Raw genomic sequence first — 288358 nt, 5'->3', positions numbered from 1 at the left:
CAATACCGGATAGAAGTGTTTTGGACGAAATCCTGAAGGAAACACCAGTTTTGGCACTTTTTGTAAGTTAGGGTTCGTTAGGGTTAGCCCTACCAGCACGATTGCATGTGTTTCGGGGGGTTCTATTGCAACGCAGTTCTGGTGTTGTAGAGCACTGTTGGAGCGATGCTGGCTATGGATACTTTTGCTTGCTTGCAAGTGGTTGGAATACAATCCACGGTCTGTATTTGGGCCTACTGTTACTTTCAAAGTACGTTTTGTAACCATTTTTCTGCTAGGCATCGTTTTTGAAGATCTGATTGGGGTTCTTCTACATTTTTGCGACTGGCTTTAGTAAGGGTCTTGGTGGGAGCATTGCTGGGAAGGTCAAATTTTGTTCTAAAACACAGTTTATAGTACACCTTAATTGAGGGGAAAGATCCGCTATAATATTTTGGCCATACTTATTTATCTTTAAAAAGGTGAGTCCGACAGAGCACTCAATTTCAAAAATATTGTACTGTCTATTAGGGAAATCAAAGTGTCACATTTTGAACCACACAGCGTACATACCTTTTATTTATTTATCAGTGGTATTGTAATAGCACTTCCTGTTTTCCGTTCAATAATTACAGGCCGGGTTTCAGTCAACATCCGCCAGGCAGGCAGTGGACAGGGTGTCTTCTGTCAGTGGTCACCAACATTGATGGACGAAGCGTCAGCTGGAATGGAGGAGTGCCGCCAATAAGAGGAATTGTTTGCTGCATGCAACTTACTTACCAAATTCAAGGACAACACCAAAAACATACGCAATACAGATACAGTATCCATTGTATTATTCTATGAGTGTGACTGCATGTGCTTAGCTTTAGTTTGTAACCAAAGATTGTCTTTATCTTCAATTATTGTTTGTCCATGCTCTGCTTTTTTTTTCTTCTCTCAACAAAACCTACCCAAAAAGAAACCCCCATTCCCATCCATTTTCCAAACCCTAACCCTCTTCCCCCGGGCTGTGTTGTTTTGCTTGATGTCTGACTAAAATGACATCAATAATTCCACACACTTGCTGGGGAGGATAAGGTCATAGCAACAGGCTGGTGAAGGAATACGAGGATATCTTCTAGACTTACTCAGCTTCAGTACTATATCTTCTAGTAGTAGTAGCCAATGTCAAATAAATTCAACGCAAGTACTAGTTATACTTGCAAGCAAATACTTTACCATTTGTTAGGCTACATTATGGCACTGTTCTGTCTGTCACCTGCTATATTCTCGATCGTACCGTAACCGTTGTAATGCTACAGTAAGGACAAACAAGGTTTCGTTTTCTTTTTTTCCATAGGCATGCAACTGCCACTGTGTCACACCACTAGTACCACCGCAATGAGGAAATGTCACCCGCCCAGGATTGACAACGTTAATCCCCATTTCACGTGGAGCCAGCCCTGGGCCTAGCCCTAATTTCTAACACAAATTACAGGTAAGATAAGCGTTTGGTGGGAGGTAGTATAATGGAGTATTATTTCGGAGTAGACAAGAGATTGACGGTTGTACTACTAAAGTCCTACGACTGTTCAGGAAAACAAAGTTACTGTTACACCCCCGCCCCCACCCACCAGACTGAAAAGCAGTAAAAAACAGGTATGGTCAGATAAAGTTTAAAAATATATTTATGTAGCCCTAACAAAATAATCTCCCTCACCCACCCTAACCCCAACGATTGTCTTTGAAACGTCCCAAAACGATCCCAACTCCCAAATCCCACCCCCCAAAAGTCTACTGGTGCTGGTGCTGGTGCATTTTGCGGCATGGGCATCATACTCCTTGCGGAGGGTGGCAAGCTCGGAGCGGAGGCCCTTAACCAAGTTCTTATACTTCAGGACCTCCTGCTCCAGGTTGGACATTCGGAGTCGTAGGCGGCGTTGGCGTTCCTTGCAGCTCCTGTGGGGGGCAGCTGGTATTTCTGTTGCTTGGCGGTGGCGGTTGTCTTTGTTAGCCCGGCTCGGTCCCGCTGGCTTAGTCACGGAGGAGGATGCAGTGGTCACAGTCGAGGATGTTGTTGTTGCCCCGCTCGACTGCATGTCCTCCTCCTCCTCCAGGGCCACCAGCCGCCGATATTCGGCGACAGTGGCCTCCAGCCTCCGTTGCCGGGCCAGTCTAGCCTGCTCCCTCCGTGTTGTTATTTGGAAGGAGCAACTATATGAAGAAAGAAAGACATAGTCTGTAACCAATGCTCCTTAGCATTAATAACACAAAGTGATTGAGCCGAAAGTTGGGTCACAGTACAAGTAGCAAATTGAAAGCACAGTACATAACTATTGAGGACAGTATCTATGTAACCTCCCACTTCTGCATCCTTGCTCTAACATTAGTGGTAGTTTAATGAACAAATTCTACGACCACTATGGACTTCCATTACAGTCGACTATGACAGTACACCAGTCTTATTCTTCTTCTTCTCTCTTGTTTAGGGAAATTGGTACGTTATCTTATGCAAGCCGGCAGAATGACATGGACAGCACAGTGAACTTGCACCCGAGAAAAAAAGTTGCACACCATGATGAGTGAGACAGACTTGCGTTACTGTACCGGTCCAGTACATGCAGGTGGTGAAGCTATTACTTTTCTATTACGGGTGGCACTGAGAATACTCTGTTACAAGGGCTACTGCTTAATTAATTTACCTTTCACCCTACAGTGCAAATGAGTACTAGAAAAGGAAAATGAAGAAGCTAACTAATTTGATTATCTATCACTTCACATGGGACGTATTTGATGACATATGGGATGACTTTAGGTGCTTTGCTTAATATAGAGTGAACAGTGATACACGCACCCACACATGAATGACGTACTACAAGTAAACTAAAGTTATTAAGAGAGGTACGGAGTGTCCACCGTAATAACCAGATATATGCTGTGATTGCAGACGCAATACAAAGTACTGCTACTATTCATGGTAGTATTGGACACATTTACAATTTCTTTTCCTTGCCTTCCCTGCACTGGAACGGACGTGCGGGTGCGGTGGTACATGCTCTTCAAGGTAACACTTACTTCATCTGGCGACCATCTACTCTCTCTAGATACACATGTGCTATCTAAGAGTCAGAGAATACCATGCTCCAGGCATCCATTCAGTCAAAGTATACGCACACATACAGTTTCTGTTTCACCCACCCAGGCTGCTTTCCTTCCACCCATCCTTGCTTCATCATTGACCCAGCCATGCACCATACCATATTCTTTCCTTCCCAGCCACCTCGGGGGCCAAGCAAACACATATCGTTCTTCTTTGCCAGCCATCATACAAGTTCGCGTCCCACTTACTTACACCCTTCTTTCGCTTTTCGTTCATCCCATCCATCACGTTCGTCTAAGAACTTATTGGGATTCTTCTCACCAAAAACTTCATAGCTAAGTCGAAGTACATTTCGAGGAGGCTACTACCTGGTTGATTTGTAATTGTAATACACCCGTGCAGAAAGCACACTATGCAGTCTTCAATCTCAATAAGTAAGGAATATATAGCTTACCTGTTTCCGCCACCACCGTTTGAACCCCCACAGGACCGTCCGCCGGCTCTTGCACCGCCTCCTCCCCAGAGTCCTCGCCCAACACAGCCACCTCCGCGCTGGCCCCGTCACCAGATGTTACACCTACAAAGTACATTTAAGAATGTTAGAATACACCACTCACTACTATATAATATTTGGTCTAGGAGAAATGTTAAAAAAACTGAATACAATGTAATAATTTGTGACTGTCTACTCCATAGTAAAAATGTCCCATTTTCCAGGGAAGGCTGTTGTCTTGCTGCACTTTTATGCACAACTGATGAATGCTTGCTTTTGATTTTTAACACGCACCACTTTTTCTCCTAACAGACAGAAGCTTGACTCCTAAGAACACGACCAGGATCAAGTTCAAACCAGGTGAGAGCTCGGCTCGACCACAAGAAATGTGTCCAATTAATCGTCAGCACTAACCACTTTTCCGTTTTCAGTTAAATAGTTTTATGACAAAGTAGATTTTAATAAATGTGTTTACTTTTAATAAAGCTTTTAAACTTAAATAGACTCTGTGGTTTTTGTTCCTCCAGACTAGAGTGGATGAGCTAAAGGTTTTGGAATTTTTGCAAGCATGAGTGCCTCTGACACTTCTTGACTGTGCTGTGACTCCGTACTCTCTTGTCCTGCGTACGATAATCTAGAGATCATTGGGGATCAATAATCGGTGACTTCGGGAGCTGAATGACTCTGCCACACTATCTAGTCAGTAAGGAGACAGTGCATAGAGCTATTGCTGAATAGAATGGGAGTCCAATGGAATTGCCAAATGTCCAATCTTAGTTAGCTACACAGACAGACTAATAAGAATAGTCTAGTAATACCACAGGGAGTCATATTCGAGGCAGGATAAGAATTTATATCCAGTCTACAAGAAGATCAAAGACGATTTAGAAAAAATCGAATGAGGAACGCTAGGAAAAAATAGGTACTGTTTATTAAAATGTAAACTTACTGGGGCCAGCAAAGGAGCCCTCGCCTGCCCGATCCTGGCCTGCATCCTCAGCACCCTCCTCCTGTGTCCTCTTGCCCTTGGGGGGAGCTGATATACAACATGAAAGAAAGAAAAACCAGAAAACATGGATGAGATTTTTCAACCAAATCAAACATTTCAAAAGAACAATAACAAAATATTTAGGAGAAATAGCAAATAGATAGACAACTATTCCACGGGATCTATCTCATGTGGTATACTACGTTATTCGTATTGCCTGATTTGCGGAACGTTGACTTAGAAAGTTCCTATGTAACTCAATAAACAGACTACTAAAGAGGTTTGCCTAGGCCTGGCACTGCAGGCAGCAGTCCGCAGCACGCGAAGTGACAGACAAAGTCCATCCTGCTTGCAGATCAGTGAATACTCAAACTATCAATCCACCCACCACCGCCACTATTTCTTCTTATAGCCATGTGTCTAAAGGAAGGACTGGACTTCAGTCTGTTGGGGCTGATTTAGAAGTCCCTTGCGGCTCATTTTCCTCCATTGTTGCGTGCCTTTTGTGACGCAGCGGCAGAACAAAAGACTCGCCATGGTGTTGGTGCGGCGTATATATTAAAAAAAAACACATATGGGCATATGGGCGATGCATCACGTTGTAAAGCCCTGCGCCATCAGGGGGCGTTCCGGTGCAAGGGAGGGCGTACCTGCGCAGGAACGAATCCTAAAAGTGGCTGAGGGAAATCTACAAGATGTCAATCAGTCACTTTTAGGACAATGATGCATGACTCAAACCCTGCGCGCTTGAAGCCGACGTACGGCTTGATGCAGCATTGGGGAGATAGGGTACCCCAGAGCATTGCTGGAGCTGCGCCATCGTTGGCACGCAACTCCAGCAATGCGCTGCCTTTACGGCACAGATGCGTAAGGCTTCTGTGACGTTTTGGGCCAATGGGTGGTGGTGGCATGGCACACAATTACTGCCGCATCCCTGCTACTTTGCAGGGATGCGCCGGTAATTGAAAATATGACCCTTACTGTCTAGCATTACGCAGTTCTTATCTTTACACTACACTCATACATAATTTCTCAGGCCAATGAAATGCTTCTGAACACAACATACAAAACAAAGAAGCATAGTAGCAAGCAAGGCTACTGAGAAGGAGAGCAGTGCACCTGAAATGCATAGAAGATTTTGAAATATAATTTACCTCAATGTAATCGGCAGCATTATTGCTCTTGGTAAAGAACAAAGATTTGCAAATAACAGAGCCGGATAAAACAGAGTAGTAAATGAATAGCTACTACTACTCACCAAGCCCGGGGACCTCTACGCCGAGCGCGTCCAGCAAGTCCCGCTCCCGGTCCATGACATCGGTCCAGCGGTGGGTGGCCTGGTTATATGTGCGCCGGACCCCAGAGATCTTATACATGGCCCGGCACACCTTCTCCCACCGCTTGCGGCGCTCCCGGATGCCATAGCCAGTCGCGATCTTGCCGCCTCCCAGGATCGTCTTGGGGAGGCGGCGCTGGACGTGGAAGATCAGTGCCGCCACTTCCTCCGCGCTGAAGATCTCCCGCGGGACCACTTGCTCCCCCCTCAAACGCCCGCACGGGAGCCGGGCACGGTGTGCGGGACCCTTCCCCTTCTCAGGGTGCTTCCCGGCTCCCTTTACCATGGTCTGGGCAGAAATACAGTTAAATGATAAACAAGAAATAGAATAGTGAAGAAGAAAAGAAAAGAGTTTAAAAAAGTAGTTTAAAAGTAACTAAAAGCAGCAGAAAACACAAAAATATAGAGCTAGAAAAATAGAGGGATAGATAATAAGTAAAATTAGATCAAATAAACTTCAAACAAGCAAAGGATGGCAGAGATTGAGAGAGGATAGAGAAAGCATGCCCAGAACCATAGCAATGAATGAGAAACAAGATGGCCGCGCCCGTTCACGACCGCGTGGGTAAGTTCGCGCGAGATTTTCCTTGCGAGCACGCGCGAAATTGTACTAGCGAGCAGCACACTTTGCGAGATTACACATAGCGGCCGGAAACGGAATTACGTCACGCAAACAAGATGGCCGCGCCCGTGTACGACCGATAGGGTAACTTGGCAAACGTATAGCTAGAAGCGCCTCGCGAACACGCGCAAGATCACGCGAACATACACGTCGCACAAAAAACAATTTTGTATTCGCACGTATTCGCGGCTTCCGAAATCGATCTCGCACGGATTCGAGCCCCAAAAAACGCGCGAAATTGCAGAAAAAACGATTTTAGCTAAACTGAAAGCAATGAGCAGGTGCAAAAGTTCAAACTTAACATTAGTAACATTCAAGGTAGTGCTTCCTGAGGGGCCCCTCCAGAGTTTGCAACTATTCTATGACCCTGCTATGACCCAAACAGCAGGCTCATAGAATAGCTACAAGTAGACCATAAAGGTCCTGTGAAAAAAAATTTCACTGCAACAAAAAGCAAATTACAGATAAGGAAGGAAGCAGGTGCCAGCCAGACTGGAAGTTTCAAAATTACTGACACATTAATGACCCACAAATTAATTGATGGCAGTTGAAGAAGGGCAGGTGTGCTTGCTTTTTTCAACCACCATAATCTACAGTGATAAATAAACCTAATGGGTGGCAGTGAGGATGTACCAGAGGGTGGCATGGGTGTCCCAGAGGGTGGCAGTGGTGAAACAGAGGGTGCTGTGAACCTGTGATGATAAACCAGACGTAGAAACAACATAGTCGTGGCCGTTGCGAGCCGAAAAGTAAGTTCGCAATTGCGAACTTGTCCCAAAATCGGCGCGAACGCGCGCCAACACAAAAAACGGGAAAATCCGCAAATCCGCTAGAGTTCGCGTATCTTCGCGGATTGCGAATCTGTAAATCCGCAATTTCGCGTACGCGAGATCCGCTAGATCCGCCCATGCTTAATACTGAGCCAGGCGGCGGACGGTAGGAGTTTTGAAATATTTTGGAAAAAAAAATGTATTTTATTAAAAGTTCCTTTACTATTACTCCTGTGCCCACTCCCCATTTTTCCTCTCTCCCCCAGTGTTTGCTCCCCCACCCTTTCATCCGTAGCTTCCTTCTTCTTTCCTCCATTTTCGTTTTTTCTTTTACATTTATTACTGAAAAGGGGGTTGTTTTACAATTTATTAGGTGTAACTGGTGGCTGCCTTTTACTGCCAGACCGCTCTGTAGCGCTCAGATACCTTCGGGTCGAGTTTGCGCTATATACTTTTTAATTTACTTAAAATGTCTTTCTCCTCTGTTACTCCTGTGTCCTCTCAGCAATAGGTCTCACATTACTTAATGTCTGCACTATTGGCGTTGCATTATTTGTAGCAATGCCAATAGCTCAATCTTTTACAAATGCGAGACCTATTGCATTGCAAATGCTTGTTATTAATGGGGACCGGTTTTTGCAGCGCTGCTGCTATTTCAGCCCCCAATAACAAAAGCAGCAGGGAGCTGGTCGGTCAAATTTGCCAGGGCTGTTCTGGGTTCCCAGTCTGGCCCTGCACTGGTGACACCAGGGTCTTGTAAATAAGCTCCTCAGTTTGCAGTAGGTGGGTCCTTGTTTCTGTGCAATCTGACATGCTCTCTCTGACATGCTCAGTCAATCAACAGTTCTAACATATTGGGAATGCAAAAGGCTGTAAACAACTTAAACACTAACATAATGTTTTCATGTTTTAAGTCTATGTTATTTTCTAGATACTGCCATCCATTTGAACAACAAAAGCAAAGGTAACACAAACATAAGTAACAGGAACACAAAGACCTAATTAAGGCCTGTTTTCCCTTGCATGGATGTTGAGCGCATTCCCTTAGTTCTCTAGTGCATCATCTGGCTCCCTCCCGCTGATGGATTCGAGTATCCTTGCTATCATAACTTTATCCCACAATACTTTTGAAGGGCTTTTAGGAGAGAGGCTGTGTATATATGCAGCATTTGACTAATAGAAGGCTCAGCACCATGTACACATTTCGGGGCATATTTACTTGGAAATGTTGTACACGGAGCTGCAACAAATCTGGCAGCACCGGGCTCCTACATTTTCAAAACGCAGGATTGCGCCATATTTACTACAATACAGGGCACCTCTGTGTTTTCCCTAGTGCTGGCGCTAACATTAGCAGCCTAGCACCAACGCATAGTGCACGGTTGCCTGCTTTGCAGGGAATAATTGTTTAAGTTCAGGAAGGTGTCCTTTCCTGCACATAAACAATCAATAATGGCGATTTGTTACTTCTATGTGTGCTGCATTCTGTAGCACATATGGAAATAGCAAATCTTCATTATTTAATGACTGTTTATATGCAGGAGGGGACATATTCCTGCACATAAGAAATCATTAATGTCGTTTTGCTCTTTCTGTATGTGCTGCAGAATGCAACACATATAGAACAAGCACTCACCTGAAGACGACTTCTTCCGGTGGCGGTCGGGCTGAAATTACTTCGGCAAAGCGCCGACATTTTCCGATTCGGGGGCATGGCTTTCGTTCTCTCCTCTTCCCATTGGCTGGAAAGTAAAATTCCAGCCAATGGGAAGAGGAGAGAACGAAAACAAGAAAGAAGAGAAAAAACACGCCTCCGAATCTGGAAAAGACGGGGCTTGAACCGAGTGACGCCCCTCTCCTCCAATGGCTGGCCTCCATTTAGGAAGCCAGCCAATGGAGAAGAGGGGCAGGTTCAAGAAACATTAAATCTTCGGACCGAACTGTGCAAGCGCAGCCTACGGTCCTCGACCTAAAAAGCAGAAATGAACAGAAATAAAAGTGTTTCTCCTCGTTCGCCATTCTAACATCTGCTCTTGCATGTTGTTAGTTTTTGGTGCTGCCACAGATTTACACCTCCTTGTAAAACTGGGGCAGTGTCAAAAAGCAATGGGTTTTGCGGTGGAACACCCACAGCAACACTCATTGCACGCCCCTTTGTCGCAGAGGAAAGCGTCGGAAAAATGCATATTTGTAAGGTGGTGTTAAGGCACGATAAGTGGCTTAGAGCCTCCTTGTAAAGCCACCTTGTAAATATTGAAAATAGCACTACCCAACCGAGCGCCAAAAAAACTGAAGCTCCGGCGGTGAAAGGGGCTTGTACATATGCCCCGTTGTATCTTCACTTTTTTGGGGTTGGGTATGATGCCTAACAGACAATGCCTATGTTGGGATGGAAAAATACCTTGAATAGTACCTGACATGCACCCCTAGCCTAAGTGACCCAGATGCATGAATATCCGGATCCCTGGTACTGATTTCTGGTTATGGACGAACACACATCATGCAAATAAATGCAGCATTGCCTAGGCCTGTCTCAAGGTAATGCAGTCTGATTAGACCAAGAGGGGCGCTACAAGTGGTATCCTTGTGAAAGTAGAGGGATACTACCCTTAACAGGGGTTAAGTGACTCGAGCTGGTGGTGGCAGCATTTCCATTTTGTGCTTAGTAGAATCAGTAATGTGAACAGGCCTTATTACCTGTGTGACTGGACTGGGGCCTACTTGCCCCATGTAAATTTCCATGGCCGAGTACTTAACTCATCTTTGGCCTGCATGGATGTGTGCAGTCCTGGGCAGCACATGCTGCTTGCATGTGAAGTCTAGGTGGCATAGGTCTGCCTGTGAATGATATACAACATGGTGGCCTGAGAATTCTATTTTGGAAGCACAGGGCCTGTAGAGGCTGGAGGGGTGAAGGCTGCAAACCCCAGGCAGGAGGTGTGTATTGTTGACATTACTGGGGGCTGGGGAGAGTCACATGCAGTAAATGGAGAGCGGTAGAGCATCCTCTGTGCACATCAAAGGTTTCCTTGATTCCAGGAATAGTTACTGATCATTGGGTTCTAGACTCATCGTCATTGAGATAGTAGGACTGATAAGGATGGCAATACCAGGGAATCTGATAGAGAAGAAGGCTTTGTTCTTTGAACATTTATGGGGCATATTTAAATGGAGGCTGACAGCCAAGTGTGAACCCCGGTTACTCTTTTGGCCTGTGTTGTGGATCACTCGGAATTGCAGCCACTCTTGCTGTGGCAGACTGTCCCTTTAACAAAGGGCAGTCCAGAGAAGAGAGCACTTCAAAGGAGCTGATACCCGAACACGAATTCCAAAGACCGGACACTAAATCATATGTGCATCTGGATGAGAACTATACGGGTGGGAGCATAGGCCCATCCTTTGTTCAACAGCACTGTTTCATCAGGCCAGGGAAGATCGCTGAGACTTCTTGCTTCTGGAACCCAGACTGAGGGCCAAGTTCTGCTAGTCTGCAAGTTGTGTGAGGGAACTTCACCCAGGTAGTCAAGACCACTTACCCTGAGCCTGGAGTACCTGTCTTCTGCCACCATACTAAAACCAGAGCCTCCTGTGAGGAGGAGAGCCTAGAGTCTGCCTACCTGCCAAGATCAGAGTACAGGAGCGGCCCGTGCAGGTAAGAGCAGTGTGGTGGGGTGGGGGGATTCGACAGATAGCTAGAAGGGGAAATTATTTAAATAATTAATTTCCCCTCTTCGCCGTCTGTTGAATCCCCCCAACCCCGACCCACCACTCTTCCCTGCACAGGCTTCTCCTGCCAGAGTAAACTGTGAGAAGGAAGGATTCTAGAGCCTGTTTGCCAACCAAGACCAGAGAGCCCTTTGAAGAGGAATTGACTGCCTAGAGGGGTATGAGGCCCAGCAAGGATACTGGTGGGAAAAGTATGATATGCCTGGTCCTATGGGGACAGTTGTAGGAATGCGAGCTGTTTTCCTAACACTGCAGAACCTAGGGACCTCACCCTATTGTGCGAGCTCTGTAGTCGTTGACCCCGTGTGCCTGGAGGGGGCCACTGTGAAGTGTGGGCTGCCATCCGTGGCAGCACTGTGGTCTGTGACCCTATGTACCAGGAGGGGTCCACTGTGAAGTGGGGGCTGTCACCAGTGAGAGAGCTCGAGTCGGTGGCCTGTGTGACCAGATAGGGCAAGTATGGAGACAGGGCAGTTGCCCTAGTTCACAGTGCCAAGGATGCTGTAGAGAACACTTACAGCTTGCTGTGGGATCTGTAAGAGGACATCTCACAAAAACATGGGTTGTCAAGGAACTGGGAGGCCTGCCGTGATGATGAGGAAAGACCGCAAGAGGTTATGGATCCTCGGAGAGGAGACCGGAGGCCCCATTGGGATGGATAACACTGTTTCAGGCCATTGAAGACCCTGAGGACTACACAAAGGTGCTTGTGAACTCCTAATTCAAAGCATAGACATTGGGGTACGTGGGACTGGAGTGAGCCACATCTTGGAGTCTCCTCCATTATCTTAATGGGAAATAACCGTCCCTGTGAGAAAGGATAGAGGTATTCAGGGATCCTGCAAAAAAAATGCTAGCACGCTGACCTTAAGAGGGCTGTGTGGATTATTTAGTGTGTTATAAATGCTTTGTGTGTGTGTACATTGAATACTCCAGGCCTCATTTACGAGGCTCCTGCGCCACCAGAACATCATTTTTTTATGCTCCGGTGGCACAGTGTGCTGGCCCATATCTACAAGGCCATGCAAAGCCACTCTGTGTGGTTTTTCATGGCTTTGTAAATATGGTCCCTTTTCACTCAACATTCTGATTGAAAGGAGTTTTCCATGGTGTAGGAAAGTAGGATCTGCTTCTTATGGTTACACCCACTTTTTTTGCTGCTATATCAGTTTTTGACTAGTTGGACTGGGATCCTGCTAATCAGGACCCCAGTGTATCTGCTTTCTCCCTTAACCCCTTCGATGCTGATGATGGAGCGGTTCCGTCATCAGCATCGGTTGGGCTGTGCTGATGACGGAACCCCTGGGGATCGATTATGTTCGTTTGAGCAGGGATGGCAGCGAAAGAGTTTCCGCTGCCACCCCCGGCCCCCCCCCACACTTCCTGATGATGTCAGCGTGCACAGGGGGCCAATAAATTTACGGCAGATCGGGGATTTTTTTCCGATTCTGGACCCGGGGGGGGGGGGGTAGAAAAGCCCACTGGACACCAGGGATTGCTTTTTTTATTTTTTTATTTATTTTTTATTATTAAGTAATGAAACAAACACGGTCAGTAAGTTACATTGATCTTGAGTCTGTTACAGCACCAGTAATACATTGCAATTTGTACCTTTCTCACATTTATAGTCACAGGGAAAGCAAGTCTTCCGAGCCGGTCTGTGGGGCATGGGGAGGTTCGCATATATTTCCCCTAAAGTCATTCCAGCTTGACCATACTTCTCCCCATTTGCGGGGGCACCCTCTTGCTATATATACAGTCTTTTCTTGCAGCATGCACCAATCCATGTCGTTTTGCCAGTCCCTCAGTTTAGGTGGATTGTGGGCGCCCCACAATCTAGCAATGTTCCTCTTTGCCACCATCTGCCCAAGTGTCACCCAGATTTACCCCTTCGGAGACAGATCCGTGGGCTCCCAAATGTTCAGGAGACATCTCTTAGCCTCAGGGCGGATCTCTACTTCCCACACCTCCCGCATACATTGCACCACCCATCTCCAGTATCTTTGCACCTTTGGACAGTCCCACAGTATATGAAAGAAGGTGCCCGTCCCACCACATCCCCTCCTGCATAGCCCCTCTCCTCCCCACCCCATAACTTGTAGCCTAGTACATGAAATGTATACTCTGTGCAAAATTTTCAGTTAGATTAAGCGCAGTCGGGCCGAGATCGCCACCTCCCTAGGGGAGGCAAGAGCATATATCCATTCTTCCTCATCTATCTCTAGCCCGTCAGCGACCCATTTCTCTTTTAGGGGGAGGAGCGTGTCGGGGGAATTGTTGATTAACTTTTTGTACGTGAGGGAAATGGCGTGTTCCGTCATGTGTCCGTCCAATAATCTGTCTTCGAGTGGGGAGGTCTGAGGCAGTGTCGTCTCTGGTGGAATGTTAGCCTGCAGGGAATGTCGCACTTGCATGTATCTGAAGTGTTCGGTTTGAGCCAGTTCGTACGTTTGTTGCAAGTGGGCAAAACGTGTGGATTTCCTTAGGGCCCCAGATGTCTTTGATTTGTGAAATTCCCAGTTACGGAACTCCTTGGTGTGCCTCAAGTTGCCAAGTTTTTCGGAGGCCCAGAGCGGAGTTGACATGGTAAGGACATCTGACCACCCCAGTTTCCGCTGAGCAATGTGCCATATCTGTACTGAGTGTCGAGTTGGTCCCGTGAGTTGGTGTGTACCCGGTTTGGAGAAGAGTGCTATCTCATAATTCCCCCCAGGAAGTAACCATCTGTCCATCCCGTACCCGGGGTCGTCACCGTCACTGAATGTCCCTTGGTTAATCGCTGAGAACTGGGTGGCCCAGTAATATTTGCGGATGTCGGGGAGGGCGATTCCACCGTCGTCCCATCCCAATGTGAGTTTGCGCAATGCGATTCTAGGAGCCACGGCCCACAGGAGGTCACGCTGCGATGTTTCAACTGCTGCAAAATAAGAGTTGGGTACTAGGTCTGGGTAGTTCTGTAAAGCATGAAGAAATCTTGGCAGTGCCATCATTTTAAAAAGGTCCGCTCGGCCCAACAATGACAATGGAATTTGCTGCCAGGATTTAACGTCGCGTTGGAGCCGTCGTAGAGGTGGCAGTAGGTTCCTGTTGCACAGCAGAGTCTTGTCTGTGGTGACAAAGACTCCTAGGTATGTGAAGCCGTCCTCCGCCACTGTGATGGGACATGTGGCAGGGAGCCTCGGGGGGTCCCCATGGAGTACGTAAAGGTGGGATTTGTTGGGTCCTAGGGCTTTGCCCGGCCGGAGGTCGGCTATGGCACGTTGAAGCTCAGTGACATCGAGGGGGTTCTCAAGGGCCGCTCGGTCCTCATCCGATAGGCAAGGCATTCGGATATCTGTCAGGAGGGCTACTGAGTCCTCCTCCGGGCGATCTGACTCCCGACTGTAAACCTGTTTATAATGTCGTGCAAATTCAGCCACTATCTCCCGGGGTTCAGTCACAACATTCCCTGAGGCCGTTTGTATTTCCGGCACCACTCTACTGGCCTGTTGTTTTTTATCGAGCCATGCTATAAGTTTCCCGGCCTTGTCGCCCTGGTCATATAGCCTTCCCATCTTGTGTCTGGCAACTGTCCGAGCTTCCTGCGTAATTAGTTCCCTATATTCTGTTGTTTTGAGCTGCAATCTATGTTGTACGTCTGTGGCCCCATTTTCACGCGCTTCCCTCTCTAGCACCGCCAGATCTGCTTCCACTAAGGCTACTTGCTTTTCTTTGTCTTTCCGCTTACCAGCGATGGCCGACAACGCCTCCCCCCTGATCACGGATTTAAAGGCCTCCCACAGGGTGACTGGGGAGTCCACCGACCCTACATTATTGTCAAAGTATTGGGTAATGGACTTAGCTAGCTTCCTCCTAGTCTCCTCATTCTTTAAATGCCAGGCGCTTATTGGTGTGACGCAGCCCTCACGTCGAGTCCCGAACGTTATATGTGTAAAAACCGGCGAGTGGTCAGATATGCCACGGGTTAGGTGTGATGCTTCTTGTATTGTTATGTCGTGTTGTAGTAGAGTGAGGATGTAATCCAGGTGGGAGAATGAGCGATGTGGCCCGGAAAAGAAGGTGAAGTGACTATCGGCTGGGTGTAGTAGCTGCCAGACGTCTGTGAGCCCAAAGGCGTCCAAGAAGTCCACCAGCCATTTCTGTCCTTGTGGTATGTCTCTGGGGGGATGTCTGTCCAGGGTCCCTGACACTACGGCGATATAATCTCCTCCCATCACCAGTTGACCGTCGGGGAGGGAGAGTAGCAGTTTGCCCAGATCTGTGTATGCTTGAGTTTGGAGGCCAGGTGGGATGTATACAGAGAGCAGGTTCAGGTGGTACCCTTCCCATCTTCCGGACACTACTGCAAAGCGGCCCTGAGGGTCTGACTCAGTGTGGTCTATGTGGAGGGGCAGTGAGCGGCGCAACAGGATCCCTACCCCCCTGGAGCCTGAGGTGAAGCCGGAGTGAGTTGCAAGGGTGTACCCCCATCTGTTGAGGGCCTGACAGGCGTTCCCCATCAGATGTGTTTCCTGCAGCAGGACTGCGTCCGGCTGGTGCCTTTTAATGAATTGCAGGACTATGGTGCGTTTGAGACAATCCCCTAGCCCATTGACATTCCAGCTAAGAACCTTGAGGCTCTTCTCCCATCTCCTAGCCATAACTGTTGCTGTGTGACATGACTTGTACCTGCATTCTGGTGCCCGGGTCGACTCTGACACTGCGAGTTACAAATGACCGTAAAACCGTCCCAACTCCCCTACCCTCCCAGCTACCCTCCCAACATTCATGTTTAATACACACATTAGTCATTTCAGCAGTTGTAGAACCTCCCTTCCCCCCCCAACTCTGTGTACTTTACCCTCCCTCCCCTGTGGAACAGACCCCCCCACCCTGCTCCCTGCTCTGTGGGTTCTCAAACTACCCACCACCCCAATTAGCAGAGCGCCTGTCGCCCAACCCCACCCCCGGAGAGAGGAAGGCCCCCTCCGAGGAAACTTTGTGGGAAAACGTTGGCCGGCCCCCTCCTAGGCCGCAATTCCCGTGCTGCCCCAGTACGTTAATTCCTCAGGTCTGAACCACAGTTAAATACTGGTAGGAAGTCTCAGAGTCCCAGGTCAGACAGGTATGCTACCCAGCTTCATCAGCCCCAACATCCCAAAGACTACATTATACGTTACTGTTCGAAGAGTCATGGCGCCAATGTCTGTGTCTTCATCTCGCTGTATTGTCCCTGGTCGAGTCCCAGCGGGGCCTGTTTGACCTGGAACGCCAGGATCGCTGGCTATGTTCATCTCCTTCCTTTCTCCCAATCGCTGAACCAGGGGAGGAAGCCCCGGTCTCCCTCCAGTTGTCGACGTCTCGCCCTTCCTGTGCCACCGGTGCCGCGGCGTCCAACCACTCCTGGATTGCTGCTGGCGACGTGAAGAAGAGGGATTTGCCTCCTGAAATTATTTTCAGCTTAGCTGGGAAGAACATCATGTATTTGAATCCCCGTTCACGAAGCTGCGCCTTGACCCCCTGGAAGGAGCGTCGTTCCTGCTGGACTTGCAGTGTGAAGTCAGGGAAGAATCGGACTGTAGCCCCTTCGTATTGCAAGTCTCCCTGTTGTCTGGCGACCTAGAGGATCGCATCGCGGTCCCTATAGTTGAGCACTTTGGCGATGATTGTTCTCGGTGGGAGTCCTAGTTTGGGTTTAGGGATAGGGGCTCGGTAGGCCCGTTCGATGGTGAAGATCTTCGATAGTCTCTTGGGCTTTAGGTGGCGGAGGATCAAGTCTTCCAGAAACAGCTCCATGCTGTCCCCCTCCAGTCCTTCCGGTACACCCACCACGCGGGTGTTGCTCCTTCGGGCCCTCCCTTCCTGGTCCTCGAGCTTCAAGGCCATTTGTCGGTGTTGGTGAACGAGCTTGTTTACCCTGTCCTCCAGCCGTTTTCCGGAGGCCTGTAGCGTCTTGATGTCTCCTTCGTTGGTCTTGGACCGCTCAGTGGATTTTCCCAGGTCTTCGCGTAACAAATTTACCTCGATGGAAATCTTGTCCATTTTTGTCTCGAGGTTGGTGCCCAGGGTCTGGATTGCGGTCATGATGGAAGTCAGGGAGGGTTCTGTCTGATCCTTACTGTCCTTCGCCGCCCCACCGGATTGCTGCTGCGTTCTTGCCACTGCATATTGGTCCAGCTTGTTACTTTGGGTCACCGTTCCCCCTTTGGGCCGCATGGCGGAGCAGGGCGTTCTGGCGTCGGGCGTTCGCGCCTCCCGCTGGGGACAATGGCCGTCTGTGGGCCCGTGCCGGCTCAGGATCCGATTTGAGGGGTGGCCAGCGACCGCTGTCGCCACGCGTCTCTCTCAGGGTATAGGTCCGGGCCTAGGTCCACCCACTGACGTCCCGCAGTGCCCTGGTTTGTATTCCACGCAGGTAGGCCACCCAATGGTCGAGAAGCCCGAGCCTCAGGTGTCCAGTAGTGCCCACTAGTGTTTCGGGCCCTTGTCCTCCACTGAGTATGGCCGCTCCCGCCCCGCGCCACCAGCAGACCCTCCGGGGTTCTATATGCCACTCCAGTTATTTGCTTTGTACCCATCAGGACTCCTCGCCGTTGCGTTGCAGTGCGTATGGGGACCAAACAACCCAGGGGCGAATTAACGCGCAGCCTGTCCGTACCTCATGTGGCCATCTCCTGGGGACCGCGCCGGGTCTCGGCCCTTCACCCGGACCAGCAGGCTCCTCCACAGCTGTATGTGCCCGTTCTGAGCACGTCGACTATTCCGGCCGAGGCCGCGATTGCAGCGCGGCACTTCCGTCGCAGCCGCCACATGTGCTGACGCCGCGTCACACCGGCCTCGCTCGCGATACAGGCCGCAGACCTGGGCCTCGATTTTGGCGGCCGGCGGCGCTCGGGTTCCGAACCTCCACTACAGGCAGGCCGCAGAAGTTCCGGTCGCAGCGTTTCGCCCCCGGAGGGTCCCGGGGTTCCGCCCCAAGAGCGACTTTGTAGGGTCTTGCCCGAGGAAGCTGGGGCGTCGATGGCAGTGCACTCCAGCGAGGATAGAGGGGTCGGATTTTATGGGACAGCGACGGTCCCGGCGGAGCTCGGAGTTAGGCGGCCATTTCAGACGGCGCCTGGCCACGCCCCCCAGGGATTGCTTTTTGACTGTGAAGGAAGCGACCCCTTGGGCAAGGGTCGCTTCCAGGGGGCAAATCATTGTTTTAGACTTTTCTGCCCCCCCCGGGGGCAGATTGGCCGTTTTTGTGGCCGAATCTGGACCCAGGGGGGGGGGGGGGGGGTAGAAAAGCCCACTAGACACCAGGGATTGTTTATTGTGTGTAAAGGAAGCGACCCCTTGGGCAAGGGTGGCTTCCAGGGGGCAAAAAATTATTTTAGACTTTTCTGCTCCCCCTGGGGTCAGATCGGTCGCTTCCTTGGGCCCATTTTTGTTTTAAAATATATTCTGCCCCCTCTCGGTTTCGTTACTGGTGGTTCTGCTGTTTGTGTAGTTGCATGTGTTTGGTAAGAGACCTTTTTTGTACTATTTCAATGTAAATGTGTTTTTTGCAAAGTGTGTAATAATACCAGTATGTTTGGTTTCTGTTTTTTGTGATTGTAAAACATGTTTTGCATTCTTGCTTGATGTGTATTTTGTTTTCTGTAGATTTATGTTTTTTTTTCTTCTTTCTAGTGGGATATCGTTGACTATTTGCTGTGTCTTTGCAGAGTAGGTTCTGGTGAGTGTAGCTGTCTCTTGTAAGTGAATTGTATAGTTTTTCAGTATATAGATCTTTGTGATAAAGGCTTAAATTTTTTACCTCCTTTGCACAGTGTTAGTTGTTGAGTTGTTTGTGCAGTCTCCTTTCTTAGTACGGATAATGGCTAGCCGCCAGATTACTGCTCAGCAAGTTGTTGGAATGCTTTTTGATTCTTCCTCTGATCATGGTGCAGAGACTGACTCTGATTCTGAGGCAGAGGTGGGAGGTGAAGATTCTGGTAGTGAGTTTTCTCTCCACATGGCATCGTCTGATGATGAAGATACTCTGAGTGCTGATGAAGCTACTTTTGGTGTGGATGAAGTGCCTGTGTTAGAGGAGGACATTGCTGTGCCGATAGTGCGGCAAGAGGCATCTGGGGTGCAGCCTGGGGCTGCTAGACTTCCCGTTGGTGTAGTGAGACAAGAGGCAGCTGGGTGGCAGCCTGGGGCTGCAAGACTTCCTGTTGGTATAGTGAGGCAAGAGGCAGCTGGGCGGCAGCAGGGGGCTGCAAGTCTTCCCGTTGAAAGTTCTGACCTCTGGGTTGCCTCAGGCATGGTGCAGCCGGCATTGCCAGACTTTACTGGTGTTCCAGGGTGTAGTGTGAACACTGAAAACTTTTTGCCGATTTATTTTTTTCAGTTGTTTATGGATGATGTGCTTTTGGATGAGAATGTTGAGCAGACTAATTTGTATGCAGAACAGTTTTTGAGGGAGAACAGTGCCAGCCTTAAGCCCCACGCTAGAGCTACCCGGTGGACTCACACAAATTTGGAAGAGATGAAAACGTTTTTGGGTTTAACTTTTTTGATGGGCTTGTTTAGGAAACCATCAATGGCTTCATTTTGGTCTACTAGTCCCTTGATGGCAACTGCTATATTTCCGGCAGTCATGAGTCGTGATAGGTATTTGCTTCTGCTTCGGATGATGCATTTTGTCGATAATGGTTTAGCTTTGCCACAAGATCACCCTGATTGTGACCGTCTTTTCAAGATTCGGCCTGTCATTGATCACTTTGTTGATCGATATCCTGAGATCTTTGCTCCTGGGAAATAAATTGCAGTGGATGAGTCATTGGTGTTGTTCAAGGGCCGCTTGGTTTTTAGGCAATACATTCCTAGTAAGAGGGCACGCTATGGAATTAAGCTGTATATGCTGTGTGACAGTCGGACTGGATATGTCTCTAATTTCAGGGTGTACACCGGTAAGGAATCCAGGATTAACCCCCCTAGTTGTCCATCCACTTTTGGAGTGACTGAGAAAATTGTGTGGTAACTTTGTAGAGGATTTTTTAACAAAGGCCATCATTTATATGTAGACTAGAAAAAATGGTTAGGGGTTCTGCCCACCTCACCCTCCCGTACCTGAGCAGGAGACATCCAAGGATGAAAAAGTAGAGAGAAATGGTACTGAAGGGATCAATCCACTTTTAATTCTCAAACATGAAACAATTCATTATCTTGTGATTAACGAATTAAATCAAGGATGAATATATATTAGTTCATATACACATATATGAGCGGACAGCCAGAGAGGCACAACAAATAACAGTTTATATACAGCACATCACATGTACATTATATACAAATATACTCAACATATACAATATCAAAAATACTTCTATGTACCCACAAGACAAAAAATATATATACAACTATATATATATACACACCAATTTACATATGTATCTCCTCTTGAAGTAGAGTGGAGTATACAACAAAAAAGTAGTCCCAAACAAAAAGCCCCAGGGGGTTAACACATCTACCCAGCCTACATTTGTGTTGGTGCATCTATGAGAAAATCAAATCTTTCTTGAATTAAACTAGGGTACTCCGTTCAAAGCAAAAGGTGTCGACGCAGTCGCGGTCGCGTTTCAGCCAGATGATATAGGCTTCATCAGGACATGGGTACTCTAGTCTTCAAGGCCCTGGCCCACTCTAGGGTAAGTCTTATTGGCCACCCCACACTACCACCCAGGAGGGTGGGGTAGGTGCCACCGTCTCGGCTCAAATCTCGAGAAAGCTTAATATCTTCACTGTGTCCGCCCAGAAAGATGTATAGAATGAATAGAGTATATTTCTCGGAAGTGGCTCAAGTCACACGATCTTCCTTAAATATCCAGCGGCATCAGCAACGCGAAGAACCGACGTTTGCTGCAGCGTCTCTCTAAGTGAAAAAAAAAAAAATGGAGATAACTTCTACACTGGTGTGCGGTTGATCAGGGAATTGGCCAAAGTGGACACTGTTGCTTGTGAAACAATCCGCTCTAACCGTAAAGGTTTCCCAAAAGAACTTGTTTGTCAAAAGCTTGCTCGGGGACAGTGCAGTGCATTGCGTTGCGAGGAGCTTCTAGCTGTGAAGTTTTCAGACAGGAGAGATGTCTACATGTTGACTACCATACATGATGAAAGCACTGAACCGGTGACTGTTTGGGGTCAGGTTGCAGAAGCGCGCAAACCTGTGTGCATTTTAGACTATAATAGGCACATGGGTGGTGTTGACAGAGTAGATCAGAGGTTGGAACCGTATGCTGCTCTTCATTAAGCTTAAATTTGGTACAAGAAGTTGGCTATCCATCTTTTCCACTTGGCAACCTTTAATGTTTTTGTTGTGTTCCAGCAATCTTGTCCTCAGTCAAAGATGACTTTTGTAAAGTTGCAGGAGTCTGTAATTGGCAGCCTTGTTTTAGTGGAACAGGCAAGTGTTCCTAGAGTTGGAGTGGTGGAGGATGTTGCCAGATTGAAAGATCGCCACTTTCCTTATCAAATTCCTCCTACATCCTCAAAAGACTTTCCCAGTCGGAGATGTAGAGTCTGTTGGCAAAGAGGTTTGCGGAAGGAGGTTTGTATGTACTGCCCCGACTGTCCTTCTAACCCTGGGCTGTGCGTACCTGCTTGTTTTAGAGGCTCTTCTGTCCGTGCCGAGGGGCCAAAGTGCTGTCCCTTACCTGCTGCCTCGCACACCCCCAATCCTGCGCCCCACTGTCCCCGCCATCGCCGCTGCTGCCAGGACATCGCAGCGCGGCCGCCGGGACAAGGGACTACATCCCCCAAGATCCTCAGCGGCTGGACGCCGCCTCCAGCAATCAGGGAGCGCCCGGAGGCGCTTAATGTGAAGGACTGCCCTCGGGGGAGCGGGAGGCTCTTCTGTCCGTGCCGAGGGGCCAAAGTGCTGTCCATTACCTGCTGCCTCGCACCCCCCCAATCCTGCGCCCCTCTGTCCCCGCCATCGCCGCTGCTGCCAGGACACCGCAGCGCTGCCCCCGGGACAAGAGACTACATCCCCCAAGATCCTCAGCGGCTGGACGCCGCCTCCAGCAATCAGGGAGCGCCCGGAGGCGCCTAAAGCGAAGGACTGCCCTCGGGGGAGTGGGAGGCTCTTCTGTCCGTGCCGAGGGGCCAAAGTGCTGTCCCTTACCTGCTGCCTCGCACACCCCCAATCCTGCGCCCCTCTGTCCCCGCCATCGCCGCTGCTGCCAAGACACCGCAGCGCGGCCGCCGGGACAAGGGACTACATCCCCCAAGATCCTCAGCGGCTGGACGCCGCCTCCAGCAATCAGGGAGCGCCCGGAGGCACTTAAAGCGAAGGACTGCCCTCGGGGGAGCGGGAGGCTCTTCTGTCCGTGCCGAGGGGCCAAAGTGCTGTCCCTTACCTGCTGCCTTGCACACCCCCAATCCTGCGCCCCTCTGTCCCCGCCATCGCCGCTGCTGCCAGGACACCGCAGCGCGGCCGCCAGGGCAAGGGACTACATCCCCCAAGATCCTCAGCGGCTGGACGCCGCCTCCAGCAATCAGGGAGCGCCCGGAGGCGCTTAAAGCGAAGGACTGCCCTCGGGGGAGCGGGAGGCTCTTCTGTCCGTGCCGAGGGGCCAAAGTGCTGTCCCTTACCTGCTGCCTCGCACACCCCCAATCCTGCGCCCCTCTGTCCCCGCCATCGCCGCTGCTGCCAGGACACCGCAGCGCGGCCGCCGGGACAAGGGACTACATCCCCCAAGATCCTCAGCGGCTGGACGCCGCCTCCAGCAATCAGGGAGTGCCCGGAGGCGCTTAAAGCGAAGGACTGCCCTCCGCGTCGTGGGATCGCGCGCGGGTCCGCGCCGGGCTAAGCCCGGGCAAAGGGCGGGCCCTCTACGGCCCTCAGAAGGCCGGATAAGGATGGGACGGGCCACCCCCATTTTCTCCCACACTGAAGGTCTACTATCAGGAAGGTAAAGACCCCCTTTAACCGATTTGTCGCCATATCTGTGGACTTGCTCATATATCGCCGTTCTATATTCCTTCATCATCATGACCTCCAAGGGGGACCATTCAACTAGCGTAGCAGGCACTGGTCAAATGTTCTCCCTGTTAGACGAGTTAAACGTCCTATGTAAAACCAACTATGTTACATTGGAAACTCCCCCTCCGCCCAAAAGTGTTGGTACACTACCTAACAAGGCTACACTCCTAGATCCCCCCACATCATTGAACAAACCCTGTAGCCTGAACACTCAATGTATCGAACCCCCTCAGGTCCCATCTGTGAAAAGGAAATATAACGGTGTCAATCAAGGTGGAAATGACCCCAAAATCCAAAAATTGTGCCTAAACTCATCCACTGCTAATTCCTTAATGACCCCAGCGATTGTTGAGCACCCAGATGCCATAACACCTCCTCCCCATTTGCACATACTACCCCTTATTGAACAATTGGTCAGCTCCTTGATAGCTCTGTTGTTAGAAAAAATAAACTTGTTAGGGGATAGGCTCTCTGGATTAGAGAAAGCCATCAAGTCAAACCTGCTGGCTGACAAATGGAGTGACACATCCAATTGCCCTAAGTCACCTCCTACTCACCTAGGCTCTAAACCATTTGTGCAGGATAAAAGGCGTCAAATACAACCAAATGGCCCTAGTGCATCAGGGGAAAAAATAGCTAAATACCCCGCTAAAGTTTCCCTTCCCCAGTTGACCGCACCTAGAGTAGTTTACAACAAAGCTAATTCTATTCATTTACCACCGGAAGCGGCCCCATACGTGTGCATCCTTGCGGGTGTACCTGCTCTTCCACTTGGAAAAACTGAGAGACAATATGACTTAGTTAATAAAACCAAATTCTGGCTGTCAAAAAATAGGCCACTGCCTCGTAATTTATACGGAGCAATAAGGAGTGTCAGAAGGGTGGGCTGGTTGGGCTCCCTTCCTAAAGATGTTCCTGGGGACTTGGTACTTGTGAGATTTAGAGACAGAAATATTGTCCCTTACTTGAAAACTTGGCCGCCTCAAGAAAGAGACGGCCCAATATCCATATGGGACTTACATGACTTCTATCCCAAAATTCCGTGTTTTCCTCCTCTTCCGAAATCATACCCCATGTGGCATCATGCATCATGAATTTTTGGGAAACATCTGGACATGTAACAACGACTAAACACTAACTCCAAAGACTAACCACGAACTCCTCTGATACTTGGAGTGGGAAAGAATTTTTATGACTGGGACCCTGCCTTACTGTATCTTGGTCTCTTAAAGTGTTTTTACTATAATCTGGATTGTAATTTGTATGTATTGTGAACTTTTATGGTTTTGTATCACAAAAACCGAATAAAGTATATTTGATTTGATTTAGAATGTACCACACGCAAAAGAATTTTTGGGAGCATCCATGCGTGGTAAAGTGAACTGCCTGGCCTCTATTCTTTAATACTTTCAAAGGCCAATAAAAAAAACAGTTCTGAAAACTAGACACCTGGGGGAGTCCAGCGAGGTATGGCATGCGTGGGTCCCCCAACGTATTCCTACCCAGAATTCCCTGCAAACCTTAAAATTAGGTAAAAAAACACTTTTCCATACATTTTTGAGTGGGATCTCCGTGACGGCACAAATGTCCTACCACGCAGCGTTCCCCTTGTTCTCCCGAGTAAAATGATACCTGAATTGTGTGGGTGTCCAAAGCAGAACTGGCTAAAAATTTATTTTAAAAAAATTGTAGCGTTTAGAATTCTCTGTGCTTTCTTGTAAATACCACTGTATTGGGGTCATACTAGTCACAGGACTTTGGCCCACCCACACATGTGAGGTACCATTTTACTCGGGAGAACAAGGAGAACACTGGGTGGTAGGACATTTGTGCCGGCACGGAGATCCCACTCAAAAATTTATGGAAAAGTGTTTTTTTTACCTAATTTTAAGGTTTGCAGGGAATTCTGGGTAGGAAAACCTTGGGGGACCCATGCATGCCATACCTCGCTGGACTCCCCCAGGTGTCTAGTTTTCAGAACTGTTTGGGTTTGGTAGTTTCCCAAGATGGCCGCCGAGCCCGGAGCAAAAAACTCAGGTGCCCCCCCCAAAAATAAGGTAGTTTTGCTATAGGTAATTTTTAAGTCTCCACCATACGATTTGGGCCTTTTCCAGTTGCAGCCACTATGCATGCCCACGCATGTGAGGTACCATTTTTATCGGGAGACCTGGGGGAACACTGGGTGGGAGGATATTTGAGGATCCACACAGATTCCACAACTTTACCACACAGAAATGTGAGAAAAAAGCGAATATTTTTGCAAAATTTGAGGTTTGCAGTGGATTCTGAGTAGGAGGATGATGAGGGACCCACGCAAGCCATACCTCGCTGGACTCCCTCAGGTGTCTAGTTTCCAGAAATGTGTGGGTTAGGTAGGTTTCCCTAGATGGCCGCCGAGCCACGGCCCAAAAACTCATGGGAACCCCTTGCAAAACCAGGTTGGTTTGTGATAGGTAATTTTGATGTCACCTCATTAGGTTTTGGGCCCTTGCCTGTTGCGGGTCCTTGAGGCACCCACACAAGTGAGGTACCATTTTTATTGGGAGACCTGGGGGAACGCTGGGTGGGAGGAAATTTGAGGATCCACGCAGATTCCACAACTTTACACACAGAAATGTGAGAAGAAAGCGATTTGTTTTGCGAAATTTGAGGTATGCAGTGAATTCTGGGTAGAAGAATGATGAGGGACCCACGCAAGACATACCTCCCTGGACTCCCCTGGGTCTCTAGTTTCTAAAAATGTATGGGTTAGGTAGGTTTCCCTACATGGCCCCCAAATCCCGGGCCAAAAACTCATGGGAACCCCCTTGCAAAACAAGGTTGGTTTATGATAGGTAATTTTGATGTCGCCTCATTAGGTTTTGGGGCCTTGCCTGTTGCGGGTCCTTGAGCCACCCACGCAAGTGAGGTACCATTTTTATCGGGAGACCAGGGGGAATGCAGGGTGGGTGGAAATTTGTTGATCCACGCAGATTCCAGAACTTTCCACCACAGAAATGTGAGGAAAATGTGTTTTTTTGTAAATGTTTTAGCTTTACAAGGGATTCTGGGTAACAGAACCTGGTGGGAGGCAGTCGAGTCACCCCATCCTGAATTCCCCTGGGTGTCTAGTTTTCAAAAATGTATAGGTTTTCTAGGTTTCCTTAGGTGCCGGCAGAGCTAGGGTTAAAAAACAACAGGTAGGCACTTTGCCAAAAAAGGCCAATTTTTCACTGCAAAATTGAGGTGCGACCACGTTGCGTTTTGTGCCGTTTCCTGATGCAGGTACCTGGCAGACCCATGCAAGTGAGGTACCATTTTTCTCAGAAGACTTTGGGAAACGCGGGGTGGGTGGAAATTTGTCAATCCATGCAGATTCCAGAACTTTCCACCACAGAAATGTGAGGAAAATGCGTTTTATTTGTAAATTTTTTAGATTTGCAAGGGATTCTGGGTAACATAACCTGGTGGGAGGCAGTCAAGTCACCCCATTCTAAATTCTCCTGGGTGTCTAGTTATCAAAAATGTATAGGTTTGCTAGGTTTCCCTAGGTGCCAGCAGAGCTAGGGTTCAAAAACGACAGGTGGGCACTTTGCCAAAAAAGGCCCATTTTTCACTGCGAAATTGAAGTGCGACCACGTTGTGTTTTGCGCCGTTTCCTGATGCAGGCACTAGGCAGACCAACGCAAGTGAGGTACCATTTTTCTCAGAAGACTTTGGGTAACGCGGGGTGGGTGGAAATTTGTTGATCCGCGCAGATTCCAGAACTTTCCACCACAGAAATGTGCGGAAAATGCATTTTGTTTGTCAATTGTTTAGCTTTGCAAGGGATTCTGGGTAACAGAACCTGATGGGAGGCAGTCGAGTCACCCCATCCTGAATTACCCTGGGTGTCTACATTTCAAAAATGTATAGGTTTGCTAGGTTTCCCTAGGTGCCGGCAGAGCTAGGGTTCAAAAACGACAGGTAGGGACTTTGCCAAAAAAGGCCCATTTTTCACTGCGAAATTGAGGTGCGACCACGTTGCGTTTTGCGCCGTTTCCTGATGCAGGCACTAGGCAGACCCATGCAAGTGAGGTACCATTTTTCTCAGAAGACTTTGGGAAACGCGGTGTGGGTGGAAAGTTGTTGATCCACGCAGATTCCAGAACTTTCCACCACAGAAATGTGGAGAAAATTTGTTTTTTTTGTCAATTTTTTAGGTTTGCAAGGGATTCTGGGTAACAGAGTCACCCCATCCTGAATTCCCCTGGTAGTATACTTTTTAGAAATGTATAGGTTTGCTAAGTTTCCCTAGGTGCCGGCAGAGCTAGGGTTAAAAACCTACAGCTAGTCACTTTGCCAAAACATGGTCATTTTTCCTTGCGAAATTGAGGTGTGACCACGTTGAGTTTTGCGCCGTTTCCTGTCGCAGGCACTAGACCGACCCACAGAAGTGGGGTACCATTTTTTTCGGAAGACTTTGGGAAACGCAGGATGGAAGGAAATTTGTGGATCCACGCATATTCCAGAACTTTCCACCACAGAAATGTGGGGAAAATGTGTTTTTTTGTACACTTTTTTTAGGTTTGCAAGGAATTCTGGGTAACAGAACCTGGTGGGAGGCAGTCATGTCACCCCATCATGGATTCCCCAGGGTGTCTACGTTTCAAAAATGTGTAGGTTTGCTAGGTTTCCCTAGGTGCCGGCAGAGCTAGGGTGCAAAAACTACAGCTAGGCACTTTGCCAAAAAAGGGTCAATTTTTAACTGCGAAATTGAGGTATGACCCCGTTGCATTTTGCCCCGTTTCCTGTCACAGGCACTAGGCCGACCCACACAAGTGAGGTACCGTTTTTATCGGGGGACTTAGTGTAATTCAGATGTGTAAATCAACTGTTATTACCTATTGAGTTGTCACGCATTTCTCCCTTCAAAATGAAAAACATTGTGTAAAACAAAAAATCATTTTGAAAAATGACCAATAATTCTCATGCTAGTATGAGTATTCACAATTTTGAAAATGTGGAAATATTTACTGTTTCTAAACTCTATAATTCTTACCCAATTCAGAAATACATAGGTGTCTTTCATACCGATTTTTCCATTTATACATTTTCCCAGAATAATTGCTCTATACCCAGTACATAATAAAATACCATTGCAAGTTGCTGCTCAGTTTTTGGCTCTGGGTTCGTCGGATTCTCGGCGAAACTACAAGTCCTGTATATCTCCACAACCAGGAAGGTCTAAAAGATGTAACAGTATATTGATTTCAAAGAGCTGTCAAAATTACAAGAAGTTGCAGGTGAAAACGTTGAGACAAAAGGCTGTTTCTTTCAACTAATTTTCAATTTTTCCAATATTTAACTGTTAGTTTCTATAAAGAAACCTTCATGGATTTAGACAAATGACCCCTTTCTGATTTCAGAATTGTGTCTACTTTTCAAGAATGTATAGCTTTCCAGGATCCATTATTGCTTTCAAACTCATTTCTGCCATTAACTGGAAGGAGGTTGAAAGCACAAAAAAAAGCAAAAATAGGCTATGTCCCAGAAAAATGCCAGAAATGTGTGAAAAATGTTGGTTCTCTGACAAAAGACTGTCATTCCCTAAAATCTGAGCAAATTCTGACTTCAGCCCCAGAAACCCTTTTTTGATAACATTTGCAGGGAAAAACCCAGAGGCTTTCATTTGCAACCCGCTTTTCCCATTTTTCTGAAAAAAACAAAACATTTACTGTATTTTGCTTAATTTCTGGGACACCTCCAAGGGAATCCACAAACCCTGGGCACCTTTAGAATCCACATGATGTTGGGAGAAAAGGACGAAAATTTGGCATGGATACCTTATGTGGTCAAAAAGTTACAGGGGCCTAAGCGCGCACTACCCCAAATCGCCAAAAAAAGGCTTAGCACAGGAAGGGAAAAGGCCTAGCAGTGAAGGGGTTAAATTGTTATATGTGTACTTTAGGTACACTACACCTTCTCACACATGGGTGTTGTTGTTGGTGTTCCCTGCAACACCCATGGAGTCTGACACATTCCCAGATTTACAAGTTTTCGTAAACCTGGGACTGCATCAGATTCCTACGAATCCCCAGGGGAGGCATAAGGGAGGTGCAACGGGCAGAAATACCTTTATTTCTCCTTGTTTTTCCTTAGAAAGAGGAAAATACCCCTTCTTGTGATTGTTTTTGATCGTTTTTGTGCAGGAAGGAGTCCTTCCTGTACAAAAACAATCATCTCTGCAATGCAGGCACCCTTGCACCCTGACTCAAGGCTGTCTGTATTGGCGCATGCCAGCCCATTGTGAGCCAGCGCAGGAGAAAAGGATAGGAATATGTTGTATCTCATAGATACAGTGCATATCTGCCCTTTTCTTTCGACGCAGGGCAGCGAAGGAAGATTCCTTGGGACGCTGCCCAGCACCAAAATCTCATACATTTGGCCCTCCTTTTTTACATTTTGCTTGCACAGTGCTTGCACTGTTTTTGTGAAATCTCTTCAAACAAAAACAAAATCTTAAAAGTGACTTTGAGCCCGCCCATTACTTACCTTTACATACCATTGGTTGACTTCCACATTATTCTTGTTTCCTTTCTTCCTGATTGTCAGTGCCTTCTTCTGCTTCCAACATCCTGCTCGGCTTCACATCTTCGTCATTGCTGTGGAGCTTGAACGAAGTACTGATTCCAGTGGCCAGTGTCCTTCCACTGGCCACTCACTTGTACAAGTACTTTATTTTTTTACAGTCCAGGGTAGCACTCCATAAGAGTTCATCATTTTGCGGGTCATCTCTAGCCAGGGCCGGCTTTAGGGCAGTGCAACCGGTGCAGCCGCACTGGGAGCTGACCTGGAGGAGGGGCACTGATCTCGGGGGGAGGGTGATGTGTTTAGCAATAAGGTTCGATTTAAAAGCACCTGTTGCAGAGTTTCTTGTGCATCCAGCTTTCACGCAGCAATACAAATGTCAACATATCTCATGTGATTAATGTTCCTGCTTGAGAGAGAGATCGGAGGTTTGTCTAGTGGTATTTTTCAACATAAAGTAACACAAGGGTTTGCCTGCTGCAAAAAACAGATCTGTATTTTATGTGGATCACTAAGTGGATTAGTAAAGCCAGCCTTCACTAGCTCTTTAAAACAAATGAAATGTAATTGAGAGAGGGGCTATAGAGAGATGAGGTGCCTTTTCCTGGGTGGTAGTGAGGGAATCAGAGGAGGAGGTCATATGGGGGTTGCCAAAAATGATTGTGGCACTTGGCGCCACCAGTGCTAATGCCAGCCCTGTCTTTAGCATCTGTATTCAGTTTGTTGTATGCCCATCCCTCCCACCACCACACTCCAGTTGCTTCACGCCCATTCCTCGTTCGTTGCTTGCCCGTCCCTCCCACCACCTCACTTCCGTCACAGCATGCCCCTTCCCAACCCCGTCGCTAGTTGCCTCCCTCCTACCTCCAACATAGCTTGTTTTATATAGCTAAACTTGACCAGAAGGACGTGGAGCGCTTTATGTGAGCACCAGTTATATTACACAAGGACACATTCATTTTTGGTAGGTATGGGGAGATTAAGTGATTTGCTCATTTTTGGTAGGTATGGGGAGATTAAGTGATTTGCCCAGAATCTCAGGATGCTGAGCCAACGCCAAGACTGGAACCTGGTCCCTCAGCTCCAAAGTTGGCAGTTGTGGCCATTACACCACATCCACTCTTTGTTTACATGTTTGCAGGAGGGTGGCCTCCAGGTGCAGTCAGTAAGGAACTGCATGTTCTTGAGTTTAGAAGTAAGACATAAAATCATTGCCAAGGCCAATAGGTTTCGCCTAGGCAAAATCGATCAGCTTTGTCAACGTCTTTTCAAGGTGCATAACAGTTGAGCTGCTGTGTAACATAACTTAGACTAAAAAAAGCACTATGATGTGGTAAATACTGGCCATGTCATAGTGCTTTTTCCCCTTTAAGCCATGTTGCACAGCTGCTCAACTGCTGTGCAACATGTAAAAACACTGGCAAAGCCAAGATTCCTCCTAGAAGAAACCTATTGGCTTTGCCAATCCTTGTTTTACAAAAGCAAGAATTTGCATGGACAATAGTCTTATTGCTGATACTGTGCATGTGTTGAGTTAGGATCCTGTGTATGCCTAGCAACTAACTCCCCCTGAAGATACTGTGACTGCTCGTCCCTCGCTACCACTGAGAGTCAAGTGCCGTATGGGGTAGTACTTGGCCCATTTACTCAGGCACCATAGTAGGTCGGACCCCAGGACATCAGGAGTATATTGCCTCAAGCTACATGGTTAAGTCCGATGGTTCCTGCCTGCCCGGTGGCCCCCTGGAAGAGGTTCTGAGAAGCTAATTTTTGTTTCCATATTGATACTTGTCTTTGATCACAGTTGTGACAACACCTTCCTCCAAATTTTAGACACAGCACTGCTAGTCAAGGTCAAGTGAGTAAATGTGGTTTCCCATCCCCCCATTTCAAGCAGGCTGAGGATTAGCCAGGATATATCCATTGTTGATCTAGAGCACAGTTCTTCAAACTGTGGGGCGCGCCCCCCTGGGGGGGCGTGGATGGGTTCCCAGGGGGGCGCAAAGGCCTCTGCAAGTACATGTAAATGAAGACGCCTGGAAGTGCAGCAATGTTTATTTGCTGTATTTCCAGGCTGGCTTCATTTACTCCAAAGCCCTCAGAGTTGCCGTGGGGCCAGAGGTCAGTGGGGGCTCGGCGGGCAGTGTCTGAAGTCTTATTAAGACTCCAGCACAACCGAATATTTCACAGGTCTTTAAAGACCATTTAAATACCTTCAGGAACTGGTTACCGAAGCTTAGACTCTGCCTATTCCTTACAATTGTATTATACATTTACTGCTGTAGTAAGAAAATGCATTCCATGAAAAGGAGTACAAAAAAGGGTTGCCAACAGAAAAAATGCCAGCCTTGTATGTTTAAAGAGCCTGTAAAGATCCTGCTTTCACACTAAATATGGCCTTAAATAAAAAAAGTATGTATTCATTTGTAAAGTGACTTTCTGTCTGTTCCTTTTATTTTCAGTCATGAATCATTCAGGCAGCCCTAGAACACATTTAAAAGTGCTTTATATTTGCTTTTAAAAGTACGGCTTTAGGTTTCAGGCAGCCCTAGAACACATTTAAAGGTGCTTTATATTTGCTTTTAAAAGTACGCACAGATAAGTGCTGAAAATAAGGCTTTAGGTGAATGTTTATTTTTGTAATGTCTGCAACATCAAAATAATGAGCTGGCAACCCTAATCAGAAGACTGGAAGTTTGTTGTGGGATCAGCACATTATTTATTTCACCCTTGATTCCCTGATTAATTCCATAATAGCAATAGTTTAACTTATATCTGAAACCCTACACCACATCAATAACATGCTGATTAACTTCAAGTGTCTGGGAATTCACCTTGCATTCAGACAGCTCACTGCTCATTCTCACCCTTAACTATCACACTCACCCTGCACTCTCAGCACATAGTTAGGGTTTTCCCTCATTGCCACATAATCCATCTTCTGCAGCATAATTTGCAGATTTAAAAATGCAGCAACACCTGTTACCTCGCAGTGGAAGGCCCTTTTTAAAGGTAGACTGGTCACCTTTCTGTTGCTTATTGCTATATGTGGATGTTAATGTGGTACTTATGAGGGGCAATAAAGGCCAGGACAATGTTAACAAAAATAAAAATAGCAAAATAGTGCAGTAATGCTGTCACAAAATATGCATCATAATTCGCCTTTCCTTGCTGCAGAATTGTCAACCATTCTGCATAATTTGGCCTTCTCCTGCCGCATAATTCCAATGGCCCTGTTTATAGTGCTATGAGGTCCTAGACTGTAGCAGAAAGCACTGTGAATATGTAAGTCATTATTTTAAAACAGTATTTACCTACTCTAAGCTAGGCTGCTGCAAAATGATGCAGTGATTGAGATAAAACAAGTTCTTACTAAATATACTTTTTAGTAATAAGTAATCAAACTGTTTCTAATGCAGACATTTTTGTAAGTGTCTCCCAGCTGATAACTCCTTTACATTACATCTTAAAAAGAATAGATATTTGCCACCATAAAGCTTTAAGCAGATCCACTGGAATTATTCAGCAGTAGAGGACAACATTATGTGGCAGGTTTGACTAAATTATGCGGCAAGAAAAGGTAAATTATGTAGCACAATGCGCCACATTGTGTGGTTGTTTAAAGGAAAACAATATCCCAAAAGGTATGAATAAACAGACAATTTATATTGAATGCACAAGGCATTACAACAGTCAGGGAAAGGAGAAGCTTATACACAAGGATTCAAATTACAAAAATGATCTTTAGTCTCTTAATATTCAATTCATATCAAGATAATTTCATGCCACAGAGAATATGTACAGCACATAAATGGACAATTCAAATGACAACTGATAAAACTTGGTGCTCAATATATACAAGTGATAAGTGGCGATGCAAGTGAAGTAGGGGAACAGCGATGAACGGCGCAAAGTGAGCAAAGTGAAATATATACACAGTGATTAGCTCAACAAGTGACCAACAGTCAATAACTTTATGTAATATAATTCACAATTTTTTGTTAAAGTCATAGTAGGATGCGCCTATAAATTGCGCTGTGGAGTCGACGACGTTTCGGTCCATATCAAATGCAGACCATCATCAGGACTGGGTTGTCTCGTTTGGAGTGCTGTCAGGGAAAGCAGGACACAGGGTAAGGGTACTTGGACAGACTGGGATGGAAACAATTAGGTGAGGGACGTAAAGTACGTCGTGACAGGGGGAATAAACCAATGAGGGACCGGCGTATTGAAAGACCCAGGTGATGCTAAACAGAAGGGAAGGTGAATGGAAAGGGGTAGTTAGACGGGAGCATGTGAACTATATCGATGAACCATGATGGTGAACCAGAAGATGGTAAATAATGCAGTGCTTTGGGTAAAACACTAACCCAATTAGGAAAAGGGAAAAAAAAGGAACCGGGTGTAGGATCGGGGGGAGGGAAAGGGGGGGGGGGAAGACGGCAGGCGACGGGGGGGGGAAAGAAGGAGGGAACAATGTAAAGGTGTAAATGCGTGCACCTGTATAATCAAAGCATGGGCGGTGATCCAGAGAGGTGATCCCGTGTATTAAGGTATTCACCCGCCCCGAGAGTAATAAATACATGCAAGACCGGTTCCGGTCTTACCTGTGGGCTGAAAGTGCTGGAGTCCTCCTCCGAGGAGCTGACACGGCAAGGGGTACACCTATGGGTACTGTAAGGCGGAGTGCAACATTCAATTATATGGTCCCATTATAAATTCGGACAGTACTGTGGATGCTAAACAAGGTTTACCTTAATCTTCTAAGGCGGTCTCAAACAATTTGGTGGGCCGAGAAGTCCAAGGGACCAGGGGACCTGAAACCGAAAACAGCGGTCAGGGTCCGAAATGTAGGTACATAAGCCGAATGTGAGCGGGGCGGAGGGAAATTTCGCTTACCTGAGTAAATGCAGGCGCCTGTTAAATGTTAAATGTTGTATACTGTAAAGCGCACAGCTGCCCCAGCAAAGGGGCGTCCCGGCGCTGTATACCGCTGGGGAACCCATCCTGGCTTTCCCTGTGAGATGGTCCCTACTGGGCATCTCCAAGGTGAAGACAAGCATCCCCGGCGCTGATGGGGCCGTAAGTAGAGATTAAGCAAGCTATTGCCCAGAGTTGCTGAGTGGAACCCATGGTTGGAGTAGGCACAGAGGCGAGAATTATCGAGTCCGCTGACGATGGCCCAAGACCCTGCCGCGTCGGGAATCGAACCCTGGTCCCGGGCTGATCTCTGCTTCCGGGTCTGCCGCCTCTAACCAGTGAGCCACACCACTCCACTCCACTGTCACGTAATAAATACGTGTGTTCAATCAGCCGGGAGCCAAGGAACCAGAGAGTAGCGTCCGAGTCGTGGCTAGGGGCAAGCGGTGACCGCGGATGGAAATAAACGCCACGTCACTGAGGGGGCGGGAGCGGCAAGGTGAGGGCGGAAGGGAGGGGAAGGGAGAGAAGTGAGGGCGGAAGTGGACGTGCGTGGAGCGCTGATGCTCGGGAGGGCAGAGGTGCATTAGGGAAACTGAAGCTTAGGGTCCATAGACATTGAAAAGGCCACAATGAAAAAACAATGAAAAATAAGGGAAACAATTATTACAAACAATTAGCCATAATGGCTAAACAGAGAGACATGGAAAGAATGAAATCCAATGTTAATAACGTATCAGGACATATCAAACCGTAGTTACCTGCTATACATGTGTATGTAAACAGACATACCCCAATAGAATCAAAAATGAGATATATACCCAACTAATCAGAGTGTATCAGCGCTATACAGTTGGAGAATATTATCAAAGACAGGAATATCATGAATAATACACGCTGGGCGACATAGCTAATAAACAGGCAAGAAGAGTACTACATACTAGGGCTATTAAATAGTCACAGTATTGTTCCACTCATCAAGGCTATTGAGGCCGGATGACACAGTCACAGATGGTCATCCACTTACATTCAGCCTTATTCAGCAACATTTTAATGTCTCCTCCCCGAACAGGGAGGGACGGATTGTCAATCACTTGCCAACCAATGTCTGTATCCACATGACCTGAATCGATAAAGTGTGGTACTAGGGGGGCAGTCATAACTTTACAGTTAATCCTGCTCTTATGTTGAATGATCCTTTGTTTAATCATTTGGGTTGTCTGACCTATATAAATCAGTCCACAGGGACATGTAATGGCATAAACCACATTTTGTGTGCGGCAGTTAGTGTGAGTCTTCAATTTATATGTACGTTCTTTGTAAGTAAAGACCTTGGTGTTTTTGGTCAATTCGCAGACACTACAATTTTGGCATTTAAAATGTCCGACCACTGGGCCCAGTCCCCATACCGCCGTGATGGTGTGTTTTTCTTTTATAGACTGTGGCCATGTGATAGCATGTACCAAGTGGCTAGCGATGTTTCGGCCACGTTGGTAGGAAAACAATGGTAGATCAATGAAGGATTCATGACTTCTAAGTATTGGCCAGTTCTTCTTAATAATTTTGCTGACTTCATTGCTATGCGGACTAAAGGTGGACACAAAAGGGATTCGATTCAAGGTCTTCTTTGGTTGTTGTGAAAGGAGCGTATCCCTGGGGCAATACCATGCCCTCTTTCTGGCTTGAGAGACCAGACGTCGTGGGTAGCCTCTATGGATTCGTTTTTTTGCTAGGGCCTCCGCTTCCCTGAAATAATCCTTCCGCCACTTGCAATTACGTCGAATGCGTAAAAACTGTCCGTATGGCAACCCATCTCGTAGGGCTCTGGGGTGATAGCTTGAGTATTCCAACAAGGTGTTTTTCTCCGTGGGCTTACGGAACAGAGTAGTCCCCAATCTGCCGTCTTCTTCATGAATTATCACGTCCAGAAATGGAAGATCATTGGTTTTTTGTTCGTTGGTGAATTTCAAATGTTCCTGTGCATGGTTAAGCCATTGATTAAACGAGTTCAGGGACAAAGTATTTCCATTCCAAATCATAATGATATCGTCTATGTATCGACGCCATAAACAAATTTGTGAAAAAAATGGATTTGCGGGGGTAAGAATCAAAGATTTCTCCAAATTATGTACAAATAAAATAGAAAAATTTGGGGCAAAACAAGCGCCCATAGCGACTCCCTTCACTTGTAGATAGAGGATGTTGTTATACAGGAAATAGTTATTCTGAAGGGCAATGCGTAGTAGTGACATGATGAATTCCGTAGGTATCTTAGTTGGCTGTGGTCTCGATTGAAGAAGTACCCGTATCACATGGAGACCCTCATCATGTGGAATGTTTGTATAGAGGGATTCAATATCCATGCTTACAAGTACTTGAGAAGTAGTACCATAGGGTAAATCTTCTATAGTATTTATGAGCTCAGTAGTATCACGAATAAAAGTGTCAGTACAGGGAACGAACTCTTTGATAACTGCATCAATATATTTGCCCAGCGGTTCCAAAATAGATCCACAGCCGGATATTATCGGTCTTCCTGGTGGATTAAGTTGATCCTTATGTATCTTTGGCCAGATATACATCACAGGAGTTCTGGGGCTGGGGTTGTTAAAAAATTCAAACTCTTTTTTTGTAATGATGTTAAGATCCTTCGCTTCCTCTGTAACTCTCTATTTTTAGTCGGATGTCCTCCAATGGATCTTTTGACAGTGGTTTTAGTGATTGCAATTGGAGAGTTGTCTCAATATTTCCTGATCATATTTACTATGGCTGGTAACTACAATCCCCCCACCCTTGTCTGCTGGTTTAATAACAAGTTCTGCATTGTTTTTCAAGGACAGAAGGGCTTGTTTCTCGGCCATTGGTAGATTGTAGGGTATGAAATGCGGTTTAGATTTCAAGTTCATTACATCCCTCATCACTAAACGTTCAAATGCGAGGATCTCCGGAGGCATTAGATGGGTCGGGGGATTGAAGGTGGAAGGAGGTCGGAAGGGAGAGAGAGTGGTCAGTGGGGAGTCTTCTTTATCTACAAAAAATTGCTTCAGCCTAATTCTTCTAAAGAATTTAAGGAGATTAGTTTGTAATTCCAGGAAATCTGTACGTTCAGTAGGTACAAATGTTAAACCTCTGGAGAGCAAGGATGTTTCTTCTTGGTTGAGGCAATGCTCTGATAAATTAAAGATAGGTATGGAGAGGTCGCCAGGAACTTGTGAATCAATGCTATTTACTGTGGGGGGCCCACATTGGTAATAGCGATTGCGAGTTTGTCGATCCCCTGCAAATGTTGGTTGATACTGTCGATTTCTTGTGGCGCGGTTTTGAGGTGGAGGTTGGCCACGTCCCCGGCCTCTGGCTAAAAAAACAGTTGGTAGTAGTGGTTGGGGTCTGGTGTTGCTTCCAGATGTACTAGGGCCCTGGCATAAGTCAGTTTCTTCTCCTGAGGTATTGGAGGAGTCAGAAAAGGTGATTCTTTGATTGTTCCTAAATCGTCCCCAGTTACGTGTTCTAGCGGGGGTGAAGGGAGTGTTGTAATACTCGTCTTTTAGGTAAGGATATGTTTGTTCCACCTTGTAAAATTTAATATCCTTTTCAATTGTATTCACCTTTTTGTTATATTCAAATGTATTGAATGTGGCAATAGTAGAAGCAATCTTCTCAAGTAAGGTTTTAGCATCTGTTAGTGAAGAATCAGCTAAGATTAGTTTGTCTAAATCTGCTATTTCCTCAAGCTCAAGACGACTATGTGCGATTGCCGTATCTATGCCAAGGACCATCCAATGCCTAGAGCAGGTGGTCGCTAGATGACTGAATTTGGTGCGGAACAAGGGATCAGTGGTGAAAATGGCCGGGGTGTTACGAATTTGTAAGCCCAATGGGATCGACAAACTCGCAATCGCTATTACCAATGGGGGCCCCCACAGTAAATAGCATTGATTCACAAGCTCCTGGCGACCTCTCCATACCTATCTTTAATTTATCAGAGCATTGCCTCAACCAAGAAGAAACATCCTTGCTCTCCAGAGGTTTAACATTTGTACCTACTGAACATACAGATTTCCTGGAATTACAAACTAATCTCCTTAAATTCTTTAGAAGAATTAGGCTGAAGCAATTTTTTGTAGATAAAGAAGACTCCCCACTGACCACTCTCTTTCCCTTCCGACCTCCCTCCACCTTCAATCCCCCGACCCATCTAATGCCTCCGGAAATCCTCGCATTTGAACGTTTAGTGATGAGGGATGTAATGAACTTGAAATCTAAACCGCATTTCATACCCTACAATCTACCAACGGCCGAGAAACAAGCCCTTCTGTCCTTCAAAAACAATGCAGAACTTGTTATTAAACCAGCAGACAAGGGTGGGGGGATTGTAGTTACCAGCCATAGTAAATATGATCAGGAAATATTGAGACAACTCTCCAATCGCAATCACTACAAACCACTGTCAAAAGATCCATTGGAGGACATCCAAATAAATATATTGACAGTTACAGAGGAAGCGAAGGATCTTAACATCATTACAAAAAAAGAGTTTGAATTTTTTAACAACCGCAGCCCCAGAACTCCTGTGATGTATATCTTGCCCAAGATACATAAGGATCAACTTAATCCACCAGGAAGACCGATAATATCCGGCTGTGGATCTATTTTCGAACCGCTGGGCAAATATATTGATGCAGTTATCAAAGAGTTTGTTCCCTGTACTGACACTTTTATTCGTGATACTACTGATCTCATAAATACTATAGAAGATTTACCCTATGATACTACTTCTCAACTACTTGTAAGCATGGATATTGAATCCCTCTATACAAACATTCCACATGATGAGGGTCTCCATGTGATACGGGTACTTCTTCAATCGAGACCACAGCCAACTAAGAACCTACGGAATTCATCATGTCACTACTACGCATTGCCCTTCAGAATAACTATTTCCTGTATAACAACATCTTCTATCTACAAGTGAAGGGAGTCGCCATGGGCGCTTGTTTTGCCCCAAATTTTTCTATTTTATTTGTACATAATTTGGAGAAATCTTTGATTCTTACCCCCGCAAATCCATTTTTTTCACAAATTTGTTTATGGAGTCGATACATAGACGATATCATTATGATTTGGAATGGAGATACTTTGTCCCTGAACTCGTTTAATCAATGGCTTAACCATGCACAGGAACATTTGAAATTCACCAACGAACAAAAAACCAATGATCTTCCATTTCTGGACGTGATAATTCATGAAGAAGACGGCAGATTGGGGACTACTCTGTTCCGTAAGCCCACGGAGAAAAACACCTTGTTGGAATACTCAAGCTATCACCCCAGAGCCCTACGAGATGGGTTGCCATATGGACAGTTTTTACGCATTTGACGTAATTGCAAGTGGCGGAAGGAATATTTCAGGGAAGCGGAGGCCCTAGCAAAAAAACTAATCCCTAGAGGCTACCCACGACGTCTGGTCTCTCAAGCCAGAAAGAGGGCATGGTATTGCCCCAGGGATACGCTCCTTTCACAACAACCAAAGAAGACCTTGAATCGAATCCCTTTTGTGTCCACCTTTAGTCCGCATAGCAATGAAGTCAGCAAAATTATTAAGAAGAACTGGCCAATACTTAGAAGTCATGAATCCTTCATTGATCTACCATTATTTTCCTACCAACGTGGCCGAAACATCGCTAGCCACTTGGTACATGCTATCACATGGCCACAGTCTATAAAAGAAAAACACACCATCACGGCGGCATGGGGACTGGACCCAGTGGTCGGACATTTTAAATGCCAAAATTGTAGTGTCTGCGAATTGACCAAAAACACCAAGGTCTTTACTTACAAAGAACGTACATATAAATTGAAGACTCACACTAACTGCCGCACACAAAATGTGGTTTATGCCATTACATGTCCCTGTGGACTGATTTATATAGGTCAGACAACCCAAATGATTAAACAAAGGATCATTCAACATAAGAGCAGGATTAACTGTAAAGTTATGACTGCCCCCCTAGTACCACACTTTATCGATTCAGGTCATGTGGATACAGACATTGGTTGGCAAGTGATTGACAATCCGTCCCTCCCTGTTCGGGGAGGAGACATTAAAATGTTGCTGAATAAGGCTGAATGTAAGTGGATGACCATCTGTGACTCTGTGTCATCCGGCCTCAATAGCCTTGATGAGTGGAACAATACTGTGACTATTTAATAGCCCTAGTATGTAGTACTCTTCTTGCCTGTTTATTAGCTATGTCGCCCAGCGTGTATTATTCATGATATTCCTGTCTTTGATAATATTCTCCAACTGTATAGCGCTGATACACTCTGATTAGTTGGGTATATATCTCATTTTTGATTCTATTGGGGTATGTCTGTTTACATACACATGTATAGCAGGTAACAACGGTTTGATATGTCCTGATATGTTATTAACATTGGATTTCATTCTTTCCATGTCTCTCTGTTTAGCCATTATGGCTAATTGTTTGTAATAATTGTTGCCCTTATTTTTCATTGTTTTTTTCATTGTTGCCTTTTCAATGTCTATGGACCCTAAGCTTCAGTTTCCCTAATGCACCTCTGCCCTCCCGAGCATCAGCGCTCCACGCACGTCCACTTCCGCCCTCACTTCTCTCCCTTCCCCTCCCTTCCGCCCTCACCTTGCCGCTCCCGCCCCCTCAGTGACGCGGCGTTTATTTCCATCCGCGGTCACCGCTTGCCCCTAGCCACGACTCGGACGCTACTTGCTGGTTCCTTGGCTCCCGGCTGATTGAACACACGTATTTATTACGTGACAGGCGCCTGCATTTACTCAGGTAAGCGAAATTTCCCTCCGCCCCGCTCGCATTCGGCTTATGTACCTACATTTCGGACCCTGACCGCTGTTTTCGGTTTCAGGTCCCCTGGTCCCTTGGACTTCTCGGCCCACCAAATTGTTTGAGACCGCCTTAGAAGATTAAGGTAAACCTTGTTTAGCATCCACAGTACTGTCCGAATTTATAATGGGACCATATAATTGAATGTTGCGCTCCGCCTTACAGTACCCATAGGTGTACCCCTTGCCGTGTCAGCTCCTCGGAGGAGGACTCCAGCACTTTCAGCCCACAGGTAAGACCGGAACCGGTCTTGCATGTATTTATTACTCTCGGGGCGGGTGAATACCTTAATACACGGGATCACCTCTCTGGATCACCGCCCATGCTTTGATTATACAGGTGCACGCATTTACACCTTTACATTGTTCCCTCCTTCTTTCCCCCACCCGTCGCCTGCCGTCTTTCCCTCCCCCCCCCCTTTCCCTCCCCCCGATCCTACACCCGGTTCCTTTTTTTTCCCTTTTCCTAATTGGGTTAGTGTTTTACCCAAAGCACTGCAATATTTACCATCTTCTGGTTCACCATCATGGTTCATCGATATAGTTCACATGCTCCCGTCTAACTACCCCTTTCCATTCACCTTCCCTTCTGTTTAGCATCACCTGGGTCTTTCAATACGCCGGTCCCTCATTGGTTTATTCCCCCTGTCACGACGTACTTTACGTCCCTCACCTAATTGTTTCCATCCCAGTCTGTCCAAGTACCCTTACCCTGTGTCCTGCTTTCCCTGACAGCACTGCAAACGAGACAACCCAGTCCTGATGATGGTCTACATTTGATATGGACCGAAACGTCGTCGACTCCACAGCGCAATTTATAGGCGCATCCTACTATGACTTTAACAAAAAATTGTGAATTATATTACATAAAGTTATTGACTGTTGGTCACTTGTTGAGCTAATCACTGTGTATATATTTCACTTTGCTCACTTTGCGCCGTTCATCGCTGTTCACCTACTTCACTTGCGTCGTCACTTATCACTTGTATATATTGAGCACCAAGTTTTATCGGTTGTCATTTGAATTGTCCATTCATGTGCTGTACATATTCTCTGTGGCATGAAATTATCTTGATATGAATTGAATATTAAGAGGCTAAAGATCATTTTTGTAATTTGAATCCTTGTGTATAAGCGTCTCCTTTCCCTGACTGTTGTAATGCCTTGTGCATGCAATATAAATTGTCTGTTTATTCATACCTTTTGGGATATTGTTTTCCTTTAAACTTCTGAACCCCAATCCCGATTGGTTTATGGGTCACACTCCTGTTTCTTTTTACAAGATTGTGAGCAGCTGCCGAGCTGCGAGAGTCCATACCCTTGTGGTATAGATCCTTTGATCCAAGTAACTGGATTTACTCTGTGTGTGACATTTGTAGCACACATACGATGTCTAAGGAGACCCTTACATACTCTGAAGAATATATCCAATCATTGATGGTTGGTCCTTCACTTATTTCTGCCACCTCTAACCTCCCTGCTACCACCCCCACTTCCAATACCTCAAGGGCAAACTTAGAGAAACTTGAACAACTTAAGAAAAAACAAATCCGAACAGATCTACATGCCCGCATGTTGACAGACTACCTTAGATCAGGAGTGATTCCATTGGGCTTACAAATTCGTAACACCCCGGCCATTTTCACCACTGATCCCTTATTCCGGACCAAATTCAGTCATCTAGCGACCACCTGCTCTAGGCATTGGATGGTCCTTGGCATATATACGGCAATCGCACATAGTCGTCTTGAGCTTGAGGAAATAGCAGATTTAGAAAAACTAATCTTAGCTGATTCTTCACTAACAGATGCTAAAACTTTACTTGAGAAGATTGCTTCTACTATTGCCACATTCAATACATTTGAATATAACAAAAAGGTGAATAAAATTGAAAAGGATATTAAATTTTACAAGGTGGAACAAACATATCCTTACCTAAAAGACGAGTATTACAACACTCCCAATCAAAGAATCACCTTTTCTGACTCCTCCAATACCTCAGGAGAAGAAACTGACTTATGCCAGGGCCCTAGTACATCTGGAAGCAACACCAGACCCCTACCACTACTACCAACTGTTTTTTTAGCCAGAGGCCGGGGACGTGGCCAACCTCCACCTCAAAACCGCGCCACAAGAAATCGACAGTATCAACCAACATTTGCAGGGGATCGACAAACTCGCAATCGCTATTACCAATGGGGGCCCCCACAGTAAATAGCATTGATTCACAAGTTCCTAGCGACCTCTCCATACCTATCTTTAATTTATCAGAGCATTGCCTCAACCAAGAAGAAACATCCTTGCTCTCCAGAGGTTTAACATTTGTACCTACTGAACGTACAGATTTCCTGGAATTACAAACTAATCTCCTTAAATTCTTTAGAAGAATTAGGCTGAAGCAATTTTTTGTAGATAAAGAAGACTCCCCACTGACCACTCTCCCTCCCTTCCGACCTCCCTCCACCTTCAATCCCCCGACCCATCTAATGCCTCCGGAAATCCTCGCATTTGAACGTTTAGTGATGAGGGATGTAATGAACTTGAAATCTAAACCGCATTTCATACCCTACAATCTACCAACGGCCGAGAAACAAGCCCTTCTGTCCTTGAAAAACAATGCAGAACTTGTTATTAAACCAGCAGACAAGGGTGGGGGGATTGTAGTTACCAGCCATAGTAAATATGATCAGGAAATATTGAGACAACTCTCCAATCGCAATCACTACAAACCACTGTCAAAAGATCCATTGGAGGACATCCAACTAAATATATTGACAGTTACAGAGGAAGCGAAGGATCTTAACATCATTACAAAAAAACAGTTTGAATTTTTTAACAACCCCAGCCCCAGAACTCCTGTGATGTATATCTTGCCCAAGATACATAAGGATCAACTTAATCCACCAGGAAGACCGATAATATCCGGCTGTGGATCTATTTTCGAACCGCTGGGCAAATATATTGATGCAGTTATCAAAGAGTTCGTTCCCTGTACTGACACTTTTATTCGTGATACTACTGATCTTATAAATACTATAGAAGATTTACCCTATGATACTACTTCTCAACTACTTGTAAGCATGGATATTGAATCCCTCTATACAAACATTCCACATGATGAGGGTCTCCATGTGATACGGGTACTTCTTCAATCGAGACCACAGCCAACTAAGAACCTACGGAATTCATCATGTCACTACTACGCATTGCCCTTCAGAATAACTATTTCCTGTATAACAACATCTTCTATCTACAAGTGAAGGGAGTCGCCATGGGCGCTTGTTTTGCCCCAAATTTTTCTATTTTATTTGTACATAATTTGGAGAAATCTTTGATTCTTACCCCCGCAAATCCATTTTTTTCACAAATTTGTTTATGGCGTCGATACATAGACGATATCATTATGATTTGGAATGGAGATACTTTGTCCCTGAACTTGTTTAATCAATGGCTTAACCATGCACAGGCACATTTGAAATTCACCAACGAACAAAAAACCAATGATCTTCCATTTCTGGACGTGATAATTCATGAAGAAGACGGCAGATTGGGGACTACTCTGTTCCGTAAGCCCACGGAGAAAAACACCTTGTTGGAATACTCAAGCTATCACCCCAGAGCCCTACGAGATGGGTTGCCATACGGACAGTTTTTACGCATTCGACGTAATTGCAAGTGGCGGAAGGATTATTTCAGGGAAGCGGAGGCCCTAGCAAAAAAACTAATCCATAGAGGCTACCCACGACGTCTGGTCTCTCAAGCCAGAAAGAGGGCATGGTATTGCCCCAGGGATACACTCCTTTCACAACAACCAAAGAAGACCTTGAATCGAATCCTTTTTGTGTCCACCTTTAGTCCGCATAGCAATGAAGTCAGCAAAATTATTAAGAAGAACTGGCCAATACTTAGAAGTCATGAATCCTTCATTGATCTACCATTGTTTTCCTACCAACGTGGCCGAAACATCGCTAGCCACTTGGTACATGCTATCACATGGCCACAGTCTATAAAAGAAAAACACACCATCACGGCGGCATGGGGACTGGACCCAGTGGTCGGACATTTTAAATGCCAAAATTGTAGTGTCTGTGAATTGACCACAAACACCAAGGTCTTTACTTACAAAGAACGTACATATAAATTGAAGACTCACAATAACTGCCGCACACAAAATGTGGTTTATGCCATTACATGTCCCTGTGGACTGATTTATATAGGTCAGACAACCCAATTGATTAAACAAAGGATCATTCAACATAAGAGCAGGATTAACTGTAAAGTTATGACTGCCCCCCTAGTACCACACTTTATCGATTCAGGTCATGTGGATACAGACATTGGTTGGCAAGTGATTGACAATCCGTCCCTCCTTGTTCGGGGAGGAGACATTAAAATGTTGCTGATTAAGGCTGAATGTAAGTGGATGACCATCTGTGACTCTGTGTCATCCGGCCTCAATAGCCTTGATGAGTGGAACAATACTGTGACTATTTAATAGCCCTAGTATGTAGTACTCTTCTTGCCTGTTTATTAGCTATGCCGCCCAGCGTGTATTATTCATGATATTCCTGTCTTTGATAATATTCTCCAACTGTATAGCGCTGATACACTCTGATTAGTTGGGTATATATCTCATTTTTGATTCTATTGGGGTATGTCTGTTTACATACACATGTATAGCAGGTAACAACGGTTTGATATGTCCTGATACGTTATTAACATTGGATTTCATTCTTTCCATGTCTCTCTGTTTAGCCATTATGGCTAATTGTTTGTAATAATTGTTGCCCTTATTTTTCATTGTTTTTTCATTGTTGCCTTTTCAATGTCTATGGACCCTAAGCTTCAGTTTCCCTAATGCACCTCTGCCCTCCCGAGCATCAGCGCTCCACGCACGTCCACTTCCGCCCTCACTTCTCTCCCTTCCCCTCCCTTCCGCCCTCACCTTGCCGCTCCCGCCCCCTCAGTGACGCGGCGTTTATTTCCATCCGCGGTCACCGCTTGCCCCTAGCCACGACTCGGACGCTACTTGCTGGTTCCTTGGCTCCCGGCTGATTGAACACACGTATTTATTACGTGACAGGCGCCTGCATTTACTCAGGTAAGCGAAATTTCCCTCCGCCCCGCTCACATTCGGCTTATGTACCTACATTTCGGACCCTGACCGCTGTTTTCGGTTTCAGGTCCCCTGGTCCCTTGGACTTCTCGGCCCACCAAATTGTTTGAGACCGCCTTAGAAGATTAAGGTAAACCTTGTTTAGCATCCACAGTACTGTCCGAATTTATAATGGGACCATATAATTGAATGTTGCGCTCCGCCTTACAGTACCCATAGGTGTACCCCTTGCCGTTGCAAAAAAAGGGGGGTTAACCCATTGACGTCACTGGGACCTGGGTAATACTGATACTAAGGAAGAGGGGCCCCAGTAAGTATAAACTGATAAACCAAAACTGGTGATAAAAAACTGTAAACAGACAAGTTAATCTGCTAACATTGTTTTATTACAATGAAGCTAAATATATCAATAATACTGTCTCATACAAAATTTATTCAAAGTTGCCGTGCCCTGGGGAAAGGGGAGAGGGATGTGCAGTGGATGGAGTGGATCAAGGGAAGGGTAAGTGACATATACACACAGGCCAGAAAGGCCACACACAAATTATATAAATTAGAAATAAATGTCCATAGGTTTCAATAATAACCTGGATAGCAACCAACTTAATGGATATAATGAATAACACAGTATAGAATATAAACAAAGAAAAAATGGTCGACGTTTCGACCCCTTTACAAGCGCAGGCTTAAATGATTCCCTTGCAGTGGGGTCTTCATCAGGACAAAAAACACAGGGACACAGACAATGCGTCAAAAGGGGAAAAACACTCACACGGAGTGTATGCGTTTACTTCCTCCTAAGGTCGCAAATGATGTAAAAACAACCGCCTGGTTGTGGTGGAATCAGTGCACCATTCTGTGGACGTTCCAAATCACTGTCACAGAGTCTCAGTGAATGACCAATTCAGAATTACTATAGAAGCCAAGGTGTCTGAACACTGTTCTGCACGCTAGTCAGGCCGGCATCCAATGCGGGATTACTGACGGAAAAATCAATACATTCTATACTGTGTTATTCATTATATCCATTAAGTTGGTTGCTATCCAGGTTATTATTGAAACCTATGGACATTTATTTCTAATTTATATAATTTGTGTGTGGCCTTTCTGGCCTGTGTGTATATGTCACTTACCCTTCCCTTGATCCACTCCATCCACTGCACATCCCTCTCCCCTTTCCCCAGGGCACGGCAACTTTGAATAAATTTTGTATGAGACAGTATTATTGATATATTTAGCTTCATTGTAATAAAACAATGTTAGCAGATTAACTTGTCTGTTTACAGTTTTTTATCACCAGTTTTGGTTTATCAGTTTATACTTACTGGTACCCCTTGCCGTGTCAGCTCCTCGGAGGAGGACTCCAGCACTTTCAGCCCACAGGTAAGACCAGAACCGGTCTTGCATGTATTTATTACTCTCGGGGCGGGTGAATACCTTAATACACGGGATCACCTCTCTGGATCACCGCCCATGCTTTGATTATACAGGTGCACGCATTTACACCTTTACATTGTTCCCTCCTTCTTCCCCCCCCCCCGTCGCCTGCCGTCTTTCCCTCCCCCCCCTTTCCCTCCCCCGATCCTACACCCGGTTCCTTTTTTTCCCTTTTCCTAATTGGGTTAGTGTTTTACCCAAAGCACTGCATTATTTACCATCTTCTGGTTCACCATCATGGTTCATCGATATAGTTCACATGCTCCAGTCTAACTACCCCTTTCCATTCACCTTCCCTTCTGTTTAGCGTCACCTGGGTCTTTCAATACGCCGGTCCCTCATTGGTTTATTCCCCCTGTCTCGACGTACTTTATGTCCCTCACCTAATTGTTTCCATCCCAGTCTGTCCAAGTACCCTTACCCTGTGTCCTGCTTTCCCTGACAGCACTCCAAACGAGACAACCCAGTCCTGATGATGGTCTACATTTGATATGGACCGAAACGTCGTCGACTCCACAGCGCAATTTATAGGCGCATTGGTTTATTCTGTCAAGCTATCCACGTCGTCCCTTACCTTGCTTGAACAGATGCCCTCTAGGATGACGCAGATGATTCCGCAGAGACGCAAGGGACCAACTTCCCTGATTACTAACTAACACTTACTGATTCTAATATTACAGCAAGAAATTAACTAGGAATTAGGGAGGAGGGCCGGTACTGGACGTTGCAGTGAAGACTCTTGATTCTTGCTGTCGACCTGCGAGGCAACAAGCACAGAAGACTTTACTATTCAGGTCCTATAGGTTCCTCCTATTCTACTCTAAATCTTTTAACTAATCTAGTTTAAGGCACTTAAGACTCTAACTGGATGTCTAGACGTTCCCCTACCTGCGATCAGTAAGGAGTGGGCCTTCGTCCAGTATTTCTTTATGGTGGTGAAGACGATGTCGTCAAGTGTCCTCTGGGATAAGTGGTCAGCTTGTAGGCTTGTATGCTCTAGTTGAATTAGGCTGGAAATGAAAGAGAAGGATTACTTAACATTCTTTAAAAGGCTTTCGCAAATCCTTCCTAACAATTCTACCACTTACTTGCAATAAACGTCTTGCTTCCTAGACTTGGGGTTCTTAATAATCTTCCTCTAATTTCGGAAAGATAAGCAAAATACACAATATCCTATACCTTAACAACTACAAGCGATGACTGTATTCGCAATCAAAATATGGCTCTAAATAACACTCATGAAAACCTAAACAAAGTTCTTCTTTAGAAAACTGAGGTACAAGAACAGAATAGTCCAAAGTCTTTTCCTTGCGTTTTCTTCTGTGAAGCAAAGTTCCAAAAATTGTTATTGACCTTTCTTGCGAAGGGCGCCTTTAACCAAAAAAATGAAAGTACTTAGCTTTCTGACTCTTTGTCTTCTAGGGTCATCACCGCTGTTGCAGAGAACGATTCGCCATTATGAAGAGCCATGAAGATGTCCTGCCGGTATGGAGAATCCTTCCAGGTAAGTCCCAAGTCCATACGCGACCTTCTTCAAAGGAAGTCTGAAGGCAAAGCGCCTTCCAGAAGGCTGGGTGCGGTTTAAATACTGGGCCGCACCCAGCTCCACCCGGTTACGCACACAGAAAGTGCGCGAGATAGAAGCTTCCTGAATCCCCTTAGAAGCGCACCAAAAAGGCGCGTGCGAGGGATGCGAGGAGAACGCTCTCAGAGCGAAGGTCTGGCTTCCGTCAGCGCTCAAAGCGAAGGCCTGGTCTTCTGACAGCGCTGGCTCCTAATCCTGAAATAAAACGCATGAGAACACAGAAACCTGCACCAAACAGGGGAAATAACCACAATAGTTCACAAGGCATGAAATTCTGTACCACCAAACACACTGATCTTGAAGCGTGCGGGCGCACGGGACAGGGGTGGGTTTCAAAATGGGAAATACTACAGAAGCCTAAAGGGGATATGTAGGTCGTAAGGAAGGGCAGGTGTGGAATCATGACAGTACTCCCTCCTCAAGATCCCCCCAAGAACGGTGGAAATGGGTCTAGGTTTATCTGGGAATCTTAAATGAAAGTTCCGAATCAATCTGGGAGCATTTTTAAGATGTTCTAGAGGCTCCCAAGATCTTTCCTCAGGACCATAACCCTTCCAGTCGATGAGGTAAAATAACCTTCCTCTAACTCTCTTGGAATCCAAGATTGCTCTTACTTCGAATTCTGAGTTGCCTTCAACAATGATAGGAGGTGGGGACTTGGGAATACGAGTTTGAGGATGAAAAGGCTTGATTAGAGAGACATGGAAGACTGGATGTATCAAGTACTTACTAGGGAGGGTCAATCTAACACAAACTGGATTTAGTATTTTCTCAATGGGAAAGGGGCCAATAAATTTTGGATTGAATTTTCTGTTCCCTCTTAATTTCAAATTTTTTGTACTCAACCATACTTTATCACCTATTTCATAAAGAGGTTGTTCGGATCGATGTTTATCCTTGGCTTCTTTTTGAGATTCTTTCGCTTTGGCCAAGTTGAATTTAGCATCCTCCTGAATGGTGAATATCTGGGACACATAGTCATAAACTGTGGGTACGGAATCATTGATGTTATTGTTGGAGTTTTCAGGAATGCTTTTTGGATGAAAACCAAAATTACAAAAGAATGGGGACATTTTAATGGAAGAATGCTCAGAGTTGTTGTAGGCGAACTCCAAAGGACTTAACAGATCGGACCATTCTTCGGAAACATTAGGTAACATACAACGAAGATATTGTTCAATAGTCTGGTTAGTTCTTTCAGTTAAACCATCGGTTTGAGGATGGTAACTAGAGGATAAACGAACCTCCATATGTAACAAAGAACTCAGTTTCTGCCAAACCTTAGAAACAAACTGTGATCCCCTGTCCGAAATGACAACCGAAGGAATTCCGTGTAATCTTATCACATGGATCATGAGCAAATGAGCAAGCTCCAATGCAGTGGGAAGCTTTTTTAAAGGAACAAAATGGGCCATACGGGTAAACTGGTCTACAACAGTCAAAATTGTATTGAATCCCTTCTTGGTTTCAGGTAGTTCAACAATGAAGTCTAATGATATAGTATGCCATGGTTGAGGAGGAATAGGTAATGGCATCAACAAACCACTAGGAGCCTGATGAGAGGACTTGTGCTGGATACAGATGCTACAAGTTTCCACAAATTGTCTAATGTCTTTGGACATAGAAGGCCACCAAAACTTCCTCTTGATGAGTTCCATAGTTTTTAGAAAGCTTGGGTGGGCTGACAGAACCGTATCATGATGAAGGTGAATAATGGATCTTTGAATTTTCTCATTTGGAACAAAGATCAAGTCGTGGACCATCAGCAAACCGTCCTTCTCAAAAAGAAAAGGATGATCTTTTCTCCAAAGCTCCAATGCCTTTTCTTTCAGAGCTTCTTTAATGTCGTTAACGATGTCACAAACAGTTAAGCTTCCCTGAAAACAAGAAGTTGGGATTACAGGGTGAACGACTACCGGTTGATCCGACGTCATTTCTCCTAGTCTGGATAAAGCATCTGCTTTTAAATTTTCCTTTCCTGGGCGATATGTGATTACAAAATTGTAGTCATTAAAAAACATGGACCAACGCAGTTGTCTAGCAGATAAAGCCTTTACAGATCTTAGAGCTTGGAGATTCCTGTGATCAGTATAAATCGTTACAGGATGACGAGCTCCTAATAGGTAATGACGCCATTCTTCAAACACTGCTTTGATTGCCAACAACTCCTTGTCGGCAATTGCATAATTTTGTTCGGCTTCTGATAATTTTCTTGAGAAATAGGCTATAGGGTGCATTTGGCCAGTATCTGAATCTCGTTGTGAAAGAATGCCACCCAATGCAAATTGAGAGGCGTCTGCTTCCACAATAAAAGGTAGATTGGGGTCTGGATGACTTAAAATTGGAGCCATGGTAAATAACTTTTTTAGGTTTTGAAAAGCTTCATCAGCGGCTGGGGACCATAAAAACTTGGCTCCTTTTCTCAACAGTTTGGTAATAGGTGTTATAACCTGAGAAAAGTTCTGAATGAATCTGCGGTAAAAATTTGCAAACCCTAAAAAACTTTGGATTTGTTTCACAGAAGTGGGACTAGGCCAGGTTGTTACAGCTTCTACCTTTTTAGGGTCCATTTCTATTCCCTCTGGGCTGATAATATAGCCCAGAAAATCCACCTTGGAAACGTGAAATAGACTTTTTTCCAACTTTACGAAGAGTGAGTTTGAAAGTAGTCTTTGAAGAATGGCGCGAACCTGTCTTACATGTTCTTCCTCAGAATCAGAATATATAAGGATATCATCAATGTAGACTACGCAGCAGATGTCAATGAACTCATGTAGAACCTCATTTATAAAAAACTGGAAGGCGGCAGGAGCGTTACATAAACCAAATGGCATGACTTGGTATTCAAAGAGACCGAATTTAGTACGGAATGCTGTCTTCCATTCGTCTCCTTTTCTTACTCTAACCAAATGGTACGCTCCGCGTAAGTCCAATTTTGTATAAATTTTAGCCTTCTTTATTTGGTCTAATAGTGTAGGGATCAAAGGCAAGGGGTACCTGTTCTTAATGGTTACGTTGTTCAAGGCTCTATAGTCTATACACGTGCGCAGCTCCCCTCCCTTTTTTGGAATGAAAAAAAGAGCTGATGAAACCGGAGACTTGGAGTGTCTTATAAAGCCATTAGCAAGATACTCATCAAGATAATCTCTGAGATGGGCGTTTTCTGCTTCCGTAAGAGCATATATTCGACTGCAGGGTAAGGTAGCTCCAGGCACCAAATCTATTCTACAGTCGAAATCTCTATGTGGTGGTAGGGTGTTGGCCTTTTTTTTGTCAAACACATCAGACAGGTCATTATACACTGATGGCACTCCTTCCAGAATTAGTATATTGGGTGATTCCATTCCAAATTCAAAACCTTGAACCACATCCTTAGATCTCTTAGTAAGGAAACAATGATCTGTGCAAGCAGGAGATTGAAAAGTGATTGTCTTGGTCACCCAATCTATGGACGGGTTATGTTTAACTAACCAAGGGATTCCTAAAATCATCTTGAATTGAGGGGCATCAATGATGTCTAATTGTATTCTTTCCCTATGTATAGGAGAGCAATCCATTTCTAATACCTCAGTCTGTCTATTTACAGGACCCGAAGTCAATTCTTTGCCATCAACAGCTCTAACGATTTCTGGATGGTCCTTTGACAAGGATCTGAAGCCTAACTGAAGGAAGAAATGAGAGTCTATGAAATTACCTGTAGCACCAGAATCTATGATGGCTTCCACCTGTCTGGAGTAAGACTCTGGAAGTAGACCTCGGAGTTCTACAAGAATTGAAAAGTGTCTACAACCAATGGGAGGAATAGTTGAGGCCAAACTAGAGAAAAAACTCGATAAACCGACCTCTCCTTTTACCGAGTTTTCTAGTTTTCCGACTTTTCTTGTGTGACAGCTAAATCGGATGATCTAACTTTAAATTTGTTTGGTCGTGTGGGACATTCCTTCACAAAGTGTCCTGACTTCCCACAATAGAGACATTGATTTAATCGCCGTCTCTTTTCTTTCTCCTCCTTAGTCAAGGGACCTCGGATAGATCCTATCTGCATAGGTTCTGCAGTATCAGTTTTGGAACTAGGTTCTCGGTTAGGTACTGATGTGGATCTTTCCTTAAAGAAAACTAATTTGTGCTCTGACTTCCCTCTTTCTCCCTTTCTTTCGGATATACGATGATTTAATTTCACCACTAGGTCAATGAAGGCACTAATCTCTTCGGGGGGGTCTAAAATCTGGGTGATCATGTCTTTCAATTCGTCCTTCAATCCCCTATAGAAGATCGAGATTCGCTTGTCGTGAGGCCAATCAGCTTCTAAGACCAAACGATTGAAGGTAGATATATAATGTAGCAAATCAGATGAGCCTTGTTTTAAACCTAACAGCTCATTGTCTGCTGACTGAACAAATAGATGTTTAGAAAACATCTTCTTTAAAGCCCTCTCAAAATCCCTGAAGTTATACAAGATCCGATCATCAGCTTCAACTAAAGGGACTGACCAAAGGGCAGCGTCGCCACCCATGTAGGATAACATGAATGCAACTCTGGAAGAATCATCAGGAAAAGCTGTGGTTTTTGCTATAAAGTGTAAATGACATTGTTGTAAAAACACTGAGAACTTATTGCAATCCCCATAAAATCTCTCTGGGGGAGCTAAAGGGGTGGGGACCGGAGTCACAACATGGATTTGTGTTGGAGAACTAGAACTGGAAGAGCCCTGAATAGTGGCAGATTTCTGCTGCACCGAGTCCTGGAGAGAGGATAAATCCCTACGTAAAGCAGCGTTATCCTGCCTAATTGCTTCTAGCACAGCAGCTAAATCCTGCATAGATACCTGATCCATTGCGTCTGGGCGGAATTATCAACGTGGGCTTTGCCTTCTGTCAAGCTATCCATGTCGTCCCTTACCTTGCTTGAACAGATGCCCTCTAGGATGACGCAGATGATTCCGCAGAGACGCAAGGGGCCAACTTCCCTGATTACTAACTAACACTTACTGATTCTAATATTACAGCAAGAAATTAACTAGGAATTAGGGAGGAGGGCCGGTACTGGACGTTGCAGTGAAGACTCTTGATTCTTGCTGTCGACCTGCGAGGCAACAAGCACAGAAGACTTTACTATTCAGGTCCTATAGGTTCCTCCTATTCTACTCTAAATCTTTTAACTAATCTAGTTTAAGGCACTTAAGACTCTAACTGGATGTCTAGACGTTCCCCTACCTGCGATCAGTAAGGAGTGGGCCTTCGTCCAGTATTTCTTTATGGTGGTGAAGACGATGTCGTCAAGTGTCCTCTGGGATAAGTGGTCAGCTTGTAGGCTTGTATGCTCTAGTTGAATTAGGCTGGAAATGAAAGAGAAGGATTACTTAACATTCTTTAAAAGGCTTTCGCAAATCCTTCCTAACAATTCTACCACTTACTTGCAATAAACGTCTTGCTTCCTAGACTTGGGGTTCTTAATAATCTTCCTCTAATTTCGGAAAGATAAGCAAAATACACAATATCCTATACCTTAACAACTACAAGCGATGACTGTATTCGCAATCAAAATATGGCTCTAAATAACACTCATGAAAACCTAAACAAAGTTCTTCTTTAGAAAACTGAGGTACAAGAACAGAATAGTCCAAAGTCTTTTCCTTGCGTTTTCTTCTGTGAAGCAAAGTTCCAAAAATTGTTATTGACCTTTCTTGCGAAGGGCGCCTTTAACCAAAAAAATGAAAGTACTTAGCTTTCTGACTCTTTGTCTTCTAGGGTCATCACCGCTGTTGCAGAGAACGATTCGCCATTATGAAGAGCCATGAAGATGTCCTGCCGGTATGGAGAATCCTTCCAGGTAAGTCCCAAGTCCATACGCGACCTTCTTCAAAGGAAGTCTGAAGGCAAAGCGCCTTCCAGAAGGCTGGGTGCGGTTTAAATACTGGGCCGCACCCAGCTCCACCCGGTTACGCACACAGAAAGTGCGCGAGATAGAAGCTTCCTGAATCCCCTCAGAAGCGCACCAAAAAGGCGCGTGCGAGGGATGCGAGGAGAACGCTCTCAGAGCGAAGGTCTGGCTTCCGTCAGCGCTCAAAGCGAAGGCCTGGTCTTCTGACAGCGCTGGCTCCTAATCCTGAAATAAAACGCATGAGAACACAGAAACCTGCACCAAACAGGGGAAATAACCACAATAGTTCACAAGGCATGAAATACTGTACCACCAAACACACTGATCTTGAAGCGTGCGGGCGCACGGGACAGGGGTGGGTTTCAAAATGGGAAATACTACAGAAGCCTAAAGGGGATGATATGTAGGTCGTAAGGAAGGGCAGGTGTGGAATCATGACATATTCCCCCTGTCACGACGTACTTTACGTCCCTCACCTAATTGTTTCCATCCCAGTCTGTCCAAATACCCTTACCCTGTGTCCTGCTTTCCCTGACAGCACTCCAAACGAGACAACCCAGTCCTGATGATGGTCTACATTTGATATGGACCGAAACGTCGTCGACTCCACAGCGCAATTTATAGGCGCATCCTACTATGACTTTAACAAAAAATTGTGAATTATATTACGTAAAGTTATTGACTGTTGGTCACTTGTTGAGCTAATCACTGTGTATATATTTCACTTTGCTCACTTTGCGCCGTTCATCGCTGTTCACCTACTTCACTTGCGTCGCCACTTATCACTTGTATATATTGAGCACCAAGTTTTATCGGTTGTCATTTGAATTGTCCGTTTATGTGCTGTACATATTCTCTGTGGCATGAAATTATCTTGATATGAATTGAATATTAAGAGACTAAAGATCATTTTTGTAATTTGAATCCTTGTGTATAAGCGTCTCCTTTCCCTGACTGTTGTAATGCCTTGTGCATGCAATATAAATTGTCTGTTTATTCATACCTTTTGGGATATTGTTTTCCTTTAAACTTCTGAACCCCAATCCCGATTGGTTTATGGGTCACACTCCTGTTTCTTTTTACAACATTGTGTGGTTAGCATTACTTCATTATTTTGTCATTTTAACTCACGGTAACGCTGTCACGGGAAATATTTCACCTCATTAGTACCAGTTTAACACCCAAATACAGCAGAAAGCAACTACAAGATTACCAGTCAATCTTTGCAAAGGGCCTTCCACTGCTCCAGAACATGTAGCAAATGCACTAAACTGATAATTATGTGGAAAAAGCTGCTGCTGCAGAAACTCATAATTCCAGTGGCCCTGGCTTTAAGTGACTCAATCAATTAATGGCTGGTAAGAAGGCCGGTTTCTTTTTTAACTTTCTGCACTACTGCCACACACTTCGTTTCAGGCACCGGCATCTCAAAGTCAGTATTAACCATTCAGGGGAAGTTTTTGTGTGAAAGCAGAGTCCATGGGGTGGCAGGTAGAAGGCCAGCAGGGTTACATTCAGATGCAAAGCCCTAATCCTCTCGATCCTTGGGGCCTCACAGAAATGGTCTAGGAAAGGAGCAAGGTTCAAAGATATTGTCAAAGAGAAGGCCCAGAATAAGGAGCACTGTATGCAGACTCATTTTTATGTTTACAAATGGCCAGAGACCGCTTCTTCAGAGAGTTACCCCAAAGAAGGTGACAATATAAGTGTTTTTGTTTTTTTAAAGTGTGATTCATTAGTGAAGCTGGTACTGCTGCCAAGTGTGTAAGTGGCCACTGCTGATTACCATAAAGGAGCAGATGCCGCAAAACTGGGGGCCAGGAATTTGGGGGGCCCACTGCATCACAAGTATGACTGTCTACCTTTAAAAAAAGGGGCATCAGAGCCTATTGTTCTTTAAAGCATTAGGACAGAGGTGATGACCCATCATGTTGGGGACGAGGTAAAAGAGGCAGAGGAGATATCCTGCTACTCAGGACTACAGTTATCATTAGTGCAGCAGGTATTGTTGCATTGGGGTCAAAGAGTATGAGGGGTTCACAACACCCCAATTATGGGGAGTAGTTTGTTTGGGATATCTGTTTTTGTTTGATGCATTATCCGTTTTTTAAGTCTCATATTTGGTGCAGTTCATAAGCTATAGAAAAATAATTACTGAAATCATCTCATAAGCCCCGCTCCCTGCACGCAGCCATGTCCCTCCCGCTCCCCCAATCCTTCCCATAAAGTTTTGGAGGGGGGCCTAACCTCAAAACATTTTGCTTAGGGGGGGCTCAGAGTAAAAAAGTTTGAAGACCTCTGATCTAGAGGATGGTATATGGGTGCAATGTGGAACATGTAGTGTGTGAGTTTAAACCTAGCGTTTCTAGCAAACCTCATGCACTAGGGCATCGTTTTTGTACAATCTGCATCCAGTAGAAGCTCCTATAGATCATCATCCCATATTCATTTTGACTTTAGTAGTAATTGTTTCCTGCTGTTTTGCAGAACTCTGTAAATGTGCAAAATCAGTCTTTGCCCTGTTTCTACCAACAACTTCAGGGTGATGGAGGTCACTGGTGCAATCGAACAGTCTGTGCAAATCTCCTTTGTCATGTTGGTCATTGTGGCATACAAGGGGAATGGTTCAGGTCCAAATGCAAACTAAACGCTATGATAATTAACAAGAACTTGAACACTTTCACAAGGGATGGGAGATACTGCTTAAGTAAAGGCAAACATGCAGACGTACAAACATAAGGACTCTATTCAAGAGGCCTACATACAAACAGTGTTGAAAACAACTGTGGCCAGAGGAAGTGTGAAATGAACAAAACACCAGCTACTACTTATGCAAGTATTGCTGTTCGCCATTTATGACACCTTTAATATGTAAATGTCGGTACATAGTGAGTCCACTGTCCATTAGCATCAAATTGTTTCTATTGGTGGGCCAAAGTACAGCTATTTGTAAGGCAGGGAGGTCACCAAGACGAGTTGCTTTACAAGCTCTCGTTTACATTGTAAAGAATATAGCTCAAAGGTTAATCTGATACTAGTAGCTACTAGATATTACTTTGGAAGAGGCGCTGTGGCAGTTGACTATTCACTTTTTAAAGCAAATTTTGAAATAAACGCAAAAACCTACTGATTAACAACATCCGCTTGAAAACAGAGATGTATACATAGTTACAGCGATGGGCACAAACTTGACTAATATTCTAAAAGGAAAAATTTGCATGCAATATAAAACAAATATTATTGAAACCGAGATGTTTTCCACTATTTAATGAATGTATTAAATAAAACCTTAAACTCGCTTGCGCTATTAACAGTGTGGCAAGGTGGTAATATTGATGGTAGTGTTTTTGTGGAGGGAGAGCAGTCACATCCTAAATCCAGCCCAAGTGATGGCTAACTTGCCACCTCTGAGTAAGCGGACACATTTAGAGTCTACTGGAGATGGATTTATGAGTCAGATGCTGTACTCAGTGACTGGGCCCCATGCAATGGGCGAAGGACCACTGTGGAGCTAGTCTCCCCTGCTTTTGATGGTGCCAAACAGCCTTACGACGCCCCAATTGAAACATTGTCATGGAATGTAGCAGGATAAACCAAGCTATTATTGGAGGATGAGTGGGGTCAATTTATTGAACAGTCACTATGGGGCGAAGTATTCCCTGTTCAGGTGTCCTATGGCAATGGAGATATAGGATCCCTCTCGTACACTAATAATTTTAGAACCATTAGGTGGGACTGGTTGCTGAAAAATCCAGTTTCTGCTCGAATAGCAATACCCAGTTAAAACAGAAAATCCAACCACTTGCACCAAAGTTTATCAGTTAAGTTTAAATGAGTTCCTTGTGAACATTGTTTCTGCTCGAATGGAAAAATCCAGAAGCACTGAAGTGATTAAGGATAGTGCAATTGCGGGCTATGAGTCCTTATCAAAACTCTCTCCCATGTCCAGAATTGAGGAATTTGCTTCCAATCACAACAAACTACTAGCCTATATTAGAGAGGTACTGGGAAAAGAAATGTGCAGGGGGGAAATTGTGCCAAACTCTGATAATTGGTATAATGTGGAATGTAGATCAGCCAAGAGAGAGCTTATTGTGGCAATAAAGTAAAAATCGTAGTTAGATATAAAAAAAAGCAGAACCTGCTATCGGCAGGTGTTTGTTAAAACTAAAAGGGAATGTGAGAGTTCATTATAGACAAGCCTTCATGAAGCACTCTCCAATAAAGATAATAAGTCCTTCTGGAAGACAGTTGTGGTTTGCCTAAATGGTCGCAAACCCACTCTTGACTTCTGTATTCAGCCCTAGGAATGGATGGCACATTTTGGACAGTTTTATTCTACCAAATGTGTCACAGCCAAGGGTGATGTTATGGCTAGGAAAACTAATTCCATCCTATAGGCTAATAATTTGACATTTTCATTAAACAAAACATTAAAATCCATTAATTCTTGTATTTCTGGTTGTGCCACTGGCCCAGATAGACTGCCAAATTACCTGTATTGGTAAAATATAATAATCTGGGGGCCATAAATTAACCTGCTTTCCAGCAGAATCCTAGCTGGTATGGAGATTCCCCTTTCCTGTACATTAGTGGAAATTATTACCATCTACAAGAAGGGGGACCGGGCAAACCCAGCCAATTACAGGCCCATAAGCCTGATTGATTCACTACAAAAAAATGTTTGCAAACAAGTCCTGGCCCATTATACAAGATTGGATATTCAATGAGAGTGTGCTTTCTGATTGGCAGGCAGGTTTTAGGTCAAATGTGAGCACTGTGGATCCGATTTTATCGATTTGCCAGTATTTACTGTCGGGAGGTGATCATTGCCAAGGGTAAACTTTACGCTGCCTTTGTTGACCTTCGCTCAGCATTTGATTTGGTTCCCTGTGCCAAGTAATGGAGGGTTCTTGAGGAGATGGGGCTACCCACTCCCTTGATGGACATCTTAGTGAGCCAAAATGCTGACACAGTTGCTCAGGTGAGATGGGGGAGGATGGAGCCCTGACAGACCCTATCCATTTTGACCGTGGGGTCAAGCAGGGGTGTGTTTTGGCACCCAATCTTTTCACACTATACATAAACGGTGTTATGGCTTCTTGGACAGGGAAGGCTGTGATGCACCTAAGATAGGAGGGTCCCGGAACTCCTTTATGCAGATGATAACTTGTTAATATCTAAGTCCCCGCAGTGTCTGCAGCAGCTCCTGAACTCTTTTAAAATGTTTTGTGTTGAGCAGGGCTTGGAGCTTAATAGCTTCAAGACCAAATGAATAATTTTTACTAGGCAGATGTCGACCCTTTGTAAGAGGAGAATGCTAGTTGGTGACACTCCCTTAGATGTGGTGTCAAGTTTCGAGTATCTGGGTATTAAACTCACAATGGATCTATGTTGGGTGCCACAGGAAGAAAAAGCACATTTGTCCTTGGTTCAACACACTGCATATATAGGGAAAATACATAGAAAAACCTCATCTAGAAAGGTGGCTCCACTACTGGAAATAAGGGGCTGCTTTAGATGATGCAGAATTGTGGGGCTACTCGCATATAGAGAGGCTCTCCATTGTGGAGCAAAGATTGAAAAGAACTTTATTGAAGCTTCCTGTAAGCACACCAATGACTCCATTATATTTAGATTTGATCCAAAAGAAAATTGCCCACAAGATTGAGAGTAGAAAGCTGATCTACTGGTACTAGGTATGAACAACACCCACCCTCGAATCCTGTTGGTAGGGAATCAAAGACCTTTTGGTCTCACAGTGTGCATGGAAAATCCCATGGCTTTGTGTTATTAAGGCCCTACTTCGAAGGCTGAATCTTGATACATATTGGGTTTAGTTGGCAAGGCCACCATTAAAGCAATGTTTTGGGAGAGTGTGGCAATTGACAACGTTAGGCAGAGTAAGGGTTCCCTATCTGTGGCCTTCACTGATCTAAAACTAAGGCCCTTTGTGAAAGTACCATTGACAAAATTGCCCCTTCATTAGCCAGGAAACGGTACCTCCAGTTTAAGTATGGTACTCTACCCGTAAAAGTCTTCACTGGTAGATGGCAACAGGATAGTGGTCCATACAATGATTTGCGTGTAGGCTGTGAAGGGTGTTCCAAAGAGCTTATTCATGTTTTGTTCTTCTGCCCCTTTTATAAAAAAATCCATGCAAAATGGATTGTTCCCTGTGCAAACATTTGGGTAGTAGGGTGTACCAGGAAACATTCAGATTATTGCAGTGTGATACCAGCCGGATCGTGTTTTTTTGCCTGGCCAAGTTTTTAATGGCATTTTGGATAAAGTTAGTGAAAATTGCACAGACAGTTTTTAACCTATGAAATGGATTATCTTATGTCTATGATGTACTGTGGTTGGATGTGCAATTTTGTTGTAGACCCTAATTGTGGCCACTGTCCTTTTCATGCACTTTAGATAGTGGTCCTGTGCTTACCAAACCTGATTTTGCTTTTTTTTAACTAATATTAAGATGTAGCTTTTCATATATCATCATTGTTGTATTTATTGTTATTTATATTTATACTTTTATATATATGTTTGATGTTGGTTGTCTTGTTTGTCTATACTTTTATGATCCATAGTAATCGAAATAAAGTTCTCTGATAATGATGTACACACAGTTCCAGCGATGGACACGAACTTGACTAATATTCTAAAAGTAAAAAATTACATGCAAGATAGAACAAATATAATTGTAACCGAGATGTTTTCCACTATATAAGAAAGATATTAAATAAAACCTTAAACTCTGTTAGACTATCAACAATGTGGCAATGTGGGATTAGCTGCGCACATAGGATATGCAACACCTGTAGGTGTAGCTATGGTGTGCAAACACAGGCATTTTCAAATGATGTTTGCATGTATGAGGGCCAAACCTAGTGGCTTTGCCAATGCTTGTTTTCCCCTACAACCTAATTCAGGCATTATTTTTTCTTTTTGCCAATGTGAACATTGTTGTAAAAAGGCACTAGCAAATCTACTAAGTCTCATTGACAAAGGCAAAAGGTGATACATATCAGTTTTGCTAATACTTTTTCGTTGTGGTTTTTTATTCTTGTACTTCAGCGTTTATCACAGGAAAATCATAACTAAAAGTACCAGAATGCAAAATATAAATTCAGACTTTATAAGCTTCTTGCGTCTGCAGGGAGAATTGAGAGCTCTGCACTTGTATTGACCGTGTTGTGTGTTCATTGCTTAGACATAAAGCGTTCCAAGAACCTTGTTTTTCCTTATTTGTAGTTGTGGGGGGCGGTGGGGGGGACTCTGCTGGATTTCAGATTTTCTGGGAAGTGCTTGTTTTTCTGAAGCAGAGATGTTTGTGTTTGCCTAAGTTAAAAAAAATGGGTGTATGATTGTGAGGATGGTCATATTAGCTCCGTGAGTGTGCAAGGGTTTTTTTTTTTTTATAATGGTACATTGATTTCATACATGGAGTATTTTATGCCTAATGGCAGCAGCATGGATTTTTTGTCTTAATTCTATTTGCAGCCACGGAGGTTTTTGACTATGGTGGGTTATTTGTGAAACAGTGGCCTTCTCTGACTGCCCTAGCTGCTGCATTTTGAGGTTCTGAAGTTTGGGTATACATTTTGCGGTATGTAGAGCATTACTATTTTCCAATTCTTTTGTATCCTATATGAAGTACATTACCACCTTCTATTTTTTGGATCACTTCTAGGGATAGCACACCACAAGTTTGTATTTCTGTGCTAGTTCTCGGTATAGTTGGGTGCGATTTTCTGTTTTGGGGGCTGTGCTAGTCATAGTGTGTTACTACTGTTTTTAGGTCTTGCCGAGAGAGTTTTAGTTTTCTTCAAACCACATTTAATTAGAAAATTCCTAAATGAAAAATTGACATATATATTTGCATGCATAGTAGTCATCTTACTTCATCTATTAGTCAGTGAAGCTGTGATTCGTATTTGATGTCAAGGCATCACAACATAAGGCATAGGGCACTGTGCCAGTCCACCACATAAACTTCTTGAACTGCGAGTGACGCCATGCTGCCTGAACACGTGTCCACATCTGCCTATAGTGCCCATACCATCAGTGCTTACTTCGCCCTGCGCGCATACACTTACATACCAAGGAAACCATGAGACATATTTGTGGGAAAGCAGTGGTGCAGGTTTATTTCGTACAACACAGGTACTGATAGGTGGGTCATCTTACAGGCGATCCAAAGCGGCAGCCTCTCGCTGACCCGCATGCCCAAGGAGCCATCTTGCACGGCGAGTCGATGCTCAGACGGTGCAGTACATTATCACTTTATTTTGTTCGACTCCCGCCCCCCCCTGTCAGGGCGGGAGATGAGGCACACCCCTGGTTGGTTCAGGCCCCCCGACCGCCCGAAGGACTAACGGGGCGCCAACGCTGTTTCATGGAACCCCCTCGGCTCCAGGTTCTTGGCTCGGGCACCCTACTGTGCCAGGCAGAGGTATTTAGACTGTATCCTTCTGCCGCAGAGGTACCCCTACTGTCCATCTGCTTCCAGATCGCCCTGTGACTCCGCCTGCAACATAAAGAAGATCATTAAAATATTCCAAACTGTGCCAACCGCTCTGCAGCTGGGTCAGGGTTCAGGGTGGGTTACAGCGCAGAGCAGCCACGTCGCGGGAGAGAAAGGCCGAGCCTAGCTGCTGGCCAGGTATATACCTTGGGAGCGCCCTCCCCCGTCCACAAGGAGCCCTCCCCATTGGCTGTTGGCCGGGGGGGGCGGCCCCGGGGGACGCGCTGCAGGCTGCGCTCGCCAGATGTATGGGACTAGGGCGCTGTCCCCCCATACTCCCCTTCGTGTCGTGGTGCCAGCGGCATAGTGCCCATACCATCAGTGCTTACTTCGCCCTGCGCGCATACACTTACATACCAAGGAAACCATGAGACATATTTGTGGGAAAGCAGTGGTGCAGGTTTATTTCGTACAACACAGGTACTGATAGGTGGGTCATCTTACAGGCGATCCAAAGCGGCAGCCTCTCGCTGACCCGCATGCCCAAGGAGCCATCTTGCACGGCGAGTCGATGCTCAGACGGTGCAGTACATTATCACTTTATTTTGTTCGACTCCCGCCCCCCCTGTCAGGGCGGGAGATGAGGCACACCCCTGGTCGGTTCAGGCCCCCCGACCGCCCCAAGGACTAACGGGGCGCCAACGCTGTTTCCTGGAACCCCCTCGGCTCCAGGTTCTTGGCTCGGGCACCCTACTGTGCCAGGCAGAGGTATTTAGACTGTATCCTTCTGCCGCAGAGGTACCCCTACTGTCCATCTGCTTCCAGATCGCCCTGTGACTCCGCCTGCAACATAAAGAAGATCATTAAAATATTCCAAACTGTGCCAACCGCTCTGCAGCTGGGTCAGGGTTCAGGGTGGGTTACAGCGCAGAGCAGCCACGTCGCGGGAGAGAAAGGCCGAGCCTAGCTGCTGGCCAGGTATATACCTTGGGAGCGCCCTCCCCCGTCCACAAGGAGCCCTCCCCATTGGCTGTTGGCCGGGGGGGGCGGCCCCGGGGGACGCGCTGCAGGCTGCGCTCGCCAGATGTATGGGACTAGGGCGCTGTCCCCCCATACTCCCCTTCGTGTCGTGGTGCCAGCGGCATAGTGCCCATACCATCAGTGCTTACTTCGCCCTGCGCGCATACACTTACATACCAAGGAAACCATGAGACATATTTGTGGGAAAGCAGTGGTGCAGGTTTATTTCGTACAACACAGGTACTGATAGGTGGGTCATCTTACAGGCGATCCAAAGCGGCAGCCTCTCGCTGACCCGCATGCCCAAGGAGCCATCTTGCACGGCGAGTCGATGCTCAGACGGTGCAGTACATTATCACTTTATTTTGTTCGACTCCCGCCCCCCCTGTCAGGGCGGGAGATGAGGCACACCCCTGGTCGGTTCAGGCCCCCCGACCGCCCCAAGGACTAACGGGGCGCCAACGCTGTTTCCTGGAACCCCCTCGGCTCCAGGTTCTTGGCTCGGGCACCCTACTGTGCCAGGCAGAGGTATTTAGACTGTATCCTTCTGCCGCAGAGGTACCCCTACTGTCCATCTGCTTTCAGATCGCCCTGTACTCCGCCACAGATCTGGAGGAGGCTTCCGTCGATGACAGAGCCCCCCACCCACCTATCTACTTTATGCCACTGTTTCGTGCACTTCTATCATAGTCCCCTTTTGTTTCATGCACATCTATCATAGTCCCCTTTGCCACACCACTATGGAGATATCTTTAAACGTTCTTAGGACTCGCCCTTAGTTCCATAAGCCGCACCTCTATTGAGTATTGCGTAGACACGCCCTTAGTCACAGGAGCCGTCCCTGAGATGCGTCGGTACAGGTAGAAAAGACACCTTTGTACACAGGGTGCTGTACTTGTTTGAGCCTCAAAGTGCCTTATTAATCCTGGATACCCAGTTGTCGCATGGTAACGCCCCATCTGAACCTGCACGCACTTAATTATGCTACAAGGGTAGGTCCCTCTCACACAGGACTGGTTACCACAACATAGCTCTCGCCACCTTGGGACCTGAATAACCCATAATCCACGCACTTAATTATGCTGCCAGGGTAGGCCCCACTCACACAGGACTGGTTCCACAACATTGCTCTTGCCACCTTGGGACCTGAATAACCCATAATCCACTGACTCAGGCCCTCTTAATATGTACCTGGCCCAGGGCCCTCCACCTCTTGTGAATCCTGCAGTTTGAATATAAGCTGTTTGGCATTAGCTGTCAATGTCTACAAGAGGGGCCGCACATCCTCGCTTGGTCCCTGCTTCTCTGTTGCATTCTGTATGTTATTTGCAAGTTTTTTGGCTGCTAATGGAAGGCCGGTGATGTATCCACAGATGCTGATTAATAGTATTTGTTATAGCTTCACTTGCAGCTCATAACTAGAATCCTTCTAACGTACCACCGTGGACTATGAAGGATATCGGACTGCTGTACCTTGTGACCCTCGCCGTCATGAACACATGGCTATGTATACGCTGTGATTACCCACTTACGCAATGTATTGTACATGTATAATGTGCATGTTACTAAAAGCGCTCTACCATCCTGTAATGAGAAGTGGTGCTATAAGGAATGAATAGTGCTTCATCAACGTTATTTGGGTAAGTACAAGGACAGCGAGAGACATCCGGCAATCTTACAGTGCCTGTACTTATATGTAGGATGAACAAAGTCAAGGCATGACTAACTTAAGTCACTGCCGTGTGGTTAAACACATTGAATATATGCCTGCAGAATTAAGAAACCTGCAATCACCCTTAATATTATGTTTCCACGTGCCCTACACCATAGCTGTTTGTTGTCTCCAATATCCGTTATGGCTAGGTTCACCCACCAGATCTATTAAGTTTTATTGCTTGTAGTTATATTCGCATAGTTAGACTTTGCAGCAGATATATTCATTGGAAGGGAAATGTAAAAGAAGCTGCGATAGTTTATAGTATATAACGGCGAACGGTAAACTATCGAATAATGTTCTTAAACCTTTTGCCGCTGGCGCTTTATAGCTACCACTATTTCTTAAGTCCGTTCATTGAGCTGTTACGACTACTCCGTGGGCGCATTTTTCAGTTTTGAACCTGTTTGCATGTTTTAGACGCTTGAAAGCCCCCGAGGGCTCTCTCCTCTCCATCACGTAATGTTTGTAACCCGAGTACCATTCAGATATGTAGTACCTATCGCGGAAGCATTTGCATCCCTTTGGGGTTGCTTTATTCTTTAAAGTGCTAAATGTTGTCTTTAACGATTGCAGGGTTGATATCTTGTAGCCCAGACACCTTGGATTCGGGTGTACCTGCTAACCAGATATCAAAGCTAGTTCACACCGCAGCACTGGTCTATCGCTTGGTAAGAGAAAACAATGGCTGCATTGAAAGTAGAATTTAAAGCTATAGTATAAGCTATAGAAACCCGATATGTGTACGATATGGCGACTAGTGTCACTGTGAGAAGTTGGCCTGATGTGCAGTGTTCACTATTCTAGTGATCACTATATATCAGTCCAAACAACCCTTATTGATGATTGGTTGTAAGTCAACCTTATAGACCAGCTATCCTAGTAGCATGGATACGAGCAGTCTAAGGCTAAGACTCTAGAGGGCGTGTTAAGCCAGCTGTTTTACCATCACATTACCCCTTGAACACCCAGTGAAAGGACACCACACAAGTGTTATGAAAATAAACAGTGTATTTATTAGAATCACAACAACCCTGTACTCTTTATGAGGACAGGGTGCTAAGCACACAACAAAACTCTTACGAAAATACTTAAGTTAGCACGGTATACACAAATGCCCGAGGGGCACGAAAAACCATATACTTTAAAAGTGGAATGCGAAATTACTAGCAGGTAAGTACAGTACTAATAGGCTTTGGAATCGCTAGGACTTGACTATGGAATCGTTAGATTACTTCTAGGAGGCCTAGGGGACTCGGGTGCAGAGTGTGCACTCTCACGCGGGATGCGGGACAAAGTCTATGGAAGCTAGTAACGCTAAAGTTAGTGTTCACGGGCGAACCCGACCTGGTAGGGAGAAAACGACAGTGGATCCTGACCCTTGGATAGTGAGGCTATGCTGGGGCACCGAAATGCCGAAGTTACCTAGCCCAGGGGCTGCAGCTGCATAGGTCTCAAAAGACGTCGGGAATCCTCGTTGCCGGACCAGGAGCCTGGAAGAAAAGATGCTGGCAGGCGACCAGTGACGATAGTTCGAGTTGATCCAAGCCTGGATCTGGAAGATGGATGACACCTGAAAGCAGAGGGGACCAAGTTCGTGACTACTAGCCAGTAGTCAGTGGGCACCAGGAGGGCACCGGATGGCAGTCACCTCGACTAGGAGAGTGGGCGACGCTGGCTCTGCAGATCTCACGGACCAGGAGGCGTTGTCGGCGACCAGGATGGAGAGGCAAGCTGTCCCACGATGGATGAAGCTGTCGGCGTCGAAGTTACCCAGGATTGGGCAACAAGCCTTGGCTAATTCAAGCCCACGCGATGGACCCAAAATGGCGTCTGGAGTGGACCAGGAGGGTCCGGGGTGCTCCTCTTCGGGAAGGGAGCAAGGGCCAGTCTGGAGCAACCAGACCAGCAGCAGTGATGTCGTCGGGCGTCGTTCAGAAGGCCACAAGCCAGCGGGCTAGTAGCCAAACAACGCGGTGAGCAGCAAAAAGCAGAAGGGCCCCACGCAGATCGTGGAGATGCTGGGAGGCTGCACTTCGGTGCTGGAGCTGCTCAGGGTCGGGGCTTCTCGGACCCCAAAGCACTCACCAGGAAATTACTCGGCGGGCTTGCTGTGCAGAAGTCGTGCAGTCTTGCAGATGGCCGGTCCCTCGAGGTCTCGTCGCACCCACGGTTCTCAGCTGGGCTGTAGAGGTGGGTAGAGGTCAGAGGTGCCAGGGAAGCCGGTTCTCGTCGAGCTGGGCAGTCGGATTCCGGAGGAAGGACTTGCAGCAGACCGCAGTGTTCTTGCGATGGTGCCTGCGGATGCAGGGTGACTACTCCTTAGCCACAAGGGAGAAATCTTAGGAAGAAGTCTTGAGTTCCTTTCGTAGAAAGTAGTTTCAGGATTCAAAGATGATCTAATTTGGAAGGGGGCCTGCTCCTACCTTTATCTGGGAAAAGGGGGCTGGCACGTGACTAAGTCCTGCCCTAGGGGTGGGACCAGGAGGGGGGTGGTTACACCCACTTCCTTGGCGGGCTTTTCCCCAGCACAGGGTCTGGAGTGTCCCTGGAACTGGTTCAAGCCAGCCTATGCACAGTGAGCACCGGGGTGCCACGTGCAGTCACCTTCCTCTGAAGCCCTGCCTACCTACAATACACAAAATCCTGTCTGGGACGGTGCTGGCACCGCCCCTGGCAGGAAACCCTTTGTCCTTATCTCCTGCTCTGGGAGGACTCCCAGCAGCAGGAGGGCAGACTTGTGTCTCGGTGGCAGCATCCATTTTGTGGATGCTAAGGCTCTGTCTGACTTTAACCGGGGTTAGGGGTTACATACATGTCGTGTCCCTCTAGAAGGGTGGAATGCTAACCCCGTCGCCAGAATTGGCGAGGGGTTAGTATTCCAATTCGTATGACACCTTACTCGACATGTTTTGATAAAGCGATACCAGAGTTGGCATATAACCGCGAGGATTATAATGCACTTAAGAGTATATGGTATGCGATATCATGGAAACGGCTAAGGGATGGATCCCGAAAGCCGCAAACAGGCTCAGCTCATGCCAGAGCACCATCTCACACGATTCCAAGCACTCTGCCTTCAGGATTGTTAAGGCCTGCCATAGGAGTGACTGATAGGAGATCTGTGTGTCCATTTTAGGGTTAGATATAGGTATACTATATCTAAAGCAAAGGGTGAGTACACCACCTTGCCCCAGCTGTCGTGCAGCCAGTTGTGTCAGTTTAGTTAGTCAGCCCAGGGGTGGCATAATACATGCTTCAGCCCCTGGGAGACTTCTGGGTACACCTCAGCCCTGGGTACAGGGACTTGGAGAGGGCCCAGTGCCAATTCAGTACCTGAGTACAATTTGGATAGAGAGAACAGCTAGGCTGTGGGTCTGATTAGCAGGCCCACAGCCAGGGAAAGTCGTAAACCAGTGCAGCAAAAAGCAAAAAATCTGGGTGATCATAGGATTGCAGACCCTACTCTCCTACAGTCACCTACCCACTTAAAGAATTTACAACGTGCAATAAAACCTCTATTCCTAGTATGGAAGTGCAGGTCATACTTGAATCTTATCGGCAACTCATGCTGAATTCCATAATGAAGAAACTTCACGTGAACGCAGTCCTTAGGCATACATGGATCGTATCGTTTACAATAACCATGAACCCATGTGATATTGAAAGGAGGGCTACGACAGAATTCAACCTCTTCAATTAGAGGTGTGTTCTTAAATTACGTTAAAATTCAACCTGGGATGTGTTCTAAAAATTACTACCGAGGTTGCCGGATCCTGTATCAGAATGTTTTATGTAGCACTAGTTTTTTTTGTTTTTTTTTACCTGACCATCTCCCTTGGACTAGTGACGCTAAGAATTTTTTTTTTTTTCAGAAGCACCGACGTTTCAACCCAGAATGACAACACGATGGAGGGGAAAGCCCCAGTCGGGGCCCCCGACTACGAATCCCAGATTGCACCACACGATGGAGGGAGAAACCCGAATCGAAGGGGAAAGCCGGCCGAATATGGGGCCAACCCAGCCCATCGCTAAAACTGCCAAAGATTAGATTGCTATTCGTGGCAGGTTCTTACTAAAGTGCAAGTGACCATTTAACAACTTAAGTGAGACACTCGTACCCGGATCCAAGCACATAGTGAAAAGCTGCCACAGATTCAGTACCCGAGCGTAACCAGACCGAGACGACGATGAGAATACAAATCTAAAACGGCCGTGCAATGGCGGCGCTACCATTAAACTTATAACATCAGGCAGCCATATGCCAACGCCCGAATTTCCGCAAAGTGCCCCGAAGAGGAAAGTGAACATGTCAGCAACATGGTTACTGATCACGTAACCTACCTACCGGATTAGAACACCAATTGGTTGCCTGCCCACTTTCTGCCCTCCAACATGGTACCAATACTTTCGGTCCCCATTCTACCAGGCGCCACAACCGTACCCATCATGAACATCGCATGAGGGGCGGTCAAGATGACGCGGCACCATGCCGCCAGATCAACCCGTGTTCAATTCCCGCAGCCGCTTTGTTTGCTACGCTATGGCCTCTCACCTGTAAATGCACCTCACGTGCAGGGCGGCCATTCTCCCTTGTTTGTCGCCCAACATCATAACAGCGAGCTACGCTTCACTTGGAAGTCTTCCTAACCTTCTCTGCATTCTGCAGTATGTGTTATCAATTTTGGCCAAGATAGCATGCCGTCGCCTTGAATAAACTGCAAACATTCGACCGATGCCAAAAACCATATCAACGCATGCAGCCCGCTCAGACCCGAGAAGACGGAATCCGCCCGCGGCTAGCGCCAAGAAGCATGCCAGCCTGCTCAGGCCACCCACGTCCGCTGCCTAGGGCTCCCCCCCCCCCAACAGCTCCACTCAGACAACAAGAGCAAGGGCTGCCGCTCCCTGTAGCTACGACGGCGAACATTAAATGCAGTTTATTGCACCCACTGGAAAGCAGATACATTAAACCTAACTTCCATATCACCCTACAATATGTATATTTACTACTCCTTAAATAGGGAAATGTTTACAGAACTCCCAAATGTCTATTCATACAATTACTATTGGGAAAGTAGAAACGAAAAGCCGCGTCCCGCGCAGAACTTCAGGATGGCTGAACAATACAATTACCACTGCACTTTCTTTGCATAATATAAGTACTCTTGAGTTCTGTGGAGATTTACGTGTTCTGGTGCAATAAGCACAGTAATTTTAGCGTGTGCATAAGTTTGCAGTAATTGCATGTAATGCCAAATGAAGTAATGTGTCCTTCATGATAGCAGGAGATGTTTGGAGCATAATCTGAATAGACCCTTGAGTCTTTTTAAGGTTAACCAGGGGTTGCTGTAGCTATCCCTATCTGCTAAAGTCAATTTGGCACATTCAGGAGGAGAGGCTGCTACCACCTGCCTGCTCTTTGGTGCCGCCTGCACCGCTCATGATATCCGAGGTCTCAAGGCTCATGAAGTGTGCTAGGACGAGAAAATATAGAGAGCTCATGGGACCCTTTTACTATCTGTCCTGTGTACTCCACACCATTCTGTGGCATTCTGGTGAAAGAATGTCCACTCTCTGGAATGTATATCTTCCTTTCCTATCGAGGATGAGAAACCCGCTGAGCTAACGTTCTTATTTTAAAGGTCTTATGAAGGTTACCCTTGCATTAAATGCTTTCCACATTCTCTGACTATTGTCAAGGAAAAGTTATGCCTCGGCACTGCTAATGGAGATACAAAACGAGACTTTAAGTTTAAAATCATTACTTAGCTAATGAATACCATCCTGCGTCTCAGCACCAAAGGAAGTAAAGGTCATGTGCAGGACACGGCGTGTAGTGTTTACTCTGGCCGAGCAGATATTGTGTCGAGCCTGAGAGCCTTGGCGGTCAGCCCATACGTTTATCTATTTGTTTATATTAACCCTTAATAAACTAGCCTGTACAATCTCATGTCTGTCGTGCAAGAACTCTAGCCCTTTGTGCACTGTGCGGCCGTGCCCCTACCTATTGCACAATTAGAGGAAATTCCTTGTAGGTTTGTGATATCGCATCGGTATCGGTACAACACTGCAAAAGATGGAGGACACTCGAACACAAGAACAAAATGCCACATGGGCAATGGTGGCACTTGTGCAAGCCTGAAAGCAGCAAAAAGTAAGAGGTAGCAAACAGTGTGTTAACGGAGAAAAGTGACGTAGGCAGCTATAAAACAATACCACCGTAACTAGGGCTAAATCGGTGCAATGCAAAACCTTACTTGGGACCAAGCAACTGGCCGCACTCTAACGTCACGACAGGGCACAGCCTGCCATCTCATCCAAGGCCCGCCACTCGGTCGGCTGCTGCTCGGCTGTAGCCGTGCCAGCATGCAGAGAAACCGCGGCACCACGGGGTCCCGCCCCGCTACAGAAGTGCTGGCTTCTGGCACATGACAACGACACCGTTACCGGGGCCCTGCATCCGTACATGGCCTACATGTACGAAAGAAACCACACGATGATTCTTTGGCAGCCCTTAGTGTCCTCCACGCCCCGAGTCCCACTGTTTGTCGCACACAACGCCCACAACTCCCCTAGCACCATGAGGCAGAGAGTGCATGGCTCTCCTCCCAGCACACTGGTGAGAGCGTCCTGGAGCACTCCGCGGGCATAACGATGTCCACCCCACTTAGCCTATTTCCAAACGCACCAAAACACATAGCCTCGAGATGCACAGCGAAGGGACGCGCTTGTCCTACTTCTGAAGTAGGCGGACTGCGAGACTACTTAAACTGGCAATCTATCACCCAAACTGCGGTCCGGGAGAGCTCCTCGGAACTATGTTAGGCTAGGGAAGGCTGGAGTACCCTTGTCCACAATCCGATTATTTATTTATTTATGCAATTTTATATAGCGCGGACTTTACCCGAAGGCGTCAGAGCGCTTCACAATAGGAACAGAGACGATACAAACTGATAACAATACATGAACAACAGATTGCAAAAGCAAACGTTACGTTACATACGGTAAAGTGGTACAGATGGGCCGAGGACCGTGGGAACCGGTGTATTGTTTGCGCCTCCCTGCACATTTATTTAAATGGGCCGTGCCCGAAACGACCTGGAACTACCACTAGCGCCTCAAAGCGTCACAGCTTCGCGGGAAGTGGAAGGCACACATTTCTTTGCGATGGGCCCCTCCCTGTAGTGGACCCAAACACCCCATTGCAACTGGCGACCTTGGCGCCACATCTGGCCACACGATCCCCACGCGGTAAACAAATCGCCTTCTACTATCGCCTCATGGGTCCCCGTACCCAAGTTGCCCACATGTGATGCTTCGCGTGCCCCACCAGCCCCCGGGCCTAGAGATTCCCCACCGGGACCAATAATGACTAATCCAGCCCCCGCGGCCTCCGGGACACATCCGCTCAGCCCCTTCCGTGACTGTGTGCGGGATTGGAATCGCTCACTTCACCGCTGGCCTGACGGTGAGGGAGCAGGACTGCGAGCATTGTGCTCCCCCCAAAACCTGGCTGATTACCCCTGCCCCCCAGCCGCTCTGAGGCGAGTCAGCTGCTGGCTGAACGAGACACCTCAGCCCCCCAAGGGGGGGGGTGGAGAGAAAGTATCGCGTAAGAACACAACCGCCTTCTCTGGCCCCCCGAAACGGCTCAATTCTCAGACTTTACTGTCCGAACCCATTTGAGTTGCCCACACTTCAAGGCGGACCAACGCAACAGCACTAGCCTGGACAAACCGCCCCGAGGGGGTGCCCCGTAACGGGCATTGGTTGTGGCCTAGGAAACTTGCCGCTCGCGGGGACGTTAGTGAACCTCAAAACTGCCATAGGACCGGCCAATGGGTCGTGGGCATAATCTCCTTGTGGATTTAATCTCCCCTGGGATGCCAACTAGCCCGGCCACCACAAACCCCCACACCGAAGCGTCGGAAAGGGTGGGGGCGGTGGTGATCGACGATCAAACTCCGGGCCAGAGCCACTGATAAGCGAGGAGATGCTAACCTCTGACCCCATTGGGGTCTCTCCCAATGCCCCGTATGTGCCGCCGCGGTGACCATTTGCGTGATCATCAGTCAGGGGGGAGGGGATGGGCCTTAGCAAACCCGACCCAATCCTTAAGCCTTATCGATCGCAAGTGTGCGCATCGTGTGCCCTACACATCTGAAATTAAACCTCCCGCTCTTGTTCCCCCTCCCGCGCACGATAACCCGGCACCCGACACGCAACGGACCTCATGCCTCCCCGTGGCCATGGCCGCCACGCCCCGTACAACTTGGGTTTTTGCCCAAGCATGCACCCACAATCATAAGCACTCACCGCACGCCCGTCGAGGCAGATAACGCGACGCAAGACCAGCGAGGCAGGCGCAGGACGGCCACACAAAGGCCGAGACAGTAACAGCGCCTGAACATCAGCGCAGAGCAGCCACGTCGCGGGAGAGAAAGGCCGAGCCTAGCTGCTGGCCAGGTATATACCTTGGGAGCGCCCTCCCCCGTCCACAAGGAGCCCTCCCCATTGGCTGTTGGCCGGGGGGGGGGGCGGCCCCGGGGGACGCGCTGCAGGCTGCGCTCGCCAGATGTATGGGACTAGGGCGCTGTCCCCCAATACTCCCCTTCGTGTCGTGGTGCCAGCGGCAAAGTGACGAGCACTATTTATCCTGGTGTGTTTAAACTATGTTTACAGTCATTAAAAGCCAAGAGTACATTTCCTTTGCACCAATACGAATCAGATGATCCTGTGACATGCTTTAAGCCTGCTAGGAATGACCCACAATGATCTATCAATATTTCACGCGAAGGATAATTGCACTTTTATTTAAAAAAAAAAATGTGAGGAATCATTTGGTCACCATGCTTAAGCGGCAGTATGTTTTCTTTCTTTCATCATTTTATTTTTGTGGCATATGCTTGCAGCAATACATTTAAAAAATAACCATTTTGCACCAGTTTGCAGAGGCCAGATCTGTCGGTTTCGCTAATGCTTGTAGTCCAAGTTACGGATTACATTTTCTCTATTTGAGGCAGTATGTACAAATGGTTGTTACCCCTCCACCCTCACTAAAAAAGGCCTCGCCTCAGAGCTTGCAATGGTGCAGCAAGTTGCATCAGGTGAGGATAATGTACCAAGAAGGATAAACAGCTCGTTGGCCTGTACGCGAAAACCTATTACTCATTTATCCCCGGCAATCCTTGCACTTTAGACTTTAACGTGTAAGGCTGGGAAGCGAAGTGACGTCAGCGCTACGTGTCCAGAGGGCGCGCCCTGCCTCCACATCACCGCGGATTCAAGGGAAACGTACGTTGCGCGTGCTCAGACATGTCTGCCCTGTCTAGCCATTCTCCGCAACCCGGTGGGCGGTTTCATTCACGCTCGTTTTGCTTCCAAAGCCACACACAGCAATGCCCAGGGCCACTGGAATTAGGCGGCAGGAGGGGGACAAAATATGCGGCAGGGTTGAGTAAATTATGGCAAATGAAATATCATAATGCAACATATTTTGTAATACCATTACTTCTTTATTTAATTATTTTTAAACTTGTTAACACTCCCTGGGCATTGGTTGCACCTCATTGGTACCAGTTTAACATCCAAATATAGCAATAAGCAACAGAAAAGGTGTGCAGTCTAGCTTTACAAAGGGCCTTCCACATGTCATTGCATTTTTGTCACTTTTGAACAGTTTGGGCTAGAAGAAAAATGTTGTGTTTGTTAAAATCTGTAGATTATGCAGCAGATGGTGGATGATGTGGACTATGCAGCAAATCTATAATTATGTGAAAATCGCCAAAGCCACACAATCACATAATTCCAGTGGCTCTGTTAATACGCTCCAATCCACAGACCCAAAGAGTGGCGTTGGCTCGCGTAGATTTCATAGGTGCATGGAAAGAGGGTTGCCTGGCCATTTCCTCGTGTTTGGAGAGACAGGCAATAATAGGAGCTGATACCTGAATAATATTTTGTGTAAAATTCTCTCTAACCGTTTTTAAGCATAACAATTCAGGCCCGGTTAGCTTTACTAATTAATTCGAAATAGTCCAGATGGTTCTGGCTCTCTCATAAGCAATTATATTCTCCTGTGTTTTCTGCCTTAAGCTTATATTTTAAAGAGAGAAACAATTTTCTCCCATTTTTTCACTGGCATTGGCATCAAAATATTCGCCTTGTTAGTAAAATATTGATCAGGAGCATCCTTCCTCCATGTAACCGAACTATCACTTTTATGTTTGTTAATCATTCAGCAATCACTGTTTTCATATGTTTAGTCATATTTGTGTAACTAAAGCAAAACAAAACACCAACTCCCAAGATTCACTTATTTGTTAAATGAAACCCCAGGACTGAAAACCTTAAACCCAGTGAAAGGGAGTCATTCAGTATCACTATGGCCCCCATCCCAAATTGGCCAGAATTTGGTGCGTAGAAAACAGGTGGTCGTAATCTCTGATTCTGCACTGTATTGACAAAACATATTTCAACTATTTCAGAAAAAGTTTCTTCAGAATGGGGTATAACTGCTGAAACTCACTGACATTGGTTCCTTTACAAAGGAGTTTGTCCCGATTCCATTGAAAAAACTCAGACATTTTCAGCTTTCATTTGTGCAAGTAGGCTGTACCAGCGGAAGAGTTGGTAGGAGGTGTGCAGGGTATGCTTGTGCCTGTCTAAGGGGAAGCACTGTTGTATCCTCTGTGCTGCTGTAGTGGTCGTGTGTGGCCGGGCTGTGTAGTTAGCCACCCGGCCACTATTGGGCCTCACCCGTGCCCTGGATGTGTTGCATGTCACCCACTGGCTGGGCTTGACCAGAGGATATAAATAAAGGGGCTGAGGACTGCACAGGATCTTCTGCCTGTACCAGTACCAGTGTGTGTCTCCCTTATTTGCAGGTCCCGGCCTTGGCCTAAGCCACTTGGCCATCACTATTGGCTCAATACATTGATGATGAGGACTCACCCACTACTTGAGGCCGCCTTGCTGCTGTGGTGTTAAGGGGTTCTCCAACCATTCAGTGGAGCGGAAAATTAAAAAAACTATTTGACGAGATAGAAAGGGTAAATCAAATTCCACCAAGCTGGCGGGGTTCCATAATCTCACCCATCTTTAAAGGAGGAGACATGACATCCCCAGCAAATTACAGACTGATCGCCCTCCTGGACATGGAGGCGAAGTACTTTGCATCCCTAATCCTGGAAGATCTAACAAACTGGTCTGATGCCACAAAGAGAATACCGCCCAACCAAACAGGCTTCAGGAAAGGGACCGGGACGATGACAAACATCCTGTCTCTCTCAGTGTTAGCCGATAAATACCTACGGAAAAAACTGCCCCTCTACCTATGTTTCATCGACTTAAAGGTGGCCTTCGATAGCGTAGATCGTAACATCTTATGGAGAAAACTGCGCAGTTGGAACATCCCGGATAAAACACTGAGAGGAATCCTACTCCTTTATTCCAACAATTGGATGGAAGTAAAATTGGGGAACGGTACACGGCTCTCAAGACAAATCAATACCAGCAGAGGCCTCAAGCAGGGCTGCGTTCTGGCACCTCATCTTTTTAATCTTTTTATGGCAGACTTAGCCCCAACCCTAAATAAGATCTCATCCCATTCACCCAAGCTAGGCTCCTTATCCTTAACCCATCTATCCTACGCGGATGACGTGGTATTGCTGTGCCTAACGAAGATCGGCCTTCAAAGGTCTCTAGTTGGGATTGCGGAATTCATAACAAATAACAACCTGGAGATAAATACAACAAAAACAAAAACAATGGTCATCACCAGACAACGATCAGTCAACTCACACATTCAACTGGAGGGAACAAAAATAGAGGCCGTGACCAACTATAAATATCTGGGCTTCTATTTTGACAAGCGACATAACCACCAGCAGCAAAAGACGTACATCGCCCAGAGAGCAAACTCACTGTAATTTGCTTTTAGATCCTTAGCCAAAAAGCTTAAGGGGCCATCTTACAAACCCCTATTGGCAACGATAAAAGCAAAGGTGCTTCCCACCCTGTCATACGGCAGCGTGGGATTGCACGGGAAAGACGCGGAATTGCTCAATAAAATGCAGACAGCCATCTTTAAATCCACCTTCCAAATTCAACGGGGAGCTTCACCAGCCCAGACGAGATTGGAATTTGGAATAATAAATGAAATAGTGGGAAGAAAGTACGCAAATATAAAGTACTGGTATAGCGTGAAACAGAACATAGCAACCTCAGATCTGCATCAAACATTGTGGGAAGAGATAAAAAATGATGTTAAATCCCCACACAACCAGTACCTTGAGAAGGCAATAACCGAGACTGGAACAAGAAATCTCTGGGAACTGAATTTGCCTTATCCAGTGTTTAAACAAGCCATAAACAAGTCAACAAAATTCCATTCTCTTCTACTCGACAAAGCCACGTTCAGCACAAGAAAACACGCTTGGATGGTCATATCAAACTATAAAACTCTCACTGCAGCCCCATATCTAACAATTACATTCCCGGCTTGCAAAAAACAAAAGTTAATGGGGCTCCGTCTGGGAAACTTTCCATCAACTATGGACCAACCAACTTGGCTACACGCCGGACCCAAAACCTGTAGACTATGTGGGAGCAGCAAGGAGGACTTTATTCATCTAGTTTGTATCTGCCCGAACTTAGCATAAAGCACGAGCAGTCTTCTTAAAAAGGGCAATGAACGAACGAGGCATAAAAACGTGTAGATCCGCGATTATGTCAACTTTGAATCCAACAGACACTCGTCTGAACTGTTTACTATTAAAGTTCCTCATGGCTCACGCTCAAGCGTTAAAATACAACCAGGCACCCGGCACATATAATGACAACAAAACTGCGGTAGCGCAGTGAGAGGGCTCTTTTGAACTGAACAAATATCAGAACTCTTGGAACTATAAACAACATGGATTGCTTAATTGTTTTTAACAACAAATTTTAGCACTAGACGTAGAATGAACTAATAGAGAATGTATCCATATAAAAGGAATTTTAAATGAGTAGTCGATTTTATAAAATTGTATTGTTATGGTTTTAATTAACTGAAACAATAAAACTTTTCATTTCATTTCATTTCAAATTTCATTTAATTTCATTCAGTGAACTGATAGATCCTGCCATGGCTGCACCCAGGTGGAAGACGTGGATGGGCAAGCTGAAAAATTATTTTATGGCCACTCGTGAAAATGATGGTGCAGTAAAGCGCTTCCTGCTACTCCACTATGTGGAGGAGGAGCTCTGCAAATTGTTTGAACATCTCCCTAACACAAGAGCAGCAGATGACTATGATGTAGTTGTGCAGGTCCTAAACACAAATTTTGACCTAAAGATGAATCACAATTTTCAGTGTTTCAAACTAAGCCAGGCCCGCCAGCCTGAATGAGAGTCTATTGACATTTTCTAGGCCCATCAGTGTGAGCTGGCCAGCATGTGTACAGCAGATGATCAGCCCAAGGAAATCCGGATGCAGATTATCCAAGGGTGTTAAAACACTATAATATAATACTACAACAGCCCAACATCAGTTTAGACGACATTGTCATCATGGCTAGGTAGCATGACTTATCAGCCACAAGGGTCACCACAATGGACATTGCTATGATGCATGCAGCCAGTAAGCCACACAGTGTGAAGGTGAAACATGCAGACTATGTATCCACTAGGATGAAGACTACTCAACCCAGGGCTGCCACATCGGCACAGTTGGGGGCGCAATCTGTGGCCATGAAGAACACCCGCTAGAGAATTGCCCAGCTCAAGGGCGGACATGCTCTACCTGTGGTAAGCAAACCATTTTGCCAAGGTGTGCCAGGGAGGACCAAGGGGCCCATGGCCAACCAACACCGACAAAGGCCATTCATCAGTTCTCGCTAGATGAGCCAGAACTCCAAGGACCTGCCAAGTGCCACATATGGGTAGGCGGCCATCAGGATGAGTCACCCTTCAGACGAAAAGGAAGAAGTCTTCCTCATCTCCTTCACATAGCACCTCAATTGGCACAGGAGGCCGCAACCCACCTGTGTGGCTGACAGATTATCAAGGCTCCCATCGACATGGAAGCCTCTATTAATGTGATGGGTATCCAACAGTATCAACACCTCCGCCTGAGGCTAGTCCTCCCCCTGTCAAACACCAAGATCTACATGTACAGTGGAAAGACACCACTGCTGCTCAAAGGATTCATGACAGTGTGTGTTCGGTCGACAGACCAGGAATGACACAGTGTTCCATTTCACTGGGGTGTCAAATGTTGGAGTATTTGGGCTTAGTATCATTTGCAAGGAATGTACAGGCATTCCAAGTTGATGAACTGTTGAACCAGTACCCTGAACTGTTCAAGGGGTTAGGATGTCTGCAAGCCCCCGCCTATGCACCTACACATAGACAAGCCAGTCAAGTCAGCGGCACTACGTCATTGCCGGATGCCGTTCCATCTTCGGCCGCAGGTGGAACAGGAGCTAGACAAATTGGAGAGTTGGAAGTGATAGAAAATGTGTCTGCTCCAACACCCTTGGTATCACCAATGGTCACTGCTGAAAAGTCAAAACAACTCAACAAGGAACACCTGTGCATTGACATGTGGCTCCCAAACAAGGCCAATACGAGGGAGAGACACATAACTACCACAATGGACAATATCATAGCAGACCTTAATGAGGCAAGGTAGTTCTAAAAACTTAACCTCAATGCTGGATTTCACCAGCTACCATTGAACGAGGGTAGTAGATACAATACAACATTTTCCACGCACCTGGGCCTGGGACGATGCAAGCTTGGGGTATCGTCCGCAGTGGATGTTTTTCAGAACGCAATCAAGGAGGTGCTTTCAGATTTACAATGCATTATGAATGTCAACGATGACATCTCAATATATTCTGCAACAGGCAAGGCACATCATCAGAGCCTGAGAGCCACCCTGAAATGCCTGTGTGATCACAGCATCACACTCAATCAGGAGAAGTGCTCCTCCTTCCAAATGAACATTGAGTTTTTCGGCTACGCTTTCACATTGGATGGGGTGCAAGTTGACCCAAGGTAGTTGGAATCAATCAGACAAGCCCTAGCTCCATTCAATGCCTTGGAGGTGCGAAGTTTTTAGGGAAGGCCACTTACTGTGGTCGGTTTATCCTCAAGCCAGCAATCATTACAGAGCCTGCCAGGGCGCAAACGAAAGCTGACTCTTGCTGGGTGTGGGCCCAAGTGAGGAGGAGGCATTTAAAAAGGTGAAGTTGCCACTTCTCAGTAAAGCAACAATGGCCTATTTTGACCCAAAAGAAAAGAACAGAGCTGATGGTGGACGTGAGCCCTGTGGGTCCCAGGCAGTGTTCACACAAGAAGTCAAGCCTGGAAGGTGGGCACGTCTGGTGTTCACAAGCTGAGCATTATCACCAACAGAAGTGAGGTATTCCCAGATTGAGATAGAGGCCCTTGCCATAAATTGGGCCTATGGACATTTTCACTTACATCTGAGTGGGCGATCATTCCATGTGGTCACATGACGCCAGGAACATTTTGAGAATTTCTTCCAAAGTACATGTATTATACTACTTAAAAAAATCTACCCTTGGAGCAATTGTTTGTACGAAGATAGTTGTACTCAAGGATGTGCCTGAAGTATAGAAATCAAGCTAGATATCACTTGATAGCCTATGAACCATTACGCAGAGCTAAATCGCATTTGGATGACACATGCATGCCAGTATTTATGTTTCGATTGGCATGCAGTGGGTAAATAAAAATCTGCACAAATTTGGCCTTATGCATGCAACGCAATACAGATGAATTTCAGAGAGGTGATTGGTCCAAATAATGGTAAATGTGCTGCTAGACTGTCTTATGCTAACAGCCTATCATGTTGATAAGCACGGCCCTTTACTAATTGGTGTCTAGCTCCTCATTTTCCAGAGATTGATTCCTCTATGTGTCATATTCATTTGAATTAAAGGCCAGGATCTCTTCTTTGAACCACAGAGCTTTATTTGTTTGCTTCCTTAAGGAGGATGAAGGAGAAAACTTGTCTAGGCAACTTTCTATCAAGAATTGGATCTAAGGCTGTGCCTTTGCCACTTCTGTGGCACGCCAAGATACAAGTCACTCCTTTCAGAAGCCAAACTGTTGGTTTATGGGTGTAACTAGAGATTGCCTTGGCAGCAGTGTGGCCATATGCAGCCTGCCAGTACAGGACACTTTGAAGAGCAAATCAGCTCCAGCGTTGTTGGCAGTGCGAGTCCAAAGGCCTCTAAACCAATGGCTAAACAGAACGAGAAGCATCTGGGATACAGGGTCCCCCAGGTCTTATAGCCAGGACTAGAAGTTTACATCAAACACAATCAAAAGGAGAATTGAGCAAGATTTAGGAACAATGAAACCTATATTAGTTTGGGAAATAAATTAGTTTTAATGTGTGGATTCATGAATCATTAGTGTGAGGTCTAATGCCACTAGATCTGATAGCAGTTGCAGACCAAGTGAGGTATATGGGGGTGTTGCCAGTGTGGTGCGTGCAAAGTATGTGTGCACACTGTGCCTAAAGGCTGGAATGTGCGATGCAGGACGTTTCAGGATGAGTGAGAGTTTCACCAGGAGTCAGTCTGAGAGCTCAACTGGAGATGGGCTGACCTAGAGGTAACATCATAGCTCTTGGTAAGGTGTTTGCATAAGGAAATCAATGACGTTTTTAGTTGTACCTCTGTATATTTAGTACAAGTGTTGAAGTATACTTGTCTGTGTGTCTGGATATTGAATTTAAAGTGACAATAGTGATGTTCAAAGATGACCTATGAAAACAAAAAAAGAACAGAACGGAAGGAAAGAAAGAAAGGCACAAGGTAAAAGGAACTCCAAATATAAGAAACACTCCAGAACAGTGTCATTCAGTGGCAGCTAGTGATTTTTGGAAAAGGTGGGGCGTAAAAGTCTCCTTTGAATTTCACAGAGTGAGCAAAGCAAGTTGCACCAATGAACCCAAGGAGGATTCATACTGAAGGTCAATGTCTCCACATCCACATGTGGGGTGATGGTCTTTACAGTACCATAAACACACAACATATCTCTGACATTTTAGAAAGAGCAATATTGAGCAGCTTAAATAGGTAAATGATGGATAACTTTGACACCTTTATCACAATTCACCCAGTTACTACATGTCTAGGGTAGAGTCTTCCACTTGCATATTCATTGCATACCCGTTTCAAGAATAGTGGGAGCAGCTTGTCCATACGCTGGTACTCTAAAAGACGGGGCGCTTATTAAAATAATCTGTGTGTTTTAAATCTTAAACACATAGATTAATGTCAACTACAGTTCGAAAAAGGTGGTGACATGTTTATGATTTAAAATGCACACAGTCTCAGACTTGAAATCTACAAAGGCTGTCCTTACCTCTGAAATGAGCACTTTATGTTGACTCTGCCGCAGAGTTCCACAAGAATCTTGTTTCCTTCAGCAATGTGCACATTATTTTCTGGCCCCTGGCCCTAAATACCGTAGCTAAATAAAGACCTTCTGAGCCTCTGAGCTGAAAACACCTGTTTTTAATGTTGCTCATTTTCATTGCTAATTTTCGATTTATAATATTATTATTATTTGAGGGTTTCTTTCAGCGCTGGCTAGTATGTTCAACATTTATAACATAATTGGTTAAAAAAAATGTGGACAGGTTACAATAAAAGGGATTTCTCAGGGTGCCTGTTTTACATGCAGTTTTTTGGTGATTAGGGTAGTCCGAGTCAGCTATTTGAAATACTCACATTGTGCTTCCTTAGTACTGCAGCTGGAGCCTCCTTGTCTGCAGTGCCACTTTAATGAAGTATTAAACTGAGGCAAGCAGACCAAAGCCTGCACAGGGCTAGGGGACACCCAGAGCTCAGCTGTCTGCACGCCACGGCCCTCCGAAGTAGCTGAAGGAAGAGATCCATGCAGAAAATAAAGACAATGTCTGATGGAAGCCACAGCTATAAATGTGCTCTTCCCACTCTGGTGCTGTCTGCCTCTACATTGCTCGAGCCTGAGGAAGCTGCTTTGCACAATGAGCCAATGCCGACACAGCTCTATGAAGTTTATTTTATGAAGTACCATGAGAGCTCCAAGAGGAGTAAGGAGAGCAGCATTTGCTTCCCCCAAACTCAGCACACAGTGGTTTCGAAATCACAGTCCTGAAGGACACATCAGGCTGGCCGAGTTTAGTGACCAGCCAGTCTGTCTTGCGCACTTTAATTACACAACAGTGCCAACGATCCCTTGGATATCAGGCACACCACCTCCCTCCACAATACCAATACACATAATTGCATCCCAGGTTTAAAGTGGTACAAAGCTTAGCCGAACACGAATTTTATGTATGCACTTGAAATGTAAATACACAATGAAGACTGCTTTATTGTCAAGGTGGGTGGTGGATCAAAGTAGGGAGTCAACCCCACTCTGCCCCTAGGGAGGAACCTTCTCTATTTCAATTACCCCACCATGTGGCCTGGCATCTTTGGTACAAAGGATGAAGTTGATGCAGAGAAGGAGGCAATGACATCAATAATGATAGCTTCCCTAACTTTAAGAGACATGAGTGAGAGCTAAGCTGTTGTAAAAGAGTCTGTGACAGCGTTGGACTGCAGAGATCTTAGAGCTCTAATTATTACTGATATCCACTTACAGTATCTCGGGCATCATATTCCATTGCCGAGATTTGTCCATGTGCCAAGTTTAAGAAACAATCACACGCAAAGCCAATAAGTCTGGGTTTAATGTGCTAGCACATGCAATGTTTGCACAATAGATCCGGACACATAGGAGGGAGCCAGCAAGAGTAGAAGGACGACTATAATTATAAAGTAGTCCCTCATGCACTATAATGCAATCACTTGAGTAGAAGCGGAAGAATACATCCAAAGAGCCAATAGTGTGAGGTGGGAAAACAATACTCCACTGGGCTGAGCCAAGACGTGATTGGTAATGTCTGAGGCCAAAGGCTGAAAGAGTCTGGTCAGAGAAAGCCAGTGGACGTAAGGGGCTGACCTAAAGTTGACTCTGTTTGTATTTTTAGCTAAAGGCCTGTTTGAAAGCTATGCTGTCAAAATCCAGAGCTAGAGCTAGAAAAGCTGCCCTTTTAATACCTGACTGACATTATCTTCATGAAGAGCATCTGGCTTATTCTGCCCTGATGCAGATCATGCAGGCATGGCTGCTGTCTGCTAGCAGTGAAAATTCCAAGCCTCACAACGAAGGAGTTGCTCAGTCAGTGGCCAGCTATTTTTAACAAGTGGAGGATTTTTGTGTTCAGAGATTTCTTGAACCGTGTGTAAAGTACCCAGGCTGTTAGTTCTGTCTCTGGAGTGCAGCTGCCAATGTATGTAGTAGTGGCCCCTAAATAAAAAAGTATTTTCCTGGTAACCGGTAGTAAATCACTATTGTGGTACCTTTGCTCCTCCCCTCCAATAAGGAAATAAAACCTTTCACATTCTCACATTCTAACACTTCAACAGGACCAGTGGACTCTAATTCAACCTTAAAAAGGAAATGTATGAACTATGTACACAGACCTTGGTCTGGACATCTAGCGACAGACACTCTTTCAGTTGAATCTTAGGCTGGAAGGTCCACCGAGAGAAATCCGTGGATTATGTTGTATTCTCTGCTCGTTTTTGCGCAAATTTTGGGCTAGCACAGCCCCTAAGCCAACCTGGCTTGCGTCAACAGTTATGCATGAGGGAAGCTCGGGATCGAAAGGTTTGAGAGCTTCACTGTTGCTGAGACATTCCTTCACACGCTGGAGTGCAGAGACACACTCATCAGACCAAGCAAACTCACAGACCGAATTCCAATAAAAAGAGGAGTACGCCAGGGATGCGTACTGGCTCCTACACTTTTTTCCCTCTTTGTCAATGACATTGCGGCTTACATGGAGAACTGTGATAATGATTCACCTCGACTGGGTGGGGAGCGGGTACCGTCCCTGCTTTTCGCGGATGATACAATTCTTATATCACAAACCCCTCGGGGCCTTCAAATTTTATTAGATAGGTTCCAGCAATATTGCACCCTAAAAGGGTTGGAAATTAACATTAAAAAAACCAAATATATGGCATTAAACCCGCACAAAAGTTTAATTTTTTTTTAATGTTAAATGGTCATAAGCTTGACTATGAACAGAGCTTTACATATTAAGGGGTATTATTAGACTCCTTAATGGGATGGAGACCACAGCTAGAAAAATCAAAAATAGTGTTCAAACAAAACTGTCTTCCAATATTAAAAAGATACGATAAATGTGTGAACAAGGCAGTCCTTGTCGTGCTTTCATCGTACACGGAGAACAACAACTTGCTCCACTATTCCCAGTCGGGCTTCAGGGCAGGTCATTCGACCGAGTCTGCCCTCTTGGGAGTCACGGAGAAGATCAGGGGACTTTTGGACGACGGGCAAACGGTTGCTCTCGTCCTGCTCGATTTGAGCGCGGCCTTCGACACCATCTCGCACAACAGACTGCTTGCCAGGCTGAGTGGGGATGGTGTCGGAGGGACCGCATTGGACTGGATTAGATATTATCTGAGCAACCGGACATTTCAGATCTCGTCCTCACATGCCCAGTCGGATATTTTTCCGTCATCCCATGGCGTGCCCCAGGGCTCAATTTTAAGCCCATTATTTTTCAATCTTTATCTCCGCCCCCTCGCTGATTTAGCAGAGCGGGTAGGTCTTGAACCTATGACCTATGCGGATGACTCACAGATTATTTTTTCCCTCACCAACTCAGAGTCTTCATCCCCTTCAGCCCTGAAACTTGGTCTTCAGGAGGTCTTCAGCTGGATGTCAACAAACCAGCTGAAGCTCAACGGGGAGAAGACGGAGATTCTTCTCCTGGGAAAAAATCGTGATCTGTGGCAGGAGAGGCACTGGCCGCCATCTCTGGGTGCTTTCCCCAGTCCAGCTACCCAGGTTAGAAACTTAGGGGTGTGCATCGATGATTCTTTATCAATGAAACAACAGGCTAATAAAGTGGCTGGCATTTGTTTCACGATTATTAAATGGCTGCGGAAGATTATCTGGATGCTGCCTGTGGATACCCAGAAGACCGTAGTCAATGCGCTAATAACATCTAGACTTGACTACGGTAACATTCTATACCTGGGCTCCAACTTAGCTGTAACCAGGCGGTTACAGCTGGTCCAGAACTCCGCAGCCAGGCTGTTGTGTAAGATTCCTAGGACAGCAAGGATCTCGAGCCACCTTAAAGACCTACACTGGTTGAAAGTTGAGAACCGGGTCCGGTTTAAGGCCTTGACCTACATGTTTAAGATCAGAGCGGGAACCGCACCACGGTATCTGCAGAAATTGGTTAGGCCCCATGTACCTGTACGGAATCTTCGCTCTTTAAATGGAGCAACTTTCACGGTACCCAGATTCAAACTGGCCCGAATGGGAGGTAAATCCTTTTCCCACCTGGGACCAGTTCTTTGGAACTCCCTTCCTTTAGCTCTGCGCAAAGAGGAGAACTTCGCCAGTTTTAAGAAACAAGTTAAAACCTGGCTGTTTAATAAATAACTGTTTAAATAAATAGCGGTCATTGTGTTGCCAGCAGTTGCTTTCTGTGTCTTGTTCTCTTAGCCATGGCGCCGGGAAACCCTTTGTGGGTATCTGTGCGCATTACAAATGTAAAAAATAATAATAATAATAATAATAAGGCAGTTACCCCAGCAATAGAAATTTTCAGATATAAGGTTCAATCAGCTGTTCTGTATGGAGCTGAATTATGGGGTCCAGTATGTAGGAAAACCTTTGAAATACTGGAGAACAAGTTTATTAGGGGATTACTCAAAGTACCCATTAATACCCCATTGGTTCCATTATTTTTAGATTTAAACATTAAGCACACTGACCATCATGCTATGTTGAGACCATTATTATTATGGGTTAGATTATGGACAACCCCTGAACTGTCTGACTACAAAAATGGGTTGAAAGAAGTATTGGACCTAGATAGTGGCAACCAAATTTTTTGGCTCAAACATGTAAGAGTTTGGTTATCCAAACTAGGTCTAACCCACTTCTGGAGTGAGCCAGAGTCCTTAATGATGGCCTCTAAGAAAATTGTTAAATTGTCTTTTTGGTCTTATGTGAGCCATGACTCTGCGTATGTTAGAATGCATGGCCCTTTGACCGAATAATTTTTATTGGTCAAAAACGTGGCTTGTTTTGAATCATTTCTTGATGAGATTCAGCCACCATTGGCCAAAACTTTGTACTTAAAATATAGATACGGAACACTGAGAACTAAGGTAGTAGAGAAAAGCTGGGGAAAGTCAAACAGTGATTCCTGTACTGCATGTTCTAACAATATGAGGGAAGACGTTTTACACATATTGTTTTTTTGTCCGAGCTACGGTAAAGCCAGGAAAAAATGGATAGTGCCCTTATGTCGCATTATTGGCTTTAGTTCCCACAAGGAAGCTGGTAGAATTTTAAAAACGGATACCAGCCAAGTAATTGTGTTTGGAATTAGTAGATTTCTTCTGGCTGTATATTTTATTAGATTGAAGATGTCCCTCCCATTTTAAATGGTATTCATATGTATTGACCAAACCACGGATAAAGTTTTTTTCTTATTTTATGTCAATTTTAAACTACATGCCTCGGCTGTAATAAATTTATTTAATTACTTTTTAACTTTGTAATAATGTTTTTTAAAACTATTTATTAATTCCGTGATAATTCTATTACTGAACCAAAGTGATGACGCGAAGTATTGATTACTGGTTTTGTGTGTAATGTTTTTATGATGTATCATTGTATATCTTTTATGTTGCAACACAACGAAATAAAGATTTTTGAATAGACCAAGCAAACTTAACACCTTTCCTGAGGAGACAGCTAATAGGGCGTACAATGGAAGCATAATTGGAAATGAATTTGTAATAGTATTCCAAAAGACCAAGTAGTGACTTGACTCCAGTCTTGTCAACTGGCGTAAAGGCATGGGTAATGGCATCCAAAAGACCTTTCCTGGATCTAATTTCTTCACCCAAAATGAGATGTCCGAAATACTCAATCTCTTCACTGAGTAATTTGCACTTCTCGGATTTAACCACAATACAATGCTTGTGAAAGATGTCGAGAACCCTGCTCAGTAATGAGTCGTGTGACAAGACATCTTTAGAATGGATCAGAACATCAGCCTGAAACACTAAAACTCCCTCAATGCCACCCAACAGATTTTGCATAACACGCTGGAACACAGAGTCAGCTGAAGCTAACATGAAGGGCATACGTTTGTACTGAAACATACCCAGGGGTGAAACAAAAGCTGGGAGGCTGTGTGAGTCAGGATACGATTCTATCTGATGTTAGGCACTGGTAAGATTTTAACTTAGAGAAGAACTTTGAGCCTCTTACACATGCAAAAAAGTCACAAATCTTAGGTAGCGGGTGAGCGTCGACCCAAATCTCTTTATTTAAGAACCTCAAGTGAACGCAGACGTCTGCTATCCCATATTATTGTCACATGTTCATTGTGATTCCTATGAAGTTATCCTTTTGCAATTTTATTTCACTGTTCTCTTATTCCTTGTTATTCTCTTGCTTTTATTATCACTTCCTTATTTTTAAAAATATTTTATTGAGAAAGGAGGATATGTTGTATTCTCTGCATGTCTCATTAGCTGATGCTGTAGCCCTGTGTTCTACTCCTCGTGTCAAATCTAAAGAGTTTTCCACTGTTGCCTAGTTGCCATGTTGGTTAGTTTGACTTGTTTGAAAAAAGGGCTCGGTAGGCGCTTGGAGTTGGACGGTGAGCTGCTTATGTATCTGTCTGCCGTGTAGCCTTCTACCAATAAACTTGTCAAACCTGACTCTGTTCCTGCCTCATCACTACACAATTTGTTTAACTATCTTTCATTAACTCTTGCAATACATTGTGCTCTGTAAGTAGTTCTTTACATATGATGTTGCGTTCATCAATCTGAAGCAGCTGTATTTTGGAAAAAGTGTATGACGGAGCAGCAGGAAGAAGTTCAATTTTCTACTAAATTGATTTCTGTATATGGGTCATGTCATAAGAAAGTTAAATTGAAGTAAGGTGTGGTGGTAAAGGATATTTGACTAACTTTTCATCTATTTTCTTTCTGTTTCGTTATTTTTTGGGCACACTTTCCCCTATGGTTTCAGGACGTTTTGTCATGGATGGCTGCCACTCAAACATTTCTGGCCAACTGTTAGTGAGGGAAAACATGTGAGCCCATGTCTGGAACAATAAGGAATTACACTCCAGGCACAGTGACAAAGGCAAGCTGTTTCACATGCAGGACGTCAAAATTGAAAAGAGCCAGGGCCGGACTGGCCATTGCGGGCACCGGGCAATCCCCGGTGCGCCACAAGGGTGGGGGCCGGTTTTGGGCCCCTTGGGGCCGTTTTTGTTACAGTGACGTTTATGCAGCATAGCTGCAAAATTGGCCCTGTAACAAAATCGGCCGAACACCGGCCCCGCAAAGAGCTCGGGGGGGCCGGCCAAGCACTTTGCCGGGGCGTGTTTTGATTCCCAGTCCGGCCCTGAAAAGAGCTTGCTATTTCAGCCAGAAATAAATAAGAAAAGCATTTCCTGGTAAGAAGAATGAATCTCCAGAGAGGGATTATATACTGTGAATTATGATTTTACTTTCAGAAATGGGGTTCAGATTCCAAACGCATTGTGGTGTACCATGACGTGTGTCATAAAGGGTGCTCTTTTCTTGGTGTAAGAACCAGTGCAGTACATTACAGAGTGGGTGTTAAAGATGTTTTTAGCTGATTTCCCAACACCACGCGTGCTCTTTCGTTCAGCCTCATTCTGAACCATTCAATGGACAATCTACTAAATCTAGGTAGAAAGAGCTCTCAAATTCAGTTGGAGATTTTGCACCAGTAAAAGACACACAAAAGCAAAAGGACCTCATTAACTTAATAACAAACACCTGCACAGGGCACAAACTGGTCCAAGTGGGCATTGGAATTAATATCATTGGCGGTTAGCACAGGTAATATCAGTAGGGTGGAGTGGGGGGGGCGGTCGACAAATGACGGGATCAGTAAAATTAAATAAAAAAAAAAAAAAAAACACTTAACTTGCACTCGCCGCATCGCCGAACCAGCGATGTGGCGAGCGCAAGGTAAGTGGTTTTATTTTATTTTTTATTTAATTTTACCGATCCTGTCATTTGTCGACTTCCCCCCACCCTATCCCACCACAGCCCCAACTCTCTTACCTGTGCCAGCCGCCACTGATTAATATAATAGCTCTACCCCACCGCTGTGAAAATAATCCCAACTTCTTTAGAGCTACTTTCTGCTTTCCAGAAGCACATTCAGAATTCATACGGTACCTGACCCTCTACGCCCACTCTGCATCTTCACTTCCTCTTTTCCAAAGCCACACTTTTCACTATCAATAAGAAAACTACAATGCTGACGAGTTTTGTGACACAGCTGGTGTGATTGTGCACTGACTGAATCCCCTTTCACAACTAGAACTGCGCTGACAAAGGGAGTGGAGTTTAGCATTTCCTGCCTTCTTCCTCAAGTCTGCCTGGCCCGAGAAAGGCGGGAGGGGTGTTTGACCAATGGTCTCCATTGTACTGCCTCCCTCTGGTCTCAGGAGCACCCATCCCAACCTTTAGGAACATTGAAAAAAGTCAGGTGTGTTGACTTACATATGGGATGTCCAAGGGAAGCGATGGATCAGTGTGTGCCAGATTAACAGGCTTTAGGTCTTGGGATGCTTTATTGATATTCTGTCTGTTGAAAACGTGTTTTTTCACTGCTATGTCATCAGACCAAAGAGGAGGGTTTAGAAATTTGCGTTCATGAAAATGACTTCTTGTGGAAGTGATCCAGAGCAATGTTAAGAGAATTTACAAGAGAAAATCTGGTGACAATCCATTTTATTGATAGAATATATACGGCACAGACTAAAGGGCAGGAGAAAATCGTCTTATTGAAGCGTTGAATAAGGAAAGTGATGTGTACAAAACTAAACCAATACATCTCAAGAGGAATAAAGAGACCAAAGAGTAAGTAAAAGGTAATTCCCAAGAGTTAGATTAAGTGAGAAAGGACAATAAATTATATTATTTACTTAAGAAAAAAAAGCAGAATTGGTGACGCAAACAAGAATCAGCTCAAGAGACTAAGATGTAAAGAGCGGGAATCCATAAAGATTCTCATATATTGATTTGAAGGAAAGTGGAATGAGGGCATGGGGAATTAGGATGAAGTAACAATACATACGAGTAATAGTAATAACTTGAAAGAAAAAACATTGACTGAACAGCAAGTAACAAAGCGCCTCATCCACTGGCTTAATGAAAATAATGGTCAGAAGAAAAGGGGACACATTCAATAAATGCCCGCAGTGAGAACACATACAAAATAAAATGGCAGCAACAAATCCTAATACAACTGGGTTTGGAAACAAATACCAAAGACCTGGGGAAAATACAACTTACTAACACATAAGGACATTTTGATATCTGCAGTATAATGTTAGAGGTGGAATGTTGTATGGGGCTGCCTAGATTCTATTTGTGACACTTGGGGTTAGCTCCCTGTTGGTGAGGTCTTGTTTACTTACCCTCCTTCTAACTTATACTTGATTGTGATGATTTTATTTTACCAATTTTATACTAGCGACGAGTGAGTGCAGGAAAACAACAAGACTTTAACACAATGGGCCTGATTCACAAAGTTACTTATGTGTAGTAAAGTTATGAGTTCAGAGTCTCAGCACTTGTGGTTTAGCCTCTGCACTAAGAACTGCAGTGTGGATATTCTGCCCCGAGTGTGGAGACTCTGTACTTGTAACTTTATTACACATAATATCTTCCGGAATGGGGCCCAGAGCAGGGATGATAAAGTGATTTTTTGAAAAGCGTTGTTTTCTTAGGAAAAGATGATCACAGAGAGGTTCTTGTGGTTGGTGTGATGGAACAATATTGAGCTCGGAAGAAGAATTATAACAGAGATAATGTGTCTGAAAACAAGGATATTGGCAATGCGGGCTCTGGATTCGAGCGTGTCCTTGTGCAACACATAAGACTGCAGAGAAATAGCATGCTGTATCAGCTCTAAAAATAGAGTGAAAAGCTGGCGGCCAATTTGGGAGATTGGGTTGGCTAGAAACATGCACTATCTCCTTTGGATAGTGCATAGGTGGCGTTGCAACCAATTTTTGGAAACAAAAGGAGATCAACTTCCTTTAAAAATAAACATAACATGGTGACCATTTTAGGTGTTTGGGCACATTTGATTCGATTTAAAAGGAAACGAGGTGAACCATTCAAATTTTACGCAGTGGAAAGACATTTTCTCTCGTTGTTTAAGGGTGATAGATACACCTATAAGCTTGTCAGTGTAGATAAACACAGATGAAGGTAAAGGAGAATATAGAAGCGTGCAAAGGTACTACGACCAATTATCGTCACAGGCACACCATAAAGACTACCAGAGGTGTATTTACTTATTTTCAGTGGCTGACAATCTTCATAGAATCTTTGTGAAGGAGTAATTCATTTATTTGTCGGTGACAGCCACCTGACCAGCCTAAAGAGAAAGAAAGAATGCAGTTTTTTCCCTAAGAGAAACAATATATATATATTTTTTTTATGCAGTAAATCTATGAAGTATCTGTTTAGGTGTTGGTCACATTGTGTTGGAAAATGCAGAATGTAACCCTGCCTCAGTTTTTCTTGCAATTTCCAGTTAACGCATTATTTGGGGATAGAATGGTGTGAAGTCTATGAAGAATCACCAGAGTTGGGTGCAGAAGGGGCACAGGGATTGATGCACTGGAAATATATATAAGGAAAGTGGACTTGCATTATCTACTGAGAATAACTACTATTCTAAAAAGGTTTCCTTTTGGAAAATGTGTCCCATGGGAAAATGACAGTGTTGAGGAGTATATAATCAGTCTCTGCAAGCTAGCTGCAACATGTAGATTTGGCCCGCTCTGTGATGAGCAGATACATGACCAATTTCTACTCAACTGTACAGATGAAAAGTTGAGGGAGGAACTTTGGTTAAACGATGAACCTCCTTTGGCTGAAGTTTTGCTTATAGGGAAAACAGTAGACCAAATGTTGGCTTGTGTTCCATAATTGCGAGGTGATACAAATAAAATAAAATACAGCCACAAATTAACAAGGTGAAGAGTAATAAATAGAAGGATAAAGGAGGCAAAGAGGACAAGGGTAACTTTAAAGGTTCATGTTACAGATGTGGTTAATTTGGGCATATGGCCAGTTACAAGGACTGTCCTGCATTAAAAGCTACAAGTAATAAGTGTGGAAAGAAGGGTCATTTTACGAAATGTTGACGATCCAAATGGTAAACTTAAAAAAAAATGAAATATCAGAAGGTTGTGGTGAAATTGTGCTACAGTTAGGTAGCAATGTCCCAATAATGCAAGAGAAATAGTCAGACTGGGTAGAATAGGTGTGAACATGTTCTATGATTTTTGTTCCCATTTGAAAATAATTTCTTGTGAAACCTACCAGCATATCAAAGATGCGTGTAGTAGTCTGGAAGTGATGGATGTAAGACCTAGTGAGTATGGAGGTTTGGAAATTCCTATGCGAGGTTACTTTCAAAGATGTGTGGAGTTTAAAAGTAGAAAAGCTTAAAGAACAATTTAAATTTCAAAAAAAGGTGATAACCTTGGATGGCTCATTCAAAGGGATCTCAACGTATATTTAGATCCTAATACTAACCCACTTGTTCAAATTCCTGAAATATAAACATGCTGCATGGATGCAGTGAAAGTATTTCACGAGGTATGAAAGCTGAAATAGCATGTTTGAAAGGTTATGTGCAGAAAATGAAACTAAAAAAAAACCTTACCATGAGTTTTTATAGTAAGAATGATACCCATAGGGACACACAAACAAATGGTAGTGGAATTGGTCAAGCTGATGGAACAAGGTATAATCACATGTGTAGAAGCTAGTGAATGGTTGTTCCCGCCCCCATAGTCATGGCCATGAAAGCCAATGGGGAGATTCACCTTTGTCCTGATTTGAGAGCTCTATATAGGTAAGTTGTTGTAGGTCATCACCCTATTCCTAACATGTTGAAACTACTTCCAATGGTTGGTGAGTCTAAAATTTATACCACCCTGGATTTGGCCTCTGCGTATCATCAGGTACGGTTACATGAGCAGTCACAGGATCTGACAGCGTTTATCACTTCTTGATGTACATTCAAATTTAAATGCATGTCCTTTGGTCTGCTTTTGGAGTTATTAGTTTTCCAAAATGTGATGGAAGGAATTGCTAGTGTGAGATGTTATCAGGATCATGTTTTGGATTTTGGATGTAAATTTGGGAGGAGCACAACAAAAAAATTAGGGCAGGTTTTGGGGCATTTTCAAGAAAATTGTTTTACTTTGAAGGCTAAAACAGTGCAGATTTGCAATGTAGGAGATTTGTTGTCTAGGACATATATTGTCTGCAAGGGGTGTCATGCCTAAAAGTCAGATGGTGGAATCTACAAGTAAGATCGCTGTGACGGGGAGGCGGGAGCCTCGGATATTGACAAGGAGGTTGCCTCGGACTGGTGGTCCGCTGTACCGTTGACCCCCCTTTCTGTTCCCCTTGCACAGACTGATGGATCGGACCCAGCGGACTGGTTTCCCACGGAAGGAGAAACAGTGTGGTACAGCCCGGAGAAAAAGGAGCAGGGTCCCTTTAACCCTGGAACACAGAGCGTCATGGCCCCGCCCCCTGACATCGATGCGGGACTAAAAGACGGAAGAAACACCGAGACGGCGGACGGCGTTTCCCTGGAGGCGGAAGGAGTGTTGGAGTGGAGACGGAGATCGGACCAGACGAGCGTTGGAGACGAAGAGGAAGGAGACGAGCGGAGCCCAGCTGATAACATCAAGCCAGGAGGCCACCGACTCGGCGACCCGCCCTGCCACGGTCCCACGGGAGGAACGTGGCTGCACAAGGTACGGGGCAAAGTAGCGGGCTGGGTGGGGCGTAGCGGCCAGCCAAACACCCTGTAGCCAGTGTATATATTGTAAAGCCTCTGTGCCCCTTTCCCCTCACGAGCACTGTAGGTCTTGTATATAACTGAGCACTTGGTTTCCCTCACGCCCGGCCCTAAAAAACCCTCCCGTCAAGGGCGCCCCATTGACTTCCTTTTCTTTCTTCTTTTCAACGGACCGGCCGGAGAGCGGAAACAGACCCTGAAGAGCCAAACCTCCCTTTCAAGACCGGTCGGACTGAGCCAGTCTAACGTTGAGACGGCATCAGTCTGGAGTATCCAGCGTTTCCACGAGGAGTCAGGACGGAGCCTAACAAATTTGCCAGATTGAGAGTGACTAGCAAAAGGAGGAAAGCTTACTTAAAAATAAAACCTTCTTTACGAGCACTATTCCCTGACTCTGTCTCGCTTGATACCACTCCCCCTGACCCTGCCCCATTACAATCGCCTCTCCTCAGAGTAAAGAGGAGCTGCCATCATATTAAGGCATGTTAGAATTCTACAGTTGTTTTATTGAATGTCATTCAAGAAAAACCATTGAGATGAGGACATTTTTGAGAAACGGGGTGAGTTTCATCTGGCCGAAAGAATGTGAAATGAAAAAAATACTTTTATGATTACAGGTGCTAGAATGAAGGGTTTGGCAGTTCATTGGTCATTAAAGAAACATAGGAATGTTCTTTGAAGGGATTTGTTTGTTGTGAAGCCTGTTCACAAAACACTCTGTGATATTTTCATGAAGATGGAGTTGGACTCAGTAGCATCTAGGATATGTCGGTGGTTTATTGATCTACAAAAATGTTCATTTACTGTGGAGTATATTCAATGAACATGTAACAGTGCAGCTGACTTTTTATCAATATAGGACAGGTGGAGGGTGATGAAGCAGTGAATACATGGAGTGGAATATATGTTCTATAATGGATGTTGTAATTTGTAATGAAAAGTGGACGAAGGAAGTGAAAGATGAAAGAGAAAGATGATCCTGCCCATGTGAAAATAATTTTGAAATTGACATCTGAGTGGTGCCATTGCAAGAAAGAATGGGAGGAAAGTTCAAGACCTTCATGGATTGCAAAAGATGAACTGAGTAAGAAGGAAGGGTTTTTGTTCACAGATACACATTTGTTTTATTCTTCTTCTTTAAAGGAAAACTTGTTACTCTTGGACATACAGGACAAGATTGTTGGTGGCCTGGGTTGGATATTGTTGTAAGTTCTTCTGTTCTTTCCTCTGTGATTCGTGGTGATGGAGTGTTTGCCGTGGAATTCTCTCTTGAGATTCTACGTGGACACGACATTTAAAGGAGAGGCAGTTATTGCGGACAATAGGCTGGGATCCCCATCCTGACGAAGAGCCGAAAATAAATACATTACTGTACTTACCTATATGCCTCCTCCATAATTTATGTCAACATTTTGGCGATAATTGCCTGCTCCAGCTCTTCGCCAGTGGGGAAGGAATTCAAGCGTATCCTGCATTTCCAGTGCAGATTTTGACGTTTGAGGGCAGCAATGTTCTCTGTTCTCTGATGCACAATCCTTTATGATTCAATGTCTTTATTGACTCTATTTACAAGTGTGTTTTATCACATTCTGAGCTACTCACGCTAAAGTGATGCCATTTTGGATTGGGATTGCATGCTGTTCCTTAATCAGTGTCTACACCAGCGGCCACGTTGTGATTTTAAACGGCACTTTTGACACATCTCTTCTTTTGTTTGACACTCAGCTGGCACGCTTTGAATTGCACACATTGTTCTTCCTTCTGAATACAATATTACACGGTGATCTGCACACCTTCTTGCAGATCACGTTCTGATAGCACTGTTGATTGTTCGTAAGAATCTTCATAATTTTGTTTTCCTACAATTCACATAGGGTGATCTGCACACCTTATTAGCAGATCATATTTCAAGATACTTTATTTTTGAGTTGCATTTCGTTTTACAATATTTTCATGGTGATCTGCACACCTCATTCGCAGATCTAATTCACTAGAATTTTTCAATTCTCGAATTATTTTACATTTGTACAATATTTACACAGTGATTTCTTTTATTTTATTTTGTTTTCTGAACTGTTCACTCACTATGGCTTCCAACCAACCGATTTCTTCCCACCACCGTTTTTATCTGAAGGAGATGCACCTCCCATACAATGAGAAGAATGGATTGGTATTTTTGAAAATTATTTAGAAGCCATTGATGGTTTGAGATTTCAAGCATCCAGAAAGAGAGCTATTTTATTAAATTCCTTAGGAAAAGCTGGTCAACATTCTTTTCAATTTCTTTCTGAGATTATTGGTGTGGATGGTGAGCCTATCGACAATCCTTATGTTGAGGTCAAACAAAGGCTTGCTAAATATTTTGGTAAACAGATTAATATCGTCATGCAATGTCACAAATTTTATACGTTACCTCAAAAAGAAAAAGACATTGTGGATCAAATGGTTACCCGTCTAAGGGAACTTGCTCTGAAATGTGACGTTGGTGCCATGACTGATCAATTAATCAGAGAGCAACTAATTGTGCAGTGTAAAAATTAAAGGATGCAGGAAAAACTATGGGCAGCCAGAAATCATACGTTACTTGAAGCTATTACCATTGCTAAGGTAGTTGAAAAATCTGACAAATGTATGTAAGAAATGCATTCTTTGGAACTAAAGAAAGACGACAATGTAAATGTGGTAATGAAGAAAGATGCTCCTTCGGGCAGTGATAGCAAGAACAAGCAACTCACGAAATTCAAACCAAAAGCACCTACTGACAACAAAAGCAAATTTACAGGTTGCTATAGATGTGGCAGTATGAATCATGCTGCAGACTTTGCTGGTTGCTATGCTAGAGATAAGTCTTGAAGAAAATGCGGTAAGAGAGGTCATTTGAGCACTGTCTGTAAAAATCCTAATAGGAATAGAGTTGCTTTTATAGATGATGAGAGTGTTTCACCTAAAATGTCTCTTTGTATTGAAGATGATCATCCTGGTATTTTACAGAGACCTACATCTATTTTTATCTTGGAGTCACTTTAACTCTTATGGTAGACCCAGGCTCCATGCTTACTATTATTCCGTGTCGCATTTTCAAAGAATGTTGGCCTAATGTTACTTTGACTAACAGTGACATTTCTTCAAAGGGGTACAGTGGCGAAACCATTAATATAAAAGGATTCATGGAAATAAAATTTGAATTTAAGGGTAGAAGTGCCATTGGCAAAGTGTATGTTTCCAGTGATGGCCCTGCTATTCTTGGGTGGTTGCAACAACAGGATCTACATGTCATCATTGATCCTAGTTCTCCAGAACATGTATTAGTAATTGAGGATTATCCTAGTCACAACTCTGTCTTGTCTAAATATGATGATATTTTTTGTCTTAATTTAGGAAAGTTGGTGGGGTACACACATGAAATCAAACTTAAGAAGGATGCCAATCCTGTCAGACATCTTCTAAGGAAAATATTATTTCTGTTCGTAATGAGGTTAAAGAGATAATAAATGATATGCAAAAGCAAGACATAATTGAACAAGTTGAGGTCTAGGAGTGGCTTTCTCCGATAATGGTCACAAAGAAAAAGGATGGCAAACTTTGTTTTTGTGTGGACCTCAGATCACTAAATCAGAACATTGTTGTCGATAGTTTTTCCCTTCTAAATATTTCGGAAATGGTCCTTCTAATGGATAAAGTTACGGTTTTTACTAAGCTCGTCCTAAGATCAGCTTATCATCAGGTTGTCTTGATCCCAACTTTAGGAGTCTAATAGCTTTTGTCACCATGGAGCGGGTGTTTCAGTTTAAAAGGCTTCCCTTCTGCCTTGCTTCAGCCGCCAGTGTTTTCCAATGAATGATGCATCAACTACTCAAAGGTATCACAAATGCTCATTATTTTCAAGATGACATTCTCATCACTGGTAAAAAGGAGGCTGAACACAATGTCACATTAGATAAGGTGTTAGGTTTGTTACAGAATACTGGTCTCACTTTAAGAAAAGATAAGTGTTTATTCCTAATGAAAGAGGAGTATTTAGGGTACACTATTTCTGAAGGGGGTGTACAACCTAAGGAAGATCTGTTAAAAGCTATCAGAGGTGCAGCCACACCGTCTACAAAGGAGCAGCTGAAATCCTTTATGGAACTGATAGAATACTATTCTAACTCTTCTTCTAGTAATTTTGCACATAAGACAGAGGTGTTGCAGCAGTTGTTAAGGAAAGGTGCACCGTTTTCATGGGACACTCCGTAAGCTGTTACTTTTCAGAACATAAAAAAATAAATTATTGGTGCTGGTATTCTCACCCCATTCGAACCTGGAAGGGATACCTTTATCACAGTAGATGCCAGTGTTCATGGTGTTGGGGCTGTTTTGTCGCAAACTAAATATGGTGTAGAAAAACCTGTGACTTTTGCTTCACGTACACTCAGTAGCTCTGAGCGAAATTATGCTGTCATTGAGCATGAGGCTTTAGCTGCAGCATGGGGTGTACACTATTTTCATAAATATGTATGGGGAAATCACTTCACACTTAGGACTGATCACAAACCACTGATTAGAATTCTCAGTCCAGGGGGTGCTAATAAGGGTTCACCTAGTTTGATGAGATTTTCAGCTAAATTACAGGAATTTACGTTAAAACTTCAATATATATCTGGATGGAAAAATGTCCAGGAGGACTGTTTATCGAGACATCCTTTGGTAGTAGAAGAGTATATGGTTTGTGATGAGGAAATAGTTTGCGTTGTAGCTAGTATTGAAGATGCGTGTGTGGACGAGTTTAAATCTATTTCCAAAGATGAGTAGCATCAAGCTGCCATTGATGATTCTGACTACTTGGAATCAGTCAACTCCATTTGGTCAGGTTAGAAGCGTGAGGGGCTTGTTAAGCCTTCCTTGCGTAACTATGTTAAATAGCAAGAGGAACTGAATATTGGTGTTTTGAATGATTTGGTTTTGAGAGGTGAGAGGTTTATTCCTCCTAGGACACTTAGAAAGAAATTGTTCATGTTGGCTCATGAAGGGCATTTAGGTCAGACTATCACTGTGAAATGGCTTAAGAATAATTTTTGGTGGCCAGGTCTTGACGAAGATGTCAGGGTTTGGGTGGAATGTTGTTCTCTTTGCAGAGAGAGTGAGAAGCGATTGAAGGTTGGTTGGCAAAGCATGGGTTCTATTTCCAGTAACAGTGGTGGCACACCTTGGGAAAAAGATGTATCTTGGTGTTATTGGACCTTTGGATTTTATTTCTGGTGATAAACGTTTTGCCATGGTGATAGTGGATGTTTTCTTTAGGTGGCATTTTTACAGAACACTACCACCACTACAGTTATTGAGAGTTTGTGTTCTATTTTTAAGAGAGAAGGTATTCCACACACCTTGGTCACAGACAACGGAACACAATTAACTTCTCATGAGATGCGTAGCTTCCTCATGAATAATGGCATAAGGCATATGTGTACTTCCTTGTACAACCCTCAGGGAAATGGTATGGTCGAACGTATGAATAGGGTTGTTAAGGGTGCTATTCAAATGGCTATACAGGAGGGCAGAATGTTCAAAAGTGTGTACAGGATATGGTGTGGGCTCACAACACTACAGTGCATAGCGCCACCAATGAAATACCATTTACAAGGATGAGAGGAAGGTCACCTAAAACTAAATTGACACCTCATTGGATGCATGAATGTGGTACAAGCACTTCTAAGACAGAAAGATTTGGTAACATTGAGGTTGGCGATTTAATTAAAGTAAAGTGGGGTAGGACAGAGTATGATCCGAACAAGTATTCTGACCCCACAAAGGTGAAAGAAGTTCATAAATGGCATGTCCTCTTAGAGAATGGACAAAAATGGAATTACAGGAGATTAGCTTTGTATAAGAAAATAAATGTTGTCTCTTGTGATAATTTGGATCTAAATCATCTCTCACCATCTGTTGTTAAGGAAAAGGGTGTGGGCGGTGGTCTTTTTCTCCTGTTCTTAGACAACCAAGGTTACGTCATGTGCCAGGAAGATTTAAAGATTTTGTTATGACCTGGAAACTATGCCTTGTATCTTAAGTTTTGTCATGTTCCAGAAAAACCTATAGATTTTGTTATGAATCAGAAGTTATGCCTGGTACTTCATTGATTAATTGATTTTGTTATGCTCTATTTGTTTGTTTGCTTAGCCTGAGGCTTGTTGTTAGTGTTATGTTCTTTTATCATCTTTTCTTTTTCAGCATTGTTGTTATGTACATTATTGGATTGATGATTTCTTTTCTTTTTGTTATAACGAAAGGGGATATGTTGTAAGTTCTTCTGTTCTTTCCTCTGTGTCTCATGGGGATGGAGTGTTTGCCGTGGAATTCTCTCTTGAGATTCTACGGGGACACAACATTCTTGGAGAGGCAGTTGATGTGGACAGCAGGCTGGGATCCCCATCCTGACGAAGAGCCGAAAATAAATACATTATTGGACTTACCTGTGTGCCTCCTCCATATTTACTCAAACAGATATAAAGGTGGGAAGGGTGGTGCTTGACTATACCCCATGTAGCAATAATGACCACATTGTAAAGAGCTAGAGGAGCCCTATGAAAAATAGGCTTTTATCTAAGGCTCCATGGGAAGAAACTCAAACTGGTGTACTTGGTCCATTTCAAGGAGGGCATTTTACTCCACATGTCTTTGCTTTATATGATCTGTTTTATAAATGGCCTGATGTCAAGTTCGTTCAAGATATTAGTTTGAAAGGAATTATCAGAATATTAAAAGATATATTTAAAAGAGTGGGATATCCTAAATCATTGCTATCTGAGAATGGAGTACAATTTGTTCATATGCGGTGGAAGAGTTTCTTAAAATATTTGGTGTTGTGCACAAGAAAGGTGCACTTTATAATACCGGAATGTCTGGGTTGGCTGATTGCTTCAATAAAACATTGAAGGACGGTATACAGATTGCTCGTATAAGTAGCACACCATGCAACGATGAACTTAAAGAGTGTCTGTTTGCATATCGCAAGTGCCCTCATTCAACAATGGGGCAGTCCCCTTTTGAAAAACCTAGCACTTGTTTGACACCTAGCTGGATGACATAGCAAAAGGGTTGTTTAAAACTAGTTGATGATTATATGTGGGTGGATAAATAGAAGTTGTGTCAAGAGAAGAAGAAGCAATATGACAGGGAATTTGCATCTGAACAATTTGAGTTAAATATGGGTGAATGTGTCAAAGTTAACACTCCTGTCGGGCTAGCAACATAATCAAAATATTTTGTGCACAATGGATTGTGAAGAAATTTTAAAATGCTGTTAAAACTGAAGTCAATAAAATTTGGAATGTGAATAGAGTTGCCAAATGTCCTGATAAGGGCAAGCCTCAGGGGAGGTAGAGGAAGGAGATGTACATTATGGTGCTAGTTGTGGATTCCGTTAAGGCATCGTTGTAAACAGAAGTGAAAGTAAAACTGAAACCCAAGTTATTTGAAAAAGTATGTTTAAGAATAACTTGTATGCACTATGTCATGCCTTATGCATAGTTACTACATTTCTACATTTTTATTTCTATGTTTGTTTTTTTGGAATGCTATTTCAAATATCCCGATTTCTTGATATGATATGTAACAAACTTGGAATATTTAAAAAGAAGAAGCGTGATATTTTAGCAGTGCAGTAGAATGTTAGAGATGGAATGTTGTGTGGGGTTCCCAATGATAAGCTTCTATTTGTGACAGTTGGTGTTAGCTCTCTGTGGGCGAAGTCTTTTTTATTAAACCTCCTTCTAACTTACACTTGATTGTGAGTACTTCATTTAACCAATTTTATATAAACAGAACGAGCAATAAAAATCATATCAATGCCAGGAAATGGACACTGAAGATCTGGTAGCAATATAGTTCATTGAGGACTCATAAGAGGAAACAAATTTGTGATGACTTGTAAACACAAACAACTCTTTTTACCCAGAGCAAGAGGAACCAATGACTGAAATGTTCTTATAGATAAATCTTATCCACATCAGAAGGAAGGCCACCTCATCGGTTTTCCGGATTACTCTGAATGAGATGCCCACAATGGTGTGCAATTTACCAGCCTATTGGCAACATTATTGAGAGCACATACCAAAGAATGAAGGACATTTAGATCAAATAGCCAGTCACAAAGAAAATTGCCATAGTTATTCAATCAACTAGGTTGAATTGCAAACAAAAAGATGCACAATGGAGAGTGCAACCCTCATCAAAGAGGTATGGAAAATGTGGAGCACATGCTGCAAGACTGATCTTTATATCATTAGATATTTTCTGAATACTCTTACTATGTAGGTCTGCCAATGCTTATGCAAGAGTTAAGCTCACTTTAACATTATACTTTGTCAATTAAATGTTCTGTTTTAGTAGTTATGGTTTTTATAAGCTAATACAAAAAATACACACAGTGCATAAATATCTTATTAAAAATATAAATAACAGCATCTCTTTATTAACATTTAGCACAGACCCCTTGCATAGCAGGGAAGCATTAAGGGTGGGAATATTCTTTTCAGATCTTTAGACAAGTTAATTTAGACATTGTTAATTTGGAATGGAAATCCTTGCATTCTGTTTTCCCAAACGGACTGAGCAGTTAAACTCATAAAGTAAGAATTCTTATAGCAGCTTTAACATCATCAAAGAAGCTGAGGGAATCCAGTGAATCGTAGGCCCATCCCTAAGTCTGGGTTCAGAACTAGGGGCCCAGAACATACAGAGTAATTATGTACAAATGTGGATACATACAAAACCCCTTTGGTACATAAGGAACTTCAATGTTTTTAAATGTTCACTTGTATTCCCATTTACAGTGTCCATAGTCAGTCTGATCTGCTCAAATACGAGCTCAGTACTCAACACTGATAAAAAAGGACTCCACTGTTTTTCACACGTGACCACAATACGTCTCCTACATTACTTTCTCTTTCCAATGCAGTAGCTTACAAGATGGCTGTGGCGTGGCTCAGTGGACTTCTGGCTTTCAGGATATTTTATTCCAGTTTTCACACTTTCTCCCATACGTTACTTGTGAGAAGAAAGGCAGATCACGTTGATCACAACATGCTTCTTCTTACCACCTTCTTGCCTTGAGATACACCAGGTCATTCCATGACATCTTAAGAGTGCATCTGTGCAAATATGAGAGAGTGATAGGAATATAGTTGCCCAATTATCACCAAAGTCTTCCTTTCTTCCGGGAAGCCCATTTGCATCTCATATAAAAGGAGCCTGATCAACATAGAGCCTTCCTTCCTGTGTGATGGTTCTGAAAAGAGTCAAACCGCTTACTGTAGTGACCCAAAAAATGCATCACCTTGGTTGTACAAAAGAATTCTCAATGGTAAGTTTTGACTTTGTCCACAAGGGTTGCTGATGCCGAGTGAGGAAATGTAAGGGCACAAAGCACCGTCAGCTTCATAATCTAACCTCTCTGTGAATGTCTTCTGAGTTAAAGATGAACCATCTCCTCGCAGGTTAAAGCTTGTTGAGGCTTGCTGCGAGGAAGACAAGGTCATGAGCCATCCTCAACATCGACAGCATGCCGCCTCTGTAACTGCCAGACAGTGCTCTTCTCCTTTTCTATATCTTCTCCATTAAAACCATTCTCCTCTTCATGGTGTTCTTCAAGTCTTTCCCTTTTCTCACCCGCTACCTCTTCTACACGCCTGTAGACAAAGTAAAAGTTGGCCTCTTGGCTCTGCAGTGTGGCCTTAATCTCTTGTGGGTGAACATCATCTGCCAGGCGCTGGTACTGCCCACCCATATAAAGGAAGATGCCATAACCCTCCTTGCTCGCCAACTTAAATTTCTGGGCGCATAGCTGGCAGACTTTCTCTACTGTGTCCGAAGGGTGCACTACCAGCGTCTTGGATGTACAGCCATTGGTCGAGTCCTGGTAGCCAATGCGAAGAAAGTTCTGAAGGAGAAAGAGAGAGATTGAATTGATTAACATCTTTTCCAGCACAATGCAAGAATGATGAGTTGGAGAAGCTACTGAAACATGGAAGTTGGCAGTGAATGATAATCCCCTGGACCTCGAATGATTTACAGACATAGCCTTACTTGATCAGTTCCATCACCCCCATATCTAAGGAATCTCAACTTCAATAAGTGTTTACAAACTGCCCCTACATAATGACATGCCGCTGTTTTGTATTTCGAATGTCTGATTAGAGGCAGGCAAAACATTTATTAACCACACAGGCTTATCAGTAGACTGTTTCCCCTTCCTTTCAGCGATTCACCTGCTTGAAGGATCTTTTCTACTTCTCCCATCGACCAGTGAACAGTCTCCTATTCCCATTTTTCACTTTTTACCTTGATGAAAGTCAGTGGCTGCTCCTTGCCCCCATGCCTCCATCAAACAAAGGATTTGGCATCCTTACCTGGAAGTCATTGAATGACGGAAGGCCAGCCCGACGTCTGTGCCAAAGTGTGAGGGACTTCTTGAACTCCACGGAGAATTCAGTCTTTTCTGGTTTTTGCTCGTGATAGCTGCTCAGCATGGTCAAGCTCGCGTAGAGGCTCGTCAGGTAGTAACCACCTGGAAACAAGAAAGGTAGCCTTCATGGGTGGGTCTGTGGTAAGGCAGGGAAAACAATGCTTTCCAAGCACGATCCCCCAAAGCAGCATTCAGTCAACATATTTCATACAAACTGTATCGCAGACTAATTTGTAGGATTCATTTTCATTTGTACGCAGTATTTGCTGCCAGTGTAATAGTCCATTGAATGAAACTCAGTGAGAGGGTGACGAGTGTTATGTTCCTGGAAGTTTATTCATAAAGGGTTATATGAGTAACTCATGACTTGGATTAAAGTAGAAGGATATATGGTAAAGGTACTTGTGTCTCCAAAACTGGGGAAACCACATTTAGACTGTTCTCGCCCACAATGGTGCAAGAGAAACATGTTCTGCAACTATGCTCAAAGTAAATAAGTGTGAAATCTGTTGGAGCAGGAAGCTGTGTAATCGGCATATGCTTTACGGTGTACAGTCATAATATCGAGTCAATTATTTCGACTGGACAGAATATCGAGTAAAAAATATAGAATGGACATAATATCGACTAGACATAATATAGACAACAAAAATATCGACTAGAGAAAATTAATATCGAATAGAATGGACATAATATCGAATCAAAAATATAGAATGGACATAATATCGACTAGACATAATATAGACAACAAAAATATCGAATTTAAGGTAAGTTAATAATAATTTTTATTTTTTGTGTAATATAAGTCTGTAGCGGGTTGTGGGTTTATAGGGGAATAGGGTGGGAAGTAATTTAATTCTAATTAATTAAATATGTTAATTTATTTATTGATATATATTTAGAATTAATTGATAATTAATTATTAATTGGTAATTAATTAAAATATAATTGGTAAATATTTTAATTTGAGTAATTTATTTTCTGTAGCGGGTTGTGGGTTTATAGGGGAATAGGGTGGGAAGTAATTTAATTATAATTAATTAAATATGTTAATTTATTTATTGATAATAATTTAGAATTAATTGTTAATTAATTATTAATTGGTAATTAATTAAAATATAATTGGTAATTAATTATAATTGATTAATTGATAAATATTTTAATGTTAGTAATTTATTTTCTGTAGCGGGTTGTGGGTTTATAGGGGAATAGGGTGGGAAGTAATTTAATTATAATTAATTAAATATGTTAATTTATTTATTGATATTTTTTTAAAATTAATTGTTAATTAATTATTAATTGGTAATTAATTAAAATATAATTGGTAATTAATTATAATTGATTAATTGATAAATATTTTAATTTTAGGGTTCAGGGTCAGTTTTCAGTTTTTGGGTAAAGGGGTATTTTTAGGGTTCAGGGTCAGTTTTCAGTTTTTGGGTAAAGGGGTATTTTTAGGGTTCAGGGTCAGTTTTCAGTTTTTGGGGTAAAGGGGTATTTTTAGGGTTCAGGGTCAGTTTTCAGTTTGTAGGTAAAGGGGTATTTTTAGGGTTCAGGGTCAGTTTTCAGTTTTTGGGTAAAGGGGTATTTTTAGGGTTCAGGGTCAGTTTTCAGTTTTTGGGTAAAGGGGTATTTTTAGGGTTCAGGGTCAGTTTTCAGTTTTTGGGGTAAAGGGGTATTTTTAGGGTTCAGGGTCAGTTTTCAGTTTGTAGGTAAAGGGGTATTTTTAGGGTTCAGGGTCAGTTTTCAGTTTTTGGGTAAAGGGGTATTTTTAGGGTTCAGGGTCAGTTTTCAGTTTTTGGGGTAAAGGGGTATTTTTAGGGTTCAGGGTCAGTTTTCAGTTTGTAGGTAAAGGGGTATTTTTAGGGTTCAGGGTCAGTTTTGGGTTTTTGGGGTACAGGGGTACTTTGTAAAAATAAAGTAAAATTACATTTAAATTACATTTATTTAATAAAATTAAATTATATTAAATTATATTATAATATTTTTTATTAATTTATATTCAAAAAATTATTATATACTTACCAATACTTATGTTGTAATGGTATGCGTTGTAAAGGTATATGCGTTGTAAAATCTTGCGTTGTAAATGTATGCGTTGTAAAAGTTTTTGCGTTGTAAAAGTTTTGTTGTAATGGTAGGCGTTGTAAAAGTATGCGTTGTAACGTCATACATCCCTGGAGTGGGAATAGTAATTTTAACCTCTACGCTATCCAGCGCTTTCCCTACTGTTGCACCCACTGGAGTGGGAGTAGTAAATTTTACCTCTACGCTATCCAACACTTTTGCTAATGTTGAACTCACTATAGTTGTAACAATAAATTTTAAACATTTTCTAAAATGTTATATATGTTTATTTAATAATATGTTTAAATATATATATATATATATATATATATATATATATATATATATATATATATATATATATATATATATATGTGTGTGTGTGTAATTTTTGGTGATGTAATTTTTTTAATTAGATAAATTATTTATTAAAATTATATTTTTTTAATAATTATTTCTAAGTTTATATTAAATATATTTATTACTATATTAGTTTTAACTTACTTTTAAGACATTTTAAAAAATCGATATTTTGACAGTCTATATTTTTGTAAGTCGATATTTTGGAGTCGATATTTTGGTACTTACCTGTTTGAAGATAGGGAGTCGATATTTTGTCAATCGATATTTTTGACTCGATATTTGTGTATCTCGATATTTGTGTCGTCGATATTATGTCAGTGATCCATGCTTTACTTGTGATGTGTATCCCGTCAATATAGACCGGGCTAACTCCGTCATCTCCCTAAACTGCTTACCATTTTGACGATGCTGGTAACTAGCCACAAGGAGTTCCCCCCAGGTGTTAAGAAGTAAGAGATATTGTGCCTGTGGGAGAATTAAGGCATGTTATGAAGTTGCCTGAATTTTCCAATATGATGCTGTCAAAACGTTGATTGCCTCGGTAAGACCTGGGTGGATTAATACAGTGGACATTTTTTATGAATTGTTGGCATTTTGTAGAGACATCCCTGGTCTCTTGGACACCTTTAGCAGCTGAAGACGGTGCATGCATGTCTTTGATGTTTGGAGAGCATTGCAATGAGTCATACCTTCTCCCATGAGCAGAGCAGGGTCCAGGAGCTCCATCATGTACTCAACTTCCAGCAAGAGCTCTGGCAGGTCACACAGTGACAGGACATAGGACAGCAAAGGCAAGAAGTCATCTGCCCCATATACATTATCTGTGGATAGAGGAACACAGCGACTTTAGGAAGTGTATCTCTAAATCACCACAGCAAAGGTCCTTAGTGCACCAGACAGTCACCAGACAACACTCATAGCAACAAACACTTACTACTATGAGCAACTCTTACTGTTATCATAACATCAAAACAAAACTCAATTTATGCTTTGGTTACATCTGCATCTACCCTATATTGTATGCAGAAAAAGGATAATAACTCAGTTCTTCAAACGTGTGGTACTCTACATAGTCGGGCTTACATTCAAGATGAGCGCTACAAGTAAAAAACTAGGAGAGAAATATTTTATTTCCTACTTTTAGAAGTTGGGTGTAAAACTCTTTTGAATAAATTATCTCTTATTTCTAGCAGAAATATTTGTTTATACATATAAAATTCAAAATGTGTAGGGTCTAAAATCGTGGAATTAATAAAAGCCTAGAATTGAAATTTCTGTAGTCGCACATCCCCAAACTGTACCATATATTCTAGAAACTACTTTTTGCAATAAATCACAGAGTAGCTGGGATAGGAACTAGACCATTTTAATCATCTGGTTCTTCTGTTCTATTTTTGACATTCTTCAAGACAGGGGCTGCAGTCTGAGTGGCATTTTCTAGAGAAATAACTTGGGCCAATCAAAACACTATCTGTTTTGGAGTAGCTAGCTTTGACTGTTGTATCAAAGCCAGTTATCAAGGACTACTTTAGATTTCTAAACTCCACCCATTCCCCAAATCCTTAAAAAACCCTCACCACCCTAAACTCCACCTAATACTGAACCCTAAAAATCTTTACCACCCCTAATCTCGACCCATCACTGGACTGTCAAAACATTTGCCAGCCCTAAACTCTGCCTATTCAAGAACCCTATACATTCCTCAACACCCCTGCCCTCTAGCCATCCTTGAACCCTAAAAACCTCACTACCCCTAAATTCCACTCCTTCATTAACCCTAGGCACCCCCACCATCCCTAAACTCTACCCATTCTTTATACCTAAAACATCCCTTACTGCACCTAAACTCCAGAAATCCCTAAACCCTTAACCCCCCTTTCTATGCCTGAACTCCACCCATTCACAGTTCCTAATAGTCCCTCATCACTCCTAAACATTGCCCATTCATGAACCCAAAAAACCCACACTAATCCTAACCTACACCGAAGTTTAGTGTAATTTTTTTTTCTTAAAATTATCTTTCCTTTCAAATGTTTTCTCTAATTTTCTATTTATTTGAATTTCTTTAAGATTGTTTTTCCTTAAAGTTGGTTTTCCGTGATTTGGTTTCTTCCAATGTGGTTTCTCAATTTTCGTTTTTGCGTTAATTCACATAAATCAATTCCCCACTCCAAAATTTAAAAAGCACCAACCTCCTGAATCTCAAATATCAGAAAAGGTAGACCATTTTGATGTAATCATTCTCTAATCTTTAGTTAAACAGGTTTCCATACCTACACCCCCATCAGCACACCAGGAAATTAATATAGGCAAGATAATTTTTTTTCTTCTCGAAAAAAACTCCTGGCCTTATCTTATCAATGTGTTATTTTCACTTTATCCGAAGAATAGAATACATAGGACTGCCTGTTCCACAGAGGACAAGGTCAACGTTCTACCCATGCCAAGTGAAGCAGTTTTACTGCCAATAAAAAGGATCCAGCACCTTCTGGAAGAAGACAGAAAACTTCCATTTTACTGAAGGAGAAATTAGATATGGCTGGCAACGAACAAATGGTGTCCCTTAGTGTTCTAGCACCACATCCAGGGGCATATTTACAAGGAAATGTTGGAGCACTGGGCTGCGCCAATATGGCAGTGCCGCGCTCCGACATTTCCAAAAGGCAGGAATGCACCACCCCAGTGTTTTCCCTAGCGCTAGCACTAAAATTAGCTGCCTAATGCCAACGCACGCACCGTAGCACCACAGTGCAAGGATGCCTGCATTGCAGGTAATGATTGCTTATGTGCAGGAAGGTTCTTCCTGCACATAAACAATCAATAATGCAGCACATATAGAACTAGCAAATTGTCATTATTTAATGATAGCTTATGTGCATGAAGGGACACTATCCTGCACATAAACAATCATTAATAGCGTTTTCATCTTTCTATGTCTGCTACAGAATGCAGCACACTTAGACAATGCAAAAGCGAGGAGAAATACAAGTATTTTTCAGTGTTCTAACATTCTAACACCTGCTATTGCATAGCGCGAATTATTGGTGCTGCCTCAGATTTACACATCCTTGTAAATCTTGGGCAGCATCAAACAGCAAATAGGGTTGCAGGGGAAGGCCCACAGCAACACCCATTGCACACCCCTTTCACACAAAGTGATGCTTGTAAAGGGGCCATATTTACTAGGCGGCTTTAACCTGTTCGATGAGTCAGACACACCCCGGCCGTCGACGTCACATTGGGCGTGTGTGGAGGACGGCCGGGGGCCGTCCGAACCACGTCCACTCATTATTCCTCCCGCACAGCGGTGGAATTCACGCCACGGTCAACGGGTTAAGCCATAGAAAGTGGCTTGAAAACGTTTTGCAAATATGGAAAATGGCATAGCGCCCCCAAAACGTCCCTAAAAGTGTTGTTCTGGTGGCACTTTCCCCTTGTAAATGTACCCCCTAATGTCATCGGCAAGGTATCAGTTATGTCATATTTGTAGCATAGCTTCTGACATTGGAATATGGGGCGACAGGCTAGAACCCTGGCCTTGGCTCTATCATTCTGTGATTCTAAATAAAACATTTAATGTTTCTGTGCCTTAAAAAAAATAGAAAAACATTTGTAGCATACTCTGGTTCAGTTTCAGAGCGTTCTAAAGCCTTTGGGCTAAGATTGCACTATAAAAAAAACTGCAAAGAAATATGCTCATCTACAATTGTACACCCCCTGGATTTGTACTTCACGAAACATTGATGACAGTTACTTTGTACCACCTCCATCTTTCCACTGCTTGTACAGTTCCAAGATGTCAATTGAATCTGAATAAAACGTAAAAACATAACGACTTGCATTTCCTGAGTTCTGTTTTTGTACTCCAATTTGGTTTATTCGGTTTTTCAACGATCAATTATTTTTCTCCCAAAAATCTAAAATGTTAAAAAGTTTAGAAGGGCAAGGGTTTTCTGTGTAATGGCATTCAGCGAAGGAAGGCTTTGTTTACTTTGAGGGATATTCGTAATGAAGTGGCGGTGAGAGGCGTTAGCCTCCTTGGCTTAACGCCTCTCACCGCCAATTCGTAAACGCGAGGGCGCACCCTTTTCTCAAGAATGTGCTGCAGCCTAGCGTTTCCCCCTGCGATGGCGCTAGGTTTCACGACTTAGCGCCAACGCAGGCACCCTTGCACCAGATTGCAAGGGAGTCTGTGTGCAGGGGGGGTTGTTCATGTACAGGAAGGTGCCCCTTCTTGCACATGAACATTCCTGAAATACCATTTTGCTTTTTCCATGGGTGCTGCACAAGGCAGCACACATGGAAAAACCAAAAATTAGGAGAAATAAAGCATTTCTCCTCGTTTCCCCAACTTAAGACCAGGATATTTCTGGTCTTAAGTTCGGCGCTGCTACCTATTATCGCCGCCCTTGATAATAGGTGGCTGCATAGATCACAATGGGTGTTGTGGTGGAAAGCCCACCGCAACACCCACTGCACGCCCCTTTCACGCTAAATTTAACGTGAAAGAGGCCTTATTCTTAAAGCAGCGTTAAGCCACTAAAGCCACGCTTCAGAATATGCCCCTTAGTGTTTTCAAACCTTTTCTGAACAATGAGTTAGTTAAACTACCACTTCTGACAAAACACACTGGCTTCTTGTCAAAAATTACAACTGCGAGTCCCCATATATCATTTGCAGAAGCAATCAGTATTGAATTAGTATTCTAGTTATACTTCACTCTATTTATTAACTTTCGGTCTAATATATATATATATATATATATATATATATATATATATATATATATATATATATATATATATATATATATATATATATATATATATATATATATATATATATATATATATATATATATATATATATATATATCTACAGAACCTCCTTCACGTGAAAGAAAGCAGAGGCCACTGTAGGGGAAAACCAAGGAGACTTTTTATTCACAAGAAGTGGCAAATGCATTTCGGCAGTTTATAAGCCTTCATCAGTGCCCAAGTTGTCAGGATGCAGTCCTTCGCCTTAATGAACATCCTGCCACTTATTTGAGAATTCAAACAGGCCACGCCCCCAAAGATGTCAGCACACCTGTTGCCGGTCCTCGGGACTCCCGTGGACTGCCAGACCCAGAATGCACAGTGAAGATTTCAGGTAGGTTGTGCAAGGGGGAAATTCTGCCAAGTGGTTGCGCAGAGTGCAGGACACAGCACGAAGGTCCTGCTTTTGTGCTTGTAAATACGGCCTCCTCGGCTCCCCAACTGCTAGATATATATATATATATATATATATATATATATATATATATATATATATATATATATATATATATATATATATATACTTCTTAGTACACCGGCGCCACAGGCCTTATCTCGTTTTCTGTCCCTCTCCCATTCCGTTCACATCATCACTGGACAAATCACTTGAAGCCAGTGGAAATCAATCTCCCAAGGAACAGATCGAATTCGCTGGAGTCATCATTTTCTGTCTGAAACATTTTTTGGAGGCTGAAGCCTGTTTTTTTGTATCTATTCTATTGATGCTCGTTTCACTTTTCAGACAATGGGGCACTGTAAGCAATCGCAACAGTGCATGTGAGAGCAACCAAATGAATTACAAATTTATAAAAACAGCTATTGTTTCTGTGTCTGCTCCCCTTGCCGAAACAGTTCCAATGATTTGATTAAACTTTTCAAGGCTCAAACACACTAGCAACACCCACAGAACCATGATTACATTTTCCAACGGTTTGCTTCCTTCATGGCTAGATTTCAGGCTATTTTACAGTGGATTTGAACTGAAAGATGCGTTTCATGTTTAGTGTGTACTCGCAAGTGAAGTACATCACAATGTGGTATTTGAAAACAATTCTACACAACAGGATCGTGAAAGACTAGAAATAGAGTATAAACTATAAGCCTACGATACAAGGTGGAACCCAGAGCACTAGCTGTGCAAAGTCATTTCTGTATGTCCCCAGGACACAGGAAGGGTGTGATGACCTTTTGTCTAAAAACTGATTCACCATCTGTTATACTTTTCAAATTGCTAAAAACTTTGTAACAAAGATAATTAAGAATTCTTCAGAGTTATTTTGAAGAATGTGACTGTTTCTGAAATGTTTGTTAGATAGTGTAACATCTGAACCAATAATGTAGGAGTAAGAGCCTCACCTGAATGGGCTGCCATGGAGTTGTACATCAGCTTGCAGGCCTGCAGCAGAATGATCACCTTGTCTGTCGGCGAGTAAGCCTTCTGCATCTTAACTAGCTTGTGCCGGATCTTCTCTACTTCCTGGGGTGTTGGCAGGCCTGATCTAACATCAAAGGCCTGTGGCCCCCTCTGCCGAACCAGCGCTAGGTTCTCCCGTAGTTGCTGAAGACAGCCATCTTTAGTGAAGGCCTTTCTGAGACGACAGTCCAGGTATCTCTTCAGGGGCTTTAGGATACAGCGATACATAGCCTTCTCCATGACTCCATCTTAGCAGAAACAGAAGCAAAGAGGGAGGTCAAGAGACCTTAGTGCAGGTAGAGCACAGGCAGCAGCACTGTGTTTCTCTCTCAAACTCACACTCATAAGATGGGTGCGCTCACACACACAGTTAATACTGGGATTTCTTCTCAACCGTAACTCATGTAAGGATTGGTGACTTTCTTATCATCTTCTGCGTCATTTCTCATCCTCAATCAAAAACTACTAAATATTGCCAAGGAGTATTTTTCTGCCATTTTTGACTTTTTCCATCTGAGACACTTTAATGCAAGGTAGTATCATGGTTACTGTAGGCGTTGCCCTTTCTTCAGGCAATCAAGAAGGAAATTAGAAAGGCGGCAACAGCGTCCAGTCCTTGAAAGATTGTGACTCCAGACCCCATAGATCTGCCTTTGCCAGGGATCTTGTTATGACCTGAGTCTATAATTAGAATAGCTTCCACTTGAAAATATAGCTTTAAAACAGATCTTAGCATTAAGGTCTACTGCTATCCAAGGAGCCCTTTCTTGGACCCCTGGTTTCACTTTGATCATTGCTGCGGGACATATCCCAAGCCCCCAAGCACTGATCCGAGTGGTAGAGGAACTGCTGGAAGGTGGACAATATCTAGAAAGAGGACAATGTCCACTTTCCAGCGGTATCTACCTAGTGCATGTCTACTTGAGGATCACTGTAAGACTGCGATCGCCAAATATCAATCCACCCACTAAACACCACGAGGGGGAGGTGGGAGGATGACCCAGGCATGGGATGAGGTCTCATCAATTAAAAAAATTATAGAAACTGTCATTCTGAAACCAAGGAATTACAAATTACAAAGAAGGGCGTTAGGCGGTGAGCCCTAGCATAGGGCCAAGCACCCATCTCACAATGATCCCCCGCAGACTTTATTCTCCCAATGGGGAGAGGGAGGCAGATTGGGAACGTTTATTTACAATTTACCCCACTACGGGGTGGTAGAAAGTCTACTAAATAAAATAGTACATTTGTTTTAACAAAAAAAGAAGGGGTAGGATGGCCGGCTCAGCCATCAGACAGCGCTCCCTTTCAATAATGGCACAAGCAGTCTTTCAGCCCACCCTATCAATTACATTGTGGGAGGTTCCCCGCAATCTGCCCCCCTTGTGGTTGAAGGGGCAGCGAGCCCACTCAACAATAGGGACATTTTATTTAAAAAAAAAGAAGGGGTGGGGGGCCCTAGCCACCCTGCCATGATGTAACCCCATAACAGGACCACAGTCTTACTGTCCCCATGAAAGGCAGATTGGAGGGTTTACTACGTATCTGCCCTTGGAGAGATCAGAAATCCAACTAGGCACCCGACAAAATTATTATAATTTTTTTTAATAAGTGGTGGGAGGCCTGTCCAGACATTGGGCCGTGTCCCACCGCATACTGTCTCTAGCAGGCCTTCTCTCTGCCCCGGGAGGGGAGCGAATTGGAGGGGGTTACTCCTAATCCACCCTCTCATGAGATCCAGAAAGCCCACAATACCTAGCGTTTTTATTTTTTTTAGAAAAGGAAATATGCAGTGGGCATGCCCACCCTGCCAACCTGCCTTACCACCATTGCTAAAGACCAAACATTATTTATGCCACTTCAGGAGGCAGATGGGGGTGTTTACCCCCAATGTGCCCCTCTGGGGAGTGGGGGTAGCAAAAAGCCTACTCACCCACGGATTAAAAATATATATATATATATCCTGCACCGCTAGGAGAAGAATGTATGTATTTACCCCCAGTCTGGATGCTAGCGATATATTTAAAAAAAACTGTTCTAGATGATGTGTTATATTGTTGTTATTCTGAATCATTAAATATCTACAACCAGCTTATTTTCCTTTCACACCATGCAGTTGAAATTGTTCAATCCTTCTGAGAACGAGTCAAAGAGGATCTAGAACTGGATCCAAAGGAGTTAACGGATCTTCACTAAAAACTCCACCTACATAACAAAAGAATTTGTATTTCAGCCACAAGGTATTTTATTCCTACTATAGAACTACATCTTTATTTTATGCATATGTCATGATTCTGTCAATTATGCCAAAGAGGAGTCCTAACTATATAAGTACATCTTCTATGTCCATTTTGGTGGCATACAGTTCATTTTGGTGTTCAAGAATATGTTGTCGCTTGTGCCATCTGTGCTCAAAATAGATCACTACATTCCAAACCTTTTGGCTATTTCTAGCCATTTTGAGTGGCTCATGAACCTTGGTATACAACTTCTAGTAACTTCATTATGAATATTCCGCCTATAGAAGGTTTCCAAGTTATATTGGTTATCATCGATCCTTTTTCAAAGACAGCTCATTTTTCTCCTTTGCATATTTAGGGGCCTATTAAGAAATTACCTGATGCTTTCTGATATACATAATTTTGGACACAGGAACTCAGTGTTTTTCACACTTTTGGATAAGTATTTGTAAGACACAAAAACAAGTTCCTTCCTCTAATTACCACCCTCAGTCCAAGGGGCAAACAGAATGAACCTTTAGTGTCTTGAACAGTTTCTATGAAGTTACGGTAATGCCATCTAAATGACCCGAGTTCTTATTTTCCTATAGCCAAATTGTGTTATAATGCAACTGATAGTGCCACCAAAGTTTCACTATTTTTCTGCATGCACGGTTATCATCCAATAATTTTCTCTTCTTAATAGCACATCAATCCATTTGTTCCATCAATTACTGACTATATAAGCCATTTACAAATAAATACACTAGCCTCTGATTGTCTCTATCATACTAATGTCAGAATGGAAGAATATGCTGAAAAGTCAAGGTCAAGCTCTTCTTCTCTTGCTCCCTGTGTCAAGAGCTCGTTGTGTTCTTATTCTGTTCTTGTTCAAGTGCCAGCTAAAATGTTTTTGTCCACTTACCATCATTCATAAGAATAATCCTGTCACTTTTTTCTAAAGTTTCCTTGTATTTGAGGATTTCATTCTGTTTTCCATCTTCACAAATTAAACCTTATGTTTCTGATTCATATAATCATTTACCTTCAGAATCACCTCCTGTTATGATGCAAGGTCAACCTGAACATGAGGTTCAAGAAATCTGTGACACCCGAATTTTCCAAGGTTGCTTTCAATTCTTGATACTTTGGAAAGATTATTCATCTAGTGAACGCTCTTGGAAAGATACTTCTGTACATGCGTCTTTGCTGAGTCTTTATTTTTTCTAGTGGCACCCAGATAAGACTGACCTTCACAAGGGCGCACACTGTTTCACTTGGGAACAAGACTCCCTCAAGGCAGTGATCAAATGCTCATGGTCAATTAGCTTGTTGTCTACTGCAAAGAAGGCATTACCTCTTTGCATGTGGGAAGCAGATTGCTCCCACTTGTTCCCACAGCCGCTGCAACCCGGATCACTATTTGTGCAGTGTGGAGTACTGAGCTGTAGAATTCAATGGAAGGCATGGGAGTATGGAAGAAAAACGGATGTTAAACATAATTTCCTTCTTCTCGCACCTGCCCTTTCGAGGGAACACTATTCTTCTGAAGAAGTTGGCATGGATAGCCTTAAATTCATCCCTAATCAAGATGGCCACCTATCCAGGGATTGTTGCCAGGATTTCCCAATCCCAGATGGTTCCAACCATTTTTTCCTGTGATGTCATCTTCTGCTTAGACCATATAAATAAGAAGGCACTGGTCAGAAAAAGACCCATTGCAACATTTTCTTCACCTATTTTACATTATATTCATTGACATATATGATGCTTTCTGAAAATGACTTTTTGTCCCCTAGCTGTGCCACAGTATTTCTTATTGGATTCCTCGCTTGAAAGACTTTATGCTAGGCTCCTTCATAACCCTGACTCAGGGTAGTGTAGGAACTTTACAGTGTCCAGTCCATGGCAAGAATATGCATAGGATTCTAATGTAGAGCAGCAGTCCACGCTTTCATTTCAGACTTTACTTGCATAGCAAAGAGAACACAAGATATGCACATGCACACACACACACACCTTAACACCCCCACATACATACACACGCATGCATACACTCTATTCTCTATCTTTACATGTACAGCACAGAGAACAGCAGGGTGAACAGTCTGAACACACAAAGATTCCATTAGATGCGCCACAATCTACTATTTAGTTATGTAGCAGAGTGGGAAATCTCAATTTGCATTCAGTTAGAATCTGTTTAAGCCGACTCTGTAGTGAATGTCCAACTAACATTACATTGCTATGTTTCTACTCACCTTGGTCTTCTTCAGGGAGCATGGTCTGGAGATTCAAATTTAGCTCTGATCCATCTAGAAGGCAGTTCTTCATCTGCGACATAAACTGTCGTACCATCTGAAGTGTTGCCTTGCAGGGCTGTGGCACCTTCTGCCTACTCCTCACCAGTGTCAAGAAATCCTGCACCATATTGCCAAAGGCTGTCCTCCTGTCCTGGGCAAGTTCCTCCACTACACTCAGAACCTTCTTCTCCGGTGGCAAGAATGAGAGGAAGACCTCGCTGACAGCCCGAAAGGGTGTCTTGGTCCGCCGACTCGATGTTATTGTGCTCTTGCGCTGCAGCTGAGGTGAGGAGTGTTTATGGTGCCCATCCATTTCCACCTCATCCAGACTGCTGAGGGAGCTGCTGTCCAGCTCTGTGAGGGACGGGAGCCGCTTGCTATCAAAGTCCAGTGTTTCTATGTCTGAGTTCCTAGAAGGGTTCATGGATTCAGGATCCATAGATTTAACATCATTGCTCACCATGAGTCCTTCAGTGGGGGCTAACTTCTGGACCTGTTCAGTTTGCCCAGACCGGGGCACCTGGTAGTCCTCTTCTTCTTGTGTTGGTGCAAGCATAGATACTCCTTTGAGACCAATATCAAAGCTCCCTTTGCTAAGTTTCTTCCTAAGACGCGAACGTAGTGACATCTTGGGCTGCTTATACTCCTCGTCCACACTGAGCTGCTTTGTGACTAGCACTGTGCCAGGCTTTTGCTTGTGTAGGGCCTCTGCTGGGATTGGGGGTGGAGGGTTGGGAGGAGGTGAGAGTGGGCTAGAATTCTCTGTTGACACACGCACAGTTATACTCTTTTTGAACCGTCCACGCTTGAGGCGGCTCTCAGTCACACCCTCCTCCAGAAAGAGTGGGTTGAAGAAGCGGAGTGCCCCATTTGCTGTCAGGCAGTTAAGCTCCAGGGGGCTACGAGTCTTCAGGATGGAGACAGGATTACTGTCCAGCAACTCTGGGGTGGAGCAGTTGGAGAGGTCAAGGACTGGGACATCTGGTCGTGGAGCCTTTTCTTGATTAGGCTTCAATTCCTGCGTGTTGAGTGATGAGTTCCAGAACTCTAGAATAAGAAACAATATTTAGCTATGTGATAATAATTAGGCAAAATTCTGAAAGCGTTTTTAATAATAAGAAAATAGTGTTTCAGTTAGATGTGTTTAGTTAGCCGAACTATGCCTTAACAAGATTGTGCTGTTTTGTAACATGGCTGAAAGTAAAGAAAATGACACAGTCAAAGCTGGCTGCATCATAGCACTAATATTTTCTTTAGTTTAAGACGTGTTACACAGCAGCCTATGCCACAGTGCAACATATCTAACAAACACATTGACAAAGCCAATAGATCTTGTGGAGGCCAAACTTGTTGGCCTTGCCAATGCTTGTTTTCCCCACTTAATAAGCTGGATGCTCAGAATGTGTATCCATATACCTCTGAATAACCTGTGCTTCCTCGGCAGTCAGAGCGAGACCTACTATAATTAAAAGTGCAACCTTTGCCTATGCTTGTTATTCTAGGACTTTGACCTCTTAAAGAAACGCAAAAGAGGGTGGTAGAAGGAGGCAAGATCAAAAACAGTGACAGAAAAAGTGGGAGGAATGAAAACAAGAACTTGGCAAAGCCAATAGATCTTGCCTATGTGACATTTATTGGCTTTGCTAATGTTTTTAGCTTGTTGCAAATGGCTGAAAGAAATTTTAAAAAGCTGTATGACACAGCCAGCGTTGTCTGCTTCATAGCACTTTTTCTTTATTTTCAGTTATGCTGAACTGAAGCTAGCGCTTCTGTATACAATAGCCAACATTTTTTAAAAAGCCAATAGATCTTGCATAGGCGAGACCTATTGCCTTTGTCAATGTTTGGTATGGCATGCCATATGGTAAGTTATAAGTATTTATTCAGTGTTTCAATGGCTGAAGTGCTAATGTTATAGAATGGAGAATGCCCTTGCCAAGGTGGTAGTGTGTTCAGATTCCGAAACATTTTAGGACCATACAGAAACTGCGAAGTTGTACCATATAAATACGCTTAATGTAACATAGCTTGTAGGTAGACACAAAAGTCCAATAGGTTACCGTTTTTATTACAGTGATGATGTAGGCTCTGTGTTACTTTGGGTACAATGGTTACAAAAAAAACTAAAAAAGACCTCCTGAAGAGGGTGCAGTCATAAATACAGCAACAACGAGAAAACTGTAAAATTGGCTTAAATTTATGCATGTGCGCTGAAGTCCATTGCATGTACATTTCGCCTATATTAAGTTACACTCCTACTTTTCATCTTGCCCTGCCTATAAATGCCTCTTTTAATATTTCTTTAGGTCTGATCCTTTTACTAAGATCTATTGAGGTTAATCATGCCTACGACATTTATTTAGAGTTTATTTGCTTAAGCTGACAGCATTGGCAGTAGCTTTGCATAGATGGGTTCACCATTCAAATTATGACCCTAATGCCCGCAAGGTGACTGCACTTGTGACTGCTTGTGTAGTAATAAAATAGAGCAATAATCGGTGTTCAATGGGTTTCCTAGAGCTTTTGACCCCTGTGCCATTGCACCTGCTGCACCATTCAATTAATGGCACTAGCGCCTGCAAGGTAACTGTACTTGTCAATGCTTGTTTAGTAGTAAAATATAGCAATAATTGGTGTTCAGTGGGTTTGCTAGACCCTTTGACTCCTATGCCACTGCGCCTGCTGCACCATTGAAATAATGACCCTAGTGCCTGCCAGGTAAATGCACTTCACTGCTTGTTTAGTAGTCAAATAGAGCAATACTCGGTGTTCAGTGGGGTTCCTAGAGCTTTTGCTCTGTGCTACTGCAGCTGCTGCACTGTTCAAATCATGACCCTAGTGCCTGCAAGGTAACTGTACTTGTGACTGCTTGTTTAGTAGTAAAATATAGCAATAATCGGCGTTCAGTGGGTTTCTTAGACCTTAAGGCCCCTGTTCCACTGTACCTGCTACACCATTCAAATCATTACCCTAGTGCCTGCAAGGTAATTGCCCTTGTGACTGCTTGTTTAGTAGTAAAATATAGCAATAATCGGTGTTTAGTGGGTTTCCTAGAGCTTTTGGCCTCTGTGCTACTGGACATTCTGCACCATTGAAATCATGACCCTAGTGCCTTCAAGGACAATTGAGAAATCGGTTATTTACAGTAATATATTAGTTGCAAAAAAGGCACAGTTGCAGACGGGATACATAAATATTGTGTAGCTAAACATAAACACAAAAGCTTTCAAAAAAAGTTCCTTTAAACTTATCCAACTCCAAAATGACTTGCCACAGATGTCATAAATGAAGCATATGCTTTACCCAGCAAAGTGAAAACAAGGCATTGTTAAATTGTGTTACAATGTGGCTAGCCCTTCCCTGTGAAAAGATATTATCTTGTGCTGGACAGTGAATGGCCCATATACAGGGTAAATTGCCCAAGATCACCATCTGCTGGGCTGTCACTAAGACTAAAATGCGGTTTTGTACTTTGTTCCTAAAAAGGCAGTTTCACAAATGAAATGGGCTCACCAAAGAGGAGGAATCTTGCAAAAAAGTGCAAATGTTTTGTGCAGCTGAAGAACGAGATACCTTTTTAGATGGCTACATCTAAAATAAAATATTTTTAAAAGAGCACCAGCTGGCTCCATGGGGAAAGTAACATGCATTACGCTTTTCTATAAACGCTTTCACTTTGAAGTCAGCCGAAAGCAAAAGAAACACCAGGCTCCTAGGAAAACGCAGCTTGTCATTTGACCGCGGGCTTTGAATGTTCAGCAAAGTGACAAAATAAGAACAAGATTGAAGGCCTATTTATTACAGAAAATACGTTTGTGGAAGAATACTGTAAATACGGATTTAGCATGGGGAGGTACGAATTCAAGCTGCACAGCCTAAAGCAAATAAAGCCAACAAATGGAAAAGCAGAAAATGTGAGTTACGAACCACAAAGCTAATAGCAAGCAACAGGCAGAATGCATTCCTTTCTGAAAGTCCCAAAGATGTCTTTAACAAAGCCAGACAGCTGTGCTCAGTGTGCTGTCTGATAGGTGGTGACCTCAACACTGCAAGAGTTAAAGAAGACAGGAAATGCAAGGTGAGGGACCAAAACGCCATGGAGTAGAATACAAATATAGACAGCCTGATATTCAGCAGAACCCATAGCAGATTTCTTAAAAAACAACGCCTTTCTCTGCAATTTAAAAAAAAATCAAATTAGGCATTGGACTTTACCCTGTATATATAGAAATACGTGAACAGATTTTATCTAAAGAACTAAACTGTCTAAAAAGGATGTGCATCTGAGAGACAGAACAGATTAAAGTAAGGCCAGAATTAATGGCATTGATATTTTGTGAATAGATTTTGTGAATACACTTCCTTATGTGATTTTAAATGCTAGGTAATTCTATATTTAATGTATAAAAAATATGCAGAACCTACTCTTGTGTATTTATCGTTAGGATTTTAGTTTGCGCAGCAAGAACTAGACAATGAAAAACAAGTGTTTCCATTACTAAGCTGAATGATACTGATTGTAACAACATCAGAAGAATAAAGGTGGAATCACTCCCGCAGAAATAGAAACATGTGAACAGTAGTTTACACATAGATCTTTACAGTTGAAAGATTTTGCATGCATTGTTTCAGTGAAATCTAAAAAGGACAATACCTGACATTAGAAAAAGTGGATATGAAAGTGGATGTAAGGTGTTCCTTTAATGAGCTGCTTTTCTCCCGATGTCATGCCTGTGATCAAGGACATGGTTTGTCTGAAACGCGTAAGGCGGTTTATCGAGGATTCAGTTGGGGACCCTGATGTTTTCTGCAGTACAACAATAAAGGAGGATGCAAGCTCCGTGCGTGTGGCGTCTCTAAGCAGGGGCTTTTTGGTTTGTATATATATATATATATATATATATATATATATATATATATATATATATATATATATATATATATATATGCCACGAACCTCGCACAGCAGTTTCTCCAGAACCACAAAAGACGAGCATAGGCCCAGGTTTGGTGCTATTTAATTTTATTTGGATACACCACCAGCCGCCATCACAACGCGTTTCCCTGCCTTGATCACATGATGATCAAGCTTTGTTTGCGGAGCGAAACGCGTCAGGGAGGGCACTCGTTCTGATACTAACAGAAAATAAAATTCTGCACTGCTGACACTTCATTGGTGTGATGGCGTTTTGATATTTGACTAAATTCATCTGAGAAGAGGAGAGGAGGTCTGCGCCCGTTCATGACCGCAGCGAGAGGCGGTCAGGATTCTTTTGATATATATATATATATATATATATATATATATCCACCAACCACCTTCCCAAGGCAAGGAAAGGAAATAGCCGCACACCACGACAAAGCTTACATTCCTTTATTTCGAAGCAGCCGGCAGTCCTAACATGTTTCGTTCGATTTCCTTGAACTTTATCAAAGGGTTGCGCCGCTGACATCACATTAGGCATGAGAAGGAACTGCATTCACTATTTAATTAATCAGGTGTCCAGTGGGCGTTACACTCCGTCGCTAGGATTTATGGTCCATGCAGTTCCTAATTGTGAGAAGTTGGCCTGATGTGCAGTGCTCACTATTCTAGTGATCACTATATATCAGTCCAAACAACCCTTATTGATGATTGGTTGTAAGTCAACCTTATAGACCAGCTATCCTAGTAGCATGGATACGAGCAGTCTAAGGCTAAGACTCTAGAGGGCGTGTTAAGCCAGCTGTTTTACCATCACATTACCCCTTGAACACCCAGTGAAAGGACACCACACAAGTTGTTATGAAAATAAACAGTGTATTTATTTATAACAAGACTACCCTGGCTCTCTATGAGACAGGGAGCTAAGCACACAACAAAACTCTTACGAAAATACTTTTAAGTTAGCACGTTACACAAATGCCCGAGGGGCACGAAAAACCATATACGCTAAAAGTGGAATGCGAATTACTAGCAGGTAAGTAACAGTTCTAATAGGCTTTGGAATCGCTAGGACTGGACTAGGGAATCGTTAGATTACTACTAGGAGGCCTAGGGGACTCGGGTGCAGAGTGTGCACTCTCACGCGGGATGCGGGACAAAGTCTATGGAAGCTAGAATTCACAAAGTTAGTGTTCACGGGCGAACCCGACCTGGTAGGGAGAAAACGACAGTGGATCCTGACCCTTGGATAGTGAGGCTATGCTGGGACACCGGAGTGCCGAAGTTACCTAGCCCAGGGGCTGCAGCTGCATAGGTCTGAAAAGACGTCGGGGATCTCGTTGCCGGACCAGGAGCCTGGAAGGAAGAAGTTGCTGGCAGGCGACCAGTGAAGGAAAGTTCGATGGATCCAAGCCTGGATCAAGGAAGAAGAAAAACCTGAAAGCAGAGGGGACCAAGTTCTTGAATCACTAGCCAGTGATTAAGTGGGCACCAGGATGGCACCGGGCGAAGTCACCGCAGTCAGGTGAGTGGGCACTGCTGGGCTCTGCAGTCTCTCGGACCAGGAGGCGTTGTCGGCGACCAGGATGGAGGTGCGAGCTGTCCCACGAAGGATGAAGTCGTTGGCGTCGAAGTTACCCAGGATTGGGCAACAAGCCTTGGCTAATTCAAGCCCACGCGGTGGACTCAAAATGGCGTCTTGAGTGGACCAGGAGGGTCCAGGGTGCTCCTCTTCTGGAAGGGAGCAAGGGCCAGTCTGGAGCAACCAGACCAGCAGCAGAAATGTCGTCGGGCGTCGTCAGGAAGGCCACAAGCCAACGGGCTAGTAGCCAAACAACGCGGTGAGCAGCGGAAAGCAGAAGGGCCCCACGCAGATCGTGGAGATGCTGGGGGGCTGCACTTCGGAGCTGGAGCTGCTCAGAGTCGGGGCTTCTCGGACCCCAAAGCACTCACCAGTAGATTACTCGGCGGGCTTGCTGGAAAGAAGTCGTGCAGTCTTGCAGATGGCCGGTCCCTTGAGGTCTCGTCGCACCCACGGTTCTCAGCTGGGCTGTAGAGGTGGGTAGAGGTCAGAGGTGCCAGGGAAGCCGGTTCTCGTCGAGCTGGGCAGTCGGATTCCGGAGGAAGGACTTACAGCAGACCGCAGTGTTCTTGGATGGTGCCTGCGGATGCAGGGTGACTACTCCTTAGTCACAAGGGAGAAATCTTAGGAAGAAGTCTTGAGTTCCTTTCGCAGAAAGTAGTTTCAGGATTCAAAGATGATCTGATTTGGAAGGGGGCCAGTCTCTACCTTTATCCTGTAAAAAGGGGCTGGCACGCGACTAAGTCCTGCCCTATGGGTGGGACTAGGAGGGGGGTGGTTACACCCACTTCCTTGGCGGGCTTTTCCCCAGCACAGGGTCTGGAGTGACCCTGGAACTGGTTCCAGCCAGCCTATGCACAGTGAGCACCGGGGTGCCACGTGCAGTCACCTTCCTCTAAAGCCCTGCCTACCTACAATACACAAAACCCTGTCTGGGACGGTGCTGGCACCGCCCCTGGCAGGAAACCCTTTGTCCTTATCTCCTGCTCTGGGAGGACTCCCAGCAGCAGGAGGGCAGACTTGTGTCTCGGTGGCAGCATCCATTTTGTGGATGCTAAGGCTCTGTCTGACTTTTAACCGGGTTATAGGTTACAGGCATGTCGTGTCCCTCTAGAAGGGTGGAATGCTAACCCCGTCGCCAGAATTGGCGAGGGGTTAGTATTCCAATTCGTATGACACCTTACTCGACATGTTTTGATAAAGCGATACCAGAGTTGGCACATAACCGCGAGGATTATAATGCACTTAAGAGTATATGGTATGCGATATCATGGAAACGGCTAAGGGATGGATCCCGAAAGCCGCAGACAGGCTCAGCTCATGCCAGAGCACCATCTCACACGATTCCAAGCACTCTGCCTTCAGGATTGTTAAGGCCTGCCATAGGAGTGACTGATAGGAGATCTGTGTGTCCATTTTAGGGTTAGATATAGGTATACTATATCTAAAGCAAAGGGTGAGTACACCACCTTGCCCCAGCTGTCGTGCAGCCAGTTGTGTCAGTTTTGGATGGCCAGCCAGGGGTGGCATAATACATGCTGCAGCCCCTGGTAGGCCCTGGGTACACCTATGCCCTGGGTACCTAGGGTACACTGTACAGGGACTGATAAGGTGGCTCAGTATCCAATTTAGATATGTACCTAAGGTACATGGAATCCATTTTACAGAGAGAGCAGTGGGCCTGAGGTCCTGAACAGCAGGGCCTCAGGTCAACTAAGTCAGAAAACCAGCAAAACACCAGGCAAAAAGTTGGGGGCAACCATAGTCAGGGGTCAACCTTCCTACATAACCCCCCCCAAACGAAAGGAGATAAGGCTATCCTTGTCCAGGTAAGCCTATATTGCCTAAGTGGCCATTTAAGGAAGTACCAGCACTGGCATGGTTACCCCCTATGTCATGGTCCACTAAGCAATCCCTCACCCTAAGGGTGTCTGAGGGTCTCCACCATAGGGAATCTCTACCTGTGGTGTGTTTTGTCAAAGAAAAAGGCTGGTGCTGAAATGGAGTACTGAAGTGAGGCTCCACTAATTTTGGGCTCAGCTTCCTCCAATCATTTTCCACCATATAGGCCTTTCTTTCCAAGACTGAGTTGTTTTGGGCTCTCAGGGTCAACCTCTGGCTACCTACAGCTGGAGGGTGGGTCCCTCTGTTTGGCTTACTGGAGGGACAGGTCAGGTCTGGGGCCCTCAGGTCCCAAGTCTGGCTGTGCCCAACAGTGTCCATCTGTGGGAGGTCCCTAACTAATTTTAAGGGGGATCCCTCAGGAGTATGTTTTATTTTCACTTGGCTAGGACTACTAGCTTCAGTGCCCTTAATCTGCTGATTGGGAAATTCTTTTGGACAGGGGGCCCTTTGGGGTCCAACACTGGCCTCCCTGACCTCTACAGCCCTGGGCTGACTGAGGCAGGGTAGAGAGGGGCAGGTTACCTGCTCCAGACTGGGTCCCACCTTGGAAGGGTCCACTGACATCAGGGGTTCTGCCAGGCTAGGCCTGACTACCTCGGTGGCAGTTTCTTCACAAGGGGTCAGATCAGTTCCCTGAGGAGGCTGATCCTTTCCTAAAGTCTGGTGGGAGGGAGATTTCTCTTCCTCCTCAATACTCTCTGTCTGAGTGGAGTGATCCATAGTTTCAGGCTTCACAACACTGTCATCTGTCTGAGTTTGAGCTGTGGCCATCACAACTCTCCCAACCTTTTCAGGAGGGGGCTCAGTTTGGGTGTGGGCTGTTACCATTACAGCCTTGACAACCTGTTCTGGGAAGGAAGTTGTCTGAGATTGGGTTGTGACTGGCACAACCCTCCTGACCTGTTCAGGGAGGATATCTTGGACTGGGGCTGTGGCTACCACTGCCCCACTAACCTTACCATGGATGTTTACCATTCTAGAATGGGTTTCTTGCTCTACTTCAGCCCAGGCTGAGAGCTCTAAATCATTCCCCAGTAGGCAATCTACAGGCAAGTTTGGTGACACTGCCACTCTCTTGTGGCCAGTGACACCTCCCCAGCTGAGATTGACCACTGCCATGGGATGATCTCTCTGTACTCCATCAATATTGGTCACCTGGTATGTGGCACCAGGTAAAAGTTGCCTTGATGGGACTAGACTCTCAGTCACCATAGTGATGCTAGCCCCTGTATCTCTATAGGCCTCAACTTTTATACCATTGATGAGGGGCTCCTGTCTGTACTTGCCCAAAGTGTTGGGACAAGTGGTGAAGTTGGCAAACCCCATGCCAGTCTCACAGACAAGAGTATCTAAGTTTGGGGACCTGGTTAGGCCAGAGTCCCCAGGAACTCCCAAAGTAAATGCACCCAAATTCTTGGGGGCACTCCCACCACCTGGGGGATTACTACTAGTAGTAACAGGAGGTTTGGGAATGTTACTTGGGGGTATGTTTTCCTTATTGTTATTCTTGGGGCAACTGCTGTCAGTTTTTAAATGACCCACCTGTTTACAGGGATAACAATAAGGTTTCTTCTGGTTGTTGGAAGGATTCTGGGACCCACCCCCCTCAGAGGATTTTTGGGGCCCTGATGTGGTTTGATCTGGAGATTTATTCCCACCCTTCTCTTGAGGCTTGGTTGATTCCTTTTTCTGGTCCCCACCTTGGTTCTTGGGCCTAATCCTGGTTCTGACCCACTTGTCTGCCCTCTTACCCAATTCTTGTGGAGAGGTCAGATCAGAGTCTACCAGGTGCTGGTGTAATAACTGGTTCTGACAATTATTTAAGACTTGCTCTCTCATAATAAGATTATATAATCCTGTGAAGTCAGTAACCTTGCTACCCAGTAGCCAGCCTTCCAAAGCCTTAGTGGCACAATCAACAAAGTCAGACCAGTCCTGAGACTGAGTTTTCTGGGTGTCTCTGAACAGCAACCTGTACTGCTCAGTGGTTAAACCAAACCCATCAACCAGTGCATTTTTCAGGACCTGGTAATTGTTAGCATCCTCAACTCTAGTAGTGAGGAGCTTATCTCTACCTTTACCATCAAAGGAGAGCCACAGTATAGCTGCCCACTGACTCTGGGGAATGCCCTGCACAGTGCAGGCCCTCTCCAAAGCAGCCATCCATTTCTGGATGTCATCCCCTTGCTTAAAGGGGGGCACTATTTTTGTCAGGTGTTTAGTATCTAAACCCTTCTCTCTATCTCTTGGGAGATTGCTGCCACCAGTGGGAGCTAGCCCACTCATCTGCTGCTCTCTTGCCAGGGCAAGCTTCTCTTTGGCCAGGGCAATTTCTTCCCTTTCAATCCTCAGTTCAGCTTGTCTCATCCTAGCCTCATGCTCCTTCCTCTGAGGGGAAGTAAATCTCCTCTGTGGAGGATTCCTTCTCCCCTGAGAAGAGGCATTAGAGTGCAGAGATCTATTGGAGTCCCTAGAAAGAGATCTATCTCTCCTAACTCCAAGGTTAGGCCCACTTCGGGTTAGTACTGGGGGGCCCCCAGATCCTAGCCCAAGTAAGTCTAAGTTGGTCCTAGTTAGCCTTCTGACTACCTCAAGACCCTTGTCTACCTCATCCCCAGAGAGTACCTCCTGATCCTCCTCCTCAACTGCTGAATCAGTGTTGTGGAGATCTGGATCCCCAGAGGTTCCCTCTAAGGCTGGCATGTTCTCATGTAACTGAGAAAGCTTTCTGGCATCATATGTCTCTAAGAGACCTATCAGAAAGGAAGTGGTGGGGTTAGACCCCTGCTTCAGTTTCCTGGAGACACAGATCTGTCTCATCTCATGGAAACTGAGAGCTGCATATCTTGAAGTGACCTGTGGAGGGTCAACACTGACCAGGGGAGTCTCAGTAGAGTCCTCCTGAGTCGACATGCTTTTCTAGTGAGGTGTAAGTGGTGCACTTACCTACACTATATGTTTGCCTACTGATCCCTTGCTAGAGTTGTAGTTTAGGGTGTGCTAGTGTTGAAACTAATTGGGGGGCACTACCAACCAGAATATAAGATCCTTAAGTATTGCCCGGCGGTGTCGCCTCTTGAACCCACAAAGAAGTTAAACTATTGAAGAGGCAGGCGCTGGAGACTGGAAGGCAGGAAACAAGGTTTTTATTCTCTCCGGAGGAGAACACAACGAAACGGACAGAAGGTATCGTTCTGAGGTGCTCTAACTGCATCCCTGAGGCCTGGCCTCTTATACACAAGTTTATGACTTTATTGTACATTACACATTCATGTTAAAGCTTTGATGTATGAAAAAGACATTCCCGGAACTCCCTTTGAGCCCGTTCCCACACACATTTACAGTCGAAGTCCCCACCCTAGTCACAACAGGTGATGAGTATCACGCAGCTGGATATTCCGCCGATTCACGGAATGTGGGGGTTTGATCGGATCTCATGGAGTGGGGGCTTGGATCAACCCGGGGATCCTTTGATGGGGGAAGCTTTCTATTGTACGGGGAGGGGCAAGGGATGGTATCGGCAGAGCTGGGTGTCGGCCTGGGAACGGGGAAGACAAAACGGGCACACGGGGAAAAAAGGGGGTTTGCATCTAAGGGCCGGAGATCATGAAAGGGAAGCAGGGTGGTGTCGCGCTGGGAGCAGGATGAGGGCCTGGGGCAGAGCAGCGCCGAAGAGGGGTTTATGACTCAAGGCAGGTGCAAGCAGGGGGTGGTCAGCGTGCAGACTTAGTGAAGGCGAAGGGCTATGTCAGGGGCCAGCAGCATGCAAAAGGGTTCGCTCTGATCGGGGCATCTTAAAAAAAATGGCGGGCGCGCACGACAAAAGTGTGGCATCAGGGAAAGAGGCAAGATGGCGCAGATAATGTTCACCAAAACGTACTAATTTTCAACAGTCCTCCCTTTAACATATTCAAGACATCTTGCTGGTTCATTTTCTACTCGGTTCTATTGTGGTGGGCATGAGAAAGGAAACGGTAGGAACCCTAGAGGAAAAGAGTTGTAAACAATACATTTTAACATTTCTAGTTTTTAGGAGGTGGGCCTATTTGATAAACTTTGATCAATTTGTTTAGCAGGAAAGTCATAGGAATGTAATACAAAAACGATTCTGTAGCGAGAGCAGCAGGCATATTTCATACTGGCAGGTTATTACATATATATCAGGTTCGGATTGGAGCATGATCAATACAATGGCGGCTGGGAGAGAAATGAGGTCTAGCAGAAACGGCGATTGGGGATGTCAAATGTTCGAAGTTTAACGAGTTCTTATCATTCTTTGTTGCCTTTCGTTGGCGCTGTTGAGCACCGGCGGTGGAGCTACAAGTCCAGCTCTGTTCTAAGTTCTGCGTTGCAGGGCACGACCCTTTCCTCGCGTTTCTGGTCGGAAAGGTCCTTTTCGCCCTGTGTCCTTTGAGGTGATTGTCAGAAAGTTCAGATGGAAGAAGAGCGTACAAAACAGTCCATAGGGTAGGTCAGAGGAAAAGGGGGATGGAGCAAGGCCAAATTAGGAACAAACTAGGGGAACGAGAGACTTCAAACAGGCGGGCGTGTGACCGAATTCAGAGAGCGGGGACTTGTCGACAGACACTGGACATCGAGCAGGGGCATCAGGTCGACCCTTTCTTCTCATGTTGTCGAAAACAGTGCCTCGTCCTGCAGCTCTTTTCTGTCGTGGTCTCGCCTTGGCTAATGTCGCAGGTGTTCCTTAGTCTGCAGTCAGGCCTCGTGCTCCCACATCCGGTCCTTCTCTCCTCCAACAGCAGTACCCTTAAACAAGTTTGAAAAGACAGTCTTTAGAGAATTTGCAGATGAAGATAATTAAAAAGTCTATTTCTCTCCCAGCTCCAGGCAAAGAATGAAAATGCCCGTTATATTAGTGTTCACAACTGGCGTATGAATGACCGGTGACGGGCCTGTTGGATTTACTATGACTTTCCTTTACAATTATTTATTACAGTCACGACAGTTCATCTGATAGTGACCCACCTTCGTGAGACGAACCTGGCAAAGATATGCCGTTCTCTAGAGTTTTACATTTACAAAGGGTACTGTGAGTCGTCAACATAGTACTACACAGGTATTTTGCTGAGAGACGAACATGGCTAAACATTTCCTTTCTATCGATGCATCCTGCCTTTCAACTACTACGGGGTTCATTTCGATGATTTCTTTACCTTGGACTAGTCTGTTAACCTTGTAAAACATCACTCTGGATCCTACGTAACCTTTTACAGCCCGATTACTTAATTAGGAGGGACAGGGGTTTTATGGGGAACAACCAGGGACATAGGAAACTTGTGGTAAGGGCATAAATCGACCCATCTCTCACAACCGGAAATGAGGGGTAGTTTCATAATTCCAGTTTTTGGGCGGCTGATACAGGGGGGTGTAACAGGGGTGATCATTTTTCTGGTTTGGGTATTGCGACAATTCGGGGAGGGGAGGGTCGCGTATTCTGAGGTCCTTGTTTTATACCATAGGAGCCGTCGACATGTAGTTCCCTTATTTCGGGCCAGATTAGGGAACCTCTGTCGTCTTACCTGTCCTTTCCCTTACGGCCCAACCTCGGTTCATTGACTTCTAGCGGAAAAGGAGAGGTAATGACGCGGCCTCAGGGTGATTGTATTAAAGACACGTTTTTGTGCAAATACTGACGGTATTTGAAGCCAATTAGGTGGTGTGCTAGGGGTGGTAGTCTGCCAATTTCGGGGCTAATCACTCGGAAGAGTGGGAGTGCAAAAATAAAGGGAGAGAGAGAGAGAGAGAGAGAGAGAGAGAGAGAGAGAGAGAGAGAGAGAGAGAGAGAGAGAGAGAGAGAGAGAGAGAGCGCAACGGCAGGCTAAATAGTACACGTGCAACAGAGAGGGTGGCAGTGTATTCAAGAAAGGCTATTTAGTGCATTACACAGTAAAGGGCATTCACGGGTCTGCGTTAGAATCTTGTAATCATGCAGTTTGAGCATTAGACAGGGTAGAGGGGACGTGCCTTGAGAAAAAGGAAAGAAGAAAGGAGGTACCATTTTGTCGCACTTTCTCGCATTCTCGGTCCTTCGACCAGTTAGGCCGACGCCTCAGTCACACACACACACATTCCCTCATAGTTTCGCATCATACGTGACATGGGTTCATTCGTCCAGTCTGGTTTAAGGGTGATCACTTTTTATCAGGTTGTGCTAATTTTTCGGGTTTGTTCGATACATGAGTAGTTTGCAGGCGTGCTTAGACACCACCTTGCGGCGCTAGTCCGCTTCGTGTATTAGACATGGCAAGGCTTCGGATCTTCGCCACACCTCGGCTGTAATTTCTGATGTAACCTGCAGAGGGAGGAAAAAAGGGGGTGGGGGAGACAGCGTTCGCGCACATTCAAATACATGGATTCATAAGTCCTTTACTTACCTCTTACTCGTCTTTCCTCCTCGGGGCAGGGTCCCCGGGGATATGGTTTCTGGAGTCGGGGGGGGGGGGGGGTAGTGTGTCCATATAGGTCGTGGGCGGGGAAACGTAAAAAAAGGGAACCAGAGGTGCTTAGTGCGAGGTATCTAGTCAAAGGATGTATCTCACTATCGGGATCCTTAAACCTCTTTCAACGCTGTGGCGTTCTAAGGTTCTTCAGTTCTTGGGTCAGCTCCGTTCCCTGGTACTTTGGAACGTTGTACTTTATAACATTTACATTATTTCATTTCACCCTCCCTTTACATTCCTTCATTTACACCGTTCGTTTTACCCATCCTTGGAAGTCAAGGTCTTCCCCTACGCGAGAGTTCATGGGTCAGTCGCGTACTTTGAAGGCGGAGTGTCGTGTTGTCGATCCGATCCGTCCTCCAGGGCTGGGCAACCATCTTCTTTTAACCTTAAAGAGAGAGCAGAGTAGGGTGCACAGAAAAGAACTTTCCCACCGATCCCACATTTTTAAAATAAAGCATGCAATACCCGTCCATAGTTTCAAAAACTTTATTTTGCAAAATCATTTCAGCATGTGGCTTATGACGGTGCGGTCGTATTTGGCCGGTCGTGGCAATGGCTAAAGTGCGTACAGTGGGGGGTGTCGTTTGCGGCAATAAAAACATCGGAAAGTTTTACTCATTCATTTGTAAGAGACTAAAACGTCTATTAATTGGCTGGGGGTTCGGGGGGCATTTATTTTCATAATTTAGAAGCATAATCATAATAGTGGTAATCAGATTTCCTATATGCATACCGTACGTGTGCGTCGTAAATGAGGTTTACATCAGTCATAAAAATATAATACACTGTACATTTGGAATCAACATTTGTAACGGGGATCCTTTCATACTGTTCGTCGAGTGAGTTCTCCTTGTCTTTTCTAGCCAAGTGTACAAAGGATCATATAAAATCTCAGAACATCAAGTTTATATTAGTGCGAAGGAACACCACGAGGTGTTCGTAAGTTCCGACTGATACCAGCGCCATTTTGGGCGGGGCCGGCTCAGTCCGGAAGCAGCATCAGGGGGAAATGTTTCCATTACTGGCAGTTTGGACCAGAGTCCTTTTCGGCAGTTCTAGAATTCATGCTAACAGAAGGAGTGGCAATGTCATGTTTGTTTCGTTGGCGATCAAGGCAGCCGTCCCTTACCGGAAGCCTGCAAAGGCCGAAGGTTCCGCCGGGGACCTTTGTAGGATCTTCAAGGCTGCGGAGATGCTGTCGGAGATGGGGGCTCGTGCTCCAGGGGGCAAATGTTCGAGTTATATTGCTGGTCAAAGTTACTCTAGTGGCCGGGGCCCGCCTTCCAGCGGACCCAGACGCCATTTTGAGGCCCTGCAGGGGCCACTCTCGTCGAGTTTGCAAGAGTGGGAGAGATCCTTCGGAGTGAACGGAAGAGGTCCCTGTTGTGTGAAAGCGGGACGTTCAGCTGGGGTGCAGCTGTGATGCCCCCCACCTGGGGGGGGGCGAGGGAGACTCGTTCGCATCGTCTCCTTCTCCCGGTGCACTCCATGCCGCTCCTTTTCATCGCCCCGCATGAAGGTCTCTCCACATCCGGCGTTCCCCAAGTCCTGTGCTCAGTGCTGTGGGAGCATGGCCACCTGTGGCGCGCATTCGGCGCGGCACGAGTATCAGTGCAGTCATTGCAGGTTCGGTGTTCCGAAAATATGGTCACCATTGCACGTTCGGTGCTGTGGAAGTATTGGCACCATCGCCTGACTGGGGGTGTTCGGCGTCGGGCCGGGGGCTGGGAGACCTCCTATCGGTGGAGGTGGGAGAGGCTCGTCCGCGTCGCCTCTCCCTCCCAGCCCAACTTGGACAAATTGTTGTGGAGGTACGTGCAGGACATCCCGCCGTCCAGAGCTGCTGCGGCTGTTACGGAAGAGAAAAGGAAAAAAAAGGGTGCCTCGTTCTCCTCTGGACATGTGGCGGGACTACTTAAGTCTATCCAGGCCCGTTGCGGCTGGCTGAAGAGACATGTGGCGGGACTACCTACAACCGCCCGGGCTGCTGGCTCCTGCCTCTCCTCCGGCTCCCCCATACGTTAAGATTTCCTGACCAAGAGTTGGCGGCCGGGCCCGCCTTATATGGGTTGCCGTTGGTTGGGCGTAGCCGTAACCCTGCCCTACTTTGGAAGGTTCCAGAATGGGGGGGGGGGCGAATGTTCTGTTTGACTTTCGTTTTCTACAGTTTACCGTTATTATTCCTTGTTTGTTGTGTTAAATTAAAAGTTCAAGTTCATTAATGGTCTACGGATTTTGTTTTACCATTTCTTTCTTTTCAGGTTGTTTTTATGCTAAGTTTCTGCTAACAGGGGTTGACGAAGCGCCAACGACCCTTATGGCGACACAGGCGCGAAACATGTTGACCTATGTTCTGATGACACCTGGGCATAGTGTGCCTTAGGGACAAGATTTTATCTAGCAGTTTATCTGCGAAGGGTTTACAATTCATACATCTGCTGCATGTTTACCCTTCTTTTAACAATGATTCTCCCACCACGTAGCACGCACATCACTTTCCTAACCCTCACTAGACCCATACCCCACATACCCGCATGCACCTCCCGGCAGTCCTTAAAAGATCTCCGACAAAGAGACCCTTCGGGGGACCCGTAGGGGATTGCAGCGCCGGCCCTACGAGGAGCAACTGCCCGATGATGAAGCATGACACTCTTCGGGGTGTGTGAGGGCAACAGAGGACAATATTGTTTGTTCCACTTCACTAATGGGTCACATCAACCTAGGATGTCTTTTTCTCCTTTCACGTTTCTTTCGGTTGTGCACGGGTGACTATTTGCACCCCTATGCGAGGGTTACATTGTTGAACCCCGCTACAGGAACAGTGTCCTCTTTTTGATAATAACAGGGGTTGAGTAACACGGAAACACGTGTAGAGGGATGACGCAGATTTGTACATTACATACACACAAACTCAGACGGGGGACAGTACAAGTACGACATACAAAGACCCAAGACGAATATAAAACAGTTATTGGTCATAATTATCTCTTTCCGTCAGTGAATTTGAAACGAGGCTGGATTCCCGTCTTGACGTTGCCCGACCTAGGAAAACTTGAGCATGCCGCTGAAATTGTCCTGGCGAAATCTGTGCCATCGGGCATAATCAAACGTGGTGGTTCTGTCTGGTCTGTCTATGTAAGTCGGGTTCTTCTTTGTCTCGCGCTTTTTCTTGTACTGCCGGTCTGTTGTTCCTGTCGGCCCTTTGCCTTTACTCACGCTCAGTAGAGTCGGGCATTGGGCTTTCCAGTGTCCGACATACCTACAAAAAGCGCATTGGGCTGGCCCTAAGTCTGGTCGTCTTTTGTATAGTGTCGGGGGATAAGTTGTGGGTAGCGATGTCCTGGGGTTGTCCTGTCGGTATATTTCTCTACTTGGTTTGTCCTCGTCTTTTCTCTGTCGTTGCATAGCCTCTCTGCGCCACATACCGAGACTGTCGAGCATAATTGGCGTTGTCTTATTATTTCGAAGGGCTATTTCTAACGTTTCTATTTTATCAAGGTCAAAGGATCCTGTCAGTGGCCACTGTTTGTCTTGACTATCTTCGGTATACCTGTGCCACAATTTATTATAGGCTATGGTGACTAATCCATAGTTTATGAACATGTCCTTATTAGGGGTGCCTTCTAGTGGAGCTATATGGTCCACCTCTAATACACGGTCCGGGCTAAACAGGCTATTAATCAGTGGGGAGAAGACAGACATGACGGCTCGTAACGAGGGACTAAAAAGTCAGCACTGCCTATCTTATCACTAGGTGCAAAGACTGGACAGAATATTTCTATTCTACGTTGTTTGCAGGCAGTGAATACCTCATGGATCAAAATAACAAAAGACCAATAAATAACAATGGGGAGAATGAGTAGGTCCGCAAAGATTCTGCGTTACCTACCCTTTTCACTATCTGCAAAAAGGGTGGTCTCTTCCCTGTTTGCAGACAGGGAATCTCCAGGAAACAATAGTTTGCGAACAACAGTTCAGTTTCAAGTGATTATTGAGTGGGGGAGAAAAAATAAGCACGGCTGTTGCCCTACCTATCCTCCACTGCTTGCAAAGAGAGAGCCCGTTGTTTCTCCGTTTGTAGACAGTGAATCTCCAAATAAATAAAGAGCAATACTAGTATTTTTAAACAATCAAGCAATCAAGCAATTATTTCGCAACTTGTCGTGATTACACGACCTTACCCGGACCATGTGGACAGTTTCTCGTCTTCCGAATCCAGCGCCCGATCGTCCTCTTTTTCTCGTATTTCTCACGGCACTCCTGATGGTCCCCAGTCAGGACCGTAGATCACTCGAGAGAGGTCTGTTCGGAACTAGTGAAGTTCGGATGATCGGCTGCCAGACGAGGGTCTATTGGGCAAGAGCTCTCCCGATCGTTGCAGTCGTTCACTCTGTCGTCGGGACCTCTCCCACTGGATCCACGAGTCGCTGATGGGCCCCACGCTTGGGACGCCAAATGTTGAAACTAATTGGGGGGCACTACCAACCAGAATATAAGATCCTTAAGTATTGCCCGGCGGTGTCGCCTCTTGAACCCACAAAGAAGTTAAACTATTGAAGAGGCAGGCGCTGGAGACTGGAAGGCAGGAAACAAGGTTTTTATTCTCTCCGGAGGAGAACACAACGAAACGGACAGAAGGTATCGTTCTGAGGTGCTCTAACTGCATCCCTGAGGCCTGGCCTCTTATACACAAGTTTATGACTTTATTGTACATTACACATTCATGTTAAAGCTTTGATGTATGAAAAAGACATTCCCGGAACTCCCTTTGAGCCCGTTCCCACACACATTTACAGTCGAAGTCCCCACCCTAGTCACAACAGGTGATGAGTATCACGCAGCTGGATATTCCGCCGATTCACGGAATGTGGGGGTTTGATCGGATCTCATGGAGTGGGGGCTTTGATCAACCCGGGGATCCTTTGATGGGGGAAGCTTTCTATTGTACGGGGAGGGGCAAGGGATGGTATCGGCAGAGCTGGGTGTCGGCCTGGGAACGGGGAAGACAAAACGGGCACACGGGGAAAAAAGGGGGTTTGCATCTAAGGGCCGGAGATCATGAAAGGGAAGCAGGGTGGTGTCGCGCTGGGAACAGGATGAGGGCCTGGGGCAGAGCAGCGCCGAAGAGGGGTTTATGACTCAAGGCAGGTGCAAGCAGGGGGTGGTCAGCGTGCAGACTTAGTGAAGGCGAAGGGCTATGTCAGGGGCCAGCAGCATGCAAAAGGGTTCGCTCTGATCGGGGCATCTTAAAAAAAATGGCGGGCGCGCACGACAAAAGTGTGGCATCAGGGAAAGAGGCAAGATGGCGCAGATAATGTTCACCAAAACGTACTAATTTTCAACACTAGGCCCTAGGAGCTACAACAGCTGGTTCAGTAGAACTCAGAGTATTCTAAGCTAAGTTATATGTACCTTTAGTACTTATGTGATCTTTCGCAAGATATTCTTAGGATATGTGTGGTAAAACAACAGCAAGCTCAAATCCCAACCGCTGCTCACCAATGTGAGAAGTTGGCCTGATGTGCAGTGCTCACTATTCTAGTGATCACTATATATCAGTCCAAACAACCCTTATTGATGATTGGTTGTAAGTCAACATTATAGACCAGCTATCCTAGTAGCATGGATACGAGCAGTCTAAGGCTAAGACTCTAGAGGGCGTGTTAAGCCAGCTGTTTTACCATCACATTACCCCTTGAACACCCAGTGAAAGGACACCACACAAGTTGTTATGAAAATAAACAGTGTATTTATTTATAACAAGACTACCCTGGCTCTTTATGAGACAGGGAGCTAAGCACACAACAAAACTCTTACGAAAATACTTTTAAGTTAGCACGTTACACAAATGCCCGAGGGGCACGAAAAACCATATACGCTAAAAGTGGAATGCGAATTACTAGCAGGTAAGTAACAGTTCTAATAGGCTTTGGAATCGCTAGGACTGGACTAGGGAATCGTTAGATTACTACTAGGAGGCCTAGGGGACTCGGGTGCAGAGTGTGCACTCTCACGCGGGATGCGGGACAAAGTCTATGGAAGCTAGAATTCACAAAGTTAGTGTTCACGGGCGAACCCGACCTGGTAGGGAGAAAACGACAGTGGATCCTGACCCTTGGATAGTGAGGCTATGCTGGGACACCGGAGTGCCGAAGTTACCTAGCCCAGGGGCTGCAGCTGCATAGGTCTGAAAAGACGTCGGGGATCTCGTTGCCGGACCAGGAGCCTGGAAGGAAGAAGTTGCTGGCAGGCGACCAGTGAAGGAAAGTTCGATGGATCCAAGCCTGGATCAAGGAAGAAGAAAAACCTGAAAGCAGAGGGGACCAAGTTCTTGAATCACTAGCCAGTGATTAAGTGGGCACCAGGATGGCACCGGGCGAAGTCACCGCAGTCAGGTGAGTGGGCACTGCTGGGCTCTGCAGTCTCTCGGACCAGGAGGCGTTGTCGGCGACCAGGATGGAGGTGCGAGCTGTCCCACGAAGGATGAAGTCGTTGGCGTCGAAGTTACCCAGGATTGGGCAACAAGCCTTGGCTAATTCAAGCCCACGCGGTGGACTCAAAATGGCGTCTTGAGTGGACCAGGAGGGTCCAGGGTGCTCCTCTTCTGGAAGGGAGCAAGGGCCAGTCTGGAGCAACCAGACCAGCAGCAGAAATGTCGTTGGGCGTCGTCAGGAAGGCCACAAGCCAACGGGCTAGTAGCCAAACAACGCGGTGAGCAGCGGAAAGCAGAAGGGCCCCACGCAGATCGTGGAGATGCTGGGGGGCTGCACTTCGGAGCTGGAGCTGCTCAGAGTCGGGGCTTCTCGGACCCCAAAGCACTCACCAGTAGATTACTCGGCGGGCTTGCTGGAAAGAAGTCGTGCAGTCTTGCAGATGGCCGGTCCCTTGAGGTCTCGTCGCACCCACGGTTCTCAGCTGGGCTGTAGAGGTGGGTAGAGGTCAGAGGTGCCAGGGAAGCCGGTTCTCGTCGAGCTGGGCAGTCGGATTCCGGAGGAAGGACTTACAGCAGACCGCAGTGTTCTTGGATGGTGCCTGCGGATGCAGGGTGACTACTCCTTAGTCACAAGGGAGAAATCTTAGGAAGAAGTCTTGAGTTCCTTTCGCAGAAAGTAGTTTCAGGATTCAAAGATGATCTGATTTGGAAGGGGGCCAGTCTCTACCTTTATCCTGTAAAAAGGGGCTGGCACGCGACTAAGTCCTGCCCTATGGGTGGGACTAGGAGGGGGGTGGTTACACCCACTTCCTTGGCGGGCTTTTCCCCAGCACAGGGTCTGGAGTGACCCTGGAACTGGTTCCAGCCAGCCTATGCACAGTGAGCACCGGGGTGCCACGTGCAGTCACCTTCCTCTAAAGCCCTGCCTACCTACAATACACAAAACCCTGTCTGGGACGGTGCTGGCACCGCCCCTGGCAGGAAACCCTTTGTCCTTATCTCCTGCTCTGGGAGGACTCCCAGCAGCAGGAGGGCAGACTTGTGTCTCGGTGGCAGCATCCATTTTGTGGATGCTAAGGCTCTGTCTGACTTTTAACCGGGTTATAGGTTACAGGCATGTCGTGTCCCTCTAGAAGGGTGGAATGCTAACCCCGTCGCCAGAATTGGCGAGGGGTTAGTATTCCAATTCGTATGACACCTTACTCGACATGTTTTGATAAAGCGATACCAGAGTTGGCACATAACCGCGAGGATTATAATGCACTTAAGAGTATATGGTATGCGATATCATGGAAACGGCTAAGGGATGGATCCCGAAAGCCGCAGACAGGCTCAGCTCATGCCAGAGCACCATCTCACACGATTCCAAGCACTCTGCCTTCAGGATTGTTAAGGCCTGCCATAGGAGTGACTGATAGGAGATCTGTGTGTCCATTTTAGGGTTAGATATAGGTATACTATATCTAAAGCAAAGGGTGAGTACACCACCTTGCCCCAGCTGTCGTGCAGCCAGTTGTGTCAGTTTTGGATGGCCAGCCAGGGGTGGCATAATACATGCTGCAGCCCCTGGTAGGCCCTGGGTACACCTATGCCCTGGGTACCTAGGGTACACTGTACAGGGACTGATAAGGTGGCTCAGTATCCAATTTAGATATGTACCTAAGGTACATGGAATCCATTTTACAGAGAGAGCAGTGGGCCTGAGGTCCTGAACAGCAGGGCCTCAGGTCAACTAAGTCAGAAAACCAGCAAAACACCAGGCAAAAAGTTGGGGGCAACCATAGTCAGGGGTCAACCTTCCTACACTAATTTTATAATTGTTTTTACCCTCCAGTGGGTCATATCTCATGCCAATTTCCTGATGTAAAGTTAGTCGTGTCCCAGAAAACCCATTTTCGAGGTTTCCCTGGAACCAATATCAAAGGCAGTCTTTGGCGGCACCTGCCTGTCCTGTTGCTTGCGCATTCTCCAAAAGCGGTTCAGTTTCGGGCAGGCTGTGCTGCTCTTGTGGTGGTGCGTCACTTACGGCTGAACCACGCTGTTAAATATCCACCAACCACCTTCCCAAGGCAAGGAAAGGAAATAGCCGCCCACCACGACAAAGCTTACATCCCTTTATTTCGAAGCAGCCGGCAGTCCTAACATGTTTCGTTCGATTTCCTTGAACTTTATCAAAGGGTTGCGCCGCTGACATCACATTAGGCATGAGAAGGAACTGCATTCACTATTTAATTAATCAGGTGTCCAGTGGGCGTTACACTCCGTCGCTAGGATTTAAGGTCCATGCAGTTCCTAATTTTATAATTGTTTTTACCCTCCAGTGGGTCATATCTCATGCCAATTTCCTGATGTAAAGTTCGTCGTGTCCCAGAAAACCCATTTTCGAGGTTTCCCTGGAACCAATACCAAAGGCAGTCTTTGCCGGCACCTGCCTGTCCTGTTGCTTGCGCATTCTCCAAAAGCGGTTCAGTTTCGGGCAGGCTGTGGCGCTTTGTGGTGGTGCGTCGCTTACGGCTGAACCACGCCATAAGTAAGTCGTCACCACCAGCTGCTCTCCACACAGAGAATGATGAAGAGCAGACCCAATTCTTTGTGCAAATTTAAAGTGCTTTATTAACGCACAGCCTGTCTGCCATAATGCGTTTCGCTTCCCCTGAAGCTTGATCACATGACATGTTGCGGGAGGTCAGGACCATTATTTAAAGTGCTAGTGCAAATCAATCAGAGCGTAGTAGGCAAGAAAATGAAAGAAATACTAATATTTTTGATAGCTGTTGGTAACCTCCCATCATTGTGTTACACAGGGCCTGTACATATAAATATGAAGTATTCCAAATACAATATTTAAAATGCATGCTCAAATTTTAAAAAAAATCACATCTTTGATTTTTTTTTTAAAACACCATTTGATAAAAAAAAATCTTGAGAGAATGTTTGAAACAGTACAGCCCAAAACAGTATAAAATATCTGCATAATACAGAAATACTGTCCACATATTGCTACCTGTGATAGTAATTTAAAAAATTGCCATACATCCTAATATAGGATATATCTATATATTCTCCAGTAAGTGCATATGGATGGGGTGCAACCTGAATGGTAGGGGTGCTCGTTGAAAGCACCCGACCAGGCATGCATAAATCCAATTAACTGCAAACAGTCATTCACAGAATGGCAATCCAAGCAGTGTTACGTTGTTTAGTCAGCACGGCAGATCAAAGAATGTATAGCTTCAGATGCGTTTTGGTGAGGGGGTGGAGAATGGGTTAGTAGCTAATGCTCCTGACTTGGAAACAGGGGAACCGAGGTTCAGATCCCAGCCTCAGCTCTTGGATCAACATTGTGTGATTCTGGGCATATCACTTAATCTGCCCATGCATAAAAAATATGAAATGTAATGCGTGTAAAATGTATTATGTATCCTCACTAGATCTTCTGTTCCCCCCCCCCATGAAGTGTACATTGCTTCGTAGCTAGGTTTGCTCTATATAAGTACCATTACTTATGTACAGATTAAAATCTCTGTCTTTCTGCTGCAACCAAGATTTATACTGGAAGCACTCTCTGACAATCTTGTCCCTTATTTTATGAGGATGGGAGGTTCTACAGGATGCTAGTTAGAGGGATCTCAGATCTACTTGACCATGGTCACCTCTGTAGGAACTGTTTCTGCTGCTTGGATTGTCTGTAAGCTCAGTTGCCTTTTAAGTTGTCTCGGGTCCTTTCTTTTTATGCAGTGTAGTGACTCTTGGACGTGCAATGATAGTATAGCTCTCAGACAGTCCCTGTGCTGTGTCTCTTGTAATATTCTATGTTTTATGTGCTGTAATTAGGCTTTGCCTGTGTCCCTATTCGTGTTCAGCTAGGATTTTAAGGTGCTCCACAATGTTTAGCATCTGCTAGTGCCTGCAGACTGAAAGCTGCACCATGGCCCTACTGGGACATGTCCAGATGTCATCCTGACCCTTTTATGTACCTGGTCAATCATCATGCATCTGTAAATAAATTACTGCCAACCATAGTTGCCAACATTTGAAAAAAAAATGTGGGTACACTTTGCAGCACCGCCTTAAATTACTGACTTGAAAATGTATCCCACCCACAGCCCCTAGCTCCGCCCACTCCCCCCAACCCACATAACTAGCATAATGTAAGACCGCCTACTTATCATAGTGCAGATTATAGGGTCTACTCAATAAAGAGAGAATTGCAGGGAATTGAGACAGGAATTTGAAAGTTAAGGCCAAAGTAGCTGAGTTGGAAAAATTCTCCCAGTCAGCTGCATTGGAGAATTGTTCCAACTCAGTTACTTTGGTCTAAAGTTTGAAATTCCCATCACATTTCCCTGCAATTGAATTGCCGGGACTGTCCAGGGAAAGTGAATTGCCTGGGACAGTCTCCAGCAAAAAGAGGACAGCTGGCAGCTATGTTCCAACCAGTGTTTACTATGAGCAGATGTTTGATAGCAGCACACCTTCGGCTAACTAACAGTGTGGGACTCCTGAAGTCTGTCAAAGAAGTGACTCGATCCAAGCTTAGATTTAGAAACCCAGCCAAAGCAAATAGGAGCTGCTAATCTGACCCATGGCAGACAATTAACATATACAGACATGTTTTATCCTTGAATTCTGATGCTTCTAATTTGCTTCCTATTAGAACTGCTGGGCTACATAAAACATAGCGAAAAGGAAAAACTACAGCGGATAAACGACACATACCAGACATGGAACCACTCGTGTTCAGTGGACAATTGCTTACTTGAAACAAACAGTTACATTTAAAGTATGTATGTATAGTGGAGCAGAAATCTAGTTGTAGACAATGTACATGGCAATGGGGCTGACAGAGAAAGTATATCACAGGAGCGGAGAGAATGCTGGTATGGAGCTGCCAGCTGCAGCGGGTGGCACCAGTGGCAATCTTTTGAAAAACGCCATTGGGCCGTGGAAAGAACTCGTACAACTGAAGGGTCAGCACTTCTGAAATTGTAACTAGATATTTTACGTTAACCTCGCTCTAGTCATAGAATAAGGGGGCATATTTACAAGGCCCTATCGCCACAGGAACGTCACTTTTCTGTGGTGATAGGGGCTTCGCAGCGTTAAGCCACTTAACGTGGCTTAGCACAGCATTGTAAATAAGGCACCCTTTTAAGCAATACTGTGGGGTGAGCAATGGGTGTTGTGGTGGGTGTTCCCCTGTAGCACCCATTGATTTTAAAGCTGCCCCATATTTACAAGAGTGTTGCAAATATGGGGCAGTGCCAAATTTAAGAGCAAAAAAACCCTGGTCTTAACATGGCGCAGTGAGGAGAAATGCTTTATTTCTCCTTGTTTTTGCTGTTTGTATGCGTGCTGCATTGTGCCGCACACAAGGAAACAGCAAAAGGCCATGCACAACTGTTTTTGTGCAGAAAGGTGTCCCTTCCTGCACATAAACAATCATTTTAAAAATGACAATTTGCAGCTTCTATTTGTGTTGCATTTAGCACCACACAGAGAAGTTACAAATTGCCATTTAAGATCGTTTATGTGCAGGAAGGAACACCTTCCTGCACATAGACAATCATTCCCACAACGCAGGCTGAGCCTGCGTTGGCGCTAGGCAGCTGTAATTAGCGCCAGCGCAGGGGGAAACACATGGCTGCTCTGTATGGTTGTAAAAACGGTGCAGCCGTGCGTTTCCAAAGAGGCGGAGGGCAGCATTAAGCCAAGATGGCTAACACTGCACTCCGTCACTTCTCTTGTAAATATACCCAAATGTTTTGTAGTAGGGGTGTCCAACGCAGGTTCAGGAGGTGTGATACAAGTCTGGGTTTTAGGCTAGACACATAGGATAAATGTAAGTGAAGTGAATGTGAATGATTTTCGTAGTATTATATGTAAACTTTATCCTGGCCTACTGGTAGAAGCTGAATATGCCTGGCATTCACATACTCCAAAGGCAGAGGCCCCTCAGATCACACAGACAAGACAGGCTGAAGCCACAAACAGCAGACCTATCCCTCAGGTTGGACAGATGTTACAGACGCACGCCTGAAACTGTCCAGCTAATTCTGAGGATGCACGAATGTACAGGCACGTTCCTTAGACAAGTGCCAGATACACCGAGGCCCCTGGAAAGGGAGCTGCCTCTCAGGCTCCAGGACTCTTACAAGGTTGGGCCACACGAAAGAGACACATTCACCTGGGCGTGAGGGTACAGGCTGGGTGTCAAACAGAAGAGGCATTCAGAATATGCACAGGATGTAGAGTCTTAATCCACAACACTATCCATTTTGCTATAGAAATAAAAGAGTCTGCACCACTCCAAAAGAAAATTTAACGTACAAAAAACTTGGGCACCACACAGAAAGGCCTTCCCTCATATTACCAAGATCAGGAGCTAAGGGTTTGCACAGCAAAGCGATCACTTGAGTTGTATGGATCTCACGGCCCCAGTCCTCAGATGGCGGAGTTACCCTTGAAACAAACTGAAGCCTCGGGCAGCACAACCCATCCCCTGGGCTGTAGAACAAATGCAGCCTCGGGTCTCAGACAGCAGAAATATCTCTCAGATTGTACAACATGTTATTTAAAAAAAAACACGCACACAGACAGCAGAGCTATCCCTCAGGTTAGACAGCATGTGCAGGCTCATGTATCAGGCAACATAAGTGCCCTCGGGTTGCAAAGAAGGGATGGAGCATGGGAAGTTCAGAGCTTGGAAATAGGTCCTCACTCAAAACCTACAGTCTAAGTATCCAAAAGGGCCCAAGGAAGAAGTTCAGGTTATCTATCCGTGTGGAACAAGACCTCTGTCTCTGGCATTTCTTTGTTATTTCATCAATTATTTGTAAATTACAAGTAATATCCCTCACAGTTTTGCATTCTATGCCTCTATGCTCTGTCAAGAGACATATTTGTTATTCAAAAATGTTTGTCGAGGCTGTGATGAAGTCCCTGACCGAATTATAGTGAATTATAGTGAAAGGGTAAATGAATGTTGATGCACACGTGTTTGGTACACTGTGAACTTTGTATTCTGGTTGTTTCTGAATGATGTATAGCCACAGGTACTGATAATTTGTAATGTTTTTAACCATACACATGACTCTGTATGACAGCGAGCCATGTAAAATACGTGTGCAACTTGTAGATTTGTGGGTTTAATTGTGATAATGTAGGCAGTGATGTTACGCTATCACTCATCACGCCCATTTTCGTTTGCATATTTAAGACTCCGGTCTTAAAAATCTATACTACTCGTCACTTAATAAAACAACAATATTTTGAAAATAAACTTCAGAAAAAAAAATCCATGAAAAATCTCTGAGGGAGAGTTCTGGCGTCTCTTCCCTATCCCCCTGGCTTCACGTACTGTAAAACATTTAAATCCCAAAACCACTGACGTAGATGGGTGAGTCACATCTAAAAACGCACTTTACAGGAAAGGCACTTACCAACCCCGAGATGAGAGATCGCCTCCAGCTGCTTGTGAGACGTGGCCTTCATGATGGCCTCTGGCAACCTTAGCAGCTGCGGGAGGATGTCCCTGCGAGGAGAAAAAATGAGCATGTCACAATAAAGTGCTCTCAAGCGCCGTCTCATGAGGACCATGTGGAGAAGTGTGGCTCACTGGTTAGAGGAGACAGACCTGGAAGCAGAGGTTAGCCCGGGACCAGGGTTCAATTCCCGGCTCGGCGGGGTCTTGAGTCCTAAAATGTCCATGGACTCGACAATTCTCGCTCCGGTGCCTACTCGATTCACGGGTTCACACTCTGCGACTCTGGGCAATAGCTTGCTTAATCTCCACAATGGCCCCTCGCGGCGGGATGCCTGGCTTTCACCTTGCGGATACCCTGCTGGGGTTATCTCACAGGGGAATACCAGGACGGGTTCCCTAAGCAAGCGCTTAGAAACCGCTCGGTGATTTGCGCTATATAAATTCCTGTACATTTACATTTACATTTACCATGTAAAGCGCCCAAGAGCCGTGCACTTTCCAAGCACTGGGTGGTTTGAGGGAAAAGCTTGACCTGAAAGTATCGGCAGATATGTAGAGACATGGACAATCTTGCACCTCAAACCACAGCTTAATGGAGGCCTCCATGGGGCAGACTTATGGATCAGCAGCAAATCCTACTACAGCCTTTCTGCCTGTGTTGACCACAATGTGGGCAGCCCCACTGATGCCCCACCGTGGCAAACCCGCAACCACAGACAATATGTTTGCAAATAAAAGTGTTGAGGGTCAATTTTTCTCCCAAACCCTAGAACAACTATTCTTTAAATGTCTCACTTGCTACCCCTCTTTCTTCAACCTACTTAATCCGCTGAAATCTGCCATTTTCCACCCAATTTCACGGACACAACCCATCTGCATCTCAGTTCTTCTCACAACCATCTGTCGTCCATCCTCACACTCATACACCGTTCCACATGTTTGACAACACAGCTTGCTCAGCCATGCTTATGACCCTCATCTCCTTGGACAATAATGGTAAACCATTAGAACTTGAAGTGTTTCTTCTGTGTTTACTGGTGCCCAATGGATTCACCGTCTACCCTTGGGATTTGCCTTTAGGGTCAGTTGATCGACCACTCCTATTCTTCCTCAACTACCCTTTGTGACATGGTCTAGTCCTTGGGATATATATATATATATATATATATATATATATATATATATATATATATATATAGATATATTACCTACTGGCAGTCGCCAGTAGGTATATATAGTTAGGATTTTTTTGAATAGGGATTTCTGAAAATTCTATGTTGAATAACTTTGGCGTTGATGGACGGAATTGGCTGAAATTTTCAGGAAAATGGCACATTTTGTTTCTGAGCGTCCCCTGAAAGTTTGGGGGGGTTTCGTCAAGCGGGGGCCGAGAAAAAAGGGGGGTCCCAAAACGTGTTTTTAACATTGATTTTTCCATAGGGCGGTTGGACTCACTTTTAGCTCGAACGGCTGAATGGATTTCCACAAAACTTGGCAAAATTGTAGGGACTGGTAGCCCGATGTGCCTTTGCTATGTCTCAAGATATATGCTCCAGTGGTTTTTACGAAAATTAACTTTGAAAAATATATATTGGGCTACATTGGGCTATATATATGTTAGAGCCCAAATGTAGCCCAATGTAGCCCAAAGATGGCCACCAGAGACAAAAAAAAACAAATGTAGCCCAAATATCAGCCAGATGTAGCCCAACTATAGCCCAGTGACAGAATGTCCCAGAGTGTTCTAAAGAACAACTAGAACGCTAACAGTCTTACTTATGACAAAAGTATGGCACACCTGAAGTCATCTTGATTGGAATAAAGTGGTAACAATTAATACATTTAATTTGAAATACTGACTCACCCACTGGGGTAATACTTGGCATCAATATTAGGGACGTAGCGGCACCCACTGTGGAAGACGTCAAGAAACCGCAAGTACCAGAGTGCCTAGCTGCACACGCCCACTGGGGCGGGGCTTGAAATCATCAGATGTTTCTTAAAGACTGTCCGCTACTTCCTTTGTGCATAGCCCGTGAACAAGAACACTGGATGTTTGAAACGCGTTGGGCTTTTCAATTTTGGAAGAAGAGACTGCCACTTGACTGCGCTGTAAGGTCCTCAAATTAAAAGGTGTTTCAACTCCCCGTGGCGGCGTCTTCATTTGGGGGCAACCTTGTGTTTGTATATATTTGGCGGCTTGCTCAGCCGCGAAGACGCCCGCTGCAAAGCATGCAGATCCAGCGCGTGGTAGTACCACCTGCATTGGAGCGGGGAGCCACGTTGAGAGACAATTTACGAATACAGCTCGACATGCTGGCAACTACTGACTCACCCACTGGGGTAATACTTGGCATCAATATTAGGGACGTAGCGGCACCCACTGTGGAAGACGTCAAGAAACCGCAAGTACCAGAGTGCCTTGCTGCACACGCCCACTGGGGCGGGGCTTGAAATCATCAGGTGTTTCTTAAAGACTGTCCGCTACTTCCTTTGTGCATAGCCCGTGAACAAGAACACTGGATGTTTGAAACGCGTTGGGCTTTTCAATATTGGAAGAAGAGACTGCCACTTGACTGCGCTGTAAGGTCCTCAAATTAAAAGGTGTTTCAACTCCTCGTGGCGGCGTCTTCATTTGGGGGCAACCTTGTGTTTGTATATATTTGGCGGCTTGCTCAGCCGCGAAGACGCCCGCTGCAAAGCATGCAGATCCAGCACGTGGTAGTACCACCTGCATTGGAGCGGGGAGCCACGTTGAGAGACAATTTATGAATACAGCTCGACATGCTGGCAACTACTGACTCACCCACTGGGGTAATACTTGGCATCAATATTAGGGACGTAGCGGCACCCACTGTGGAAGACGTCAAGAAACCGCAAGTACCAGAGTGCCTAGCTGCACACGCCCACTGGGGCGGGGATTGAAATCATCAGGTGTTTCTTAAAGACTGTCCGCTACTTCCTTTGTGCATAGCCCGTGAACAAGAACACTGGATGTTTGAAACGCGTTGGGCTTTTCAATTTTGGAAGAAGAGACTGCCACTTGACTGCGCTGTAAGGTCCTCAAATTAAAAGGTGTTTCAACTCCCCGTGGCGGCGTCTTCATTTGGGGGCAACCTTGTGTTTGTATATATTTGGCGGCTTGCTCAGCCGCGAAGACGCCCGCTGCAAAGCATGCAGATCCAGCGCGTGGTAGTACCACCTGCATTGGAGCGGGGAGCCACGTTGAGAGACAATTTACGAATACAGCTCGACATGCTGGCAACTACTGACTCACCCACTGGGGTAATACTTGGCATCAATATTAGGGACGTAGCGGCACCCACTGTGGAAGACGTCAAGAAACCGCAAGTACCAGAGTGCCTAGCTGCACACGCCCACTGGGGCGGGGCTTGAAATCATCAGGTGTTTCTTAAAGACTGTCCGCTACTTCCTTTGTGCATAGCCCGTGAACAAGAACACTGGATGTTTGAAACGCGTTGGGCTTTTCAATTTTGGAAGAAGAGACTGCCACTTGACTGCGCTGTAAGGTCCTCAAATTAAAAGGTGTTTCAACTCCCCGTGGCGGCGTCTTCATTTGGGGGCAACCTTGTGTTTGTATATATTTGGCGGCTTGCTCAGCCGCGAAGACGCCCGCTGCAAAGCATGCAGATCCAGCGCGTGGTAGTACCACCTGCATTGGAGCGGGGAGCCACGTTGAGAGACAATTTACGAATACAGCTCGACATGCTGGCAACTACTGACTCACCCACTGGGGTAATACTTGGCATCAATATTAGGGACGTAGCGGCACCCACTGTGGAAGACGTCAAGAAACCGCAAGTACCAGAGTGCCTAGCTGCACACGCCCACTGGGGCGGGGCTTGAAATCATCAGGTGTTTCTTAAAGACTGTCCGCTACTTCCTTTGTGCATAGCCCGTGAACAAGAACACTGGATGTTTGAAACGCGTTGGGCTTTTCAATTTTGGAAGAAGAGACTGCCACTTGACTGCGCTGTAAGGTCCTCAAATTAAAAGGTGTTTCAACTCCCCGTGGCGGCGTCTTAATTTGGGGGCAACCTTGTGTTTGTATATATTTGGCGGCTTGCTCAGCCGCGAAGACGCCCGCTGCAAAGCATGCAGATCCAGCGCGTGGTAGTACCACCTGCATTGGAGCGGGGAGCCACGTTGAGAGACAATTTACGAATACAGCTCGACATGCTGGCAACTACTGACTCACCCACTGGGGTAATACTTGGCATCAATATTAGGGACGTAGCGGCACCCACTGTGGAAGACGTCAAGAAACCGCAAGTACCAGAGTGCCTAGCTGCACACGCCCACTGGGGCGGGGCTTGAAATCATCAGGTGTTTCTTAAAGACTGTCCGCTACTTCCTTTGTGCATAGCCCGTGAACAAGAACACTGGATGTTTGAAACGCGTTGGGCTTTTCAATTTTGGAAGAAGAGACTGCCACTTGACTGCGCTGTAAGGTCCTCAAATTAAAAGGTGTTTCAACTCCCCGTGGCGGCGTCTTCATTTGGGGGCAACCTTGTGTTTGTATATATTTGGCGGCTTGCTCAGCCGCGAAGACGCCCGCTGCAAAGCATGCAGATCCAGCGCGTGGTAGTACCACCTGCATTGGAGCGGGGAGCCACGTTGAGAGACAATTTACGAATACAGCTCGACATGCTGGCAACTACTGACTCACCCACTGGGGTAATACTTGGCATCAATATTAGGGACGTAGCGGCACCCACTGTGGAAGACGTCAAGAAACCGCAAGTACCAGAGTGCCTAGCTGCACACGCCCACTGGGGCTGGGCTTGAAATCATCAGGTGTTTCTTAAAGACTGTCCGCTACTTCCTTTGTGCATAGCCCGTGAACAAGAACACTGGATGTTTGAAACGTGTTGGGCTTTTCAATTTTGGAAGAAGAGACTGCCACTTGACTGCGCTGTAAGGTCCTCAAATTAAAAGGTGTTTCAACTCCCCGTGGCGGCGTCTTCATTTGGGGGCAACCTTGTGTTTGTATATATTTGGCGGCTTGCTCAGCCGCGAAGACGCCCGCTGCAAAGCATGCAGATCCAGCGCGTGGTAGTACCACCTGCATTGGAGCGGGGAGCCACGTTGAGAGACAATTTACGAATACAGCTCGACATGCTGGCAACTACTGACTCACCCACTGGGGTAATACTTGGCATCAATATTAGGGACGTAGCGGCACCCACTGTGGAAGACGTCAAGAAACCGCAAGTACCAGAGTGCCTAGCTGCACACGCCCACTGGGGCGGGGCTTGAAATCATCAGGTGTTTCTTAAAGACTGTCCGCTACTTCCTTTGTGCATAGCCCGTGAACAAGAACACTGGATGTTTGAAACGCGTTGGGCTTTTCAATTTTGGAAGAAGAGACTGCCACTTGACTGCGCTGTAAGGTCCTCAAATTAAAAGGTGTTTCAACTCCCCGTGGCGGCGTCTTCATTTGGGGGCAACCTTGTGTTTGTATATATATATATATATATATATATATATATATATATATATATATATATATATATATATATATATATATATATATATATATATATTACCTACTGGCGGTCGCCAGTAGGTATATATAGTTAGGATTTTTTTGAATAGGGATTTCTGAAAATTCTATGTTGAATAACTTTGGCGTTGATGGTCGGAATCGGCTGAAATTGTCAGGAAAATGGCACATTTTGTTTCAGAGCGTCCCCTGAATGTTTGGGGGGGTTTCGTCAAGCGGGGGCCGAGAAAAAAGGGGGGTCCCAAAACGTGTTTTTAACATTGAGTTTTCCATAGGGCGGTTGGACTCACTTTTAGCTCGAACGGCTGAATGGATTTCTATGAAACTTGGCAAAATTGTAGAGACTGTTTGCCCGATGTGCCTTTGCTAGGTCTCAAGATATGTGCTCCAGTGGATTTTGAGAAATTAACGTTCAAAAAAATATATATATCTGTGACAGCGTCCCGGTTAGCGCCCCGGTTCGCGTACCAGACGCGTAACGGAACTTCGCGAGGAGAAGCGGATTGGCTCTCCGGTGACTGTCAACATTCTAAACAGTCCGGAGCGGCCGCCATCTTGTCTCTCGGTAGGATCGAGAGACAAGAGGTGGAAATAAACAAATGGGGAAATGAATGAAAGGGGGCAAGGTAGACCCCTCCTGACCCCCTAGGATTGATGTGGGGCTATTAAAGGGCCCCGCGGGGCAAAAAAATAAAATATTTTTTTTTTCGATTTTTCGCGGTGGAAGCGCTACCCGGTAATTTAGTCACAAGATGGAGGATAAACAATGTTGGGAATGGGTATAAGGGGGCACGGGAGACATATCCTGACCCCCTAGGTTTTCTGAGGGTGGCTGAGGAGGCCCATATATGTATCAAATGTACGCACGGTTAGCGCCCGGTCCGCGCACCGGGTAGCGTTCCGGAAAGCGTAACAAGGGGAAAACAAAGGGAAATATTAAAATAATATTTTAGAGTGCTTTGAGGTAGGGTAGCTCTGAATAGAGCTGTTGTGTGCTTGATGTAAGTACCAACATGTAGGTACCAATGAAGAGTCTAAAATTCAATGTACACCGTCTCCTCTGTAGATATTTTGTATGTTCTAATATGGGTTATTTAAATGTAAATGTGTGGAAAAGCACTTCATGCTTTAAAGCAATTGTATTTTTTAACTGATTGTTCTTTCCTCTTAGTCCTCCTCTTTGTTTTTTTTCCCCACACTCTTCTTCAGCATGATAGTTGATAAATTCGTTCCCTCAAAAATTTTATATACATAAAAAAATTATATTAAATACATATAAAATATATTTTTCCTTTAAAAGAAGAATACATTTTACAGCTTTTGATATTTGCTATTAAAAAACCATTGAAATTCACTGAAAAAGCCATAGGTTATAGACCATATATAGTTAGGAATTAGCATTTACAAAACCTTGAAAATTCACTGAAAAAACTATAGGTTATAGACCATATATAGTTAGGAATTAGCATTTACAAAACCTTATTTTACTCACACAAAACCATTGAAATTCGCATATATAGTTAGTTGCACTAATTATATATCGCGCACCCGCAATCCACTGCTGATCATGTCACATAATTTAATTTATTTCTAATTTCTAATTTAAAATACTTGTAGAGCGCAGCGTACACCTTGCGGTTTCTTGGCGCTGGGGGGATCGGCAACTGAGATGAAAAGGGACCAGGGAGAGATGAAAAAAAAAATATTGAGGGAGTTTTTAAGTGGGGAAAGCCTGACTAAAAAGAAACGTTTTTAGTTCTCTGCGAAAAGGGAGATACTAAGTAGCAGAGCGGAGGTGGTCAGGAAGTGAGTTCCAGAAGGTTGGGGCTAGGGTGGAGAAATTAGCCCCGCCCCACTTTTTGCGAGTGAAGCGAGGGATCTGGAGGAGGGACCTGGAGGAAGACCGAAGTTCTCTTGCAGGTACATAGGACTTGATTAGTGAGGAGATGAAGGCAGGGGCAGAGCCCTGACGGGCCTGGAAAACCATGCACCCGATCTTGAATAGAGCCCGTTCCTTTATGGGGAGCCAGTGGAGCTCCCTGAGAAGGGGGGTGGAATGGTGATATCGAGGGAGGCCGTACACAAGCCGGGCCGCTTGATTCTGAACGGTCTGGAGTCTACGCAAACTATAAGCAGGGATGCCGTGGTAAAGAGCGTTTGCGTAGTCCAATTTGGATATTACAAGTGCGGCCATGATGATCCTGAGTGCCTGGGGGGAAAAGAAGCGGGAAACAGTGCGGATAGTGCGGAGAGAAAGGAAACAAGAGGACACCACAGAGCTAATTTGTGAATGAAGAGTGAGTTGGCTGTTAATTTTGACCCCAAGTGTTTTGACCGTGGTGGAGGGGGTCGGTGCAGAGCCAAGAGAAGGGGGCCAGAAGAGAGAGTTCCAGGGACTGGATGAACCACCGGTGAGGACCAGCTCGGTTTTATCCGGGTTCAATTTAAGGTGGTTGTGGTTCATCCAGTCCCTGATGAATGTCATAGTTGACTGGAAATTGGAGACCGAAAGAGGAGAGGGGGACAGATCAAAGATGAGCTGGAGGTCATCCGCGTAGTTATAGACAGTGACCTCCAGCCGCTGTAGTGCAAAGATGAGAGGAAAGATATAAAGGTTGAAAAGTAAAGGGGAAAGCGAGGAACCCTGGGGAACACCGCAAGTGACAGGGAGGGGAGTAGCCGTGAAGTTGCCTAGTCGGACCGCCTGAGTGCGTTCCCTCAGAAAGGAGGAGAGCCAGATCAGAGCTGATCCCCCGATGCCAGCCGCCTTGACACGGGTGAGTAGGATGGTGTGGTCCACCGTGTCAAAGGCGGCGGAAAGATCAAGGAGGACCAGTGCCTGGTGTTTATTTTCGTCCATACCTTTTCTGAGTTTGTCCAAGACTGAGACCACGACTGACTCGGTCGAGTGCCTGGGACGAAACCCAGCTTGGCGGGAGGCCAAACTCCCATTTGCCTCAACATGGGCGCTGAGCACCGCGGTGACATGGCGTTCCATCACCTTGCCCAGGAAGGGTAGCAAGGAGATAGGGCGATAGTTGGCCGAGATAGAGGAGTCAGCGCCAGATTTCTTCAGGATGGGCACTATGGTAGCTACCTTAAGTGGATAGGGTACTACGCCTTGTGCCAGGGAGCTGTTGAGGAAGGCAATGGGGGGGTCGGGGCAGCTGGAGTAGATTTGCTGCAGGACTCGTGCTGGGCAGACGTCCGCGGGAGATCCCGACTTCACTTTAGGGAGTATCTCCAGGAAGGAATCCTGCGTGAGGGGAGGAATAGAAGTAAGCAGGTAAGGGAGGGGAGGGGGGGCGGGGTCGACGAAGGCAGAGGAGGGTGGAGGGATATTGACCTTAATGGTTGCTATTTTGTCCAAAAAATAGGTATTGAGCTGGTCGCAGAGAAGTTGGGAGGGAAGGATATTGGGCGAGGTACGGTCTGAGAATGCCAGGTCATTCACTGTTCTAAAAATTTCCCTGGGTTTGTTTTCGGCGGAGGTAATTTTAAATGAAAAGTAGGTGGACTTAGCAGCCAAGATCGCTGTTTTATATTTGTCCAGAGCTGATAAGTAGTGGGTTTTTAATAGGGGATCGTAGTTTTTCCTCCATTGCCTTTCAGCTTGTCGGGCGCTCAATTTAAGGTCTTTTAGATGGTCATTGAACCATCTATTACAGTCCTTAGGTCGGCGGATGGAGATGCGGCGTAAGGGCGCCACAGAGTCGCAGCCATCCGCCAGCCAGATGTTAATGGCTTCGGCTTGAGAGGTAGATGTTAAGCCAGTAAGGATAGGAGTAGAGTCGTGTAGCATGGAGGTCAAGGAGGGGTAATCTAATCTATTCCAGTTCCGTGCCCAGGTGTTTTTGGCACGCGGAGTTTTAGACATCGCGTTACGGGGAATAGAGAAGGAGATGAGGGCATGGTCGGACCAAGGGCAAGGCGAGACAGTGACCGAGGCCACAGGGAGATTGAGGGACCAGACCTGGTCCAATGTGTGCCCATGGCAGTGAGTGGGGACGGCTATGTGCGACACAAAATTGAGGGTTGAGAGGCAGTCTGTGAACTCTTTAGAGGCTGAGCACTCGTGCAGGTCTAAGGGCCAATAATTGAAGTCCCCTACCACCAAGACCGAAGCGTAGTTGACCACCAAGTTGGCCAGTAGGTCTTGAAAAGCCGGCAAGAATGCAGGCGAGGGCTGAGGGGGCCGGTACATTAATAGACAGGTAATGGGGGGGGAGAAAGAAAGAGAACGGGCTACCAGAAAGTCAGCGGGGGGAATGGGGGGTGAGGGAAGTAATTGGAAATTCAACTCCGACCGAGCGATCAGGGCAACCCCACCACCAGCCTTGCCCGCCGGCCGGTCGGCTCGAAGGGCCACATAAGAGGGGGGTAGGGTGGCTAGGAGAGCAGGGAGGGAAGTGTCACAGTACCAGGTTTCGGTCAAGAGCAGTAGGTCAGGTTTCTCAGTATCGAGTAAGACGAACAGCTCATGGTGGTGCTTGACCGCTGACCTGGTATTGAGTAAGAAGACAGACAGTGCCGGCGAAGGGGGGGGGGGGTCGGGGGGAGGGGTGGGGCAGGGTGGCGGGGGAGCGGGTAGCGGGAAGTGAGGGGCTATGGGGGAAGTGGGGGCAAGGCCTAGAGAGGAGATCAATCTGCGGGTGGAATCTGGAAGTAGCCATTGACCTTGAAGGGCAATAAGATCCTTTGAAGAGTAGGATGTAGTTTTGGCATAGAGTCGAGCCCCTAGCCCCGTCCGGCCGCGGACGGGCGCAGACGGGCTTGCCTTAGGCGCGCCTTCGGCGCGCAAAAGTCGCGCCCGCTGCGCTCGTCCGCTGCGCTTCCTGCCAAAACACATGCTTTATACCGGTAGGTGAGGAGGTTGGGGGGGGTGTGGCCAGCCGAGGGGGCGTGTCTCGCCTCGCCCTCGAGAATGGCGACTGAAGCGAAGGGGTCGTTGCAGCGAGTAGCGCTGTTCTAGGATGCCAAGATACAGGTAAAGGGATATCAGGTTTTAAAAGCACAGTAATTAGACACAGAATACAATTTTAAAAATTCGTCCCTGCTCCCGGCTTTCCGCCTCAGGAGCCAATCATTAGTGCAGCGCCTGGCGTTGGGGGCGCGCTATTTGTAGTCGTGGCGGGGGGGCGTGGCCAGCCGAGGGGGCGTGTCTCGCCTCGCCCTCGAGAATGGCGACTGAAGCGAAGGGGTCGTTGCAGCGAGTAGCGCTGTTCTAGGATGCCAAGATACAGGTAAAGGGATATCAGGTTTTAAAAGCACAGTAATTAGACACAGAATACAATTTTAAAAATTCGTCCCTGCTCCCGGCTTTCCGCCTCAGGAGCCAATCATTAGTGCAGCGCCTGGCGTTGGGGGCGCGCTATTTGTAGTCGTGGCGGGGGGGCGTGGCCAGCCGAGGGGGCGTGTCTCGCCTCGCCCTCGAGAATGGCGACTGAAGCGAAGGGGTCGTTGCAGCGAGTAGCGCTGTTCTAGGATGCCAAGATACAGGTAAAGGGATATCAGGTTTTAAAAGCACAGTAATTAGACACAGAATACAATTTTAAAAATTCGTCCCTGCTCCCGGCTTTCCGCCTCAGGAGCCAATCATTAGTGCAGCGCCTGGCGTTGGGGGCGCGCTATTTGTAGTCGTGGCGGGGGGGCGTGGCCAGCCGAGGGGGCGTGTCTCGCCTCGCCCTCGAGAATGGCGACTGAAGCGAAGGGGTCGTTGCAGCGAGTAGCGCTGTTCTAGGATGCCAAGATACAGGTAAAGGGATATCAGGTTTTAAAAGCACAGTAATTAGACACAGAATACAATTTTAAAAATTCGTCCCTGCTCCCGGCTTTCCGCCTCAGGAGCCAATCATTAGTCACATATTACATCATTCATGACATGGTCAGTAACATCACTGATGACATCACTGATGACATCTCAAATGACATCACTGATGACATCACTGATGACAACATCCAGTGACTGTATGTTTCTGTAAAGTTAAAATATGTCTTACATATTGAAGAATGAGTGGATGTATAAGTGTCTGGATGAAGGATTTAGTAGGCGCATGACTGACTGTATGAGTGAGTGATTAAATGTGTCTCACTGAGTGCATGGGTTAGTGACTAAACTGTCTTAATTTGTGCATCATTATGTCTGTTGTTCTGTAAACTGCTGCATGTGTTGATCAGTAGCTATATGAGTAACTATATGGGTTATTGATTTGTTGCCCAAGTATTTGTATGGGAGACTGAGTGTGTGTGTGGGTGGCTGGGAGGTGTATGACTCTGTGCATAGATGTGTGAGCAGTTGATTCACTAGATGTATGGGTTCAAAAGTGCATGTGGAAACAGCTGTATGGGCGGTTGACTGTGTGCATGAGTGTATTGGTGAGTGAATGGATATCTCAGTGCTACATGTCAAAGTAAGTACATATGTAAAACACAGTACATGTGAGAGTTGACATATATAAATAACTGTGCATAAGAGCCAGTGAATGTGTGAGTGGCTGTATGGATCATTGTGAACTTGTATCAGGGATTGTATAAGAGAGTAAATATGTGTTAGTATATGTTTGAATAAGTAAGGTGTGTATAACTGTATAGTTGAGGAAATGGAGGTGTGATTGATTCTTTGCATGACTGACTAGGTGTGTGAGTAACTCCATGGATGAGTGACAGTCTGTGAGTGTCTGTTTACACTGAGTGTATCTAAGGTTATATTAGAGTCTGAAGAGGTTCATCGTATTATCACATGAATGATGTCATCAGTGATGTGATCAGTAATGTCAAATGAGATGTCATCAGTGATGTCATCAGTGATGTGATCAGTAATGTCAAATGAGATGTCATCAGTGATGTCATCAGTGATGTCATTTGAGATGTCATCAGTGATGTCATCAGTGATGTCATCAGTGATGTCATTTGAGATGTCATCTGTGATGTCATCAGTGATGTCATTTGAGATGTCATCAGTGATGTCATCAGTGATGTCATTTGAGATGTCATCAGTGATGTCATCAGTGATGTCACTGACCATGTCATGAATGATGTAATATGTGACATGATCAGCAGTGGATTGCGGGTGCGCGATATATAGTTAGTGCAACTAACTATATATGCGAATTTCAATGGTTTTGTGTGAGTAAAATAAGGTTTTGTAAATGCTAATTCCTAACTATATATGGTCTATAACCTATGGTTTTTTCAGTGAATATATATATATATATATATATAGATATAGATATAGATATATATATATATATATATATATATATATATATATATATATATCTATATATATATATATATATATATATATATATATATATATATATATATATATATATATATATATATATATATATATATATATATATATATATTGCTCAGGCCCCCTGCATCCCACAAGATGCAAATCCTTAGAGTTTCCAGGAATTTCGCTCCTGAGCATCCTACAGACACTTCCTCTCTCTCACCAGGGTTTAAAATCCCAGATCCTAGCATTTTAAAGTCCAGACACTTAATAATCTGTTTTAGCATGCACTACCCACAGCCCTGTTCTCTCCATACACACAACCTTCAAAAGCCCAGTTCAGTGCTTAATTTGAGCCAGTGGTTTCCGGTGCTCGGCACCAGCACTTAATTGTCAACAACGCATGTATGATGGCGCTGCTTATCTAATTTGGAGGTGAGCAGAACAACGGTTGTTAAGGAATATAATATACAGTAAGAATTACTAATACGTGCCTACCCAGCCATTTCTTTAGCTTTGGGGACCTGGAATTATATTGACTGAAAGAGTTGTTTTGGTACTGTTATTGACAGCGACGAAGGGCAATTGGTGGTCCAAGCTGTAGTGGCCTCATGGCCAGGGCCCCGTCACCTATTATTTTACAAATTAAGCACTGGCCCTGTTACAAATGCTACCGCAATGGAAGCATGTAAGTCACTGTGAATATGTGTGATGCATGAATACAATATCACGTCCTCCATCACCACTCGCATCTCTCTTCTTTCGCAAACCACCTCGTCTACCAGCATGTCCTTATGTACTATCTGCACCTAAAAGCAGCTCAAAGGACTGCTAAATGAAAATAAATGCAATTTTTAAAAATAGTCTTGAGGCTGTGTACCGTGATCCGCTATGTTATTACTGATGAGGCCCTGGTATATTTGGGATGTATCCAAAGATGTCAGCTAGGCCAGAGTTGGTACCCTGCTGCAGTCTAAGCCCCTTTATAGACCATTGTGGATGAGAAGGCAGCCCACCCCAGGGTCAGAAGGCACAAGGCCTGGACGGAGGTTCCAGTGACTCTGAGCCCCTAACCAAGATCCTAAGTTGAAAACCATGGCGTTCAGTGGCCTTTGAGGAGTGACACACCTTAGCAAGCGCGCAACGCCCATATGGCTAAAAGGGCTTCATCAACCCCCCCCCCAACATCCCGCCCGTCAATGTGTCTCAGTCGGGCTGCTACAGCTCGAGCTGCTGTGGGCTCGGCTGGACAGTATCTGGAATCTTATCTCCAACACGCCCGAGTTTTTCACAGGTCTTTAGAGACAATTTGCATATTTACATACCTTTGTAAACTGGTTACCAAGGCTTAGTTTTTTTTCTGGTTCCAGTTTCCCCTGGGCCCCCACTTAGCCTATTCCTTACATATGTATTTTATATTTACTGCGGTAGTGTGAGAATGCAGTTTATGAAAAGGAATATAAAGTAGGGTTAGCAAAAGAAAAATGCCAGCCATGTGCTGTTTAAAGAGCCTGCAAATACCTTCAGCTAGATTCATCAAAGACCCGTTTTGCGAGTCTTTAATAGCGATTCATAAGGAATCGCTATTAAGGACTTGCAAAACGGGATTCATGTAGGAATTGCATAAAATATTGCGATTCCTACATCTTCCTTATTTGCGATTAGCAAATTGCTAATCGCAAATAAGGAATAACTCCCCATTCATTCCTATGGGCCTACAGGCCCTTAGGAATGAATGGGGAGTTATTCCTTATTTGCGATTAGCAATTTGCTAATCGCAAATAAGGATGCGATTTCAAGGTGCCAGGGGTGTCCAAAGGACACCCTGTAGCACCCCATAAATGCAAATTTACACAGGTGTTGCGCACACACATGTCCAAAGGACATGTGTGTGTGTAACATGCAACTGATAAAAATGCACTGAAGTGCTTTTTTCTATTCTTTCGCTATTTACCACGAAGTCAGACTTCGTGGTAAATAGCGGCAAACAATTGCGAATTCGCAATTTAAAAATGGTTAATGAATTGCATTTAAGGAATCTCAAATAGAGATTTCTTAAATGCAATTCCTCGCAAATATGCGATTTCGCAAATATCGATTTTTGCATTTGGGATGATGAATCCCAAATGCAAAAATTGCCCTCGCAAAGGGCCAGATTCGCAGAATCTGGCCCTTGCGAACCAATTTTTCTTTCATGAATCTACCTGCTTGTCTTGACACTAAATAGGGTTTTAAACAAAAAAGTATGTATTTATTTGTAATGTGACTTTTCTGTCTTTGTTCCCTTTAATCATCAGTCTTGGATCATTCAGGCAGCCCTAGAATACAAATAAAAGTGCTTTCTATTTATATTTGCTGTTCAAAGTATGCACAGATAAGTGCTGAAAATACAGCTTTAGGTTTATGTTTATTTTTGGACTGTCTGGGACATCAAAATAATGAGCTGGCAACCCTAATCATAAGACTGGAGGTTTGTTGCAGGATCAGCACATTATTTATGTCCTCTACCCTAGATCCCTGAATAATGACATACTAGAAATAGTTTAACTTATATATGAAACCCTACACTGCCGTCAATAACATGCTGAGGTACTTCATGTGTCTGGGAATACACCCTGCATTCAGACAACTCACTCCTCATTCTCGCCCTTCACTTTCACGCTCACCCTGCACTCACAGCTATCACAATGCACTCACACTGATCACCATGCACTCACACCATTCATCCGCTCACCCTGCACTCACAGTGATCACTCTGCACTCACAATGCATTTGTGTTGTTCACCCTGTACCTCACCCTGCAGTCACGCGAGCACACTACTCACCCTGCACTCATGTGACACTTCACTCACCTATCTTACCCTACTACCATGCTGTTACATCTGTCACCGTGCACTCACATTGGCAATCCTGCCACCCACACAGCACAGAGGGTTAATGTACCTGCTACAAAGAATATGTATCACGCAGGTCACTGAACTGAGTGTGAGTAAACAAGAAGTAGCACTATGATTTTTTTTATGTTTGTCAGAAAGGTGCTATAGAGAAATGAGGTGCATTGCTGGAGAGTGGCAGTGTGGGAATTCACGGAGAAGGAGGAAATGAGGGAGGGGTGCCGGAAAAGACTGTTGCACCATGCATAACGAGTGCTAGAGCCAGCCCTGGCTGAGAGTGTTAGCCCCCCGAAGTTCGGTCTAGTTGCGTCCCTGCACCTTTGCGTACGTAAAGTGGGGGCAGAGCTCATTTAGGTATGTGCTTAGAGGTAGGTTTGCAAAGTTTTGTGGGCTCTATATGTTGTAAGAAAGACACTGATCCCATGTTTTTCTGGTCCCAGGCTTTGCTCTCAGTCACCAGAGCCCACCTCAGTAACGTTGGTGGGCGATGCTCAGTTAACACAAGGTGGGGTGGGGGTAAGTGGGCTCTTCGCCCTATTCCCTCCTGGGAGGAGTTCAAGGGAAACTCACCTGGCACTGCAGTAGGACGAGATGAGCCGGAACAGATCTGGGAATGTGAGCTCGGAGCCGTCCAGGGACCACTCTGAAAGAGAGTAGGAGCGCAAGAAAATCTTCAGGCCAGCAGAAACAGAGGTCAACATTAGAAGATGGTAAGAAGAATGAGGGAGAGGAGGAGAGAGAAGGAGAAAGGAGGGAGTGAAAGAGCAGTGAAAATGGGATTAAGAGTGGAACTGGTAAAAAAAATGGAAAGAAAAGTGAGGGTATTAACTCAAGGGAACAAAGCAAATGGGCAGAAAAATATAGAGCAAGCAAAGACACAAGATAGGAACAAGATAACATGTGATATAATGAACGACGAGGAAAGAAAAACGAAAGTAAAAGAAAGATCAAAAGTATTAAAGAATAATAAATTAAGAACTAAAGTATAAAAGGAAACAAACAGGGAAGAATAAACAGAGGACAAATGGAGGTCAAAAATTAAAATAGAAGTAGAGGAACATAAGGAAATATCTACATAACAAGAAAAAGAATGAGTCTCGGAACGAGAAATAAAGATAATTTGAGAAATAAAATACAATAGAAAAGTCTAATAAAAAATTGCAACCAAAAACAAAAATTATACAAGTTAGAAAGTAAGAATTAAAAGAAGAAGGAAAAATAAAGCAAGACAGGTTAGGAAAAACAAGGTAATAAAAACAGGTAAAAAAAAGAGTGAGACACAAGAATCAACAGAGGAAACAAGAGAGAAAGCTATTGGCAAATGCCTGGTGTTGCCCCCAGATTTGTGGGTTTGTCAATGCATGTTTTGTTCTGTCTTAGTATTTACAAAGCTTTCTTCATAGGCTAGTTTCGAGACCCTCATCCATCTGAAAAAACATTTACTAAAAGCAAAACATGTTTTGGTCTTAAAAACATGCATTGTCATAGTAGTAGTCCACAGTACTTAAGGGAACAAACTTGTGTGTGAATGTGCTCCTGTAAAAGGGAAGAAACCCATCACTCACAGTGAATTTAGCCAATGGCTTAAGTGAGCTGACAAACTGTTTGAACCATGCTGTATGATGTAGTGGGTGGAAGAAAAATGTAAATAACACAATAAAGGACCAATGGATGAAGATGACTGGCTGAAAACCCCTGTAAGTAAGTAAGTATAATATACATATACTTTTAGTAAAATTAAAAGATCTAGGCTAAAGTCAGACCTTTAAAAGAAAAAAAAATGCATGAAAAAATATCTTTATTATGACCAGCAGGGGGCAGCAGGGCAGCGGACATGAAATAAAAGCAGGCTCCCATTGAAAGATATAAAACCCCAGACGACCTCTCTCTAAGATATTTTACTTCCTACACCAATGTGCTCAATGTCAAGAACTGGAAGTATTTCCTATCAGCTTCCAGCCTTCACTGTAGAATCCACAGGCCTCACCAGAGTGTTCCTCTTGGATGTATACATGGTGGACAAAGGATGGGCCACACACGTCCGACAGGCGCACACAGAGGACTTTGCGCTGGTTGGTGTTTGATTTGCGCACCAGGAACGTCTGTGGAAAGAAGGCCAAACATTGGGATCAGAGACATTTCTTTTTAGGCTACACAGTCGCGGCCTGAATTGAGTTATACAATTGTATGGTGCCGATTACGATGTGGGTGAACACTGACTGCACAAGCTAAGTTGTCTTAATACTAGGGGTCATATTTCTGAGGGATTTGCCTGATGCTCGGACCATGCAAAGTGGTACATGCTTGACACAAACCTCTAAGTCAGGTTTTTGAAGGCAAGCAAAGCCAATTTGCGCACCTTTGAATGGCTACAAAAATCTTGAGTAAGGCAACGCAGCACAAATCGCTGTGTTGCCTTCCTCTGTGCAAGAGAGAAAGCCCCAAAGATATATGCCTCCCAGGAGAGGCGTAACAAGGAGAAATATCCTAATTTCTCCTCATTGTTTCCTCTTTCTATGTGTGCAGCACACATAGAAAAAGGAAAACGTCTCTTGGGACTGTTTTTGTGCAGGAAAGTGCCCCTTCCTGCACCAAAACAATCCTGCATGCAACGAGTCACCATGGTACAAGGGTGCCTATGTTGACGCTAGGCTGTTAAAACGGTGCCAGCGCAAGGGGAAAGGACGGGAATGCACGGTTTTGAATAGGGTGACTTGCTGCGCTGCCCTGTGCCACAAAAGACATCAATTTGTCCCCAAGTGTGCAAATTAGCAACTGTGCAATATGTACCCGACTAAGTTTGACAACTCAGAATGGGAAATGTATTATGTGCTAATGGCGAGGTTATTCCACATTCCATACCTGCTCTATGTGTTCCCTCCATTTACAGCAAGTTTTACCTCCTGCAAATGGCGGTAATGGAGGGAGCAAATGCTCATGATTTGTGCTCTATTTGTGATCTTGTTTTGGGCACAAAAGGGATTTGTGGCCTCATCGTGACCGAGAACAACGTAGCATTTGATAACGTACTGTGATTGCAGTTGTTTTGACAGGAGGGGGAGCCCTATTTTACACAATAGCTAGATTATGCACCATAAATGATTTTAAAAGTATGTCACACTGCGGGAATACTTTCCTGAGGCAGAATGCTTAGATTAGTATCGCATATACATATTCTGACGTGCCTACTGCAGTGCAGACGCGTCAAAGGAGGAAGTCCACCCAATCAATGCAAAGGTTCCATATGTACCTCGTGCCATTGCTCGAGCACATTCCTTCTGGAGGCCTCAGTTAGCAACTAAACTCATATACTTGTAGAGAAAGGGACCATATTACTGAACCACGCAAAACCCAACGAATATAATCACTGATATATTTCTATGACTCGTTCATTTTACACATTCATGCATGGTGGCAACGACAGGCTGCCTTTCCTGAGGCAAGCTAGGTGATGAGTGACTCCTTGGTAAGCCCCCCTTGCAACCCACAAACTCGCGTGTACACAAAAGACAAGACTGACACACACCTGATCTACCGCTCAACCTCAAAAGGTGAATGCTTGCCAACATTCAGTGACCAAAAAGGCTGAGATTTCCAGGTTTTGAAATAACTAACATAATGGTGAAATGGCATCGCGCAACACCTGGCTGATGACGTCACAGGAAATCATATTACTTGCTATGTGGCATGGAAAGAGCCAAGTGGCTTCTGACCCTCATGGCGTTATGAATAATAAGTGAGCACAGAGGCAAGTTTTCATCTGGCAAATACATCATTCTTCAGGAAACATACCTCTGCAATCCACAGATGGCAGGCAGTAACTCCAGCAGCATGAAACACATGCATTGCAGAACACTACACAACGTTCAGAGACTTGTTGGCAGTTCTGCTCATTTGCCCCTGCCAGTGCTAGTACCAACTGAACTACTAACCATCCCACTCCTACAAGTGTGACAGTTCAGACTATTCCTGGCCACCAAAAGCTATAGAAATGCCCAGGACATCTGGTATTATCAATTTTAATGCATACTGAATTATTAAGCACTGTTGATGTGGTCACCTTAAAAATAGACAAACAGTCCCACCGTGTGTTGGACTGCCATCAGTGCAGGTGTTGAGAATTAGGTGCTAGGGTTAAGAACTGGCAAACACTGGTTCAAATTAAGCACTAAGCAAAACCAAGCACTCACCCCCAGTCAACTGATCTGGGTTTAATCCATCATCATTCTTTAGCTCATTCCGCCACCCCAGTTCAGACATGGCCATATGCAAATCAGTCTGACCATATGCCTCATGGGAACAGTCCAGCCCGAACTGCCAAGCCATGTCTTCCCTGGACCGGAAACAAGCATCCTGGGACCGGTTTCGGGCTGATCAGCTGTCATCAGCCAGGCTAGCTTGAATCCAGTGGCAAAGTGAGCAAGGGACCCACGTCTGGGCATACCCTGCCAACTTAGGGCGAACAAAGCAGAACCAAACGGGATGACAAAGTTGTCGACATGTTTCAGCTGCTTAACTTGAGCCTACAATTTCAGTTCACTACAGCATTCATCAGGAGCTTCCTGATCCCAGATGTTTAATTAGTCCCTCAATACCCTGTGTTTATGGACTTCGGAACTAGTTGTTCTCAGAGATCGGGACCCATTCTGTAACTCACTCCAGATAATTGAGTTTTAAATAAGCCTTGCTTAAACTGGTGGGTAAGTAGAGGAGACCCCCTGTAGTCACACTTACTCCAAGGGTGGTGCTCCGCCTCGACCTCTTGTCTCTGGCTCGCCGTGAAGAGATGACTGAATATCTTCTTACCATGAATGGTGTAAGAAGCATTCCCTATAAAATCTAGAAACTGGCCACCATGACAGTCTAGTTATTGGCACTGGTGCAAAGAGGGGCACTGCACTGTGTCTGATGCGGAAAGCCCAAGCGGAGAGTCTTTTTTCATCATCTCTCCTAAATTACCATGGGTCAGAACCGTGGGGATAGCTACAGACAATCCAACTTGACCAGCCAAATATTCAGGATTGGAGGCTACCAGACATCAAACCAAAGCCCGCGATTTTTTAAAGATTTCCAGGCACAAAATACTGCACTTGCCCACTAAATTTGCAAGATGCAGAAAACTGGAAAAGCAGGCATGAGAAAAAGAGAAACCATATGGAATAACCCCTCACGGTTGAATGTAAACTCCCAGCAGACCAGTATAAAGGACACAGGCAACAAACTGGAGGGAATGTGATTTCAAATGACATAAATTGGAATTCCTGTTGGTAGACTCTGCATAGATGCCAAGATCTGTATGAGCATTGCATTTGAATTCCCCTCTCACACATTTGATTGATATGCACTAGTAAGGGCAGGTGCTGTGCTTTCACTGATGTAGATGACAGTGCTTTATGCAGAGCATCTTCCAGACTTTTCAGATCCATACCATACATTTACCTCGGCGCCTAAAGGTGACTTAGTTCCATGTATGCACTATTCCAAAAACACAATCACAAGGGCACAGCTGACGTATCTGACAATGCACAAGGGCGCAACCCATGATAATTGCTCCCAGGTTTCAGGGAGAGCAAACGCCAGGAGACCTACCTCTGTTGCAAAGGTGTCATTCGCCCTAATGCAAGGAAACAAAATGGGGCCCCCATTCCCCAGTTTGGTAGTTAAAAAAGTTAGAATTGGCACTCAGATCAAGGTGCCACTGCACCTTCTCCAGTATTGATAGCGAGATCCCTATTGAGGTCCATTTTATGCAGGTATGGGGATAGCCCCCAGAAACTATGGCCCTATTATAGGGTTATGGAGACCTGTATGAAATTGTGGAGATTGTGTGAAATTAAGAAACTTTGTGTGAGATCATATGGGCGCGAGCAGTCCAGTAGCTCACACGATAATGAGAGTGGCTGTTTCAAGACCAGAATCCCAGCCCAGTGACACTGCAGCCATTGGCGGATACGACTGCCCGTCAGTGGTGTAACACAGACAGTGATTAAGGAAGGGAAATCGTGTGGGTCAAAGCAGGCTGACACGGAAAGACCCCGCTTACACCACCAAAGCCTTGCTCACTGAGCCGCAGAATTCCCATCGGAGGTGTGAGTCACTGCAAGTCAGCCCACGAGGCCATAACTCATGTTTGTGGTGCATGGCCCTTTTGAGTTCAAATATGGCCATGGCTCCCACCAGGGTAACGCTCTGTACAAAAAACTCACAAAGGTGATGGGAAGAATGCGTGCCAACAATCGAAACCATTGGGAATTGCGCTGGGTGGCATTTCAATCAATTGTTTTCTATCCACTGTGCCACTCTAGGCAGAGGCCTGCCTTATGCACATCTGTAATGACTCTATTCCATCCCGAAATACAGACGAGGCCCTCCAGAAGGGACTACCAGCAACCCAAGACCGGTTTCTCTCTTGGTGGTGGGCGGAAGGTCAAGTAGATACCGATTCCTGAAGTGTCTACAGACCATAGGACAAGATGGAGCTAAATAGTAGTGACATGTGGCAGGGGGTGTGGTTAAAAAATGGAGAAGTGGATACACGTATACGGGAGTGGGGAGTGGGTGAATGACCAAAGAGTCAGGCGGGCATAAGAAGCTGTGGTCATGATAGTGTTTTATCATGTCCTGTTAGTTCTGTCATAGACAGCACATGGACTTAAAGTTTGGTCTAAATTGCGTCTTTGTTAAAAAAATATTACTAAACAGTGTTGACTTTGCTCTGCATAGTGCTGCAGTGCATATTGGTGAAAGCAGGACACAGTGATCCTGTCTGAGGTAAATAATGCTCACCAAAACATTAAAAGGCTTTGATCCAAAGACTTTGATCTGGTATCATAGATGTTAGTGGACTCGGGGCTCTGAACATAGGAAGTTAACTGTCACTGTCCACAAACATTATTTTAAACTCCCCCTCTATGCCTATTGATTGTTCGCAGGCGCGTGTGTCATTACATCACTCCTGTGACACTTGCGAAGCCATGCTGTGTGTCCCTGATCAAACTTCATGCTCATTATTTTAGCTTTATCGCCTCCAACCACCGTGATGTGTATTCTGTCCAGACCAGTAGAGGAAGGGTCTAACACTCATGTGATTTGTCAGCCTGGTCACTCCTCTGCCTTCCCACTACCAACAAACAGCCCACGATCAGCAAGTAAACAGCTAAAAAGAGCATTCACACTGTTCACTGATCACAATTTTGAATACCCCTCTTTTGGTACAGTAATACCAGTGCCGGATTACCAAATAGGCAAAGTAGGCACCCACCTATGGGCCCCACTCCTTTTAGTGGCCCGAGACAACGGATCAAAATAATATTGATTTGATCTTGAAAGAAAATTACAATCAAGCGTTCTTAAATATTGTTTCCAAAAGATAAAAAAATGAATCAACTCAAAGAAAATGAATCTTTACATTAAAGACTCTATAGAGAAAATACTGTATTCATGTAATGTACCCACTAACAACCTAAAGTACTTAAACCAGAAACATCAGATTCAAATGATAGTTTGTCTCTTAAAAGCTAATCTTCTCGCAGCTGTCAGTTTGTGAACAAAATCCGGTGCATTAGGAGATAAATTGCGAGGTGGGGATAAAGGGCGAAATTTGGACTGCCTAGAGGCCTGAACAGTAAATAATGACACTGCAAAGAGGGGTACTGCTATGATTACTAGGGGTAATCCCCATTACTCTTAGTCCTACTAGTCCTCGACCCAGTCATCACACATGAGGTATTCCACACGACAGGAAACAAAACAGGAAACGCTTTTAGACTCCACCCACCCGCCTGTCAGGTGCTATAACACACCTCAACACCAGAAGCACATCCTGATGTACCAAGCACCAAAGGCCTGGAAAGGGAGGGCGGGCGAGTTGTATGACTGGGTCGAGGACGAGTAGGAATAAGAGTAATGGGGACTACCCCTAGTAATCATAGCATTACCTCTACGTCCCTCGTCCTCGACCCAGTCATCACACATGAGGCACACCAAAGCAACCCCCACAAAGGCCTTTGGCACACCACAAACAGAAACAGACCAGACACCAAGGAGTGCAGCAAGACAGAGTTTAATAACAAATAGAATCAAACAGAATCAAACAGAGGGGGAACCCCCACAGCTTGCAACACTCCAGAACCAAAATAAGGGCGACCAGACAGAGCACAACTCGAGCGATAATGTCGCACAAAAGTGGACTCGGACGCCCAGGTCCCCGCCCGACAAATCTTCTCAAGGGGAACCCCGTGGAAAGCAGCCCAAGAAGCAGACACACCCCTGGTAGATCTCGCCTGAACCCCCGAGGGGCAAGGCAAACCAGAGCCCTGGTAAGCCAAGGTGATCACAGCCTTGATCCAGCGACCCAAAGTGAGACGAGAGGCAGCTTTACCCCTACCAGCCAAACCAAAGGTCACAAAGAGGGAGTCAGAAGACAGAAACCCAGCAGAACGAGCAACATAAACAGACAAGGCACGCCTCACATCCAAAGAATGGAGCAAGATGTCAGAAGGCGAGGAAGGAGAAGGACAGAGAGAAGGAAGAACCAACTCCTGGGAAAAATGGAAAGGACCACCGCGTCGTCCAGAAACCTCAAAAAGGGGGGAGAGCAACGCAATGCCGTAAGCTCGCCCAACCTCCGAGCACAAGTAATAGCCACCAAGAAGGCAACCTTGAAAGACAGGAATTTCAATTCTACAGACTCCAAAGGCTCAAAGGGAGGGGACTGCAAAGCACCCAAAACCAAAGAAAGATCCCAAGGAGGAACCGGAGAGCGGACAGAAGGAGCAGAAAGAGAGAAACTCCGAAACAGACGGGAAACCAACAACCCGTCCGAAGGCAGAAGAGAAGCCGGGTCCCGAAAGGCCCGGATAGCAGCCCACTGACCCTTCAAAGTGGACAGCGCATAGCGCTTCTGAAAGCCATCCCAAAAAATTGAAGAACAGAAGAAACATCACAGGAGGCAGGGGACAGGCCCAGGGCAGCACACCAAGAAGAAAAGGAAGCCCAGTGCTTGGAATAGGAGGTCAAAGTGGACTTCCGACGAGAAGCCTGCATCACAGTGATGAGGTGGTCGGGCAAACCCTGGACTCCAAGAGACAGCCGTTCAACGTCCGGACCACCAGGGTGAGAGGAACCAACAGGGAGGGAGACGGGGATCCCAGAGAAGACGGGTAGCGGGGCAGAATCCACGGAGGGCCCACCGCCAGCCCATCAGCAGAGGAAACCAGGAACGGCGAGGCCAATAAGGGAGAACAGCCACCACCTGAGCCCCCACCTGCTGAACCTTCAGCAAGAAAGCAGGAATCAGAGGAAAGGGAGGAAATGCATATAGGAACCAAGGGGGCCAGAGGACAGACAACGCACCCACTCCCCAAGCACCCGACTCCGGAGTCCTGGCGCAGAACAGGGGAAGCAGGGCATCAGACCGGGAGGCAAACAGGTCCAGCACCGGAGTCCCGAACCTCCGGCAGAGCAACCGGAAAATCCGAGGGGCGAGACACAGGGAGAGAGAGGACGGGTACCTCTGACTCAAGAAATCCGCAACCACGTTGTCCACACCCCGAATGTGCAGAGCAGAGAGGGCCACAAGATGACATTCGGCCCAACTCGCAATTGCACACGCCACTATGTTCAGGGAAAGGCAGCCGGTACTGCCCTGGTGGTTGATGTGGGCCACGGTCACAGTGTTATCCCATCTCACCAACACGTTGCACCCCAGAAGACGATCCTTGAAAAGGCGAAGCGCCCTCTCCACAGCAGACAGTTCCCTCCAATTGGAAGACCGGCGTGACTCCGAAGGAAGCCAACGCGCCTGCACCGCCCAAGGACCCAAAGACGCACCCCAGCTGGAAGCACCGGCATCAGTCGTCAACACCAAGGGGGGCGGAGGATGGAACCACATTCCCTTCGACAGATTCGAAGAATCCAGACACCACTGGAGAGAAGACACCAACTCCGGAGACACAGGCACAGGGATCGAGAAGTCCCGGACAGGAAAGGGCACCCAACGCTGAACATGCCACAACAGAGGCCGAAGATGAACCCTGGCCCAGGGCACTGTGAACATAGTGGCAGACATGTGACCTTGAACCACCAGCCACTGCAGGAGAGGAGCCGAATCCCGGGAAAGCAACCTCCTCAGCAACGACTGAAGACGCAGAATCCTGGACTCCGGGAGAAATACTTTGCCCAGAACCGAGTCGAACACGGCCCCAATGAAGGACCTCCGAGTGGCAGGCTCCAGGTGACTCTTCAGAAGATTGACGAGGAAACCATGATCCCCGAGCGTACGCATGGTCAAGGAAAGGTGTCGAGACATGACCTCTGGAGATGGAGCCTGCAGCAGCCAGTCGTCCAGGTATGGAAATACGGACACCCCCAGGAGATGGAGATGAGCCACCAAGGGAGCCGCCACCTTGATGAACACCCTGGGGGTGGACCGAAGACCAAAGGGAAGGACGCAGAACTGCCAGTGAAGACCCTCCAGGCAGAAGTGCAGGAACTGCTGATCCCCCAACGCCATCGGAACATGGAGGTAGGCATCCTGGAGATCGAGCGAGGTGAACACCCAGCCCTCCTGGATCAAGGGAATCACCTTCTGCAAAGTTTCCATCTGGAACGGGATTTTGCGCACAAACAAGTTCAGGGCCCGAAGGTTGATGACCACACAAAAACCCCCCGTGACCTTCGGGACCACAAAGACGATGGAATAAGTCCCCAGCCCACGTTCCAGGGGGGGGGGGACCGGGACAATCGCCAGCTTGCTGAACAGAACTTGAACACCCCTCAGCAACGCCAGACGGCGAGACGGGTCCGAAGGCAAGGGGGTCACCACAACACCGGAGGAGACAGGAACTCTATCCAGTAACCCCTGGAAACAACATCCAGTACCCACTAGTCGGAGGTCGTCAGCAGCCAAGCATGGAGGAACAACCACAGTCTCCCACCAACGAGACCGGGCACCGGAACGGCGCAGTCAGGAACGAGGAGCGCCAGGCACACCATCCGGCGGGGGCTTCTTCTGGAACCTCCTCGGAAAGGATCTACCAGCTGGCCCTTAAACGAGGACTGCTGAAATCTGGAAGGCTGGCGAAAGGACCTGGCATTTGAGAAGGAGGCCCCCCTCTGAGAAGGAGCATGACGGAACGACAATGAATGCTTCCTTTCCTTAAAGCCCTTATGGAGCTTATCCTCCAGAGCGTCCCCAAAAAGATGAGTACCAGAAAACGGCAACCTCAAGGCCATAGAACGCTGTGCCGCATCCGTCTTCCAACCCCGGAGCAGCAAGTTCCGACGGGCAGCAACAGAGGAACCACAAGGCAGAGCGGAAGCCCTGACCGAGTCAAAGACTATGTCCGAAAGGAATTCCGCCTGACGTTCCATAGAGTCTAGTAACTCCGGACAACTGCCCCCCTCCTGCATCATAGAAAACAAAGTCTTGAAGTCAGCGAGCAAAGACTGAGCAACGTAGGCACCATACACTCCAGAACGAAGAGCCAAGTGAGAGCCAGCATAGGATTTCTTCAGCGCAGAGTCCATCTTTCGATCAACGCCACCCTTCAGGATATTATCATCCGCCATGGAAGGCCGACCCACCAGAGAAGCAACAATCAAATCCACCTGCACGGAATCGGGCAAGGCAACCTCCATATCCTGCAAAGGATAGAGCTTCGACATAAACCTCGGCATTGCAGTATGATCCGGGTCCTTCCACTCCTTCAGGAGGACACCCATAACAAAGGGGTGGGTAGGCATAGAAGAAGTCACAGGCTTCCTAAACTGCGGTAGAACAGGGAGGTGCTGGGCACAGAGTCATCAGGAAAACCCATATTTTTCCTAACATGAGAAAGAGGGTCAGGTAATAGCTCCTTGGAAACATATTTGCCCTTGAGATCCACCGCACCCAAGGTAGACTCATCCGAGGAAGCAGAGGAAGAAATATCCGAGTAAAGGGCAGCAGCAGCTTCAGAGCGACCCCCAGCACCCTTCTTGGAAGCTCGGATATCAGACAACGTTTCTAATATCAGGCGCTTCAAACGCTTAGCGTCATCCAAACTGGCAGCCCTAGCAGCTGGAGCAGAATCCCCACTGTCCGGGGAAGAAGAGGAAGACCGAACAGGAGAGATATGCTTTCTCTTCCTGTGGTGTTTCCCCATAGCGCAGGAGAATCTCAGACAACCAGCCAAGAGCGCAGAACAGGGACGTACTGCCGGCACTCCCAAGCAACTCCAAACAAACACCAGACTCCCGTCAAGAAAAGAATTGCACTCACCCACCGGACGAATCCACAGCTAAACGAACGAGGAAGAAGGAGGGGCCGACTACGAGCCTCCAATCAGCTGCCGGCAAAGGAAATCACCCGGAAGGGGAATTCGACGAAACCCCATGACGTCACACTGCCAGCGACCAATCAGGCAGGAGGAACGAGTACTCGGAGCCCAACCCGGTGCCCGAACAGGCGAAAATGAGGGGAGAAGCAACGCGTCCGGTCCCGCCCTGCATCACGGAGCAAAGAGCTGACAGCAGTGCAGCACGGCTGACCAGAGCGAAGATCCACATAGTTTTGGAAAGTGAACCATGAAGAAAAACCGGGGGACCCGATAAGCCCCGCAAACCAGGTCCCCCGCAGCCAGGGAAAGTCCAGGAAGCCCAGCAGATCGACTCCCAAATCCCACAAAGGTCCATGAGCACTCCCAGAGCCCGGCAAAGGAGGGAACCACAGGACAAAACGGAGCAGGTAAGCGCCCGGCACTCACCCAAGCGTCACCCATCAGCATCCACCGACAGGAAACAAAACAGGATGTGCTTTTGGTGGTGAGGTGTGTTACAGCACCTGACAGGATGGTGGGTGGAGTCTAAAAGCGTTTCCTGTTTTGTTTCCTGTCGTGTGGAATACCTCATGTGTGATGACTGGGTCGAGGACGAGGGACGTAGAGGTAATTACCTTTTGGTGTTATATCACCTTCGCATTCTGAGTGATGTACCTGGGAACGGGGGATAATGCAGTAATACTGCACACGTTCCCCTGTTCCTACTGAACACACTCAGAATGCTGTGATTATCCCTGGCCAACTCTGGGCAGGAGAAAGTGCGCCATTTTTGCACTACCTGCAATCATAATGCCGAATGGGCTCGTTTGTACCTAAATGAGAAGTACTGATACCTCTAAGAATGATGGTCAGTGTTTGGGTCAAGGCCAAATCCTGGTGTCTTCCGACGCATCCTCAATCCACATTCCTCTGAGAGTCAAATCTCATGTTCTTTTCAGGGCAACTTGGGGCGATAAGGAAGTATATATTTCCCGTATGATTCTTTAACAAAACAGGAAGTAGATTTTCAGCATATTTCATACTACTCACCCCTGACTGTATTTTCTGGGAAACTCGCTTTCGCTGAATTGATTGTATTGTCATCAGCTAAGTAGAGAGGTCGTCGTCAACAAAGCTCCTTCCACTACCCAGAAAGGAGCTGGCCTGGAAAAAAATGCGTTTTCGGAGAGCCAGGCCTTCCTCTGCATGCTGTGTGCAGTGTTTACTTGGTGTAGGAGCCACGTTGTGTCAGAGGTGAAGTGGTCTACACAGAACAATGACTTCTCAAAGGACTTGGGCAGTCACAGACTTCCGGTTACCGCTTCCCTTCTGACCTCCACATCCTCAGACCGGCTAAATATTCCCTGACTTCTTAACAGCCTTTCCATCCAGAGGCCGGTTCATCCAGAGGTTGCAACCGTCACCCTCCCATCCTTCAGTGGTCATCAAGGGAGCCTAAGGCCTATCTGTGCATTTGTGCGATACGGGAGTCTCAGGGGTCCCTCACCACGTTCTTCTTCAGGCCCCACCATTTTGCGTTACGCCGCTGTGTTAACCTACTGTTGTGTGCGAACACCGAAAAAAAGTGGTGACATTGGTGATCTGGTCTACTGAAATATGTGTATTTATTGATCGGGCAGGACATCAGAGAAGCTAGTGGGGCTGGCGAGGCTAATCACGAATAACAAGGGTGTAGCCAAAAAATGAAAATGCCCCCAAGCCCCGAGTTTGAACAAAACCTCCAGGGACTCAGACTGAGCAAAGCCAGTTTGCACAGCTCTTTCTCGAATAGTTTCCTTGACCCTTGAGTCCACTATTCTATCCATCCATCCTCCCATCCACCATCAACTTTCCATCGTTCTGTCATTTCACGTATCAGAACATCCAACCAATATACCATCAATTCTTCCACCATTCCATCCATCCCCTGACATTCCATTATCCATCTGTTCCCTTATTCATCCATCCACCGTTCAACCCTCCCATACACCTTTTCAGCATTCATACTTCTAATGACCATTCAATTTACACACTGATCCAGCCTCCCGCCGATCCACCCTCTGACTCTTCCACCCATTCATCCTTTCACTATCTGTCTATCTATCTATCTCTCTATCTATCTATCCTTCCTCTCCCCAATGAAACCTTTCACCTTCCACCAGTCTATCATTTCATCATCCAAACTCGTACCCCTTTCTTCTTTTGTTCTATTCTCTCTAATTTTCAAATGACCTTACCTCATGTTTCTTTTGTTCCTCATATTCTTCATTCCTTTCACCTGTGCTTCCTCCCTTCCTCTTTTCCAGTTGCTATCTACACACCATTCATTCCTCAGTCTTTTCTCGCCTTATTTTTAATTTATTACAATTATCTCCCCCACACACTATTTTGTGATGCATTTTGTCAGGTCATCGCTTCGAAAGACAACCCGCACTCCAGAGGCTAAAGCGAGGGGAAACATCGTTAACAACGCACGTGTTACAACGCATGTCACTACAATGCATTTTTTACATCGCAAAATCCATTACAACGCATGTAATTACATTGCATAATCCATTACAACGCATTCCCAAAGTAACGCCCCAGCAGAGTTAGAATAGTAATTGTGTTGTAATGGATTATGCATTGTAACAACATGCGTTGAAACGACATGCGTTGTAATGGATTTTGCGTTGTTAAAAATGCGTTGTAATGACACACGCTGTAACTTGTGCGTTGTAAAGTGTCATATTCTAAAGCGAGCGGTACACACTGCCCTTGAGACGGAGCCTGGTACTTAGCAGCCAGATTTCCCTGCATGTCCTTTTGTCTCTGGGCAGCTGTGCTCGGCTTCAGAATACTGCCAGGTGTCAGTAGTTGGGTGGCCTACTGGGACTTTCGGCCAGAACTTTGCTTCTGAAAAAAACAGTAGGGCTGGGGCACATTTACTCCTAGTCAGCTGAGCCCTATTGCTTGTCTCTGCGCCGTTCCCACTGCCCTTTTAACGAATCTCGCCTGTTAGTGGCCCTCCAGGCCAGTCCACCTTGCATACCAAGCCGGCACAGCAGGGGCGTAACGCAGGAACCTACAGCGCAGGAAGGCACTCAGCTCTCCTGGGGTGGGGTGGGGAGGTTGCCATACCCTTCAAAGGGACCCTGTTAGGGCCAAGTTCAATGAATATCTGTGAAATATGGGGTACTGCAGAGGGCCCCCATCGTTTTGCATTACCCCACTGGCACAGCGTGGTTATAATAAAGTAATTACCAAAGTTGACATTGGCCATCTAGTAATTCTGCTTCTGTATCCTTCTTTCTAAATATTAATATCAAATTACAAGTGATAGTCTTTCCATAAGTAAACAAGTATTTGCCTCAACTGTTTCCTCCTCCTTTGTTTCACTTGGTTTGTGGCTCTTGTGACAGCCTGGTGGTTTACACGCCGCAGTTTCGCAATTTTATGTTTTCTCTCAGCGATTGCATCAGGAAAAACACCACAGAAAATGAACTGAGAACATGAGGTATTCTTAGATTGATTGTTGTGCAGAACCGCAGGTGGGGCAGCCATGTGGCGTGACACCGACTGGCTTTTTCGCAATACCGCAGGCTTTTGAGAGACACAGAAGTGTTCATGTGCTACCATGAAAGACAAAATGGTTATTTGTGGTAATCAGAATTTGCTGGTAGACATGATTAACATCTATACTTTTCTTTCTTGTGAAACCTGTTTCCTTTTACAAAGTATAGGGATCTCTTTTGTATCAAATGTATGTTAATTAAATGTATGTCAGCTAGAACCGGGTTCTTTCCTTTTGAGGGAACCGCACAATTGCAACAAAATATTTCTAGAGTGTAAAAGGAGGCCTGGTTTGGTCATTCATGATGAAATAGCAAATCAGCCTCACCATCAGGTTGAGCCTAATGCTGGTGCTAACTTCTAAAGTTGAACTGTATCCTAAGAATATATTTTTAGGTCGAGCCTACCAGCCGAACAAATTGTATCATTACAAACAAACTATTGTGGGCTTGCCAATAACTTACAGATCGCCTATTGCTTTCCATTGGTAGCTTTTATTGTCACTTTTATTTACTTACTTCGAATGCAACAGCTTGTCCCTCCCCTGGAGCATAGACTCTTTTCCATCTCTCTGACTCGGTGGCCTATCCTTCTACTGCTCACTTTTAGAATTTTTTTTTCTATTTGGTTATGCACTCCATGGCAGTGCATGTGTTTACCATTTTTTTCTTCTCTTTTTTTATTTTTTTTATTGAACAAGGCAGTAGGAAATCATGAAATCATTGGTACAGAATTATCTGGTTTTTTAACAGTCAGACAATTTTCAGACAATTTACAAGAGATAAAACTGGAATAAAAACAGAAGATTTAGAGGGAAAAGAGACCGTTATAAAAACTTACAAAGTCCTTGTGCAAAAAACCGCAATTTTTAGTGAACAATATCACTGCATATAAATGCAAAAACTGCAATAAAGTGCAACTGCCAAAGGAGATAAAATCCAATAAAGTGCAATTTTAAAGTGCTTAGTGCAATAAAGTGCAAAAACAGCTATTATAAAGCAGCAATATTACAAAAAAAAGTGCAAGAAGTTCACATTACCCTCTCCATCCTTATAATCTTCCTTTCAACAATTCCAGATTCTCAAAATATTTCCAATTTCTTTCAAATCTTGCAATGGCTCCCACCCTACCTGCATAAGCTCTTTCGAAATTACATGTTCTTCTCATTTTATTGAACCATTGTATCTGTGTTGGAATCACCACTGATTTCCAGTTTTGAAGGATTAAGGACCGTGCAACTACACAAGAAATAAAAATAAATACTTCTTCTGTTTTGTCAAACCTGCTCCTCTCTTCACATATGCCAAACAGGGCCGCCTCTGCTTCTGGCAAGAATACTTTCCCAGTTACCAACTCCATATCTGCGAATATCCCCTTCCAAAAAGATTCCAACTTCGGGCAGGAGAAGAAGATATGACACCATCCTCCCTGACCCATAGCTTTACATCTAAAACCCTTATTCACAACTTCCGGGAACATTCTCTCCAGGGCCTCCGGGGTATAATATGCGAGCCAACGCGATAAAAAAGACATTCTTTTGTAATTAGCTGCCCGAAGTGCTTTATTGCCCAAATGGCACAATAGCTCCCAATCCTTTACTGTAAGAACACACTGTGTCGAGAGGCTTATTTTCTCTAGAAGTCTATCAATTACAGGAGAAGAATTAACAAAGTAGAGCTTTTTGTACCAAAATCCTATACCTTTATTTTTATCCCCGTACAAAGCTGATATCAATGCAGTGGGAGAGATGAACAAGCTACCTATCTCCTTCCTAATAAAATAGACCATTTGTAAATACTCTAAAAACATAAGTCGCCTGGAATTATTCATTCTATTTAAAATCTCCTGTCAGCTAATGACCTTAGTTTGTACAAACAGATGTCTTAATTCCCTAAACCCGGAAAGTTCCCAATCTTTCATGATTCAAGGGTATCTTCAGACCCATTTTGACACATTCAGACAAGCTCACATACATAGAGCCATCAGAGCCTTGTTTTTTAAAAAGGAGCAGTAGTCTCGCTGTATACACTTTTAACGTCTTATATCTTGATTTTTTAGGGAGCTTAGCAGTTTTTAAAAAGATAGGAATTTGAGAACCTGCTTCCTGTATCATTTTTCCTAGAAAGAAGTTATCTCTTGTCTGTCTAATCCTTAATAATCCTGCCACAATATCAAAAAAGGCTGCTTCATAATATGTCTTAAAAAGGGGGAGAGCCAAACCACCTTGATCAACCGCAGGTTGGACCACCGAAAGCTTGACTCTTGAGGCCTTTTTGTTCCAGATAAAACCTTTCAACATGGATTCGAGTTCATTAAAAAAAAGCAATTTTAACTTTAATTGGAATATTGCTAAACAAAAATATAAGCAATGGCAATACAATCATTTTGACTAGTGACACTCTATTAATTAATGACAATGGGAGCAAACACCATTGATCTAGCAGATTCCTTATTTTATTCTTCATTTTAATATAGTTCAAGGCAAAGAGTTTTTCATATTCTCCGGTCACATAAATACCTAAGTATCTAATCGGGTCCCTTTTTACTGCTTGGGGCTGAAGATAAATCGGAAGAAAATCTATGCTTGTGTTTAATGCCAAAACTTCCATTTTTTTTCATTAACCTTATACCCCCCTATCTTTTCATAATCCTTGAGCTCCTTCATAAGATGTATGATGTTTTCTTTTTCAGGAGCCAAATAAAGGATAATTTCGTCGGCGAACAATTTTAACTTAGACATCCCGACGATGGGGTGTAAAATAGCAATATTATTCCTTATTTTTGTTACTAAAGGTTCAATAAAAAAAGTAGAAAGCAAGGGGGATAATGGGCAACCTTGCCTTGTTCCCCGATTTATTTTAATCTTCCCAGCTTGTTTAGCATTGATAATTATCTGGGCTGATGCCCCTTCATAGATATTATTTATCATTTGTATAATTGAAACAGGGAATCCAAAATGACCTAGAGAGAAAAAAAGTGCAGACCAATTAACTAGATCGAAAGCCTTTTCTGCACCAATCATTAAAATAGACGCAACTGTCAAATGTATGTTAAAATAATCTAGAGCCTGTATCAGAAATTCTGTATTAGCTGCCATATACCGACCCGCAATAAAACCCGTCTGATCGTGATGTATTACCTCCTGAGCTGCTAATACAAATCTTTGCGCCCAGATTTTCATCAGTAACTTGTAATCAGAGTTCAGAAGGCTGATCGGTCTATAAGAATTCACATCTTCTGGATTTTTATCTTTTTTAACAAAGCTAATAATTGTAGATTCTTTGAATTCTGGAGGGACCTTTCCACCTAATCTAATGTGGTTAAATACATTTTTAAGAGGTTCTTCAAGTTCCTTGGTGAACACCTTATAAAATTCGATAGGGAACCCATCCTGTCCGGAAGCTTTTGCTCCCGATGTTGCCTTTATGCTATGATGAATTTCAGTAGAACTTATTTCACCCCCGATTTGATTACTTCGGAAATCGGAGATTTTGGGAATTTCTAGGTTAGCAAAATATTCCTGAATCATTGTATCCTCGACCTGATATTCTGTGGAGTAAATTCTCTCATAATGATCCAGGAATATTTTAGCAATTCCTTCACTCTTTGTTTCTACTCCACCTTGAGGAACTCGGATTTTTAAAATGACGGATGACTCTTGTTTCTTTCTAATAGAATTAGCCAAAAGCTTCCCAGCCAACTGACTCTCTTCGTAGATCCTTTGCTGAAAGGCCTTTGAGCTATTTATCTCTTCCAAGGTGAAAAAATCCCTTAAAAGAGCTTTAGCCTGATCCCATTGATTCGGCTGTTGGTTAAGTTTTAAAGCATATTCCCTCTCGGCAGTACTCTGAAGAGCGGATATTTTGCGCTTTCGATCATTTGCCTTGTTGCTGGAAAACGCAATGATCTGCCCCCGAGCAGCTGCTTTAAAAGCACCCCATACAGAAAAAGGTTTGGCTGAATTTTTGTTCACCCAAAAAAATTCGATCACCCACTCTTTGAACCCTGAAACCCAATCCTTGTTCTGGAGAAGGGTGCGATCCAGCTGCCACCTGGGTCGCTCCCCTTCCATTCCTCCTATCATAAACTCAACTTCGACCCTCCCATGATCTGAAAAAGGGTTACATCCTGTCAAAGTTCTAACGATTTGAAGTGATCTAGAAGTCAGAAAAAAATATATTCTGGATGCTTATTGAACCTGCCAGAAAAGCATGTATATGCCTCCCTATCAACATTCCAAGAGCACCAAGAATCCCACAATTGGTATTCTGATAGAAGTGCTTCAAATATACATTTTGTCTTAGGTTTTAATTGCTTTTTGTTCTTGTTAGAAGTGTCCTTCCTCAAATCCTGGATATAATTGAAGTCTCCTCCTAATATAATTTGCCCTGGGGTGCCCCTTAGAACCTCACTAATTTCCAACAAGCCTGAAATATCATCGAGGATTTGGCCATAGTAGTTCACAAAATTAAATATTTTCCCCCACAGCTTTGCTACAACCCAAAGCCATCTACCTCTAGAATCTCTTTGAACCTGAAGGATTTACCAGGGAAGGTTGCTTGCAAAATAAACCGCAACTCCCCTTTGGGCAGTCCCTGCTGAGGAGAAGAACCCATGAGAAAAATATCTCGGCAAAAACAACTTCGGAGTATTCGTCTTCAGATGCGTCTCCTGGAAAAAGACCACCTGTGGATTAAAAGTTATTACCCATTTCAGTAAGGCTCCATATTTCTGCTTATTAAGCAAACCATTCGCATTTATGGACAGGATACCGCATGTACTATATTTCATCTAGAAGCTTGTAAATTCTTCTACACATTCCGTACCAACCAATGATAAAAATCAAACTTCAAAACCTACTGCACTTGTTCCTTTTTACTGCATTTGCCCCCCCACCACCCTTGCCCTCCCCCTGAATGTGGAGCCCCCCTCACCTTCCACGCAGCCCACATTCCTCCCTCTTTTTTCTTCTTTGGGTGTCTTCTTGTTACACCCTAGTGCGACTCGTTAACCCTGGACCGCCCCCTTCATTTCAAATTGTTTGGTTCGATCAGACATACCTGTAAGAAAAAAACATTTTTACCCCATTTTCAAACATTAGACCCAGAAGAGATCTCTTTAAGGAGAGATTGTGCATCTTCAATGTCAGAGAACATATAGAACTTCCCTTTGACCAAAACCTTCAATTTTGATTGCTGAGCAATCGATGCTTGGGCGCCATTGGACTTAAACAAATGTAGGATATTACGCCTTTTTGCAGCCACCGCAGTCATATCTGGGAAAATCCTACAATTTACTGTCTCTGATACTGGGAACTGCCGTTGTTGATAGGCCTTGGATAAAATCTTTTCTTTAATCCTAAAATCAGCAAAATTTAGGAGTATCGTTCTAGGAAATGGGGAATTTGCGAAACGTTGCGCTGGAACCCGATGAGCCCTTGTAATTGTCAAATCTCCCTCAAACTCGGGGAGAACTTATTGATGAATAAAGGAGGAGACCCAGTGGATAGTGTCGGAGCCCTCTACTCCATCCGGAACCCCTACTATTCTTAGATTCGACCTTCTCGAGTGGTTTTCAAGTTCTTCAAGTTTGTGCTCCAGTGCGGCCTTCTTCTTGGCTGACTCCCTGGTTTCATCCATAACCAAGTTCACCTTATCTTCAAGGACTGAGATCCTAGTCTCCGCCTCCTGCAGTCTATTGGGAAATGCCAACATCGATTCCTCAAAGTTATCCATTCTGGAATGAAGAGTAGCTATCTCTACTTGTTGGTTATGCTTTATCTCGCGTATTTCGTCCAGAATTAGATTCAGCATCTCGCGGATATCCATTTGGTATCTAACTTCTGTCCCAGATAGATTTGTTTCATCCACCTCAGGATCTATGTTCATAACTTTTGGACTTTTGTTGCTGTTCAGTTGGGCCTCTTCTTCTGTTGGTATCTGAGCACTCTCTTGCATTCTCAGGTTTTGAGTGGAGATCTGGCCCGATGACCCCTTGGCTATCAACTCATCTGACACAGTTTGCAAAGATTGTACTGGGGATGAGAGTAGAGACTCAAGACTCTGATCAAGGGGTCGCATCAAAGATGAAACAGATGAACCAGTGTCCTTCAATGACACAATAGAAACTGGCCCCTCCTGGGAGGCAGGAGCCATTGGAGCCTGATGGATGGACGATTTTGGAGTGGTTTTTTTAGCGAAAAGAGGATAATCCTTCCTTTCCTTACTTCCCATACCGCCAGATCCATTCATATTCTTCCCTTCTAAGTCGGGAGATGCAGACTCTGAGACTATTGGAGGAGAAGTAACCATCGGTGATGCTGACTTGGGGGATAGAGATTTATTTAAGGTGGCCGTGGCTAATTTCTTAGGCTCTGTGCCATTTAAAGAGGAGGATGAAAGATGCCCATCGTCATCGGAAGATTCAGGAAGAGTATCTTCTGTGGAATTTTCATCTTTGTTTTTCTCTTTATTTCTGTCTTTATCTTTATTTTTGGCTGCTTTTTGAGTAGCTTGGGCGAGGCGTGTTTTAGTGTTCAAACGAGGAGCCAATTCTGGTTTATTCAGTTTTGTGGGCTCCTCCCCCTCCTTCTGCGGTTTGCCCATTATAGCCCCCCTTTTTTTTTTTTATAAACTGCTCTCTCTCCCCTGTGCTCCTGAAAACTTCTGTACCTTTCCCAACAGGATTAAACAATTCAGAAAATATATATATTAAGGTCCAACTCACGAAAATATCTTGATGCGGAGTCTCGTGATGATGAAAAGCTGGGACTTGCTGATCTGTCGCCAATGTTCTGATTTTACCCAAACAGAGCAATTCAGGAGTACCGGCAACTGTATTGACAGTGCAAGTGTAAAAAAGCCATTTTTAAAAGCTGCTACTCACTGCCCCCAGTGATTTTGGAGCACTTTAACTCGTGCTGATTTATCTCCGAGGCGGAGCACCGAACCAACCCCAGCAGTTTATCTTCTGCAGCCCATTGCACAGCACCAAACCAGTCGGTACACGAGAATGCGGAAAGATTAGCAGCCCATCCGGCTTGTGTCCTACGTCTGCATCAACGTTCCGCTACTCGTGAGGCAGAGAAAATGAGACAAGCTGCGGCAGTCTCATCTCAAAAGTCAGCGAGCACCCTCCGCAGCGTGACACACCGATGCTGTAAGCTCGCTAAAAAATCCGTTTCACTTCGCTCCATCCATCAAAATGCCCCCACCGGATCATTCCGCCTTCAATCGCGGGAGACGACACAGCGGGAAAGGAAAGGAGAAAACGTGGCTATTCTAGTTCAGCCTCGCGTCTGACACTGTCCGAGTCCATTCCGCCATTCCTGGGGGCGGGTCCTTGGATCACAGGTCACGGCCGGCCCATTTTTTTCTTCTCCATGCGCTTCCACTAAATACCCATCCGGAACACCATGCTCCATACTAGTGCACTTCTTCCTTGCCTCTTTATGCACTTCTCTCCGGCTCCCCGCATTGCTGCCATTTTCATGTTCTTCTTGCTCTCTCAATCACTGTGTTGTAATCTCCCATGGCCCCTACACACTGATTTTTGTATCCCCTCAATGCGAGTTCCGCCCCACGCTCTGTGTTGCTCTCTCCCTTACGTGATGCTTTGCCCATCTTCGCCCCCACCCAATATCCCCATTTACTATTACATTGCACCCTACGGCAACACAATCCTGGTATTTGAAAATAATAATAAATATATCTTTCATGCTAAAATATATTAATTATTTAAAATTGGCTTATCCAAGTGGCATCGCCATCTTGGATCAATAATGAAAAAAATAAAAGCAAATGGTGCCATCACTATATACCAGTAGCGGGTGCGTCAACAAGCCTTTTTTTAAATTTATATATTGCTTTGACGATGTTGCACAGCACTGGAAAAAGCCTGTTGCTCTAGAGCACCACCAAAAAGCATTGGCAAAACCTATAGGTCCGAAAGGCGAGACCTATTGTTTTATCAATGCTTGTTTCTTCGTGGTTTGAGATACACCTTGTTTGAAAATCATAGCTGTGCTTGAAGTGACATTTTTGACCAACTCCCACAAAAAGCTTTAGCCCGTTAATTAATTTCTTAGATTATTTCTGAGTTGGTAGGTGGATGGATCTTTCCCATATTTCGTGGAGGTGATGAGGAAGTGGTATCTCCATGTGGAAAAATATTTTCCGCATGGAGCAAACAAATGTGAGTTTAAGCAGGCTTCCTATTCCAGTTGTGAGGAGTTCTCTATGCAAAGGACTACGCAAGGCAATAGGATCCCACTTGGAATGTCACAAAACCTTCTCAGAAGTACAAGAGCACACCTGCGCCTTGCACTGCTTTCCATGTGTACTCTTGGGACCTTCTGCGAATTCTAGAAAGTAGAAAAAGTGCCTGGAGGTACCAGGGCTGAGATCTTCACCCGTAATTTTCCAACTTTTTCTGTGAATTGCCCCTGTGTTATCTTAGTAGTTAATTAGGTGTGTCGTTGTTTCAAATTAGTTCTGCTATGCCTTCACACCGATAGATCTGTTTATTGCATATAAAATATGTACATTTGTACTATTTAGAGGAACCTAGATGCCTTGCTTTCTATATTATTATCCTGGTAATGGCCCTCTTTGATTTTTGTTTCTGGACCAAAACATCAAGCCCCTGTTGGCTACAAAAAGAAAATAAATTGTGGCTTTCATTATTTGATTGAGTGCAATTATATTTTTTATCATTGTTTTCAACTCCTCTTATTGTCTCATCATGAACCTATTTCTCACACTGGAGGTCTGGTATTTTTCACTCAATGCTATTTAGTTGTGTACTGTTAATCAATCCCTTTTCATAACTATCATCTTCCCAGTACAAAGGCATAGTGGGGAGGCATGCGTGTGGTTTTGAAGAAATTGCACTGTACAAAAAGAATTTGGAGAGACAACAAATTACCAGGTGGTCTGCGCCAGAGCGGCACTAACGGTCGACTGTGGCTTTAAGAGCTGCTGCAGGAGCCGAGCCATGAAAATGTATGTAATGCAAATCATGAAACAAACATTAAAACATAATAAAATATCTTCAGAATTAAAAAATGAGTAGTTTTTAGCACGCAGAGGCATTTTATCAGTAGCAGCTTCTCAAGGGAGTGCCGCGGGCAGTGGGGTGGGGCGGGGGAGGGGCAGGGTGGGGGGTAGTAAACTCTGGCATACGGCCGATCGGAGGTAAGTAAAGAAATAAGTAATACAAATTATATTGCGCGCGCTGCATCGCCATTTGGCGTTGTAGTGTGCGCAACGTGCAATGCGCCTCTCCCTCTCCCCGCCTCACAGCAGCACTCCCTGAAGGAGCCGCTACTGCATTTTATTTGACATCAGATTATATCACTGCACTGAGAAGCATTTATGAAAAATGTGTGTACTCTAAGTGTGGTCTATATGATGATTTGTGCTCCTAGTTTGCAGTTTTTACAGATTTTTAGATAAGTACACATAGAAAGCTATTTCTATTCTGTCTGTATTTATTTTTAAGAATGGAAAAATAAAGAACCTTGGTCTTGTTTGGATGATTCTCACTACTGTCAATCACAAGTGTCAGGTCAGTAAGTGTGCAGATTGACAGATATGAAAAAAAACGATTTCCTCATTGAGTTTAAATAAGTGTACATATAAAGCTCTTTTGACTGTTCTATAATGAAAATATTTTCAGATCACTGTATTGCAGTGTATACTGCTGAATTCTTTTGGACATTCAATTGGAAGTAAAATCAGTTAAATAACTATGGAAATAAATCCATTGCAGCTTCATATATACACTAAACACAAATTTTAAACTGATAAATACAGATAAAATGAGCAAAAAATAAATATGAATAAATACAGACGTAATTCTCAACAATGAAGTAGCATAATCCTGACGGCCCTAATGATTACATAGGGAGCCACACTACAGTCAATTAAATCACGCACAAGAGACGTTTTTGTAAATGGCACAACTTGAACTCTCATATTTCAAGGCACTCGCATATGCTACAATGAAGAAAAAGGAGGCACAGTGTTATGATTATCATTCTTGTTCCTTTTAGGTATTCCTTTTAAAAAATATATATATATGTTGGTTATTAGGATGGCTACTGGAATTATGTGATTCTGTGGCCACAGTGGTTTCTGCATGATTATGCCACATTTGCCACGTAATCCATCATCTGCTATACAAACTGCAGATTTTAACAAAAAAATATCTTTCTAGTTCAAACAGATCAAAAGTTACTAAAATTGCAGCAAACCATGTTACAGCACAGTGGAATGCCCTATGCTATGGCTGATGGGTAATCTTTCAGTTGTTTATTACCTTATTTAGATGTTAATCTGTACTAATGCATTGAAAGCTTTGCCCAGACAGTGTTAACATGAAAAAATGATAAATGTATGAACTAATACCATCACAAAATGTGCTGCATTAGCTCACAAAATTTGCCTTTTCTTACCACATAATTTAGTCAGCCCTGTTGCATAATTTGGTCCTTCTCTGCCGCATAGTTCTAATGGCCCAATTTGATATAAATGTTGAAACATAAAATGTAAATGTTTTCATGCTACTATTCATTGCCACATTATAATCAAGTTTGCTTCATGTTATTTCACAAGAATGAAAATCTCAGTTTTAGTGATTGTTTTGAATGATGAACAAAGTTTCATGGAAACTGATAGTTTTGCTTCTCGTTTATTGCCTTTTAAACAAAAATCACGGGCTCAATGAACGTAAGTGCATGCAAGGGTGCCAATTAATTATTTATTCTGAAAATTAAAAAAAAAGAATAGGCATGTTATATAAACTATGATTAGAGTATGAAAAGATAGCGAGGACTTTGTGCTACAGACTCTAGACAGAGGCCATATATAATCGTATGAAATTCCTTTGCTGAAGGTTACCGAGAGGCAAATTTAACCTTCACACTGTGCGATTACCAACCTTCCTTTGAACATAGACGAGAATAGCAGACATTGCTCTTTCACTGAACATTGATTTAATTGTTCAGAGTAGGTATGCGTTAAGAATGTTATAATTTCAACATTATATTGCAGTACTATTTGTTTTTCGCACTATTGGTAAATATTGCTGTTACTATATTATTTATTTTCACACAAACTACTATTCATATTGTGTGCACTACGATATGATTTCAATTGTAAAATAAATCTTTCAAATATATCCCTGGTTTTATAGTTTTCTTAATTTTGTATTTCCATTATGAAAGAGAGTTTGGATTTCATAAATTGGCCCTGTAATATCTCATAGGATTGAACATTAACTGAAACGCATCTAATAACCCTAGACAGTGGTATTGAGTTTAGGTACATCAGCGCCACATAGGAGGATCACACACAATATCGTAATGAGCAAATTTCTTAACGGTGCTAAAAAGTGAGTAGAACCACCTAACTCCCCAGGACAGGCCTCAGCCCCCAAGAACAAATAGCACCCCATAGCACACGTATATCAATAGTTAGAATACTACAAGTACGTAATATATGTAGTTAGTACAGACATAAATAATAAGCACAATATTCTTCTGTCTTCTTTGTTGTTCTGTTTATTTTATGTGGATCTTCTCACATTGCTCCGAACAGCCAACATGTATTTCGTCACAACCGGTAGGTCGTCCCGCGACTTTCTCAAGGCTGTGCGATTACAAACCCAGAGAAACCAATGTATATATTGGGAACACAATCCCACTCATTCTAGAAACCAAAACCAATCGGTTTCTGGTACAGTCCAGAACACAGTACACCTCATGCAATGAGGCAGTTTATATTGGTGCTGATTTTATAGTTTCTTCCACCTGGTCCGTCAAAATCTGTCTTCCTCCCACCTGCCCATTTGCATGCGTTACAGTGTCCGCAACCATAGAAACCTAATGTGTGTCTACTCATCCAGTTTTCCATACTCTCTGGTTTCGGTTAACTGGGACATTTCTGACTCTAGATGTTTCACTTTTTCTCACCCTCACGTCACCCTTAACATGGATCAATTTAAATTTACTTTCTTCACTGGATTAGCGTGGGCCTTAAGCTTTGTCTTTCTGTTCACTTTTTTATCTTAAACGCACTCACGCTCATATTTTGCTGCCATTAGATTCTCCACACCATAAATTTTGGCTGGCTAAGATTCTAGAAGACACTTTGACTTGGTCTCTCCATCTACATTTGGGTCATAGACCAGCTGTTTTTAGACAGTGGTGCTTTCTGTGTTATTATCTTACTATGAAAGAGAGTTTTTTGCATCAGTCTCACCATTGCATGAGGTGTACTGTGTTCTGGACTGTACCAGAAACCGATTGGTTTTGGGTTACTGGAATGAGTAGGATTGTGTTCCCAATATATACATTGGTTTCTCTGTGTTTGTAATCACACAGCCTTGAGAAAGTCGTGGGACGACCTGGTTGCGACAAAACATGTGTTGGCTGTTGGGAGCAATGTGAGTAGATCCGGATAAAATAAACAGAACAACAAAGAAGACAGAAGAATATTGTGCTTATTATTTATGTCTGTACTAACTACATATATTACGTACTTGTGGTACTCTAACTATTGATATACGTGTGCTAAGGAGTGTTATTTATTACCTGAAACGCATCCCATATGCATAGTGTTCAGTGGGTTGTGGGGTGGTTGCAGTCCATCTGGCTTTCTGTCTCGGGCTTTCAATATAAAATGGGGCATTCAATATTCCTAGGAAGTCGGGTAATGAAATTATCCAAAAACTATGTTCCCCTATGAATTACTTAGAAAAGTTTTGTATTGGCCTTACTAGAGTGTGCTATACAAGCAAACAATACAGATTCATCAATAATCTGTGTTATTTTATCAACTTAATTTTTGAAAACTGAATTTAAAAAAGTGATAATATAAAAAATGTAGGTGCTCCAAGTGACAGCACAGTGCAAGTGCAAAAAAGTGAGCCAAAAAACATATAGAACAAAGTTTAAGAAATATACACAATATGTACAGACAAGAGATTACCCAAATAGGACAAAGATTTTGACGAATCCGATAGTATCACCATTCAGATTCATATGCATGATATGGGTGCAGCCCTCATTAGTCAATGTTTCAAACCCTTACAAGAAATCACACAGGGTCTTCCTCAGGACAACAGTGAATTGATAGCACCCTGACCAAAAGGACTCTTGTCTATAGGAGGTCACACTCATGATTCCTTGTCAAAATGATCTTCAAAACCTCTAGGATTTAAAGTGACAACTTGTGTGTAATGGGCTTACTCTATCACACTAGACTGCAGCTCACACAATGCAAGGCCTTTTTGGGTGATCCCTCGGCTGTATATATCGTGTATATTGCTTACACTTTGTGTGCTAAATGTTGTTTGGCTCCCCATTTTGCACTTGCACTTTGCCATCACTTGGAGCACCTACATTGTTATATTGTAATTTTTCTAAATTCAATTGCTTAAAGATAAGGTACACAACTTTACGATTAATCTTTATTATTTGCATTTGTTGCATATTTGATTAAGGCCAATTCAACACTTTTCTAAGTGACTCCTATGGAAATATTGTTTCTGTCTCGGGCTAGCGCACTGATGAAGTTCATAGCGCCATGGGGTTTAGAAAGCCTATTCCTGGGCTGTGTTCAGAAAAATGATTCAGAAAACATATCAACTATAAAGTTACATATTTGCCTATAATCACACAATGTAGTCAAGCAGGGATGCCAGGATTCATCCCAGGATTTTTGGGTTCACATTGTGCAATTCAGTCACAAGATGTATATTTTTTTTCTCCTCTCCCATTTTTACAATAAAGGATAATGATGGTTTGACAATGAGGTTAGAAAATGAATGGCAGACAGACACTACATGAAAGCTCTCCTTGTTTTGGGCCCGAGAGTCCATGAGGACCTCAGGTTGAGCCACAGCCAGGCAACTGGCTCAAGCTTTCAGTGGCTCGCCTACCTCTACTCTCTGCCATGCATATGATTACTTGCAGAGCAACCAATTTCATGCTATGCTTTAGGAAATGTCATTTCTCGACAACGATTGTGAATAACAATAGGTCTCACTATTAAATGAAAGTCCTTCCTCAGTCAATGATGGGTTTAAGCCTTCAATAAGTCTTCATATGTACAATCTGTCACTCATCTTAGCACTTAGGTGTTAATTCCTTCACCCGCTGTATTATTCTTGCATTCATCCACTTACACAGTCACAATAAACTGCCACACAAAGGCAACAACATATGCAAGATAAAGTAAAAGAATAGAAGTACAAAAATGACCCGTGAGCAAGAGATCGGTGGATCTTGAAACGCGTTGGGTTTTGTTCTGCCAATAAACTGACAGCATCGTAAAACAATCGGGCTCCGACTCTGGTTTTTCAACTAAGGAATCACGACCAGGAGTGTGTGGAATAATAGGGGCTGGCGTACCCCGTCGTGAGCCCGCCGTACAAAGAGGCTTTAGCACGCCAACTCCGTGTGTGTGCAATATATATATATATATATATAGAGAGAGAGAGAGAGAGAGAGAGAGAGAGAGAAAGATAGAGAGATTCAAGCAATCAACGCTTAAAGGATTACTGTCTTTAACATATGTGTTTCATAATTAATAAATTAGGCTTTTGCCTTTTTCATTGTAACTTTCATGAAAACAGAGCAGAACTATGGTATCTGGCATAACTTTTCCTAATTAACAAATCAGGCATATAGCCTTAACCACCGATTTGTTGTCCTAAGCAACTCACATCTACAGCATTGAGCTTACACTTTACCACAAGGCAAACACCAGGTACACAGTAATACATTTCCAAATATGTACAAAGTTACAATAGTCAAAATGTAATACAATCCTTTCTAAGAGGCCCTAATAAGGACTATCACATAGCAAATCTTCTACTCCCCGAGTAGGTCACCAACACCAGCGCTCTTGCCTACTAAGGTAATCTGTGAGATTCCATTTAACAAACTTCCTGCCTACAGGCTTTGACCACAGTCTAATAAGAATCCACCGTTAAAAGCCTATTGCCTTTTTACAATAAGTAAATGAGACCTACTGGCTTTCTCATAATGTTTCATAATAAATAGATCAAACCTATTAAATCAGAAATAACTTTACCCAATGAACGAGAAAGGTCTACAGCCTGGAAAGGGCCTAACAAGGATTATCACCATGAGCTTCTTGTACCCTCAAGATTTGTCACAGGGCATGACAAACACTAAAACACTTCCCTACTATTTGTGAGACAGCATTTAACGAAATACACATCTACAGCATGTAACACAGCGTGATAAAAATCCACCTTAAAAGGCCTATTGACTTTAACAAATGCTTTTAACAAGTTATTAAGCCGTGCATACTGTCTTTGTCATATCGTTCTATAATAAAAAAGATCAAACTTATAGTTTCTGGCATAACTTTTAAAAGTAAACTAATCAGGTGTGTACCTTTTATCACTGTCTTGTCACCATAACTAAATCAGGCCTACTGTTTGAGTGTAAGCTTTCGAACAAGGAAGCCATCAGCCATACACTGACAAAATTAGACGTGTAAACAACACTACAGTTGCCAAAGCAAAATATTAAGTCTCTTGAGAGGAGGGCCTAACAAGGGCCTAACAAGGATTGTGGCAGTGTACATCTTCGTTCTCCAGGGTTTGTCAGAGGGGTTAACCAACACTAAAACCCTTGCCTACTCCAGTAAACTATGAGGGCCTGATTCACAAAGGGCCTCCACACTCGCCTGGACCTGCTCCAGCACGGTCGCTCCCACCACGCTCCCTGATCCCAGCTCCCACTCGTGCCTTAACTTGCTGGTGGTATCGTATCTTGACTGCTGAGCTCTGACCGCATTTATTTATTTAATTTACATCGCGCATTTATTTATTTATTTCAATTGCATCGCGCTCGTGTAGCACGCATTCAGCTGTGCTTTGGCATTCATTGTGTTCGCTGATCTCTAACAGCATTTATTTATTTCATTTGCATCGCGCATTTATTTATCTCATTTACATCGCGCTCGTGCAACACGCAATCAGCTGCGCTTTGACATTCATTGTGCTTACGCATTCCCACAGAGCTGCCTCGTTACGTGACTCTAGGCATAATACCTCACCAGGTTTTGCAGCTCGCTCTACTGTACTCTGAAGCGCGACACTTGCTGAGGCTCTATTTTCTCCCTGGGACTTCGTCCGTGCCCCCGGTGCCGTGGTGCATCTGCTGCCCCTGCCCTACTCTCCCGTTGACCCTCCATCTTGTTTACCTGCTCCCTGGCCCGCCCCTCCTCCCTGCTACCGCCTCCCAGCTGCTGACCCTCCCACACACGAATAGAGGGCTCCCCTCCTCCTCTGACGCGCTGTGATCGCCTGGACCTGCTCCAGCACGGTCGCTCCCACCACGCTCCCTGATCTCAGCTCCCACTCGTGCCTTAACTTGCTGGTGGTATCGTATCTTGACTGCTGAGCTCTGACCGCATTTATTTATTTAATTTACATCGCGCATTTATTTATTTATTTCAATTGCATCGCGCTCGTGTAGCACGCATTCAGCTGTGCTTTGGCATTCATTGTGTTCGCTGATCTCTAACAGCATTTATTTATTTCATTTGCATCGCGCATTTATTTATCTCATTTACATCGCGCTCGTGCAACACGCAATCAGCTGCGCTTTGACATTCATTGTGTTTACGCATTCCCACAGAGCTGCCTCATTACGTGACTCTAGGCATAATACCTCACCAGGTTTTGCAGCTCGCTCTACTGTACTCTGAAGCGCGACACTTGCTGAGGCTCTATTTTCTCCCTGGGACTTCGTCCGTGCCCCCAGTGCCGTGGTGCATCTGCTGCCCCTGCCCTACTCTCCCGTTGACCCTCCATCTTGTTTACCTGCTCCCTGGCCCGCCCCTCCTCCCTGCTACCGCCTCCCAGCTGCTGACCCTCCCACGCTCCGCCCCCTCCACTCACCATTTATGACCAATGACCTAACGCGCAGCGTCCACGCGCAGCGACCGCGCCCCAGTCGTGCCGAAGGTGCGCCAAAGGTAAGCCCGTCTACGCCCGTCCGCGCCTGGACCGCGCCCAGCGCCAGAGCCCCTGGTCCTCGTAATGTCCACCCCTCCCGCATCACTTACGATGCCACCACCCTCCTAGCCCTCAACCCTGGCCGTTCCCCCAACTGCGTCCAAGCCGCCCCTGGACACACCCATGGCCCCTTTTCCTGCTACTCCTGCAAGTTCGACGGCACCAAGAACAACTCCTCACCCACGAACACACTACAGCTATCTGACCCCAACCACCTACAATGCATCCTGCTCAACACCCGCTCGGTCCACAGGCACGCCATTGACCTCTGGAATCTACTACACACCATATCTCCGGACGTCGCCTTCCTGACAGAAACATGGATGAACGCCACATCAGCACCAGACATCACCATTGCCATCCCGGAAGGCTATAAGAACATTCGCAAGGACCGCACCGGCCACACAGGAGGAGGCATCGCTATAGTCCATAAGAAATCCATCCGCATCTCAACCAGCTCAGACGTCAACCTCGCCAACTCGGAACACCTTCACTTCCAGATCCACACCGACCCTAAGACCACACTCAGAGGCACCCTCCTTTACAGGCCACCAGGACCCCGCGCACAATTTAGTGAAGACATCACAGACTTCATCACTCCACACGCGCTCCCCTCCGAGGACTACATCCTTTTGGGAGACCTCAACTTTCACCTTGAAAAGAACAACGACCGCAACACCACCACCCTTTTGGACAACCTCGCCAACCTCGGACTTAAACAACTTGTCACTACTCCCACCCACATCGCAGGTCACACACTCGACCCTATCTTCACCTCCAGCAAACATGTCTCCTTCAGCCACACCACAGCTCTCCTTTGGACTGACCACAGCTGCGTTCACTTTACCTACAACAAGCCCACATCCAACAACCACCCCCAACCCACTCTGCAAAGAAACTGGAACAAAATCACCATCGACCAGATCTCCTCATCGCTTCTTCAAAACCCCCCAGCCCACTCCTCAAACCCAGACCAAGCAGCCACCAACCTCACCCAATGGTTATCCAACAGCGCCAACATCCTAGCACCACTGAAAAAACGACGAATCAAACTAGGCAGCAAGAAGGCCTCCTGGTTCAACGATGATCTTAAGAAATCCAAGAAACTCCGTCGCTCCCTTGAGAAGGCCTGGAAAAAAGACCCAACCACCAGCACCAAGAACGCCTTCAAAAACACCACCCGCATACACCACCAACTGATCCGGAATGCCAAGAAAGCCGCTTTCAAGGACCGACTAGATAACAACGCCCACAACAGCAAGGAATTATTCAACATCGTCAAGGAATTTACCAACCCCTCAGCCAACTCCAACGACATCACCCCCTCTCAAGCCCTCTGCGACTCCCTAGCCTCATTCTTCCACAACAAAATTGCAGACATCCACAACAGCTTCGACAACCGACCCAAAGACCAACCCACCCAACCCCCTGCAGGACCCCCACCCCCCCTGAATATCCTCAATGACTGGAAGCTTATCTCCACTGAGGACACAATCCGTCTGATGAACTCCATCCATTCAGGATCCCCCACAGACCCATGCCCTCACCACATCTTCAACAAAGCAGACTCCATCATAGCACCACACCTTCGAGACGTCATCAACTGCTCCCTCAACTCCGCAACCTTCCCGGAAAGCTGGAAACATGCCGAACTCAGCGCCCTCCTGAAGAAACCCACAGCTGACCCCACCGAACTCAAAAACTACCGCCCTATCTCACTCCTTCCATTCCCGGCCAAAGTCATCGAGAAAGCGGTCAACAATCAGCTCGCCGCATTCCTCGAAACCAACAAATCCCTCGACTCCTCTCAATCCGGCTTCCGAGCTAAGCACAGCACTGAAACCGCCCTCATCGCAGCAACAGACGACATTCGAACTCTACTGGACAATGGAGACACAGTCGCCCTCATCCTCCTTGACCTCTCCGCAGCCTTCGACACGGTCTGTCATAGCACCCTTTTACAACGCCTTAGAAACGTCGGAATCCAAGGAAAAGCACTGGAATGGATCACCTCGTTCCTCACTGGAAGAACCCAGAGAGTCCGCCTTCCACCATTCAAGTCAGAGGCCACTGAAGTCATCTGCGGCGTACCACAAGGATCTTCACTCAGCCCCACCCTCTTCAACGTATACATGAGCCCCCTCGCGGTCATCGCACGCCAACACAACCTCAACATCATCTCCTACGCCGACGACACTCAACTGATCCTATCACTCACCAGAGACCCCAACACTGCCAAAACCAACCTGCATGAAGGAATGAAAGAAGTAGCCGAATGGATGAAGCACAGCCGTCTGAAACTGAACTCAGACAAAACAGAAGTCCTCATCCTAGGCACCTCCCCCTCCGCCTGGGATGACTCTTGGTGGCCTGAGGCCCTTGGAAAAGCACCCATCCCGACGGACCACGCACGGAACCTGGGCGTCATCCTGGATTCCTCACTCTCGATGAACAGACAAGTCAACGCCGTTTCTTCATCTTGCTTCAACATTCTTCGCATGCTCAAAAAAAATTTCGCTGGATCCCCACCGAAACTAGAAAAACAGTCACCCACGCTCTGGTCACGAGCCGACTGGACTACGGAAACACCCTCTATGCCGGTACCACCGCAAAACTCCAGAAAAAACTCCAACGCATCCAGAACGCTTCAGCCAGGCTCATATTAGACATCCCGCGTAAAGAACACATTTCTGGTCACCTGAAAAGCCTCCACTGGCTCCCCGTCAATAAGAGGATTACTTTCCGGCTCCTAACCCACGCACACAAAGCACTCTACGAAATTGGACCCGAATGCCTCAACACACGACTGTCCTTCTACACCCCCTCCCTCCAGCTACGATCCTCCAACCAGGCCTTTGCCACTGTACCTCGCATCAACAAAACCACCATGGGAGGTAGATCCTTCTCCTACCTGGCAGCTAAAACCTGGAACTCACTTCCCACTCACCTTCGCCTTACTCAGAGCCACCTAGCATTCAGAAAGCAACTTAAAACGTGGATATTTGACAAGTAAGTCCCCACCCCTCTACAAGCGCCTTGAGACCCTCTGGGTATGTAGCGCGCTATATAAATTTATTGACTTGACTTGACTCATGGCCGAGGCCCCGCAGTCGTCATTGGGGAGTCTCCACACTCAGGGCGGCATCTCCGCCAGGAGAATTCTCATTGTGGAGATTCTGCCTTGGGTGCGGAGCCTCGCCCTCGACTGCGGGGCCTCCGCCATGGGCGCGTAGGCCCTTTGGGAATCAGGACCTGAATTTCCATGTAACAAAATACCTCTTGGCAGATTTTAATGGAATAATAATAATCCACCCTTAAATCTCTCCTGACTTTAGTGTATTCTTTTCACAATAAATAAATCAGGCCTATTGACATTATCATAACCTTTCCCAATAAACAGATCTCGCTAATAACCCTAGCCCTTGTCTCGCCACCATAACCAACAGAGCCCTACTGCTTTGAGCATGAGCTTTCAGACAGGGCAACCAGACATGAACAAACGCCATACATATCTAATCATACAGAAGTCATTTGTTTAACCTGAAATGCCAAGCTCCATCACAGAGGCATGTGTGTGCTCAAAAGGTCAAACACAATAGTTTTTCTTGATAAACAGCCTGGTTCAGACAGCTGGACAAACAAATGATCACAGATGGTTGGAGGGCAAGCACTCTTTCTGAGGAAACACACAACTTTTGACAAATCAAAAGCTGCACTCAGATGAACCAACATCTGGGTGGAACCACAGCCTCTCTCTGCCTCACTCCCGCAAGCTACTTTTCTTGGTCACATAAGGTGTGCCAAAAGCTGCACTGTCAAACCAGACATAAAAAGCGGCACAGGACTCCCTTTTGGGCCTATGCGCCAAGTTCATAACATGACTCAACGAGCAGTGTCTGTTTATGAGCTGCATATTTCTGCGCTCTGATGCCTGAAGCTCTTGCGCCAACTCGTGGAGTTACAGGGTTGTTGTATAAGCTGTAGCTAGCACGATTTCTTCACATAGGGGCACATTGCTTCATTCGGTGATTGAGAGCAGGTGCATAACGAGCAGGCCTCTGGGGGTGTTTGGTCTCTCTGTGACATCTGAAAGTCCAGCTTCATCCACTGGACAAAATAAAGAAATCAAATTGTGATACGTACCCCCGGGGGCTCTCTCTGCAGGATGTGAAGGGCTGTGGCAGAGTTCACTGAGAGCTGGAGCCAGACAGCCTGGGTGAGCAGCAGGCGGTCCAGCACCCGGACGTGCTTCAGAGATCCCCGCTGGACGATCCTGCAGGGGGAGGAGGTGTCTGGGTAGTCATAGACGGGATCTTTCATCACCCTGGGAAAAAGATCACACACAAAGAGAATTATTATGTTCTGGTGCAAAGCAAACTCTCTGCTCATGACTGAATTAGTGAGAATAGTTATTTATTCCAGATAGATAAAGTAAACGAAGAAGCCTGGGCCAACTGTCAGTGGATGGAATCTCCAAGCACAGGATTCAGTCTACATGCCAGATTCCAGCCACTAGGATTGGCTAAGATGTAGCACATTTCCACCTGTTAAACAACAGTAAATATATATACAATCTTAGACATAATACCTCGATATACAACTAACAAATGTCTATCTATGAACTGATACATACATTCTCATACGTGTGTAATCCACGCAATTAGTGTGATACATATGTTTATTGAGTACAATACAAAGTTCATTGTTCATATGACTCTATAGACACAAATAACGAATATGACATGCAGTGATCTATATCCCATGTCAGTTTCTGCTTTAACCTTTTACCAAGGCGAGGCCCACCTTGTGTCCTATTCCCATCTTCACTAACCTCTAATCTGGAGTGAGATTTCATGTTTTCATTTGCAGTTACCCAGTTTTTCCAAACTCTGCCCATTGACATTTAGGTAGCCATACTACCTTACTCATACTCCAAACATTTCCATCAGTTAGCTCAACCACTTGATTTCACTCTTTAATTATTTTCATGGGTATCAAAAGCCTAGATTCTCCTGTTCTCACCAACCTTCCGTTTCTCACATGCACCCATTCACCAACTTTGAGTGGTTGAATATCCCTCTTTTGTATTTCCTTTGATTGCACTTTGTCATTACAGTCCACCTGTGATCAACCCCTTTCACCACACTAACATTCACTTTATCTTTTATATCCATCATCCACATCTGATTTAAATTATACAGTGCCTGTCTACCTCTCATTTTCTCAAACAGAGATATATCTCCTGATGCTCTGGGTGTAACTCTGTAATTTCACAGTAGCTGTTTGAGCGCTTGATAGCAATTTTTCCCATTAACCAATGCCAGTTGTAAACCTTCTTCAACACTCTGTTCCACCTTTCTACAATGCCATTACTTTGCGGATAGTACACCCATGTGCGTATGTGATGAATCTCATGGTCCTACCGAAATTCTTTCATCTCAGTTGATCTCAATTGCACACCGGTGTCTGTGACCAGGCATTACGGAAATCCTTCTTTTTCAAACACCTCCTTGAGAAACTAAATCACAGCATGAGAATTAAAATGGTGCACCACTTTTAACTTCTGGCCATTGTGATAGCTGATCAATTAAAACAATGGAAAAAATTTGACTACTGGATAAACACATTGGTCCTGCTATGTCAAGAGAAACTCTTTTCGATACTCTAGCTGGTCTTGACATAGGACCTTCTTTCATCATTTACCACTTTTTTGTGTTTTATTACTAACACCACATTCAATACACAATCTAACCTTAGCTGCTATGCACCGGTCAATAGCTGGCCACCAACGCTCACTTCTGACTCTCCTTTTCATGCTGCTCATCCCAGGATGACCCTCGTGAGCCATATCTAACACAACGTGTCTTAAACTTCCTGGTACCACAAACTGCTCTCCTCGTAATAACAAACTGTTTTGTTCTGATAATTCATTGGCTACGTAAAATGATAGTAATACATTCTCATCCAATGACTACTTATCTAGACATTTTGATCTATTGTACTTTAAAAATTTCTGAATTTCCTCATCATTTTCACAAGTATCTTTCTTCAATTCAACCACCTGACACTTGACAAATGGACACAACCTTCTCCATACCGTCATCAACAATACTCATATCATTGTCATCCATAATCAGCAACCTTGATAAACAATCCGACAATATATTTCTGGCTCCAGGGATTTACTCGACATTAAAATGAAATTTCTGTAGTTTGTACTGCCTTCTCGCAATTCTGGGTGTTGCTTTTCCACAACATGTAGGTGTTAAAACCTCTACAAGTGGTCGATGGTCTGATCTTACTTTAAATTGAGTCCCATATACATATTTTTCAAAGTACTCCATTCCCCGCCAACATGCTAAAGTTTCTTTCTCTAATGTGGAATACTTTAGCTCCGCACCTCTTAATGGCCTTGAGGCAAATGTAATTGTGACCAATGAATGTGCCTTTATGGTTTTGCATTAAAACATCTCCAATACCTACATTACTAGCATCAGTAACAATGATGAAATTATATGTAGTGTCGAAGGTTGCTAATGCTGGTGCTGAAGAAATTACATTTTTTAATAGTAAAAATTCAGAAGCACAATTTTCATCCCAAGTAAATTGTTGTAATTTTCACCAGACCCCTTGTGTTTTTTGTTTTATCTGAAAATAATGGAATGAACTTGTCATAATATTTTGCTAGGCCAAGAAACAACCTAAGTTGATTCAGTACAGTCGCCCAGGAAGAAGAGGTGAAATCCTCGAAACGCGTCGGCGAAAAGACTGTGAATACCGGACTCTGTATGCTGGCCGCTACGATCTTAAATAAACCGTTGGTTTACAACAGCAGCTGTGTGCCTCCAGGCATGGTCTGGGCATTTGGTGATTGATATATATATATATACACACATATATATATATATATACACACACACACATATATATATATACACACACACACACATTATATATATATATATATATATATATATGTGTGTATGTGTATATATATATATATATATATATATCCAAACAACGTTAATCCATCGAATCAACGAAAAGAGCCGCCACTCACAGCCAATGTCCTCTGCAAAGCATATATTTATTTTCTATAATCGCACAGAAAACCAACGCGTTTCGGTAGTCACATCTACCTTGCTCACGGTTAATTTTTACTTTGAAAGTGCATTGTTTAAATTACCCATGCTGCCCAAAAATCATGTGATTCCCACACTTCCTGTGTGTTGACCCACAGGGCATTCTGGGCAATGTAGTTTGCCTTATTCCCATCATGTTTTTACATTAGTATTGAGAGAACCCCCGTCTGTTTAATCATACCAATACTACGGTTAAAATGCCCACTGGAGGGCATCACTAAATCGAATATGTTGTATATATTGTACATATTGCACACGTAGTTTTATTGGTATGATTAAACAGACGGGGGTTCTCTCTTTTGTTGATTCGATGGATTAACGTTGTTTGGATTGATTGGCGGCTTGGTTCGGCCGCTGGAGCAATGCACCGCTAAGCAGCGCCATTACGGGGGGAACAGAACCACCGAGTTGCATATATACATATGTGTATATACATACATATATATATATATATATATATATATATATATACACACATATACACACATATATATACACATATATATACACATATATATATACACACATATATATATATACATATATATATATAGTGAAAGCTTCTGGTTCCCGCCCTGCTTTGCAAAATGTCAGTATTCCAGGATGAAACAGAAGGATGGCACACAGGAATCTTTAGAGAGTAGTTTATTAGGCTAGAACTGTTTCCATTGTTTTTTCAAGTAATCATTACGCAAAGGGCAAGGAGGATGTTTACCCCAAGTCAGACCTACGTATATATCACATGTATTAGGATCATGTCCATAATAATGGGCAACTGAACAATAATGAATTCATGACACATCCCTGATCAAATATTTTAAGAACTCCCTATTTGCCTTGGCACATTATGTTACTGTGCTGCTTTGTGGCTAAGTAATTTAGCATCCACATGCCTACGTACCAGATGGTCTTCAGTATTGTCTCCTCTTGCCTTACCCCGCTAGCACCTAGTCTCCTTCTTCTCTTCTTACCTAATTAAGAGGAAGTTATATATTCTTTTTTACTTGGCCTCTGCTATAGAGCTGGTGAGAGAATATCTCACTAGGACTCCCATGTTGGGCAAGTAGCAATCTAAAGCTGAACACAATGCACTGATCCGAAATCAAAAGTATTACTTTATGCAGTAGCGGCCGGCTTTGCTCACGGGGGTGGGGGGGTTAGGGGGGAGCGCGAGGTGTTGCCGGGTGGGGGCCCGAGGGGAAGGAAAAAATAGAAATAGAATTAAACGTACCGTCCTCCGGGTCCTGCGTCTTTTCAGCTCCTGCTCTCCTGCCTCCGACAGCAACAGGAAGCAGGCAGCCAGCTTCCATCCCCTAAGCCAATCACAATGCTGGAATGCAGCATTGTAATTGGTCGGGATGGAGCCCAGTCAGAGGCTAGTGGGGGGGCATGTTCTCCATGTAAGCTGCAATGAAGCCTGCATGGAGAAGGGCAGAGTGCGCATGAATGGTTTGGGCGGTCGAGAGGGCCGACCAAACAGTCTTTGCTCACTCAGGAGTGGGTAAACCACTCCTCCCCTCCCCTGCCCGGAGAGCAGAGCAGCCCCAGCCACCTGCCCCCCCGCAATGCGCTAAGCAAACATAAAATGATAATAACTAAAAGTTATACAATTTTATCTTTAGGCTTTCTCGTACTGCGAGAAAGCTGTGGTGCGATGCTCCTCTGCCCTAGTAGAGGAACTGCCCCTGAGTTTATGTTACATTTATAACCACATTAATTCGGAAACTGGAGCTCTAGTAAGGCCATACTGAAGGAAAAGTCTTAACTCTTTTCTGCTGATAATTTTCAGGAGTGCCAAATGTAAAGATTCCCTTCCAGCTCAGCAGTATGAAACACTAGCAGGCGGCAATGTGTGCACATAAGAAATATAAAAAAATATTATTTTGCCGGCTCTGCTCAAGGAAAGCATGAACACATGTTACCCCTAACATTGCTGCCAATAATAGTCACAACACAACTACTAACCATCACACTCCTAGAAGTGGGACAATTCAGACTATTTCAGGCCTCCAAAGCTATAAGAATGGCTTAGGCAGCAGGTAATAGTCATGTTTAATTTATATTAAATTAATAATTACCTGTTGTTATGGTCATCTCTAAATTATCCAGAGAACACCACCTTGTGGCAGACTCTCACAAGTGCTGGCGTTGATAATTAAATGCCAGTGCTGAGCACCTGAAAACACCGGCTCATATTAAGTCTGGGCTTAATATTGTGAATAGTCGGGTGATTCACAAAGGTAAACTTACAGTTTTGTGTAAGTTTACGATTTTTTTTGTATTACGAGAGCTGACTTTAAATTTTACTAATACTAATTTTACAACTGTAGAGAATCTGCACATAAGAAAGTAATCCTCTCCTATCTTTTTATATGCAGAGTCGCCCTATTCGTAAAATTTAGTAGGTGCTACACAAAATGAATAAATATGCTGCTTATTTATTGTGCTTGACTTAGGGTGAGTTCTTTCTTTCTAGGGTATTTTGCATGTACCATTGTCACTTAATTTTGAGGTGCAAGAAACTGGCTCTATATATACTGCACCAAAGTGAGGTACAGTGTGTATAGAGTCCAAGGGTCTCCAGAGGTAGGCAGACGTTAAAGTTAGATAGAACCTTACTCTCTAAAGTGGAAGCTTGGCCGAGCAGTAAGGCAGTATCAGAGGACAGTGTTAAGCATTTAATGTACACACTCAGTCAGCAAATAAATTCACACACTCAAGAACTGAGCTCTAGGCCAATTGCTTTTATATAAAAAAAATACTGTTGTTTATTTTTAGAACCAAGCAAGCCTGGCACAGGTAAGCATTAAATAATTTTCAGTAATAAGTTACTGGATATAGAACTGTTTAAAAATGCAAAAGGAATGGTACTTTGTTTGATTTACAGGGGAGCAGTAGTATGCAACACTTAGCAAATACAGTACATTGGAATGAATGAGCTTTTTCAATAAATTGCAGATAAGTTAATTTTACGTTACTTTTTCTAACTCAGTGTTGGATGCCTAGTTTCAGCACTGTAACATTTCCTGAAAACAGTTGAGAAACTGCGTTTAGGTTATTGGTACTATTTTTAAAGAATATTTCAAGTTTTCAAAACTCCACACTTAGTCGTTTTTTCGAAAGAGAATTGCCAATGTTATCCTATGGAGAAAAACAGGTTATCAGCATACAAGTAAGTAAACAACTGTGGGAGTTAAGGTTCTGGGGTTAGACTTAGGGGTCTCCCAGGGTCAGTGATGCACTGTGATTGCACCGTCAGTGGCGCTAGGGCGGAGTGTTGAGGCCCAATATTATCCTATGGAGGATAGGGGGGCTTCGGTTAGTGGATGCTGGCAAGCAGGCCACGGGGCTGTGGAAGCAAAGCTCCTAGGGTTTAGTTCAGGGCAAGTTGGGCACCAAAGTAGCACCAACGGTGCGCCCTAAGCATCACTAGGGCGGCCGGGTGCAGGGTGTTGTTTTGAGGTCAGGTGCCCTATTGATTTCAATGGAGAATCTCTGGGACAAAGAAACACTGCAGGCTCGGGAACGAGGATCTTCTAGGAGCGACTACCACTTCGAGGGGTAAGTTGGGATGTTGAGGGTTGGTTAGGCACTGCTGGGTTGGGCACACAAGGCTGTGGGGCGTCGGGTGCAGGGGTGCCTTTGGACATCGGATTTTCATACCCACTCTGGTCACGGTAGGGGGGTGCCTCTGGATTGGGGCTGCAGGCATTGTCTGGAGGCTTGAGGCAGGTCAGGGGTCACTGGATCTTGGGTCAGGATCGCCGGGGGGCCTCCTCATGGTATTTTTCCACTCAAGCTCGGGCCGCGTTCGGCGGGTGCCGAGTGGGCTGGCACCCGAAGCTGCAATTTAAACATGTCCGGTGTTCACGGGAGAAACAGTCTTGAAAGTGAAGGCAGGCAGGTCCTCCAGGGTTTGTGAGGTTGCTGGCTGCTGGACACACCGGGGTTTCGCAGGAGCAGGTTCGAGGGGAGACAGGCCTTTAGGGCTGGGGCAAAGTCAGTGGGAGTTGTCCTCTTGTTACCTCTGCGTGGCTTCTCGTCCTTCTTCTTCTCTTCTTTTCTTGTGGTTGCTGGATCTGAGGCAGGAAGGTTCAGGGTGCCCCTATATACTAAATTTAGGGGCGGGGCCAATGGCTCCATTCCCTGGGGTGGTACACCCCCTATTCTGCCACTCTCCAGTGGGAGGGGGGCAGGAGCCTGTCCCTGGTTGGCTGGGTCCCCCCATCCTCATGATGGCGGGGACTCAAGGTTGTGCTTTACCTCGCCTCCCCCACCTTATGGGTGGAGTTGGCAGAGGTGGGCACACCTCTCTTCCTCACTTGTTTTTTCAGCAGTTTCTCCAACCCAAAGTGGGGGGGTAGAACCAGTGGGGACCAGTTGCTGAAAGCAGCAAATGGTCTGGAGTGGCTCTCAAAGCTAGCATGCCTTTGAAGACTCTCCTTTGTGAACCCTGCCAATCCTGGGGGAGGAGGCTTGGCACCTTGTCCCAGGATGTGCATTGTTTCAGGCCCCCGAGAGCAGCAAGCTCTCCACCCAGGGGTCCAGAAACATGTCTGGTGGTGGCAGCCTCTCAGTCTGGTCACTACAGGTTGGTCGAGTTTCAGGGGGCATCTCTAAGATGCCCTCTGTGGTGCATTTTACATTAAATCCCACACTGGCATCAGTGTGGGTTTAATGTGCTGAGAAGTTTGATACCAAACTTCCCAGTCTTCAGTGTAGCCATTATGGTGCAGTGGAGTTCGTAATGACAAACTCCCAGCACCATATACTCTTAATGGCAGCACTGCACTTACAGTGCTCAGGAATTGACCTGGGAACTGTAGGGGTACAGGGCTGATGCACCTGTAGCCACACGACTGGCATAGGGCACCCAGCTAGAGGGGTGACTAATGTATGCCAGGGCAGTGGTTTGTGGGCATGACACACAGGGATGTGTGTCATGTTGACTCTTCACTTTATTCTGCACCAAGACACGCAGCCTGCAAAAGCAGTGTGTGAGTGTCAGGGTACAGGGCCTCTAAGGGTGGCACAATAAGTGCTGCAGCCCTTAGAGGCCTTCTCAGATCACAGTGCCCTGGGTACCTATGGTACCATTTACCAGGGGCTGACATATGGCCAGAGATGCCAATTGGGTTTAGGCGTCAATGCAGTTTTAGGGAGGAACATAGGCCCTGGGTACCTAATTAGCAGGAGCCCAGTGCACACTCAGTCAAAGAACATCAGCAATTCAGCAAAAAGTGGGGGCATACCATGCAAGAAAGAGGGCACTTTCTCACATGAGGTCATTGAGAAACTAAGTTGTTTGGGGTCAGGTTCACGCTTTTAACTTTAGCTGGGGACAAGGTTTGTTTTAGCACATTGAGTGTGTCTTGTTTTGTAGTGTGAGGGGTCGGTGTTGCTTGCGCCTCCTGGCGCTTCTCATCATTTGGGGGATGCTCTGAGTTGCTGCTGGGAGGCAGGGAGGTTTGCTATTGGAGGGCGCTGTTCACTACTGTGGTGCTGTATGGTAAAGCGGACTGATGCAGGGAACGCGCCAAGCCGACTCTGTTAGGTTTTTCCTTCCCTGTTGGCCCAACTAGGATGCCATTTTGGGTGGCAGTCTTGTTGGTGCCGGCTAGCTAATGTGTTGGTATGAAGGGCCTATTTAAGGAAGCCTGCTGGGTAGCCGGTCAGCAGACATGCCAAAGGCAAGCCCATCTGTGCTCTAGACTAACTCAGTGACAGCCATGCAGCCCATTTTGTTTTGGCAGACCCACACAATTGACCAAGACTGTTATTCAAGAATGGATTTATTGGATACTGGCCAGTCATGGCTTGGTTCATCTACGTTTTCTGCCATTATGGAGCCATTGCAAGCTCCCGCAGGGATATCTACATAAGGCAAAACAGGCGAATTGCTGCCCGTTCCTTCTCTTTAACTTTGGATTCAGCTGAGGTTACTCTAACACGCGATCTAATTAACACCTGATCTGCAATTAAGCATGCTATCAATATGCTTTATATTTCAAATCCAGTCTATTCAGGCTTATGATTTACAACTTAAACCTGGTTTAAGTCGGCGACTTTCCAGTGGGTTATAAAATTGTACAGTGCCGGAGTCCCTTGAAACTTTGAGGGGTTGGGGGGTATGGCCATCATCTTTAAAGCTGACTTCATGGTTCATTCAATACGGCCTCTCATTCCATCCTGTTGACTAGACTTTCTGAAGTCGTCCTCTGAGGGCCTGCTCTTCAGTGGTGCAAATCTTATCTGCAGGGTCAAGGCAAGGGGGTTTAACTTCACCTTTCACTCAAAAAAGGGGTTCCATGGGGGTCAACCCTCAATTCTACCCATTTTAAACTCTGTATCGGTCCTCTGGCCTAGGTTACGATATCCTTTGGCCTAAATTGTATAAATTATGCAAACAATATCTATTTTGATAAGTCCGACGTTGCTTCCTTTTTTGATTTACATTACAGTATGTCTGAAGTCACACCCTGGTTAAGGCAGACTGCCTTCAAAATGAATGCAGGTAAATCGCAAGTACTGTGGTTTACCTATAGCAGTCCCTTGAGGACCTTTCCCATGGATTTCTGGTCGCGTCTTGGCTGAATGCTCCTCGCCCAGCCAAGGTGGTATGGATACTTGGGTTTCTCTTGGATGAGAATCTGTCCCTTTCCAAAAAGGTCAATGATCTTTCTGTCATTTGATGAGTTTTTTTGCTGCGGGTTTTACTTAAAATCCTGTTGCTACTTCCATTCTCTGTGCATCCGGTGGTGGTGCAGGTGACTATTTTGAGCTAATTGGATTATTGTAAGTCTCCTTTTTCAGGGGTATCCTATTGTACTTTTAACTAAGTTCCAGACTAATTCAAAAAGCAGCAATCAAGCTGGCTCTTGGCTTGCCATTACGCCCCTACAGGGGCTGCTCTGAAGCCTTTACACTGGTTATCAGTTTGAAATAGGATCTGTTTTAAGCTTCTTCGTAGCAGACACAGAGACTTGTATGAAACTGGCCCCTGTGCAACAAATGTATTCATTATCCGCCAACCCGAAACTTAAGGTCAACTTTACTGGTGGTCCGCAGGTATGAGAGGGAACCCCTTGGAGGCAGATCTTTTTCTGTCTCGTCACTAGGTTGTGGAATGCTCTTCCTTTTACCCTGTGTAAAATTCATAATCTTTCGCTTTTTTGTAAAGTGTTGAAAAGGTGTATTTATCCTCAATAGATTTCTGTATTATTTATTCCTTGTACAGTCTTTCTTTCCTCAGTGCCAGGGCACCTTACAGGTATAAGAGCGCTTTATTAATCTATTAATATGTAACATATCACAAGATAACATAACGTAACTATCACGCATGTGACGGAGGGTATCCTGGGGGCAGGCTGGTCATCTCACCTCCCATGGACCTGTGCATAAGCTCTGAGCCACATCAATTATTTGCTGAACCTGGCTTCTTTGATGCCGTTGCCCGCCTCGTGCAACCGCTGGCACATAATAAGCACTGAGGGTCTCATTTACAATATTTTAACACACTGCAGCGCAGCAAGCCTTCCTGCTGAGCTGCCGTGCATCAAAAGAAAAGGGAAGGAATGCGCCATATTCCCCTGAGCTGGCACATAATGGGCTGCCATGCGCCAACACAGGCACCCTTGCACCACGGTGCAAGGGTGTCTGCATTGTAAGGGTGATTGTTTTTGCGCAAGAAGTGACATTTTCCTGCACAAAAACAATCACAAGAGGTGTTTTCCTCTTTCTATGTGTGCTGCACAATGCAGCACACATAGAAAAAGGAAAATCGAGGAGAAGGTATTTCTCTTGGGTTGTGCCTCCTTTACGCCTCCCCTGGAGAGGTGTAGGAATCTTTTGCATTCCGAGGTTTACAAAACCTTCATGGATGTTGCGTGGGAACACCCACAGCAACACCCATGGAACGCCCCTTGGGCGATCATGGAAAATCAGAAGAACTAGAGTGGGAGGTCGTTCCTTCTCTTTCAATGTTGCTAAGTTGTGGAATGCTCTCCCCTTTCATCTAAGGTCCAATCCAGAATTGACATCTTTTTGAAAACAACTAAAAACATTCTTATTTAATAAGTAAAGCCTTCCCCATCTCTACGCTTCATCAGATTACATCCCTAGTCTTAGCGCTTGGACGCCTCAGGGCAACTATGTGCGCTCTATAAAAATTATTTTCATTTCATTTAATTTCACGCAGAGAAATGGCTTGCAGCACCGCACTACGTTACTTCCTCGTAAATATGGCGCTATGGGCCATGGTGAAACGTGGCACTTTACCAACTAGTACGCGAGATGGAGCGCGGGCCAAATGTATCCCCTGTACCCACTTATACACGGTCTAATCCTGGCTTCTCCACTTGTTCAAAAGGTGTGATCCTCGTAAAACAAGGATCTCCTTGTGCATCAGCTCCTTCTTCTATTGAAATAAGAGCGCTTGGAGATAGACTTTAAAGTGCTAGAGAAAATGAGACATTTACATTTAACCAGCATTTACCTGAAAGGAGATGGCGATGGCGTTAGCAGCCCACCCTTGGATGTGGGGTCCGTCTCTTCTTGTTGATCCATCGACTCAGGGGAAGGGGTATCCCGTCAAGCTCCTACTCACCCCCGAGTCAAGCTGTCGGCGCTGCTCCCTGGGCGGCCGGGCTCCTGCGCTGTGGGAGAGGGAGAGAGGCAGATCGCTGGCTTCAGTCATGAGTGAATAATGCTAGGCAAGGAGGGAGGGGTGCCAGGACGCCCCCACTCGCCAGGGCCGTGCCAGCCCAGATTAACCCCTTTACATCATTCGGGCACTGGTATGAAGCGGTCGAGGGGGTCCCAGTCAAGAGCAGGGGTGCAGTGGCATCTGCTGCTGCAATGCTAGGGGCCCACTCACAGCTCCGCCAGTGCACCTCAATTTTGACTTGCGGGAACCCCTTCTGCAAGAGGTGTAGGACTTCACAGTCTGCCCAGCAATGGCACTGTAATCCTGCCACGCAAAACCACCGCACCCCACAGCAGTAGAGTACTTAGTGGTGATAGGCCCCGGTGGGAGGAAGGAAATAGCCCCCCTGGCTGCTGTTTGAATTATGAACAGAAATCCGCAGGGTTTAGTGGGCCCCTCGGGTGCACCTGCTGAACCTATGGAGAAGGCAACGCCCCCTTCCACTGGAAACAAACTCCCACACAACCCACCACTAGGAACGCGCAGCTCGGCTGAAGAGTCTCCCTCCAGACCGGCACTATCTCGGCTCTGTCAATGCACCCCATTCCCACCCTGAAAAACACACCTGCTATTCCGCTGCAGGGCGAGGGGCGGGAAAAGCTTTGCCAGTGCGCCTCCACCTTGAAGAAGAGCAGCCACTGATCTTCCATTACTGGGGTCCACGCGCAGCTCTGCCAATGCACCTCAACCCACCAGTAGCACCCTCTGGTGGTTTCATACACGGGCCTCCCACACCCAGGGCCATCAACATACCTCAGTGCTGACATGTAGCATCTCGCGCTGCTTCGACCCAGGGGTCCACGCGCAGCTTTTCTAATGCACCTCAACCCACCAGTAGCACCCTCTGGTGTTTTCATACAGGGCCCACCTGCACCCAGGGCCATCAACATACCTCAATGCTGACATGTAGCATCTCGCGCTGCTTCGCCCCACGGGTCCACGCGCAGCTCTTCCAATGCCCCTCACTCCTGGCCTGTAACACTCTCAGCTTTTTCAGTGCAGGAACCCACGCACAACTCTCTTACTGTAATTCCGTCCTAAACGGCAGCCACCGAAAACCACCAGTGAAAGTCATTTTCAAAGATTCAAAGCTTATCCCCAATAAATAATTGAGAAGGATTTTAATGTGGAGCCCGGTGGAGTAACCCCCCACGGGATCAGACGCGTCCTCAGATCTCACAAAACAGAGCATTCCTGACTCGAAACTCAGCTTTTAAACACGTTGTGTGTTGTCCTCGTAGAAAGATGCAGCTTTCAGTTACCATGGAAACCCTGTGAAGTTTGGACAACTGCAAATTAACTTTATTTGCTCCAATTGCAGGCTGTCTGTTTTTCCAACCATGAGCTGTGGAGATCTATTTTCGTTCGCTGTGTGATATGTAAAACCTTCTCGGAGCAAAGTTAAGCGAGAGAGGCGATGGGAGTGTCGGATCAAACTGTGCATCAAAGGCCGCATCGTGAGTGGATGCTTATCCTTATCAATTATTTACCTAATTCCCAGCAGCGATTTGAAATGTTTAACAGATTTGGGAATATTAATGCTTGCCCGCAGCCTTTCTATCTTTTTCTACACGTCCTGATAGAGAATGGAGAGCGCGTGACGTACACCAGTGCCACGCGGCCATGGCACTGCCAGGGGCCCTCATTTCATGTAATGGCAGCTAAAGGCGACCTGCAGGCTGGCCTGGGCATTGTCGCGCACCTGTGAGTCTTTGCAGGAAACCTGCATTGACTCCACCCAGCATCACCCCGACCACTACTACAGCACTCCTCAACTACCACTCCTATCCCAGCAACGGACCCCACTACCCTTCCGTGTAACTCATCCCCTCACACACCCCACATGACCCACGCAGAACAGTCAGTGAAACGGCCCTTTCGCGCACAGTGTTAAATGTCCAGTGTGGACTTCTCAAGTTCATTGATCCATAAAGAAAAGTTCAATTAGATAAAGTTTTGAAAGGAAAGTTCATTGCCATAAGCTGATCAGTAGTTCTTCACAGGATTTGTATTCAATCCTCCATCGTAGGTATGTTTAAAATAAATCTTCTGTTTATCATGATGAAATACAAATTAATTACATGCAATTTCGTATCCCAATGCATTTTGGGCTGGGTTTGTCCTTTGTAAGGGTCGGGTAATTTCAAATTTTTATTGCATCCGATAAGTGCTACATAGTTCCAAGTAGTTCAAGGAAATTTGAACGCGAGCCTGTAGAGGTCCGGGAAGTTGATCAGTGTGCTCAGTGAAAGCACTTATCGGATGCTATAAAGAATTGAAATTACCCCTGACGAAGGGCAACACCCAGCCCGAAATGCATTGGGATACAGAATTGCATATAATTAATCAGTATTTCATCATGATAAATAGATTTCTTTTGAACATACTTACTATGGATGATTGAATACAAATCCTGTGAAGAACTACTGATCAGCTTATGGAAATGAACTTTATTTTCAAAACTTTATCTAATTGAACTTTTCTTTATGGATCAATGAACTTGAGAAGTCCACACTGGACGTTTAACACTGTGCGCGAAAGGGCCATTTGCTCGTGAGAGAAACGCCATTTCACTGATACTTTCCACACGCCCTGTGGACCAGAGGGCGATTCCTTTTGCAGGACGCATAATGGTATAATTTAGTTACAAGGTTGATAATCACTGGAGTGCCAGTTCTTATTCTTTTTTAATTCTTTACCACCAGAACATTACCACCTGTGCCCCTAAACCACCACCTTACAACTCTACACTAAGCACAAAGCACCGCAATTAATTTCATATTTCCCTCTACTAATTCATCACTAATCCTTTTTGGGTTCCAAAGTAGTGTGCTACTCGCCGAAAAGCGCTTTAACGCCTCGTCAGGGGCAGTAAGCTGTATATGAATGTAATTACAATTACAATAATCCATCATAACAACACACTATCATCAAACACGGTCATTCTCATCCCAGTTTGCCCACGTCAGCACTCCCAGGTTTGTACAGCCTTCATTCTGTAACGCACTGCCCTCCAGGGCTACTCTATCACTCCATACAGCCTTACTAACAAAATCAACACCCCACAACGGTACCACACCACACTCCTGTACCAGACCACACTACCACCTTCCAGTCCAAATGGTCCCCCTCCAGACATGCACTATAACCATCCAGTACAACAGCACAGTGACACAATATGACATTCCCACTACCACTCAGCTACTACTTTTTTTAGTTTACCCCTCTTCAGCACCACACTACCACACTCTCCCATGTCTGCCAACACACAGTCTTTAGATGCTACTACAATATTCTCTCTGGACTAGAATACTAGATCCCACTGCTACCCTCCATTTCCACACTGCCACCACCCAGATTCGGTTCATCAATGCCACATTACAGAACTGCAATACCACCTGACAGAGGCGCAATACAATATAACTTAACAACACTGCAACCCAACCACTGTAGTAGTAATAACCTATTTAAGCCTACCACCACCTCTAAAACCTCTGCAGCTCCACCCTCTAGCACCATATTTTCACCCACCAGCCCCAAGCAACTACCATGAGCACCACACTACTACATTCTCGTAGAACCTGCTGCACCAACATAATGCTGCCCCTCCATGTGGCGTGTCCACTTCCATCCATCATCGTTTGACATAAGGTTTAATTTGTGCCTATGATGGAAGGTGGTGAGCACTGAAATTCATTTTTGGGCACCAGAACTTATTTTTCATCATCAGATTTTTCCTAAAGGGAAGAGAGTGAGAAAGGTAAAAAGAGGAGAAAAGAGGAAGAAAGGAAAACTGTGATAGAGAGGAGCGGTGAGAGAGAACCTACAAGAGTGAGAAAAGAGACGGGAAGTGTAGGTATGGTCCTGGAAGAAAGTGGTACGACGTGGCATATTGGTATTCAACTAACCTGGCATTTGGCAACACCAGTGAAGGGCACACAAGAAAAACGTAGTGCTCCTACAGTTATTATTTACCACCTAAACACAGCTTCTGCCTCTCATAAGCATGTAAAAACCCTACCGCTTTACTATCAACACACTTCCTCCCCATGCTATGGCACACGTGTTCCATTACTAGCCATCAGCACTAGCACTACTAATACCCCAGTACAGTGCCATTTCATACCATCTTGTTAGCAGCACACTCCAATGCCTCAGTTCATTACCATCCCTACACTCCCAGCCATATCAAGATATTACCACCTCCACTGCCTGACTACCACCCCCTCAATTGCACCATTAGGTCACCATAGCATACTCCACCACCACGTCCACCATTGTTATCCACACACTACTACGTCAAAGCCACACTCCACCACCCTATTTGACTGCACAACACAGGATCATTTTACCATCCATGCCACTGACCGATAACACTTCAGGACTGCCTACCTCAGACTACCAATAAAACACCACTACGCCACAACACTGTTCTGCATTACAACCACGCTGCCATCGCACAGCATTGCACTAATGCCCAAAACAACGGTACCACCTCATAGCACCAAACTACCACTGCCATTGTCCCACCACCCCAAAACTGTTGCACCTCTCACCAGCACCACTTTGCTTGCACCAGAGCACCATTCCACCAGTAACATCAAGCACATTACCACCTCCTACTAGTACTATCGACACTGCACCACACTATCATAGCAGCACCACACTACCTGGTCCTCAACACAAGCCAAAGGCTGCTACTCTTCGAACCGACATGACAAGAACTTCATAGCACTGATCTAACACAACCATAACCACTACACTATCACCTCAATATTAGGACGCCACGGCAACAGGATTCCCAACAGCACTACCAACCGAACCACTGACTCCCAAAATTACACTGCCAATGCCTTGCACTCTCATACCACCCCTGATACATTAGATCTGAATTGCTACCTTCACTGCACTGAGACTCCACAGTACCACACAACTACCCTATACCATTAAAATACTACTGCCGAGCACTGCACCACTGCAGTCATGAACGGTCTTCACCATCACTACACCACCACCACATAACACTGTGCTACCACTCGATAACCACCTATGCACCAATATCCTACACCAGAGGGGCATCTCACCATACCATACTACCAGTGGCAGTCGGTGCAGGTAAGCGCAGTGGGGCGGGGGCAGGTTTGGTGAAAGTGACATACGACTGGATAAGGAATATAAAATAAATACAGAAATAAACCCACTTACCTTGCACTCGCCGAGTCGGTGATGCGGCGAGCGCATGGCATGTGGTTTTAATTATTTATTTTATATTCCTTATCCCGTCGTATGTCACTTTCACACCTCCCAACCCCCGCCCCACTGAGCTAACCTGCACGGACCACCACTGGATACTACCACCCCATATCACCACACTTCTACCTGATACTAATCAACCATCACAATTAAAGACTGCCTTATCACTCACTAGATCTGCATTGCTGCGCTTTCCATTCATCAACCGTCACAAATGTACTAACCTTCCACACCGTACTACCAGCCTAAATTCACACTGTCAACCGAAAATGCTTTTGGATCTGATTAACCACATTATACAGGAAATACACAACATTGCTAATAATTTCTTTGAAATGTTATTCACTTTCAGGATTAATAATCCCTCTTGTCTAGAGGCCACCACTGGAAATTAGTTTTCTAGTGTTTATGTAAGTGGGTCTTAATCTGTGATCCGAGGACTCCTGGGGGTCCACCAGGCCTACTCACGGGATCGGTGACTGTTTTAGAAAAGTAAATATTAGAATGAATAAATTAAAATTAATGAAAGTACATACCAACAAAGAAGCAAAATTGAAAATATGAAAACTTTTTCTATATTTGAATGTGAATTACACAAAATAGTTCAATAGTTGACCATTTGCTTGATGTAAGCTTGTTTTTCAGACCCTCCAGGATTTCGCAATTTCGCGGTTTGCCGCAAAATCGTCACTTTTGTAAAAATGTGGCGATTTTTACAAAAGTGCCCACGAAATCGGCACTTTTGTAAAAATCGCCGCATTTGTACATAAGTGCCCGCGAAAATGAAGGAGGTGGGGAGTGTGGCCTCATTTGAAGATTATGACTTTCTAAAAGTTCTAAGGGACATGGTCACTTGTAAAGTGAGTGGCACACAACTAGGTTTGAGTAAAGGGCTCAAGAAATCTCTCAAATTACAATAGCCTCTGATTATGAGGAGCCAATTACAGCTTTCCAGGTCTGAGTGCTCTGCATGCTGTTATGGTACACACCTATAAATGACTATCACTGTTAACTTGATTTAATGTTGTGTCTTCAAAAACACACTGATTCCATCTCAGAATGTGATTGACCTGAAGTGCGGACCACGGTATAGGGAGGACTGGGGAGATGGGAGAATGGGACACATTCAAGGAGTATGAAGTCCGACTTCCGAGCATGATGGGCGGAATGGACAGAAACATGCAAAGAGGCTTAGATGAAGGCACAGTTTTAGTTAGTTTTGAGTCAGCAACCGTCATCAGTCTTTTGGATCATCACTTCTGGCCACAGTCGTTGGGAAAAATAGAATGCATCAGGAAAACATGTCTGCATCTGTTGTCTTAAGCCATAGGTCTTCAAACTGTGGGGCGCGCCCCCCAGGGGGGGGCGCAGCATCCCCTCAGGGGGGGCGCGCATTCCACCCTAACACTTCACCTTTCATTTTTGATTCCATGCGCGCAACGCCTATTAGGCTGAAAGTGCTTCAGCAGCCCCCCGCTGTCGTGTCTCAGCCGGGCTGCTGCTACAGCTGCAGCTGCTGTGTGTTTGTGCGCATATTTCAGGAGCCCCTTATGGGCTACTCAAGGGGTTAAGACAAGCGCTTCAACACCTCAGTAGTAAGCGCTAAATAAATGCAATTACAACATTTCAGTACAATTTAAAGAATTCTAAGCTGTCAAAAAACGCTTGGTGCAATGAGTCGCCAACTGTGAAGGACAAACAAATCTTTGCTACCCTCTTGCAGGAGTTCAAGAGGGCTTAGTAAACTGTGCTTAGGCAAATAATGGCAGATTCAGAACTAAATAAGTGGCTGGGGAAATGACACAGTGCCCTGATAAATGGGAAGCGCCACGGTCGGCGCTGCTGTTCATGCAAATATTTATGAGCGAGGTAGAGATGTTAACCCCAAAATAGAAAAGTCTTTTTTATGTTACCGGGAAAACCTTTCACGATCATGTGTGTGTGTGGGGGGGGGGGTGGAGGGGGTGATTGTCACTGCAACAGTTTGTCATCGGTTTTATTAGTATTATTGTTAGTAACTGTAATATTATTACTATTACATTATTGTCATCCATAGCAGTAGTATTGTCATTATTTTGTCATCATCATCTTTAGCGGTTTGTAATGCACTTGTGACCACACAACATTTTTTTTTCAGTTTTGTTTTATACATCAAAAACTCGACCCAAAGGCATCAGAGCGCTTTACATGAGCACCAATTACCAGCAGAGAGGGGGGAGTATGCGGGAATGCATTCAGGGGCGGATGCGTTTAATGTGTGGCATGAGAAGTGGACACAGTATCATTTTATTATAACTTTTCAACATGATGCACAGCAGCCACACTGCTCTACAACATAGCTTGAAGACATTGCATATGTGGTAAAGGCATCTACGTGGAAAAGGCATGCTCTGGCTAAACACTTATAAAGTCCCAAAGGCTAGACCTATTGGCTATGCCAATGCTTGTTAAATAAAGCAATTTTATTTTAAATGCAGCTCGTTTTTCTTAAAGGAAAACGGGATGCATTTCAAAAAGAAAAATGAAAAGCTACCTTTTCATTTTTAAAGAGTAGGCAGTTGTCCATGGGACCACTGACTGAGCTTAAAAAACGTTGGTGCTCACATTCACAGAGGGGAAGGAGTCCCTTGGGGACCCCTTGTTTGCAAATGAGTTATCACCTCTTTCACGGAGTCAGTAAAATATATATATTTTGCGACCGCATTCCGGTCGCAGAACATTCATACATGCCTGTGACTCAATATTTGGAAGGGATGCCCTTGGCACGTCCCTTCCTCATACCAACTCGCAAACCTGATTGTGCGAGTCAGTAATAGGTTACTGACTCACAAAATAGTGTTAGTACATGCTGGAAGCCATTTTAGCAGTTGCAAACGGCCAGGTTCTCCATTTGCAACTGCTAAAAAGTAGATGTGTACCTAAGTGCTTTGTTACTTCATTCGGTTCTATTTACTCCTAGCTTCTGCTTTAGGGTTGACCTTGCTAATCCAACAAACAGTAGAATCCATACCTGTTTTCTGGATATCCACAATGAATATTTATGATGTTCTCATGCAGACCTGGGTTCTAACTCATAAGTTCACACTGGTAGAGAAAGACTACAGAAATGTTTGCTGTTTGTGAAAAAAATCCTTTGTTTCAGAAGCAAGTCGAGTGCACAAACACAACATCCTTCGGTTTAGACGTACATTCTAAACTGGCGTAACATAACTCTATCCTAACATGGTCAAACTAGCCTATCTCTTCACCCCTGATACACCACTCACCAGAGGCGCAACTAGAGCCAAAATGCGGGGGTGGAAGGCTAATTCTTCCACCAATAGGCAGAGTGGAGATGCAGGGCCTCTTAGAAGGGGTGAAAAACAACGAAGCCTCATTAACAAGGAAATGGTCTTTTAAAGACCTGTGAAGTACTCAGGTGAGGGTGTGTGTGTGTGCACCCGGGAAGCTGTCTCAGCCCGGCTGACATACACGACGGGCGGGGGGCGCTGAGCCCAATGGGCGTTGCAGGCCTGCCACTTACACACATGAGGTTCTAAAATCCGTCTGAACATCAACTTCAAAAATATGTCTACCGTTTAGCCTGCTGTTTATTTCCTCAGTCTTGAATTTCTTCCAAATTCCTATCCAGCTAGCCCACGCTAGGCCCACGCTGGGCCAACGCTGCATCCTCTTTCTTTTTGTTAGGGTCTCTCCTTCAATTTTCTGTTTCTAACCTACTCCCCCCTCGCTCAGTCTGGGCTCTCTCTTCCCATTTGCCTCTTGTGACAAAACTTAATATGCCAATAACCCCCTGCCCAACCAATTTGTAACATAGCTTGACACTCTGTGCCAGAGTGGGAGTTTGCCTTGGCTCCTCCGAGGGATTGTGAACATCCTTCTGTGTAGGCAAGAGGGCTCTGCTCTGCTGAGGGACTGTGATAATCTATCTGTGCATGTGTGGGCTTCACACACATGCATAGATGTGCATGTGTGAGGGCTCAAAGACACAGACACATGTGTCTTTGAGCCCTCGCATCTCTGTGCTGAAAATGCAATTCCTTTCCCCTCCAAAAGGGACCTGCCTTTAATGAGAACAAATCCAGACACGTTTGCTGCCTCTAAAATAAGCATTGGCAAAGCCAATAGGTCTCAGCAATCGGTGGTAATACATTTGTGGATATCAATAATAACAGCCCCTGAGCCAAACACAATTGCACTTACATTGCCATTGTCTGTAGCTATCTGATTGCTGAGACCTATTGGCTTTGCCAATGCTTGTCTGATATCTTGTCTAGGGCAAGGAGGTGGCGCAATAGCCAGAGCTGATGACTGTGGAGCTGGGGTACCAGTGTCAATTCTTGGTGTCTGCTCAACATCCTGTGATTCTGGGAATATCACTTTATCGCCCTGTGCTTACAAAAAATGAATGTGTGCATGTGGAATGTGAATGATGCTCCTGTAAAGCGCTACAATACCTTTGGGTCATGTTCGCACTATATAAACCTGCAAAAAATAGATGACAAAATTGTGAGCACTCCAGCTTCCAGGTACTACTCAAAACTGGAAGTGGAGCTCTTTATTTCATATTATTTGCCCTTACCACCTGGGCTCTGCAGGAGGGAATGGTCATCAATGATGCAGAGTACCAGCTTCCAGAGCTTTTTTGTAAGGTGGTGGTGGGGGGGGGGGGGGGGCTCGACGTGTAAAAAGGTTTAGATGGGGGGGGCTCAGTTGACAAAAGTTTGAAGACCTCTATCTTAAGCTATGAACCTGGTGTAGTTCAAAATGGCTAAGCTGCCAGGCCTTCTTATCTCTATTGAGGAAACAATGACTTTGGTTGTACAGTGTGTTATTCAGGCAGCTCATTCTGCTCTCCAGTTCCCTCCTTCACACTCCAGCTTACTTTCACTCGTATCTCTCCACCTCCCAACAAAGCTGCTATTCATTTTATTATTGTCTACTTTTGTTTCAATCAACAGTCACCTCAAAGTGGGCTCTGCCTCTTTCACCTTGATACTGTTGACAGAGCATTAAAGGTTCCCTTTGCTTCCGCCTTCTGCAGTCTGCTCACCAGGGTGCTACAGTGTCATCCCTCTCTTGAACTACTGAATGAGGAAATTGTGCCCCACTCAAAACAATATTTGTGTTCCTGTCAGTGCACTTATTACTAAAGTGCGAAGCGCAACTTCAAAGTATAGCAACAGTGACATGAGAAACAAGCATTGAAAATGCAATAGGTCGTCTCGCCTTTGAGTTAAAGACATTTGCTTTGTTAATAGTATTGTAAAGCAAAGCAAATGGCTTTAACTTAATAAAAGGTGAGACCTATTGGATTTTTAATGCTTGTTTGGGGTTGTGCCTGCAGCCCTCCTTTGTCAGATCCTGCTTCTCGGGCCTACTCGTCACGCGTGGGTGGAAGGCTGATTAGGACAGGTTTTCATTTTTTGTGCATTAGGCTGTGTAGTTTTATGTTTTTCTCTTAATTGCCTAGTGATTCAGTCAGTGTCGAGCAGGCCCCCTGTAATTAAACATCCTTGTGTTGCACTGCAGAAAGTGGCGCCTGGGAGCTTTCTGCAGTCTGCACCTGCCAATCACGCGGCCTGGGAAGAAGGGGGTGCAAAAGGGTGGCATGGATATACCTGCTATAATGCATCACAGTGGGGTGGGCGGCATTGACAGAGTGGTTAGTGCCCTTCTATTTATGATGCTTTTCAGAAGTTGAAAGATCTTCTTGGAGTTTCTTGTTGCTCAAATGGGTGTAATTGATGGTATTTATGTTTCCTTCGTTTTCATTGCTTGATTTCGTTGCTTGACTTTGCAACTAAGAAAGTGTCACTCATAGTCGTTGAAATGTCACTCATAATTTCACTGAAATTATGAAAATGTCACACATCGCAATCTAAAACCTTGGCAGCTATGTGTGGGTCAGTTTGGGGAGGTGGAGGCAGGGAGTAAGTGGTGGGCCTTCATGGAAAGGTAGTCATGGTGCCCCAAATCTTTGCCAAATCAAGGCTGATATGTGGTGCATACCTTATATTTTCACTTCGCATGACCTTCCCAGTGGCCATGGTTAAGCCGGGTCCTCATAGTCACAGGCTCAAATCCCAGTGGGCCCACTCAGCCTTTCATCTTTCTGAGGTCAATAAAATTAAACCACAGAGTTGGGTAACAATAAACATCTGTTATTCAGCGTCAAGATGCCCTTTGGTGAACGTTTGCTTTACAAATACTTATGCTATGTTACTGGTGGAAGGAATCTCCTCAGCGTTGCATGTTACTCAACAGAGTATCTGCACCCCCCCATGGGAGGAGCCACTTTGGTGATGAAACATTAAGGCTGAAACCCACCAAAATATTTCTTCCCATGGCGGATGCTGCAACTTTGGTGGACAACCCTCCTGTGCACTGCTGGTTAATCCTTCATAAGGTGAATTTTCAACAGCTGCCTTGTCAGAGGGTGTAAATCTGCCAGCATGGGGGTTGGAAATCCGCCAACCCGAGTCAAAAGCGGCTGTTTGTTGTGTAATTAAAAACAAGATACAGGGTTTTACTGCCATTTCAGTAATTCCATTCTGGCCACATCCAGTAAGGCGACCCTAAGCTTAGCTGCCTATCTCTCTGTGTAGGACAGAATAAACCTTTCTAATTCAGAAGTTGCTTTAATATATGAAAGTATGGGTTGTCTCAATGCATCAAGATATATTTTAAATACAGGCACATTGGACATGGAAGGTGAGGGGGTAACATGGCCAACTAGAGCATGGGCGTCAATTCACTAAAATGCTAGGGGTAGTGGAAGGGACATTAAAGGAAATGACTTCACATCAGGGCCTAGTTCAAAGTGGAATACTCTGCGAAAACAGTTTCCATTGTTTTAATGCTGAAAATGAATGATTAGGAGTAAAATAAAGTGCCGCAAAAATGCCGCTAAATTTACATATTTGTGCCGCTAAATTTTCTAATCCATGCCGCTATATCCTGGGGGTCTTGTTTTTTTAGTTGTGTATATTGTTTTAAGGCTCAAATTTTAGAATGTGCTCATGCCAGGGGTCCCCGGCTTCCAATAATGAATTAGGGGTCCCCGGAGTCCACTAATGATTAAGTGGGGGAACACAGAAGTTAAAAGGTTAAGAACTGGTGGTTTAAGCGATGTATACTATACATACTACTTCTGAATTCTACATGACCTGTAAAACATGGAGAAACTGCCTAATCCCAGACTGGCATATTTAAATTTTCTATATGTCCATTGCTAAGTCCAAACTTGTAAAGTGTGAGTTGTAATGGCCACTGTCAGCGTTACAGGCAGTGTGTAGGAGGCCTATTCATATTGTGTTCGTTTTATTCTGAACAATGAATTTTACTGATAAGTATGACTGAACATGCTAAACTAGGTGGTTTTCATTGTGATTATAATTTAGTCTTAAAACGAGAAAGGATTTCATCAAAGGCATGTTGCACTTTTCCGACTATTTTGCACTATTAGTCTTTAACCATAAATATTGCCAGTAGCTACGTTTTAGGTGTAATAACACCAAGAGCAACAGGTTCATGAACTCCTAATTACCTTCAACTTGGGAAAAGGTATTTAGATTATATATTTTTTTTTATATTGATAAATTGGTAGGTTGTAGTTGTGGATTACTGCTATGGAGTTTAACAATCTCTTATTTTGAGGCGTATGAAGTGAATCTTGGGGGTATTTAACTGTTAGAAAATGTTTTTTAAGATGTTATTAATTGATTATGTGTTATTCGGTGATGACATTGTGTTACATTATACATTTTAATTAACTGAACAATAAAACTATCATTCATTCATATAAGGTCATAATATATGGTGAGTAAATACACCTATGGGTTTAAAAGTTAAATGTCACATGTGAGCTGCAGCACTTATTGTGGCATCCAATAGTGTGACAAAAGAAAAAAATGGTTTCAAGCCTACCACTGTGGCCTGACTACTGTAGTGTAAAACATGCTGTGCAACCTGTTATAATAACACTTTTTTAATGTAAAAATCTCCCTTTTAAATATTGTTAACCCTCCCCCATGTAGGCTTTGTTGCCCAAAAAGTAGGGTGCACGGTGTTTAATATTGGGACATGTAACAAATTAACATTACCATACCATAGCCCTACAGTGACAAGACTCAAACGATTTTTTTTCACTGTGGCAGGCCTAGCTGTCCTATATAGAAAACCAGAGTGCAGTTAAAATACTAATACGTTTAACTCTGAAAAGTGGCCAGTTAGAAAAATAACTAAATCAATAGTTTTAATACTCATTAAAAATAGAAGTCAATAATGAAGTCAGATTTCTAATAAATATTACGAAAAATAAACTTTTAGAAAGTTATTTTTTCCTGCCTGAAGTTCCTGAAGGCTACTTTGCATTAACTCTTCAGCAACTCCAGGCTTGTGCTGAGCTTAGAAGAAGTGTGAACAAGATGTGAAATGCCTTCCAGGAACAATCAATCAGCTGACCTGAATGGGTACGGATGACTGACCTCCACAGACTTTTTATAGTGGGAGCTGTGGGCATCCTAAGACATCATACTGTCAAATCCTGTTTGACAGGTCTGTTGAGCCACATGTAACACTTGGGGCACACTACAAATGGAGCTAACAGATTGCCAAGACAATTCTTGTGGCTCCCTTGACTGGTTGCTGAAGGTCCCTCCTTTTGTCTAACCAGAGTTGTATCTCTGTCTTTGTTGCGGATACAGTGCATGCCTTAAAATTAATTTAATTGTTAGATGTGGGAGGACATTGGTGATTTCCCTATGGCACTCCCAAACACCCCCCAGCCCTCAGGGCCCAAGTTCAGTTTGGCCTAAAACTTTCCCCATTTTGAAAATGTCCTGACACATGCAATTTGGGGTCTGGTTGCTGTAAGGCAAACAGGAACTACTTAAAAAGTGGGTAGGGTTGGCCCTAAGAGCCTTTAAACAACCATTGATTAGGGAGTGCTCAGAAGACATTCCCACCCACAAGCTGGAGCCGGGGGAAAATGTGGCATCTCTAAACATCAACTTCAGAACACTTTCTGGACTTAGAGAAGATCCGAAAAGGACTGAATCTGCTTTCTTGGTTTTGAGAGGAGCCATTAATAACTGGATCAGTTCCCTCCTCTACCCTGGAAAAAGAATCGGACTCCAAGGGTCAATTGGCTGACCTTCTGTGGGGAAACATCCTTTACAACGCGGTGTTTACACCGTGCGACCTTTACGACGCAGCCATTACTACGACTTGCGCTGGATGGCGCTTGTGCTTAAGGAATAGTTTGATTTTCTATTCCAACACCTTCCCTACTGTTACGTGGGCTGGAGTTGGAATAGAAAATTAAATTAATCCTCAATCCAGCGCCCTCCAACGCAAGTCGTTGTAACGACTTGCGTTGTGAAAACTGTGTTGTGAGGTACCTCGATCAAAATGATCGCGTTGTACTGACGCACATCCCTTCTGTGTCTATAGGGAGGCAACACGCTGCAAAAGGCCTTTTCTCTGAAGTGCCAAGCTGAGTAGTGGCAACTGAACTTGAACGATACATTTCTGATGGCCTCTGCCTGATAACATGAGAGTCTTTATGTGCCCTCCCCTGAGATCCTGGGGGATTTAGAAGTGTACTCCTGACTTAAAACATTGTCAGAAGGTACCATCTTACACTGGAACGAACTTGGTTGGTGTATCTGAAAAGTGCCCCATCACAGTCATCCTGAAATTGCACCTAAATCCTAGATTACCACGACCCTAGACTATAATTGGCGCCTGGTGCTTTTTGTCAGTATTTGTACTTAAAACTTTAAAAATTCATATCTCTGGTTCTCCTTATGGGATTTTTGTCATTCATTTTGTTTTTCCACTTTTACTCTATTTTTCAAAAGGGAACCACCACAATCCTACACACGACTGAGATAGTGGCAACACAACATTCTGTTTTATGAATAGTAATATGATACAACAAAATAAGGAATAAGGTAATCCTCCTCAAGTATTGTTGTTGTATTTTACTTTCAAATGTATTCAGACATGAATGTACGAATTCACAAATTAACAAATCAATACCCGAATAGAGCACAGAAATCAATTATTGAATGAGCTTTAAAAATGATTGTCTCTGTTTTTCTGTGTTTGTCTGTTTTTATTAGGATATACAGGATGGAGGCACATGGGAGTGTGAGAGTTTGGATAAGAATGAATAGTGCTGGCCCAGTAGATTGTATTAACCATCTTACACCCTATTTGAAAAAAGGCTGCTACCTCTTAACAACACATTTAAAAAAATGATGGTGCACAGAATGTGTAGATACATAGATGTGGATTATATTTTCCTGTAATGACCTACAGCACGCAAAATATAAACATGCAGCCCTAAATATCCTTTTTCTGTTGATCACTGAAAAACACATCATAAAAAGGTAAATCCAGTTCCCTTTTTCAATGTTTAAACTGCAGCTGTAATTTTTTACACTCTCCGCTGGCTCTGGGAGGAAGCATTTTGCATTATGACATCACAACTCAATTGTAATAACCTATTACATTTGAAATCTAAATCATGTTGTAATTATAGGAGGCTACAGGCAGCCCAACTTGACAACAGTAAGGAAATTAGAAATGGGATTTTATACAGGAACTGCAAGCTTTCATGCATTATACATCTATAAATACCCACTTGGGTGTTTTAATACAGTGTGAATTAAGTATTATCTGCCACTATGCTTGAGATTCATTTGTTATCATAATTCCTGTCAAATCAATGTACCAGGTACTTACCTACTTTTTCACCAACATGGTAATATAGTGAGGACTCATGGATTTTTTCGGCCCTCAATAGGTCATCTTCAGCTGTAGCAAATTGCACCATGCCATCTCATTATTTTAATTCTGAGTCTATCCTCATTCCCCTCCTGATTTGTCAAATTTGACTCGACTTCTTGTATTCCATTCTCATGCCCTGCCCGCAAATAATGTAAGTTGTTTTTTGTAATCCGCACATTTTTTATAATTTATCATATCTGTGGAGATTGCGGGCCAATTGCAAAAGTGTAATGTAGATCTCTACATCGGTGAATGCTTTCAACCAAATCTTCAATGTTTAAAAGAAGGCTTCCTGCTGAAATTGCTCCATGACCTGGGATAGATTGAACCATCTTCCAAACAAAAGTCACTTCAGCTGGATTACCTTAAGAGAACTCCCATTTATGTACCTTCAACTGGGAAGAGTGACACTGCTGAAGTTTCTCTGTGATTAGCAAGGAGACTCAAAATATAGGGGCAGAATTTACTACAATTACTCTTGCTCAAAGACAACAAAATCCTTTAAGGTATTATAAAGAAAGGATGCATGAAACTTTCCTGAAAGCGAAGTACCATCTCCAGTATACTGTGCTCTCAACTCCGCACCACTTTCATTTAGAGTCCATTAAAAGTTCTGTCGATTCCAAGGAAGTCTGACTTGTGAGGCCTGTAGGAACACTGCAGGTCTGCTGCATTTCCCCAGTGTACTAGAACCACTGACACCTCTTAGTTAGAGTTTACATATACTGAAAGGGTCAGTTCACCGCCATAACTAGGACATATAGGACAGGGAATAAAGATAGCAAACAACTTTCACAAAAATAGTACCAGAAAGTCTGGCACCAAGTTACGTTACGTTTTCCATGTATTTGTGAAAATATTGCAATGGAAACAACAATGGTTACTTTTTCCACAAGGCAATGATACATTTTCTCTTAACTGGGCATGATTATTATTTATATTTAATTTAGTATTAACTTTTAGTTTGTTACAATGTCTAGATTTTTATTAAGTACGATTTTTCGGAAAGCAGTCTGTTTAAAAAAATTGCATCATGACAAGTTATTTCATTAATTTTCGTCAGGTGGTTTAGTGTCTTTTTTAAACACACTGCTTTGCATTTTCATTATCAACGTGTGGTTGAAATCAAAAGCTTTACATGAAAGTAATATTCTAGATGGTAACAACTTTAAGCCTGGTTTTGAAAGTTATTGTACATAGATTAACCATTTAGCATACTTTTATCATCGAGCTTGGGCACCTCATCTGTCATAACAAGTCACTTATCACAACACCAGTAGTTTTGTAAAGCCTGCCCTTTTATAGAATCCTTTGCTTTCCAGCATTGGATATTTGGACAAGACTCTTGCAAAAATGCCAGTTTCTGACCTTTCAACTGTGTTAATGAAGCGTTCACCCGTTTGAGATTCACGCTGCTTCTGTGCTGCTGCCATCTTGGATCGGGCACAGACCCCTCCAAACTCAACAGCTTCTACGTCTCACCGGCAGCTGTCATATACTTACCTGTGTTTCTAATTTAGTGTGTTATAGACGGTCGTAATTTGAATATTCATGCCACCCCAAACGCCTCCAAGTCCAAGAGCGATTGTTCCTCGCCCACCACCATCTGCACAGCAGGTTTTACTGCTAGCTGTGTTTTAAACTTACTCCCATGATATGCATTCGTGTGCTTGGACACAAAAGCTTCCAAGGCCACCAGCTTCTTTCTGTCACTCGCCCACGGCAGTAAGTTTCAGTGCTTTACCATCGTACATGAATTCACACTGCACTCTTCCTCCGTCTGTATTTTGCATGCACGGGGTTTAAAGAATGCATCGCCTTAGGCAGAAAGCGTGGGCGCCCTCCTGTACCCAGGGTGTGCCCGCCAGAGCCCTGCCAGAGTGTGCGCCGTGCTGGATGAAGTCAGACCTCTCCGACCGCAGATGAGGGAGAGTTTCCGAGGCAGGCAGGGCCTGTGTTTGAGTCAGCCGGCCAAGAGGAAGAGCCAAGGCAATGAGTGTGTGCGCCGCCCCTGCCACCCTCAGCCACATGGCACGCCGGCAGGGGCCAGGGCTGCGTGCCTGCCAAGCGGAGGCGTAGCTTCCAGTGATGCACCAGGTGCAGTGGCACCGGGACCCAGAGGCCTGAGGCATCCACTCGTCACCCACCGTCAAGAATAGTGGCAAACACGGGTATCATTTCGAAAGTGTAAAGCGAGCGTATAATAATGCAACAATTACGCCCACGCAGTAGAAGGCTCGGGTTTTTCTTCTGCGCCTCCGGCCGGCACGAATTTGCCATCCCGCCCCCGGCTCTAGGGCGTGGAAGAGTCTCGGCACTCTCACGGCTCGCGAGTACCAACCGCACTGTGAGGGCGGGCTCTTGCGGGGGAAGCATTGCCGTACATTGTGGCACCAAGGGGGGTCGCTTAAAAAGAGGCACCTGCCCCACACGCATTTGCATGTTCTAAGCGTTGATGTGCCTCAGTGAGGTGGACGCTTCCCAGCGCTTGCCTGTCGAGATGCCGCAGTCGACTAGGTGGTCCTCGTTATGAGACCAGCCAGTGTGATCAGTACCCTGCCATTTCTCTCGAGCAGACATCTAAATGCATTAGGACAGCGTACAGTGAGAGTTGAGTCCCTGGTAGCCTACTGACTCGTCATTTACATTGGGCGATCCACTGTTGCTTTGCCCCACTATTTCCATGAGTTATGGCTTAACTTGTGTCGTAGTAGTACACTGCTCCGCTCAGGCCCCGAATCCCTCGAGCGGTGGCAAATAAATAATTGTTCAAAATAGACATGTCTGACTCCTATTAACGACTGTCAATGTCACTGCTGCACTGGTGGTACACGGCATCGGTAGCCAAAGACCCCTCGCTGGCCGTTGGGTGTCGCTGTTGTCCTTAACAGTAAAATAAATCTGTAGACCTGCCCGGGCAGCAGGATGGATGAACCTTGCACATTCCGGCAGAGTCCGCGAAGCCTGGCGATAGTGAGCCTCTGGCCCTGGAGCCTGGGCAGCAGCAGTGCAGCACGTGTACCTGCCGCCAATCCACCTCCGTGTTGTTACTCTTTAGAGATTGGCAAGTCAGCAGATTCATAGAAAAAGGCGAGCAGAGCACAACAAGGGTCACAGCAGGAGCCAGGGCCGGCTTTATAGGGTGCGGAACACAGGGCCCTGACAAGGGAGAGGGCCCTGACCTCTAGGGAGGGGGACGACACAGTGTTTAGCAATAATTTAGGATTTAAAAACATTTTTTGCAGTGTTCCTTTTGTATCCAGCTTTCAGGCAGCAAAAAAAATGTCTAGATAACTCTTGTGATTAATGTTCCTTGGGGGGGGAGGGAGAGAAAAAGAGAGAGAGAGAGAGAAAAAGAGAGAGAGAGAAAAAGAGAGAGAGAGAGAGAGAGAGAGGAAGAGAGAGAAAGAAAGAGAGAGAGAAAGAGAGAGAGAAAGAGAGAGAGAGAGAGAGAGAAAGAGAGAGAGAAAGAGAGAAAGAGAGAGAGAAAGAGAAAGAGAAAGAGAAAGAGAAAGAGAAAGAGAAAGAGAAAGAGAAAGAGAGAGAGCGCAGAGTTTTCTTTAGTGGCATAAAGTAATTCCAGAAGGTTAATATGCCTGCTGCACAGAACACGTACTGTGCAGATCCCAAATCTGTATTTTGTATGGCTAGGTGAGTGGATTACTGCTTTTGTCACAGCGATCCTTTTGTTACTGCAGCACATTCCTAATATAGGACAGTGACTGTTAAGAACTTTCATCAATAAGCAACATGCAAATTGCATGAAATAGTTTTTCAAGACCTGGCCACAAAGAAATTTGCAACAAGGAGGAACGTGGCAGTAAATCTATTCTGCTTAATTGATTGCAATGACAGCATTTTCAAATATCTAATGGGGTTAAGCGTTAAGGCAACTGCTACAGAGATCTTTCTGTGCCTAATGAAATATTAATAATAAATGAATATTAATAATGTTAAAATTTGCTGGAGAGGTCTGTGTTTTGTCTGGTTTGAATGCAAGTAGCAGTGGAGTAACACAGGTCCCCGCAGACCCCGTGGTGCGGAGGTGGCCCAAGTTGCAGGCAGGGGTCCCCCTCAGTACAGTACTAAGGTCTGAGAGCGCCGGATTAAATACATTGGGCACCCTCCATGTACCTTGCAGGGGGCCCCATCAACTTTTGTTACGCTACTGGAAAGTAGCATAGAAGGTTAATATGTCTACAGCAAAGCACATTATGTAACATGCAGATGACAGATTTTTATTTTATGTAAATGTGTAATTGGGTTACTGATTTTAGTACAGAGATCATTTTGTTAGTTGCAGTTCATAAATTGTAATCCTAATATAGTACAGTAAAAGCTACCAAGGACACGTGGCTCCTACACTGTAACCCTCACTGTGGTATTTAACACATCCTGTACATTGATTTATACACATAGGATTTTATGTCAATATACAATGTGTACTATTGATGTAAAGAACTCCGACACCCTGCAGTGGGATTAGGAGCACTGTAAAAGTAATAAAACAAAATTGTGGAATTTAAATTGTTATTATGTAAATACTGGGTCAGAGCAGCACATCTGACATTCTAGCAGGGCATGCATATGTCTTATATACAGGGAATGACCAAAGTCAAAAGCATACCTCACTTGAGTACCTGTGAAGTGATAAACTATGTACCTTTGTTTCCCCTCGATTATATTTAGTGTGACGCGCCCAATAACTCCCTGTCAGGATAGGCCAATAGAGTGAGTCCTTATGGCCCTTAACTTTGGCCTTTGTTATGGGCCCAGCTGGAATCTGATAAGTGCCCTCCCAACATGCATGTTTCTGCTCCCAATGAAAGCAGACAACGTGCAGGTGCTGCTGAATGTGTCCCTCTGTCTGAAGATTACACCACGAAAAGTTTAGCATATTTCTGTGCTGCCCAACCTCTTGGCAGGGTAGACAGTGTCCACTGTGTGAAAAAGTGGATAGACGCTGTCTACTCAAGCGTACCCTCAACGTGCGCCCTTGAAATAGAGCATTTAATTTCGGGCTACCATACACCCAAGCAGTGACTATGGGCAGGGCACTAAGACTCTAGGAGAGCACAACTGATCCATCCTTTTATAAACCGAAAACACCCCTAAGGGGAAACTTCCTTTACAACGCGGTGTTTACACCGCGGGGCCTTTACGACGCAGCCATTACAACGCAAGTCAATTCTACGACTTGCGCTGGATGGCGCTCTTGCTGAAGGAATAGTTTACTTTTCTATTCCAACACCTTCCCTACTGTTAAGTGGGCTAGAGTTGGAATAGAAAATTAAAATAATCCACAATCCAGTGCCCTCCAACGCAAGTCGTTGTAACGACTTGCGTTGTAATAACTGCGTTGTAATGGTAGCGCGGTGTAAACACCGCATCGTAATGACATACATCCCTTCTAAGTATGCAATGCCAGTCCTGACTAGAATGGCCGTATTGTACAACTATGAAGAGACAAAACTGCAGGTATCGTCCACGAGACAAAGCAGCACCACAGAAGACAACTTTACTTCACATTTTAAGGGATATCTTATGTGGCTAGTGGGAGACAAACGCTGCAGGCTTCACCTACAAGGCGAAGCTCAATGACGAGGAAAAAAACAACTAACACAACACACCGCAGGAGAAATAGGGGTCAACCACAGTAAACCCACAGGAGGAAAACACATCTATAGTAGAAGACAACAGCAACCCATGTGCGCAGAACAACACAATTCTCTGTGGAGCCAAGTGGCTACCGTCTTGCAATGGAATCGCTACATCAGAGTAGAAGAAAAACAACGACCTGTGAGGGGAAGACAACGCAAGTTCTCATATTAAGTGGAACAATGTTTCACTAGTGTAGACAACAACCACAGCATTCCCTTATAAACTAAATCATTGCTAGCGAGACAGAAACGGACTGTGTACTGGGACAAAAAATCGTCAAAATAAAAGTGGCCTCCATTAGCGAACCAGACAGCTAAAAAGTGGCCAGTTTTGAACTTGTAAAGACACGTTGTATGGTATTTGGCATGTTAGGGGAAAGGCATGCATGTGTGATTGCTGTTGGCAATGTTTGCAGTAATATCAGGTAAATCAACAGTAAAAACCGGCCCACCTGGCCACAAAACAGGCCCACAAACTGTTAAAAAACGGCCCACACATGTACCTGTCAGACCAGCCCATCAGGCACTGCCTGACAGCCCTCTAGGGGAAGACTATCCCCACAGACACCACAATAAAAGATATGAGGGTCAACCACTATGGTCCTGACTGACAGCAAAAACTCAAAGCCCTAGAAGGAGACAACCGCAGGGCACATCACTAGAAGGAGGTGCTACCTACTACGACTCTCTCCTACAGGAGTAAACAACACCACGAGGAGGAGAGAATCGCTGCCACTCTCGCCTATAGGGGAACACTACTTCTGTAGGAGGAGACATCCAGTGCAGTCCCACCTGCACAGCGGTCGCTGAAGAGATGGGGTCACATAAGAAGAACGCAGTCAGGAATCACTGCCATCACACTCGAGGAAGCCACATTCAGAGCTAGTGCACCGCTGCAGGAGACATCAGCAGTCACCCTGGAGGGGATCTCTTCACTTTCTCTGCCTCTCGCAGCTGGTGAAAGGATGATTCCTTAATCCTTCCGCATGTGGTGATGTGAGCCTGAGACTCCGTTTACCACAGCATTTCATTTCTCCGGTGGCTCCTCGAGACCCTACCGGGCCACCGCTCACCTGCGCCGGACTTCACCCTCTCACATATGACGAATGTTATGAAAGAGCCTCTGTTAAGGAGGAGAAATCTACAAGGAAGTGCCCAATACACACATATTCAACTCACAGCGCAAACCCTTCAATCACTGACTCTTTCAGACAACCGGTTCACTCATACTTCTGAAAGGGTGAGTCAACCCCCTTCCGGGCTGATTCGAACCTGAGAGTGCAGCAGGGGGCGAACACATCTGGTACCAAGTGTTTCAACCCACTGCGCTACCTAACTCGCATCGAGTGATGTGAAAAATAAAAACAAAACTAACAGAGAGCAAAGACTCACCTCACTAAGGGAACCCTGCGCCCTCGGTGTCGGTCCACCTGAAAACCTCTTCAGGATACAGAGTTTTGCCCGGATCCTTTCCTCGCGCTTCAAAGGTAATAGCCCCGCCCGGTTCCCTCGCGGCTGCCTCGAGCCCGCTCCTTGCGCGTTGCCTCGCGCCCGCTCCGGGGTCTCGCGGCGGCTGCGCGCGCCAAGGCGGATTCCTCAGCACCGCCGCCGGGCCCTTCAGCCCGTCTGGGAACAGTTCCAAACTCACCTCACTGAGGAAGCAAAAGGAGAAAAAAACACCCGCTGTCAGCAGGCGGAGTCCACCTCAGACGTCAAGAAGGAAAAGGTGGGCGGGAGGGGGAAGAAAGTTCGACAACCTGTGGCGTTTTCGTCCTGCCTGGACGTGACCGTGCGCGCGGAGGAGCACGGGCTTGGCTGCAGGCCCCGGGTTCAGGCTCTGGGGAAAAACTGCTACCAGTCCCAAAAAGTTAAAAGACAGTGCCGGTCTGTTTTCAAGATCAAAAATATTGTAGTTGTCTTGAGCAAAGTGCTAAAAAAGCGTCGCGTTGGGTAGCATGAGCCCCCTGGTTTGTACAAATTGGGCAATGGGAGTGGAAGAGCACGCACTACTCTAGTGTTTCAGTTTAAGTACTACAGTTAGGCTAAGTAGCGCGAGCTGGCCCTGCATGGGAACCTAGCGCCTTATAAAAACAGACACACACACCTGGCAAAAGGTAAATCGCGTGACTGCCATTCGAAATCAGGGGCGTAAAGCAGGACCCTGACGCCCAGTTCAATACTCCAGGGCGCACCAATCCTGCTGATGCCACCATTCAGCACAAGACAAATCTGTGAGATACTGGAAACTCAGGGGCCACTCTTCACAAGAGAGTGTCCAGAAAATTAAAATACCCCTCTACCCCCCTCCCCCACCGAACCACACTTCTAATCACACCAAGAACGCAAAGCAAGCAAACCTGACTCTTCCTAGGAGAAGTGTGTTCAAGCATCCATCCATTCATCAATATATTCATGTAGCCATTCTTTCACTCTTCTCATCTGTCCATTCCTCATCCTCTATCCTTATAGAGCCTATCATTCTCCATCCAACCTTTCACCCTTCCATCGATCCTCCTTTCAGTCTTCCATCGATCCTTCCTTTCACCCTTCCATCGATCCTTCCTTTCACCCTTCCATCAATCCTTCCTTTCCCTCTTCCATCAATCCTCCTTTCACCCTCCCATCGATCCATCCTTTCACCCATCCATCCTTTCACCCTTCCATCGATCCTTCCTTTCCCCCTTCCATCAATCCTCCTTTCACCCTTCCATCGATCCATCCTTTCACCCTTCCATCGATTCATCCTTTCACCCTTCCATTGATCCTCCTTTCACCCTTGCATCGATCCTTCCTTTTACCCTGATCCATCCTTTCACCCTTCCAACGATCCTTCCTTTCACCCTTCTATTGATCCATCCTTTCACCCTTCCATCGAGCCATCCTTTCACCCTTCCATCGATCCATCCTTTCACCCTTCCATCGATCCTTCCTTTCACCCTTCCATCAATCCATTCTCTCAGCCGTCCATCGATCCTTCCTTTTCCCCTTCCACGATCCTCCTTTCACCCTTCCACTGATCCTTCCTTTCACCCTTCCATCAATCCATTCTCTCAGCCGTCCATCGATCCTTCCTTTTCCCCTTCCACGATCCTCCTTTCACCCTTCCACTGATCCTTCCTTTCACCCTTCCATCAATCCATTCTCTCAGCCGTCCATCGATCCTTCCTTTTCCCCTTCCACGATCCTCCTTTCACCTTCCACTGATCCTTCCTTTCACCCTTCCAACGATCCTTCCTTTCACCCTTCCAACGATCCTTCCTTTCACCCTTCCAACGATCCTTCCTTTCACCCTTCCATCGATCCATCCTTTCACCCTTCCATCCAGAGCCAGACAGAGAACTAAAACCGGCCCTGACAAAGTGCTCGGGCGCCCCCCCAGGGGTTGTGGGTGCCACCGATCTCTTTGCCAGGGCTGGTTTTTGGCCGATTTTGTTACAGGGCTGATTTTGCAGCTACGCTGCAAAAACGTCCCTCTAACAAAAACGGCCCCTAGGGACCTAAAAACCAGATCCCAACCCGTGCGGCGCACCGGGGATTGCCCGGTACCCGCTACGGCCAGTCCTGCCCTGCTTCCATCGATCCCTCCTTTCGCCTTGATCCATCCTTTCACCCTTCCAACTATCATTCCATTCACCCTTCCAACAATCCTTCCTTTCACCCTTCCATCGATCTATCCTTTCACCCTTCCAACTATCCTTCCTTTCACCCTTCCATCGATCCATCCTTTAACCCTTCCAACGATCCTTCCTTTCACCCTGATCCATCCTTTCACCCTTCCAACGATCCTTCCTTTCACCCTTCCATTGATCCATCCTTTCACCCTTCCATCGAGCCATCCTTTCACCCTTCCATCAATCCATTCTCTCAGCCGTCCATCGATCCTTCCGTTTCCCCTTCCACGATCCTCCTTTCACCTTTCCACTGATCCTTCCTTTCACCCTTCCATCAATCCATTCTCTCAGCCGTCCATCGATCCTTCCTTTTCTCCTTCCACGATCCTCCTTTCACCCTTCCACTGATCCTTCCTTTCACCCTTCCAACGATCCTTCCTTTCACCCTTCCATTGATCCATCCTTTCACCCTTCCATCCAGAGCCAGACAGAGAACCAAAACCGGCCCTGACAAAGTCCTCGTCCGCCCCCCCAGGGGTTGTGGGCGCCACCGATCTCTTTGCCAGGGCTGGTTTTTGGCCGATTTTGTTACAGGGCTGATTTTGCAGCTATGCTGCAAAAACGTCCCTCTAACAAAAACGGCCCCTAGGGACCTAAAAACTAGACCCCAACCCGTGCGGCGCACCGGGGGATTGCCCGGTACCCGCTACGGCCAGTCCGGCCCTGCTTCCATCGATCCCTCCTTTCACCCTGATCCATCCTTTCACCCTTCCAACTATCATTCCTTCACCCTTCCAACGATCCTTCCTTTCACCCTTCCATCGATCTATCCTTTCACCCTTCCAACTATCCTTCCTTTCACCCTTCCATCGATCCATCCTTTACCCCTTCCAACAATCCTTCCTTTCACCCTTCCATCGATCCATCCTTTCACCCATCGATCCTTCCTTTCACCCTTCCATCGATCCATCCTTTCACCCTTCCAACTATCCTTCCTTTCACCCTTCCATCGATCCATCCTTTCACCCTTCCATCGATCCATCCTTTCCCCTTCCAATGATTCTCCTTTCACCCTTCCATCGATCCTTCCTTTCACCCTTCCATCGATCCATCCTTTCACCCTTCCATCGATCCTTCCTTTCACCCTTCCATCGATCCATCCTTTCACCCTTCCAACTATCCTTCCTTTCCCTCTTCCATCAATCATCCTTTCACCCTTCCATCAATCCTTCCTTTCACCCTTCCATCGATCCTTCCTTTCACCCTTCCATCGATCCTTCCTTTCACCCTTCCACCGATCCATCCTTTCACCCTTCCAACTATCCTTCCTTTCAACCTTCCATCGATCCATCCTTTCACCCTTCCATCAATCCATCCTTTCACCCTTCCAACGATCCTTCCTTTCACCCTTCCATCGATCCATCCTTTCACCCTTCCATCGATCCATCCTTTCACCCTTCCATCCTACCTTAACCTTTTCTTCTATATTTCCTTTCACGATCCCTTCATTTCCTTTTCCTAACATACTTTCTATTGTCTCTAATCTTTTCTTTCTTACATTTCTGTCTTATGGTCCCTCTATTTGTTTTTCCTTATTTTCATTTCTCCTTCACTGTGCCACCATCCACACCCCTGTGGCATGGTATTTCCTATCAGTATTGCTGAATAGCAGGCCTGCAGACAGGAGAGGCTCATAAACAATTAATGTTTTGGGTGGGACTCGGTTCACCAGTTCATTGGGTGCGCCAGCATAAGCTGCTTAAGTGGGGGTTCACTACCCCATTGACTCATCACAGTCTGCAGGGTCACCGCATCATTGTACCTTATACCTCTGCACACAAAGACATATTTAGATGTGCACCACTCTCATATTTAGATGTTTTACAAACTTTGTTCAGTGCGCACTGAGGATTAGAAATAGGCATGGTGCATCATAATGTACTATGTTCATCGCATCTTGCTTGTTTTTATGTATGTGGCTGCTGATCGTTTTGAGACCTTTTTAGGGCTCCCCTATCCCATTCCGCAAGGAATGGATAGGGGAGAATTTTAGTGGGCAAAATAAGCTCTCAAACCATCGGCCGGATTTCCGAAAGTTCACGTGAACACAAGCACGCGATTTTCCCTCGCTCCCGAGCCGCCTGCCTCCGAGAGCTTCACTTCAAAGGGCTCCCCTGCCCACTGCTTGACACTTCACGGCCGCCAGGCCGTGTCTTGCATTTCTCCTCCCCCCCCACAGCAATGCCAAGAGCTTTTTTTTTTCTCATGTTAACTTCTACTTCGCTTTTATTAGGGCTTGTTTCTTATGTTAACTTCTACTTCGCTTTTATTAGGGCTCGTTTCTTATGTTAACTTCTACTTCGCTTTTATTTGTAAAAATTTTTTAATGTTTTCTTTCCCGGACACGCGTCGTTTCTTCACGCGGTCTCCGAGCGCATCTCTTCGCCCCTTGCCCGGATAGTGCAAGCGGTGCCATGTGAGGCTGTGCGCAACAGGCGTGGGAGGAAGCAGAACTCGGACGGAGAAAAGCCAGCCTAAAATATAAACCAGGCAGACCATGCGGAATCCCGCCTTCTAGAGAGCATTGAAATGGCAGTGTTATGTATTCCTTGATATAAGTAGATGTAAGCAGCCAAGTAAGTGATTCTTTAGAAAGTGTGTGTAGGTGCGCCGGAGAGGGACTTAAACATTAGCTCTATTCTTAGCTTTTATTGTTACCTCCCTTTTCCTCATCTGTTTTTCGGTACTTTCCTGCGCCCCAAATCGGCATGCTTGCTACAGTTTATTGTTTACTGATTTTTCTATTTTATAGATCCGGGTTATACATTGTTACCCTGGACTGCCTCCGGCCGCTCACTTGACTAGCAGACGAGGCTCATTGTCTTGGCACTAGTTTGTGTTTACTTCCATAAATCCGTCCCTGCGTCCTCCAGAGTGCTGCATCCTGGCGGACTCCTGCGTCCACGGATCGCAGCCACAGCTCGTCTGAACTTGGTCAGTTTGTCCTTCCAGCCAGCCGCGGGGTGCGCCTCTTCCCCAAGCTAGATCCGCCTCCGATTCCAACAGATGAATCCGGTTTTCAAACGTTACTGCCTGTTAATGATTTTTTGTTATTTTAACTTCATTTTGGTTACTACAGTCCGTCCCCCCATCCAAAACGCGTTTGCTGTAAATATAAAAGCAGGAAGCCGTTTAGTCTTTATTTGTTCCCAGCCATCTGGGAAATCCACTTATCTGTTTACTTTTAAATTATTTTTGGAATGTATAATTTATTTATTAACGGGGGCTCCCGTGAGACTGTCCGCAATCAGTGTTTTTAACAATACAGAACATTTGTATATATTTTCCATATGATGAGCGAGGCCACACATATCTCATTAAAAGTGTCTTGAATCGCTGCACCCATCATATTTAGGATTATTTTCTTGCAGGACAATTTGTGCAAATAGTAATAGAATAAAATAGCCGCTATTTGTCCACAGTAATACAAAATACTCTATACTGGAAAACAGAAAAATATGATACGCTATGGTATAGCCGAAGAGTTTTATTTGTTTTTTGGGATCGGAAAATACACTTAAATCGGTTGACTAATACATCAATTTATCTGCAATTTTTTGGTGTCAGACTAATGGTTTCAGTCCCTTTTTGTCTTTTGGCTTTGCTGGTGGCTATTTTTCTCACCCAGCCCGATTTGTGACGCAGGGGTGAAATACGCGTCTGGATTTTTTTGTATAGAAGGCCGCAAAAAGAAAAACGTTTAAATACTTTATTGACATTCATAGTCACTCTGTTCATCGCTGTGTGGAGGATCTTTGTTCTGTGCACTCCAGGGGATCTTCGCATTTGGTTAGGGAGCAGGCACTCGTCTCCAGTGTTTGTAGGTCCTCATAGTATCACATTGGCCTGCCCGAGGCGCCTGCCTCCGAGAGCTTCACTTCAAAGGGCTCCCCCGCCCACTGCTTGACACTTCACGGCCGCCAGGCCGTGTCTCGCATTTCTCTTTCCTCCTCCCCACAGCAATGCCAAGAGCTTGTTACATTCCTTGTTGACAGCTGGCTCTGGACCTTTGACCCCAGAGTGAGTTGAATGATAAGGAGAGGAGAGACACTACATCCCCCACTGTCCTGCCGTTATGCAAAGAGCGGTCACTAAATTGTATTTTCCAGTCCCGTGCATTACTTCACCGCTGCATCTAGATTTAAAAGGTTTGCTTGTCTTTTAAGCGTCACAAATAAAAATGCATCTGGTCCACTCAAGTTTCCAGTTGGAGGTCACAAGGTTGGAAATAATTTTAAAATGGGAGTTAAAATGCGAGCCACATCTTCCTCTGCAGCACAGACAGCTTTCTTTGTGGCTCCTCTTACACCACCTACTGCGCTCTGAAGCTAAAACATTGTGTTTCTCATGCCAGACTACTTTTGCGCATAATGTTTTGTAGTGTAGTTCCTATATTCCCAATAGGCTCTGCGCATTGGAGTAATATCTTCAGTAGTGTAGACATAGAACTGAGGTTAAGTAGGTCTTTTACTGACGATATTAGGCTTAAGTTTTGTGTGCCAGCTAGCTCAGAGTTCACTAGAAACTTTCTCGAATAGGCGAGGAGGAGTTTAACCTCCCTGGATAGACAAGAAGGGATTTAGTTTCTGACAACCATAGAACATGACAACTTTGCTCTCCCTGATCAAGAGTATATCTCTAGAGTCGTGTGAAAACAAAAGACAGCTATTTTACTCAGTCAATACGTGCATACTTAGTTTCACCAGATTGCAGAGAAAAGAAGAGACGGGCGTTTTCAATAAAAGGTGTTATTTATTGATCAGTCTCTTTTCTCATACAAGAGAAATGAATCGCTACAATTGTAATACTTATAGTTAAGTAAAGTGCATATGGTAAACGCAGGATTATAAAATAATACTGTAAAAGCATTGATATGGTTTCTTAGCCATATGATACTTTAAATTGGATAAAAGATATACATACATATATACATTGACTAATCGTACTCAACTGGTGCTTCTAACTACGCCTACCCCGGTGTACCTGGCCTAAGCCTAATACATGGGAGGGAGTAAGTAAGTAGCAGTTTAAGTTAAGTTTGTTTTGCCAAGAGTCTGACTCAAGAATTCTCTGTAAGGGATTAGTCAGTTCAGTACCTGGGATTTAGAAGGCAGGAGGGTTGGTATCTCTTTCTCAGGACTCGGTATCCCAGTTACCCGCGAGGGCAAGCTGGAAACGCTGGAGGCTGGATTCCTCGGCAAGAGGAAAGGCAGCGTTTTTCCTCAACGCGTCAAAAAGGGAGGGGCAGCGTCCGTGGGCTCTCGCATCAGCTGGGCTCTCCGGCAAGTAGTCGCTGCTCCAAGCTCATCACCACCGCGTCTTTACTTAGGGCAGTGTCAGTATATTTATACCTGAGAGGTGCCGGGTTTGACGTAAGGATGGACATAAGATGTCAATTAAGAACTGGTCGTTCTTACATTCTTTGCAGGAGTTCTCGAACGAAATCAAAACAATAGCAGCTGGGATTTCCCAGGTTTGCTGGAGGCTTGGTTTGTTTAGAGAACTCGGTGTGCTTTCTAGGGGGCTGGAGGAATAGTGCTTGCTTAATGTGACAGCATGCGCTATGACTAATTTATGAAACGGGTTTCTGTGCCGTTGTATGGATATTAGTGATTTATAACCGGACAAGGGTCAGAAATTGGAGTATCGATACAGGTCCCTATATAAACACACTACACCCACTCCACAAATTCATGTCCATGTTTACTAACCTAATCAATAGTAAACATAACTAATAGTGCATGTGTATACCGAACCACCCCAAAATACATTTTTTGCATTTGAAAATAGGCATATCGAAATACACGAAAATGAGTATAGGTACTGTATGCATTCAAGCAGTGTAATCATTCAAAAAAGAAGCACAATTTATCACAGCATGAATGATTTGCGAAAATAACACATGAAATGGCTCTTAATACAGAAGAAAAAGTGCGAGACCACTTCATCACATATAAATACATTTACTCGTAAATGTTCTAGAGGCTGAGGTAAATTATTGTCTCTAGAGTTCCTAAAAATAGAAGCTCTGTTCTCTAGGAATAGTTTTACTTTAAGCAGAAGATAAGTGCCAAAAGGTAAATATTTTGGGTTTGGAAGAAAAGTTTTCGTTTTCAGTGAAGAAGGAAAAAAGATTTTCAGTAGCTTTGTTTATAAAACTGAAGGCCAAATTCAGAGTTCAGGGAACGCTGTGTCCACGTTTACTTATAGTCACTCTCTCTGTTCTGGTGAAAACATCATTTCAGACAGATTTTCAAAAAAACTGTTTACCGCTTCAGGTGAAAGTTCGACCAAGTTGGAAAATGTCGCTACCATGCAGTCGTGCGCATGTTCGCTTTCAGTGATGTTCTGATCAGCATTGCTTACAGAAGGCCGTACCTGGTTGATGCTGCTCTCATCTTGTACTTCACTACCCTTCAATCGTAGTGGTGAAGTCTCCACGAATGCCGTCATCAGGATTGGTAGCCGCTGGGGACAGCACAATGCATGAGCCTTTACTGGACCCAACAAAGTATCTGCATCCAATGGTACTTCTGATTGTAGTGTAAGACATGTGTCCAACACGCATTCCTCGCCGCATAGCATGCATCTTAATACAGGTAAGACACAATTCTGCCATATGGGTCTGAATGAAAGAAACCAGGTCATATTTAGATCTCGTAGCCGGGCTAATCCAAGGACTTTAGTTATGCGGTCCCGATAGCGTATAGCTAGGATCGTTTCTTCCATTGTTGCTGGAGTCTTGTCTGTGACATGGCTTGCCATAACGAAGCAGGAGTAGCAAAAATAAGATGCCTGCTACGAGTCCCAACAGGAGTGGAAGTCCGCCAAAGACAGAATGGATGAAATCGGGAAATATTCCCAGGACTGCTTTGAATGGAGTTAACAGTCCCGAAAAAACGGACTTAAATACACTCGCGATACCATTTGTATCAGAAATATTTAAGATTTCGCTTAGCATTTCTGCGAAGTGTAGGGGGCAATTTGTTGATAACAATGCATATATCTCTCCCGTTGTCCTTGCAACTTGGAGATCATACGTTTCTTTTGATGACTTCAAGTGAACTGGCATCTGTAGGAGCACAGTCTTCATTCTGCTTAAAGTATCAATTCGAATAGAAGAGATATTCAAACTGGGCCAAATTTTTCCCTCCCCGTTTGGAGTGTCATTCGGGAACAATACTCGCTCACAGCAAGTGACCATGGAACTCACGCTTACTAGATAAGGTTTTCCTGGCAGTAAGCCACAACATCTGTGATCTACAATTAGAATGTAACTCCCGTTAGAAAGTCTTCTAAAGAATGGTTCTATTTTTGTTGCAGGTGTGCCGAGTTGGTGACATGAAAGGTTATTTGAAGTCCCCTCACAGGCCCCATGTAAACTTATACCCTGACACAGAAGTATACCACTTAGTGATTTTTCACAATTGTTACCACTAAGAAATACACTCTGTCCTGTATTACTATAACATGTGTGTGTATAAGGTAAGTTCCATGTTGACTTAATGTATCCTTTACCCAACCTTTCATACTGGCCTGCCTGTATATATTTCTGGCAGTATCGAAATTGGAAAGTCGTTATCGGAATAGTTATGATTCCATGTATTATCCATTCAATGACAGGTCGTTCTGACATTGTCAATGGTAATCTCTCAAGTTTTTCAATGCTCAGAATTGTATACTCCGCACCCTTTTGTGCCAAGCTGATTTGTGTATCAGTAAGGTTAAAGATAGTGAATAATGACGTTGTGTTGATTAAACGCCAAGGCACATAACCTGAACGCAGATTTTGTAACTTCCAGCCAAGCTGTACAATAGAACGCAATTGGGACTGACCGTGTTGTAACATCAGTAAGTCTTGTTCTATTATATCGATTGCAGATGATACAATACTGTCCAGTGAATATATTCTGGAAGACAGAGTCATTAACCCATTGTCCACAACAGAAAGTGATTTTTCCAAATTAACACGGTCAATTTCCCGTATTTTCTCTGCTGTTTCAATTTGAGTTACTTTCCAAGCTTCGTTGTAAGCTGCATATATAGAGGCCGCTATGAAACGTTTTTGACGCTGTTTGCGTGGTCCCATAATGAAATCAAGCAAGTCAGCACCTTCTTTAAGTAAAGTCAAGTGTTGCTTAATTTCTGCTAGTGTGGATGTTCGTAGCCATTCGAGGCAGAGTTTCCCCACACTGTATGTTGTTACAATCCCTGGATGTTGTCGCTGGGAGTATCTAGGGTCTGGCCTGGTCAATTTTAACCCCTGTATTTTGTTCAGGAATCTATCTTGACAGTTATTTGTGTCTGTGGGCCAGATCAACCATTTTTTCCAATCAGGATGTGTTCTGTTTTGGTTTAAAATATGGGATACGTCTATCTCATCATCTGTAGTGTTAATACTGTCAGGTGTTGGTTTTGGAATAGACGGTTTGTTTAAGTCTTTAATTTTGGCTAGGCCAAAACAGGTTGTTTGTTGAATTGTATCATTCAAGAATATTATTTGTTCTGGGATCATGCAGGCTCTAAACAATGATTCTATACCTTTGACCTGCCAATCTCTTGTACCCCAGATTGTTTTCGTTTCAATGTTATTGTTCCAGAAATCAAAACCGAATGTATTCATTTCGTCAAAAAATGTCTCTGAATAGATTAATTTTGTATTTGTAAGCATGGTTTTCATTCCTGTCTTATTTAACAGTTTGAAATAAAACGTTTCCGCATTACTTATGTTAAACCCTGAGAAATATGGAAATTTTTCATAAAATGTTTTCGAACTACCTTTTGGTGGAGTTGCACAATGTTCCCATTGGTCATAATTAAAAACATTTCTAGGTTGAGCAGATTTGTGCAGATAATGGTTACCATAGTGGTTGTAACAGTACATCTGGTCATAATTAGATGAACCCTGTAAATAATCATGTTCTGTAAATTTAGCTGACATCACTAGATCTGACATCATATCATTAATACTTTCAACGTCCCAATCATTAGCGAATGTGCTTGATTTTACAAAGTCACTTAATGAAATCTTGAATTGATGAGGATACTTCAGGAGCTCGAGAGGGCCATAGATTTTGTAATCAGTTTTGTCCCATGCTACCCCACCGGGTATAGGATTGGCTGTGAAGTTTACTGAAGAAAGTTCTCTTTTCTCGATGTGTGAAGACTTGTGTGGTTTCAGGACCAAGTTGATTTTCTGACTTGCTGTGTCCATTGTAACATATTTTCCCTCAATGAAATGACCCAAGTATAGTACCATGATGAGCCAAAGTATGAGGACAAATACACCTTGTGCCACCCAAAATTCAATCCATGGAGAAATCAGATAGGTTTCTTGTAGTTGATGAAAGAGTTCTTTTGCTTTGTCTTTAAAAGTCTTTGATGTTGTCGGCTGTTCCTCAGGCTCGCTCGGATCCTCAGAAAAATCATCGAAGTTGATGAAATAGCCTGATGCTGTTCTGTCAATTGTTTCAATTGCTTCTGGATTCCTTTTTGTTTTTGGAATTTGCTTTGTTGCATTAGCATGGTCAGTGGTTACATCATTGTAGACTGGTGTTTCTTGATGTAAGATTTGGATTTGGGTTTCAAGAGGTTTAAGTTCCATGGCTTTGTTGCATAGTCCTTGTTGATTCACTGTAGGTTTATCAAATGTGATTAGTCTCTCAGATTGAACCTCTGTGTTTGTAGCAAACTTTGGTGTTCTGCTGTTTCTTGGGAGTCCACTTGGCCTACTACTTATTATCGGCCACATGATTGTGGTTTAACCAGGTCGATGGATACAACTCGGTTCTCCTTTTTACCAGCAAGGGGCGGTAATACAACTGATCTTGTCCCGTTGATAGCCAAGACAGGTACTGCTTTTCTGTAAGAAGGCCCAAATTCCTTCTTTACCGCTATTTTTTCTCTGACCAGAACCCCGATTTTTGGAATCCAGACAGGCCTTGCTGGGACAGGTGGTTTCTCTTCAGTGGTTGTTGGCTGTTGTTTAAACTTTATGTTGCTCAGGTCTTTTCTTGTTTCGTTTAAGTCCTGTAAAATAGCCAAACGATCTTTGATATCAAAGCATTTTTCTTTAACCACTGAAGTTTGACTATCGAGGTCCTGGATTAACATTCTAGTCCCAAACAATAATTCGTACGGACTGAGACCTCTCAGAGAATTTCTTGGCAGATTATTAAGACTACGTTGGACACTTATTAAATGTTTGACCCACCCAGCTCCCGAACCTAATACCTTTGCCGTTATAGATTGCTCTATGCCTTGGTTTTTTTCTTTACACCATCCCGTTTCCCTCAGGAAGGAAGTGATAAGAGTCCCGCAATGCAATGCCCATGCTGGTCATGGCCTCCTTATAAGCTCGAGAGCTAAAAGCAGGACCCTGGTCAGAATGTAGCATGCCCCTTGCGTATATGCCATTATAGACTAGCAAATCTTTTTATAACAGTTCAGACGTCAGCCGAGAGCTGGGGTCTACATTTTAAGTGATTAATCATACTGGGTTTTATATATTTTATTGTTCAATCCCATCTTGAACGAAACGCCATGGTAAAACACCGTCTCGGTCGCCTCTGCGATCTCTGTTGCAGTTTGGACAGTTTTTTGCAAACATGTGTTGTTGCAGGCTCATTCCTGGCCACCAGTATGTGGATTGCAATTCTTCCAGAGAATCCTTTAGCTTAAGGTGTCTAAGACCCTCACCCATATGTGCGTCTGCTATTAACAATATTCTCCTGTTCGTGTTTGGAATTACCCTATCCCCCACTCCAGGGATTTGAGCAAAAGGAACGGAGTTTGCATCGATTATGTATGTATAATTGAGTGGATAGGTGATGGGTAGCGCTGAGCAGTCGCCTTTTGATGACGTTTTCACCGCCAGCATTGTTTCCCCGTCAATGTATTTTTCTGAACACTTTTTTGTAGCTACGGGAGCCGATTTAGTTGCTTCCGCTGTGGCTGTCTCAGCCAATGAATTCCCTGAAACGTGAACGCCATCACGCTGATGACTCAGTGAATGTATCACGTGAGTCTTTTGTAGTTCTTTCTGTAAAAGAACTACTTGTTCCCAAAGCGATTTTTGCTTAATTGTGGCACCTGTGTCATCTTTGTAACCGTTTTGAACCCATTCCTGCAAGTTTTCGTTGTATGATTTGACGCAGGAATGCGAATCGCACACTATTAGTGTCGGGAATTCGCGATCGGCAATATCGAGCGCCATTTTTAAAGCTATTAATTCAGTTTGTTGACCTGAATTGTCTTTTACAGATTCTGACATTGTTACTAGTGGCATTAATTTACGTCCACGCCACCGGCATTTGACAACCTCGCATGTAGCGTTGTAGGCTTGTTTTCCCCAAACTGAGGGTTCTGCATAACTGTTTGTGTATATTACGCAGGCGTAAAGTTGTATGGGCAGAATGTCGCCAGGCAGAGGATATTCTCTTTCATATTCTAGATTTTTTAATTTTTTCATTTCTGGGTCAAAATAGTATTTCACTTTGTCTGTAGCAAGAGAATTTTCCCACTGTATCCATTTTGGATTTAATGCCATAGTAGGTAAATTACATGGGCTTGTTAATGACTCAAAGGCTGATTCTGCTGTTCTGACTGTAATCCGTCTGCCGTCATCTTGGTCTCTTTCTCTTGCTACAGCTGTTTGAACCAAATGAACAATGTTTTCCTTAATGCTGAATGTTTTTTCAGCTTCTGTGTACAAATGTGATTTGCAAGCTATTGGTACCGTTTCTCCCTCATTAGAGGTTAGGTATGTGAATCCGCATCTTCCTGGGATGACCCGAATCACAAGGTTGCGTGTGTTATCGCGTGTTTGCAATTTTGTTTTAGCTAACATGTCTGTTTGCAATGATCTCAAAATTTCTGTATGTTTTTGAGTCCAATTGATTCCTTTAAAATCTGGTTTTATTAGGTCATAGAGAGGTTTAACTCTCTCTGCATAATTTAGAATGTAAGTTCTTCCGAAATTCAGGAAACCTATAATTGATCGTAAGTATTTCAGCGTTCTTGGTGCTTGGATTACAGCGCATTTCTCTAAGAAATTGTCAGCCAGGCTTTTGCCTTCACTTGATAATTCATATCCTAAAAACAGGACAGTCAGATGGGCAATTCTTGACTTCTTGAAGTTGAATTTGTAACCCTCTGCTGCAAACCCAAGTATTATGGTGTTCACTCTTTTCAAGTGAGTATCCAAGTCATCATCTGTTAGATAGATGTCATCGACATAAGATAATGCCTCATCATCATACAGTTGTAGTAACTCTGTTACTCTCGCTGAGAATAATCCTGGGCTGTTCTTGAACCCCTGTGGCAAACGACAGAAATTTTTCTGCGAGCCATTTATTGAGAAAGCGGTCAAATATCTGCTTTCAGGTGCTATATTTTGACAAAAGAATCCATTAGAGATGTCTAATGTTGTTTTGTATTTTTTGCGCACTATGCTATTCATTAGTGCTGCACTGTGTGAGTTTTGTACTGCAAAGGTTTTGCAACATGAGTTAAGGTGTCTGTAGTCCAAAACTAGACGATATGAATCATCTGGTTTGGAGACAGGAAACAAAGGATTGTTCATTTGTGAGGTGCATGTTTCAATCACCCCCTGGTATTCAAGTTGATCTAAGATCTCCCTGACCTGTTTTTTAGCTTCTTGCTTAATTGGGTACTGCCTCTGTGCAGTTGGTTGTGATTTTAACTGGATTTTGTGAGGAAAAGAGTCCTCATCCCATCCCACATGGTTTTTATATAATGCAGGAGCTTGGGCTACTGCCCACTTTCTTGCAAGTGTATATTTTTTATGAATTGAAATATGATTTGAGAAGGCAGCCATAATCATTTCTTCGCCATGAGGGCACTCCCTGACAAACTCCGGTGGCCAGTCTTTTTCAGCTAAAAGGATGTCATAGCCTTTGGAGAGATTATCCCAAAATAGACCCCTTATTTTCCTAGTCTTATCTCCCTCTATACGTAATGTTATTTCGTATATTTTATGAGGTTTGCTAACTCTGGTGTCTGCAGTTTCCACCTGAATGTATTCATTCGTGTCCACTGTCTCCAGATGATTCATCAGGATCTTGCGAGCTATGCTCACTTCTGCTGCGCTGTCTAGCATTGTCTGAGCCCACTCTCCGTTTTTCAGCTGTGTCCTCAGGATCCTCGGCATGTTTGATTACTTTAATACTGGCTACCTTCTTTTTTGGAAATTGTAATTTTTTACTTTGATGAGCAGGTTCCTTGTCTTTGGACTTGAAGTGCTCTTCCCTTTGTTCTGACTGTCCTCTTCTTTCCGATTTCTGCGAGGAAGTCTGAAAAGATCGAGATGGACGTGTATCAATATCTTGATATCTATCAGGTTTCTTCAAATTATCCCTATTTCTAAGGTTGTACTTTTTCTCAGAGGGCTCCCTCTGGGGAGACTTGTGTCCTTGGTCCGGAGATCTTTCTCTCCGCCGAGGAGACCTTCCTCTGGACTGGAATCTTTTTTCTTTGGGAGTGGATTGTTTATTTCCATCCCAGCTCTTTTTTGGAGCGGTTAGATTATTTTTAATAAATACCTTTTCAGGATTTTCAGTTAGTTGGGGTTTCACTGGTTTCCCACCCAAACTATCTCTTCCTAGTTCTTCATAGGATTTTTCTATGATTCTGGCAAGTTCAAATGGTTGTTCTGCTATATCTGTTTCTTTCAACTTCTGGCGGATCGCCACAGATGCTGCTTCTCCTTTTATGTTGGATAACAATAGAGCTGAGACCTGCTTGAAGTCTTTCAGTAATTTCATACCCAGAGTTAAAGCAGGCTCTGGACCGTATTCATTTTGAATTTGTTTTAGCACATCTGGTATTACCGCCATGGACGGAACACCATGTGTTTTTGTGTAAATGGAAGCAAAGACTGTGCCCCAAGTGTCACAGTCCTCCACATGTGGTGCGATCCCCATTGGAAGGCAGATAGTCAGAATTCTGTGTTTCTCAGTAGGTGTAGTATCCGGAAATACTGCCTCTATTTGAGTGATTTTCTGTGCTAACCAGAATGGAATTTGTTCCCGTTTAATGGGTACTTTGCCTAGACAGGACTGTATGTTCTGTGGTGTTATTTTATTTGTGTTCCCCTGATGAGGGGTCTGCTGTGGAATTTTAATAGCTGGTTGGACTGTTGAAGTCCGCATTACATATTGGACTAATTGTCTGTGTATTTTAATCAGTTGTTTTAGTTGTACTAAAAGTTCTGGTATTGACATTTTTTCAATGTCTGGATGTGGTGTGTAGCTGGCTAGAACCGGCCACGTTGCTCCTGGCCTACCTAGTGGACCGAGCCTGGTGATGTGATCATTATGTTTTAGGGCGCCTTTAAACCAGAGCAGGTGCTCTTGGTATTTTAATGGGATTTCCACCTCCTCGAAAGGAGTGTACTCATCCGGTGGTTCCTCTATTTTGTAATAGTGGAACTCTTTTGTGACAGCGTTTGCTGCTGGAAAGTTTATCCATGAATAGAACACCTCTGTCTGCCGATATTCGTGTGCCTCAATTACGAATATGACTGTACCACCTCTTGGTGTTAGTCCATTTTCTATAAGTTTAAGTGTTATAGTTTTTCTTATGCTGACCGGGATGAGTATTGCATCCGGGTCTTGCTGTAGGAGACTTGTGTCATCCGCTAGGAGTTGAGCTGCTAATCTAGCTGTCTCCCTATCTCCTTCACCGTCTGACATTTTACTGACAGGAAGGTTTTTGTTGCAGATCAAGTTTTCAAGGAAACAAAGATTAGGTGCACAATATTTTGGAACACTGTATCCTTCAACGTTGAATAAACCAAAAAACTATACATAGGAGTCTCCTCCTACTAAGTTTGGCGGATTTTTAACCTTTGACCCACTCCAGACGTCTTTGGAGTATTTATGGGAGAAAGAGTCTGTGTGAAAAAGCACTACTGAGTTACTCTAATGCCTTGCGTTAGTTTTATCGCCTTACCAAACGTTGGGCGCCATGTAGTGTAGTTCCTATATTCCCAATAGGCTCTGCGCATTGGAATAATATCTTCAGTAGTGTAGACGTAGGACTGAGGTTAACTAGGTCTTTTACTGACGATATTAGACTTAAGTTTTGTGTGCCAGCTAGCTCAGAGTTCACTAGAAACTTTCTCGAATAGGGGAGGAGGAGTTTAACCTCCCTGGATAGACAAGAAGGGATTTAGTTTCTGACAACCATAGAACATGACAACTTTGCTCTCCCTGATCAAGAGTATATCTCTAGAGTCGTGTGAAAACAAAAGACAGCTATTTTACTCAGTCAATACGTGCATACTTAGTTTCACCAGATTGCAGAGAAAAGGAGAGACGGGCGTTTTCAATAAAAGGTGTTATTTATTGATCAGTCTCTTTTCTCATACAAGAGAAATGAATCGCTACAATTGTAATACTTATAGTTAAGTAAAGTGCATATGGTAAAAGCAGGATTATAAAATAATACTGTAAAAGCATTGATATGGTTCCTTAGCCATATGATACTTTAAATTGGATAAAAGATATACATACATATATACATTGACTAATCGTACTCAACTGGTGCTTCTAACTACGCCTACCCCGGTGTACCTGACCTAAACCTAATACATGGGAGGGAGTAAGTAAGTAGCAGTTTAAGTTAAGTTTGTTTTGCCAAGAGTCTGACTCAAGAATTCTCTATAAGGGGTTAGTCAGTTCAGTACCTGGGATTTAGAAGGCAGGAGGGCTGGTATCTCTTTCTCAGGACTCGGTATCCCAGTTACCCGCGAGGGCAAGCTGGAAACGCTGGAGGCTGGATTCCTCGGCAAGTGGAAAGGCAGCGTTTTTCCTCAGCACGTCAAAAAGGGAGGGGCAGCGTCCGTGGGCTCTCGCATCAGCTGGGCTCTCCGGCAAGTAGTCGCTGCTCCAAGCTCATCACCACCGCGTCTTTACTTAGGGCAGTGTCAGTATATTTATACCTGAGAGGTGCCGGGTTTGACGTAAGGATGGACATAAGACGTCAATTAAGAACTGGTCGTTCTTACATTCTTTGCAGGAGTTCTCGAACGAAATCAAAACAATAGCAGCGGGGATTTCCCAGGTTTGCTGGAGGCTTGGTTTGTTTAGAGAACTCGGTGTGCTTTCTAGGGGGCTGGAGGAATAGTGCTTGCTTAATGTGACAGCATGCGCTATGACTAATTTATGAAACGGGTTTCTGTGCCGTTGTATGGATATTAGTGATTTATAACCGGACAAGGGTCAGAAATTGGAGTATCGATACAGGTCCCTATATAAACACACTACAGTTTGCTTGTCTTATGCTCACATCACGCATCACAAATGAAGAGCAGTTTTAAGGCACTACATCCCCCACTCCATCCATCCATCCCCCCTACTCCATCCATCCATCCACCCCCCACTCCATCCATCCATCCATCCATCACCCCACTCCATCCATCCATCCCCCCACTCCATCCATCCATCCACCCCCCACTCCATCCATCCATCCATCCCCCCACTCCATCCATCCATCCCCCCACTCCATCCATCCATCCCCCCACTCCATCCATCCCCCCACTCCATCCATCCCCCCACTCCATCCATCCATCCATCCCCCCACTCCATCCATCCATCCCCCACTCCATCCATCCCCCCACTCCATCCATCCATCCCCCCACTTCATCCATCCACCCCCCACTCCATCCATCCATCCCCCCACTCCATCCATCCATCCATCCCCCACTCCATCCATCCATCCATCCCACTACATCCATCCATCCCCCACTCCATCCAACCATCCCCCCACTCCATCCATTCATCCCCCCACTCCATCCATCCATCCATCCCCCCACTCCATCCATCCATCCATCCCACTACATCCATCCATCCCCCACTCCATCCATCCATCCCCCCACTCCATCCATCCATCCATCCCCCCACTCCATCCATCCATCCATCCCATTCCATCCACCCATCCCCCCACTCCATCCCACTCCATCCATCCATCCATCCCCCATTCCATCCATCCATCCCCCACTCCATCCATCCATCCATCCCCTCCATCCATCCATCCCCCCCACTCCATCCATCCCCCACTCCATCCATCCATCCCACTCCATCCATCTATCCCCCACTCCATCCATCCACCCCACTCCATCCATCCATCCATCCCCCACTCCAGCCTTCCATCCATCCCATTCCATCCATCCATCCCCCCACTCCATCCATCCATCCCACTCCATCCATCTATCCATCCCCTCCATCCATCCCCTCCATCCATCCATCCCCCCACTCCATCCATCCCCCCACTCCATCCATCCATCCCACTCCATCCATCCCCCCACTCCTTCCATCCATCCATCCATCCCACTCCATCCATCCATCCATCCCCTCCATCCATCCATCCATCCCACTCCATCCATCCATCCCCGCACTCCATCCATCCATCCATCCATTCCCCCGACTCCATCCATCCCTCCCCGCCCCACACTCCATCCCTCCCCCGCCCCACACTTCACCCCTCCCCCGCCCCACACTCCATTCCTCCCCCGCCCCACACTCCATCCCTCCCCCGCCCCACACTCCATCCCTCGCCCACACTCCATCCCTCGCCCTCTTGCCCTGCCTCTATCTCTCGCCCTCCTCTATCTTTCGCCCTCCTTCTATCTCTCGCCCTCCCTCTATCTATCTTTCGCCCTCCCTCTATCTATCTATCGCCCTCACTATCCATCGCATCACCACAGCATCACTCAGGGGCACCACAACATCACTATGCGTTACCACAGCATCACTGAACGCTACAGCATCACTCGTCGCCGCCACAACATCATTCAGAGCCACCACAGCATCAATCTGTGCAACCATTCAACAACAACTGATTCAAATATGTTCTCTCAATGTTTCAAACTTTATTACAAATGTCACAAAAAACTTAATATTTCACTTCTGTTCTTGTATTTTCATCACAATAAAATACACTAAACATAATCTTCCAAAAAGTTATTTGCAAAAGTTCAAGCTATTGCCATTATAAATTACAATAACTTTTATTTAAGTATTAAATATTGAAAAAAATACAACCCATTGTTATTTTTAATATTAATACATCTAAGTTATGTAAATACAACACATATTGCATTACAAATGTTATAGGTGTCACGTTTGCAAAAGTTAACACTATTGGCATTGTAAATGACAAAGTTATTAATTTTGCTATTTTCAAAACAAAAACATAAATAAAAAATGTGTCATTTACAATACTAATACCTCTAACTTTACTAAGGCGAGCCCTATTGCATTGCAAATGCTTGTTTAAAGTTTGATAGACGTGTGTTTTGCAAATGTGAACTAGTATTACTGTGTGTTTTTATGTTTTTAATAACTCCGAATAAAGATTATTTGATTGGTTGATAGAAGTTTTATCCTTGAGTGGTTGCCTGCATGGACACATTTGTACAAGAGGATAGTGCCTTGAGTACAACATCCATGAAAGAACCGCTCGCACGCCTTTGCCTTGAGCATGATGCTAAATCTGGAATAACATTGCACAATTCAGATATTTCTTGTCCTAATGTAATCAGTGTCAGCATCAGCACACAACGCGTACCAGATGTGGCGCTGCACATTTGTGTTGTTGGTGCTATTTACACAACGCTGCAGATGTCTGAGCTGCGTTTCCGATGTCTTTTAAATCTTGGCTTTATTTCCGGAACTAACCCACAGCACCAATCATTACAATTCACTTATAAAATAATAAATAAATAAATAAAAAACATACATCCCAGCAAAATAAACCCATTCGAAATACACTGAAAGTGCATTACTTATATTGTACCAGCTTTGTGACAATCTATGGCATACATTAACCATTAAAAATACAAATGGAGGCTTAAAAGCTAGTCTGCATAATTGGCCAACCAGTCTGAGTGTAAGATAGATCCCCAGATTTCGATTGTATTTCGTGTATATCCCAGAAAAACACAAGGAAGCAAAAAAAGCAAAAAAAACCTAGCCTGTAGTGTAGGTCCGTAAAATACACCAGCTTGTTCAGCCGGATTTGTTCCAGTGGACTTGAAATAATGCTCGAGACAATGTTTCCGCAGGCCAGCATATGCTGGGCAAAAGAGACGGAAACTGACAAGAGAAAAGTGGTGCAAGAGTAAACAGTGTAAATGCAGGTGATGAGTCAGACTGTAAGTGCTAGCAGATAGGAGGCATGGGGTACAACCACAGATACCCATAGCAACAATGACAGCAGGTGTGCTAAATAGATGGATTAAGAAATGCATTCGTTCTGGCAAAGCAAGAAGCCAGCACACTATCAGACAAAACATACATGGTGTGCAAACACATGCATCACTGACCTGGTATCTGCGGAAAATATCTGAGCTGACGTCACAGAGGAGGGGAGCGGACATCTACTAATGCAGTATGCCAGGCATAATGATAGGGCGAGCTGGGGGCATTGAGGTGGCCATGGAGTTAACATGTGTCTGAATGAGGATCATAAACATAGAAGAGCACCAGGTGGTGTGCATGGGCACAATATTCTGAGAAGATCAAAGAGTTCATTAATGTTGGTCATCGCATGCGCAACACCCTCTCACTCCAGAACATTTGGACCCTCTAAATAGTGTCAGCTGGCAACTGTGCCAAGTGGGGAGGCGGGCAAATGGGTGGTGGGTGGGTTGTTACATAAAATAGATTTTTTTTTTTTAAATAAAGCACATAAAACATTACTTACCGTGCTTGCTGCTTCGTCCTTGCTCCGGTCTTCTTCTGACCTCTTGAGGTCCAGGGCCCCAGCCATTTGAGACAACGTTTTAATCTGTTACTTCTTGTCATGACAAACAATTTACAAAAGCAATTCACCAATACGTCTGCTAGAATCTTCTGGTCCAGGGTTATATGGAGTTTGTAGGTTCTCCAAGAACCTGAGGTACCCAGAGCCATAAATGAGCTGCACCCTATAATGTTTTTTCATTGTGCACCGAGTATAGATCAATTCATATGGTAAAATATATAGAGTAAAACATGCATATGAAAAAAAACTGGGTTTAGAAGTAGTGGTTATTTATATATCTCTGAATTTGTGGGTACCCACACTAGCATGTGATTCAGAGGGCTTTTAGCAAAAGGTCTTCATATGCTGACTTACAATTGGAAGGCACAAAAGCAAATAAATCCAATTGGTAATAAAAAAAATTCTACTATTATGTGTTTCCACACATTTTCCAATAAAAACGGTACCCCACTTGAGTGGCTGGGCCTAGAACCTGTGATATAATACACCCCAAAACATGACCTGGCGTAATCATATTTTACCAAGCTGAACCCATGCTTATTTTTACAATATGGGTAGCTGCAGATTTCGAGCCCTAGCTCATTCAAGAAAATCTACCATACCCAGACATTTCTAAAAACTAAATACCCAGGTGTACTCAGGGTGGTGTGACGTCTGTGGTTCTAACGAGCTGCTTTAACCAAGACATCCTTGAAAACTTCAAACTTGCAAGATGGCCGCCGACGGACCGTAGGAGGCAGCAGCTCCTGTCCATTCTCCCGAGGTGAACGCTGACACTTCAGAATGAAATGAAGTTTGGGGATAATCGTTAATAAACTGCAACACCCTGTTTTATGGAGAGCAGGGAAAGAAAAGGAAGCGACCCATATCAGCAGGAAAAAAAGAAAATAGAGAGACGATATTAGAGCATGTTTAAGAATTTTTCGATCTGGGCTAAGGGTGTCAAGTGGTCCGCACTGCAAGCGTTTGCTTATCTTGAGAAAGAACACTGGAGTTTGTGGCAGTTAATTGGGGCGCCGATAGAAGAAGCTATACAGCGAGTTCAGGACACGTGGCGTGAAAGAAGGCAGTATATGGCCTCAAAAACGACAAGACTGGATAAGGATATGATTATGTCAGAGGAAGAGGATTCTCTGACTAGCGAGACTGAGAATCCTTCAGTGAAGCTGAAAGTAAGGACAAGACACAGAGCGCAGTTAAGAAGGGAGGCTCTTAAAGAACGTGAGGAGCTGAGAATATCAGTAGCAGAGAGAAGAAAGCAAGATAAAGCTACAGAGAAGAAGAAAAAGAAAGAAGCAATAAAAAAAAAGGGCACCAGCAGGAATCTTGAAGCAGGTTTTGCAACATCAAAGGAAGCCCCCCTTCGACAGCAGACACTGTTTCAAACTTTTCCGGGGCTGAGAGCTGATGGCGCCCCTGATATACCTGGTGTGAGCAGCTTGAGCGGCGACGGACTGATCGAGATTACAGAACAACTCCCTGGGGGGAGGTTTGTAGCAGAACCTGACCACTCAGAGCCCGGGATGAAGTCAGCGGAAGACACCATTGGAGGAGGGAGCACGGAGCCCTCTGAATGGATCGCTGCTCAGAGTCAGGCGGAAGAGCGGAACGAACGGAATGAGGTGTTGAGCCGTTTTGAAAGTGTACGAGAGCCAAAAGAGGATGGCTTAGTTAAAAGCGCGGAGCAGAGTGCGGAGCAGAGTGAGCTGTCACCAACGCCAGCAACCCTGAAGGAAGGGCATATGGGAAAAACTCACACAGGCTTGGGAGATGCGATTACACAGCCAGATACACTTTCAGATACGGTTATAGAGCACCCGATCTTTATTCGCGAGAGAACGGGTGAAATGAGCAAAACGGGCGAAATTGATGCACATTCTGAGACAGCTAATGGGAAGGTGGTAGAGCCCGCACCCCCATCGGCGGCTGTGGCAGATGTGGGAGGTAAGGAGCAAGAGGGGGGATCTAGTTTAAACGAGAGCATTTTTGATCTATCACGGATCCCTCTGCAGTCTGACAGGAATAAAGGAGCAACACCCATGATTGACCCTATGATTAACTCTGTGATTGACTCTGTCTCTGCAAATGAAAACTCTTCACTTGCGCACAAGAGAAATGATGGGATTAGTAAGGACAATACTATTAGCATGCTTGTGGAGGATATACGGGACAGCTCCCAAGGACCTAATGGGGGGGTAGATAAGCAATATATTGATGGAAATGTTGATTCCCTCCCAGCAGCTACTGGCTCACCTAGTGATGACTGTTTCTTTACTGGAAACGACGATGATAAGGAAGAGGTTGATTCTGAGGGGCCGGAGGAGATGACTTCTAACCATAATTTATCCTCTGATAAGGTAGACACACCAACAACTACTACGGAAAGTGATTCAGAGACCTCACAGATAGATACATCAGAACTAGAGTCTGAGTCAATCCAAGAACATAATACTATACTAAAAAGAAATTTGGGGTCTAAGCTGAGTAAAAAAAAAAAGGGAGCTAAGGGAAGGACCTGTAGAAGAACAAAGAAAAGAGGGAGTGTAATACAGTCCGGGGTGGCGAAAAAACTGGATTGGGACTATGCACCCACTTCACAGATGTATCATGAAGGCGCAGTTGGAGGTTCTGAGCAACCAAATAGATCACAATCCCAGACGCAGTTATGCCCACAGATACATGAAAATAGTAATGCGGCAAACTTTGAGCTCCTGTTCTCAACTCTAAAGCAGATCCAGGGAGAGGCTCGCCAGGAGAGTCAAAGAGCTGAGCAGGCGAATAAAAAAATACAAGGGTCTTTACGTAAAGTGGACAAATTGTATACAGAAATGGCTGAGCGGCTTGCGGAAGTCGAGGAGAGGACAGGCAAAGTTGAGGAAGAAGTGGTAAAGCTACAGGAGTTCAGGGATGACCAGGAAAAAACATCATCTGATGTCCTCTGGAAACTTGAAGACTTTGAGAACAGACAGAGACGGAATAATATAAGAATTTTGGGCGTTGATGAAGAGAAGGAAGGATCGGACATACGGGCTTTCGTTGTAGAACTGTTGAAGGGAGCTTTTCCAGAGCTTGATAAGTGGGACTGGGACAAAGAGGTGCAGCGCGCACATAGGTTTCCCTTAACGCAGAAGAAAACTACAAACCCGAAAGCAAGGGCTATCTTAGTATATATCGGGAATTTTTTACTAAGAGAGGAAATAATCAAAAAAGCAAAACCTATGACTAAGCGCTCACATAAGGACATAACATTTTTTACCCGCCCAGACTTTTGCCACACGACTGTGGAGAGAAGGTGGCGAATGAGGCAGCTAATAACGCCTTTTCAGAATATGGGTTGTGAAGTATATTTAATGTTTCCTTGCCGCCTTAAAGTTGGCCATAATGGCCAATTCAGTTTTTTTTTTCCAGAAATAGTAGCACAGGAGTATCTGAATCACTTAAAAGAAATGAAAGCACAAAGAGATGGAAAGACACAAAATGAGAGAGCATTAGCCATAAGACAAACAGAATATGCTACACAAAAAAAGAAACAATGAAATGTAAGAAGAAGAAAATAAAACAATAAGGGTGGAGCAGTATGAGTAAATATTATTAATGATATAGACTGTACAAAATGATACTTCGGGAGGGTGGGAGCGGAGAGGTCCTCTGGGGAGAATCGGCTGTCAGACAGAGGTCACTATTGACCTCTTTGCCAGTAGGGAGGGAGGGGGGGAGGGGTGCAGTCTAGGGGAGGGGGAGGGTGGGGAGGGACAGGGCACGACAAGGCAAAAAAGGCAGAAAAGGCAGAAAAAGACAGAATTGTTAATGAAAGTAAAGGCAGCAGCGAGAGGAAAAGGAGATAAAAAAGATATAAGATGAGAGACAGCAGGTTGCAAAGAAGGAGAGGCATAAGTGAAAAAATAAAAAGATATAGAGTGATAAAGTTTGAGTATGAATATAAGTATAGCTGGGTACATACTAGATACACAAAGAATCATTTATGGGAACGAAATTCGTAACATGGAATGTATGTGGGCTAAATGAGGCCCAAAAAAGACTCAAGGTATCATTGTTATTGAGACAAATAAACGTAGATTTTATTTTTATTCAGGAAACGCATGTTATGAGTTCACAAGAGTTTTTCTTGAAGCAATTGGGTTTTCAAGTTTTGGTAGCTTCACAGCAAAATGTAAAAAAGAGGGGAGTTGCTATATTATCCAGAGATAAAAATATTTGTGTGAGAAAAAAGGCACATGACCAATGGGGAAGATGGGCAATGGTGGAATGTAGGATTGATGGGGACTGGACAACGTTAATAAGTGTATATGGATCAACTGAGGATGACCCAGAGATCTTTCAATATTTAGATGTGGAATTGGCTACTTGGGCTCCGAGAATTATAATGGCAGGAGATTTGAATATTAATGGTGCTGATGGCTTGGGTTTAGACTCATTTGGCAATTATTGTGGCAGAAAAAAACGAATGTGCCGTGCTTTACAAGAATTAGCGATAAATAATGTTTTATATGATGTATGGGGGAAAAAAATGCCAGGGAATAAGGGCTATACATACTACTCTGCCCCACATAAAATATGCGTGAGATTGGATTATTTTTTTGTCTCAAATGAAATTCTAATAGAATCCAGGATAGATAGGCTACCGCGAATTATAAGCGATCATAACCCGCTAACTCTTACGGTGAGAAAATTAAGAACTACCAAACAGATAAGGCAATGGACCTTTGAAAGAGCATTGTTATCGGAAGAAAAATATGTGGAGCACATGAAGTTATGGATTAAAGAATTCTTTGAGAACAATAGAGATAGTACTTCTGTGGGGATAGTATGGGACGCATTTAAGGCGGGGGTACGGGGAGAGACTTTAAGTTTTAGTTCGTATAGGAGAAAGCAGGAACAAATGAAAAATGTGGAAATAGCCGAGGCAGTACTAAAGGCTGAGGAGGGTTTAGAGGAATGTATTTTGAGTGGAACCCCTGTAGAAAATGCATATTTGAAATTGTTAAAAGTGAAAGGTGAAGCTGAAGGTGATATTGCTAGAAAAGCTGCAAAACTTTATACTAGTAAAAGAGAAAAATGTCACGAGTTTAGTGAAACAGTAGGAAGAACTTTAGCAGTCCGTACAAGACAGCAAGAAGCATTAGGCAGTGTAAGTGAGATTAAGGATTCTTCTGGCACAATACATACAGAGACCGAGAAAATCAGGGAAGTTTTTAGGTCTTTTTATGAAGAGCTATATGAGGAGCCGATAAGGACTGATTTCGGGAAAATCAGGGATTATTTACAAGATATTCCGGTGGTTAGATTCTCGGATGAGGAAGCAGATGGGTTAGAGGAGATTTTTGTGGAGGAAGAAATAAAAAATGCTATATTAAATCTCCCATCTGGAAAAGCTGCTGGACCTGACACGATCCCAATAGAGTTTTATAAAATATTCTGGGAGGTTTTAAAAATAGATATGCTTAGGACAATGCTAAAGGCACAAAATGGGGATTCAATACCGAAGACTTGGGGAGGTGCCGAGATAGTTATAATTTAAAAAAAAGGGAAACCATCAGAAGAACCTGGGTCATACAGGCCTATCACGCTAATGAATACGGATACAAAAATCTTTTCCAAGGCATTGGCGACAAGATACGCTAGGATAATAGATAGGGTGGTGAGCAAAAATCAACATGGCTTCATACCAGGGAGGGGTACCACCCATCACCGCGCAAAGTGATCACATTGCTCGATGCCGCAGCAGTCTCAGGGGATCCGATAGCAATTATGTTATTAGATGCAGAAAAAGCATTTGATCGGGTCTCCTGGGGCTATCTGTGGTTCACATTGGAAAGGGCAGGAGTTAAAAAGGGCTTTATTAAGGCAGTGCAAGCGCTATACGTAAACCCCATGGCTTCGGTTAGGGTGAATGCGGGGGTCACTACTCAATTTGCGATAATGAGAGGTACAAGGCAGGGTTGTCCTTGTTCCCCATTGTTATTCGCAATGTATATGGACCCATTAATCCGAAGAATAGAAGCGAGTCCTTTAATAAAATCATTACTTACCCGGATGGGCCATTGTAAAATATTGGCATATGCCGATGATGTTGCAGTTATTACACCAGACCCAACAGAGGCTATTCCCCAAGTAGAAGCTGAAGCCCTGAAGTTTGGAATAATCTCGGGTTATAAACTCAATACTGCTAAGACGCAGATTATTAAGAACCGCCACACGCCCTGTACAGACGGCCGAGTAATTAAATCTGGAACATATTTGGGGGTGAGCATATCGGCTGAGTTAGATAATTTAGTGGAAACAAATATAACTCCTTTAATAAACAAAGTACGAAAGGACTTAGATAGAATAGATAATTTGCATTTAACAATTTTGGGGCGGACTAATGTGATAAAAATGCTGGTGTTGCCAAAGTTTTTATATTTTTTCAGAGCAATCCCTCTATTATTTGAGAATAATTTATTTAAGAGGATAGAAAATATGATTAATAGGTTTATATGGGCAAAGGGAAAAACCAGGAGAGCACTAAGGTTCATGGTGCTACCGAGGGAAAGGGGTGGGTGGGCATTGCCAGATATAAGGTTTTATTATTGGGCAGCAGCTCTACAGAATATGGTGGGTCTGGTGGGTGGGGGAGAAGATGAAGGAGGGAATGAGTTAGGCTCATTGGCAATATATGGTTTGTTATTAGGGCCAGAAGTAGAAAATGTTTTTTTGAAGTTTACTGAACCCAGTTACTACAAAAGGACACGGTTTAAGACACTCATCGCTGCACATACTGTATGGAAAGCTTTTATAAAAAAGTTTGGGTTAGGGCGATATAATGTATATACAAGATTGAAAGGAAATCCGAATCTATCCGAGGAAATCACTTCGGGGACTATATTGGGAGAATGGGAAAGAAAAGGGCTTAGAAAGGTTGGAGACATCTTGTGGCAGCAGGGAGTCTACCAGTTTTCTGAATTACAAACTAAATTTGCACTAGATAAAAGACAATTTTTTAAGTATTTACAAATTAGGAGTTTTTTTATATAATAAGAAGGGTGGTCCATTAGGGTTTAACAAAAATGCAATCATGGAAGTGATACAAGCAGGGGAGGATTGCACCATTAAGAGATTTTATGCAGAACTGTTGGCCTCAAGGGAGGATGATATAGAGAAATGGGCAAGTAAGTGGAAACATAGCTTGAATATTAGTGAGGAAACTTTTGATATTTCCTTAGAAATGGGACATACATTGTTATGCTCGGCGCCCTTACAGGCACAACATTACAAAACATTATATCACTTATACCATACGCCTGCTAAAATAGCTCAATGGGGTGGCATAACTGGAACTAATTGCTTCAGATGTGGGGATTCCGAAGCAGACTTAGTACATATTTTGGCAATATGCCCTCACTTGCAGCCAATGATAAAAAGTATTGAGGGTTTTTTTCAAAGCTTAGCAATAGATGTGACTCTCACAGCGTCAATTATTCTCTTGGGGGTAAAAGAAGAAGGAAATGAACAGCAACAGAGTAACTTCAGGGTAGGTGATAGATGGGAATATTTTTTGTTTATGGCTATGGCAGTATTAAGACTCACTATTGCATCGGCATGGTTGGACCCTAAAGCACCATCATATCACCAATGGCTGGCTAAATTACTTTCAATTTATAATTTGGAGATAGAGATTTATGCAAGAAAGGGGAAAAAGGGTAGGAAAACTGGTAGGCAGATCTGGGGACCTATTATCCGGTGGAAGGAAGAGAGTTTGGATTGAAACATGTGATTTAAGTATTTATTGGTTTAGGAGGATTCGGATAGAAAATGTTAATACTGTTTGATATGTATCGAGATTACAAAATATTGTATTTCTTCTCTTTTCTTCTTTTTCTTTTCTGTCAACATGTTTAGATATTTGTAAAGTAAATGCTACTGTCGTGCCCTGTATGTATGTAAAAATATGGGAAAAATCTGTCAATAAAAAAATTTAAAAAAAGAAAACTTCAAACTTGGACTAAATACACCCCGTTTCTACATATTCCTGTGATGGACAGTTATGGAATCTGCAGAGAGTTACGCATTTCCTACCACCCAGCATTCCCCTAAGTGTCCCAGTACAAATGGTACCGCACTTGTGTTGGTGGGCCTAGACTCTGTGACAGGTAAAGGCCCAAAACGCAACACAAACTCTTTCCACTGAAAAACAGCCCTTTTTAGTGCAATTTGGTTAGCTGTAGATTGTGGGCCCTAGCTAAGCCAGCATTTAGGGAAACGTTCTAAATCTTCACATTTCTCAAACATAGACACTCAGGAGAGTCCAGGATGGCGTGAATAACTTTGCTCTCACCAGGTTTTCTTACTCTGAAGCCCTTGCAAAGCTCAAACTTTGGCTAAAAACACACATTTTCCTCACATTTCTTACAGAAAAAGATTCAGGGATCTGCGAGGATCCACACATTTCCTACCACCTAGAGGTCCCAAACGTCACCAAAAACAACAGTATTCCACTTGTGTGGGTGGGCCAAGAGACCATGACACAAAAGGCCTTAAAGTGCTACATGGGAGATTAGGGCTAGAGGTAGCTGCGGTATTTGGGGCCGTGCCCAGAGCCATGCAGGAAACCTACCAATCGCAGACAATTTTTTAAAAACTAGACACCCAGAGGATTCTAGAGTTGTGTTCCTTGCGTGGATCCCACAACATTTGCTTACCTACAATATCATGCAGACCTTAAACTTACTCAAACATCAAGCATTTTTCTAATATTTCTGTGATGGAAACTTCCGGAATCAGCAGGAACCCCACTTGTCCTGATAAAAACGCTGCCCCTCTTGTGTGAGAAGGCCCAGTGCCCGTGATAGGAACAAATAAAACCAAGGTCAATGAGAGTCCTTCACGAATCAAACCAAGGTCTATCAGAGTCATGTGCAGATTTGGTAAGCTTCCCTAAGTGGCTGCACAGACAAGCCCCTAAATCCACAGCTACCCACAATGCAAAAAGATGGTCGTTTTTAGTGGAACAATTTGATGTGTCTATGTTGCGTTTTGTGCCCTTTCCTATTGTGGGCACTAGGCTCACCCACAAAAATTGGGTTGCATTTTTATGTGGAGACATGTGGGAACACTGGATAGTTGTTAATTTGTGGATCACAACAGATACCAGAAATTTAAAACACAATATTTAAATAAATGACTAATCTTAGTTTTGCAAGGCACTATGGAAAAGTGAGTGAGATCAATAAAGCTACAACACCCCAAACACATTTGGGTGTTTAGTTCTCAAAAAATGAGGGGTTGTTCCTTAACTTTGAAGTGAAACCACCACTTACACATGTTGGTTTTGGCACATCCAGACGTGCTACATTCAAAGAGAAAATACTAATCACAGCATCAAAATATTGAAGCCAAAACTACTGAGGGTAAACCATAAAGCCTCAACCAGTCACTAATCACTTGATGAGCCATTCACACACCATTCACACTCCACACACAAGACTTTCATACCATCAGCCATGGGTCTCCTCCAACACAGCAGTGCACTCCCATCAACATACTGTAGTCATTCAAGGGCCTATCACATTCATACCCCACAGGACAGATCACCAATCAAACCACCTCTCACCCAGTCATTAACAACTTGCCTACAAACACACTACAAGCAAAGGTCTACACTCATATGGCCAGAGATGTTGACGGTTGGTGCCTCAACAAGATTCCCACTGAAAATAAAGTTTGAGTAAGTTTTTACTTTCTGTCATGTACCTGCTTTCCTCAATGTTCTGAGTATTACCAAACGCGTGCAAACTGAACCTTTACTAATCGTTCCATGAAAGACACGATGTAGCACAAAATCAATTTTTCATTGTAGGGGGCATTCTAATCATACGTGTATGTTGCATCCACATATAATCTATGTTGTGGTAACCTAAGTGTTAGAATCTTGTAACTTGGTAACATGAACGTGACGTATTTAGGCCACTATATAGAAAACATGAAGAATTATTGTGAAATAATGAAAAGTAACCAGCAGAAACACTAACGGTAGCGCTCGTGTTGTGCAACTGACAACCATTTATTGATGAATGTGTTTATTATTTGTGTCATTTTATATGTAGCTAGGAATATTAATCAAATGTTCCTTATTTTCAATGTAAATTCGTAAAGCTCATGTTCTATTTCTCTTATGTTAGCCGGATTCTGTAGACCTGAAATACACTTTCCCTGGAAGCTGTTGCATTAGATTTAATAGTTGAATTTCATGTACACGTTGGATTGTGTTCTTCCTCATGCTTCTGTTGCAGGTGGAAGAATCATCCTTGTTAGCTAGAATAATGTCTTTGGAGGTAGGCAAGAAGAGAAGGAGATACATTGAGCAATGCTACTGATAGTGGAGAATTGTTGGACTCTCATCGGAGAGAGAGCCTGGGAATCAAGGTCATCTCACCGAGCTATGGAGCATCTCTCCCCCATGAAAAAGTACCTATGAGGAGGTGGCCTCACTGGATGGCCGCAAGGGATCCTGGGATACCACCTGTGCCATTGATGCATCGTAACAAGGGAAATAGCCTCGGAGACTTGTGCCTTGCCTCAAGAGAGAGAGCATCTTAGAATTAGCGATGTCTTAGTAGCTTTATGCTGCTTGACCCAACTGATGTGGGGAGACTTCTTAGGATGCCTTCACACATTGGCCCCTTAACTGATCCTTCCCGTAAATACTTATTTAGGGATATCACGTTACTGCTAGTGTAGGGACAAACTACTGCTTTAGTCCCACAAACTTTCAATGCAGGGGAACCTGGACTATGTTCCCTAATCTTTTGTATTCTGATACTCGAATAAATGATCCTGTGCATGTTGCACCGCCTTAATTTCATCATCAGTTTGGCTTTGTATTAGTTCCAATGTATTTCTACACCCTCATCTTGAGGTGTCTGTATGTCCAGGTATTTTTGGCTTTGTAATAAGTCAACTAACCTTATTTGGTAATCTGTGATTCTTGGGGGTCATAGTAAATTGAAATGAGTGACCCAGTAAAGATTTCTCCTCCCCACGCTATTATGCTGAGAAAACATGCAATCAACTCGAGGTTCTAGAGCAGATCTAGAACACAACAACTCAGCTCCTTCAGCCATGTGAAGCTCATGCAGATGTCTTTTGTTCGCCTTCAGTGCACTTGCTGTGCTAAATTCAACTCCTTCCAGTTTGTGAGTGTGAGTTGGGGGGCATCAAAAGATGCAGTGAGGTCCATATTCCTCAAACTGAGTGAGTATATCTCTCTTAGAAACCAAGGTAACATGCTGAGGAAAATCATTTCAAGTTCCCTAAAGAGCACAAACAAAATTACTAAGGACGTTAGTTTTTGGAACACAGGTTACCCAATGACAATGTGGCATATGTCCTGCTCACCGTTATGTGCAGTGCCATGACAGCAATGCACTTGTCAGACAGCGAACAGAACAACTACCACATTCTGACTGGCAATGAACATGACAAGCAGGCGACACATATGACTCTTATGTGTAGTGTTGGGTGCAGAGTTCTGTGCAATGTTGTATGTGTTTGTAAAGTGTGCCATCACAAATGGTGGGTAGCCTGCTGCAAGCACAGGAAGAGTCTGGAACAATCCATGGACTCTCCTAGAAAGAATTAAGTCTTCAGCTTTTTCAGGAATTCGATAATTTAAGAGGCAGTGCAGATGTGTAGGGGTAGGTTGTTACAGGCTTTCAGAGCAAGGTAGGAGAAGGCACTACTGCCTGTTCTGGTGCTGCATATGCATAGGATGTGTGTGCGTAGCAGTCCAACTGAGTGGAGTTGTCTGGAAGGTTTCTGCAATCTGAGGTGGTTGTTTAGGTATGCTGGGACAGTGTTCTGTAAGGCTTTGAATGTGTACGATAGGAGATCGAAAAGAACTTGCTTGTGAAGCCAGTAAAGTTCTTTGCGGTGCTTGTTGTGTGCATGGTGGGAGGTTGTGGGTGAGCATGGTTTCTGCTTTCTGTATGGTTTGGAGTCATCTGGTTAGTTTGAGTAAGGCAGTAATTGAGTATCAGGGGGAGGGCTGTCCCTCTTGCATGTGTCTCTTTACTTCTTTTACTATTTGCCTTCTACCAATGTGATATCACTATGAAAGCACACCTAGCCTAAGATTTCCTATCAGTTCATGTCTTTGTCTCTGTCAAAGTCCTGACTAAACCTGTATACTTGCCAAGTGAGCCTTACCTAACGCCTTCCTTGGAAGCAACCTGAAGCTCAAGAAGACTTGTCTTCTATGTGCCTTTAGCGCACTCGCTTTGCTAAATCCAACTCCTTTCAGGTTGTGGATAAAAGCTAGGGGGGTGTCTAAGGATGCCTCAAGGCCCAGCTCCTTAGAACTGAGGGAGCATATCTACCTTTGAAACTAAGGTAAACATGCTGGGGAAGACGATCCTAAGTTACCGAAAGAGCACTTCAAAAATAATTACAGGCTTTAGGTTTTACTGCACAGGTTACTCTGTGATATCGTAGGCTATGTTTGGTCCACCATTATGAACAACAACAGAAAACCTCTCCTTAACATTTAATTAATATTTGGGTGGTACCTCAATCATCAAAAATACATTGTCTCACAATTCATCAGTTATTATTCTTTTTTATTTATCAAAAATATTGTTATATATTCATTTTTCAAGTAGTATAAATAATCTCAACAATTGGAGCCCAAAGAACACATGCAATAAATATCTCAAACAATGCACTCAAACATCACCAGATACACAACTCACAATCATACATGACACTATCATACTCCAAGACATAGCTAAACAAATCAATACATATCATAGTACATTTCATAAATACATAAGGTAAAACAAGGGAAGAAAAGCGCCAACGCGCGTTTCGGAGGGGAGTCCAAAACCCTCAATTCCTTTGTCAGGGTGCAGCTGGTCAATTATACATTTGGTGGTTAATGGTTATTCATAAACATCCAGTAGCTTTCTTATACGTGGTGCAAAAAGGGCTCTATAAAACAGTGATTTGAACCTTATTTCAAAAGATAATCTGCGGGAACAATGAAAAATGTACATAAGCACATTTCTAATATATACCAAACAATCACGACGAAGCTTTGGCAACACCCCCATAGAATAGTACTCAGAATGACAATATGGTTACGCCAAGTAGTGTAACCACGTATAAGAAAGCTACTGGATGTTTACGAATAACCATTAACCACCAAATGTATAATTGACCAGCTGTGCCCTGACAAAGGAATTGTGGGTTTTGGACTCCCCTCCAAACGCGCGTCAGCGCTTTTCTTCCCTTGTGCCCTTGTTTATCAAAAATATTTTTGATAAAAAGATTAATAACTAATGAATTGTAGGACAATGTATTTTTGATGATTGAGGTACCACCCGATTATTAATTAAATGTTAAGGAGAGGTTTTCTGTTGTTGTTCAATTGTACCCTGCCTTCCGCTCCTTACATGTCATGATTCAGGGACCCTCTTCCGTTTTGCATTACCATCCACCATTATGTTCAGTGCAATGACTGTAATGCACTTGTCATATGGCAAACAGCACATCTACCTCATTCTGATGGCGGATAAATGTGTCAAACAAGCCATGAGCATGTACAAGATTTTCTCATCTTGAGGAAACAATTTGAAAGAGTGCTTGCCTAGTGAAGTAGTAGCCAGTGGAAGGTATGTATCCATGCACAGCTATTGAAAGGTATATACTAGGACAGCTCCACCTCAGACAATTTCCGAATACTTTTTTATGGTACAACTTAAAGCAAGTTGGAAAACATAGGCTTGGCGAGATGTGCACTGAGGAGGGTAATGAGTCTCCTGCTTCGTTTCTTGATTAGCCAAGAAAGGAGTCAGGCCCTTTGGAGAGGACTTAGGTAGGGCCATAAGACAATATGTATACAAAGAGATTTACCTAAAGTCCTATTTCTTAAGAGATGAAAAAAATCACACTATATACTTTTTGTGATTTGGGGTATTTATTAACCCCTACTTTTTACTTATTCTTACTTTTTTTTAAAATATCGTTTCTTGATTAGAGCAGATTCAGCAGCAATGACATGTTTGAATCTTTCTTGCTGTTGCATGAATGTGGTTGTCAAAGTGAAGATCCTGCAGCCTTGCTACGTCCGCTACACAGGGCCGGACTGGAAACCAAAACCGGCCCTGGCAGAGTGCTCGGGCGGCCCCCACACCCCCCGGGGTGCCGATGCGCTCTTTGCCAGGGCCGGTTTTCATCCGATTTTGTTACAGGGCCGATTATGCTGCAAAAACGGCCCTGTAACAAAATCGGCCCCCAGGGACCCAAAACCGCGCCCCACCCGTGCGGCGCACCAGGGGATTGCCCGGTGCCCGCTACGACCAGTCCGGGCCTGCCTCCACAGCAGATGAAGTGGAGGCTACTGCTTTTTCAGCAGTAAGACTTTTAATGACGGTCAACTGAATGTCAAGAAAATACTTTAGTCTTCCTGTGGTGGTCTGATAGTCAACAATATAAGCAATTTGGGGCCAGATGTAGGTAAATCGATTTTACAGATTCTAAAATACCGAATTTTACCGAATCGGTATTTTAGAATCGGAAAATGGGATGTAGGTAAAAAATCGGAAAAAAATACCGATTCGGTAAAATTCGGTATCGGACAATCGGAATTTACCGAATCGGTATTTACCGAATCGGTATTCCCCATTCATTCCTATGGTCCAAAAGGCCCATAGGAATGAATAGGGAATACCGATTCGGTATTTACCGAATCGGTAAATACTGATTCGGTAAATTCCGATTCGGAGAGCTAACAAAAGTGAAACCCAAGTAGGCAGCCAATCAGGTGCCACCACCCTCCCCCTCCCTACCAGGAAGTGGCTACACAGGCAGCTGCAACTAATTATAAGCTTCTGGAAAGGCAGTTGGAGCTGAGCAGAGTGCAGGAGCATCAGAAAGGGTTTGGAGCATTTTTAAAAGTGAAAAATGACAAGCAGCCAAGAAAAAGAGCAGCCTGAGAGGAGGAGGAAACTGAAATTCAGCAGCATGGAACTGCAGGTCCTTGTGGAGGAGGTGGTCAAGGTGCACCACAAATTGTTTGGCAGGCAGTCCCTCACTGTGGCTGAATCAGCCAAAAGAAAAATCTGGCTGGACATTATGGAGAAAGTAAATGCCGTGGGGGTGACCACCAGGGACATAGACGACCTTAAAAAAGTTTTTATGACCTGAGGAGCCAAACAAAAAAGAAAATGGTAGAACAACACAAGCAGGCATCAAGAACAGACGGAGGCAAGAACCCAGCACCCCCCCGACTGACCTGGAGGAGATGGTGGCCTCAACCCTAGAACCAGACAGCGTCTGCGGACTGGGAGAAGTAGACAGCTCGGCCAGAGCTGCAAGCAAAAAAGGTAAGACAAATGCACTGCATTCCCCCCAATAGCAACACCCTTACCTGTACCCTTAGTGGGCAAGTGAACCCAAGTCCAGTACAGTAGTGGAGTGGTGTGGCTCACTGGTTAGAGGCGGCAGACCAGAGAGCAGAGAACGGCCTGGGACCAGGGTTCGATTCCCGACGCGGCAGGGTCTTGGACCAGGGTCAGCGGACTCGATAATTCTCACCTCGGTGCCTACTCTAACCAGGGATCACACTCGGCAACTCTGGGCATTAAGCTTGCCTCATCTCCACAACGGCCCCTCACAAACGCCGGGGATGCCTGGTTTCACCTTGGAGACTCCCAGGAGGGACTATCTCACAGGGAAAGCCAGGACGGGTTCCCCAGCGGTCTATAGCGCTACGAGGCCTGCGGTGCGGGTAGCAGTGCGCTTTACAAGACACACAATTTACAATTTACAATTTACTGCAAGCAATATACAGGGCCAATGCATGATGCGATATGTAGACAGGAAATGTAAGGACATGTCATACAGCACACCAACCAACTATTTTATGTAATGACTGCATACAGAACATGGCCAATGTGATAATTATTTAATTGTAGTGACTGTGAGACAGTAGCGCTTAGCTAATGTACGCTCATATGTCCACAGGTGAAACGTCTCGCAGGCGCTCGCAGGAGGCTGAAGGGACACCACCTGAGAGGGAGGAGAGCCAGGATCCAGGACAAAGTACCCCCAACGTACCACAGGAGAAAGCTGCATCAAGTAGCCATCCACCTGCCCAAGACACAGAAATGGCCCAAGAGTTGCTGGCGTCCCCTAGCAGATCTCAGTCACCCCTCCTGCTGTCATCACCAGATATGCCAGCATCACAGCATGATGTGATACCCCCATCACAACCAGGCAGGAGGCATGTCGTGGCTCCACTCCCCGATTTGGAGTCTGTAGCAGCTGACATGGAGGGTGACGGACAACAGAACTTGCCTGTAGCAGTGAGCCCTGGCACAACACACTCCAGTGCAGGGATGGGCCATAGTACTGCAAGACACCACAGAGTGCCAGAAAGGCCAGCAGATGCACCAGTTGAGGGTCGAAGTGTGTTCCTTGGTCTGGAGGGGAGCATGGTGCGGATACAAAGGATGCAGGGAAGAGCCATCCAGGCATGCCAACGACAGCTGAGGTCCCTGAATAGTAACATTGGAGAGATAGGAAAGGGCATCAGTGAGATGGTACAGGTCAACAAGGAGATGGTACAGGTCAACAAGGAGATGGCAGCAGGGATGCGGGGAATCAACAACTCGGTGCAGCTACTATGCACCAAACTAGACAATGATTTTGCTGCAAGGCACAGGGATAGGCGTCGTGCACATGTCTAAAGTACAGCCATCAACCGCCTGGCCACTGCCACATCCCTGTTAAGCAGGAGAAGCTCCAACATGCAGGAGGCCATGACACAAAACACAAATGAGGTCATAGGGGCATGGGCAGGATGACCAGTGCTTTTGAGGCGCTGTTGAATGCACAAACTGCACACACAGCTGCTCTGGATGTGCCTATAAGTGAGGAGAGCACGAGCAGGAGCAGCATTGGAAGCACCCTTGTAACTGAAACTAGGAGGAGCAGGCGTCATGCTAAGGCCACAGGCCAGCAAGACAGTGAGCAGGTTGAACAACCTACTAGTGTTACCGGGAAGCGAGCAAGGAAATAACTTTCACAGTTCATGGTGAAGTTAACCAGAACTGAGAGCATTGCAGTTAAATGCTTTTTGTTGCACTTTTGTGCTTTAAAAAACCAACGTCATTACAAAATTAAACTAGTGTTGTAGCATACTACGCCTGTCTTTGTCTCCTTACTTACTTAAAAATAGTTGTGTGTGACCTCTTCCCGTCAGTGTCTGCCATCAGTTGATGTTGCTCCTCCAGATGTGTGTGGTTCAGGGACTGCTTCCTCGTCGTAATGGTCCTCATAATCTGACATTTCCACTTCTGTGCCCTTCTTGACCGCCAGGTTGTGCAGCATTGCACAGGCTACAATCATTTTGCAGCGGGTGATTGGTGTGTACTGGCGGGCCCCTCCACTTTTATGGAGGCAGCGAAACCTGCTCTTCCACATGCCAAAGTACGCTCCACAATGTTTCTAGGTGTTTTGTGTGCCCTGTTGTATCTCCTCTGACTTGGTGTTGTTGGGTTGAGGTAGGGTGTGAGGATGAAGGACCGGAGGGCATATGCACTGTCCCCTATTAGTAATAAGGAATTGACATTAATCACATGCTCACACACATCCACCTGTAATACGATTCAAGTGATTTCCACACAGTGTCTCACCTAGCAAGTATCCTTCGCCAAATTCCCCCACAGTCAGGCGTGCGTAGATTCCACTGTTTTGGAAGAAGTAGGAGTCATGGGTACTCCCTGGGAATTTGGCTACTATGTCAGTGGTCACGTATTTTGCATCACAGATCACCTGTACATTTATGGTGTGGGTGGATTTACGGTTCCGATAAATGTACTCTGTGGCAGCAGGTGGGCATATTGGTATGTGGGTACCATCAATGCAGCCAATGATGTTAGGGAACTGCGCCATCTGATAGAAGTCTGTCTTTGTCCTTAGCAGTTCTGAATGCGTAGCAGGGAAGCTAATGTAGTGCTGCATTCTCTGCAACATGGCATCAAGGAATTTTTTAAAGAAACGGGACAGACAGCTCTGGGACACTCCACCTACCACAGCAACCACACTCTGGTAGCTTCCAGATGCAAGCAGGTGTAGGCTGCACAGCACCTGCACATGGGGTGGGATGGCGTGCGCCCTTGGGGTAGGATGATCCAAAAGTGGGTGTAGGTCCCTGATGAGGTCCAGGATTGTTTGTGGGGTCAGCCTGTACCTCTGTAAGATCTCAGGCTCAGTGAGCTGGAATATTGTGATCCTCTGCCTATACACCTGCTCCTCCCTCCTCCAGACCCTCTCTCCTTCTGCCTGGAGCCGTAGCCGCCTCGCAATGACATAGAATGCCGCCATTCTGGTGTAAGTGGTCCATTTGGGTCCCTTTTTATAGCCTGCACCTGGTTACCACCTGCTTTCAACCCATGGTAAATACCGACTCTTAAATACCGAATTTCATGCAAATTCGGTATTTAAAAGGGGACCTACATCTCGAAATTCATTTTTACCATTTCTTATTTACCGAATCGGTAAATTTTCCGAATCGGTAACTTTTCCGATTCGGAAACGTTACCGATTCGGTAAATATACAGATTCGGTAAAGTTTCCGATTCGGTAACTTTACCGATTCTGTAAATTTACCGATTCTGTAAATTTACCGATTCGGTAACGTTACCGATTCGGTAACTTTACCGATTCGGACACTTTACCGATTCAGCTACTTTTTGGTCCCCTACATCCCGAATGCCCAATACCGGTCGGTAATGGCCGAAATTACCGAATTTCGGCCGTTACCGACCGGTATTGGGCCACCTACATCTGGCCCTTGATGTTGCCAACTGGATCAGATGGGTAAACAGCTTCTTTTACCATGTGCAAGATTTGCAGCTTGCTTTGTATGGCTGAAGTACCTGGCCATTCTTATCCACTCTGCCCAGGTACTTGTGTTCAGGTGCACAGGTGGTTTTGTGAACTTTGGTCAACTGACCCGAAATGGTGACTGGGAAAGTGCTCTGATCATGGATTGTAATGAGCACGTACACATCCACTTACCAGAGAATTTGACAGCGCTCAGTTCTTTGGAAGGCATTGCAGTGCTGTGAGATTTTTTGGAGCTTCTTACAAACGAGTTGCTGTGGGAACTCTTTTCGGTGACATGAAACTGTACTACATGCCACAGTGCTCTGTTCAGCTCGCTGAACAGGTTTACTCCTGTATAAAGTAGTCTGTGTAAAGGTTATAACGTTTATGAAGGAGTGGATGGACAAGCTCCCGTACAATCTTTGCTGTGACTCCCAGCATGGAAGGGCAACCTACAGGATTTAGAGAGGAGTACTTTCCTGTTTACACTCCTAGGCTGTATACATAACCAGTAGAGCTATCACACAGCATGTACATTTTGATTCCATAACAAGCTCTTTTGCTTTGTATGTACTGCCTGAACAGCAATTGCCCCTTGTACTGCATCAATGACTCAAAAATGGCTATATTCTTTCCAGGAGTATACATCTCTGTAAACCTGGCAAACAAATGTTCCACGACAGGCTGAACTTTGTACAACCTGTGTTGGTCTGGATGTTCCTGTGGCAATTCAGCAGAATTATCACTGGAATGCAGCATATACTGCAATAGCAAAAATTATCTCTGCTCATGACTGGCGCAAAGCTGAGTGTTACCCAAACCACGCCAGTAGGCCTGTAGGATTGTACGCTTGGTTTGTGCACAAATTGCTTTTTTACAGTATGGCCCAGAAATGTATTTCTTAAACTCCCCAAATGACATGTGAGTCCACTGGTGTTCCTTTGAATAATGCCATAGAGTGCCTTCATGCTCCCTCAGAAACTGTTCAGCACGCAAATTTGTTGGGTGCACATTTTGCTTAAGGAAGTCAACATCCAAAAAGAGATGGACGTACTGAATGAGCAAAATATTTGCTGTATTGACTTTACATTCAACATCAGTAGTGAACGGCGGAATTTTGAGGCAGTGCTTGCCACCACATGTGCCTGCTCTGTGGGTTGGTTTACCCTGCTACTGCCTTTCCGCTGCACAGATTGTGCTTGCAAAGGGACATCCAGACTGTCATGGCCATGTTCCTCAGAATCACTGGGAGACACGACATTGGACAGAATCTAATGACTGAAAAATCACTTCCAAATTCTCTCTATTTTCTTCTCCCAGGGTTGCTGTCTCATTAGCTGATCCTGGCTCAGAGTTGTCCTCAATAACTCGAGTTAGGGCCTAGTCAGCAAAGGTACACTGGCACAATATTGACACTAAACAATATCCCCATACAAAAATATTGGGACCAAAAATACCAATGTAAAAAATATCTACATCCTATACTTATAATGGTAAGTACAAAAATATTAGGGGGGAAATATCGATGTCATAAATGCAGTTGTACAAAATATCGTTATTTATATATATATATATTTTTTTTACATTGAGGAAGGCGTGCAGCCGAAACACGTCTGTCCAATTGGTATACGTGTGGCAATGAAAAATGTATTGACTTACTTTGTCAGTGTGCGCCTCATTCTGTGACCCCAAAGGGAAGGTCACTTGTTGGGATATATATAGACATAAATAATAAATTATTAAACATTTTTTTTTAGATTTAATATACATTTTAACAAATAATACAAATAAACTTAATTAAAAAAAAGTTAAACACATATATATATAATTAATATATATATATATATAAATACTTTAAAACAATTATTAAACTAATAATTTTACTGTATTTTATAATTTTTTAATTATAAAAATGTAATGTAATATATATATATATATATATTGTATACATACATACAAATACCAATAACATAAAATCTATGTAAAAAAAACTTTCTATTATAAATTAAAACATTAAACTATTTAAAAATCTTTAAACTGAAATGTTCCACTCCAGCCAGTGCAACAATAGGGAAAGTGTTGGATAGCGAAGGGGTGAAAATTACCATTCCCACTCCAATGAGTGCAACAGTAGGGAAAGTGTTGGATAGCAGAGGGATAAAATGTACTATTCCCATTCCAATCAGTGCGACTTTAGGGAAAGTTAGTGGAGGGGTAAATATTTAACTCCAATGAGTGCAACAGCAGGGAAAGTGTTGGAAAGCGGAAGGGTAAAAATTACTATTCCCACCCAGTGAGTGCAACAGTAGTGAAAGTGTTGGATAGTGGAGGGTTAAAAATTACTATTCCCACTCCAATGAGTGCAACAGTAGGGAAAGTGTTGGATAGCGGAGGAGTAATAATTAATATTCTCACTCCAGTGAGTGCAACAGTAGGGAAAGTGTTGGCTGGTGGAGGGATAAAATTTACTATTCCCACTCCAGTGAGTGCAACAGTAGGGAAAGTGTTGGATAGCAGAGGGATAAAATTTACTATTTCCACTCCAGTCAGTGCAACAGTAGGGAAAGTGTTGAATAGCGAGGGATAAAATGTACTATTCCCACTCCAGTCAGTGCATCAATAGGGAAAGTGTTGGATTGCGGAGGAGTAAAATGTACTATATTCACTCCAGTCAGTTCAAAATTAAAAACAGACAAAATATCATCGACAGATTTTTTTAAAGTAAGTAAAAAAATATAAATATCTTGAAATTAAAAATAAAAATATATTTAATATAAGAAGAAATATTATAATGTTAAATACATATCACAGATACCTACAAATATTATATTGCATAAAACAAAACAATAATTTTGAAACAAATACATATTTTTATTTAGACATTATGTATTGACAAAAACATGAATTATTACATACATTTAGTCTATTTACTTGCTAGTCTATAACATCACACAGCTCACAACAGTGGCGTCACTAGTGGGGTGCGGGGGGTTGCGGACCGCACTGGGTGACACCAGCACATGGGGTGACACCAATAAGCGGCGACCAGCGCAGATGCCATGTGAAGCTCTAATTATTGTATTCACCGATGCAGACTGTCACGCATTAGTTTACTTTAAATAATTCCTGCTGGCAATCATTATAGTTAAGAACGGTCTGAGTCATTGCCTCTTGTGAACCCTGGAGTCTCGCCTTGAGTGTCTGTGGCCATGCATGGTCTGATTGCTCAGAGGCACAGGCGGGGGTTTCTCCTTGTCACGCACGCATGCGTCAAAGCGGCGCCATTCTTCCAGCTCTCATCTTGTGCGCGCCGGGGCCTGTGGCTGTCCCTGTTTGGAGCCAGTGCTTGCCCGGCCTCCTCCTTCCAAGCACGGGTCACCAGGTCACTAGGCATGGGAAGATTCATGCTGTGTGGGTGTGCTGCTAACACATATCTGATCCAAGGCAGTGTTTCATCACGGAACGTGCTGTTTGGTAAGTACAGTGCTGTTCATATTATCAGAAACAATTGCGTGATTGAGTCAGGTGCTTGCATTTTGTTCGTGGTGGGGTACGCACCAAAATGTAAAACAAGTGTTGCTACTAGTAAAATGAAAGTTTCCTGTGCTGATAAAAGGAGCACAAGTACGAGTTAATTTTTGTGCGAATCAATCTGCTGAACGTCCACCTCTTTTGGAAGCACTAATCTGTTAACAACACTTCTCCCGAAGTAACATGAATTGTGAAGTCTCGCTAATTAGTTTTTTCAAGACAAATGAACAAGTTATGCAAACTTTGTGTAGTTCCTTTTAATATTCCCACAGATGGAGTCTGTACTGAAAAAACACTATTTTATTCTATATGGTGTCAACATTACAGTTTGGGCCAGTGATATTTTATCCCAGTTAGTAGCTTATTTTAGTATCTACATGCAAATCTGTTTTTAAGGGTGGGACTCCTGGGCCTTTAAACGTTCACTTTAACTACAAATATATTTATTATTGAGATGCATTCTCAGAGTCTGTGTGACCCTCAAGGCCCTATGAGGTAGTCCCCTGCAAGACTGTGGAGTATTACCAAAATGTGAGTGTGCAAGAAACGTTAATAAAGATCTTGGACTGAGTTCAGCAGTGGACTGTAACTGAAGCTGTTTACTCTATGAAATATTGTTTTGCCCATAAAGCTTAGGTTACTTTCAGATTAGTAAATTGAGTTGGTGTCAATAGTCTGTGCAGCTGGATTGCAAGGAGAAGTCTCATGTTAGCGCCCTTCAATTTCTGGGCCTTTGTTGCAGTTTTGAGATCTCCTTTGAGTTTTTCATTGCTCATATGGGTGCAATTTCTGATATCTATATGTTTCCCTTGTCTTCACTGCTAGATTTTGCTCGCGAGAAAGTGTTACTCATAGTCATTGAAATGTCACTCATAACTACCCTGAAATTATGAAAACGTCACACATAGCATTCTGAAACCTTGGCAGCTATGATCTGGTTACGCTATGTTGGCTGCTGGCCAAACTTTGCAGCCTCGCCTCTGCCATTATATGGGCCCTCCAGTCCTTTCAGTATTACCTTCTGGGTCGCTCCTTACGTTGGACTCTTGGCCCGATCGCCCAAGACTGGTAGGGGAGTACTGCAAGGAAAAAACCTTAGGGGCTTGTGGCTGGAGCCCCGGGGGCTTCAGGGAGTCCTGCTTCCTGGTCTCTTCCTCTGTTGCCGGTGTAATACTTCCGGTGCAAGGGGGAGGAGGGACTTTATATTCCGATGACCCGGAACTGCAGAGGGGAACTCGGATGCAAGGAGGTGAAAGCAGGAGAGCAGAGAAGGTCAACATGAAGGAGGACGCGGTAGCGGACGCTACGGAGGAGAAAGCGGTGGGAGAACAACCATTGCGACCAGAGGCCTGCGGATCCAGAAGGGACACCCTGACCAAGGACGTGAACGAACTGGAGGTCTGCAGGAGCCAGGATGACCACCTGGAAGGCGTGCCGGACGAGGCGGCCTTGGCTCTGTCACAGAGGAGGTCCATGGGGTAAGTCATGAGGGGGTGACACCATGAGTTACCCACACTGGGTGACACCAACCCTAGTGACGCCACTGGCTCACAACCCACATAAAAATGTGTCTGCATGCATAATTAACATAATTAATTATCAATTAAACAAATATTATAAATGAAAAAAACAAATCAAATCATAATATGTAATTAACTTCCCACCCTTTAAACCTATAATCCCCACAACACACACCTAAAATGAAACTGAAAAAAAATAATTACACAATAAAAAAAAATCCAATTAACTAACTAATAGTATTTAAAAAACTTATTATAAAATAAGTAAAATTAATTTACTACCCACTCTTCACCCATATAAACCCCCAAACCAAAAAATTATAATTAAACAATGACCCTCATTAATGATCAATTATTTAATTAATATTATTTACCAACTAATTATTAATTAATTAAAAACACATTACGTCCCATCCTTTACCCCTATAAACCCCACAAACCGGACCTAAAATTAATTACACAATTACCATAATGAATTGTCAATTAATGAATTAATATTAATTAACAACTAATTATTAATAAATTACTTCCCAACATTTACCCTTATAACCCCACAACCCACACCTACAACTTACCTCAAAAAATGTATAACACAATTACCATTATAAAATCTCTATTAAATAAATATTAATAAATAAAAAATATTCATCAATTTATTATAATTAAAAAATACTTTCCACCCTATTCCTCTATAAACTCACAACCCGCTACGGAACTAAAAAAGCAAAATTTGATTAAAATAAAATGAACATCTGCTAAAAATGTAACACGTAGGTTAAAAAACATAAACAATAACACATCACATGCATTTAAATATATACTAAAATACATAACACTAATTAAAAAAACAATATTTTAAAAACTATATTTTGGTAAACAATATTAATGACTTCTATATTTTTAAAATCAATATTTCTTACCTTAAAATCGATATTTTTGACCACAAAATTCTTGTCAATATTTCTGTCTCACGATATTTAAAACTCGATATTAAGTCAACATTTCCAACTCGAGATTTTGAGTGAATACCGTCAGCAAAGGGGCATTCCGTGGTTGTTGCTTTGGGTGTTCCGACGTACCTGACACGTTTCCAGATTTACGAAGTTTTGGAAAGCTGGGAATGCATCAGAATCCTACTCCTCTGTAGGAGTGGCCCATGAGGAGAAATACTTTTATTTCTCCTCATTTTCTCCTCTTTCTATGCATTCTGCAGCAAGCATAGAAAGATGAAAATGCCATCAATTGTTGTTTTTGTGCAGGGAAGTGTTCCTTCCTGCACAAAAAGAATCAACCTCTCAACGCAGGCACCCTTGAAACATGACCCAAGGGCCATAGGTACTTCAGTGATGTACAAGCAGTAGTTAATTTGTAAAAAAATAAGTGCCGGGGTTCTCCTCAGGTGGCAGCTTGCACAAGCCACTTTTTCCTGTTAGTGCCACCTAAAATAGAGCCAACTACTAACCAAGAAAGTTGGAAGAGGATATGACATAATGGCCGAGCTGCTGACTTCACTGGGGAACGAGGTTCAAGTCTTGGCGTCGGCTCAACATCCTGTGATTCTGGGCCTAAATGATTATGTCCTAACTGGTGCTCATGAAAAGCGCCAGTGTTGATGATTAAGTGCCGGTGCTGAGAACTGGAAACCACTGGCTCAAGTTAAGCACTGTGTACAAGATTATTCCAATCATTGTTTAGCAGCTGCCTCACTCTCCTGCAGACTGTAATGTGTGTGCCTAGTGCTTCTCTGAAAACAAAGACAGTAACATTAGAAGCAAGTTGATGCCACTTTGACAGACATTTGGGATGCCCACTCCAGGTATGACCTTCTGTAATCCTTCTGCTCAGGGTGGAGTGGGTTTGGGCCTTTGGGGGTGAAGGCTAAGGTTATACAAAGACCCCAACTTCAGATTGAAGCTGAGGGGCTTCACACTCCCTGCCTAACAACTAGATTCCTGCAGCTGAGTGAACCAGAGTGGCAGGAACACCCCTGCCCCTCTCTTTTAATCCCAGCCCTACCCCACATTCACAGTTTAAGGAATTGAGTGAGTTAGAAAGAGTGCTCATCCATTAGGCTGGTATCTGTGACTGGCCAGACATTGTTTTGTTTGTTTCTAATGACTTAAAGTTGTGCACTGATATTATTCCAGTGCCTCACCATGGAGCTCACCTCACTTCAGGCAAGACCACACCCAGGGTCAGATTGCCATGCCAGGCATCGGGCGTTTACACAGGACCCTGGAAGGGTGGGGCCCTGCTTGGCAGCAGTGGGGGCGGGTTTTGCAGCACTGCTGCAATATTGCCCCCCTGTAACAAAACCAGCAACTAAGGGGTCTATTAGGACTCCAGTCCACCCGCCACCCTAGCGGTGCTGGGACCGGCCACCAGTGGTGCCGCGCTCCCGCACCGCCAATTAGGATTCAACAAACACCATGGCGGTCGTATCCTGTATATTTAACAATGTGGCGGGCGGTGCTGTATTCAGCACCCGCCACAATGTTAAAAGGGCATGTTGTGCATTTGAATGCACAACGTGACAGGCACCACATGGTGCCTGCCACCTTGTGCATGCAAATGTCGGAGGGTACCATGGGTACCCCCCAAGTGCAGCCACCCACCCCCCCAACGCCCTGGGGGCCCGCAACTGGCACCCAAAAGCATTCTCCGCATTCCTTTCCAAGTCTCCGCCATGGAAAGGCATGAGACCGCGTTCATCGTAATATGGCACCACCATCATATTGCAGGTCTTTTCCACCAGGTAGGCAATCACGTGGATTGCCTACCAGTGGAAAACTGGCTGACGGTCTGTCCGTCCGCCTGGGTCCCCACCGCCATCGTAATATGGCGGGGGAAAATGTTAGGCGGGCGGATGGAAATGGCGGGCGGATCGCCACCGCCATACGGGCGGTGGCGAACCCCCCTCCATCCTAATTGACCATCATTGGATGTTTTTTTCAAAACGATAAACCCTTTGTGGACCTAAGCTCTGCCTTCACTGGTATTTTATTTATTTCTAAAGTTTTATATAGCGTGAACGTGATCCCGAAGGATATCAGAGCGCTTTACAGTTTGATGCAAAGGAAGGTAACAGTGGCAGTACCGGCATCAAAAGGAATACCAACCTAACAAATCAAATAGGCATACAAACAAAAAGGTTACAATCAAAAGGGAACAACAAAGAGTAAGGTAATAACTGGTACATAGTGAACTGGGAGGGGAGCCAATGATTATTAAAGAAGAGGAACACCCAGCGCGGGCTTAGGGTGTAGGTCCAAAGCATTAGAGCAGACAATCCGAGAACCTTTTGAGGTAAGAACTTGTTCATGAGGAATCTTTTTACTTCCAATTTGAAGGCAACCTTGGAGGAGAGTCTGCGTATTTTCGGTGGGAGAGAGTTCCAGATCTTCAGCGCAGAGCCGGAGAAAGCTCAGTGACATGTTCTCTTTTTGCGACTTGTGGTTTCAGGAGGAGAAAGTTAGCACTCCTAGAAGGTCTACCCCCTCTGGATAATTCTAACTTTTGCACTAGATAACTGTGGGCTTGAAATGGAGGGCTTTGTGAGATAGACAGGCAATCTTTAGCTGAATTCTTGCGTCATAGGGCAACCAGTTTAGGGATATTAAGACAGGGAAGATGTGTGCATTTATTTTGGTACCCATAACTAATCTGGCCGCAGCATTCAGTGAAGCCCTTAGTGAGGCCAAGGTATAGTTGGGGAGGCCACATAACGTAGCACTGCCATAGTCTAGCCTTGGCAAAACAAGCGCTTGGACCACATGCTTGAAGTCAGCTTGTGGGAGGAACGGTTTGAGAATCATGAGTATCCTCATCAGCTGATTAGCTCCGTTGAACACATTGCTGATATGATTCTTCATGTTCAGATGCTTGTCCAGGCCCGTAGACATGGGCGGATCTAGCGGATCTCGCGTACGCGAATTTGCGTATTTACGGATTCGCAATCCGCAAAATCCGCGAACTCTCGCGGATTAGCGGATTTTTAAGTTTTTTGTGTTGGCGAGTGTTCGCGAGGATTTGTGGACCATTTCGCAATTGCGAACTTACTTTTCGGCTCGCAACGGCCGCGACTATGTTGTTTCTACGTCTGGTTTATGATCACAGGTTCACAGCACCCTCTGTTTCACCACTGCCACCCTCTGGTACACCCATGCCACCCTCTGGTACATCCTCACTGCCACCCATTAGGTTTGTTTATCACTGTAGATTATGGGGGTGAAAAAAAGCAAGCACACCTGCCCTGCTTCAACTGCCATGAATTAATTTGGGGTTGATTAAAGTGTCAGTGATTTTGAAACTTCCAGTCTGGCTGGCACCTGCTTCCTTCCTTATCTGTAATTTGCTTTCTGTTGCAGTGAAAGCAAGCACACCTGCCCTTCTTCAACTGCCATGAATTAATTTGGGGGTGATTAATGTGTCAGTAATTTTGAAACTTCCAGTCTGGCTGGCACCTGCTTCCTTCCTTATCTGTAATTTGCTTTCTGTTGCAGTGCAATTTTTTTTCACAGGACCTTTATGGTCTACTTGTAGCTATTCTATGAGCCTGCTGTTTGGGTCATAGCAGGGTCATGGAATAGTTGCAAATAGGCAACTGAACTCTGGAGGGGCCCCTCAGGAAGCACTAGAGTGAATGGTTACTAATGTTAAGTTTGAACTTTTGCACCTGCTGATTGCTTTCTGTTTATCAAAAATCGTTTTTCTGCAATTTCGCGCGATTTGCGGGGCGCGAATCCGTGCGAGATCGATTTCGGAAGCCGCGAATGCGTGCGAATACACTTTTTTTTTGGCGGCGTGTATGTTCGCGTGATTTTTTGCGCGTTCGCAAGGCGCTTGTACCTATACGTTTGCGAAGTTACCCTAGCGGTCGTACACGGGCGCGGCCATCTTGTTTGCGTGATGTAATTCCGTTTCCGGCCGCTATGTGTAATCTCGCAAAGTGTGCTGCTCGCTAGTACAATTTCGCGCGTGATCGCGAGGAAAATCTCGCGCGAACTTACCCACGCGGTCGTGAATGGGCGCGGCCATCTTGTTTCTCATTCATTGCTATGGTTCTGGGCATGCTTTCTGTATCCTCTCTGAATCTCTGCCATCCTTTGCTTGTTTGAAGTTTATTTGATCTATTTTACTTATTATCTATCCCTCTATTTTTCTAGCTCTATATTTTTGTGTTTTCTGCTACTTTTTGTTAATTTTAAACTACTTTTTTAAACTCTTTTATTTTCTTCTTCCCTATTCTATTTCTTCTTTATTATTTAACTCATTTCTGCCCAGACCATGGTAAAGGGAGCCGGGAAGCACCCTGAGAAGGGGAAGGGTCCCGCACCCCGTGCCCGGCTCCCGTGCGGGCGTTTGAGGGGGGAGCAAGTGATGCCACGGGAGATCTTTAGCGCGGAGGAGGTGGCCGCACTCATCTTCCACGTCCAGCGACGCCTCCCAAAGACGATCCTGGGAGGCGGCAAGATCGCAACCGGCTATGGCATCCGGGAGCGCCGGAAGCGGTGGGAGAAGGTGTGCCGGGCCATGTTCAAGCTCTCTGGGGTCCGGCGCACCTATAACCAGGCCACCCACCGCTGGACAGATGTCATGGACCGGGAACGGGACTTGCTGGACGCGCTCGGCGTAGAGGTCCCCGGGCTTGGTGAGTAGTAGTAGCTATTTCTAGCTATTTCATCACTAATCTGTTTTATCCGGCTCTGTTATTTGCAAATCTTTGTTCTTTACCAAGAGCAATAATGCTGCCAATTACATTAGGTAAATTATATTTCAAAATCTTCTATGCATTTCAGGTGCACTGCTCTCCTTCTCAGTAGCCTTGCTTGCTA

The 288358-nt window shown here is 44.7% G+C and overlaps 1 protein-coding gene across 2 annotated transcripts; it reads right to left on the bottom strand.

The window, feature by feature from the left end:
* Window positions 1-104991: 104991 nt before the first annotated feature.
* On the bottom strand, window positions 104992-236780 carry RIN1 (Ras and Rab interactor 1). Of its 2 annotated transcripts, XM_078660818.1 has the most exons (11): window positions 236519-236780; window positions 213204-213363; window positions 201711-201891; window positions 166643-166757; window positions 165226-165298; window positions 148951-149042; window positions 120159-121247; window positions 115621-115926; window positions 110137-110268; window positions 106962-107119; window positions 104992-106492 (listed from the first exon to the last, which is right to left on the bottom strand). In XM_078660818.1, the coding sequence occupies exons 2-11, from the start codon at window positions 213272-213274 to the stop codon at window positions 106088-106090; spliced, it is 2622 nt and encodes an 873-aa protein (XP_078516944.1). In that variant the 5' UTR covers window positions 213275-213363; window positions 236519-236780; the 3' UTR covers window positions 104992-106087. The 2 variants fall into 2 exon arrangements, with proteins under 2 accessions (XP_078516944.1, XP_078516945.1); XM_078660819.1 differs by lacking the exon at window positions 213204-213363 and having other exon boundaries at window positions 236519-236696.
* Between the last annotated feature and the right edge of the window lie 51578 nt (window positions 236781-288358).

The sequence above is a fragment of the Lissotriton helveticus genome, chromosome 9 (genome assembly GCF_964261635.1).
Source record: "Lissotriton helveticus chromosome 9, aLisHel1.1, whole genome shotgun sequence".
Taxonomy (NCBI): Eukaryota; Metazoa; Chordata; class Amphibia; order Caudata; family Salamandridae; genus Lissotriton; species Lissotriton helveticus.
This window is presented reverse-complemented; position numbering and strand designations above follow the sequence as displayed.

Bases quoted from the DNA above. Each gene is read 5' to 3' on its own strand.
- RIN1 (XM_078660818.1), bottom strand. From the start codon at position 213,274: ATGGATCAACAAGAAGAGACGGACCCCACATCCAAGGGTGGGCTGCTA. The intron at 115,927-120,158 runs GTGAGTAGAAAC...GTTTCTGCTAAG, and splicing joins GCTCCCTGAAGAAGACCAAG to ATGGAGTCATGGAGAAGGCT. The intron at 107,120-110,136 runs GTATGACTCATT...TCTTGTTTCCAG, and splicing joins TGCTCTGCTCATGGGAGAAG to GTGGTTACTACCTGACGAGC.